General features: G+C 38.8%; 1 protein-coding gene and 1 pseudogene across 4 annotated transcripts; both read left to right on the top strand.

Moving 5' to 3' along the window:
- The first annotated feature begins 75,310 nt into the window (after positions 1-75,310).
- Positions 75,311-284,545, top strand: LOC149141786 (uncharacterized). 4 transcript variants are annotated; one of them, XM_089453115.1, is made up of 14 exons: positions 75,311-76,595; positions 142,758-143,069; positions 143,680-143,821; positions 143,979-144,115; positions 158,439-158,640; positions 158,925-159,163; positions 187,775-187,886; positions 187,972-188,116; positions 238,551-238,696; positions 279,830-280,002; positions 280,251-280,802; positions 280,954-281,012; positions 281,176-281,378; positions 281,478-284,545. In XM_089453115.1, the coding sequence occupies exons 3-14, from the start codon at positions 143,728-143,730 to the stop codon at positions 283,037-283,039; spliced, it is 3,624 nt and encodes a 1,207-aa protein (XP_089309241.1). In that variant the 5' UTR covers positions 75,311-76,595; positions 142,758-143,069; positions 143,680-143,727; the 3' UTR covers positions 283,040-284,545. The 4 variants fall into 4 exon arrangements, with proteins under 4 accessions (XP_089309241.1, XP_089309240.1, XP_089309239.1 ...); XM_089453114.1 differs by lacking the exon at positions 142,758-143,069 and adding an exon at positions 79,154-79,204; XM_089453113.1 differs by lacking the exon at positions 142,758-143,069.
- On the top strand, positions 149,830-154,809 carry LOC149141787 (DNA ligase 4-like; annotated as a pseudogene).
- Positions 284,546-288,358: the final 3,813 nt, after the last annotated feature.

The raw sequence follows: 288,358 nt of genomic DNA, 5'->3' as shown, positions 1-288,358 counted from the left end.
GTATATCCCAGTGACCAATGGGTTGATAAAGTAATTTTAGGATTTTTATCAATTTTTTCCTCTAGTAAAAAGCCTTTGGTTATTTTCAATTATAGTTAGTTCCTTTCAGATATTATTCATGAGAAGTTTTTGAAGTTCAGTGCAAAAGGCAAGCATCAATGAGTTTTGGTCTATCTGTTTCTATATCATCAGTCAGAAAGATTTAAGTTTCCTTTGCAGAAGTTGGATGTTACAGACAGCCCACAGTGAGTTATTCATTGGACTTCACTTGTGAGAAAGAATTCTGAAGAGTTCTAATTTAGTGATTTTTTTCAATAAATTCTTGTATGTAGCAAATTGTTTATTAAACAGTGATGGTGTTCCTAGGATCTCTACTGAAATTAAAAGAATTTTACATCTTAGTGAACAGATAAAAGGGTGAAAGTGGTATTTATACCAAAATTTTACAGAAATTAGGATTTATGGATCTGAGCTTCAACCATACAAGTTTCCTATCTTCCTCCCAATGAGGATTTTTGCTCTTGAATATATTAGACAAATGATGAATGTTGATGATGTTCATTTTGTTTCTAGAAAACAAAATTCTCAATTTAAATTGAAAGCACATGTTGGACCATTTATAGCCAACACAAGAATTGCAAAGAGAGAGGTAGATAATTTATTAAAACAGATGAAGTTCAAGTTGAGTTTCAGTTGGTCTTATGACCCACTACGGATTATGTCATCAGTCAAAGTTGCACAGAAATCAACACCTTATATTCATGTGGCTAAACTAGATATTGAGCAATTTGCCAATAAATAAGATTGGGAGGAAAACAATTTATAGGAAATCAAGGAAGAAATATGCACTCAAACAGTATTAGAGACTCCAAATACCACAAAGAGAGAATTAAAAATGCTAAGGTAAACTCAGTCACCCTCAGGATCAAATTTACACCAAACAACTTTCAAAGACACGAAAAGAAGAAAGACAACAACTGAAGAGGAAGAATAATTTTCGGAAGTTTAGACTTCTGAAGGACATTCTACAATAATTCTCACATGAGAATCACTATTTTCACTACAGCAAATTGAAGAAACTAGTATAGCTTCTCCTTCTCCTTCTTCCCCTTCTTCAAGGCAACAAAGTATCTTTTCAAAATCTTTAGACATAAAAAAGAAGAATGAGACACAAAAGACTTCCACATATGCAAAATTTTGGAAATAGTCCTCTACAACACAGACTATACTACTTTTAGCATTAGACAGTGAAAGGGGATAGTTCCAATTGACATTTTTGGAACCAAAGGTCCCTGTACCTAACATTGTTGAAGACTATAAAACTTCCTTATTTTCCTATGATACAAAATAGATTCATCCCATAGATCAGATTGATCTACATAAACAAGCAGGGGAGATGATTTATACATCTTTGACAAGTTCTTCCATGACATCTTCTAAGCTGCAAGCATCATTAAATAATATTCATTCTCAATTAAAGCTAGAAAACATGTCTTCTCTAGCCAAGGATACCAGAATTAAGGGACTTGAAGACCTAGTTTTGAAATAGGAACAGATCCTAAAGATGTAAAAGCAGCAGAATAGATAATCAAAAATAGAAATGTTTATATTCAAGCATTAAGGAAATAATTGAAGCTATCAACAACTGAACATCCATAGGCTCAAGAAGTCATTCAGTTAGAGAAGGAGAAAGAGAACATGCTTTGAATTATTGGTGAGAAGAACCTACACATTCAGAAGATGGAAGCAGAAATGGAAAAGTTGATTAAGGAAGGAGATCTACAACTCAGTATTCGAGTAGCAACTTCTACAACAAGCACTTCTACAACAACAGTCTCTATAGCAGAGAAAGATCCCACTCGCCAAAGTTCAATAGAGCAGTTGTCAAAATCCATGGGAGATCTATCTTTGAAGGATATGGGAATCAATAAGCTTTGAATATAGCTTGATAAGGTTCAAGACAATAAAATTAAAGTTGATAATGTATATTTGGCCGAAATGTAGAAGAATTACAAGTTGACTAAGCAATTAGAAATTTATGAAAATGAATCATTGATTAGATAAACTTTATATCAAGCCAAAGAGAAAATGTGGGTTTATATTAATGCCTCTTTGACTTAATTATGGCCATCGATTGAAATTATTTTTTAGCAAGAAGATTTATTGCAGAGGTCAAAGGTAGCAGTAAGAGAGATTAAACAAGATCTGGATCATAAACCACGAGAAGCTACTAGGATAATCAATGTCCTACATTCCAAAACAAAGGAAGAACTTGAAGAATTTGGAATTGAAGACAGGATTGATGCAGTCATAGAGACAAGAAAGGTTTTGTCAAAGAGAAATTTAATGTTACAGCTAGAGAATAAATGCCAAAACCTAGAAGCATAGATCAAGAAATTCCATAGAAAATTTAATGTTTTGCACCAAAAAGGACTCCCAATCAGCGAGATTCTAGTGGCCAATTGATCCCACTAGAAAATTATCAGCACAGGTTACATGAGATAGCAGTAGATAAAACCAAAGTTTCCAAAGTCAGAGGGATAATTACAGGCAAAGCTTTATTGGAGGGCCTAGAATATGATTTATTTATTAAACATGAAATTTAAACATTATTTTTTACTAGGCCTACTTTTGAAAAATATACAGAAGTTGATGAGTCATATAGGAAGTTAATCAAATTTTCTATCTCGGATGAAAAAAGATGGGATAAATTACTTAATCTCATCGAATAGAACAAAATGCAAAATTTTAGTCACCAGAAGACATAAAAATAGGAGCAGAAATCAGAAAAACGGGGGTAGTAAACAGAAAATTCAATTTCAAGCAACAGCCATAAAACAACAACCTCGAAATGTGTATTGAGTGTCCAAATCAGTTTAGAATAGCTATTTTCATGTGTTATTTTTGTAAATATCCAAATCAATTTTGGATATTATTTCAGTTTCTAATAAATTTTGTTTTAAGTTTCAGATATTTTGAGTTAGACTCTATAAATATTTAGGATTTCAAAGAAGATTGGGTTGAACCCTTGTAATGAATTAGTGACATGATTGTAATGTTCAAAGATATTTCTGAAGATAATTGAAGGATTCTTGATTCATTCTAAACAACTTGTGTATCTATGTGAGTTTTCCTTGTTATCAATTATGTTTTTCATATTTATTTTTGCACATGTTCAAGGTAACATAGAAGTTTGGGCAAGGCTAGATTGAATGTCAATCTCCCTAAAAGCCCCTGCAAAGTTATAATTATTAAAAGAGATTAATTAACTGAACAGTTTGTCTTAGTTAATTCCTCTAAATATTTTAATTGTTGCCTTCTGTCATCTCTTGGATATGTATTGTTTGGTTGTAGAAAACTTCTACATGCATCTACTGTATATGATAAATTAGATGTTCAATATGAATGTTTAACAATTATATACCTTCTTAATTTCTTCTTTTCAAATCAATTTAAAGATTAATTCTGTTAGGAATGAAAATCAACCTTTCTCATAAATACTTAGAAATTACAATTGTTTAAAGGTTTAATGCATTAGTCATCCAATTAAATCAAAAGCTTACTTAGATGCTTTAGCACAGTTCCCCGGCCTAGAACTATCTACAAAGATACAACACCATGCATGCCTCATATTTGGAGTGTTATATAGCAAGAAAATTGGTGGAGCAATGAAAAAAAAATTGGGTCAAGTGAGCTAGATTTCTATAGTTGGTTTCTTTGGCTTAATGGCCTCATAACATGACTTGGAGGTGTTTTCTTCATTGGATGCCTATCATTGGAAGGTGAGTTTCTCATACATAGCTAGTTTTTTAGATGATTTTCTATTAAAATGTAAGTATTATATCTCTACCTATGAATGTGTAATTTAATATTATTTTATGTTATGGAAATATATGTATTAACATGGTGTGTGTCGGGGGGGGGCGGGGGGGGGTGTGGGCACTTGAGTACCATGAAAAATGTTAATATATACTTGTATATTCCATTGTTATTTAATTGTTTCATCCTTACATGCATTGAAATAATGATGGGTCTCCATAGAGATTATGGCTAATTTGTCTCTTAAGAGTTGCTTTGTAGGGACATTGGAGAGAGAGAGATAGTATGCCAATGTACAAGATAAGCACACAACAATTTTTCATTTTTTTGTTTTGATAAAATAAGAACAATTTATTTATTATGTGAAGTGAAGCTACATATTTTTGCCCAAGTTTACAAAATGACAATATACTCTAATGCAAAGCTACACTTTTACTAAAAAGAGTTTTCTCTATTCTATTTCCACACTTTTCAACAAAGTTAAAAAGAGAGTTCATTACAAAAATAATTGAGTAGAGACCCACACTTTTTACTATTGAGAAGAGGATACTTTCATTGAAGCTTATTGAAAAGTGAGCTAGCTTTGATCTCCACATCTTTGACTTCTTACTTTTTTTCTCAAACCATATTTTTAGCATCATACAACACTATTTTTTATTTATTTTTAACTTAGTTTTCAATAAGAGATATAAGTCTTTGTTCAAGTTTATGTTCTCCAAGGGAGAAAATATCAAGAGAATCTTAAGATACACTCAGAACTAGAAACTAAGGTATCAAGATGTTGTTTGAAGCATAAGATAAATCACATTTGCCTTTGTCATCATCTTCTTGACCTTGAATTTCTAAAGGGATTAGATGTAGGAGTTTTGTGATGTTGATATCAATTTTTCTTTTGAATTTTAATGCATTTAGTTCTGACATGAATTTCTTGATTTGTCATGTAGAGTGCCTCTATATTGTAGCTTAGGATGTGATTGACTTCCCAATTATCAAGTGACTTTAGATAGCCTTCACTTTGCACACATCCTTTCAATTTGGATATTAATAGCTTGAGAGAGGTTAGTGATTATCAAATTATAATTAAAAAACCTCTACTTTCCTCAAATTAATATCACTAAAATATTGCACTCCTTTTTTTTCAACGAAAGCTGGTAAATTTATATTTATATAAAAATTTTGTGGATAGTGCACATAAAGAAATTATATAGATGCACATACATGTAGAACCATGGAGAAAAAAATACTTATAAAGTTTTGACTTCCTAAACAAGATAACCAAAATCCTGAGACTTGTAATATTTTTCCATTGCAAAATATGTAGACTCTTTATTCAAAAAATGCATAGACATGAAACTATTTGTTAATGTTGAGAAATGGCAACAAGAAATTCCAGCTTAATTTGTCCTTAAATTAAACTAAGAATTAAAATCAAATTCTATTCTCATAGCAACTTCTAAATAGTTAATTAAGTTTAATTAATTTAATTAGCTTAGGAATTTCGAGTTGGAAGTCTTTCTGTAGTCATGTATATGTTCTCCCTAAGTGTTAGGGGTGCGGTATGAGTTTAAATTGAGTTGGAAATTAGATCACTTAGTTTACTTAGTTATGTTCAGTTAAATTAGTTAACAGTTAGTTGGTACACTAGTGCATCGACTAGCGCTACTCCAGTTAACTAAAGATTCCCTCATGAGAAACTCATGCATGTCGATTCTAAGAAAGACCCATTTGAGACTAGAGTGCAGGGACAATGTATTATTAGTTGTATTATTTATTGGAGTGTAAATATCATGCATGCATCAGAGATTGATCCTATGTTTGGATTGCACAGTTTTGGAAGCATGAATTCCCTTTAAATATAGGTTATTCATCCTAGGAATTATGCAAGAGATTAGGGGCTTGGAGAGCTGAAGAATTGGATAAGTGTTGGCTCAGAGCTAGCTTGTGAGCTGAGAGAGTTGAGCATACTTGTGTGGAATTGTTCTAGTGAGAACAAGCTTTGTAACTTCACTGATATTTTTGATATATGCAATACAAATAGCAGGGTTTTGAGCAGTGGCTTTCCCCAGATACATCTTGTGTTATGTGCCATTGATTTATCTTCTTCTTGTTCATATTGTTTTCAACGATCAATTGGCTTCCGCTGGTTGAAAGTAGAAGTAGATTCTTGTCCTATGCTTTAGTACATTTCATGAGCTTGTGAATCTACATGATATTCTACAGTTAAGAGAAGAGAGACATTTATTACATTGATTTTTTCCTCTTAGAGCGCCTAGGATAGAAGCTTCTTCATGGGTCTTGAGAGTAGGAGGTTGAAATTCAGAGAGAGAAGCACAAGAAATTATGAATTTCCCTAGCATGCATTTTTCAAGATGAGAATTTCTTTCTCTAGGATGTCCATATGTTGCTTTTGAAGGATGAGGGAAATTGACAGATAATCTCCACTAGAACTAGAATTAAACTTCATTATTTTCAATCATTGTTCCATTAAATCCAATTCCTCACACAACCACTTGATGTCCATGTCATGTTGTTGCAAGGAACTACGAGTGGTAATAGTTCCCAAAAGTCCATGAGAAACTTGTTGCTACATGACCCAACAAGATTAAGTTGATTCCTTTGGTATATAGAAATTCCCTATTCAAAATAGAGTCGTTGTGCTTCCTTAAATGAGTGACTCGGGAAACAATGCTAGATTTTCATCTACCGTATTCATCGAGCCCCTGTGATATATCCCACTATTATAGCGTGTGATGAGATAGAGGCCATTACAACTCGATATGGCAAAGTAAATAACCATGATGGTGAGGAGTGAATATGGATCATTGGATCTATCAACCTCTCATGAGATTATATTCTACATTGCACTTGCTTGATCTGTGTCGACATGACAATTGTTGGAGATTATGACTCATGAAATCATATGAGTGACAAATTGTAAATTGATTAATAACAAAACTTTTAATCCTAAATGAGTAACCAAGTTGGCTTGTTAATCCACCAACTAGTTGTTTTGTCACCAAAAATTGAACCACTCCCCGCCAAATTTCTGATTCTACTAAAGATAACTTCCCATCTAAAATATTTAGCCTTAGAATTTGTATTTGTGTGTCTTAGGATGACATATGAGTCATCTAGAATGAGAAGATTCCCAGGGAGATATGAAAACGCTTTGAAAAAGTGCATATGCCTCAGCTAAATTTTTCCTGAGAAGACCTAGTTTCCATGCATTTTATCCAATGATTGAGATCCCCCCACCCCCGCAGTGCCTTACTCCCCAAAAATGGCACTCTTTTTAGTAGAGAAAACTCTAAGAAATGAAATAATATCTCTCAATAATTACAATCCTTTTGTGTCAAGAGGCACTCTACAATCCAATATAGGGGAAATTTTGTTACATAATGTATTCCCATATGTACTTGAAGAAAAAAAATTACATGTTGGTTGCATTACAGATGGAAAAACAAATGTATTGATTTTTAGGCGGAGAGGCTCATTCTGCAACCCAATATGAGCAAGATGTGTAAGTCCTTATGTGCTCAACCTCAAGTTGACATGTGTCCCTTTTAAAATAAAAACAAAATATTCCCTAAATAAAAACAATGTCATCCATAATAAAAAATAAAAATGAATATACATGTTTGGTTAGTTTTAATGAAAAGCATTAAAAAACATCAATAATCCCACTCTCATTATTCTAGTTAGATTCATTGTTATATTGCAACAAATTATAAATGAGATGTGGAAAAAGTATTTCACTCTCACTCACACTCACAGCCATAAATAAAATATTTGGAAGTATGTGTGAAGTAACATAAAATTTTGTATCAACTTTACATATAGATAAAGTAAAAAAAAAATATATATATATATATATATATAGAGAGAGAGAGAGAGAGAGGTGAATTCTAGCCCAATATGAGTGTGATAGCTCTTGGGGCAAAGGTAGCTACATCAGTAGCGTACCTTATTCGGCAGACATGCTTTGAGGGATAAAAGAATTTGTAAAGTGTGGTTAGTTATGAACAACACTATTATTCAAGGTCAAGGGAGCATTTCCTTTTAATACTTGTTAGGGGGCTTAGGTTGGCTACAAGACGGGGGGTTCAGTTGGCCTTCCGGGTGGTAGAAAAAACTCCCTTTCCTATCAAAAAAATAGGTGCCCTACTTATAAGAAACCCCCCTGGCCCTACAAATTCTAGGAAACTATTTGCATCAAAATTTCTTATCTATTTCTAGTGGGGCCACTAGTTCCTATTCACCATTTACCAGATTTTGGTTGCCCCTATTGTAAATATTATAATCATTTTGTTGTAATTAAAATGGGTTGATATATGGGACATAGATTCAGAGCTTCGAGAAGGGAGATTTATTGGGAAGATTATAGGATGTTGGTTGTTTAATGCCACTATTGGAAACTTACCGGGTTTCCTTAAATAGATTGTTTGTGCATTGATTACAAGTCTAGAGGAAGAGAGCACGAGAGTCATACCTCCCTTGGGAAAACCCACAAGAAAAAGAGGACAATAATTAAAAGAGATGGGAACAATGGGTTGGGTCATCTCTCAAATGAAAGACATAAGCTTATGGATTCCCTATTTCAGCTAAACGAAGGCAGTGTAGTCTTTGGAATCCCCTGGAAAAACTAGTGTGTGGACACCATGCTCTTTGTATATTTAGTTAAGGAGTGCCTTGCTGCCTTCCTTTGCTTGTTTTCTAGTTTATTCTCAGTGAGTTTTGGAATCTCGATTTAGGGTGGAACTATTAAGGGTTGTTCTCTAAGGGTGGAGGTGGAATTACCTATTGATTCCCTTGAGTAGTTAGTGGGTGGAGGTGGTGTGGCCTCTAGACTACCTATTTCAATTTAATGTATGATTAGCTTATGGGTGGAGGTGGTGTAGCCTCCAAATTCCCTATTTCAACTTGGTATTTCAATTAGCTCATAGGAGGAGATGGTATAGCCTCGAGATTCCTTATTTTGGCTTAATATTTTGAATAGTTGGTTGGTGGAGGTGGTGTGGCGTCTGGAATCCCTATTTCATTTTAACTTCTTATTAGTTAGTGGGTGAAAATCATGTGGTCTCTAGATTCCCCGTTTCAACTGGAAGCATTGGTTGATTTCCTGATAACACTCCTCCTTAAGCTTTGAATCTGTCTCAGGGGTGATAGGATGCAATAGAGAATTGCAGTGCAAACCAATCTAAGGTTGGGTGGAGAGTTGAAATCCTAATCTCAGTTGCGAGATCCTTCATTATAAGATAAGTGCTTATCTAGATCCATGTATTGTAATCATGGTATAAATTCTCATTACGTCTTTAATGCATGAATAAATGTTGAGATATGTTATTTCCTTCATGGTTTTGAGGAGTGATTTAGCTCCTATGTGTTTGATGGAACATTGCCAAATTCCATGTATATTTATGAGCTCAATTTTATCTAATTTCCTTAATACTTGAGAAGGGTGAATTCCTATGGATTAGTTGATCCAATGCAATAAAAGGAATGGGTATAGCAAGCCTTATGCTATGTGAATTCCTTTGGGAAGCATGTATTTCCCTTATTTATATTGATACACTTGTGTATGGTTGTATGCCTATAATGGACATAATGGCTAGGATAGATTAAATCCCATATAAGCTCAAAATAGGTAACATCACTATTATAGGCCAAGAACAAAGCCTTATGGCTTAATTATTCAACCCCAGATAGGATAGCTACATACATACACCACTATGTATGGGATGAACCGTGTGTGTGTGATTGTGTATGTGCGAGCGAGTGCGTGCATGCATGTGTTCATGCTTGTGTGTGTGTGTGTGGGTGTGTGTGTGGGTGTGTGTGTGGGTGTGTGCATGCGTGCGTGCGTAGGTGCATGTGTGCGTGTGTGTGTGTGTGCGCGTGCGCGTGCGTGCGTCCGTGTGTGTGTGTGTGGGAATAAGCTCAAGATGGACAACAATAATCGATTGCATCAACAATGGCATAAACATATATGAATATGTGTTATAAGCCGGGAGATTTAGTGAAGACCCACATATAAATATATACAAATCTAGGCGAAGAGAGGCGACACAAATCAACTAAGTGTTGAGGAAGGTAATTCAACATGTAATGGAAAAATATACATCTTGGGGTTCCATCTTGGGGAGCCCTAGAGTGTGCACCATTATGGAAGGTCGAGACGGAAGATTTGACAGTCAACGACAAAATGTTAGAACATAAAATCCTTGTTTTGCACCAGCGACTTAGGACCAATGGGACCGATGCCATAGTGCCAAGTGGCCTATATCTAGGCTAACATGGTGCAACAGTGGCATGCCACGTGGTAGCCAAAGTTTTCCACATTGGAGGGTCAAAATGCCTAAAGACGAGTGACACGTGGCATGCCTAGAGGAGGCCATGTGGATGTAATGACATCAGAGTGATGTCAAAGGATTTTTATGCTGATACAAAGAAAGGTTCTAAGCAAATTTCGTAAAAAGGAGGTTTTGCCTCAAGAATTTTGGAAGGGTACCATGGTTAACCACCATTGAAATAGGCCAAGAGACGAGGCTAAGACAAGAAATTTTGCATCATTTAATGAAGAAAATTTCATCTCACCTCTAGGATTTTAAGTGGTAAGCACATGTTACCACTGCAGAAATAGGACGAGAGACGAGGCCAAGATGGGAACTTTCCTATTGTTTGATGAGGAAAATTATATCTCACATCGAGACTTTTTAGATATGTGCATGTTTAGCCTAGGGAATTAACTTGATGTGGTTGCAATTTAGGCAAGCTTGACACATGTCTCTAGTGGAGTGATTTGCACTAATCCATGTGGGATGGAGGACTTCGACGTGGTAGCCACAAGGCTGACTTGGAAAAAGGTTTTTGGTCAAATCTTAAATTTGCCATATCTTTTGATCTAGGATTGAGATTGAGGAAAATCTTATATCACTGAAAATATCTTAATGAGCTAGATGCAAAAGTGATGTTTATTTTAAAGTTTAAAAAAAATCGAAAAATGATGACATTTGAAGACCCCCTTTCCATAATAGAACTTTAAGGTCGGTTCCATGACAATAACTTCTTCTTCCACCCTTAGGATGGTCTCTTAGGTGTGTGGGGATGTTACAAAGTGGTATTAAAGATAAAGATTCAAAATTGGACCTTTGGAAATGAGATGGGGCTCTGAAACATGGTGATAGGTGATAAAATCATTTATGAAGGATGGTCGTCATATGAATTGGTGATATGTGTTGCTTGATGTATTTATTTTTTATGTATGCATATAGTATGTTAGTATTTACTATTGACTTTGACATGATTTTCATTGTTATGGATGTGCTAACTTAAGGTGTAATGTTTCATCTATCCTTGCACCAATTGTAGAAATTTCTCTATAGATCAGCTAACTCTGATACCATGTAGAATTTCCTACAAATTCTCTACAAATCTACCTCTGAGATCTATGTAGAAAATCTGACTGTAGATTAACTCGATAATGCAATATACCAAAGAAAAATATTGTAATCTATTTCTACTATCAAACTTGCAGAATCTTAAAGATCGAGCTGAACACATATAACCATAAGAAGAAGAATCAATGCACATGAAACACAGAAAATACTCAAGGGAAAGCCTCAGCTAAAAACCCCACTATCTGTATTATCATACAAGGTGGAAATACATCATAAATATACAAAGCCTTAGCTCTCACAGCTATCCAGCTCTCAGTACAATCCTCCTGGATGCTCACAGGCAATCAAAGCTTCTCTCAAGCCTTCTCCTCTGCCCCCCAAGCTCCTATTTCCTTGCGCAGTTACCTATGGGATGATCTCCTTCACCCAGTGTAACACTGCTCTCACACACTTCTCTAACACACTGTCATAACTGCGCAATCCTCAAGGAACCTTCCTTGACTGCATGGATGAGTTTCCTTTATAGGAAAGCACATGCAACTGATAGTAACCTGTCCTTGACATTTAGCTCAACTGGGTCTTTCTCAGAATAGAAATGCATGAGTTTATGATGAGGGAATCTTCAGTTATCTGGAGTACACTGGTTGAGTGCATGCATGCATCAACTGACTGATAACTCACAATTAGTTCCTCAAACAGTTTGGAACTAATTTAACTGGACTTAACTCAGTAAATAGAGTTAACTAATTACAACTCAAATATAACTCAATCTTATCTCCTTAATTAAGGTATAATAACCTTAATTTAAGGGATAACTGTTGCGTGACTTCAGAAAGACTTCTAACTTGAATTTCTCCAACTAATTAATCCGTAATGAATTAATTAAATATTTCCAAGCACCTGGTGAGACTAAATTCAAATTTAATTCACAATTTTAATTCAAAGACAAATTAAAATTGGAATATTCTGGATTCTATTTTTATCATTTCTTCTTGTTATTTTCAACATTCTCTCTCAATAAGAAATGAATTCAACCCGATTCCGATCGTGAACCTTTGGAATGTTCTGCATGCAACACTTCTCTCTAGTGTTGTTGCTCCAGCAACTTCAGAAACAAAAAAAAACATCCAACCTGAATCAGAATGATGCCTTTGTCATCAAAGTCTCTGACTGCTATTGCCTCTGTCAACTGAAAACTCTGTGCTTCTGCTGACTCAGCCTTTCTGCACTGTTGTCAATCCTTCTCTACGTTCTTCAGTATCTAACTACTCTAGCCTCTGTCACTTTGATCTCTAACTGCATCAATCCCATTGATTCCTCTCGCTACTATGTACTTTGGGCTCCCGTAGCAAGGTATGATCCATGAGATAAAACCTCTCAACGGACCCTGCCCAATTTCAGCCTTCTTGGGACTATCACTTCACATCACCCTACCTCACACTTGGAGGTATGGCTGCATGTGATCCCTCTACTGACTCTAATCGTGACTCCTCCACAATTGTCTAAGACTTCTTCTGGGACTGCATGTTGAGAGGTAATTTACTCTCCCTCTCAACCACCAAGTCTCTAACATTTGCCTTGCTCCTCAAGGCTTTGCATGCATCTTGAACCTTAAGAGAATACAGGTTCTTAACTCGTGAACCGATCTGTTTCGCCTATCTCGTGGTGATGTGTCTAAGGAAAACCTTTCCCTTACTAAAGACAACATCACAGCCTTTGTCCTCCAACATCGCAACCGATACCAAGTTCTTCTTCAGTCCAGGCACATACTTCACATCTATCAAGGTGATAGGAGCTCCATGATCCCTCTGAAAAGCAACCATGCCCACTCCTGAAACATTATACCTTTTGTCGTCACCCATCTCTATCCACATCTTGACGTCTTTCTCCTCCAAGGCACTGAATAAACTTTTATTGTCGGTCGTGTGGAATGAGGCTCCACTGTCAAGATACCAGACATAACCCACCATCGATGAAACCATACATGCGATGAGGGTAAAGTCCATTTCGAACTGAGAGGATAATGCCTCACCTTCCAATCCTTTTGTGGATCCCTTCTTGGACTTCTTCAATGGGCAATTAGTTGCATAATGTCCCATCTCGTGACAATTTAAGCATCTCACTTTAGATTTGTCACCCTTCTTCCCTCCATGAGAAGAATTCGATTTGGAATGGGAAGCCTTCCCTTTCCCTTTCCCTTTCCTTGCCTTAGTTTCTAAGGCCAGATTTTCTTCATTATCATTCTTTGATGAAGAACCATCTCGAGTGCTCCTCCTGATCCTCTCCTGCATGAGATCCGACCACAGTCATTCCCAATCCAGCAGTTTCTCTCTTCCATTCACAGAGTCTTGGTAGCTATTCCAGCTCTTTAGAAGACCAAGGAGAGCAAGGCTCACCATATCTTCATCAACAGTAGTAATTCCCATACTACCAAGCTCATCTCTGCAGGTGGTGAGCTTGTTTAGATATGTAGAAATAGTATCGTCCTTCTCCATCTTGATTTTCTTAAGCTTATCCTTGAGCAACAATTTCCCCTGGTCACTATTGTTCTGATAGAGGTCCTTCAATGTCTTCCACGTTGAAAACGGAGTATCCTTCCCATGGAGACTCGAGACAATATGGTCTCGTACTCCCTCCAGAACTATCACATGCTTCACCTCATGAAATACCATCATAAGTTATAACATCAACATATTTGCATCAAAGACATATCATGACTTCACATAATAAATGAACCACATGTCAATAAACCTCATATTATAGCATCATAATTCCTATGCCATGTTATGCATATCATATCCATCATCATTAAATACCTATCATCACGTAGTAAATGAATATGTCAATATACCTCGACATAACATCATAATGCCTATGCATATCATTATCATCATAAGGATACATCATCACTAAAAGAACCACATGTGCATCATTATCCTCCTACCATTATATCACGAAACCTCATGTAACATTATACTCAACATCATAACAGTTAATTAAACTAGACTAAAATCATAGTGTACGATTTAGATGCATTAGAGTATAACATTATAACTTTTTATCAACAACCATTCTCTAAAAATATTTTGAAAATGGTATGCATCATTAGATGGATGCTTATTAAAATCATTTAGGAGGAAACCCAACATAATGTTGTTTTGGATAGCTTTATTAAATCAGATAGGAGGCAGCTCAACTCTGAGAAATGATATAAGGAGAATCAAAATGACTTGTTCTGATACAAAAAATGCTTGGAATTCCAATGCATTCGGTGAAAATACATAGAAAGGGCAAAAGGTAATTCTGCATAACCAGCACTTGCAAATTTTTGTAGATCATTGTGTAGTTCCCTACTATAAAATACGATACATGATATGTAATTTTCTTGAGGCATGAGTAAGTAGAGATAAGCAAAAGAAATTTTGTGTACATACAACTGTGGAAATCACTTCTGTGTAATTATGTTCTCTTAGATTCAGATGCAAGATTATATGGCTTTCCAATTTGAAAAAAACGAATTGAGAGAAATTGGTAAAGAGTGAGTGATAAAGGGTTTTCATTTGGACCATGGATTTTATTGGTTAACAGTGGTGATCAATTGGAAATTTCTTGGCTTTGAACCAGTGATGAAACCCTTCCAATGTTGTAACGCTGACCTGTGATTCTAAATATAGCCCACAATCCCAATTATCAATTTTTGTATGAATGCAAGATCAAAGTTAAGTGAAAGAGGAGATGTCAGTCAAAGAAAGCTACAATTTGCCAATTCAATAGTCACATATTAAGATGGATTTCTGCAATGAGTGAGTTTGAATACACAGTGAAGCTATCTCCTTGATTTCAAATTTCCCAACACAATGAAGAATCACTAGAATTAGAATGAGAGGGACCCTTTAGAAAGAAAAAGAGCACTTCACACTCAAGAAACTTGTTGAATATGGACTGATCAACAATTTTTTTCTCAAGCTACAAGAGATCAATGAGGTAATAGATACAAATCTGCTGGACAACTTGACTGTAAAACTCCCCAAACAACTTTACTTTAAACCTTTAGATGCCTCAAATATTTGACAAATATACTCTCAGAAATGCCCATGAATTTGATAACAGTATCTCAAAAATTTGCTCACGGATTGGAGGAGAAAGGAGGCCTAGAAACCCTACGACCTTGATGAAAAGAAGTCAGAATAAACTCATGGCCAACCCAGACATTGCCTTAGAAAATAATTAACAAAAATATGGCAGTTCCTAGAAAGATTAGGCTCTCCAAAAAAAATGTAATTAGCCCCTGCAGAATTAATGTTCTCACATTAGGTAGAATAGATGTGCTATATGCTCAACGCAGAACCTGTCAAAACAGTAAGGGCTATATCAACAAAATATATGCCAAATTGAACAACAAAAACCTTTCGATAATTGATCTCTTCAGAAATTGATGGAGTTCACCTTCAGCAATTCAGTATTTGATTGCAAAATGGGAGAATTTCAGAAGAAAAAATAAATAAATAAATAATAATAATAATAATAGTAATAAATAAATAAAAATAAAAAATAAAAGTAAAAATAAAAATTAATTAATTAATTAATTAAAAATAAAAATAAAAATAATAAAAAATAAAAAATAAAAAATAAAAATAAAAATAAAAATAAATAAAATAAAAAATAAAAATAAAAATAAATTAAAAAAATTAAAAAAAAAAAGAAAAAAGAAAAAGATATAAATAATAAATAATAAATAAACTAAAATAAAAATAAAATAAAATAGAAAATTAATAAAATTAATTAATTAATTACAATAAATAAATAAAAATAAAAATTAAGTTATAATTTCGCAATCTTTGCGATTGAGAAATAAATGGTTGATAGGCCTGTGACCCTCAAAAACATTTAAAAATTGATCTGAATAATAAATAATAAATAAAAATAAATAAATAAATAAACTAAAATAAAAATAAAATAAAATAGAAAATTAATTAATTAATTAAAATAAATAAATGATGATGATGATGATGGTTAACGTCCGCTGAGACCAAATAACGATCTATCGGACCTAAAAAGACAAATTATTTATTTTGATTTAAGATTTTATTCCTATGCTCAAAAAGCTTGGAGAGAAGCCTCCCGAGTTCACTATAATTTTGGCATTGTAAAAGGCTAGGAAGGTCAGTATTGTAACAAAGGTTGTGAAATTGAGATCTAATGTGGTTGTATGCAGGGCACTCTAAGAGGAAGTGGTTTTCATCCTCGATGCTCCTATTCTCACAAATATGGCAGATCCTTTCTATCCATGGCGTTTTAGGAACTGCCCAACGGCCAGTTTCACTATGGAGCTCATGAGAATTCGTTCTAATCTTTGCTATATTAATTTTCTTCTTTGAGCTAGTTAAAATAGAGAGATACTTTTGATCTTCAAGGGTGGGGTTGATGACCCTCTTATAATAACTTAATTTTCTTTTAGACGCTAAATCTTTCTCACACCACAATTTTTCTTTGAACTTAGAAGTAACAATAAATAAAAATAAAAATTAAGTTATAATTTTGCAATCTTTGCGATTGAGAAATAAATGGTTGACAGGCCTGTGACCCTCAAAAAAATTTAAAAATTGATCTCTTCAAGCCATAAACAATGGATTCTTGTGAAATTTTGAGTTAAATGGCTCCAAATAATTAATAAACCCTGACGACTTTCCAGGAAAACGATCCCTTGAGGGATTCTGCTCAGAAATGAAAACGGCCTTTCAAAAAGTTTGAAATGGACTTCAAAAAATTTACCAATGGCCTCAGAAATTTCGATATTTCTCAAAGAATTTCGATTTATTGACAAATCTAAAAATAAGCTTGTCGTCTTTCAACAAAAAATTGGGTCAAGCCTTCGAATTACGATTCCTTGGCCGCTCCAACAATAGAAAGCCCTATGCTTCTTCGGATCTGCAAACCTGGTTTCAAACCCTCTTGAATCTTAGAGCCCTAGTTGTGAGAACTAGATTGGGCAATCATGATACTCGGCTCTCCTTTAATCTTCCGGTAAAAAAAAAAAACTTGCAGAAATCCCTACGCTTCAAGTCATAGCCACACTCGAAAGTTTTCTTTGTGGCAACCCAGTGATAAAACAATTAAAATTGAAGCAAGAACGCGACAAGATATGGGTATAGAGTTCCCCAGACGACAAGAAAATAATCATAAATTTGAAAAATAACAAGACCCAAATATATGCAAATATGCCAAAATCAACACCAAAAGGGGCAGATATCAATACTGGTCAAGTATAGGACTTTCGATACATTCAATGATTTTATGAAGCCTTGAAGCTCTTAGCATTTTAGAGATCGAGACGCATTAAAACAGAGTATTAATGCCTTCAAACTTTCCAGGCATTCATACAGGACATAAAGCCTTCAAACTCATTAACCAGGCTAATATGGTCAATTCCAGAAAATATCTACATGGAGCAGTTTGTTCAAGACCAAAACTTGACAAAACAGTGGATCTAACATCTCAGAGAACAGATCTTTCCAAGGACTGCACTGATTAAACATGGAAAATAGCACGGGAAGAAAGCTTCAAGCAATTTTACCATTCAAAACACTTTAGAAGCGTGAATAAAAGCTTCTACAAACAAACCACCAATCTAGGCATTAAGAAGACGAATCCTCATACAGCTTTGGACAAAAAGAGCGGAGACAAACAGAGATCTGATAAGATTAAGGATTCAAGAAAGAAATCTTGGCTTACAAATTTTATGACCAAGGTTTATAAATATAAATAAAGAAAATTTATCTACTATCTTAAAAGTAATTGTATTACAGACCCTGTCACTGCTGGATTGGCTCATGGCAACCGGAGGGGGTATGCCTGAAAGGCATGAAGCCTAAATTCTTGGGGAAAAAGTGCTAAAAACCCGTGATAAAGTTTGGTGTTTCCTTCAAATCTGGAATTAATTTCTTGAAATCAGAAAAGCTAAATTGCAGATTGATGATTTAAATTGTCAAATCAGCTTGAAAAAACATAAATCCGTGAAATTCTCCGCCTGTTTTTCTTTTTTTTCAAACTAATTGCAGAACGGCAAGTTTGGTGCCCTATAAATGGCGGATTTTCACTTTAATATCAACAAATTAAGGTGAATTTCTAATATTACAGCTGGTCTTATCAATTCCGGTACTTTGCTTTGGGAAATGGAGTCAAGAAAAGAAGAAAATTAGTAAGGTGAGTCTGTCAAATCTCGTTGATTCGAACAACACATTGAATTCCAAATTGAAAACTATGAAAGCATTTAGAAGATGATTTTTTTCACACGTAAACATTAATGCACAGTCAAACTATGTGATTTCCATTATTCTGAATGAAAATACGAGTGCAATGTCCAATTAATAACAAAAGCGAATCAAATTTTCTCTTAAAAAAAACAAGAAGGGTTACTAACAAGCTCTAAGCAGTTAAATCCAATCATTCATCCATGCAATAGTATGGATCTCTTTGAAACCTGGTGAACATGCGCTACCTTCAAGTCAGAGAGTAAGCGCAGTAGAAAATGGAGTGGAAAATGAGGAGGAAAAGAATGAAGGAAATACGAGAGTTCAGAAAGTAATGGAGCCCCCTATAATTTTTGAATCTATATTAATAGACTAGTCCTCGCCAAGTGACGTACCTTGCTTGGCTTGGCTTGGCTTGGCATTTTTTTTTTTAAATTAGTATGTCCATGCATCTAAATTTATTTAAATATATATATATATATATAATTATTGTAAAAAGAAAGGTTAGATTTGTATTTATTTCTCTCAAATTTAGTTTGACTAAATTTTTCTTGATCATCACAAACATAAAATTTGGAAAATAATTTAGTATTTTTCTCAAAAAATTTACTTAGAGGTTACACAGAATTGAAACCCGCTCTGATACCATATGTAACAGCCCCGAAATTAAAACATGTAATTAATTAGATTAATCATGCGATTTATAATCAACACGCAATTTATCAACTAATTGACATCAAATTTCAATAAATGAGTAGAGACTACTTACCTGTGGCGATGATGTTTCTCACTTGTGATTTCAGGGTTGAACGCTAGTTGAATTCTACTAACTGCAACAAAGTTTTGGGGACAACTCTCCACCCAACCGTAGGCTCAGTTGCACAAAATCTTGCTACAACTGGCCACCCCCGAGCCCTCAATCAACGTACTACTGCCAGGGAATCCTTTGTCTAACAACACTATTCTCCCAAGAGAATGGATGATGGAATCATGGAATGATGGAATGCCTCTCATCTTCCTCACCATCTATTAAATAGAGCAAACATTGGAAGGGGAACCACATGCACACACTCCATGTGTCAACATGCAACTTTATTGCTTTCTTGTTTTATTTCTTTTGTTTTTACTTTTTGATAGCTTTACTGCTTTTTACCGCTTTCTTGTTTTATTTCTATTTATATTTATTTAGAGCTTTAGTATTGTTATTTATTATTTTATTATTATTTATTATTTATTTTCTTGTATTTTAATACTATATTATATTATTTTTATTTTTATTATTATTTATTATTTATTATTAAGGGACATTACATAATGAATGAATTAATTAATGAATTCCAAGCAGCTGTTGAGACTAAATTCGAATTTAATTCACAATTTTAATTCAAGGACAAATTAAAATTGGAATATTCTGGATTCTATTTTTATCATTTCTTGTTGTTATTTTCGACACCAACAAACCCACAATAATAAGCCATGGTTATGATTTACATTATGCATCTATATTTTGTTTAATCTAACAATTATGTTATGAATGACATCACATTAAGGAGACATTAAAGAATAGTAAAAGAGTAAGGGAATGAACAACAAGATGTTGCAATATAACATTGACGAGTCTCAGCATGGGCATGAGGAAGAGTCAATTGAGAATAGAGGGGAGCCAGGCTCTCTTGATTATATGGATAGATTAAGAAGCTTAAAGGTTGAGATAAGGATCTATAAAATTGATAATGAGAGGTTGGTTAGGGCATAAGAGAGGTATGTTAAGATAAATGCATTCATACTACAAAGTCTCTCAGATTTAAGAGACAAAAGCAACATGAGTTGGGAGCTAGCCATAGGGTCAAGCGAAATTTATAAGCACAAAGAAAACAAGAAGAAAGGATTGATGGAGCAGAAGTAAGTAGATCCAAGAAAAGACACAAGTTAGAAAGTGAACACATAGTAAGGGGAGGTACTCCATTAAGTACTCTAGAGACAAGGAAAAGCACCCATGGACAACATTCTGATGCTACTACTAGGAGACATCATCATCATCTTAGGAAAATGAGAGAAAAAGAGTATATTCCAGAGGAATTAAAGGAGGTCAAGCCTCCTACATTTGACGGTGAGGTAAAGAAGGAAGAAGATGTGGAAGCATGGTTTCTTGGGATGAAGAAGTTGTTCATAGTCCATATCTACTCTGAGAACATGAAGGCAACAGTGGCTAATTTCAGTTTGAAGGGCAAGGCAAACATCTGGTGGGAGGATTTGAAGAATGTGAAGGATATAAAGGAGGAAGAGCTAACCTAGAAGGAGTTTGAGAAATATTTCAGGAGTAAATACCTGTTTGAGAGGTATTATGACAGTAAAGCCAAGGAGTTCTATGAACTCAATTTGGGGAAAATGTTGGAAAAATAATACACCACCAAATTCCTAGAGTTGCCAAGATACATGCCTTACCTCAAGGAGGAAAAGACAAATGTCCAGAGATATATTAGTGGATTTCCATCAAAATTCATGGATTGAATTGAGTTCGATGAACCCATAATACTGGTTGATGCAATCAAGAAATTGAAGTTTTGTTATGAAATTCAAATTAAGGTCGAAGCATGGGGATGAGTGGAAGATCAAAGGTAGTCTAAAATATAAAGGAAAGACGTACAAAAAGAATTGGTGGCTACAAGTTATAGGAAAAAGGGAAAATGTGACCTCAATTAACCAAGGCAAACCCAAGTTGAGGTTCAATGCAGCCAATAGAGGTTGATCTACTTAGAATGTAGGAGAAGAGACCAAAGGCTATGGAGGACTCTTTTAAGTGTTGGATTTGTGGGGAGAATCACCGAAAAAGGGATTATCGACAACACACAAATGATGGTTAGATGTTATACAATGTTTAGGAATCCAAGATAGTTTGGGTTGTGGCTTAAAACATGCCTGAGATCTACGTTGCCATGGGTAACAGACAAGCTTATCACTGGGCATCCATTATTGATATGGAAGGTACGGTATGTAATCAAAATGCCTATATTTTATTTGATCTAAGGTCAAATTTTAGCTACATTATTCCAAAAGTGGTTGAACAATGCAATCTGGCCAAAGAATCACATAAGGAATCATGGTTGGTTTAGCTAGCCATATGAACGAAAAGGAGAGTGGAGCACAAGGTAAAATCACACCCATTTGTGCTAGGTGGTATGCCTACAACAACATATTTTAACTTGTTACCTATAGGTGCATATGACACATTGCTAAGGATGGATTGGTTGGCCCTTCATATAACAAAGGTCAACTATTTTGAGAAGTTAATTGAATGCCTCAGTGAAAGTGGTGAAAGTACTATGATGCGAGGCAAGGAAAATAATATATTAGTTAGATTGATTATCATAATGTAGGTTAAGAGAAGTTGTAGGAAGGGGTGCAAGATGCTTATTTTGCAAATTTATACTAGTCTTGAAGATGTTAGCAACAATAATACATTGAAACACCCAACCTTGAAGCAATTTCAAGTTGCATTTCTAGAGGAGATTCTTGGGTTACCTCCACTCAAAGAGGTATATTTCTCTACTGAGTTCTTACCCGGCACAGCACTGACATCCAAAGCTCCATATAGGATGAGCACCCCAGAATTGATAGAGCTGAAGTTACAACTCAAAGAAATGTTGGACAAAGGCTATATTAGGCTGAGTGTATCACCATGGGGATCAACGATATTATTTGTGAAAAAGGAGGATGACACACTTAGGGAGTAACAATATTTTCAAACATCAATTTATGATCTGGGTATCACTAGGTCCACATTAAGGATGCATATATATATATATATATATATATATATATATATATATATATAGACACACACACATATATATATATATACATATATATAGATATATATATATATATGTATGTATATGTATCTATATATATGTATAGATATATATACATATATATATACATACACATATATATATATACATATATATACATATATATATATGTATGTATATGTATCTATATATATGTATAGATATATATACATATATATATACATACATATATATATATATATATAGATATATATATATATATATATATATATATATATATATATATATATATATATATATATAATACAACCTTCATAACAAGGTATGGGAATTATGAATTCGTGGTTGTTCCCTTTGGGCTACTAATGCACCAAATACTTTCATGTGCCTAATGAACAATGTGTTGAGTTGTTACTTGGATAAGTTTGTGTTTTTGTTCGTTGATGATATCTTAGTTTACTCAAAAACCAAGGAAGAGCATGAAAAACGCTTAGCTAAGGTGTTATAGTTGTTCATAGAGCACAAAATTTATGTGAAGCTCAACAAATGCAAGTTTTTTTAGTATCAAATACAATCTTTGGGACATGTAGTCTCAAAGGAAGGCATGGTAGTTGATGAAAAAAAAATTAAAGCAATCATAGAACGATCAACGCCGAGTAATGTGGATGAGATCAGATCATTCATGGGATTTGTAGGGTATTATAGGAAATTTATTTAAAAAATATCCAAGATTGGTTATTCAATCATGATATTGCAAAATAAGGGGAATAAGTTTGAGTGGAAATCAAAATGTGCTACAAGTTTTGAGTAGTGGATATATTTGTTAACTCATGTGCTAGTGCTCAGAATAACAGACCCAGATAAAGACTTTGTAGTGTGTACAAATGCCTACAAAGAAGGGCTTGGAGGAGTTGTCTGCCACTATTCATACATTGAAGATGTGGAGACATTGACTCCTTGGAAGGAAATTCACTTTGATGATTGATCGTGGAGGGTTGAAGTATCTATTGGATCAACCTAAATTAAATGCCAAACAAGCAATATGCCTTGACACAATTAGAGAATTTGACTTTATATAAAGTACATCAAATGAAATGAAAACAAAGTTGTTTATGCACTTAGAAGGTGTTTGCAATTAAGCTATATATAATCCATAAGTTTTATGGGACTAATCTCCAAGGAATAATTAAAATTGTGGGGCAACAAGATGAAAATATCAACGAAAGGAAAACTACAACAAGGGTCTGAATGTGAGGAAGATAAGAGATTTTACCTCACTAATGATGAACTAATTAGATTCGAAATTAGAATTTATGTGCCAAATGAAAGTGTCTTTAAAAAGCTCATATTAAAGGAATTCCATACAAAACCATATTCGGATCATCGAGGCTACCAAAAGACGTTAACAACCATTAAGAAATTGTATTATTAGCACTTAATGAAGAAAGAGGTGGTCGATTTTATTTCTAAATGCATTGATTCTCAACAAATAAAAGTTGAATGCAAGCATCCAGCAGGTTTATTATAGTCTATTCCCATTTCAGAATGGAAATGGGAAGTAATTTCAATGGATTTTATTATAGGATTTCCATAGACATCCAATCAACATGATGCCATAATGGTTGTAGTAGACAAATTAATAAAGGAATCTCACTTTGTAGCTATAAAATCCACTCATACAATGAGTGATGTGGCTCAAGTTTTCATAAAAGAAGTTTTGAGATTACATGGAGTACCCAAGAAAATAATCTCAGACCAAGATGAAAATTTCCTTCAAAGTTTTGGAAGGAATTGTTCACTGGTCTAGGGACAAAATTGGCATCTAGCACAACATACCATCCACAAAATGATGGGAAAACTGAACGGACAAACATAATTCTTGAGGACATGCTTAGAATGTATGTTATGCACCAACCAAGGAAGTGGGAAGAGTTTCTTCCACTTTTGGAGTTTGCTTATAATAATTGTTATTGGGATTTCTTGAAGATGAGTCTATTTGTTAAGCTCTTTATGGGAGGAGGTGCAATACTCCTATAAACTGGAGTGATCTAGCAAATAGGGTCCTCATTGGGCCTCATACGCTTAGAGAAATGGAGCAGGAAATGGTAACCATCAAGAAAAATTTAAAGGTGGCAAAAGATAGGCATAAGAGCTATGAAAGCCAGCATAGAGTGCATAAGGAATTTGAATTAGGGTAGCATGTATATCTACGAGATAGACCCAAGAAGAGATATTTGAAAATTAGGTCTTGTGCCAAGATGGCACCATGGTTTTTTGGGCCATTTCAAGTGCTTGAAAGGATAGGCCAGTGGCCTATAGGTTGGCCTTTCCACAAGTAATAAAAGTTCATAATGTTTTTTCATGTTTCTTTACTTAGGAAGCATGCACATGATGTTAATAATGTGATTAAATGGTCTATGTTATAGGTAGAACTAGAGGGAGAGTTCGAGCTAGAACCTCTATGCATCCTATATAGGAGGTAGCTCACGCTAAAAAATCGAGTAATCGAGCAAGTCAAAGTGCACTGGAGGCACTTTGGGCGTGAGGAAGCCACATCGGAGATGGATGATCACATACAATCAACATATCGATTTTACTTTGTTGGTTAAGTGGATGTAAATATTTCTATAAATAATTGTATATAGTTGTGTATATGAAGCTCATAATGATTTTGTGCTTGGTATGAAGCATGTTCCTTTTTTTGTTCAGATATAGAACACCAAGGATAGTGTTCCTCCAGTGGGGTAAGGTTTGTGATAGCCCTTGGTTGATTCCTCCTATTGTAAATATTATAATCATTTTTTTGTAATTAAAATGGGCTAAGATATGGGACACAAATTAAGGGCTTGGGCAGGGGCGATTGCTTGGGAAAATTAGAGGATGTTGGTTATTTAATGTCAATATGGGAAACTGATTGGGTTTCCTTAAATAACATGGTAGTGCATTAATTCAATTGGATGAAGAGAGGCTAAGAGCCATACCTCCCTTGGATAAGCCCATAAGCAAAACAGCACAAGGATTAAAGGAGATTGCATGCGCTAAAAGGAGGAGGCAGGCCAAGAAAAATTGAAATGAAGTGGTGTAGGGAGCTAGCATAACAACATCCCCACTACCATATGTAATGGAAACAAAACCATTGCTTGGATATTGGGATTGGTCGAGAAGAGCGAATGTGGTCGGAGCAACAAAAAGGGAGACACGTAGGTATTCAAGAGGGAATTCATTTTGGAGGAGGAGATAAGAGGTAGGAAACATAATGCCATTACTTGGATTGTGGAGGAGAAGAAAATATTTTTTGGTTAAGCATGGGAGAAGTTGGTTGGGGCATCTCTCAAGTGAAGTGCAGAAGTCTCTGGATGCCCTTGAAACAACTGGTGGTTGGAGGAAATGATCTTTAGATCCGTGGTCAAGAAGTGCCCTGGTGCCTCCCTTTGTTTGTTTTCCGGTTTATTCTTAGTGAGTTTAAGACTCATGGTTTAGAGAAAAACTACTAAGGGTTTTTCTCTAAGGTAAGTGGCGGCATAGCCTCTGTATTCCCTTAATTAGCTAGTGGATGGAGGTAGTGTGGCCTCTAGCATCCATGTTTTAGCTTAACTTCTTATTAGCTAGTGAGTGGAGATGGTGTAGCTTTTGGATTCCCTTTTTTAGCTTCATAGCTGGTGGGTGGAGGTGGTGTAGCCTCTAGATTCCCTATTTCGGCTTGATATTTTGATTAGCTGGTGAGTGGAGGTGGTGTGGCCTCTAGACTCCCTGTTTCAGCTTAACTTCTCATTAGTTGGTGGGTAGAGATGGTGTAGTCTCTAGCTTCCCTATTTCAGATGGAAGCATTGTTTGAATCCCTACTAACACTCCTCCTCATGCTCTAACTATAGCTCAGGGGTGATTGGCTACAAGAGATAATTACAATGCAAGCCAATATAAGGTTGGGTGGAGAGCTAAAGTCCCAATATTAGTCACTAAGTCCTTCATTACAAGATAAGTGCTTATCTAGCTTTATGTGCTTGTAATTGTGGTATAAATTCCCACTGTGTGTTTAATGCATGAATTATTGTTGAGATATGTTATTTCCTTCATGATTTTGAGGAGTGGTTTAGCTCCTATGTGTTTTATGGAACATTGCCAAATTTTGTGTCCATTTCTAAGCTTAATTTTATATAATTTCCTAAATACTTAAGATGGGTGAATCTATGTGGATTGGTTGATCCAATACATTAAAAGGAATGGATATAGCAAGGCTTTTGTTGTGTGAATTCTTGCGAGAAGCATGTATTCCATTATTGATATTTATATACATGTGTATGGTTGTATGCATATAATAAACACAACGGTTGGGGTGGATCAAATCCCATATAAGCTCAGGAGAGGTAGCAACATTAATATAAGCCAAGGATAAAACCTTATGGCTTAATTATTCAATATTAGGAAGGATTGTGGGTCTAGCAACAAACTAAACAATCTAATACAAATTTTCCTAGCTTATTCTTGACAAATGCAGTAAGAAGGAGGAACCTACCTCGTTCTGATGCTAATCACTCGATCCTCAAAGATGGCTTTGAATCTTTCGCTCCAGGCCTCACTCCTAAGTTGTTCTTCACGTCCAGAAACCTGCAAGGAAGCTCAAAGTACTATGCAAGACACGAGAGCATATATAACATACATCAAGCATAAACTACTTAACAGATCAAGGAACATTAAGCTAATCACATAAATATTTACACAATTATGGAAAGTGAACATCAGATGTATATATTAAGAAACTAAAAAGGGAAGCATACAACCTATGCCTTGATGTTGGAGCCTTCCTTTGGGTGGATGTCCAAGTCCAAGCAAATACTCTTCAAGCACTCCTTCTCCAAGCTATAATGGGTAGCATGTAAGCATAATCTCAGCATAGGGATGCAGCAATCAATGACTAACCATTTGGGAATGGAAGGGGGTGAATTTATAGGAAGGGAGAGGGAGTTAGGGATCCACAAAATAGGGATGAAGGTCCACATATCAAGGGGAAATCCCATGATGATAATATCAAGAGGCCCAAATGAGAGAGCTCAACCATATCAACAACAACCAATATCCAGCTCGTTGTTCCCGAAGGTTCTAGTGAGCGAAGCTTCTCCTCTAGTTTGGGAAAGCCTGCCAGAAGGAGTTCAGCGTGAGTTTTCCTATGAAAACTCGTGCTGGCAGCGCGAGTGTATAACTAAGAAACCTGCCATCAGCATGGGTAGGCAATGGAGAAAAACGTGTTGATGCCAAAAATTAGGTTTTTAGGCAACTTTCTCCATAATGATTTCAGGGTAGCTTTCCTTTGATTCTTCAAGGAGGTTTTGGTCTATATATCATGATGGATATGCTACAAAGTAGTTAATTCTTTGGCACTCTGGGATATAGCACAGGAAGTGAACAAGAGATATGATAAAATACTGTGACAGATTCCCCATAAGGCATGAAGGCAGAACAGGGAGTCATGGCTGAGATTCTTTACAAGTCAACGCAAGGACGAGAAAAACACTATCAAGAGACCTGAAATTCAAGCATATACATATACATATATGAAATCTCTAATGATCATGCCTAACAATACAGGAATAGGCATCTAATAATACATGAATCCGCCGTATGAACGCAACCATCCATAAAAAGGGATCATGTAAAAAGATCCTCGGCATGATCGCAACCATCTTAATAGAAAGGATTATGAATACAAACTCACGGTATGGTCACAACCATCTTTCTAGAACAAACATGTATACAATCATGAATGACTCATAACTCCATGCAACATGGATCCTATCAGACAAAATCCAGGGTCTTGTGCTCCGTCTCGTCCCGATCAATGTATGAATTCTAACATGTGTATAGATGTGTCGAAGTCGAACATAATAAAAAATCACCTGATTATCGGTCAATGATGTAAACCGTTAACAGGCACGAGAGAAACCACCAATAATGATAATGTCTCTCAAGGTACAATCAGCACAATCCATGAATGTGAATAATGGAACTGAATTACCATGAAGTCATCCAATCGAAGGTTAATGATGTAAACATGTCATCGCATGTGAAGAACTTGCCATTCAGGCATGCAAACTCTAAGTCACTGAAAGGGATTTTCTAAATCATCTTCCTGGATAATGATTTGAAGTCGATAGGAAGTGATTCGTTGAAGGAGGGTCATAATGAATCCCACATCATTGACACAAAACAAAAGGAATGGGGTAGAGAAAGTAACATTCAAGACAATGTACAGGTGGTAAAGAACTACAGATAGGACTTCTCTTGAACATATCAATGACATGACTCTAGAATTTGGCAGCATTTGACTCAACATAGGATCATAGGTCATGATGATGAAGTGGTATAATTATCTGAGAGGCAAAATGGATTTCCCAAACTCAGGAAGACTAGTGATGAAGTGAGGATATCCCAAACCTGAAAGGAGTAACAGATGAGGTTCATGTTCAAGAGAGACATGCTTCCTTTACAAGATATAAGAGATGAACACTTTCACTTTTCCCCACCATTTCTGGTGAGTACCCCATATATTTTTTATTGCAAGCTTGAATGGGATAGCATATGCTTGCCATGTAAGTTCACCCTTCAGATGAGTCCATCCTAGTAAGTTTTATGATCCCTAGGAAGGAGAAACTTAGTCGTCATGGTGACAAATCCTGCGTCGTTTAAGTTTTAAGAGTCCAACAGAGGTGAAACTCGACATCTTTTTCATGTTTAGAAAATTTGAGAAAGAAGCGGAAAAGAAAACTCCAAAGGTCCATTTTCGTAAATCGTCACTTGAACCCAAAAAGGTAGAAAACAATATCCAAGAGAACCTCTTAGCCATGTTCGACTAAGGTATTCCTTTTTCATACAACAATCTATCTCAGTCCGGAAAATGGTTAAACTTATACTGAGTAGACGTCGTTTCATTTAGTTTTATGAGTTAGAAATGACAAGTGCTCGACAATATTTTCATTTTTCGAGAGTCAGAAAATAGCTTAAATATGACTCCAGAGGGTCGCTTTTTCATTTATTTTTTATGAGTCCAAAAAAAAGTGATAAAAATATAAATCGTTGAATTAGTCAAATTAAATCACCGTTACCAAGACCTGTCACTGCACAAGGAAACACACATTACTGATTTCGAGGAAAATGATTTAAAAAATGAGTGAAATGTGCCCTACTTTGGTAAAAATATTATTTAAAAACTATAAATAGGGAAAAAAGTAAGTCATTTTTACCATTTTACCAATTTTCAATTGTGAGAGCATTTTTACCCCAATTTTCAGGCAAGGAGCATGACAAATCTGGGACACCATTTGTCGAGCCGCTTGCTACAGGTAATTGATTTGTCCTTCCTCTTCATTTTGGTTGCCATTTTATACAATTTCATCCCTGGGATAGGCTATGAGGAAGATTTTCAAAAAAATTACATCGTGGGTGACCAGCACGGGTTTCAACCATTGGACTCGTGCTGCTCACCTTGAGGCCATTTAGGCACTTGCACTGGAAGCATGAAAAAATTCCTAAACAAACACGTTAGCACTGAGGTAAAAAAATTGAAGTGAAATCTTCCATGAAAAATAGTTAATCTTGATTTTTCTCTCCATGGATGCTCATGAAATGTTGGTTTGTTGATGTTTTGCAGGAAAACTAGTCCAAAATGGTGATCAAATGGAAGGAGAGGGGTCATGAAGCTAAAGACCATCAAGCTATGCAGGATGAAGACTGTATTGATTCCCTTCGAGCATGTGGATTGCTCAAATTATTCATGATTCCCGAATCAGAGCACAACCCGATTTATTGCATCACTTAATCAGTTGATGGGATGTAAATCACCAACTGTTCATGTTCATGGATCAAGAGCTTGAGATAGAGGTTGCTGACATCTACTTCATTACTGGGTTGTCTAGAAAGGGACAATGGTTGTAGTTATCTGGATCACGTTCTGGAGGAGAGATCACAGATATGCTCATTGTAAGGCATTGTCTGAGAGCCAAAAGGGGAACAATGAGAAGATTGACATAAAAACCATCACCAATTTCCTGCTACAAACCATCCTATACGTTATGGCCTGAATAGATGGGGCATAAGCATTGCATGAGGTGTCAAAATCTCATTTCTAGTACGATATCAAATGCCTGAATCCCACAGTATTCAACAGGTTTGAAGGTTTATTGGCATGCATGAAGCGCCAATTAACCAAGTGCAAGAGGGGAAATCTGAAACAATTTGGTTTCGGATCTATTCTAGTGACGTTCATCCTAGAATGTGTGTCATTATTCCATTATCAGTGGTTGGAAGTGGATCCACCAGCACCCAGAGATCCACGTTTGCTCAAATGGGGAGAGTTGATGTTGCGACATGGGGGCAGTGAATAAATGTCATTCCCTCCAAGATTCTTCAGATAGTTGCGTCAACAGTTAATCATGATCGATGACTGGGGGTATGCAAGGACGCATTTCTGAGGAGATCTAGATCTTCGACTCCCTCTAGTGGAACGATGGACTGATTCAAGTTTAAAACTATTTTTGAAGTTTTTTGAAGTTTTTATCATTTTTTATGTGTACTAAGATTTGACTTATAATGTTGTGCAGATTTTGGAATAGAGATACCTCCAGGGGTTTCTCTAATATCTAGGCGAGTGGCACACCAACCATATGTAGAGGGATCAGATCCCATCGTCGAGGTAGAGCACAACCTAGAAAGCTTAACTAGGGGGATTCCAGAATATGCCTCGATCGATGAGGTGTCATTACGCTATCAGAGGCACATAATAGGGGTATCTGCCAGACTGCGTCACTACTGGGTCAAGTCATTAGGGTTGTCTCGTGCTATCATGAGCATCATGTGGGTGAATAGCCAACTTCTAGTTTACTTTCTGCACTATGTAGGCTTATAAAGCTGTGTGTCTTGAGACACATTTTTGTTTTTTTTTTTATGTAGCAAACTCTTTTGCAAACACTCGCTATATGTGTGTGTGTGTGTGTGTGTGTTTTCATGTTTACCATATCCGATGTGTGATGTTCTATGATTTACAAGTTTCGCAAATGTCTATCTAACAAATAATTAGCCAATGCATTTGTTAATTTTTTAATGCGTCTTGGAATGTGATGATAAGTAATAAAATCAAATTCTCGTTCCAATAAACGAACTCGCAAATAAATTCTCAAAATTTGAGGGTTTCTAATTGAATATTGTCCATTAATTTATAGTCCAATGAGCTATTAATCAATTTTAATGATTAACTCTCTAATGCCAAGAGCGATAGCTTCTGACAAAAGTTCGATGACCGCACTATATTCAACAATGTTATTAGTTGTTTGACCTACACATAGACATTGCAAATTTACTAACTCACCATTAGGGTCATAGATTGCCCATGCGGCGAAAGATAGATTTTGTGTATTACGACAAGCACCATCAACAAAACTGACGTAATGGTTGGATGGCATCTGCAAACCAAGTAGAGCACGAGGTAAGCAGAGGAAAAGGTTTGCAAAAGAAAACTAACACACCAAAATCACACTGCACACTAATGAAAACAAACACAAATGTACATAGGTATTTACACAGATAATCATGCATAATACTTTTTCTGGTAATGCCCATTTCAGGGCTCAGCCAAAGAATTTCCTTCATAGTCCACTAACTCATAGGCACATTTTTGTAAAACTCGCTTGACAATGTAAGGCCCCTGCCACATTGGTTCGAATTTCCCAGCTCCCAATTTGTTATTAGCTTGATCGTAAAGCAAGACCAAGTCACCCTCAGCAAAAAAACGCGAGGAGAAATAGTTTTATCGTATTGAGCCTTAACTCGTTTTTTTTGGGCCTTAATTACTAACGCTACCAAGCGGCGAGTTTCATCGAGCCTTTCGAGGTAAAGTACACATACCTCTTTAGGTGAGGTATATTGGAGTAATTCGATGACTAGTTCCAATGAAGGAATTCCACACTCAATTAGAAGAGTTGCCTCCAGACCATACACCAACTGAAAGGGTGTGAATCCAGTGGTAGTCTTAGCTGCAGTTCGGTAAGCCCAAAGAGCTAAAAATAACATAAGATTCCAATTTATTTATGCATCCCAATGGTGTGTTGAATCATAGTAACCAGGACTTTGTTGATTGCCTCAACTTGGTCATTGGCCCGTGGATAATGAGGGGTTGAGTTGTCGTGATGCAAACCCAACCGAGCAGTAAGATCTGCCATAATGTAATTTCAGAAATGAGATCCATGATCAGTAAAAATGTCTTAAGGGGCAAAAAATTGAGTTATGACATGGTTAAAAAGAAATTGAGCGGCAGTTCTACCATCAACTTCACGTGTGGGCATCGCCTCGACCCATTTAGTAAAATAAACAACGGCGATGATGATATAACCATGCCCCCCCCCCACCCCCCGATCGAGCGAGGGTTACATGTCATGAAATTAATCCCCCATTTAACAAAGGGGCTAACAGTAACAACTGGGTGTAGGGGTACGGGTGGGGTGCACTGTTTACAGTTGTAAATCTGGAAAGTGTGACATTTTTGGACTGCTAAAATGCAATCTTTAAAGATGGATGGCCAGAAATAATCGACATGAAGGATTTTCTTAGTAGTATCATACCCAAACATATGACCACCACAAGCCCCAGAGTGGTAGTTATTGAGAACTCTCTCAGCTTCTTCCAAGGTCAAACATCTACAAAGGATAGAATCGACACCAACACGGTACAAAGTATCAACAATGATTCAATAGGGTTGGGACTCATGTCGAATGCGACGATGTTCAGAATTAGACAACTTTAATCGAAAAGTTTGGGTTTGGAGATAGAAAATAATATACTGATACCATGGGTCAAGAGTGATAATAAGAAAGACAGTCTCTTCAAGAATGTGCTCATCAAAAGCAGTAGACATGGTTTGCAGAGGGAAGGTCGCAAATCAATTCAGCGAAAAACAATGATTTCTTTGATTTGGTTGTAGCAAAATCCAAATCAAATTCTTGAAGGATACAATCCAATTAGAATATTTACCCCCCAGCAACTGACGAGTCAGAATGTAGGTCATGGGGTTGCAATAAAAAATCATAGTGGTTTTTCATAAAAGAATGTAGTGTCGAAAGCGTTGAACAACGTGAAAAACGGCTAAAGCTAGTTTATCGACATGGGCATATCGAGTCTCGATATCGATAATATTCTGGCTTAAGTAGTAGATCACGTGTTCGTTTCCATCATCATCATCTTGCACCAGTACCATGGCAATAATACTATCAACTGCGGCCAAGTACAAGCAGTTATCGCGGTGATAATCAAGAGGACACAACAAAGGAGAACTAGTGAGAGTGTTCTTTAATGCATCAAAATATCTTTGATCGATTTCATCCCAAATAAATGGGATCCCATTTTTCAGCAAACGAGTAAATCCCTTGGCAAGCTCAATGTAGTTAGGTACAAAACGACGGAGGAAATTAGCTTTCCCTTGCAAGCTCTGCAACTGATGTAAAGATGACGGAGGGGGTAAGTTTACAATGGCCTCAACTTTGAGGGGATCAATTTGGATGCCTTCCTTCGATACTACAAACCCTAGGAGATGACCAGATTCAATGCAGAAGACACACTTATGTGGATTTAAACGAATATTGTAGTGTCTGCAACGAAGAAAAATCACTCGTAGGTGGTCAGGATGATCATGACGCTTAGCAGAATGAGCTGGCAAGTCATCAAGATATGGTTGAACGATGTGTTTGATGTCATGAAAATCATAAGACATCGCTCATTGGAAGGTAGCACCAACATTTTTTCAGACCCGAAAGGGAGTTTCTTATAGGCAAAGGTTCCCCATGGACAGATAAAATTAGTTTTGTGTTGATCAGTGGAATAATGTTAATCTGGTTGTAGCCAAAAAAACCGTCCATAAAAGAAAATATCTCACTTCCTGCACATTCATCAATGATTTTATCAATAAAAGGAAGGTGATAATTGTCTTTGGGACATGCCTGATTGATATCACGACAATCAACACAAACGCATATAGTCACTTATTTTTTAGTCACTGATACAATGTTTGAAACCTAATCTGTCAATGGAATGGGGTAGATGAAACCAACCTTTATAAGTTTTTCAACTTCTCCCTTAATAGTAGCTGCCTTTCTAGGGTGTACAACTATACTCGGATCAATGCTAAGCATTTCTTCATATGACCAGGCAAAGACATCACGAAATTCCTTAAAAGGGGCAGTGTAAATCTTGATCTAATCAGGAGAACAAGAAACCCTAACATGGATGTTATCGACAATTCTTGGTTTAACAGAAATGTCGATAGGCATGGTAGTAGTGATGTTTCCCATATTTCCTCAGACAAAACTTCATGCACCAAGATGGGTGTCTTAAGTGGATGGGTAAGTGTACGAGAAACAGAGGTATCTAGACATGATGAAATCTCGCCAAGACTTCGAAGAAATGAGGAACGATGATGAGCATCATTTTAGGGAGTTTCCTCAAGAGACATAATCTCAACGATACTCTCGTCATTGGGAAATGTCTCGTTCAAGGGATCTGGAGAATCCCAAGAACTAAGCCAAGGAGATTGTGAATACGCGTCCAGATGCATACTAAGAGTAATATGACTTTCAGAAGCAGCCGCTGAAGCCAAAACAACAGCTTGGTAAGCTTGTTCTGCAAGGTTGAGTGACATAACATCACCAAAATAATCAACATGATCGAGAGATGGAACGATCCAAGGATCGTAAGAAGTAGAGATCTCATTGACAGAAGCGACATGAGGATGTGGGAGGGAAAAATTTTCCATAAGAGTAGAGTCTTTAAAAAGACTTGCCCCAACGCTCTCATAAGGAATGTTGGTTTTCCCACATATGGTACATTTCCATTCGAAGAACGAGAAGAGAAAAAGGCCAATTGATCAACGGTGATTGTTTTCCCTTCATGAGGAAAGCTGAGCACGCGGAACAAAGAATAAACCACACAAAACATAGCATGAGTCCAAATTCGTCCAAGCAGAAGGTTATAATTCAAATTCACATCAACGACTTCTACTTATAATTCAATAGTTTTCCCTTCCACGTGATGGGAAAACTTGTGACAATACCGTAAGCACGTGATCCTTTGCCATCAAAGGATTTTAAGGTGTTTGGAGACTCGTTGAGAGGCGAAGAGCCTACGACTTTCTTGCATGAAACATACATGATGCAGGTGGAAGCACCCTCATCAATCATAGTCCGATGAATCGTCTTCCCTTTAATAATGACTTGGATTAAAAAGGCAACTTGGTGGGGAAGACAAGGAACATGATTTTCCAAGTCAAAAGTGATCAAATTAGAATCCGTAGGGTCAATTCCTCCTACAGTGGACAATAATTCTTTCCGCTGCATTGGAAAAGCTTCAAGAACTTCCAAGGTAGACATCGCAAAGGCGCTTGAGCCAAATCTTCGACAATATTGTAATGTTGGGCAGCTCACACATTCATATTCTAAGATGATTTTTGAAGAACACCTTTGTAAGGTCGTCGGATAACAGAGCCATTTCTAGGTATCTCAATATGAAGAGGACCGAAGTTGGGTGGAGTAGAAGTAGAAGGCATATCAATAACTTCTTTCTCCATGGTCTGCTTGTGAGGAGTTTGATAGTCTTTTGACTGGGTGGCAACAAAAATAGGCATTGTTCCACTCATGTAAACCTGAGAACCCGAAGATGTAGAATATTATGGTTGTTCTACCAATTGGGTCTACTGTGATAGGAAAGGTTATTTCAGTACAATCGATGTCCCTTGATTGCCTTTTAAAAAGCCACTAAATTCCACACAACAGGGACAATCCTTGGTATAGTGATCTTCCTCACAAATGAGGCAAGGATATTTGGGCTTACGTTTTGATGCATCATCAGTAGATGACTTCGAAGGGTCCTATTTTGGGGTATCAGATTTTGCTTTTCCTTTACCCTTCTTTTTAGCTTTAGAGGCTTTGTTTATCGCAGTAGAGTGAACGATATTAACCTCAGAGGTTTTACCAGGATTTGGAGAGGGATTCGAAGGAGGATTGGATGTAGTATTCAAAATGGATTTTTTCTTCGAAGAAGCTTTATTGGATGTTTGATACACTGATCCAATAATACCATCGAAAGGTGGTACGTCCAAAGATTTAGAAGATGTTGGATCCGTAGATGGTCTCGGAGCATCAGGAAAGAGATCATATAACGTGTCAGATTGGGAATACACCAAATCTAAATATTGGGCACGGGCAATGGCTTGATCTTCGGTCACACAACCTACCATTTCTATGTCCGCAACAATTTTGTTGATGAATGATTTGGTAAACCATTCAGTTAACAACTCATTAGGTATATCAAAATTGATAAGGTGACGATGACGTCTCCATTCATGGATATGATCAGAGATGTGGATAGCAGTATTATGTTTTAGAGATGTAAGCAGATGGGTGCCAGTTTCATAACGAATCGATAACTGGAAGTGAATAAAGAAGTCCATTGCCAAAGAATTGAAATCTTGATAAGCACCTTGAGGTAACTCGATGTACCATTTCGCTGCAGTACCCGTTGAGGTTCGCTGGAAAAGACGTAGATGAACAGAGTGTTCAACCCAGGAATTGGACGAACACCATAAACGGTAAGTCATAACGTGGGCCTGGGTCCTTCTCCAGACTTTCATTCGAATTTTGGACAATCACCAGGAATCTTAGTGGGAACCGGAGGCCAATAAGGTGAATGAAGTATTGGATCATTAGTGAGCTTTGACACATCTAGCAATTCCAACGTTGTTAGAAATGGAAATTACGGGTTGAAAGGCATGGGAGGCCTTTGATAAGGCCCAACTTACGCATTCCATCCTTGCTGGTATTGGTTCTGCCCCCAAAGTGGCATATTTTGACCATAAGGAGCTTGATATTGCCCCCACAAAGGGGTATTCTGACCATACAAAGGTGGATTCTGCCCCCACAAAGGTGGGTTTTGACCAGGGTGAGGTTGATATTAACCTGTCATAGGCTGTTGAGAACCATAAGGTGGATAAACAATTTGTGTGACATATGGATTATAAGTTTGTTGTTGCAACTATTGGCCCTATTGTTGCAGGGGTTGACCTTGTAGCTGTAAGGGTTAACCATGTTGATACAAAGGTTGGTTTTGTTGCTACAACGATTGTCCTTGCTACTGCAACGATTGTCCTTGCTACTGCAACGGTTGTTGTAAGGACCTTGTTGCGCAAAAGGTCCTTGTTGAACAAGCAGTTGTTGTTGTACATAAGGTTGTTGTTGTCATTGTTGTTGTTGGTAAGTTCCTTGTGGAATTTGACCAGATGCCACAAATGAGGGATTTGAAACGGGCTGCATTTGGGGGCCTGCCTGTTGAGGAAAGGGTGGATTCTGAGTTTATTGAGAGCCATACGAGGGTACGGTTATTGGTAAGGTATTTGAGCTGAAAGAGGATGTCGATACAGAATCTGGATTGATCCACATGGAATTGATGATCCACTAGGATAAGGTACACTACCAGCATTGTGACTAGCTGCAGTAGTGTGAGTTTGCGGTGCACTCACATAAGGTCCACCTGAAACATGAGGTACATAAGGCGGAGGTGGTTGTTGCCCCCCATGCAGTGGGATATGTGGTGGCACATATTGTCCACTTAATGTAGGACCTAGGGAACTTATAAGGACATTAATTGCCCTAATTGTGACTATCGGTTGTATAGGAACTGACGAAAATGTAGTTGGTACATGGATTTGGGAGGCCACGTTTGAAACAAATGGACTAGAGGTAGGCATGGCGCCCGATGACTAAATGGGATTGTGATAAAGTGAAGACACACTTGGAGTACCTAAAACCAATTGAGCCAAAGATGTATAACCGGCTGGAAACAAAGGCTCACTGCTTTCAGGGGGTGGTGGAGGTGCAACACTTCCCACATATGGATAACCTTCAAGTGGAAATTCGTATTCAGAATCATTATCAACACCATGGGTATGAGTAGCTGAGACTTCTAGAGGGCCTTGAGAAGAGGCTAGAAACTCATCTTTTGAAGCCATGGGTGGAAACAATTAGTGAGGAGGAATCTAAGATGCTCGTGGAGATAACTCCAAAGTTATACCAGGATTATTGTATGGACTATAAGGTTGTTGAGGATATATAACCAATGGATCAAAAGGAGGATTAAGAGGGAATAAAACAAACCTCTGTGGATTCTCAAGGGTTTCTGGATCAGATTCTTGAGATGATGATGTGTCTCGAGGTGGAGGATGAGAAGCAAGTGGTTGGACACTTGGGGTAATTCCAAGTTCAAGACCTTGGGATTCAAGTGACTATGAAAGCTCAGGATGAACTCGTTGTGGTGACCCTTCAATGTCAAATGATGAAGGGGAAATGTAAGGTGAACCCAGTGGTTCAGCCATGATCCTTTTCTAAAAAACAATAAAAGGGGTGGTTTATTAGATCCTACAATATAAAATTTAATATTAATTAGGCAATATGAGGCCAAGGATAACTGCATGGGTAAGTCATATTATCGTGGGCAATTAAATTTTAAAACTTAAAACAAGAAATAAATCAAAAAAGGATGTACTAGGCAAGAGGGTTTACCAAGTATCCGTGAACCGCTATATATACCTTAGCTGAAACCAAGGACTTAATGTATGACACTCGATCTCCCCGAATGTTGTGTTCGGTGTATCACGTTTACAAGGCGGTTGAATCGGTTACATGTGGCTAAAGGATATAAACCTAATGGGGTCTCCCAATATATACTCGATGATACGAGGATCACAAGTCCGTGCTAGCACTGTCTAATATATGTTCGTTCGGTGAGAACATTATGATATACTTACCATATTAGAGTGCCTCAGATATACCCTAGAGTACTAGAGAACCTCTGATATACTTCCGTACTGGAAACGGATTTCACTCCTAGGATACAATGCAGGCAGTTAACAACAGTTGCTAGGTTTATAGACGCTGGAACACGTCTCTAGCCTAGACCTCTAAATGTTTGCGTTAAGTTCCAAATTCTCCTTAGGTTAATTCAGTAAATGTTAAAGTTTTCCTTGAATTATGTTTCAATTTTGGGCTCAAACGATGTCACCTGAATCCTAGTATGAAACTATATGAGAAAAAGGAAACCTTTCATTTCAATGAATCCTATGCTAACAAGGGAAGAGCGTACAAGCAATTAATGCATCAAACAATAGAATGCATTGAATAATATGCCTCCACTAACGTTTTCCAAATGCAAAATGCAGGTAAAAAAGCTAAACTTCACTTTCACTAAAGAATATGCAATCTATTGAAAGCAGAAAATGATATTCACTTCACTAAGATGCACTTTTACTTATATGATGCTCTTTGAATTCCAGATGTCTATATGAAACTAAGCTTCACCTAAAGCAAAAACGAAGATTTTGATCCAAAATGATCATAAATGCAATAAGGCATCAATCAAAATAACACCAAATTCAAATCACTCAATGAAAATGTCTTTCACTTTCTCTTTCAAATAGACAATCAAATATGCTCATTTCAGTTTGTAAACCAAACGATGTAATCTATGTTTGATAAACCACAAATATGGATTTCAAATGCAAGATGACCTAATACACATGAAAAACAACTTTGCACAAGACAAACCGAAATCAATGCAAGTCAATGTTTCAAGCGATTTTACCAAATGAACACACCTAATCATTCAACAAACCAGAAACTCAAAGACACTCGCAAGCGACAAGAGGTGATCAATCGATCTATAAACCATAAAATCAATCAAATTTCAATCATACACTTGAAAGTTCAAATAAGTAAGGATTTGCTAAGAAAATAAAGTAATCAATCAAAACATCAACAAAAACCAGTCATACAGGACAAAAGAGGATCTCAGGGGCTCAGACACACTGGGGTTTGACAGAGAAACCCTAGATTTTCCAATCTCGAGGATCAACCCAGCTGTAAAGACCAAACAGGCACTGAATAGGGGATAAGCATGATTGTTTTAAGAGAAATCATGTTGGCAATGCAACTGTCAGATCGAAAATGTGTTGGTTGAGTAAAAAATAAAAAATAAAAAAGAATTTCACAAACTCTTCCAGACTGAGCACTCTAAGACAGTAACCAGTGATTGTGCAGACCTATATCAACCCAAACTAATTGAGAACACAATGGTCGGTCGAACTGATCAAGAGATCAATTGAGAAGGGAGGATGAACAAGTTATAGCTTCCCCAATGGAGTCACCATTTTGTTGTGAAGGAAAATCCCCTTTGCGGATAGAGGCGATCCCTCTAGCCCAATGAGTGGGTCTAGCAACAAACGAAACAATCTAATACACACTTTCCTAGCTTATGCTTGACAAATGCAGTAAGAAGGAGGAACCTACCTCATTCTGATGCTAATCGCTCGATCCTCAAAGATGGCTTTGAATCTTTCGCTCCAGGCCTCACTCCTAAGTTTTTCTTCACGTCTAGAAACCTGCAAGGAAGCTCAAAGTACTATGCAAGACAACAAAACATACATCAAGCATAAACTACTTAATAGATCAAGGAACATTAAGCTAATCACATAAATATTTACATAATTATGGAAAGTGAACATCAGATGTATATATTAAGAAACTAAAAATGGAAGCATACAACCTATGCCTTGATTTTGGAACCTTCCTTTGGGTGGAAGTCCGAGTCCAAGCAAAGACTCTTCAAGCACTGCTTATTCAAGCTAGAATGGGTAGCATGTAAGCATAATCTCAGCATATGGATGCAATAATCAATGACCAATCATTTGGGAATGGAAGGGGGTGAATTTATAGGAAGGGAGAGGAAGTTAGGGATCCACAAAATAGGGAGGAGGTCCACATCTCAAGGGTAAAGCCCATGATGATAAAATCAAGAGTCCCAAATGAGAGAGCTCGACCATATCAACAACAACCAATATTCAGCATGTTGTTCCCGAAGGTTCTAGTGAGCAAAGCTTCTCCTCTATTTTGGAAAAGCCTGCCAGAAGGAGTTCAATGTGAATTTTCCTATGAAAACCCGCTCTGGAAGCGTGAGTGCATAACTGAGAAACCTACCATCAGCATGGGAAGGTAGTGGAGTAAAACACATCGATGCCAAAAATTAAGTTTTTAGGCAACTTTCTCCAAAATGATTTCAGGGCAACTTTCCTTTGATTCTTAAAGGAGGTTTTGGTCTGTATATCATGATGGATATGTTGCACAGTAGTTAATGTTTTGGCACTCTGGGATATGGGATGGGAAGAAGTGAACATGAGATATGACAAAATACTATGTAACACAGAGAGAGAGAGATTTCAAGGAAAAAAAGAGAGAGAAGGAGAGAGAGATTTCAAGGAAAGATAGAGAGAGAGAGAGAGAGAGAGAGAGATTTCAAGGAAAAGAGAGAGGGGGGAGAGAGAGAGAGATTGATTTCAAGGAAAAAAATCATAACATTATATTAAAAGATATAAAAAGTTACATATAGTAGATGCCATAGAGTGCATTCTCCAATTGTCTTGTGGACTAAAAAGCATGATTCAGACTAAAAAGGGAGTAGACCAACCATTACAAATATAACAATCCATATAGTTTTTATATATCAGTGTCAAAAAATAACATCAGTTCTTCATCGTCCATGAGGTCTTGGATATATGGACATCGGGTGCGTTATTAAGGCACCCTTAGATGTCAAGTTAGCGGTTCAATTCCCCGCCCTATTTAGGTGTTATTCTTGGACATGACCATGATGTACCTCGCCATTGTTGAACTTACAAAAAAGAAAAAAGAAAAAAGAAAAAAATCAGTCCATCATAGAAGTGCTCAAAATATAACATCATATAATATATATGTGTCTACTGATGAATCTCCCTATCATAAAAAATAACAAAACGAAAATTGTTGTTGTAAAAGTAAGCATAATGACCTTGATCTAGTGTTGTTATGTTCCATAATTTTATTTGCAATAAAATGTTGATGTTGATATTCTTGTATCCTCCCATCCATATGTTCTAGAAACTTCCTAGTGCCCAAATGTTGTCGAGAGCCCTCCTTATACAAGACATCCACTTCATGATTTCTTTCCCTATATATGTAACAACATGATGAATGAGCAAATAATTGTTTTAACTGTAAAATTTCGTCAATAATAAGAATTTGTGTGTGGTTGAGACATGTTGAGTGGTATTGAACCAGTTAATAACATTTAGTGAATCCCCAAAGATTTGTAAAGAGGGGCAGTTAATTCCAGACCCCAACCGAGAAATAGTTTTAAATACAAGTTCAACATAATTGTTGGAACCCCAACCAAGGCCAGTTTTCGACTTAAGGAGATGGTGTTCATTGAGATGAATAATGAGACCTCCACCTCATGATCCATATTCATTAGATGTCCCATCAAAGAAAGACCAAAGAATTTGTTTTTTCATTACTTCCTTTGTGATGATTCATTGTACCTGATGAGATTCATTGGTAGTTAATAGGGTGTAGATCACCCCTACTTCAACAGTGATGAGATCAAGTGTAGAGGCAAGATCCCTAAACGTTGATTTGTTCCTAGCAAAGCGCACCCCCCAGCATATAAGTGGCAGGATGTTTCTCTAGACAACTTCCTTAAAGGAATCCCACCAAGACTTCCATGCCTATGAAAAATCATTTCCCCACCAATGTAGTGCATCCGAGGAGCTATGTAGATTTTCCCATAAACTCAGTGTTAAGGGGCACTACAAAAACATATGTATCATTGACTCTTCAATATATTTGAATAAATTACACCAGTTTGGGCCTTCTTTATGTTGCTTTTGCAAATTGTCCCAAGTAGGGATTTTATTCCTAATGATGCACCATAAAAACAATCTAGTTTTTATAGGGAAAACAAGCTTCCAAATCTGATTTCACCACTATTCTCGATTATCTCCTGCTCTGCCAATAATCTGAATACTATATCCAACTTTAGGAGAGTAGATCCTCGAGGATGAGTTAACCTAGCATAGATCACCCTCCCTATCCTTGATCTTAACATGAGATTGTCTTAAGGAGTTAATATAATTAGACCATAAAACTACAAAATCGCCTTCTAGATTTAGTTGGGTTGCAAACTTCTACCCCAGAGACCAAAATAATGTCCTATCCTCATTCACAATTTGATCAAGGAAGATGACCCCTCACACATTCAAATATCGTATCAGGTCCGAAGGAAGCCTGAAACTTTCATCGTAGCCAGCCCATAGATCCAAACCAACTTTGAGCCTTTCCCTGTTGCCAATGTTCCATGCAATGCAATTTCCAACCACCTAAAAAGAGTAAGATACTACTTTCCATATGACGGATGCACTAGTCACTCTTTTGTTAAGCACCCTAATCCAATAGCCAAGAGTGAGAGGAAATATGTACTTCCTATGAGAAACAACAATCGAAAGGTTGTTAGCTGAAATAAGTCTCCACCCAACCTTGGAAGCTAAAACTTTAACAAATAGCTCGAGGATCTTTAGCCCTTAGCCACCCCAGGCTTCTAGAAGAGCAACATTGTGCCACTGAACCCAAGGTTTAACCATTTCATCTTTGGACCTTGCCTACAGAAAATGGCCACAAATTTTTCGAATAGATTCAATGATCCCTTTTGGTACCCAATTTAGTGTCATTCAATAAACCAAGATGGGCTCAAGTACAAACTTGATAAGGACCAATTTACTTGTGTGAGAGAGCCACTTGTAATTCCAGTGTTTTAATCTCTTTTCAATCGTACCCAGTAACCACAACGAGTCCACATTCCTTTATGAATTTGGTTTTAAGTAGAAACTAAGGTATTTTAGGGTATCCTGAAAAGTTTTAATAGTAAAAGGAAAAATTTCAAGAGCCCTCTTGACTTCACGCCTTGACATACCAGAGTGAGAGACAATAGATTTTTGAACAGTTATAAGCATAACAATTGCTTTCTAGAATAATCCAAGAGCCTCTTTAACTGCATCCAGATCTAGCCTAGACCCATTTGTTATAGGGAAAAGTGTCTATTTAGAACTGCTCTATCCCACTAAGGTGTGACAGTTACCTTAGAAACAAACAGAGAAAAACTACTTTTGTATTTCCTTTATGAATTATAGATAGAGAGGAATAGAAAGAACCAACCTGTGTCTTGCGCTAATCCTTTGATCCAATCCCTCTCTTCTTTGATAGTCTCCAGCTACCTGCTCCCTTGCATGCCCAACTTCACAAAGTACCTGTAAGATCACAGAAGCAGCAGAGCACTATACAAAGACATGGATCTATATTCATAAACAACTTAGGATCAAATTTAAGTTAACCATACAAATGTAACAAGCATCAATGATACAAAAGCATGGAGGAGAACTCAAATAGTTTTTATTGATAAACAAGAAAAGATCCAGGAGGAGTTACAACCAGTGGTTCTGACCCAACATCAACCTCCCAGCAAAGAAGCCCCTCTTCACCTCAAACCAAGCATAAATCACCCAACAATCTGATGTTTGTCTCTAGAAACCAACAACAATTCCTTACAATATGCAAAATTCCAGCCTTTGGATCTCTGGGATGAGGGATCCATATATAGATATCTGTAAGGAGGATGAGTCAGCTTGTGATTTGATTAGTGTCTTCTCTTTGTCAGTTCTTGCTTCCACTTGGAGACTGAGGGCCTCTTACTCATCCTTGGTCGAATTCAGTGAGGCAAGTGTCACAGGGGAAGATTCTGGAAGCTTCCATTGCCTCTCCACCTCGCGGAATGACACTGCCATTTGTCATTTCTCGCCCATCGCACCCTACAGAAGGGAGTTTTGAAATGCAACGCACCCTCACAGTGCATTTGGGTGAGATGCAACGCACCTAGCCAGTGGAGCAGCTGCAATGATCCTGTTTTGACCAATTCTGCGCAGTTTCTGGTGGAGAACTTCTGGGAGAAGTTGTAATCTGTTGACATTGTTCCTTTAGGGGTTAGAACAACACTATCAGGGACTTAGGAGCCCTTGGTTTATGTACATTTCATGCTTGGAGTTGTAGGGCACAAAAATGTTTCTATAACAGTTGCCCCCTAAAGTATGAGGCCGTTAACCTTTTGGTGTCGGGTGAAATGCTTTATTATGAGGATCTGAAGTTCTTTCAATCCTGGGAGGAGACCTGTAATAAGATACAATACAATACATTATCTTCATACTGTTTTCATGATCTAGCTGAGGCGGGCATTCCCATGCTCAGCTTTATAAATTCATTTTCATGTACATAGGACAGACAACCGTCTGAGTGTAGACTGATGATTCTAATGGAGCCATCATCCTTTTGGTAGGATGATTATCGGTGCTGCAATGCTATACATTTAATGTCTTTATTTCCCTGAATATATATATCGCAGCCCGGATGGATGAAACTAGATCCGGGGTCTTCAATCTCGTCCGATCTTCACTCGAAGTACAAGTCAATCCATGTGAGAAATGTTCTGAAGTCGAACATGGAAAGACATCGCTTGATTACCAGTCAATGATGTAAACTGTTAACAAGCGCGAGAGGAATCACCGATAATGATAATGATCCTCAAGGTACTGCAGTACACTTCACGTGGTGTGAATAAAGGACTTGGCGCCGAACACCACGCAAAATCTTTCGGTCGAAGGCCATTGATGTAAACCTGTCGCCGAAAGTGAGAAACTTGCCATTGAGGCATGCAAGTTTCAAAGTACTGAATGGGGTGTTCCTAGATCAACTTCTTGGATAATGAGCTGATGTCGACAAGAAGTGATCCGTCACAGGAGGGCCTTAATGAATCCCACATCAATGACACGGAACGGAGCAAATGATTTTGATGGAGGTGAAAACGATCTGGTGATATAAGGTTCAGGGTGGCGGTCATGAAAGAATGGAGTATAATGTATGGTAGTGGGTGAGACACAGGTGACTTCTCTGGATGACTTCTCTTGAACATGTCAGCGACACTGATGTGATGGATTGGTAGCATTAACCCCAAATGTGGATGGTATGGTGTGACCATGGTGATGTGACCGGTGAATGAAACAACCCAACCCGACTCGGACACGGAGTGGAAGTGTCATGTTCAAGAGCGACTTGCTACCAACAAAGTTTCTTTGATTTTTCTTCCCAAATTTTCCCCAGTCATTGCTGACCAGTACCTCTTTATTTTTGTCAAGCTTGAGGAGGATAACATATGCTTGTTCTATAATTTGCCCTTCGGGCAAACCCATCGCTATGTTTTAACGACCCTAGCGATAGTGAAACTCGTTCTCGTCTAAAGACAAGTTTGTCGCTATTAATCTTTTTAACAAGTTTAACGACAAAGATAACTCGGTCCTTTTCAATTTTAGAGAATCTGAAAAGGAACGTAAAGGTAACTCCGAAATTCCTTTTTCGTCATCTAATCCCTTAAGTCCGAAAAAGTATAAAACAATACATAAGGGATGAATTTTCGATAGTTTTAACGAGCCGAACAAAACAAGCGCTCGATCTTTTTGTGTAATAATCCCTCAGGTCCAAAAAGATTAAAATCTAGATGAGGGATAGCACTTCATGTCCCTTTAACGAGCTGGAGAGGCCAATGGCTCGGCAATCTTTTCATATTTTACGAGTCAGTTGAAAAGAGCTTAAAGGAGACTCATCTTTTGAGGAACGAGTGGTAAAACGGGTAGCAGCTGATTCCAGGTAAGGTTTGGAATTTTCCAATCACGACAGTGTCACAAGGATGGCTAGTGAAATCACTCTTCGCAGCTGTTCCTCAAAATGGGTAAACAATCAAATAGAGGTGAATGATCGGCCAATGAAAAGTGGAGGTGACGGCGCAAACACGACCAAGGCTTTAACGGCTGAAGTACTACATTCACGATGGTTATTTACCGGGGAATAGTTCATTTTTTAATGAGCTTAAACGCGGGTGGAAACATTTGCTCATGTCTTATGTTTATTTTTTAACGAGCTTGAACTATGTGCTAAAACTGCTCGATTAGATGCCCTTGTTTTGATTTTACCATAAATAGCTTTGTCCTTTCAAAGATCGTACTATATTTTCAACTGCTTCATCAAACTAGTCAGAAATGAACAATATATGCTTGAAAACGAGTTAGAACACTAATATTTTACTTTGAACTACGTAAAAGTAATGAAAAAGTGTTTTTACCTCTCATTTTACCATTTCATTTGTACTTGGTTTTTTGGAGCTTTGGAGGTGCTTTTCCCCCTCGATTTTTATCAGCTGATTTCGGGAGATTCTGCGGACGATTCTCGGCGCCGTCTGGACCAGGTAGGAGCTAAACCTGAGCTCTTTCATTTCATGGTTTCCATTTTGCATTTTGAGCTTGATTCCTAGCTTTTCTGAGTCCCTGGGGTTTAAAGAACTCGCTCTGCCATCAGCGCACCCTCAGTGTATCGAAAACTGCGTTGAATGTTGGCCTGTCTAAAGGCTATCTGACATTCAACGCACCTAGAACACTGCTGCAGGTGCGTTGGGCGCAAAAAGGGAATTTGATGCACAATTTTTTATGGAATTTTTGCCTATTTCTCACCAAAATCAGGACCTAACTCCTCTCTTGTTTGTTTTTCAGAGATCTTTGGAGTAAGATGACCATTACATGGCGAGAACGTGAGCATGAAGAAGAGGACATGCTTGCCCTACATGATCCAGTTACAGTGAACGCGCTGCGGAACTATGGCTTGCTGAAGTTCTTCCGCATTTCTAGCATGAGACAGTAGATCAACTTACTGCAGTATTTGCTCGATGCTTGGGATCCTACCAATCAGGTTTTCCAGATCAGGGGAAAATCTATCCCCTTGACTGTAGTAGACATCTAATTCTTGACTGGCTTATCGAGGCGGGGTGCCCCCATCTCTTTGTCAGGTTCGGCTCAAGGAGGCGATTCTGTGAGAGATTATGTCCGCCGGTACTGCAGAGAAGGATCTCAGCCGAGTAAAGACGGCAAGATCATCATCCGTGATGTCACTGACAGGTCCCTCAGGACTATTCTGTTTACTTTTGGTAGGATGGCTGGTGGTGCGGCTCTTCATGTAGCCAACCGATCTTACATGCAGCATGCCTTGGAATGCCTCCAACCAAAGGTGTTCAACTGGTGCGACGCAGTACTTCTTGGGATGAAAGAACAGTTGACCAAGATAAAGAGCAGGAGGTTGAAGAACTTTGGGTATGGTTCTATTTTGACCGCCTTTGCCTTGAAGAAGATACCACTGATGCAGCCGCAGTACATTGCACTCGATTTACCTTCTCCTACTGAACCACGTATGCAGAGATGGGTTGACCATATGTCTAGGCATGCTGGCCAGTCTCAGATTTCATTTTCTGATACCTTCTTCAGGTGGTTTGATCGTCAGGAGATGGTTTATTCTGGGTATCCATACGCTAGCATGGACTTCCGAGGTGATCCAGATTTAGTACTGCCTGACGGCGAGCAGTGGGGTGCCATTGGTAAAATCTTTGACCATATTCCTGTTTATCGTTTTTTGTTTATAATGTCCTTGTGCTTTATTCTATCAAGACTTTAATCAAACTCATGTGTACATGCAGATGTTGGTCCCGTTCGTCCAGTAGTTCGCCTGAGAGTACCAGCTGCTGCCCCAGCAGGAGAGGCCGTCGGAAGGGTTATTCTTCGTGACCTCGATGTGGCCGAGACTCTCACAGCATTACAGGAGCAGGTTGAGGGCCTCACTCTCGGTATTCCAGATGTGAGGACCGACGAGCTACCTTTACGGTTACAGTGGCATACTACTGGTGTGCCCAGACGATGGACTCGTCTCTTACGCATGATCGCACAGGCTGTGACTTGCTATCACGAGCACCATTAGACTAGGGTGCCCCCTAGCATTTTGAGTTTTTGGGTCATTTGACCGATTTTGTCTTGGTTACAGAACATTATGTGTAAACCATAAACAATTATATATATTTTTGATTTTCGGAGTTTTATTTTGGTTGAGCTACATGATCCACATGCAAAACATTGATGGTGTGTTTCTTTTTATAAATGTTGCAAATGTCTATCTAACACATAGTTTGCTAATGAGTCAGTTAATGTGTTTAAGTTTCTGGAAATATGTTGATATTGAATAAGATTAAATTGTCTTTCCAAAATCTTAACCCTTAGGAACATGCGATAAATAGCTGGGTTTCGGACGGAATATATACCATTGAGTTGTGAGTCTAGCCTGACAATTAGTCGGCGTATACCATGTGTGATGGCATCAGAGAGAAGTTCTATCAATGCGCTATATTCAGTGATGTTATTCGTTGATCGACCAATACATACACCTCTGAAACTTACTAACTCGCCACTTGGATAAAAAATGGCCCAAGCTGCGGAGGATAGGTTCCGTGAACTACGACTCACTCCGTCGGCATATCCAACACATGACTCCCATAGGTTTGTCATCTGCAACAAATGTAAAAAGTGGATTACTTGACCAAAATAAACACTTTAGCGAAAACAAAAATATAACAAAAGCACACAGGTTACCATTACGCATAGTAACGCTTGAGGTACAACCCATTACGAGGTTGTGCCAGCGGAATTCCGTCATAATCCATTAACTCGTAGGCTCCTTTTGCCAACACTCATTTAACAATATAGGGGCCCATCCATAGAGACTTAAATTTACCTGCTCCCAATTTATCGGATTCTTGGTCATAAAGCAACACTAAGTCACCTTCTAAGAAGACACGGGGTTTGACATTTTTGTCGAACTGCGCCTTGACTCGTTTCTTATGGGCTTCGTTAGCCAAAGCAGCATCACGACGGGTTTCATCCAATTGGATTAATTCCAAGAAACGAGCTTCTTCTTCTGAAGTTCCGGGGAGGAGATCAATTGCGAGTTTGAGAGACGAGATTTCACACTGGATTGGTAAGACTGCTTCCAGGCCATATACCAGTTGGAAAGGTGTGAACCCGGTTGCATTCCTTACCGATGTTCGGTAAGCCCACAAAGCTGAGTACAGGATTAGGTGCCATATTCTTTTGTGAACTCCAATCATTCTTTGCAGCATGCGTTTGAGGACCTTGTTGATTGCTTCAACTTGTCCGTTGGCTTGCGGATAATATGGAGTAGAGCTGTCGTGAGACAACCCTAGTTTGGCAGCTAATTCGACCATCATGTGATTGCGAAAATGCGATCCATGATCTGTGACTATAGCCTGCGGCACGCCGAATCTGGCGACTACATGATTGAAAAAGAAGAGGGCAGTTGTTTCACCAGTATTATCTAATGTAGGCATCGCCTCGGCCCATTTGGTAAAATAGTCAACTGCGACTATGATGTACCCATGCCCCCTGGTCGAGGTGGGGTTACATGTCATGAAATCGATGCCCCATTTGGCGAATGGCCCAACAGCAACTATTGGTTGCAGAGGTGCGGGTGGTTTTCTGGTTTTGCTATCGAAAATTTGACAAGCATGGCAACTTCTGACTGCGGTTATGCAATCTTTGAACATTGTTGGCCAGAAGTATCCTTCTCGTAAGATTTTTTGTGCCGTAGCATATCCAGATTGATGCCCCCCACACGCGCCTGAATGACAATCATTCAGGACTTTTTCGGCCTCCTCATGGGTGAGGCACCTTCTCAGAACTGTATCGATACCACGACAGTAAAGTGTATCACTGACGATCATGTAGTCTTTTGCTTGGTATTGAATGCGTTTTTGTTCGGAGTGGGAGGTGTTTGGCCTGTATTTTTGAGTTTGGAGATAAATGATTATATCTCCATACCACTCATTGCTTGCAGATATCAGAAACAAACTTTCATCCACGATTGTTTCTTCGGATGTGTCATCGTTGGACGACGATGGGAGATTTCACAATAACTCTGCGAAAACTAGAGCTTTCTTTGACTTGGATTTTACAAATTCCAGATCAAACTCTTGTAGGATTGCTATCCATTTCGAATATTTGCCCCCCAGCAACTGTCGCGACAATATATAAGTCATGGGGTTGCAATCTGACAGAATGGTAGTTTTCCTAAAGAGGACATAGTGTCGAAATTTCTGTATCGCTTGAACAGCTGCGAGTGTTAGCTTTTCAATGTGAGAATATTTTCTTTCTGTATCATTTAAGTTTTTACTTAAATAATATATAGGATGTTCAATTCCATCGACTTCTTGAACTAAAACCATTGCGATGGTCGTATCCGCTGCAGCCAGATACAGGTTAAAATCTTTTTGATAATCAGGGGCGTACATTAATGATGCTTTCATTAGGGAATCTTTTAAAGCGTCAAAGGAAGCTTGCGCAACCTGATCCCAGACAAAGGGTACTTCCTTCTTCAAAAGACTTGTATAACCTTTAGCAAGTTCGGCGTAATTTGGAATGAATCTCCTCAGAAAGTTCGCTTTCCCTTGGAGTTTCTGAATCTGAAGCAAATTCGAAGGTGGAGGCAAATTTATGATTGCCTGGACCTTACATGGGTTGAGACGAATCCCGTCCTTCGAGACTACAAAGCCAAGTAAACGACCAGAACTGACGCAAAATACACATTTGTGTGGATTGAGTCGTATCTTGTAGTGTCGGCAACGTAGAAATATCGCTCTTAAATGCTGCGGGTGATCAGTCCGCTTTCGCGAATGAGCCGGAAGGTCGTCGAGGTATGGTTGAACGATGTTTTTGATGTCATGGAAGGCATAATTCATTGCCCTCTGAAACGTCGCCCCTGCATTCTTTAAACCAAAGGGTAATTTTCGATATGCGAATGTGCCCCACGGACAAATAAATGCAGTCTTTGACTGGTCCTGTGGGCGGATATTTATTTGATTATACCCGGAGAATCCATCCATGAATGAAAAGATTTCGCATCCGGCGCATTCATCAATTATCTGTTCAATGAAGGGTGTAGGGTAGTTGTCCTTTGGACAAGCTTGATTTACATCCCTATAATCGACGCACACTCTAATTGTTCCTTGTTTTTTCATAACAAGGACAATATTCGATACCCAATCGGTTAAAGGAACCGGGTAGATGAAACCAGCATGGAGAAGTTTTTCAACTTCTGCCTTAATGGCGGCGGCTTTCTTGGGGTGCACCTGTCGTAGCCGTTGTCGTACTGGTTTGACATCTGGATACATCTTAATTTCGTGTTCAACGGTACTCGAGTCAACGCCTGGCATTTCATCATACGACCAAGCAAAGACATCTCTGAATTCGCGAAAAAGAGTGTTATATATCTCTAGTTCTGAAGGAGAACAACATTTGCCGACATAAATATTCTCTACAACATCTGTTTTGGTCGAGATATTTATGGCGATAGTCTCTTCAATATTGGACAAGTTTTGCTCGAAATCCACCGTGTTTACAGTATTTGATAAGAATTCAAAACCTAAAGGATGATACAGGTCATCTTGATTATCTTCTCCACAATCCAGAAGAAGGGAACAATGGTGGGAATCATTCCATGGTGTCCCTTCAATTACCATAGATTGGACAATTCCTTCGTCGGTGACATGCACTCGCGACCAAGGATCTGAAGGGGTACCATATTCTCTAGACCTATCTATCCAAATGCTTGATAAGCGTTGATTTGGGTTTGCCTCCCACGCTAAGAACATTGATTGCTACAATATTTCCGTTGGGCTTGGGGGCAAAACCACTGCATGATCCATGTCAATATCGTTTTCTGAGATCTTTTTGTAAGATATCATGTTGCAAGTTCCTATCGACGCTACTTCCGCCAGATTGATTGGAGGTGGAAGAGCGAAAGTTCCCATTAGTATAGGATCTTTTAGTAGGCCTACTCTGATATTCTGAAGTGAATGGGGGCTTCATCATGGGAATGCTTCCAATAACTTGAGAACCATTGGGGAGGAAGTTTTGTTGATCGACGATTGTAATCCCTCCTTGAAAGGGAAATGCAATATTTCTAAAATAGGTCGACACAACAGCTGCCATGGCATATATCCATGGTCTTCCTAGTAGGATGTTGTAATCAAGATTGCCATCGATGACTTCAACATCTATTTCTATCGTTTTCCCTCCTAGTTCAACTTTCAAGTTACTTAGGATACCATATGGGGTATATGTCCTTCCGTCGAATGCTTTTAATGTCGTCGAAGATCGCGACAAGGTTGGAGATCCTAAAGTTTTCCAGCAACTCATCGACATAATGCATGTAGATGCCCCCTCATCAATAATCGTTCGATGAACAGTTTTGTTGAGGGCTTTCACTTGAACAAGGAAAGCTAGTTGAGCTGGCAATTGAGGATCGTATCCTTTATGGTCGAAGGATACTAGATTGGAATCCTTTGGGTCTATCCCACCAATGGCTGATAATAAAGCCTGCCTTTGGGATGGGCAATTTTGCAGTACTTCAAGAGCCGACATAGCAGATGGCGATTGGGCCAAGTCTTCCACTATATTATAATGTTGTGCCGCTCTAGCGCTGGGATTAAATGTCGACTTGTGTACTACTCCCTTTGGTGGTTTTATCGTCAATTCAGGGAGGGCGGGTGGCACAACTTCTGTCGAAGTTGTTGTCGAACTACTTGGTTGATCTTTATCCTTGTTATTCGACAGCTGTGGATTCCCATAATCCTTGTTTCTTGTCGATATCAAAGCATCATTTTACTGTTTTGAAACTGACAACATTAGCACTTGAGACGGGGAAGCATTTCCACTTTCAACCAGATTTGTTCCTGGATTTGGAAACGGATCAGTTAACACTGCGGAGGTTTTCGAATTCTTGAAGAATTTCTTAAGCTCAGCCCTGTGTGGACAATTCGCGGTCCAATGATCCTCATCGCATATAAAGCATGGATTTTTTGGTTTCCTATCTCCAGGAGGGTTTGAAGAAGATTTTTCAGGTGATGATTCCTCCTGTTTCTTCTTCTTCCCTTTGCCTTTTTTCTTGCTCCCCGGTTGTTTGGTTTCTTTGCCTTTATCTGTCGATACAGCATTTACTTCCGAAGCAAGAAGTTCGTCTTTTGCATTTTGACCTGAAATATTACGGGCCTTTTTGGATGTAGCCTTTGTTGATTTCGTGTCTGTTGTGCCAATCACGCCATCGCCGGCATGAGAGTCATTGTTCGATTTAGGAGGAGGAGGAATTGAGAATTCCAATCTAGGGGCGTCAGGTATTTTATCGTAGAGCATGGCGGACTGAGTGTAAATCAAATCCAGATATTGCGCATGAGCGATAACTTGCTCTTCTGTTACGACTCCCCCCTTTGCCACATCTTCCGTGATGGAAGGCAGTAATGACTTGATAAACCATTCAGCTAATAGCTGATCGGGGACATACGTTTTTACCATTCTACGACGACGTCGCCACTCATGTATATGATCAGATATGTGAGTGGCCGTTGTCTGTTTGAAATTGGTAAGAAGTTATGTTCCCGTTTCGTACCTTATTGGTAACTGAAAATGGGTTAAAAAGGTTGTGGTTAAGGTACTGAAGTTGTCGAACGAAGCTCTAGGCAATTCGATGTACCATTTTGCCGCCGGACCCGTTAACATCCTCTGAAAGAGGCGAAGTCTTATCGAATCATCATTTAGGGTGTTTGACGAACACCATAGATGAAAGGTCATCACGTGATTCGATGGATCTTCACCCGGATTTCCATTAAATTTAGGAATATATGATGGAAGTTTATGCGGAATCGCTGGCCACCAAGGGGCGTAAGCAATTGGATCGTTGGTTAACAGGTTTAAATCAGGTAACTCCAAAGTTGCCACAAATGGTAACTGCTGATTCAGGTTAGGTGAAGCATACCCAGGGTAAGATGGGATTGCTTGAGCAGTTGGTCTTTGCATACCGGCATAATGCATTTTATGTTGGTATGTTTGGTAAGGTTGGTGGACATGACCATTGTAAAATGGTTGATTTTGACCGTTTTGAATGTACGGCTGTCCACTGTTAGCAAAGATTTGTTGTTCAAAACCTTGGTATACTTGTTGGAATTGCGTTTGTTGGTATTGCACCAGCCATGGTTGTGAAGCCACGTGTTGTTGCCTGATACTAACATTTTGACCAAGATGAGGGGTAATTGTACCCATCTGAACCTGTGTCGTTCCACTAGTCGGCGATTGTGGTTGAGTCGCAGGGTCAAGGGGCTGTTGCATTACAACCTTAGAAACTTGAGGTCGGCATACAACAGGCAGCGCTTGAACTTGCGACACCGTCACAATAGCTGGCGTAGTCGGGATATTCGACATAGGTACGCATTGTTGCATTGAGTATACAACTCTTGGTTGTTTAGGTAGTACAGGTACCCAACCACTTGAGGTAATTCCAGTATAACCTGAATGTTGTTGTGAACTCCCATATGGATATCCTCCCGGAGGGGATAATGAAAGGGTATACTGCCCCCCATACGGTGGTAATCCAGAACTCAAGGGAATTGTTTGCCCTTAGGGGCCGGACTGCCCAAATTGACCTCCAAATGGATCAATTTGTTGAGACTCAACATAAGAGTTTCCGGATATTATTCCGGATGAACAAACAAGAACGGACCATACTGTCGAAATAGCCCTTGAGTGGGCTCCTTCTAGCGGCTGAGAGCTAGTCGGGACAGATGGTATACCGACGAACATTGTCGGAGTGATAGCAGGGAGTTCTGTCGTCGCTGTGTCAGAGGACACAGTCTTAGATGTTGACGGTTGTTCAGACATTTGTAGTCTATCCAAAAGATTACCTAACGATTCTACAGGAGCTTCCACTGGTGGTAGATTAACTTCTGACAAAGAAGGATATAGAGTGATCCCGACTCCAAAGTGCGTTGGAGTACTTGTTTGAGTATCTTCTACAATTTATTCTATGGCAATCAGACCAGGTGGAAGGGGAAGACCGTCAGGTTCGTAAAATATTTCTGGTGCCGAAGAAGGGGTGAAATCGGTAGCGACAGATGTTTGAAGAGCAAGACTCTCCGAACCAGTTGTAGATGGAACTGGTTCGGTAACACAAGTGTTTACTCTCAGACTAGGATCAGTATCACTGTCCTTCTGTGGCTGCTGAACTTCTTCTGTAGAGGCAGGGATTCCAGAAATGTTTGGAGTAACCGGAGTCTCTGATGTCGTTGGAACACTTGTTCTAACTTTAATAGGAGATTTTGAACCAGTTAAACGAGTTCGCTTTGTCCATACTGGCTTCGATTCCAGAGACAAAGACGGTTGACTCGTAAGCCTCCGCGAACGACGGGGTTTCAATTGACTTTCTTCCACGATTGCGGATTACTCGATCAACTAAAATAAAGGGGAAGTATGTTTCCGAATTAAATGAATTTTAGACACTTCGACACAACTTGTTTTTCAGTTTTTAAGAGTCGAGAAAAAACAAAAGATGACTTTAGTCTCCTTCGATTTTTAATGAGCCTGAAGTGACAAGTGCTCAGATGGACCTTTTCCGTTAAGGAGTCTGAAAAGGAACGAAAGGGACTGCTCTGGAGATCTAGGTAGAGGGAGTACCAAACCAATCGCAAAACTGCAGAATACTTTTTACGGTACGGCAGTCAATCTTCCTGAATGCTGTGTTCAGTGCATTGCGATCGATAGGGCGGCAGACACGGCTTCCTAAGGATAAAGGATTTAAGCCTATAGGGGTCTCCCAAAATATACTCGACGGTACGTGGGAGCACAAGTCTGTACTGGCACTTATCGTCTCAAAGTGGAGGAATCACCCAACCATCAGTGAGGACAACAGTTACCAGGCTTTACGACGCCGGAATACGTCTCTAGCCTAGACCTCTAAATGTTGTGCGTTAAGTTCCAAAGCATTGTTAGATTCATTGAATTTATTTTAAGTTGATCTTGTTTATGAAGTTTACCTTTCGGGTTCACCACAAGATGTAGATGTAATTCCTAAAATGCAATCTAAAGATGATAAGCAAACTTTTATCTCTTTTGTGCAATGAAAATCCTAGCTACTAGGGGAAAAGAAAGACAGAATCTTTTCACAAAGAGCAAAGAGCACACTGTAAATGCACTTTCCTAAATCAAGCCAAACAGATTGTCTATATGCAAATGCACATGCATGTATTTGTTTTTGACTTTCTTAGTATTGATGCTAAAAAGAAAGTTGATGTACAAATCTGAATTTCTTTTCAAGCGACAAATATAAACAAGCTCTTTTTCGAAATCAAAAACAGAGATGATTACGACACCTTACGATTTTGAAATGAACACTCGTTCTTGACACTAGAAAATTACAAATTCAGACCAAAGGCAATAGTAACAGGATAATCGACCATCAACAACAATCAAACTTTCTCCTATGATCGAAATCGACACTTGCGACAGATTCAAATCAAAGGACGACAGTACGACTATGCTACTTTTGCAAAGGAAAACTGTAAATGACTCAACAAACACACAAAAACATCTACAGTTCTTCCGTACAAAGGAGGCGGAATAACAACAAGGAAAAGAGGTTTCAAACAGACATATACTGATCACAGGCAGCAAAATTCAGGGATAGAACTGGAAAGAATGACAGGAACCACAGCTGCACAGAGCTAGTCTGATCAGCGCACCTGTAACACAGAGAATCTGAAATGCAGCGCAGGTTGCCCCTTCGGGAAGTGCGCTGAAATTCAGGATCTCTGAACAGTACCTGCGCTGGGCCAGAAACGAGACTCTGTCCGGGTTCCGGGTCACAGTTTGCAGTTCATTCCTTGGTTTTTGGCCAAGTAAAAAGCAATCAGTAATGCAACAATCATGGGTAGATCTAAGGAGGATCTAAGAGCTATCACAAGGGCAATCAGATAGTTCGTGAATCAGCTGTTTAAATCATAAACAGATCTAGTGAATGGATTGAAGCAACAGTTATCTACTTTGCATTTGTTATGGCAAATGCAGTTCGAAAGCTACTTATAAGTTTATGAAACAAACAACAAAGAATGATACACAAACAAACTAATTAGACACTCCCCAGTATGGTAGCCATTTTGTTATAGGGAAAAGTGTCTATTTAGAACTACTCTATCCCACTAAGGTGTGACAGTTACCTTAGAAACAAACAGAGAAAAAACTACTTTTGTATTTCCTTTATGAATTATAGATAGAGAGGAATAGAAAGAACCAACCTGTGTCTTGTGCTAATCCTTTGATCCAATCCCTCTCTTCTTTGATAGTCTCCAGCTACCTGCTCCCTTGCATGCCCAGCTTCACAAAGTACCTGTAAGATCACAGAAGCAGCAGAGCACTATACAAAGACATGGATCTATATTCATAAACAACTAAGGATCAGATTTAAGTTAACCATACAAATGTAACAAGCATCAATGATACAAAAGCATGGAGGAGAACTCAAATAGTTTTTATTGATAAACAAGAAAAGATCCAGGAGGAGTTACAACCAGTGGTTCCGACCCAGCATCAACCTCCCAGCAAAGAAGCCCCTCTTCACCTCAAACAAAGCATAAATCACCCAACAATCTGATGTTTGTCTCTAGAAACCAACAACAATTCCTTACAATATGCAAAATTCCAGCCTTTGGATCTCTGGGATGAGGGATCCATATATAGATATCTGTAAGGAGGATGAGTCAGCTTGTGATTTGATTAGTGTCTTCTCTCTGTCAATTCTTGCTTCCACTTGGAGACTGAGGGCCTCTTACTTATCCTTGGTCGAATTCAGTGAGGCAAGTGTCACAGGGGAAGATTCTGGAAGCTTCCATTGCCTCTCCACCTCGCGGAATGACACTGCCATTTGTCATTTCTCGCCCATCGCACCCTACAGAAGGGAGTTTTGAAATGCAACGCTCCCTCATAGTGCATTTGGGTGAGATGCAACGCACCTAGCCAGTGGGGCAGCTACAATGATCCTGTTTTGACCAATTCTGAGCAGTTTCTGGTGGAGAACTTCTGGGAGAAGCTATAATCTGTTGACCTTGTTCCTTTAGGGGTTAGAACAACACTTTTAGGGACTTAGGAGCCCTTGGTTTATGGACATTTCATGCTTGGAGTTGTAGGGCACAAAAATGTCTATAACACCATTACAAAAGATTAATATATCATCCACAAATAGAAAACACGTAATAAATAAGTTGTTTTCTACCTCAATCCCCTTGAGTTAGCCCCTCCTTTTTGCAGCCAATAATTGCCTTCTTAACCCTTTACCAGTTAAAAGGAAAAGGAAGTGGGAAAAGCGACATCCATGTATCAAGCCTCTTTCTACATGGAAGAAAGGAGAGGTTACTCAATTAATCAAGACTCCAAAGGAGGTAGAAGTCACATAGCTCATGACCCATTTAATGAAAGGAACTTCGAACCCTAGATGGGTGAGAATCATAAGGATGTAGACCTTGTCATAAGCTTTTGAAAGGTCAGTTTTTTCCATGATTCCTTTAATTTTTCACATCTTTATACTGCAAAGTCTTTCCTGAGCCACCTCAATGGCATCACGGATCTGGTGACCCTCCAAGTAACCAAACTCCTCTCTGGAAACATTCCTGGAGAGAATAGGTCTGATCTATATGGCTGTAATTTTTGTTATGATTTTGGAGATACAATTGCATAATGAGATAAGCTTGTATTCATCAAAGGATTGAAGGCTTGCTTAGACATTGCCAAAGGAAAACATAGGTCTCTTGATGGGGTGCTTAGAGAAGCACAGGTCCTTGCAATGTTCTCCCCATGATTGTTATCTCCTTTAACTACAGGGGTTTAGCTAGTTCCTAGAAAAAATTATCCCTGAGAAGGATGGTCCAATCTTCCAGTCTTGATATATTAATGCTATAGGAAAATCTTGGAAATGAAGACAAAATTAACGAAATTCTAGCCAATCTATTTTCAGGATAGTTGTTCTTTTCTTCTGATGCGAAGGGTCATTCCAGAGGATTAGCAATGGGGATCAATGTCAAATCTATGAAGGTCCATGGATCTTAGGGTCCATAGTTGATATTAGGTGCATAATTTTTTTCAACTGAGTTAAACAAGGCATTTATTGTGGTAAATATATATGTCCCATGCCATGATAGAGGCCCTTTATGGGACAATCTGCTGGGTAAATCATTTATGAAAAATAATAACCTCATCGTTGGAGGTGCCCTGAATTTCTCCTTGGGTGAATCAGAAGTTTGGGGACCCCAAGAGCTACTTGATTCCATGGCATAAAATTTCCTTAGAAAATTGATTGACTGTCACTTGATTGATGCAAATCTTATTAAACTTAAGCCACCCTGGTGCAATAGGTGAATCGGAGATGCCATGGTGGAAAAAAGACTTGAAATTTTTCTCATGGCTAAAGAATTGTTGAGTAGCTTGCCCCTATTTAGTCAGTGGATTGGCATTGGTGGTGCCTCTGATCATCACCCCATATTCCTAGAACTAAAAGGGGGAAAATGCAAACCTGAGATCCCATTCAAATTTAACTCTTCATTGATGAATGAGGAAAGTTTTGTGCAACTAGTTAAGGACTCATGAAGCCCTTAAAACTAGGATTTTTGCATCTCTGTGGACCATCCATTTAAGGAGAATCTTAAGAAAAATAAAAAAGGAAATGATACAATGGTCCATTCAAAAAAGGCTTGGGAGGAGGCATAGCTCAAGTCTATAGAGGAGGACCTAGAAAATTCGGAGTCTTCTGAGGGTGGTGGTATGAATCTATGGAATCCAAACAAAGGATCATGCACCTTGACGCAAAAAAGAAGAAAACTTTGGATGATAGGGAAGAACAGTGGAGGATAAAAAGTTGAGTGGTATGGCTAAATTGCGGTGATGAAAACACCAAGTGCTTTCAAAATTATGCCAAGGGGTGGAAATCATCCAAAACTACCTAGGAAATGCAAAAGATAGATGGAAGTAAAGCCACTATTTTTTATGAGCTTGCCTCTCTTGGGAAAAATCACTTTAAAAATATTTTCAAGGCAACTGAGGAGGCCACTATTGCTGAAGTGGTTCGCATGGCACAAATTTCCTCTGGTTTGCAAATGATGAAGAATAACAAAGCTTGATGGATCAAATAATATAAGGGGAACTGAAGGCTATTTTAGGATAGGAATCCAGGTCTGGATGTTTGGAAAATGGAGTTTTATTTGGGATTTTTTGAATTGATTGGGGATGACTTTCTTTGAGTGGTTGAGGGCTCATGAAAGAATGGAAGAATCTATAACCCTTTCAACATGACCTTCATCATACCACACACACACACACATATGGGCACAGGTTGACGAGGGACAACAATGGTTGATTGTGTTGACAACAACTTATTGATATATGAATATGCATTATAAGTTGGGTGCTTCAATGAAGAACCACATATAAATATATACAAATATATGTAGAGAATGATGCCACAAATCAACTAAGTGTCGAGGAGGGTTGGTTCGGCAAGTGACGATAAAGTCTACGCCTTAGGGTCCCATCTCAAGGATCCCCATAGTGCACATTATTGTGGAAGGTCGAGATAGGAGGCCAAGGCAAAAGAAAGTTTGGTAGTCAATGCCAAAATGTTATAATGTAAAATACATGTTTTGCACTGTTGGGTCAGAACTAGTGGGACCCTTGCCATAGTGGCAAGTGATGTGTATCTAGGCTAACGTGCTGCCACGGTGGCATGCCATGTGGCACGTGCTGCCACGGTGGCATGCCATGTGGCAGCCAGAGTTAGCCACATTGGAGGGTTGCTAAGGCCTAAAGACGAGTGACACGTGGCATGCTCGTAGGAGGCCACATGGATGTAATGACGTCAGAGTGACATCAATAGAGTTTTATGCTGAGACAAAGAAAAGTTCCAAGCAAATGATGTAAAAAGGAGGTTATGTCTCAAGAACTTTTAGAAGGGTGTCATGGTTGACCACTGATGAAATAAGCCGAGAGATGGGGCTAAGACAATAACTTTCTTGCCATTTGACAAGAATAAGTTTGTATCACTTCGGGACTTTAAAGTGGTGAGTGCATGTTACCACCAAGGAAATAGGATGAGACGAGGCCAAGATGGGAACTTTCCCATTGTTCGACAAGGATACGTTCGTATCACCTTGGGAATTTTTAAGTGTGTGCATGTTTACCTTAGGGAATTAACTTGATGTGGCTGCCACTTAGGCATTCTTAACAAACAACTTGAGTGGAGTGATGTGGACTGGTCCATGTGGGATGGAGGGCAGCCACGTGGCTGTGATAACGCTAACTTGGAACAATGTTAATGGTTAAATCTTAAATTGGCCATATCTTTTGATTCAGGAGTTAGATTGAGGAAAAATATATATTGTCGAAAAGCTCTCGACGAGTTGGAATTAATCACGATATTTATTTTAAGGTTTGAGGAGATAAAAAAATGATGAAATTTTAAGACCTTGTTTCCGTAACATAACTTTGGAGGCCAGGTCAATGACCGTAACATGTTCTTCCACCCTTAGGATGGTCTCTTAGGGGGATGGGGGCATGACAATGAGGGATATGTTATGTCCTCAACCTCTAGTTGACATGTGCCCCTTAAAAAAAACAACAACAACAAAACAAAACAAAACAAACAAACAATGAATGCTAGCCACAATAAAAGATAAAAATGAATATACATGTTTGGTTAGTTTTAATTAAAAGCATTATAAAACATCAATAGTCATAATCTCACAACCAAGTATGAAGGAGATGTGGTAAAAGTATTTCACTCTCACTCTCAGCCATAAATAAAATAAATATTTGGATGTCCATGTAAAGTAACATATAGTTTTATATCAAGGACAACTAAAGTAACTGAAAGTTAAAAAAAATTAGTATATTTTCATTTTGAATGTGAGGAAGACGTATATTTCTTATAATTTTAAAAACATTTTTAATATAAGATTTAAATAAACTATTATAAATTATTTGAATATCCATGTTAACTAATCTATTTTAATATCAACTTCTTTATATATATATATAAAGAAGTTGATATTAAAATAGATTAGTTAACATGGATATATTACTTTTATATAAATTATTTGTATATCCATGTTAACTAATTTATTTTAATATCAACTTCTTATATATCTATCTATATATATATATATATTACTTTTATTTTAAATAATATTTTTAGTATGAAACTTAAATAAACTATTATAAATTATTTGTATATTCATGTTAACTAATCTATTTCAATACCAATTTCTTCATATACACACACATTTAGAGCGTAATATATATTTTAATGTCCCAATAGAAGAAAGAATAAAAAACAAAAACAAAAAAATGATTACTCCTTACTAAAAGCAACAAGAGGGGAGCATGATTTATTTAATTCTTATTACATAATTAATATGCACCATTTAAATAAAAATAATTCAGCGTGAGTAATAAATAAAAATATTTCAAATATAGAGTTAAATGACATTTTCTTGTGCTTAAAAATATATCAATAACAAGAAAAAAATATTTTAATATAGATAATGTGGTTTACAAATAAAACATTTCAATGTAAATGGTAAGTAAAATATTTCAATGTCAACTATATATAATGCATATATTAATTCATAAGGTCTGATAGCCCACATTGGTTTTAATGGATGTTAATCATCATCATCATCATATAGATTTCCACATATAGAAATTGAAGTGACATAGAAATTTAGATTTCCACATGAAGTGACATAGAAATTTTATATCAACTTTACCCATATATAAAATAATTAAAAATATTAAAAAACAATTTATATATTCATTTTTTGAGTAAGAAAGATGTATATTTCTTATGCTTCTTAAAAATATTTTTAAGACACTACTTACATAAACTATTATATATTCATTATAAATTATTTGAATATTCATATATTACATAAACTATTATATATTCATTATAAATTATTTGAATATTCATATATAACATCTCCTAGCAAGTCTTAAATTTTTTTTAATGGTTGATTTTTTTTATTATTTTTTTTAATGGGCCATTTTTAATTTTATAAATGGTTGGCTACTTTAATTACATGGAACCATGTATACTTATTAAAGGACTTTTTCTTTTGGTCGGTCACTTTTAAAGGTTATTGAATCCCCTTTATATGAAGATTATATTAACGATGATTATTCATCTTTCCATTTAGTTGTTCAACTATTATGGAATGCAGAGAGTTGCAAACCTATAATCATTAAAATTTATCCCATGTGGAAATTTGTAACTTCCATGCATAAATATTTCATTGGTGGTTAATTTTTTTTGGTGGTTTGTAATATTAAGTCTTTTATGTCAGTAATATTTAAAATCATGGTTATGTTGCAATGGTATGTGTTTATTGCTAACTTCGCTCGTTCCCAATTCATTTACAAACCAAAATTTTGAGAGGATGAATTGTTGAGCACAAGATTTTCTCTAACTTCGAGATGCGTCCCGTCCACAAAGCTTTGACCTATCATTTGATCTGTCGCACACCGAAATTAGGGTTGTGATTGATTGTGGAGAGTTGACAGTTGCGATTTACCCAAGTCACTATGCCCATATAGCATTGTCATCAAGGCAAATCATTAGTCGTAAAATTAGTCATCAGGTCAAATCCTACATTTGCTATCACAGTGAGATCTATAGCCCAAAACATATCAAGTCAAAGTTCTAAATCATTATCAAGTATCATGTCAAAACTCCAAACACTGCTCATCTATATCAATCAACCAAATCATGTCAAACTCTTGCAACTATTATCAAATACTGTCATACACTAGCCTCAATGGATAAATCACAATATGCATATCTCGGTCACCTACAAACACAAGTTTAGTCAACATATTCACATTATAGTAAAACATTCAAACTTCCTTGCTCATAGAACTTTCTGTTGTCTACTCCATGTCTGTAGGACTGACATCCTTCAGGTGAACATCTAATTTCATGCACAAAACTTCATTTTTGTGTCCTGCAGGCATAACCGCACCCATAGGCCTTCTTCTGTGCAGTTGAGAGGTTACAGTCGCATCCTTGACCTTACTTATGTGCAGCTGAGAGGCTACAGTCACACATGTAAGCTTGATTTTGTGCGACTGAGGCTTGAAGTAAGGGAAAACTCTCTCTTCTTAGATCATAACTTTGTTGCAAACCAACAATATCATATATATGTCTATTCATGTACATAAATCATACTTCAACAATAAAGAATATACAAATAATGCAAATGATAATGAGAGTGAATCTTATGGAGAGATTCTCCCTTTGAATGGGAATCCACTTCAAACATATTCATTCATGCCATCAACTTGTCTATAATGCTATCATACATGAACAGATCTGTTAGATCATGAAGTCAGATTGTACCATATATTTATCATGATCATATAATGTTAGCATAAGCTAATTTACCATTACATCATGACATCAATATTTCATCAAGGGTTAGTGTCAAATAACTAATAGGAGTATATTTCAAGAATCATGATCACAACATTACTTCTTTGTCACATAACTCAATCCATCAAGTCAGGGCATTCAATTTTACCATATGCCATAATTACTAAACACATCAAAACATAACCATGGTCAACAAAAGATCTTGAATATCAATCTCATTGTTATACTTCTATCATCATGGCTACCATGCTTTTCACAAACAATATCAATAGTGTCAAGTTACCATCTACTAGAATCAAGGTGCTAGCCTTCTTTATGGGATCAAGATATTCAAAATGATAGATGTTAGCCAAACATCAAGTATACCACTATATCAAAGATCAATATTAAGTAGCTTCATAGAATCAAGAAGTTCATCATGTCTAAAAGGTAAGATACTTGTTTACTACCAAGTGCACCATTTCATTATAAGAACCATGAATCCAAATCACTTTCATATGCATGAACCATTTGTGAAGGAGACATTCTCATCATACCTTAGGGCTTACCTTGTCATCAATATTGCAGCTGAAACATAACACCATACATACCTTGTAGTGTTTAGATACCTGTGCACCTTCTTAGCTAGTATCACTTTGTCACCTTTTCATTAGGTGCCTCTTTAATTTTTCCAACACTAGTTCTTCTCTTCCTGCACTATCCATGATCCTCAAGAGGGATCCACTTATCACAACTCATTAGGAGGTTAGAAGCATCCAAATACTCAAATATACATTCAAGAAGCATAATAAATAATCAAAACAATAATTAGATCCATAAGTCAAAAGTAAAGATATAAAGGAGAATCATAAGTCGGAAAGTACTTATTTTCAATGAGAGGTGATCATCTCCCTCTTGAAACAACCTTCAAAATCCATCATTGTCTATTGTCCATATGCCAATATTGCCTTCTATTATCATTTATAAATTTCTCAAGGTTAAGGAAAGAAATCACCGAGGTGACCACAAACCTACTTTGGAGATTAGGATCTAGCCTTCCTAATCTTAGAGAGGGCTCTCTCTTTTTTATTTAACTTTGTTTAGTTATTTGATTTTAGGCTAGTTATGATTGTGCTTGGGTTTTGATTTGAATTTGGGTGGTGGGATCACTTACTTAGATGAATAGATGAATGTCTATTTTCCATTGGGCTATGGAGTCAATCAGGTTTTGAAAACATAACAACAACAAACCATAAAGAAAATGTTACAGGGCAAGATAGGTGAGCAATATCAGATCTCAAAGGATGAATGGTGAAATGATTTCCAATCGGGATCAAGGAGAAGTCAAGGATTCCTTAAACCGAATTATGAAGAGAAATGCAAGAAGTCAACCAGGATGAGAGAGCAATTAAGGGTTCTCAAATCCGGATATCATAGGAAAACATATAAATGATCAATTGTGCAAAATAGAGTGTACTTAAACAAGTTTTGAGTTATATTTCCAGTTTAATTCATTCAAATTTGGATAACATTTAAGTTTATAAAACACTTAGAAAAAGAACATAAGCAAGATGAAATTTGTACTTCACTGAGATAGCTCAACACATGAATCCGGTAAAGAAGTTTCTTTATAACTTGTCTTGTCTGTCAACTGGAAATTGGTACAATAACCCTTAGGTAGTAGATCAGTCAGCTATAACAATATTCAGAAATCCACCCTCAATACTTCGAACTATGAAGTATTTATACAAAAGAACTTACAAAATATCTCAAACTGCATTGAGAATAAATCTAGGAAAAAGAAATATCGTCATGTAAGAAGATAGAGACAGTTATTGAACTGTTGTTTGCTGTCCTTGTTATTTAGGTTCTGTTGTCTTTTAGTCTTTGATCTTTCGCCATTTAAGTTGCTTGGCTATTTTTTCTTCACGCTCGATGTCATATTTACTTATGACCTTTCATCTGATACACTTTCATCTACTTCCTCTATTTAGTATTTTAACTGTATGCTCTGTCACCTGCTTTTATTTTTACCTTTCACTGTAAATCTTACTCAATCTTTCATGCTTCTGTGTTTTTAGTAAAAATGAATTTTACTAAAAGACACATGTAGAATACAAAATGTTTCTTGGAGAGTAGTTTGTAAGAATCTTTTGTTGTGCTGGTGAAAATGATTTCATCTCTGTTTTAACATTTACTATGTAAATTGTTTCCTTCTGCTCTGTGATAATTGTCTTTTCCTTCTGAATAAAGCCTTTTGAATACATTTCCTTGCGAATCTTGGAGTAAACAGGTTTTGGAACTAGTATCAAAACTGTTTATCCAAGCTCCCATTCTACTAATCACCTGCAAAATAAAACAATCATCAATAAAGCATAGGTCTGCGGGGAAGGCAATGAATGGCTTTATTGAACTGAGATGTTTGTGGATGGAGTCCGGAGCATGTTTGGGAGGTAATCAATGGTCAAATTTGGTTGCAGAGGCTTAGGGTGGCGCAAATGGCTAAGCAATAGTTTGCAGTGAAAAACACACAAAAAGAGTTAAAATGGGCTTTTTTGGCCTTTAGACGGGTAACGGTTAGATTTGGCACAGAATTTCATAAACGAATAGTGAGTGGTTTCAAATTTTGGTGGGGAAGCGGTTTCAGGGGCCATTGCACCGCTTTTGGCAGTTGGGCGTATTTCCCCGAGAGTACGTGAGTTCACCTAGAACTGCCACGTAACCGAAAGGGTCCTGAGCAAAACCGTGAATCTTGCATGCTCTCGGGGTTGGTAAAGCTAGGAAAGAGAATCAACACGATATGGATGTGCGCCGTCAGATCTGGGGATGCCAGATCTAATGGCTATCGCACGGTGGAAATGCATAGAGGGAATAAGGGCGGAGATTTGTGGGGCCCGGGGGGATTAATTACACTTAACTGTAATTAATTAATGAATAAGGCGGGGTTAAATATAAGTGGGTTTAATAAAGTGGGACCAGGGTTTAAATGCGGCGGGGTTTGTTAACTACACCGAGGGTGGTGGGTTAAACAGGTTTATGTAAGGGAAAATGTGAATGGCGGAGTTAATTAAATAATACCGGGGTGGGGGGGACAAAACTTAGAATAAAGGGGTTTTATGGGTTTTTTAGGCGAAATATGGTATGGCGGAGTTAATTAAGCAATGTAGAGAGGGAATTTAAACTTAGGACAAAGGAGGGTTTATGGGTTTTTTAGGAAAATTATTAAGGGGAAGGCGATTTTTTCCATGGGGAAAGGGTTTCACACTAGGGAAAAGGGGGTTTTGGGTATGGGATTGAGTTTTGGAGGGTAATTTGCTAGGGAAATGTGTGAAACCAAGGGGTAAGGGTTAAAATGAAGGGAAAGGGTATTTTCATAAGAAATGAGGGGAAAATGGGGGAAATTAGTAAATAAGTAGTGGGGGGTGAAATGAAATGAGGGGAAGTTAACCAAATCAACTTGTGAACATCCTTTCACTTTCATAACTGCTCCTACACACTGAAACATAGGATTAAGCATGATAAATGTGCTTATGCTTTAACAACCTTGTACTTCTGCAACCTTTCTTGTACCTACCCTTTACTTACCCTAACATTTTTCTTCACTTTATTGGGTGCATTTAGGCTAGCAGACCCTTTCTTTCCTTTTTCTTTTGAAAAGTAAACTATCTAATTCTAACCTTATAACTTCCAATGGCTTAGATTAAGCTTATGAGCACATTTTATTTCTCTACCTAACTATTGATATGCTAAGATTAAACAGTTTGGTTAGATCTTTATTCTCTATTTATAAACATGAAGTTTAAAGCATGAACTAGTCAAGATTAAGCTATTTGACCATCATGGACTGTGGCATTTATGACAAGCTGCACATAACCATTATTTTGCACAGTGAAGTAAAAAGTAGTGGCACTTGAATTTGCACACTTTCATGATCTGTTTTTGTTTGTGGTTCATGTTTTTTCACTTTTTTGATCTTTTCTTATTCTTTTTGTCCTTTGATATTTCTTTTAGGACATACTCTCTTTACATTTTTTAATCTTTTATATGGAAAACATTTTGCAGAAAGCAAAAGTATGTACAATATTACAAGACTTAACATAGTCAATTCAAAATTATGATCCTTATTATTATAGGAACCTAACACCTTCATTATTTCAACCAACTTTATCAACAACCATGACTAATAGTGACTATCCCATATAGGGCTTCATCAATTCTGACACAAGTGCTTGAGCATCTCCACATTGACCCTACGAGGGTTTTTAGATTTCACATCTCAAATATTTTCCATAAATCAAGGTTTCTCCCAGACCCTTCTAATATCCATCAAACCCTAATAACAAATTTCATAGGGTTTCCTTCAAACCCCTAGAATTCTTTTAGGTCTCCTCCATTCCCTCTTGCTTCCACCAATGATGTGACCATAAGGGTGATCTCCATGACTTTTCTTTGATCCCATGTTAATTTTTCTTAGAGCTATATTGTTATTTGCTTTGATAATTACATTTCTTCATTTACACACTAAGTTCACCCCATAACATATAACATTATTCATATTTACATCATTATTCAACAAGATATGCAACTATATAGAAAGAACAATATCACCATTATCAATGTAGCAAAACATAAATGAACAATAGAAGAAAAGCATTCACACACAGAGACACATGGATTGGTCAGAGACTAGGGCAAAACCCACTATGGGGAAAACCCTTTCAAATTCTTCTTCTTATTAGATTGTCATCGAATGACTCAGCAAAAGAGATTACAATGATCCATATATTTATCCATACAACTATTTAGCAAAAACAACTACACAATATCCATGAAATGAACCCAACAATGTTTATACTCAAAATTCTGATTTTGAAACCTGTAATGAATTATCCTTGTCTGCATCAACTGCCGAACGCTGTGGTTATTGAGTGAAATCTTTGAACAATTGAAATTTCATCATTTAGGTCCCATTCACATGGAGGAAGAGTCATGCGTGTGACTGAGAAGGTTCCAATCGCTCCCTGGAGCCTATAAGCCATTGATTGCAGTCTATAACTAAGTGTCAAAAACCCCAGCTGTTAGTCGCATGAAGGAGGCATTGAGCGTGTGACTAAAAAGCTTTAGTTGCATAGATGAGCTGGTTAGCATGCGACTGTGGCCGATTTCTTCTTGTGCCATGCCTGCCATTGAGGCCCAAAACCCTAAAATAGAGATGCGAGCTTCAGACCCTGCAATTTCATCTTCGAGCGAACCCATTCCTCCATGGACGTGCCTCATACATGTGCAAGTCAAAAACCAAGAAAGAGAATAGAAGAATGTCTCATGATGATGTCCAAATGAGGTTGAGGTCACTTGTATTTATATCCTTCCAAGGGTGTCCAATTTTCTTTAGGGCCGACCTTATCAAATATGCACATGTGGGCTTTTCTTCATAAGTACACTTTCCCTTATCCGATTTGAGTGATCTTTAAGTTGATTTGGTCCTCTCGAAAAGAGTAATTCAATGCAATCATTATCTCCATCGAATGAGCTGTCCAAAGTGGAATTTGACTTCATTTGCATATTTTAACATACCTCATGGCAAGGTTCATCTTACCAGATTTTATTCAAACCAAGGTTTCATGGTGTTATTATGTTAGGGTTTGTTCTAGTAACTTGAATGGGTTCAATAATGTATCTCCATGGACTATTTATTAATCGAACATTAACAACATGCTGTTGAATCATTAGTCTTCCATCTATGATATTCTAATTTTCTTTTATATAGAAATGAATTTGGTATTCAAAAGGAGGCTTCTATTATAATGTATATGAATTTAAGCAAGCAATGCCTATTTGTCTCATTTGTTTTTGTTGTATTATTTGTCTATCATTTTGCTGAATCTTTCTAGTTATTGTTCCAATAAGCTCCAAAAAAAAAACAAGTTTTATTACGGTTAACATATATACATGATTTCTTTTAATTTTCACCTTCGTTCTTGTGCACAATAAAATAACAGATTTGGCCATTTAGGAACTCAGTGATCTTTTTTTGTATTATAGTCCTTCCAAGTTAAATTGAGCAATTGGTACTTCTATGTGATTCTGGCATTTGTTTTAAATTTTTCCAGTTTACTGCATGTATTACTTGACTGTTTTATATATATATATATATATATATATATAAAACTGTTGATGGGTTTCTACCGTGGAACATGTCACATCTTTTTCAGATTTTACCACTAGGGTTCTGGATTGTTCCAGGCTAATAGACCAAAGTTTGTTCCAACTTGGTACTAACGTAGCCCATTGTCACTTTATAAATGTTATTTAGTATCAAAAACTCTCTGGAGAGAGAAATAACTATCTTCTATTGGCTCCCTTTTCCAAAGTGAGATTATTTATCTCTAGAGAGAAAAATAACTATCTTTTAACTGTGTGGTAAGTGAAACTTTCATTTATCACTTTTTCGGGTAATTTTATGGCTAACCATAAACAATATTTTTTAATGAAATAAGTGAAACTCTCATTTATCACTTTTTCCGCTAATTTTATGATTAACTATAAACAATATTTTTTAATGAAATTTAGAAAGATAAATATTTATGCTTATCACTTATTCATACCCAGAGTTTCAACATGATTCACTATATATATATATGGAGATGTGGTAAAAGTATTTCACTTTCACTCTCAGTCATAAATAAAATATCTAGATATCCATGTGAAGTAATTGAGAAATTTTATATCAACTTTACTCATAGATAAAATAATTAAAAATATTAAAAAAAAACGAATTATATTTTCATTTTTTGAGTGTGAGGAAGATGTATATTTCTTATGCTTCTTACAAATATTCTTAAGAGGGGGCTTACATAAACTATTATAAGTTTATTATAAATTATTTGAATATTCAGAGAGAGCATAAAAATATCTTAATGTTGAGGGTAATAAAATATTTCAATGCCCATGAAGAAGAAAGAATTAAAAAATAAAATAAAATTGATTACTCCTAATAAAAGTAATAACACTGAGGTGCCCTGCAAATCATTCAATTTTGAATATGGGAGAGATGTTATTTTAGTGCCCATGAAGAAGAAATAATTAAAAAATAAAATAGAATTGATTACTCCCAATAAAAGAAAACAATATTTAAAAATAATAAAATAATACTTACAGTGACGAATTAAAAATAGTAATAAAAAAATAATCTCGGTCATAAATAAAATACTCCAATTTCACTTTAATTTTACACAAACTTTATAAGGAGAGATGAAGTAATTGAAAGTAAAAAAAATGATTTTAGTATGAGGTGGATATGTAATTTTTTCACTACTTAATATGAAGTTGACATGAAATAATCCTATTGATATTGATATCACATGATGTATAATTCATTTTTTTTTTTTTGCTTTTAGCCATAAGCAAACTATTTCAACATCCCTACCATTCAAGTTAGAAATTATGTTATGCCAAAAATTGCATAAAATATTATAACCTACATTGATCAATGCTGAATTAATTACAATGAATAGGAAAATGGAATCCTGCAGTAACTAATAAACTGAGAAGTCAAGTGGATAAAGGGTTGTAACCACTAGTAAAACTACACATGTACAGATTTACTCCTACATAATTGTTGAGGAAAACATAAATAATCATTCAAGGTGACTCTTAGTAGGTATATTGTTTATTTACAGCTTATTCCAATCAATTTTTAATTCAAAAACTTTTGCTTAAATTATAGTGAAAAGTAAATGATGGTAAATATTTTATTTACCAGCTATAAACTATTTTCAAGAATTTTATTTTTGAAAAATATTTTTGTAAAACTGAAAAATAAAAAATTATTGCAAAATATCTAAATTTCATACATAAATATTGCAACCATATCCATAAATTATAGATGTGTGTATATCTCATACATAGATATTGCAACCATATCTATATATTATTGAGAACCATATTTATCTCACATTCCTTGACGTAACTTTATAATAAAATATAAATAAACAATCTCACATTTATCAGACCGTCCTAGTTGTACCGTATAATAAAATATATGTAAGGTAAAGGTATCCTTTGTGAACTTTCTTTAATTGCAAGTTCATTTCATTTTGTTGGATAAACCAAAACCGAACAAGCACGTTTCATTTTTTGGATTAATAAAATATGATCGGCCATTTGTAGCGTTTTCTTTTTGAATAAAAAAAGTTCACATCTTTTGCATGAATAGAACAATAAACAATCTCACTTTTATTCAGAATGTAATTGCATAATAAACTACATGGAGAAAATAGGTATTCTATCGCGTCATTTTTAGGGTTTGCTTTTCGAATAAAAAAGTTCACATTCTTTTGCATGAATAGAATAATAAACCATCTCACTTTTATTCAGATTGTAATTGCATAATAAATTATAAATTACACCTAGAAAATAGGTATTCTTTGTTTAATATTTTATTAAAAATGTTTAATAGAAAATAGGTATTTTTATTTAATATATAAATTTAAATTAATTTAGGGTAGAAAATAATAAAAATAATTAAGTTTGAGTATTTTTAAAGTATTTATATGAGACATTTTGATTGTTGATATTTTTAGTCATAAGTGTAGTTCATTATTAGAATATAGATGACTTGAAACTTCAATAATCAAATGTCTTAGGGGAGTAATTTATAAATGATTGAACATAATTACTTTTATCATAAAAGCCTTCCATATAAAAGAACAACTAATTTAAAGTATTAATTTGCATCTAATAACATGTTATCTCACCTTTATGTCAAGTTGTATGAGGAAAATGCGTATCCTTTGTTTAATATCTTATTAAAAAAAGTTTAGTGTATAAATTGAAATTAATTAGTGTATTTTAAAGTCAAGGCCAAGCCATACACCAAATTGGTGTATGAGAACCCCTTATTTGTGGGACAAGGAACCCACACAATGATTTAGTCTAGCAAAACATACATACTCTACTCCTTTGGTTTTGAACCCATAACCTCTTAGGAAAAACACATGTTCTTAACTATTAAACCTACTCATAAATATTCTTTATTTAATATCTTATTATTAATTTTTATTTAATAACCTATTATTAATTTTATTTAGTATGTAAATTCAAATTAAATTTTTAATAAAACAAAATAACAACCATTAATTTAAAAAGTTGATTTGCCTTTAGAATAATATTAATTTGATTTTTTCCATCTAAATATAAAATGCAAGAATAATATTAATTTGATTTGTCCCCTCTAAATGTAAAATACAAGAACATTAAATTTAAGTGTAAACCTCAACCACATTTAAGTATGGAATTTAATCTCTTTAAATAATTTGATAAATTTAAAGTTTATAACGAATTTCAATATTTGGATTAAACATTAAATGTGTCGTTTTAAAGGCGAATAAGCATTAAATGTTATTAATAGTTTCACCAATATCCTATGGACATGGGAAGTTTTGCAAGTACGTTGATAGGGAGTTATATTCACAATGCAAAGAGAGGAAGTCATTTATTTGTGGTGGAGGGGTACGCATGATGTGCATAGGTAGGTATTTCTAAGGATAAGATTTCAGGTGTCACGTGAGAGGTGTTGAGAGAATAAATATCAAATGTATGTATTAGGGCTTTGAGGTCAACACAACATTAAAAACAGATTCAAGGAATGTAAAATTTCTTTTCACAAATATTAAAAATAAAGATTCGAGGGAATGTAATATTAATTTGTAATTCTTTCTCTGCTGCGCACTAATAATTGCAAATCCTGCGGATCATTGAGATTGCGACGACCATTTTTTGACCTCTCTTCACAAAAAAACACGAAGAGGCAGCGGGCAGAGAAACGGTCGGGCCCGGCGGGGCGAAGTAAATGAAGAATTGAATGAAATGGTTTTTCTTTAATGACCCACCAACAAACCCAAAAAAAACGAACTGCCCATGGCTCCCAAGATTTGACCCATGCCCATTGGGGAACGCAAACGCAAACACCGTTGAGAATTCCGGGCACCTTAATTGCCGCGTATCTCTTCACATTAACAATTAACTGGGTGCGGGTCTGGATTGACCTGTGGATTTTGACAAACTTCGCAACTCAATTTCTGAGTATAATCCCATGCACAGTCCTTTATACCGCTAAATTTGGCAGGTGGGGTCATTTCTGCTGCTAAATTTGGCAGGTGAGGGGTCATTTCTGCTGCTAGGAGGGAAAGACTTGCCAAACTTATGGCACAGTGGGTGCGTCCTTCCCACCCTCTGGCTTTGTAAACGTGCATGGAGATTAGCTGTCTTCCAATAGTAACAAGTGGGCAGCTCTCGGTAGTTAAAGATTGTCTTTTAACGACAACAACGCCTCACTCAGACTGATAGTCAGACTGCCATATGACACACAGCCAAGCAGACTATGGACATTATTATATTCATATTTACATATATATAAGATGTGGGTCATTCATGGCCTAAATCTTCTTTCTTCGTCATGTAGATACAGATGCAGATCCTGTGCTTGTGAATCAGTTACTCTTACCTAGCATGGTCCTCATTTTCAATGCTGGAAAATTCCTCTTCATCATCAGCAGCTGTCTCAAGGCTAGTTTCTAGTACCTTTTTTTTGAGCATTGGGAGCTCTGTATGTTCTTGCTGTTTCTAATCGTATTCGTGGGTCTTCAATGTAAGCCATTCCAGCTAATGGGTTCCTTCTGATTCATCATAACGACGCATTTTTGTATGTTGGGTCGTTATAGGCTCAGCGGTTGACCACGGTTTGCTCTCTCAGATGAAGAAACAAATGCAGATGGGATGTAGTGATAGAAGTAGCAGTTTACCGTGGTCCCGTCTTCCAATCCACTTGCCTGGGAGCTGGGCAGCGACAGTGACAGTGACAATGACAGTACAGTGACAGTATGAATTAGATGAAATAGTGAGCTAGATGGAGGTGTGGCTACTGTCATTAAGATGATGAAGATGAAGGGGAGTCTAGCAGTGGGATATGCCAATCTGGCTAGGCTAAAGAGGATTTGGATGATGGTGTTAGTCGCAATGTGGGCGTTGCTGTTGAACCAAGGTGAAGGAGCCCTCTTAATCAGTTTTAATAAGACTCCGCCGAACCGGACTCGAGAGAGGGATGCATGGTTTGGATATACCTTAACAGACGAGAATGGTAGGAATCCGTGTGCCAATAACTGTACCTTTAGCTGTCAGGTCAGTATTCTAATATCTGTTTCCTCAAATTTATTGGCTTTTTCTCAGGCAGTAGGTAGCACATTGCTATGCATTCGGGGTTCATTAGTTTGCAATGCAGGCAGCTTAATAAAAAGTACTACAGCGGAGCCGAAATGGATGCCAATTTTGCCCAACCCTTCTTGCCTTAAGTTCAAGTTTTGTTGTTCCACTACAAGTCCCCGTTGCTTGTTGTGTCTTCTAAGGGCACCGATGAAACCTTTCCTAAATAAATATTGAACATGGTTTTTTAAAGCTTTTTCAGTAATACTTTCTTCTCTCTGCATTACGATATTTTAGATGTTGCTGACAGCCGTGATATGAGGGGATTTTGAGGTAACAGTAAATACCCATCCGGTTTCTGCTTCGTTTTCAGATGATCGATTTTGTCTTCCCGCCTTCATATCTGTATCTATCTACTATCGAGATTTCTGAAGCGTCTCCACATATCCTACCTTTTCCTGGCAAGTGGAAAGCATTAATGGTGTTCTTCAGTGTAGTGTGAATGCCAGTATTTTGACATTGTTCATTACTCTCAGATTAATGTCACATTTCACTGACTTGGAAGTTTGGGGTCATCTGTATAGATAGAGTTGTCAGAAAATAAATTGTTGAAACTATAGCTGATTTCATGGCTTGCCTCAGGTGGGCAATCTTAGCAACCTTTCTTTCTGATATTTTTGAGGTTGGCTCATTTTATCATTTTGAAGCTTACTGACTCTGTTTTCCAGAGTAAATTTTCTTATTTGTTTGTTGTAGCTGTTAGTAGAGAGTTTACATTATTCTGCATTACCTAGGCCGAGGACCAAGTTTAGCAGAAATCCAGTTTAGAATATATTTTGCTTGTAATATCAAGTATCTGCAGCAATGCTGCTTCTTGATCCTTAAATGGCAGTTCTTCCTAAAGTTATGGAGCAGAATTTCCTGAATCTGTATGCTTTCCTGAGTGATTTTCTAGTGTCATTGTTATTTTACATTACCTGGGCGGCTGGGCCAAGTACCAATCCTGCAGAATCCAGTTTAGCAGAAATCCAGTTGAGTGTCTTTTTGTCTTGCACTGGCAAGCATGTATGATAATGCGGCTTCTTGACCCTTTAATGGCAGTTCTTTCAACCGTTGTGTAACAGAATCTCTTGTATCTGTATTCTTTCCTGAGTGATTTTGCTAATGTCATTATCCCAGGCTTAGGGTCACTTTTGAATGACTAGAAGTTGGGAACAGATGAATTAATATATTTAGTCATTGTGAAGCTTACTAACTCTATCTCTCCCTGAGTAAATTTTCTTGTCTGCTGTAACTGTTAGTAGAGGGTTTACGTTATTCTGCATTACCTGGTCCAAGGACCACTCTAAGCAGAAATCCAGTTTATAATCTGTTAATAGCAGGCATGTATAGTAATTCTGCTTGTTAATCCTTAAATGGCAGTTCTTCCTACAGTTATGGAGCAAAATTTCCTGAATCTGTATGTTTTCCTGAGTTTTCTAGGCCCATACATTATTCTGCATTACCTGGGCGGACAACCAATTCTCTAGAATCCAGTTTAGCAGAAATCATGTCCAGAATTTGTTTGGTTTGTACTGGCAAGCATGCATAGTAATGCATCTTGTTGATCCTTTAATGGCAGTTTGCTATAGTTATGTAGCAGAATCTGCCGAATCTGTATGCTTTCCTGAGTGATTTTCTTATGTTATTACCCTAGCCTTAGTGCCACTTCTGGATGAATAGTAACTTTTTGTTTGTTTGCTAGAGGTCTGCGACTTGCAGGACTAGCCTGTGGTCTAAGAAACTGTGATCCAGGGGCTTCCAAGCCATCAAAATCACCGGGAGATTGCAACTGGGCCACACCAACCCTTAACATGGCTGGATTTTTTTGGTTCCTCCTCCTGACTATCACGGGTTTCAAACCTTGGCCACCTTATAGAATGAAATCCTCAAAATCCAATCACACTAGCGGGATTGACTGAATGACTAGTAAGCTAGAAACAAATTAATTAATATATTTTATGGAAGAGAATTAGAACATCACACTAGCGGGATTGACTGAATGACTAGTAAGCTAGAAACAAATTAATTAATATATTTTATGGAAGAGAATTAGAACATTAGAGTACCCTCTTGTATTTTTATGAGAAGAAGTAAGTGAAAATATAGTAAATTAACTTATATTCTTGTATCTGACACTGAAAATGAAAACAGGTGCTTGTAGGTTCCCTTAATTTCTTTTGTGGAATGCATTAATGGCAAAAAAAGCAATGTGTTGTTGAAAGTACTACTACTCTTTGGAATCACTTTACAGAAAGGGTCTATTATTAAACTTTCATTAATGCATCTGCCAGTGAGACTTGCTGTGTCTTATTAATTCTCCGAATGCACCTCTCACTCTATTTGGCTCGTGATTTTAAAATATACACTTGTAGAAGGCTTTTTCATGACTATTTTTTGTTTGAAAATTTCATTATTCATCACTTTTTCTTGGTCTTCTTTGCCTGAGCTGGCATTTTTTTTCTTAATTTGCTTTGTATTTTCTGATCTTCTTTCAGATATTCAGTTTGCTGGCTTTTCTTTACATTTCAATGTCAATCTCCAACTAGGTAATTTTATCTCCATCTCTTTTTTCAGTATTTTAACTCATAGAGAGTTCAGTCATCTTGGATTTTCTGTGAAAATTCAATCCTCCTGTATTGATTGTTTCTCTTCAATGTTGATTGGAACTGACCATGTTTAATTTTATTGTATGTTTTTCTCTTCTGTTCTCCATGTAATCTTACAAATTATGCAGATTTTATTATCCTGTTCCATTATTTCAACTTTCCACTTTCATATTATTTGTTTTTGGAATAAAATGTTTTCTTCAACTACTATAAATATGCACAAGTTATTCTATAAAAAAAAATTGGGATGCGACAAGCAGCAGTTGTTATGAGATAAGAAACTCTGAAACGTATCCACTTAATCAGCTTTAAAAGCACAAGCAAAATTTTCAGAACAGGTTCAATAACAAGCACATTAAAATTAAGTCTAAGTACAGCAGAATTATTTCAAGGGCCAGTTGGCTTGTCCAATTTGTCATGTTCATCATGTGACAACAGGAATCATGTCCATATTGGGCAGTGGGTGTTTTGTAAGGGTTTAGGTTTGCAGGTGACATTAATTTCCACTGTAAACTTGTAAAGGAGTTGATCTATCCTAATTAAAGCAAATGAAGAGAATAGAAATGAGAAAGTTGATGGAGAAAATAATGTTGAGAGGTAGCCCGAATGAACGCCAAGTTGATGCCTCTCTTGAGATGTTCCAGCTGGAAGGGCAGTAGGAGGACAAATCAAATGTCCATAGATGACCTGCACACATTTGAACAAGAAGCCAACAATTCTTTCCCATACAGTAAAAAATTCTCTAAGTTGTCCCATGACAAGCATGATTGCGGGAAGAAATAATTAGATTCTTATACCACTCTTATTGACCCGAAGTCAATTCCAATTGATCCCAGATCAATATCATCCTAGCATAGGGAATGCGGTAGTACCGTAGTACACGATGCATCCATCGGTAGTACTATGGTCCCTATCCTCGTTTCCTTGTTCATTGGCCAGATGAGAGGTACTTCCCATGAGTCCCAGACTGCATGAGTAGGATGCCTCAACAGGATGAGGAACCACTCATCCTGCCTACATGTCACCAGGGGTAATCACTAGGAGAAGGCTGAACCACTCACCCTATACACAACAAATTTAAGAGGTACTTCCCATGAGTCCTAGACTGCATGAGTAGGATGTCTCAAAAGGAGAAGGAGGAACCGCTCATCTTGCCTACATGTTGCCAGGGGTAGTCGCTAGGGGAAGGTTGAACCACTCACCCTATACACAACAAATCACTAGGGGAAGGATGAACCACTCACCCTATGATTGTGTCTCAGCAGGAGAAGGATGAACCATTCATCTTGCCTACATGTCGCCAAGGGTAACCCAGGGGAACGCTGAACCACTCACCCTGTACACAACAAATCACTAGGGGAAGACTGAACCACTCACCCTATGATTGTGTCTCAGCAGCAAAAGGATGAACCACTCATCTTGCCTACATAGTAGACCACTAGGGGAAGGCTTAACCACTCACCCTATGGTTGCTCATCGCTCCAAGAAGTACCCCAAGCCCCCCGGAGCTCCCAGAGCTTGATATATCATACAGGACCCTTAGGAGTCTCCACGACTCCTAGTTGTTCTCGGAAAGTCAAGAATTTGACCTTTCCCAAGGGCTTCATTTGAATATCGGCGACATGCACATCAGTCCCAATGTGTTGGAGCCTTCTTGCTCCTTGTTGTACCATATCCCAGATAAAGTGGTACCTGATGTCTATATTCTTGGAGCGATCATAGAACACGAGATTCCTCAACAATCGAATCCCACTCTGGTTGTCACAAAAGATCACGATGGTATCAGCACATGTTCAAACAACTCACTAAAGAGCTTCCACAACCAGACAGCTTCATAGGAGGCCATACTTTCAGATATGTATTCGGCCTCAGCGGTGCTCAAAGCAACCAACTTCTGCTTCCTGCTCATCCGGGATATCGAAACAGAAACCAAAGAGAAACAACACTCAGAAGTGCTCTTGCGATCCTCCACACTGCCTGCCCAAACAACATCAGAATAATCATGCAACCTCACATCTTCGGCAGTGTCTCTCAGTCCATGAGAGATTGTGCCCTAGAGATATCTCAGAAGATTCTTGGCACCAATCCACTGTGAGTGATGAGGCTCAGCCATATGTTGTCTCAACATGCTATCTGCAAAACATATATCCGGACGGGAGTTCACCAAGAAAATCAATGCTACTATGAGTTGATGAAACTCAGAGGCATTTCCCAAATCAGGTCCGACAACACTACCGCATAACTTCTTAAAGTTAAGCTCCATCGGGGTAGCCACGGGCTTGCAGTCCATCATTCCAAATTCAGAATCCAACTCCCCCTTACTTTTGCAAATGAGAGGGTCTGCACCTGTGAGAAAGAGGTCGTCCACATAAAGTACCAGTATGAGAGATCTATCATCCACAACCTTAAAGCAATGGTTTGGATCGGCTTCACTCCTAGTGAATCCTTGCTTCATCAAATAGCTATCAATCCTCTCATACCAAGCCCGGGGTGCTTGCTTCAGGCCATAGAGAGCTTTCTTCAATCTGCATACATGAGATTCCCGATCATGAATCTCAAACCCCTGGGGTTGTCCCACACTCGTGGTCTTGCTATTACATGAGGGGAATGGTCCCCTTGTAAGTTTTCCTTTGGTACACCTCAGACATGTACCTTCATGCTCTTCAAGCACCCCTGTCACCCTCTGTCTTACATCGGGTAGGGCCTTACAATGAAGATGGGCAAACCTCCGGTGCCATAGAAGAGATGTGTCACATGACATGGTCCCCAATGGACTTCCTGCAACTTGATACAGATTGCCAATCCCGAACCCAAGAGTAAAAGCATCTTTGAAATTCTTTTTCCAAACGCGTACCTTTCCATCGATGAATGGCCCCTTGTAACCTTTGTCTTCCATTGCCGAAATGGACACCAGGTTCTTCTTGAGATTAGGTACATATAGAACTTCTTGTAAATGAATCGAGTTACCCTAATCCAATTGAAGAGTAACATTCCCTACACCCTTTACGGGATAGGTGGCATCGTCTCCAAGAATAATCTCCAAGTTTGTCTCCTTCTCTATCAAATTAGAGAGAGCTTCCTTGTATCCAGTGAAGTGCCTTGAAGCACCACTATCAATAAGCCAATTTCCCAAAGTGTCTGGAGGAGAGGTAGTGGAGAGGGCCGATATAAGATAATACTCCTTTTGCTTATCAAAAACAACATTTGATTCTTTATTCTTGGAGTTCCTTGCTTTCTTGGAGGGTCGACCATTTCCTTGATGTCTCGCATTCCTTTTTCCTTTCCCATTGTATCTGTCATTCCTTCGATCATGATTGTGATCATCATCATGTGATGCGTCCCTTCTATTTGGACACTCCCTCGCATAGTGGCCAAAATTATTGCAAGCAAAGCATCTGCCTTTCCTTCCACCCTTAGATCCGAGCTTTCCATTGAAATGACCTTTAGATCTTACATTATTTCTCCTTTTGGCATGAGCGGAGAAAGCAGTAGGGTTGCCTCTATTAGAATGCATTTCTTGTTCCACCATCCTGGCTTCTTCTTGAATGCATCTCGACATCAATTCCTCAAATCTTGGAATTTGATCATTATTGAGAATAATGGTTCTAAATATATACCACTTGGGTGGGAGTCCTTGAAGGGTAGTGATAAAAGTTCCCTGTCAAATATGATTTCTCTAATTGATAGAAGATCATTCTTGATCTCGATGATCCTTAAGAAGTAGGATTGAATATCCTCATCCATGCCTTTCTTAATATCCTTCACCTTATTTTTGAGGAACAAAATTTGATTTGCATCACTAACCTTGAACATGGTTACCAATCTGCCGTAGATCTCCTTGGAGGTGTTTAGATCGGAGATGTAGGCCACTAGATGCTTGTCAATGGAATCTCTAATAATCTTCTTCGCTTTGACTTCACCCTTGGTGTACTTGTTCTTTGTAGCAGCCGGTGCATTTGATGGAGGCTCAAGGATTTTACCCTTCACATAATCCAACACTTCTTGTTCTTCTAATGTCAGATCAAGAGACATCTTCCATCCGTGATAGTCAGACTTTTCACGGAGCTTGTCTTCAGTCGGGAAGTGGGATGAGGAACCCATTGAGCCTTTTGACCTTTCCAACTGTCTTCGGTGATTGCTCTTTCACTCTTGCTTGGGCTTTGTCTTCACCTCAGCTCTGATACCATGTTAAATTTTGGTATGTTCTATGCTTAGAGCAATTTACTTCAATTTTTCATATTAGCTCAATATCAATTCCATCAGCATCAGCATCAACATGATAATAAAGTGTAGATAGAACATAAACATAAACGATAGAAGACAAGCCAAGACAAGAGGACACAAGATTTGGCACTAGCCAAGGACAAACCCCAATGTGGGGAAACCCTTGATCAATTCTTCTTATATTCTTCAATAGTTCAGCAGAGAGAGAGATAGTACAAATACACAAATCTGAGATTTTATGACAGTCTTCAATCATGAATATCACTGCAGCATGTCTTGGTGCAACATTACTCCAATTGCTAGCTGCTCCAACAATTCTGGTTAGGGCACAATATGCAGCCCTAAACTCCCATGACTGTGAGAAGTTGCAGATTTGATGAAGGCACCTGAGGCAGACCTAAACTTCCTCCAAACAGTCCAATAGAGCAGCTCTAAGAAACCCCTTTGCTATGATGTTATGGCCTATGGCCTAGCACATAGCAACTCTGAAGCAAACGTCCTTAAAACAGTTACATAATCATCATTAACGCAACAACACAAAGGAGTAGACTTCAATGCATTCCTTCAATGCATAACAGTGACTTATCAATTTAGCAGACAGTCCTTAAGGCATGCTCATACCAGCTTCCTTTACCTACAACAAACACGCTTGTTTATTCATGCATTTCAACGTTGTGATAAGTCACTTTCTTGCTGTGTTTAAGGGCTATCTATGCTGCGGTTTAGGATTCCCTTGCTGGCTGTAGGTAGTGACCCTAACATCCTTTTCTTGCTGCGGTTTAGGCCTGCGTATGATGCCTCCTTGACTGTGGCCTAGACTAGGCTTTATAACAGCTGCTAAGACTCTCCTTCTTGCTGCGTATAAGTGTCTTCTTGCTGTTGAATAAGGGCTTCACAAACAATGACTAGGGCATCAGTGTATAAGGCCTTTTCTGCCAGCGTATAGGAGCCTCTTGACAGCATATGGATGACCATGGATTAGGTCTTCTCTAGATTGTGTTTTAGGCCTCCTTATGCTGTTGATTAGGGCTGCGTATTGAAGCTCCTTAGGACAACAAGAGCGGCTAGGGCTAGATAAAACGACTAGGTTTCCTTGATTGGGCTGCGGATTAGGGCCTTTTTTTTGGCTGCATATTGAGGCTCCCTTTGACTGTGTCTAGGGCTAGAGCTCCCCTCTAGGATTGCGGCTAGATCCTTCTTTTCTTTGCGGCTAGGGCATGGCTTGATTTCCTCTAAGACAACGTATAGGCTTCCTCCATCAATTGCGTCTAGGGCTTCTCCCTTTTGATCTCTCTAGCCACCAAACCCAAAAGAGTGGAGAGAGATCTTAGGAGAAGTGTGTGTGAAAATGACTTGAAGGTCACCTCTATTTATAGTGCAACGTTGAGGTTGAGATGGGGTAATATGGTTGCTGGCTGACCTTGACAAATTGTCAAGTAACACAAATAAATTCATATCTCCATGAATACATGTCGGAATCGGATGATCTTTAGATCAATCCTACACCTCTTGACGAGAGGAATCCAAGAAAAAATATCAACTGCTATAAATAAGATGACCCACATGGAGTTTGGCCCTAGTTGCCTCTCTATATATACTCCTTCTGTTGGGTCGAATAGCCCTAATTCAGGGCGACTTGATGTGGAGGTGACAAATGACACTTTTGACTCAAAAAAATTCTTTTTACATAATTCAAAAGCCTAAGAAATGTCTATTAAATGTGACAATGACCCTTGAAAAAACGTAGAAGCCTTCGATGGAGGCTATGACCTAGAAAATAAATGAAAGAGCACGAAACCCATGCTTCAATAATATTTTTCTTTTACAATAAATTTTCTTTTGACAAATACAATCATGAAGACCGACACAATTTACATTCTTCAACATGTTAGAGTCCTATAGTGATAGGATTCATAATTTTGAATTTTGCTGAGAGTAACTTTTGTAATGCTGTACACAATGTTTAAAAAAACGGTCGAATCGAATTCGAAACGACCTAGTTGATCCGAGTCGTTGGGATTTTTTGTGACCCGACAGAAAAACGGAACGGTAGGCCGAGTCATGACTGACTCGGCCGAGTTATTGTATGACTTGGCTGAGTCAGTCATGACTCGGTCAACCCAGCCGGTTCTGCAATAACTCGGCCAAGTCAATGAATGCGGCCTATAACCCCAAAAAAATGCGATTTTTCATATTTTTTTAAAGAATTTTTAACTGTTAGCTGAGTGTTTGGGACTCCAAGGTGTTTTCTAAGTTAGTTAAATGCTATTTGGGGTCCATTCCCCTCTCCTAGTATTGATATGCTATTCAAATTTCATGGTAAAAATTCTTAAAGTAAAAGTGACATTCTCCTTAATCTTCATTTTCATCCTTTTACTTAAATTTTTAACATTACCATGAAATGACTCAGGATGTTTGAGAGTGGTTCTGGCCTCATTGGATTTCATATGGAGAAAGTAGAATTTTAGATTTCATTCAAAATCCAGCAGATTTATTAGTTTTTCAGGATTTCAGGATTGGAGGATTGCAATGTTTCCATTGAATTTTGTCATGTATTCGGGTATGGAACTCGTATTTAATCAAGAGCACCAATCCCTCTATGTACCTTGATGTTAGTGACATTGGTTGTCGAACTCCTCTAGGATTCGCTACCAAACCAAGAGCTTTTGAAAATGTCTCTTCTGCTCCCGTTTTCGCTCTCGCTCTCCACTTTTGCTCCTGCTCCCAAGTAACATTGAGCCAGATGATGTTGGCAACTCTAGCAGTAGCTAGCAGTATTGGTCACAGACTTTTGTTGTAGAGGCCATTTATAGCCTCCTTGGTTATGTGTTTTTGTTTTGATCTCTATATCATCATCGTGTATGTATTGGACAGTGCACTGGGTGCCATTTTGATATAATGGATATATTCATGAGCCTACTTTGATCATATGTTGTCTTCTATCTATATTCTAATGCCCCGTGTTTGGAAACATGAAAGAAAATCTTTAAAATTATGTGTTTGTATAAAAAATAAATATTTAATGTATTTTTTACAACGACCGAGTTATTGAAATCGAGCTGGCCGAGTTGATACCGAGTCGGAGTCGGAGTCGGAGTTTTAAAACATTGGTTGTACATACCTTTGCTTTCTGCAACTGTTTTCCATATTAAAATTAAAAAATGTAAAGAGGGTATGTCCTAAAAGAAATATCAAAGGACAAGAAAAATAAGAAAAGGTCAAAAAATAAACAAAAATTGAAAAATATATATATGAACCCCAAAATAAAATCAGACCATGAAAGTGTGCAAGTCCAAGTGCCACTACTCCTTACTTTACTGTCTTAAATAACGGTTGTGTGTAGCTTGTCATACATGCCACAATCCGTGGTAGTCAAACTGCTTAATCTTGACTATTTCATGCTTTGAATTTTATGTTTATAGTTAGAGAATAAAATCTGACCAAACAACGTAACCTTGGTAGATCATTAGATAGGTAGAGAAAATAAAAGGAGCTCATCAGCTTAATATGAGCCCTTGGAAGATATAAGGTTAGAAGTAGATAGTTTATTTTATAAAAGAAAAGGAAACAAAAGGGTTTGCTAGCTTAAGTGCACCCACCAAAGTGAAGAAAAAATGTTAGGTTAGGTAAAAGGGTAGGTAAAGAAAGGTTGCAGAAATACAAGTCATTTGGAGCATGAGCACTATTGTCATGCTTAACTATGTGTTTCAAGTGTGCAAGAGCGGTTATCAATTGAAAAAGCATGCTCATAAGATGAGTTTAACTAACTTCCCCTCCTTTCACAAACTTCTCTCCCTCATGCTTATTAATTTCCCCATCATCCCTTAAAATACCCCTTTTTTCCCTTCCATTTTCACCCTTATTTCATTATCCCATATTTCCCCCTAGAAATTCCTTTAAAATCCCTTCCCCTTTGCCAAACCATCATTATGTTCCATAAATCCCTTTTCCAAGGGTAAAATCCCTTTCCCCCCTTTGTGGAAAGTTATTTTCCCATTTTCTAATTAAAAAACCCATAAATCAACTTATCCTAAGTTGAAAAACCCTTCTGCCTTGAAAAAACCCGCCCGATGGATAATTTGAGTTAATCCGCGAATTAAAGTTAATTAAACACGCTTAAGTATGTTCGATTAGGCAGGCCCCTCCCTAACTTTTCCCCCAATCCCCTCCGCACATCTTTTTAGTGCGATCACCATCTGATCAACACCCATCTAATCTAACGGTTATCGCTCCATTTCGCACGCATTCAACTTCCGAGCTTTAACAACCCGATAGTGCCCGAAATGGGCGGTTTTGCCTGGACCTAGTTTGGCGACGTGTCACCATCACAACATTTCGCATCCCCTCCGAGTTTTACCACCCTTCCCCCAAAAGTGGTGCGATGAGGGGCAAAACCACCCTCTCGATACCAATCACTGTTCATAACCATTTTTCCCGCTTTTCTCAGTTTTTGCCCAATAAAGCCCTGTAAACACCATTTTCACGATTTTTTCAATCATCTGTGCATTCAAAGCTTGAGCTTTCTTGTGCGCCTGAAGTCTACAAACTGCCAAACAATTACCAGACACCATCTTGCCTTTAGCACTCGTCTAGAGCCACTATCTGTCGCCTGCAACCTAAGAACCTCAACTAAATTCACAACACCAACCTCCGGTTTCAGGTATTCTGCAAATATACACCACATTTACCCTTGTTAATATAAAAAAGTTCAATTAATTTAACATTGAATGAACTTAACTTAGCTATCCTACCTGTGAATTAGGCAATTTGCACCCAGACCCTTAAAAAACCTGCAAAACCCAGACCACTGGTCGAACCCCGCCAATTCAATTTCCGATTTTTACCCCTACTTTCCACACAATGACTACCCACATTTCCCTGAATGTTAAGCCTATTTCAACCCCCCACCTTGACCTAGATCACCTACCCTTGGCTGATAGGGATTTCCAAATTAAAGATACATCTTCAGCCTCTGAAAGAATGAAGCTCCACTTTTGGAGCAAAGACAGATTTTTAAACCATGCTGATGATATTTACCTCTGGGAGTCAAATCTCCCCCTCTACTCATTCCCAGAAGTCCATGGTCTCCCAGACATTATCCACTATTGTCAGACTTGTTACATCCCCAACCAGAGAGCTGTAGTAGCCCCCAATCAACAATTGCTCTTCACTATCACTCCAGAATCCATCAATCAGATGTTATAGGTCCATCCCAGCCAAAATTTAGCTCCTTTGTCCATTGGAGGACTACTAGAACTCTATAACTCTATTGATGAGGGTAAAGCCAAGCAAGTTTTCAAAGATTTCATAGTTGCAAAAGAACATACACCAAGTTTTACTCCTCCATACATAGCCCCCATATTTTCACAAACTGCCAGGCATATTATCACCATGATATCTTCCATCCTTGGATACAAAACATATGAACATGTAGATGAAGTCACTTTTGCATTCCTGTCCCTTTTTACCCCTGGTAAACCTCCTACCATCAAGTTTGACTATGCTCAGTTCATTGCAGACAAAATGCATGAACAACTCATCAGATTGCCCACTGAAAGGGTGTTTAAGTTCTCTGTAGTATTGTATTATTTGTTTCTGTACTATCAAACTGATAAATTCCCCATGAAGATCGTAAAAGGTGACAGTAGAGGAAAAGAGAGGTCTGTACTCTATTGGACACCTATTGTCCAGAAATATTCCATTGTTTTTGATTATAAGGACTTCACAAATTCCTTTGTCCACCCAGTGATGAATATGTTGACAGGAACTGTGCAACCTAGGATTAGTCCTCAGATCAAAAGGGTACTTCAACTAGCCAAAAACAGTAAGATAGGAGACTGGTACTTGTACCAGAATCACACAGAGATCATAGTCTATGGCTGCCAACTGGCTCCATACAAATTGCCAAAGTATCTTCCCTTAAGAATTTTTGCCTTGGAGTATTTCAGGCAAATCATCAACTCAGATGATGTCCACTTTGTGGCTGCAAAGAAGAAGGCCCAATTCAGAGTCAAAAGTGAACTGGGCCCCTTTATTTGCAATAATAGACAAGCTGGACCAAAGGCAGACAGTATGTTACAAGAGTTGAAGTTTGCCAAGAGTTTTATGTGGCAGTATGACCCTCATGGAGTAATAACAAAAATGAGAACCAGGGTCAAACTAGCTCCTTATGCACATTATTCAGTGCCTGAAATTGAAAGATATGCCAACCAAACTGAATGGTTGGAAAACACTTTGGTAGATAAAGATAGCACAATTGTTGATGTTGAAAATGCTCTATATGATATTGAGCAACAAATTGATCCAAGTGAGTTCCTGCAGGTCCTAGATCAAGGCCAAAGGATGGATGCTCCCTCTGCATTGCAAACACCCCTGAATAAGGAGAAAAACCCAAAAAGCAGAGAAGAGACTTCTAGTTCCTAGATTAAAATAGTGGATGAGCAAGCAAACCAAAGGAAAAGAAGAAAATCGGATCCTGTATCTGAATAGGAAGAACAAAGTGAGGTGGAAGGAACTGAGTCAGAACCACAGTTAGAATCTCGGCTCGACACAACAAGTTAGAAAGGGAAAGAGGTAGAGGAAACAAATAAGCCCACCACCTCTAACACATAATTGATAGAAAGGCAGAAGTCAACAGAGGTTTCTTCCTTTGTCAGACCAGTTGACAAAGAAAAAAGCATTAAGGATAGATATAAGGAGATTAAAACGAGAAATGAAAAATTGAAAGCTGAGACATATGCTCAGTATTTCAAACACTCAGCTCCTAACCAGAGCAGACTAATGTCTGCATTTGATATTGAGGAGGGAAAGATGCAAATGTCATATTTGTATCCAACATTGCCACAACCCAAGTCTGCAGTAGATTATAAGAAGGCTACATTTGAAGTATTGGTAAAGGACATCCATCCAGTGGACCAAATAGAGTTTCACAAACAAGCTGGAGAGATGATATACTCCACCTTGATTGGTAAGGCCATGGATGCATACAGATTACAAGAGTCCTTGAATAATACCATTGCACAGTTTAAACTTGAGAGGGCCTCCTCCAGTGCTAAAGACACAAGGATTAAATCCTTGGAAGACCTGATCATTGAGCTAGGCCATGACCCAAAGGACATAAAGGCTACTGAGCAATTGATAAAAAAGAAGAATGAAGACATTGCAACCCTGAAAAAACAACTCAAACTGCCTCAGTCACAACACCCTCAAACAAAACAAGTCCTAGAGAGCCAAACTGCCCAGGAGGAAATGCTTGACTTAGTGTTGCAGTTGAACACCTAGCTGAAAGAAATGGAAAAAGAAATGGACAAGTTGACCAAGCAGGCCAGCCTCCAAGAAAATGTAGCCACAGTCATCCCAACTGTCACCACAACAGTACCATCAACATTGGCTGAGAAATTGGCTCCCACAGTTCCATTGGCCACTGCATTACCTGCAACAACACCATCTACTTCAGCAACAGGGTCGACCGCAGCAGATTCTACAGGTGAAGAAGCCAATAAGTTGGCTAAAGCCATGGAAGAGATGTCCCTCAAAGCCAATGAAATCAGGAAACTAGAAGAGAAAGTGAATAGTTTGGAGATAGATTGTAAACTTGCTCAAATTATGAATAATGAAGAACAACACAAGGTAGCAAGATTAACTGAGAGGATAAAGAATCTAGAGAAAGAAATCACTGTGGGTGAGCCATTGGGACAGGCAAAAGAAAAACTGTGGGCCAATATCATTGAATCTGTCAATGATATTTGGCCATAAATTTAGGTAATTTTTGAGCAGATTGATCTAGTTAAAGAGGCCACAAGGGCAATTTAGAAAATTAAAACAGAGCTGGAAGGGATGCCATAAGAGGCTACCAGGATCATTGACTTTTTGAATTCCAAGAACAAATATGAACTGGAAGAATTGGATATTAGTGACAAGACAGGGACCATCCTTGAAGTAAGAAGAGTTCTTACTAAAAGGAGCTTGATGCACAACTTGGAAGACAAGTGTCAGACTATGCAGCTTTCTATTGATAGATTTAAATTCAAATCTGACACTTTGATGCAGAAAGGTTTACCAAGTCTTTTGGGAATTAATGATAAATTGATGACATAAGAGGACTACAACAAAAAGCTCAGGGAAGTTGCCATAACTCAAGTCAACAATGTAGCCATCCATAACACAACAAAACAAGGTATGCCCTCTGGTAAAGTTCTTTACCAAGCTTTGGAAAACTTCTTTTACCTCCAACATGAGGTAAAACACTTGTTTGTAAATAAGCCTACATTTGCTAAGTACACTGAGTTTGACGAGGTTTTCAGGAGGTTGAAGAACATTCAGTTACCAACTGAAGAAAGGTGGGAGTAGCTTATTAACTTTAATTCAAGTTAAGTTTAGAAATTAACACATTTTGGTAAAGACATAATGCAGAAAGTAAATAGGCAGCTGTCCCAGTGAAAGAGTATCAGAGTCAAAGAGTATCAGTAAGAGAAGATAAGTCGAAGAGCATTAGAGGACAACAAAAAGATCAATCAACTAAATATAAAAGGAAATGAGATATAATAGCGCCAGAGAGCAATCAATTAGAAATGTGGCATTGCATTTTTAGAATTAGATATTTTTTCCCTAAAACAAATCCCAAGTTAGTTTGGGATATTTTGTAAATAATTTTGTATAAATACTTCATAATTTGAAGTATGTAGGGTGGATTCTATTAGACATTTCTACGGACTTTTTGATCAGAAGACCCAGAGAATTATTGTATCATTTGCTGAGCCAACAAGCTGGATTGATAAATAAATATCAGATATTTCCAAGGATTCATGTGTTAAGCGAATTTCAGACAAGTATTCTCATGTGTTATTGTTATTTCTCTCAAGTTATTCATAATCTTTAATGTTTTTCCAAATCTAAATGCTATAACTGGAATAATACTTCAGAACTTGTTTAATTACACTCTGTCTTAACAGTTATACATTTAAATGTTTTCTGTTGATATCTAAATTAAAGAATTCTTAATTGCTCTTTGGTTTAGATTGATTTCTTGAATATCCAGGTTAAAGGATTCTTAATTGCCCTTTGATCTTGATTACCCCTTCATTCCTCATTCATTATCCGGGTCTGAGAACCCTTAACTGCTCTCTCACCCCGAGTGAAACCCTTTCACCCCTCTGTCTCAAAGATCTGAAAAACACTCTGCTATCTTGCCCTTGGAACATTCCCTTTAGTGAGTTAATCCAGTTTTGCTTCCTTATTGTTTGACTCCATAGCCCAATGGTCTAAAAGACATCATTTTATCCATCTGTCTAAGCTGATCCCACCACCCAATCTCAAACACAAATCAAAAACCCCTTGAACAATCATAACTAGCCTAAAAGCATCTTAACTAAAACAACGTTAAATTTTAAAGAGAGAGCCCTCTCTGAGCATCAGGAAGGCTAGGTCTTGATCTCCAAAAGCGGTTTGTGGTTACCTTTGGTTTTTCTTTCTTTTTACTTCAAAAGAATTATCAAGTGATAACACAACACTCCCTCTTAATTAGGGATGTATTCATAATTACATATATACGGAGGTACATGGAAGATCTCAAAATGATATACTCTATGAAGAGTCATAGCACACGCAGTGCTATGGATTAGATACTTGACCAGGGTATCTAATCGGGTGGGACTAAGGTGTGTTCCAAGCTTTTGCCTGTCTAGGTACCGTCAGGCTTTAGCTCTAACACCTACCCAAGGATCTAGGTGTGTATCCAAGGTTGGAGCTCCATGACCAATGCCACTCTCCCTACTTCGGGATCTAGACATCATAACAGGCCGACTTGATGTCCTCCCAAGCATATCGTTGCCATAAGATGCTTCATCTCTCCCTATCTACTAAATTTGTAATATCAACCAATCCAAGTATGCTTCCGAAATATTCAAACTTCTTATTTGGAAGAGATTTTCTCAACACGTCAGCTACCTGTTCATCAATCGAAATAAACTGTAGCTTCATGACCCTGTCCTGTACCAAACTTCTAATGTAATGGTACCTGTTATTGATATGCTTTGTCCTTGCATGAAACACATGGTCTTCAGACATCATGATGCTACTTTGATTATCACAGTTTATCACTGTAGGATCTAGATGCTTTCCAAACAAATCTGACAAGAGTTTCCTTAACCAAACTGTTTATTTTCCTGCTTCACATGCAACAACATATCCAGCTTCAACACTACTTAGAGCAATATGATCTTTTTTTCTACTCATCCATGAAATCATTGCAAATCCCAAACTGAAACAACCAATGGTAGTGCTTCTTCCATTAGTCTCACTGCCACCCCAATTGGAATCGATAAAACCTGTTAATTTAACTTCCTTTCCATCATATTTTAGGCAGTGATGAATTGTTCCATGTAGGTATCTCAAGATATGCTTGGTAGCTATCCAATGATCATGACGAGGCTCCCGCTGAAATTGCCTAATAATGTTTACAACAAAGCATATGTCAGGTCTGGTATTCACCAAGTACATCAAAGAGCCCACTAATTTACAATAGCTTGTAGGATCCACGAGACTAGAGTCAGAGCTTCTCAACTTCTTTAGATTTGTGATCATGGGAGTGGTCATAGGCTTGGAATCCATCATACCGAACTTTTGTAACATCTTGATTATGTACTTTCCTTGACCAAGATATATCTCACCAGGTTTTTGCCAAACTTCCAAGCCCAAATAATAGTGCATGAGTCCCAGATCTTTCATTTCAAATTTAGCTGCCAACAACTTCTTACATTCTAGAATTCTGCGCTCCACACTTGTAATAAATAAATCATCCACATATAGAAGTATAATGACTGGTTCATTCTTCACTATCTTGATGTAGAGGTTTGCATCAACAAAACTTTTGACAAAGCCAATCCTTAAAAGATAGGCATCCATTCTTGCGTACCAAGCCCTAGGAGCTTGCTTCAAGCCATATAGAGCTTTCTTTAGTCTACAAACATGAGTATCCTTGCTATCTATTTCAAATCCTTCCAGTTGTTCAATATATACTTCTTCATCAACAGTTCCATTTAGAAACGCTGTTTTAACATCCATTTTATGTATATTCCATCCCATAATTGCAACTAGCGAAACCAAAGATCTAATAATAGTATACCTGGTAGTGGGAGCAAAGGTTTCTTCATAATCTATTCCTTCCTTTTGAGAGAAACCCCTTGCAACAAATCTTGCTTTGTATTTGTCTATGCTTCCATCAATGACATGTTTGATTTTGTAAATCCATTTAGAAGTGACAACAGATTTGTCACTAGGTCTAGGAATGATTTCCCAAACTCCCTTCTTCATGATAGATTGATATTCTTCTTGCATAGCTTGCTTCCATTCTTCTTGATGAGAAACGTATTCAAAGGTTGTTGGTTCAACTTCAATTAACTTCGTCATATATGCTTCTTCATCAACGGTTCCATTTAGAAAGATTGTTTTAACATCCATTTTATGTATATTCCATCCCATAATTGCAACTAGCGAAACCAAAGATCTAATAATAGTATACCTGGTAGTGGGAGCAAAGGTTTCTTCATAATCTATTCCTTCCTTTTGATAGAAACCCCTTGCAACAAATCTTGCTTTGTATTTGTCTATGCTTCCATCAACGACATGTTTGATTTTGTAAATCCATTTGGAAGTGACAATAGATTTGTCACTAGCTCTAGGAATGATTTCCCAAACTCCAGTCTTCATGATAGATTGATATTCTTCTTGCATAGCTTTCTTCCATTCTTTTTGATGAGAAACGTATTCAAAGATTGTTGGTTCAACTTCGATTAACTTCGTCATATACGCTGCATATCTTGAGTATCTCTTTGGTCTTTTGCTTTCTTTGAAAGTTCCTTTTGTTGCTCCATGTCCTTCAACATCTTCAAGTGTAGCTTTTAACCAATTTGGCCTTTTCTTTGTTTCGGGAATAATTGTAGGTTGAATAGGTTCACTTGGTCCTTCTTCCTCTAGGATTGAAGCTAACTTGTCATGTTGCTCATCTTCTTCAAATATTGGTACATCTTCTTCATTGGATTTGATCGGTATATCTTTGGATTTCTTATAGGCATGATTTTCATCAAATATAACATCTTCACTACTTTAATTCGTCTATCTTTTTTGATGTATATTTTATAAGCCTTTGATGAAAGGCTATAACCAATGGAGATACCTTTTATACTTGTAGAGTCTAACTTATTTCGCTTGTCTTTTCGAACATGAATGTATGCAGGACATCCAAAGATTCGAAGATGGTCTACATATGGCTTCTTCCCTGAAAATGCTTCTTCTGGTGTCATATTGTTGAGGATAAAAAGAGGACTTCTATTTTTATGTTGTCATGGCTGCTTCTCCCCATAGGAATTTTGGTAGGTCTTGATCAAATATCATAGTCCTTATGTATTCTTCAATGGCTCTATTCTTCCTTTTTGCTACTCCATTTGTTCGGGGTTGTTGGAAACAATGAACTCCCTCTTAATGCTTGCTTTTTTACAGTATGCTATAAGTTCTTTTGAAGTGTATTCACCTCCATTGTCAGATCTCAAAGTTTTTATCTTTCTTTCGGTTAGGGTCTCAACTGTGGATCTAAACTCCTTGAACTTCTCAAATACTTCATTCTTTTCCCTAAGAAGATAGAGCCATGTCTTTCTAGAGTGATCATCAATGAAGGTCACATAATATTGGTGGCCTCTAAGAGATTTATTAGACACGAGCCCACAAACATTAGAATGAATGAGATCTAGTATTTCCTTAGATCTTTGTCACTGCTTGTAAAGGGTTTCTTAGTATTCTTTCCCAAGGCACAACCCTTGCATACTTCTTCATTGTCCTCCTTGATGTTGGGGATGGCCTTCACCATTTGACTTAGAGAGGGTATAATCCCGTAGTGAATATGTTAATATCTTTTATCGATGGGACTAATTTCCATATGAACAAGGGCTTGAGGAGATGGAGTTATAATTTTGTATAATCTTCTTTCATGAATCCCAATAACCCTTGCCTTTTCAAAATTAGAATCTTTTCCACAAACCAAAACTTTACCATCTACAAAAGCAACTCTATCTCCTTTATCTTCTAAACAAGAAATGGAAAGTAAATTCTTATTCAAACCTAGGACATAGATGATGTTGTTGAGGTGTAGCTTTGCTCCACTTTCTAGCTTCAATGATGTAGATCCAAGGCCCTCGACTGCATAACTGTTGTTGTCTCGAAGCTCGACTGCATATGATGATGATTCTTTTGATAGAGTTTAAAGTTGTCCACTTTCTCTTGTCGTGTATTGAGGCTCCACTATCAATAATCCATGCATTGTCATCATCAAGTCTACCTGTAAGTGCAACCAAGAGTCCTTCAATCTTGACTCTCCTAGATAGATTCTAGATGATCCTTCCAACTAAGCTTCCTGCAATTTTCATTAGATTGACTCCCATTTTCAAATAACCTGCCATTGAGAGAGTGACCTTTTCTTCCAAGATTGCTTTTCCTTCCTTCAATTAATAGCCAACAAAGTGATCTTATGTTAGTTTTTGTAGCATCAAAGGTGTTCAAGTCTCAAAACTTTGTGGAGAGGCTAAAACACAGTTTTCCATAAGCCAAAAATCGTTTATGGAAATTCCACATAGAAGTGACTCAATTAGGTTATTAGTCTATTTTTAAATATTTCCTAGGTCTAAACTTAAGAAAAGGGGTTAATTAATCAATATTAATTTAGAAAGGTGTGAATCATCTAGAAACTCACACGAATCGATCCAGAAATGATCTCAACCATCGATTATGTTTTAATCTTGGCCGGTGGAGTCCCAACTAGAGATTATAAGAGGAGGTCGATGGGTAGATAAAGAACACACTTGAGATCGATTTCCTTGGGTAGTTCAATTTTCCTAAGAGTAGTAACAGTTGCCAGAAGAGTCCAAGCCAGAGAAGGGAAGCAAAGATAGAGAGGGGTAGGGACAATGATTCAGAGGAAGTTTTTCCAGTTTTGGAGAGGCAACAACAAGAGACCAAGTTATTCCTAATGAGGTTCTGTAGAGGATTACGTAGGCAGGTTCAGAGGGCAATTTGATTTAGCTGTGGGGAAATCGATTTAACTTCCAGAGGCTAGAGAATCATTTCCAGCAGCAGAGTCAGGTAGAACGACTTGATTAGAGGCAGTTTTGGGCTAGACGTCAAAGGGTCTGCGCAAGTACTGCATAGAAGCTTGCGCAAGGGTACCAAGAGGATGAGTTTTTGAAGCTGAGTTGTGCCGGGGTTCCTTGTGGAGGAGGGGAAGTTCACTCATATAATTTTGGCCAACTTTTTTTGCTGTGGATTGCCAGTTTTTGGCATCCAGATTGTACTCAGATTATTTCATTGCTGCTTAATAAAAAAACCCTTAGCTGTGGCACTGGTTTTCCCAAGTTGGGTTTTTCTGGTGACATTTGGCCAAAAATCACTGTCAAATTTATTGTGTGTGCCGATATTTTCTTAGTTTCCGGTTTATCTTCTGCATTATTTTTATTTATGAAGGTTGTAATGTGATTTATTCGATATTTGTCGTAGCAAATAAACTGTTAATTAATTTATAGTTAGAAGAATTAATTCCAGTTGCTACAATAGGATTTCAGTGGTGAAATTCTCACATCTTCAACTAGTCCTTCTTTCACCTTAGCTCTGATACCATGTTGAGAAATCAATGCATGCATCTATTAGGGTTTGATTTCTTTTTTCTTGATAATTACTTGTGATTTATGTAGGCTTCCTTTTCTTCTTTATTATGTTGTCTTTCATCAAGTAATTAACAAATTAAATGTATATGAAGATCACAAGAACAAGAGACACAAGATGTAGGCACTCAGCCAGGGAAAAACCCTTATTTAGGGGAAAATCCAATCCAACTCTTCCACTAGTATATTCAAATCAAGATGAGGCAATCGAAGACCCTTTAGACCTAGATAAAGACCTTCTCCAATCACCAAGTCAATCCTTCCTTCAAGTAGATGATCCCTGCCAAAGTCTCCAAGTGTCAGCTCCTCAGATGCAACTTCAATCTAGAATTTCGCCCCCAAGCTTCATATTTTTGGCTCCCAACTTCAAAATTTGGGACTTGCAATTTGGCCCCAACTTTAGTCCAGAAACTTAGCACATGTGAGAGAGAAATGCCAAAAACTTGATTTTTGTCTCTCCCAACTTTGTCCTTCCTTGTCCTCAACTTCGCTCTTCTTTTCTGCCTCTTTCTCTTGTATATCGAACTTTTTGAGTGTGTGCCTCAAATGAGTCGAGCTGCCTCTCTAAATATACTCCTTCTGTTGGGTCGAATAACTCTAATTCAGGCCGGCTTGGTTTGGAGGTGACAAATGACACTTTTGACTCAAAAATAATTCCTTTTACATGATGCAAAAGCCCAAGAAGGGTCTAATAAATGTGACAAATTACAATGGCTCTTGACAAAACCTAGAAGCCTTCAATGGAGGTTATGACCTAGAAAATAAATGAAAGAGCATGAAATCCATGCTTCAGTAATATTTTTCTTTTACAATAAATTTTCTTTTGACAAATACAATCATGAAAACCGACACTAGTTACATTCTTCAACAAGCCTACCCGCTGTTTCGTCCTCCTTTGGCCCACCATTTGTTCTTGATTTGTCCCCATTGTTTTCGTTTCCAGATGAGTCACTACCTCCACTCTTCTGAGGCTGGAAATTTTTTTTAGCCTCTTTCTTCTCCCCCATTGAGATATCCTGAGATTTAAACTCATGGTTCTCATCAACTAAACATAGAAACACGGTATTTCTGGCTAGATTCTTTCCATTTAATAAACATTGCTCAGACTTCTCATCATTCCCAAACCCTTTTCGAACCTTGCTGCTAGCCTAAGGTGAAGATTTTGAGTTGTCCATACCACCAGATTCAAGAAACTGATCTCTTTTTTTCCTTTTTTGAGGGTATAGCCATGACCATTCATTTGAGCATGCCTTTGCCCCTGCTTCAGCTTCTCTTCTACTTTGTTTTTCTATCTTGGGCTTACCATCAATATCACTTGATTTGTCTTCCCTGCAACTACTCCAAAAATCGTTCCAATTCCTTGTGCCTGCTTGATGTGTGCTCTTACCATTAGGTTTGAGAAATTGATCTATTTTATTCTTTATAGGAGGTTATAACCATGTACACTGACCTGAGTGCACCGTCTCTTCTTCAAACACTTGTTTTATGGCTGGGTACTTATGAAGATTAGTGATAGGAATAAACCAAAATTCCTTCCAATCCTTAATAATTGCTTTGGGAGAAGTCACTGCTCTGTTTTGAAAGAATGCTAGTCACTTACCCAACAAACTCGATCCGTATTTTGTTTAGCTCTGCTTTTTAAGAGATTACACATTTCTACTTCTTGTTCCATATTTCTATTATATATGTCTGCTTGATTTGTGCTTCCATTTTTGAATGAATCCTCAACTGCTATTTCAGTTACATTATTTCTAATCTATAATTGCTTTTTGTAATAAACTTCTAAATTCTAATTAAAGAGAAAGTTTCTAATTTTACAGATTGTTTGGTCGTTTAGCCTGCCACAGGGTGGTTTTCAAGGATAATCCATGTCTTTGGCGCCTCAGAAACGTTTTAACCAGGAACACAACATTGCTATTAAGAGACTTCTTGAGTTAGGCACTGTTGATGAGTGACTTGAACAGGTGCCCTTGTAACATCTTCAACTGTACAACTGTTGAAGGACGTATGTATTCAACAACGAAGGGTCCCAGCCATGCAATTCTAGTTTTCTTGGTTTACTCTTCACTCTACTGTCGTATAACAAAATTAAATCACTGACTTTGAAGTTCTTCATTTGGAGATTTTTATCGTGCCATGCTTTTTGTTGGTCTTTACTAGCTTGCTGGTGATAGAGTGCATGGAGTCAATCTTCCTCTAATTCTTGTAATTGTTGAAGTCATTCCTTCCGCATTTTTGTATTATAATATAGTCGATACAATTACTGCATTCGCCGAACATTGAAGTGGGACGACTACTTCCTGTCCGTAAACAAGTTTAAAAGGTGTTGATCTCGTCGACTGTTTGTATGTTGTGCAATATGCCCAGAGGATGGATGGTACCTTATCATCCCAGTCATCTCCGTCTAGATTACAAACTTTTGCTAGTCCCTTGTGTAATGTTTTATTAAATGATTCGACGACGCCATTTGCTTGCGGATGGCATGTGTTGTCGCTCAGATTGTACAGGCAAGGTGCGACAATGACATAGGGTGGGGGCTGTCACTCTGATCCACTCTCACTTCGTTCTAGCTGTTTACCAACAACAGGCTGTGGAGGGTAGTCCCTATGGAAGATAGAAATGCAAGACTTATTGGCAACCAACAAGTCTGGGAGACATGATTGAATGGCCTAGCCACTTGGTTGATTTAAGAAAGCTTTTAGAGATTAGATTAAATTACTTATGAGACCAATGCCTTATGGAGTCAACTTGCTTTAGATTAATTAAGGACCAAATGACCAGATGAACAACCGTTGCTTGAATGCTTAACTATCCTATATGCTATGCAAATCCTATGACTTAGGTGTGATGCAAGAATCTTGATTGCTTTTAATTAGATGCCTATTCTAGGTGTATCCTTCCTCTTAACTATTTTGAAGCTAGTCTCTAGAGTAGGTTGTGAGAAAGAGGCCAAGGGGAAGCAAGTAAAGGCTTGATTAACGATACCCCCCCTTAGGTAATAATCACTTGATGTCTCCAGCGCTGTAGAGACTCTGTCTTTGACAACTGCAGGGTCATCGTGTTAACCACTAAAGAGGTGCTAGGCTCTTCAAGCTAGATGAGAAAGGTTGTCCTATTCTCTATCAACCAAGCTTATGCTTAGAGGTAAGTTATTAATGCAAGACTAATTTAGAATGGTATGCAAGGTGAATGGATGCTTCGTGAGGTGAGATTTTTTAAGATTGCTTTAAGTACTTGGTTATTATTTGAGTTATGTCCACAAGTACTTGTCAATGGCAAGTAAAAGACAATCTCATCAACAAGAACATGTGCCAAATTCATAAATGCCAACAAGATACAATAGATACCCACAAGATACAATTGCTCAAGTACAAGAAATATGCTTTTCACAATGATTCACCAATATAGAGAGTTCACAATAGATATCCACTTACAACAATTAACTAATGATATAGGATGCCAATGATGATTACTTGAAACAATTAGAAATCTTCCAAGATATTTCAACAAGATAAATGCCAATATTACTTAACTCCAATTGTTCAATTAGATTAGAAACCTTCAAGTAAAGAACACTTAGAGCTTAATGCCAATGTGAGATTATCATTCACAAATAGATAGAAGCAATAATGAAAACACAATTAGATACCAATATTCAATGAGCTCTTAGATCTATTAACCATTCAACAAGATGAGATTAATGTGCTTTAGGGAGTGAGTTTGTTAGATGTGAACTTATAGTGCTGTAGATCATGAACTCTCAAGAGAAACACAATGTTATATTCCAAATAATCAAAGCTAGCAACCTTATTCACAAAAGCACATAAAACGATGAAACAAGGATCACTTATTATTAATAGAGCATGGAAACATGAAATTCCTTTTGTTACTTATGATTCAATATCATCCAAATGAACAATAATCGAGTGTTATGACAACAATAGATTACTTATGTTTAAGAGCTCTTTTAGGTGCCGAATGAGATGCATATGTTTGCCAAAAATGAGCAATAGGAATTCAAATATCAAACCAACTTTGTCAACACACCCTCTTATGATGCAATTACCATTGCCATAGATCAGACTTATTATTTAGAGATGATAGTTACTTATTTTTCATGAATTAAGCCAAAATATGAGTGCCCAACCAATGCAATATGTTACTTAATGACTTAGGCAACTTATGGATTAGTTTTATGCCAATTTAATGTGTCTTATGTCACTGTTATGAAGAGTTTATCTTGCTGTAGCAAAATAGTGAGGAATCTTAGGGTTTAGAGGACAAACCCTTAGGCCTTGGGCCTTGAAGAAACTAGCCCACTTGCCAATTTTTTTTCCAATGGCTATGGCACTTGAAAACACAAAACTTTACTCCAACACCTCTGCAAAATACACCAAAAATCAGTCCCGAAATCAAATGCTTACCACAAAGAGGGAAGGAGGGCAAATGAGGGAAGGTTAAGGCCAAAGAAGAGGGACAAAGGCCAAGGTAGGCCAACACCAAGCCCAGTGAGGCTTGTGGCAGAGGCAAAGAGGCCTTATAGGCCTATGTTAAGGCAAGGAAAGCCCAAATTAGGGCTGTGGCTAGGGGTTTAGGGGTTTCCTAGCCCCGCGGCAAGCCTTAGGAAGGTTGCCAAGTCTTACAACAAGGGTTAGAAGGGCAAGCCAAGGCCTTTAAGGGCTTGCAGCTAGGTTACAAGGGCAACCAAAGGAGAAGGGAAGGCCGAAAAGGTCAAGTGGATGAGGAAGGAGGCCGAGGCCCTTTAAAGGCCCTGCGGCTAGGCCTAAAGGCCTAAATGAGCTTGTTGCACTCATTTTTGTCGAAGTTTCGAGGAAGCAGATGTACCAATTTTTTCAAATGATCGAGATCGTCAGGACATCGGTTTATTGAGTCATTGTAAACCCATTCTACAAATTTTTAATGTAAATGATGTTAGTAAGATAGTGTGTGTATGTAACAACCTTGGTAAACCTATTATTTTGGTGAAAGTTTCATCCTAGGAGGTTTTTTGTCTCTAATTCATCTGTGTTTCTAAACACAGATGGTCGCCAGAGTTTTTCCCTCCAATCTCACTGCGAAGCTAGGGTGGAATTTGTTGTCAAAGTCTTAGGTGAGTCCTAGTTGAGTCTTATGTAAAAGTGATTTGGGAATAATTTAAGCTAATTGGCTAAATTATTTTATTACAAATCACTTGGTCTACTAGATTATGTTGAGTCGCAAAATTGGGTGTGTAATTTGAGAATCTATATCAAATGGGTGTTCCCCCTTTCAGGGTTGAAAATGTAATCATCTTGTGTAAAAAATATTTTAGTGCCTAGTCCCTCATACTTAGATACCATGGCTAAAATATTAGAGGGTGGAAAAAATATTTAATCCCTTCAAGTGTCAATTAATTAATTTTTCTGGAAAAAGTTAAATTAATCCCAAGCTAGAAAATTAATTAATTAGAGTCAAATTTAGAGTGTTAGAGAAATTAAATTCTACAAGTGGAAAAATTCGTTGTTATCAAAGAAATTAAATTTTGGGACTCCCCACCAAGTGAATATTGGAAATTTCAAGAAAAATTGGACCCTTGGACCTTGGTGGTCAAGTCAAAGTCAAAGTCAAAATTGGACCCTTGGACCTTGGTGGTCAAGTCAAAGTCATTTTTTTGAAGAAATTAGCTCAAAATAATTAATTTTGAGCTAATAAAAAATGGGTTAAATGAGGTCCCCCACTAAGGGAATATTGGAAATTTCAAGAAAAATTGGATCCTTGGACCTTGGTGGTAGAGTCAAAGTCAGTTTTTTGAGGAAATTAGCTCAAAATAATTAATTTTGAGCTAATAAAAAATGGGTTAAATGAGAAATTCAAAAATTCTTCAAAAATAAATATTTTCAACGGTGGAGATTAAAAGATGATCAAATATTTTTCGACGGCTGAGATTATTTTGACGGGGATCAAGCCAACTAGTCGTTATTTTTCCACTTGGAGGATTTATCTATAAATTGAGAGTCATTTATGCCCACAAGCCATCTAGTTTTGGCTTTTGTAACTCTGAAATGCTGATATAAATTACCGTCCCGTTCGGAACGTTGGAATAATCATAATAAAGACTTTGGGTTGCATTTCACGGTGTCTCTGATCTAATGATTTGTGGTATGTGTTGGGTACGGGCATTCCTATATTGTGCTTTATAAATATTTTGATCGTTATTTCATTGTAGGTGATAGGAACATTCTATTGGTAAGCTGTGGGCTTATCTTAGGTGATTCGATTCACTGGGTGTTCTAACAATTTGTTCTTCAGAAATATATAGTGTTTGCAGGTTCCTCAACCCTTGGACTCCAAGTTCACGAACTTTGGATAAAGGCTGAATGTGTTTGGACTCTAATTATTTTTGTGGTGTTCTAAATTCGCTAAGGCTGTAGTTTCTCATTTATAAAATTTCAAAAAAAAAATTCAAGCATTTTACATATATATTTTGTAAATATAATTTGTATAATACACTTGTAAATTATTTTATTTTTCTAATCTTGGTTTTGTAGCTGGGGTTTTTGGGGTTTGAATTATTTTTAAATTTTTGTATATATTGGGGTTTTGGGTATTTTTATTTTCATTTGTGTAGGTGAGATCAAGTGACAAGAGCTGGATTAGAGCTAGATCTAGGCCCTTGAGGGTAAGATCTAGCCTCAATTTTTTTTTAGGGCCAACCATTGAAGATTTTGCAGTAAAATTGAAGAACTGAAGCAAATAAATTTTTCAGAGCAAGGGTTTCAATTTTTGGGACTTCCAGGCCCAGATCTCCCCTCTCCAGGCCCAACGTCAGCCTACCCTGGTCTTGTGTCATCCTTTTCTTCCTCTGCGTCAAGGTTTTAGGCCTCATAGAGGCTGGTCGTAAGCCCCTAAGGGTTTCGATCTCTTCCCTTGGCCTTGCGTTAATGGTTTCAGGCCATTTCTGGCTTGGCCGTGGGCCTAAAAGGCCTTGACTCCCCTCCTAAGCCCTAGACGACAACCCTAGAGGGCTTGCCTTGGACCCTTAAGGCCTGGCCCCTACCCTTTTAGGGCTTTCTCCTCCCTCTTCTGCTTTTTACTCTCCCTTTTTGGCCTCTTTTTGCCCCTTTTGATCCCTTCTTTAGCTTCCTTCCCTAGCCGCTAGGCCCTCTGGGCTTTTTCTGGCCCAACGCTAGCATTATTGGGTCTAGTGTTAGCCCTTCTTAGCCCTAATTTGTCCTCTGTCCATCTCTAAAAATTTTGGACTTAGTATTGGTGAGTTTTTTAGGTGGAAATTGGCCCAAATCTTGTGTTTTCAGGTGGCATCTTCATTGGATTTTTTTTTGGCAAATTGAACAAGTCATCTTCAAGGCCTTGGGCCTAGGGTTTGCTCTCTAAACCCTTGTTTTCTCATTGTTTTTCTACAACTGTAATAAATTTTCCATAACAGTAATTTAAGTGCCCTAAAATCCCATCTAAATATTCCAAGCACACTAAAAATTTCATGGAAAAATATTGCTAGTGTTTTGGCTAGTTGGGCATTGAATATTGAGCCTAGATCTATTTGTTTGTTGGCTGAAATATCTTTGCACAATCAAATAGACCAGATGTGATATCTTCTGAATACTAGATCTTAAGAGGGCTAAAATGTCATAATTCCATATTGGCAAAGTTGTTTATAACTTGGCAATTGTTGGGCACAATTTGGCACACACTCTAACATTGATTGCTCATTGTTTGCATAATTTTATCTCTGTTGTAACAAGTATTTTCAGATCTGATATATATTTAAATAATCCATCATAAGAAGGGTAGCTATCTTGCATAATCACTGGAAAGTCATTTAATATTTCATTGGTCCTATTAGTTTCTTATACGCTTGCTATCTCTTGGATTTAGAGTGAGTAGCTTAATCCTGTCCTAAAGTTTAATTAGTGCTCATGATTCTAAGTGCTCTTGTGAAGAAGTTTGTCTAAACATTGGTTATTTAAAAGCTAACACTTGTTTGTTAGCTCATTTGCAACCTCTAAGAATCACAATTTTGCACTAAATAAGCACTCACACATATAAACTCTAAATCTTCTTGATGGTTTAAGTTATTTTGGGCATTAAGATCTAATTGGTATTTTTGTTTAAACATTGCTAAGAAATTGTTGGATAATTGCTCTAAGTTAAGCTCATAATCTTGTGCTCTTTCACGATCTTAAGAAGCTTTGACAATTTTATTGTCTATCTTAAGCATTGACATCTTAAGTTTTGTTGACTATTATTCTAATTGAGCATCTCTCAATATCGACATAAGCATTGACATCTTAAGTTTTGTTGACTATTATTCTAATTGAGCATCTCTCAATATCGACATAAGATCATCATAGACATATACCTTGTTTTAATCTCTTGAGGTTTTTGATTTGATATCATTGGTTAAGTATCTTGTGATTTGGTTACATTAGCACTTAATATATTGACACATTCTTGGTAATAAGATTGTCTTTTCATTTATTGGTAAGTGCTCTTTTCTTGAAGATAAATTATAGCTTTAAGTACTTAAACATTAAGCCAATTTAAACTAAGAGCTCACTCATACCCTTTGCATAAGCATATTAGGCTTAGTTGCATTAATAATATACCTCCAAGCATAAGCTTGGTCAATAGACTTCTAGGGCCACCATTCTCACCTAGCTTGAGGAATTCAACACCGTTCTAGTGGTTAACACGACGACTTTGCAATCATCAGAGCCACAATCTCTACAACGTCGGATGCATTGGGTGGTTGGAACACATGGGGAGGTATCGTTAATCAAGCATCTGTTCTGTTCACTTCCTGTTGGCTTCCATCCCGCAACCTACTCTAAAGATTGGTCTTAAAATAGTTAAGGGAAGGTCATACTTAGATTAGGCATATAACTTAAAATTAACCAAGATTCTTACATCACACTTAGATCCTAGGATTTGCATCACATATAGGTTAGTAAAGCATCTAAGCAACAGTTGTCCATCAGGTAACTTGGCCTTAATTTAATAATAAGGAAGGGTTTTGACTCCATAAGGCACTGGTTTCATCTAATCCTTAAGATCTTGCTAAATTTAACCAAGTAGCTGTTGAAGAATGTAACTAGGTACGATCTTCATAAATGTATTTAAGTCACAATATATTGTATTTGTCAAAAGGAATAAAATGAAATTTTATTATTATTAAAATTGACTTATTAAAGCATGGGTTTCATGCTTAGGTCAATTGTTTTTAGGTCAAAGCCTCCATTGTAGGCTTCTAGGGTCTGTGTCTAGTGTCCTTGTCCATGTCATAATGTAAAGAACCCTTCTTGGGACTTATTTGTCAAAGAATTTTTTTTTTATATTGTAAAATAGGTCAATTAGGCCTCCTCCACCAAGTCGGCCTCAAATTGGGCAACAAAATCACTATATTAAGGCAGCAACTCGACCTCATTTGTTAGTGACTTACAACAAGTTTGATCTGCAACTTCCGAGGCCAGAAAATGTGCGAATTTTAGGGAAGACGAGGATGAAAGATAACTAAGAAGAAGGAGGTCTCTCACAAGCATAAGAAGTTGAAATTTTCTCTCTTTCCCACACGTGTGAAGCTGCTAGAAGGGGGTTGAAATTCCGCAATTACTCGGAGGCCAAATTTCTGCTGCTGGGGGTCGAAATTCTGCAACTGGGAAATTGAAGTGCTAGATTGTTGTTGGGCTGAAGTTGCTGGATAAGAAGAGACTACTAAATCAGTTTGGAAGGCTGACTTGGTGGAGGAGGAAGGTATATTGGTCGAGGGTCTTGGTCCATCTCAATTTGAATTACTGAAGGAAGAGTTCTTGACTGAGTTTTCCCCTATATCAGGGTTTTAGCCCTGGTCGTCCACCTGCATTTGGTTTCCCTGATCTTCATGTTTTTCTTTTGATGATTGCTTGATGAAACAAAGATAAATGGAGAACAAAAGAAAGTTAATAAGAACATAAGAATATCACAAGTAATTATCAACATAAGGAAATCTATTTGCCTTTTTGATTTTCTAACATGGTATCAGAGCTAAGGTGAAAGAAGGAAGGAAAAAGGCAGCCTGAAGATCTATTAAAAGGAGAATAAGGAGTTTCAAGGTTATAAATAGAAGATATCAACATGACAAACTCAATGAAGGTAGAGAACAAACTAGAAGGGGCCTCCAACTACAGGGCCTGGAAAAAGAGAGTAGATCTCATTTTCGAAAAGAATAAAGTCTTAGATCTTGTTGAAGGAAGAGTTAAGAAGGTTACTGATGAATCAAGTAATGCAGATAAAGTGAACTTTAGTGAAGTGGCTATGAATCTAATAGTAGATGGAGTTAAGGATAAATTAATTCCATACATATCCAATATAAATTTTGCTCAAGAAATGTATGAGGTTTGTTACTCACCATTTTGTGGGTGATATCCCTAGGAGAAAATATTCTCCAAGACGGTCCTTAGCGGACAACCAACAGCCCCTTGCAACCACCAACTAGCTCGTTGTGCCATTTTTCCGCCACCTGAACCAGCCATGTGGTCCCTCACCCATTTGTCATGATTGTATGTTTGAAGGTGGGTCTCCTGAACCTAAAGGTATGCCTTGTCATTTGGTAGTTGAGTATTGTAGTTTCCTCACCATGGACACTTTTAGGCATGGATTAATGGGGGGATTCGATGAAAAGAGTGGGCTAGGTCTGTGCTTCTGTCCCCTAGACCTCTTTTGGATGTTACCCTTGGATCTTAGTCTTGTGGGATCTCTTTTACTTACCTTTGGGTTTTAGGGTGGTACTACATGGGAAACCCCGATTTTGGTTGCATGGTCCTACTCCCTCGTCCACATGTATCACTTCCCTTCTGCTCATTATAACCCCATTCATCATTCCTCCCACTTGGGTCCACAGTCCTCTACTGGGTCCACTTAGGGTTAGCTTTCCCCTACCCCTTGGCCATACCTTGGGTCAGGACTGGAGCGATGTTCCAGAGATTGATGCAGTTGAAAAGAAAAGTAAAAGCATAACTGGCCACATTCAATAGGAAAATGTATCACAAAATGCAAAAGATGGCCCAGACAAACACATTTAGCACGTGGGCAAAAGCCAATGCATGAGCTCTATCCCATTCTCACGGCCATCACCCTGGTTCCTATAGGCCCTATATGAGCCTCTTTTATCATTCAAGAACCCATGATTGTCCCAACCCCTGGTGGACAATGAATTGCCCCACCTCAAAGGGGCTATCCACTGCTATACTTTACATATCATGCTCTTAATCCTTGACCCTCAAGCAGTTAACCAAAGAAAAATCATAAAAGGCAAAAGGCAAATGAAGAAGAGTGCAAAAATCAAGGTCGGGGTGACTCATGTACCACAATTGCTCCCTCCTATACATTATATACCCAAGTTTGGACTTCCCCTTAATTGGCTACCCTTTTACCTTGGCATGTGACCCAAGATTGCCCCCTCCATCCCCTACCCCATTCCATTAGTTTATCACATGCCACCACCATTTGAAGGATGTACCTTGGACATATCATCCCCTTTAAAAGTAGAAACCATCTAATAGGTCACTTAGTTAACCCCCTTGGAGCTTGGAGACATTAGCACATGCCAAAGCCCACTATGGAAGGACATGCCATTATGAAGTGCCCACTTGTTGTCCATGGTTTGTAAACTCTTTAACTCGATTTTTTTAAATGACATGTTGTATTGGAAGGCAAGGGGGCACATTGGATCTTATGCAGGATTACAGATGGTCTCCATTTTGGGTTTGGTCTCCCTATACGGGGTCTAAATCCTTAGAGGGCTACATTGACACATGTAGGGTGTGTGTAGAGAGCCATGGGCCTCCACAACGGTGATAACACTCCATGGATCCCTAGAGGTGTTCAGAGATTGCTCGAGTTTCATCTATTGGACGAGGAAGATGCACTTGGTTCACCATGCCCAACCAGCCCCACAGTTGTATGATGCACTTGACATTTGACCCAAGACTTGTATGTTGATGTGGCATCACTTACATTATCATCTGAGCCCTTATAGGTGGTTTACAAGCATCTTTGGTCTACTTGGAGACCCATGAGGTTACTTGTTTGCCCCTACATCCATTTGGAGCACCACAGGGTTATTATTTGGAGAACTAGGGGCCAACCCTATCCACTACTTTTGGGAGTCTTAGTCATCATTATGGCACTTATGGACTTCATCAAGCTTCATAAAAGGCCAAACGACATGTATTATTGGTCATTCGACTTTTTGAGACACTTATTTTTTTGTTTATGAGCTAGTTTGGTGGGCTTGTCACCAAAAGTTAGTGATTTTGCACATTATTTTATTTTAGGGGCTAATGTAGGCCTAAGTAGCTAAATCGAACTTATTAGAAGTGTATAAATAGAAACGATGAGGATTCATTTTAGCATCATCATTTGGATTAAACTTGTATCTCTCTTGAGAATTTTGCTATCCTTCTTGGAGGACAATATTGGAGCATGGAATGAATTTTGATGTTTGGATTATTTTCTCGTCTTGGAGCTTCTTGATTGGAAAATTCTTGATGGTTGGATATACTCTTAATACATGTAAGTATAATTTAATGTTGTTTTCCTTTCTATTTTTGTCACATACATTGTTGCTGGAATTTCACTATACTAGGGCTAATTTATTGCATCCATTTATGCGAAGTTGTGGAAATTCGGTTTCTAGATAGTGATGCTTAATGTATGGGCCATGTATTATGAATGAATGTTCTTAGAGATGCTTCTTCATTGAAATTCATCTTGATAAGCCATCAATTTTGCAAAACGAAGTATAAAATTCTTGACACTGCTTTTGCTGTTGCCCTAATGCTATACAAAGTTGTCTTTGAGGCCTCCTTGACATAGAAAATTCAATGTCCATAGTCATAATTACTCTTGACTCCAAATCTATGCAAAGGATTAGGCACTAGTCCACCTTAAACCTACTTTCATTCTCCCCTCTCCCTTTCTCTAGGTCTAGTCCTCTAGGTCACCTAGGGCATCAATTATTTCATAATCTAGTCATCTAAACTAAATACTTAGATTTTTCGTCCACAACTGTGCCGGTGTGCCCTCAAAAAGCCCTCCAAATTTCATGAGATTTCGACGCTGGGATCTTGAAATATCATAAGCCCTAGCTCAAAGAGCAATTCCTGCCTTTGGTTTCCCTTAGGCTAGAAACCTCACTGGGATCCTCAAATTGCTTTTCATTGAAAATTCATTCCTTGATCCCTTTCCCCTCCCTAATTAGGTCAAGCATATCATGGGTTGCTAAATCTTATCCCCTTGACCTAACCTCGGGTCTACTTGGTCCCGTGTGGTTCCATGCACTATCAAGGTTAACTCTTTGAGGATCACATGGAACCCAAGTTTCCACAAGAATTATAGGGCTTAGGTTTCTCCTTTATAAGACACATACTCAAAATCTAACCCTTGAAATTTTCCCCAAGCCCTTCCTTGAGAGCCTTCAATCTTGCCTTCCAAGACAAGCAAACCACATATTTGAACCTCTTTTGTGAATAGGCTTCCAGGATCACCCCTTGCCCTATCATTGGTCCATCCATTTCACGATCCTTATTTTAACGGGTATCCTTCCATCGGTGAAAGTCTGTAAAGAGTAGGGAGCCTTAGCCGAGGTGATAGTGTGCTATCACTCCATTGTTATCCTTAGTCTAGTAGTAGCCCTTCAAGGATCCCCTTTTAGGACCCCTACTAGTTTGATTGGTAACAAGGCTCTCTCCAAGTTATTCACAATCAAGAACATTGGACAAATAACAAGCCTCAAGAATGAAGTAAGAACTGTCAAGATGACAAATGATGACACTATTTCATCATACTTTATAAGGATATCTAGGATCAGGGATGAACTCCAAGCAATATATAAAATTGTCCTGAAAAAGGAGTTAGTAATTACTACCCTTGTAGGACTACTTAAATCTTGGAGTGCCTTTGCATTGAGACTCAACAGTTGAAAGGATATGCCAACGTTTGAACAAATGTGGAATGCATGTAGCGAAGAAGAAGCCAAAATATCAATGGTAAACAACAAAAAGGAGAATGAAGAAGAAAACACCTCAAATGCTTACTCTGCTCATCACAAAAAGAAGGGAACCTTCAAGAAGTTCAAAGGACCAAAGAAGAAAATGGACCTATCCAAGGTTGAATGTTACAATTGCCACAAGTTGGGACATTACCAGAGTCATTATCTTGAAAATCCAAGAAATAAGAAAATAAATAAGGATCAAGCAAATGTTGTTGATGAAGGACCACCAAAGAAGAACAAGACTGAAGAAGAATCAGAAGTCAAGGACTTATACTACTAAGTCCTCCCTTACACATATCCTCCCTTGGTCTTCTATTCTAAGTTTTGAATTGTTTTCATTTATGTTTTGATCTCTAGAATTTGTAGGTCTAACAAGCATTGTTAGAATACCTTTTATTTTGTTAAAGTTGTAGGTATACCTCAAGGTTGGATTAAGAGGGAGCCCTCACCATTTTACCAAAGATAAGTTTCTTACTCCTTGTCTTATCTTTTATGTTTGATTTCCCTCTCTTATCAAAATGTGTTTGTATTATATGTTAATAACCTTTCTTTTTATATTTTTCCTTGGCTAGGAAAGCTTGCTAATTACTCAAGGATCATGGAGAAAACTTCAAAGGATAGATTTGGAGCATGGAAGAAGGTTCACCCTTCAAGACTTGTTGCCATACAAGGTTTGTTAAAAATAACTTGAGGTATGTCTTAAAACTACAAGTTTCGTTATAAAGTTTTCTTCATGCAAAAGGAACGATCATTCTTTCTATTAAATTGCTCTATATTTCTAACATCATTATGTCTAGGGTTTTGAATCATAAGAGATTCTTGTTTGGGTAATTAATCATTATATTAAATCTACCCTCATTATATTTTGATCATTCTTATGGAACCTTAAAAGGTTCTCTATAAAACCCTAACCTAAGGGTATGTCTATAGTTATGAAACCCTAGTCTACTTAGGGTTAATGATGAAGTCTAGAAATCCTACTCTCTTGATGTTTAGAGCCTTGGTATTGTTATAATAGAAACTCTAGTCCTTAGGGTTTGTTGTTAATATGAAACCCTAGACCTTTAGGGTTTATGACCAAAACCTTGTAATGTCTATAGTAAGATCATAGGAATGAAGCCCTAGTTGTATGTTCAACCAATTGTTGTATAACTTTAATGTATTGATATTTGTGTCTTCGGTTTGCCTAGTAGATATTGTTGTGATATGCTTATGCATGATTATGAAATCCTAGATATGTATATATGCTAACCTAATTGTTGATGCTTATAGTCTGTAAATTCTAGGGTTTGTAACTATGCCCTAGTAGAAGTTTGAGGATATGATGATATTGTTTTCGATATGATTTAGTCTAGGGTTTGCATCAAACCTTAGTAAAGTCTAACATTAGATGCATAATATAATTGTTATTTGATTGAATTGTTGATATCTAAGGCTTTGTGTCTCTAAGATGGAATCTAGGGTTTGTAATGGATCATAGTAGAATTTGTCATATATCTTTGAAAATAATATTGAGGCCCTAGATAGAATGAGACTAATCTAAGTTGCTTTATGTTGTAGTCTAGGGTTTGTAACAAAACCCTAGCAAAGAAGGTGAAGTTTAGAAGTATATGTCTCTTACTGATTGGGAACCTAACTAGATTTAGGTATTTGATGTCTAAAGTATTTGATTGTTTGATGGTTCCACAACTTTGATAATGTTAACTTCATGCTTCTATATATATATATATATATATATTTGGTTGTACTTGCTATTAAAGTTTTGCAGGTATACATGATGTCCGTATGAGTATGATCAAGATGACCTTGATGAAGTTATAGAAGTAGAAAGTAGTTGATCTTCCTAAGTTAAGATGGAGCATGGATAGAAGAAAGGGTACATCTCCCCAATTGAGAGGGAGGGCACATTATGACAATGAACACCTTGAATTAAAGAAAAGGACCTGAGAAGATCTAAGGATGTATTTGGTGCTATTGAAGAAATGAAAGAAGTGATAGAAGAATGCTTTTGACAAGATGTATTTGATAGCTTGTTGAGAAAAGCAACATCCCAACCTCGAAGGTTTGTTTGTATATTTGGAAGTTTATTATTGATTGGGGTTTGTGTCCGTACAGGTAAATCTCTCCATAAAAAGGTTGAACACTCTGGAAGAAAGATTGGACAAATGAATATATCTAGTTTGATAGGGAGAGATGAAGCATCTAATGGCTGACCTATGTGTGTTTGATTTCTTGATCCCGAGGAGGGAGGGTGGCGTTTGTATATTTGGAAGTTTATTATTGATTGGGGTTTGTGTTTGTACAGGTAAATCTCTCCATAAAAAGGTTGAACACTCTGGAAGAAAGATTGGACAAATGAATATATCTAGTTTGATAGGGTGAGATGAAGCATCTAATGGCTGAACTATGTGTGTTTGATTTCTTGATCCCGAGGAGGGAGGGTGGTGTTGGTCTTCGAGCTCTGACCTTGGATACACACCTAGATCCCTGTGTTGATGGTTAGTTAGTAAGCCTGATAGTACCTAGAGTGGCTGAAAACTTGTCCATCTTAGTCCCACCTAGATAGATAACCCTGGTCAGGTATCTAGTCTGTGACACTGAGTGTGCTTGAATTCTTCGTAGTTCATGTGTTTTTGAGATCTTCCATGTATCTCTATATGGTTGTAATTATGAATACCTCCCTAGTTAAGAGGGAGTGTTGAAGAATGTAACTAGTTTCGGTCTTCATAAATGTATTTAAGTCACAATATATTGTATTTGTCAAAAGAAAGAAAATGAAATTTTATTATTATTAAAATTGACTTATTAAAGCATGGGTTTCATGCTTGGGTCAATTGTTTTTAGGTCAAAGCCTCCATTGTAGGCTTCTAGGTTTTGTGTCTAGTGTCCTTGTCCATGTCATAATGTAAAGAACCCTTCTTGGGACTTATTTGTTAAAGAAGAAATTTATTTTATTGTAAAATAGGTCAATTAGGCATCCTCCACCAAGTTGGCCTCAAATTGGACAAATCAGTGTAAACTGGGCAGCAAAATCACTATATAAAGGCAACAACTCAACCTCATTTGTCACTTACTTACAACAAGTTTGATTTGCAACTTCTGGGGCCAGAAAAAGTTTGAATTTCGGGGAAGAAGAGGATGAAGGATAGCTAAGAAGAAGGAGGTCTGTCACAAGCATAAGAAATCAAAATATTCTCCCTCTTTCCCACACGTGTGAAGTTGTTGGAAGGGGGCTGAAATTCTGTAGTTACTGGGAGGCCAATTTTTGCTGGTGGGGGTCGAAATTCTACAACTGGGAAATCGAAGTGCTGGATTGTTGCTGGGCTGGAGTTGGTGGATAAGAAGAGACTACTACATCATCTTGGAAGGCTGACTTGGTGGAGGAGGAAGGTCAGTTGGTTTAGGGTCTTGGTCCATCTCAATCTGAATTACTGAAGGAAGAGTTCTTGACTGGGTTTTCCCCTATATAAGGGCTTTAGCCCTGGTTGTTTGCCTAAATCTGGTGTCCCTGATCTTCATGTTTTGCTTTTGATGATTGCTTAATGAAACAAAGATAAAAGAAGAACAAAAGAAATTTAATAAGAACATAAGAATATCACAAATAATTTTCAAAATAAAAATATCTTTTTGCCTTCCAATTTTCTAAAATTAGCTAGGCCACTCCACTGTGTCTCCCAAACTTGTTGGATATCAACTTGTCTTTTACTTTCACATTTCCATAGGGACTACCCCCCATAGCCTGCTGTTGGGAGACATCTAAAACAGAGTGGGTGAGAATTAGAGTGACAGACCCCACCCTGAGCCGTTGTTGCGGTGCCTGTACAATTTGAGCGACAACAACACCCACGACAAGGAGAAAGAGGCTGGCGGCTAGGAAGAAAGGGCCACACTAGGGCTTCAATGGTTGACTTTGGGCCTAAAGGCTCTAAAAATTTTACAAACCCTTGCCAAAACTTAAATTTGCTTAAGATCTTTCAATAATTGCCCAAATTACTGCAAAAATCCTTTACGCTGGCCTTGCAAAATTTTGGAGACTAGATCTTACCCGTAAGGGCCTAGGTCTAACTCCAAGCCAACAAATCTTCTTGAATCTCACTTGCACAAATGAAAATACAAATACCCAAAACCCCAATATATACAAAATTTCACAATAACCCCAAACCCCAACTGCAAAACAAGGGTTAGAAAAATTTATATACAAAAATTATTCTACAAGAAATTAATTTATAAATAATATACAGATATTATGGAAAAGATTTTTGAAGAATATTTTTTTGAAAATGACAAAGTCTTAATGTATTTCGAAAGATAGATGTTAACCATAACCTTATCAAAGTAAGAAAATCACATAAATTTCCTGAAGCCCAAACAAGGTCGGCCTGTGCCCACAGTCTGTGAACTTGGAGCCCAAGGGTCGGGGAACTTGCAACCTCTATATATTTATTGAGAGAATTGTTAGACCATACAATGAATCAAATCACCTAAGATAAGCCCAAAACTTACCAATAGAATGTTCCTATCATCTACAAATGAAATAACAATTCATATAATATTGAAGCACAATATAGGAAAGCACATACCCAACATGTACCACAGATCAATGAGACAAAGACACCATGAACTGAACCCCAAAGTCTTTTATTATGAATTTCAAACATTCCCAACAGAATAGTGGCTTCACACCAACTTTACAAAATTATATTTAAACTAGAGTCACTATCGTTGTGACTTGGGAAACAAATGGCTTCTAATTTATAGATAAATCCTCCAAGTGTAAAATAACGGCTAGTTGACTTGATCCCCATCAAAATAATCTCGACCATCAATAAATACTTGATTAATTTATTTTAATCTCTGTTGTCGAACATACTTATTTTTGATGAATTTTCGAATTTCTCATTAAAACCATTTTTTATTAATCCAAAAATAATTATTTTGGATTAATTTCCTCAAAAAATTGACTTTGACTTAACCGCCAAGGCCCAAGGACTTGATTTTTCTTAAAAAATCCATTTTTGCCTTGGCGGGGGATCTCTAAAAATTGACTCCTTCATGAACCAGGATTTTTTTTGGTCATTTTCCACTTGGAGAAATTAATTTCTCTAATTTTTATTTTTAAACTCTAAATTAATTAGTTTTTTGGCTTAGGATTTAATTTTATTTTTGCCAAAAAAATTAATTAATTGACAAAGAGGGAATTAATTATTTTTCCACCCTTAAATATTTTAGCCATGGTGCCCGATTACGAAGGGACCATGCACTAAAATATTTTTACATTATATAATTATACATTCAACCCTCAAAGGGGGAATACCCGTTTATTATAGACCCTCATAAATTTTACCCAGTTCCCCGACACAATATGATCTCTAGACCAAGTGATCTTTAATAAAATAATTTAGCCAAATAGCTTAAATTGTTCCCAAATAACTTTTACAATAGACTTGATTAAGAACACTAGGACTCACCTAAGACTTCAACAATAAATTCCACCCTAGGTTTAGGGTTTAAGCTAGAGGGAAAACTCTGTTGATTATCCGTGTTTAGAAACAAACATAATTCGGTGAGACGAAAAACCTCCTAGGATGAAATTTGTTGTCAAAATCACATGCTTACCTAGGTTGTTACATAATTAAACGGTACTAGCATCATTTACATCAAAATTTGCAGAAATTTGGTTTACAATGACATGATAAGCTGCTCGCTGATGATTTTGATCTTTGAAAAAAAATGGCACAACTGCTTCCTTGGAACTTGACAAAATGGGTGCAACAATATGCAGTAGTCTTCTTATGTTCGATCATCAAGTTCTTCATTAATGTTTGAATTGTAGCATTTACAAAATTAGTCCCTCTATAACTAATGATGACCATAGGACAATCGAATTGAGTTACTATATTTTCATATATGAATTTTGTTGCTACTTCTTTTGTGCATGATTCAACTGGTTCTGCTTCTGCTCACTTCTTTAGATATTCTGCTACTGTTATGATGTATTTTGCTCCTGTCTGTTTACCTCTTTTGGGAAATGGTCCAAAGAAGTCAATTGCTCAAATCTCAAAAGGTAGCGATGGAACAATCGAATGTAATGACATGTGGTGTTTAGGTAGTGGTCGCCTGGACCTTTGGCATATATCACATTTTTGTACATGTAGTCGGTAACCTCAGAATATTGTTGGCCACCACAACCCAACTTGCAGTGTGTTCCTTGCGGTTGTGTCGCCCCGGTAATGACCTCCAACTCCCCCTTTATGTGCCTCGTCAATAATGTCCTCCCTTTCATGTTCCAAGACACATCTCCGAAGTATCTCGTTGATACCATGTTTATATAATTGTCCATTTATCAAAGTAAATGGCACTGCTTTAATAGCGAGAATCTTTTTCTTCTTTTCAGATAATCCCTCAGGTGTTTTTCATGTGTGTAGAAATTCTGCTATATCGAAAAGCTCTGTAAGGATCACTTCAACTCTAAACAAGTGCGCATTTGGGAGGTCAACTTGAATATCCGTCGATTCTTCTCCAGATTCTAATCGAGGTAAATGTTCAAAACCGACATTCTTCTTGCCTGGTCGAACAATAACTTCAAATTCAAATTCTTGAAATAATAATAACCATTGACAAATGCGCCCTTGATGAATCGGTTTATTAACGAGGTAATTCAACGCTTGATGATCGGTATAGAATATAAATGGGTCGCGAGGAGGTAATGTCATAATTTCTGCAAAGTGAAGATCATGGTTAGAGCTTCTCTTTTAGTCGTCGAATAATTCCTTTAGACTTTGTTAAGCTTCCAACTGATGTACGTGTTAGGGTGATCTATTGACTTACTATCAGGTTGCGCCAGAATTGCACCAACTACCACGTTTGATGCATCGACATGCACATGAAACTGCTTCGACCAGTCAAGAAACTTAAGTATGGGTGCTTCGATTAATTTCTTTTATAGCAACTGGAATGACTCTTCACACTCCTTCGACCAGATAAATGGAACATCGTTTTTTAGAAGTTCATCTATGGGAAATGTTATATCAGAGTAGTGCTTGATGAACCGTCTATAGTAACCAGTATGGCCCAAAATTACTTTAATTTGCTTTTGATTCACAGGAGATTTCAAGTCTAAAATCACTTCGATCTTTGCCATATCAATTTTGATTCCATCCTTTGGTACAACGCGGCCTAGAAGTATTCCATTGGGTGTTGCAAAGATGCATTTTTTGATGTTTAATGATAAATGAATTTGTCTGCATCTTTCCAAATTAATCTAAGCCATTGTATGTTATCCTTAAGCAATGTATAAATCTTCTAGTCGTCAAAGCAGACTGCCATTATTTTATAAATATATTCTTAGAAAGCTTTGACGACGATTCATGAAAATACTGTTGGAGCATTTTTGAGTCCAAAAGGCATTACTTGATAGGCAAAAGAACCAAATTCAGTGACAAATGTTGTTTTCTCCCTGTCTTCTTCTGCGATAAGTACTTGATTGTATCCTGAGAAACCATCTATAAAAGAATAACACTCATGACCTGCAACTTCATTTATGATTTCGTTGGAAAACATAGTAGGAAATGGATCAATCACTGTTAATTTATTGAGTCCGCAATAATCAACACATATGCGTAGTTTAGTTGGGTTGTGCTTTATGGGCTGCACGACCATAGGATTTGCCCATTCTGATGTCTCAATTCGGTAGATGATGCCAGCGAAAAGCATCACCTCTATTTCTTTCTGAACAATGGGTTTGTATTTGTGAGCAAGCTTGTAAGGTCTCTTTTTGATTGGCTTAGCTCTTGGGATGAGGTTGATTTTCATCTCCCGCATTTCTTTTACAAGTCCATTAAAATCTTTATAGTCACGAGCAAATAAATCTTGATATTCTTTAAGTAAGTTGACAAATTCCGCTAGTTGTTTGTCCAACCAGTAGTCACTAAGTTGGGTGATATTTGGTCGATCAACATTTGATATGTTGACTTATCGTATATTCACTTCTGCGTCTGTCCAGTCGGGTGCCTTTGATTTGTCGAGTCACTGATGGTCGACTTTTATTTCTTGGTATGCAGGTGGAAAGTTTGGTTTCTTGGGTTTCTCAATGTTTTGCTTCTCAAGTTTGTACACCGATTTTATTCTTTTGTGATTTTCTGGATGACCTTTCTTTCAACAAAAACTTTGGCCAGGAATAAGTTCTTCTTCCATTTCTAACCGGCCAACCATTTTTTGTTATGATTTACATGTGCTTCCATTTGTAACTAGCTAGCCATTTTCTTTTATGATGTACATGACACATAATTACAGGTCGATGAGACATCGACTGCTGATTTTTGATTGTCAGTTGGTTTTTCCTTTATAAACTGCTTTATTTTCTGAACTGTGTCTGTCAATTCTCGTTCCTCCATTTTAAATTCAAAATCCTTAATGAAATTTTCTTTCAACTCTTTCCATTGTAAAGATTTCCCTCGAGCTTCTTCTATTTTATACCATTTGTTGGGCAAGTCATCTAAAGTATTCAAAAACATGTGAGGCCAGACTCTCTCATCTCTATATTTGATCCTATGCCATTCCGACTCACAGTTTTGTATGTGAAGGACGGGGCCATGTTTGCAGCTAAGGTATATTCGCTTGTGCAGAAAGCTTTCGACCTCCAAAGCGTTCAATAAAATATGTCATCACCATTGTCCACGTTTGGAGTTGAGATGAGTGGGTGTCCCACCATCTTGCTACTTGAACCATAAAGGTTTGCAACAAACTTTACATCCTCCCCTATTCACCAACAGATTTTGTTACTTGTTCGACATAGCTAATAGGGGAAACCTGTTCCTTAAATTGAATCATGCTGTTGGAATCTTGTGTTACATCAATCGGTAGCAATGGCAGTGTTCCTCTATAGTTTTTTTCTTTAAGAATAGGCATTGGTTTAATAAAATAACAATGCCTGATTTTTGTCTTTGGGGTTACTTCAATCTTCCCACATTCTTTGGCTTTTGATTCATAGTTTTCGACTTGCCACTTGTACAGCTTTGTGTCAGAATTCTGACCAATGGAGAGAGTTGAACTTGTTAAAATTTCGTTGAAGGCATTTGGTTCCACATTGTCCCGATCTTCATGTAGTACTCGGTACAATCTTCTCATTTTTTATTTTTCTTTACAAGCTTCAACCCATGGATTTCCTTCACGGGGATCCAAAGGAATAATAATTTTCTTTTCATTACCTTTGAACTTAATTTTGTCTTTCTCTAATGAGATAGTCACTTTCATTCTCTGTCCCCACAGTCTACCAACTCGTGCAGGATATGTAGGTATTGCATCGACTAGGTTGATGACTTCAAAATCGACTATTCTCGGGATGCCCATAATTGAAGTTTTTACTTGCCTTATGTCCCAATAGGTTCAATGAATCTTTGATCGACAAGTTTAAGATAATTAGTTGCCTTATGCAAATTTGGTCTTCACATGCTAATCCATGTTTCTTGTTGGAGTATATTAACTTGTGACCCAAAGTTGACAACGACTTGTCTTACCATATAACCGTTTATTTCTAGAATCGATTTGTGGATCGTGATCTTCAAATTGTTTTCCTTCTTATAGCTGTCATACATTTTTACATTTCTCCTTGCTTTCATTGCAGTCTTTTAGCATTTTCAAAAGCTCTACTTAGACGTCCAATTGAATGTTCTTTTAGAAGCTCCAAGAATTCTTCTAATATGACATCCTTTGCCAGTTTTTGTGTGTTAGCTTCTTTTGTAAAGATTTTGACTGCTCTTTTTCATTGTGTTGTTTTGTACCTGCTTATCTCAGTGTCTAGTCGTATTTTTTGTTGGTCGAATAACTTGCTAATTGTGATTACTGTTATCTCTTCTGGCGCCCGACCTTGTAACAACTTGAAGATTTTTTGAATTCAAGATATCTTGTTTTGGGATAGTTTGGAGTAAATTCACTGTTCTTTTATTCAAAACTTTTTCAATGATCTTGGGGTAATCTTCTAAGGAATGATCCCCTAAGCTGCACATATTGTAGAAGCGCAAGTTGGTCTTATGTTTTAATGGGTAATTCAGGGTTGTGTGTCCTTTTGGCCAATGGGTAAAGTTGTAAAACCTTCCTCGACCTCGACCACGACCTCAACCTCTGCCATTGTATCCCCATCGCCGACCACCATATCCTCCTCGTTCGTTTCCTCTTCCACCATATGTTGGTGGCTCGCTGAATTGATCCGTGGTTTGTGTATGATAGACGACATGATAATTTGGCTTGTTCTTTTTGTTGAGCGGACATTCTTGCTTTGAGTGCGTGTTGTCTTCACAAATGGCGCACCATTTAGGCTTAGAGTTATGAAGATTGTACTGACAATATTTAGTTGTATGATTTGAAGTGATTTGACAGATATCACAATATATGTCATATTGCATCCGTCTGACATCTTGATCAAAGTAGTCCACAAATTTACAAGTTTCCTTAACGTGTTCTTCAGTCTGATAGTTAATGCACCATAAGTTATTCTTTTGAAATGTCAATGCCAACAACGAATTTTGCAGTTGCTCAATTTTGTCTTCAAGTTTATGATTAGTCCATGAGATAGTCGACTGACCTTCGTCATTTGTTTCAATATGTTGAGCCAACTTGATAGCCTCTTCACAAGTTCTAAATTTATACATTCTTAGTGGGCCACAGATCTTTTGGAGGAGACCAACCACATACCATTGAACTAATAAGTTTTTGTCGATGATATATGGGATCTGACTCAACAAATCTTTGAATCTTTTGTCATATTCTCTCACTGTTTCATTGGGTCACTATTTAATTTCCTTTAACTTTTGTGCTACCAAATGTTTTACATCTTGGGCCTTGAAGAAAGTGAGAAAGTTGGTTTTAATTTCATTATTTTATTTTGGTTACTTCTCAGTAAGAATCATGAACCATGTTAGTGCACGTTTCCTCAAGGCTATTGCAAATTGAGCCATCTGTTTATCCTTGTCAGTTTTGTCATTTGTATAACATAATTTCTCACAAACGAACCAATGCTTTTTAGGATCTTCATTTGCCCTCGTAGAGGGGTATGTGGTTAAATCCCATTTTAGTTAAGAGGGGTTTCGATGTTGCAGATGTTCGAATATTACTTGACTGGTCGTTGACGAAAAGATTGACATTGTGTCGATTGCTCAAAGGTGTGTTGCTTTCTTGCTTATCAACATTGTCTTCCAAAAATGACTCGTTAGTCTGGCATGCTCTGTCTATATATTTGGTAAAATGACTTACTCTGGTTCACGACTCTTCGCTGACTATATTTGTACTTTCGACTTTTTCAACGAATATGAATTGCGACAAGGGGGTTACGATCATGAGATTACTAAGTTGGAGAAGTACTTGTTCAATTTCTTTATTTTCACTGCTTGGTTGATTCTTGTCAGGGTTTATGACTTCTTGTTGATTTCTCTCTTCATCTTCGTTATGCCAAACAACAGGTATGTTTGAATAATTGTGTGATGTTTGTTGAAGGAATTCTCTAATGGTGGGACTTGCTATTAATACAGTCGGAATTTGTCGTATTGCAGGACTAGACTCATCAATTTCCATTGTGTCTACTTGCTTATAGGAATTATTTGTAGACCATTATGTTTTTTCAGAGCGGGTGGTGGTACGCCTCTCAACTCATTTGAGGAGTCCCATGCATCTTCACTCACGCATTCTTGATTTTGCATTTTCGTCCTCTGGTACTCTTCCCTTATTTGTTCGCGTTGTTGTTGTCTTTTGTCCCTTGCTATTTTCTGGATATCGGTCGACTGCTTATATTGTCGATTATTCTTTTGTCGGGTACTTTCTTGTTGTTGTTTTTTGGCAGTCGATGTTCTTACTTCCATCTTTATAGCTTTTATCTACTTATCCAACTTTACTTCTCTCTTTTTCTTTTTCTTTTATTTCTCACGACTCATTATCTCCCCTAATGCCTACTCGAATTTGTGTCGGTTACCGAGGGAGTACGTAGCAACCATGTTTATTTGCTTAAAAGGTAATCCCAAGCTTCTTTTGTATCTTTACTCTAGGTGTCAAGGAAGTTCCTCCTGTCGGTTTGCCTTTGTTGTTAGTCGATGTTTATTGGAGTCTGCGACGGAGGTTGGTACTCGACGATATGACCCGCACCCTTGTCGAGGAGGAACTTATGTAGAAGGGTGGGAATTGAGCAAAAGAAACTATCATGCAAATCGTCGAAGAACCTAGCTTTGATATGTTCAATAGAGGTTTTTTCTTCTATTGCTCGTTCTTCGCAAAAATCATCCAAAATCGACTCGACTCGCTCGTGCAGATTTGTTGACCGATGTTTGATAGCTTTGATAAAAGTCGGGCATCAAATTCACTTTGAGGTTTTTTCATGAACAACTTAGTCGAGAAATTTCTTGATTTCTGTCGGGGAACCTTCAATAAACCATTCACGCGTTTCTGTGAAAAAATGGCCTTGGCTTCTGCTAATGACAGTTTGTTCCTTCTCGCATAGTTCTTCAAGTAGTTATTGATTTTCGTCTCCCACCACAATTGTATCTCTTCTAATGTTAACATTTATGCTTGCATATTTTTTTATGACTCGAGTCCAAAACAATGACAACGAAACCAATGTTATAATCTAAGGAAAAGTATGCATGGTTACCAATAGTAAGGACATCAAGCATTCACATAGCAAAGCACATAAGTAAAGAGAAACATAAGAGACAAATGTCGTGGAGAACCAACAGAAGGACACTTTGTATTATATCTCTTAAAAGCCTATCGGAACCGATACATTGATGCATTCACATCTCTATTTATACCATGTAGAGATAGTTATTATAGTTTAATTGTCGACCATACTTAATCCAACTTAGTCATCGACTTCACAAGCTTGTCGACTGATCTGAAATTGATTGCTAGTTGATGCTATGCTAGTATCATTTCCAGATATAAAATTTTCTTTGCTTTGGTTTGCTTATCCATAAAGAGTTTATCCATGAGCATGTGATTGTCAATTCATCTAACTTGGGGAAATTTAGTGTTTTGCATGAACTTAAAAGCATGAATTTAAATGGTTGAATATCAACATATAAAAACACAGCAAGCACAAATAACAGAGCTCAATACACATTTTTGTTGAAGGACTTCACCCCTCCTGGGTTACATCTCCTTGGTCCAACTTCATAGTGTGGGCCTTTGTATTAGCTTCAATAGTATTCAAATTGCTATTACATGTATCGAATACTCTTGGAACCTGTTCCAATGAGTTCAAAACATTCGAATCTGTCAGAAATGACTATTTTTTTTACTCAATTTGGTTATCAGCTGCTCTAGGAATGGCCTCCAACACCTGGTGGCCCTAGGCTTAAAAAATATTCAAGTGACCAAAACACCTGTAGATGACCTCTTTTGCCTCTGCAACCTGCTCCAATGAGTTCCTAGCATGCCAATTAGCCAAAAATGACTATTCATTTTCGAAATTTGGCTGAGAATTGCCTCAGTTATGGCAAAACCAATTTTTCCTACAAAACCTCCGCTAAATCTGGAGAGACTCCAGTTAAGTCCGCCAAATTTGGTGGCAGTTCCGGATTTGGTGGCTCCTCCAAAATCTCTGCCAACTTAATCTGTCATTAACAGAGAGTTAATTAGCAGTTAACCATAATTATGGCGCTAAACGCGCTTAGCGTTGGCCCTCGGTCACATGTTTAAGGTCGCATGGAGAGGGGCTGGCCCTCATTCCCTGTCGTCAGCAATCAATTTGGCATTAAATATACATGCGTTGCCGTCCATTTCAATGTATGCGGTCGTAGCTTGTTGGTAAGGCATGAGTGTTATGAGGGGGAGGTCACAGGTTCAAACCCGCCCTCCCCCATCACGTTAATTTTGCCATATTATATACAAAGATTTGTATAGTTTAAACTTATACCATGTCACATAAAAAGAAATGTGCATTTGAAATATTTCGATATGCCATACTTTTGGACTTTAGTTAATATGGAATGTGAGTTTAAATAATTATTATTTAATATTTAAATTAATATATATATATATATATATATATATATATATATAATCATATAATATAATATAATAATATATATATATATATATATATATATATATATATATATATAAATAAATAAAAATCAAATTCCACCTTAAAGGCCAATTAGGCAATTTCACCTTCCCTGAGACAAACTGGCGAATCCGGAGGTGACACTTGTCATAGCCCCATTGGGCGAAAACTGAAGAAGATTCCCCTTGCTGATTGGACTGCCATGTCATCATTCTGTCCCATTCTGCATTTTTTTAGCTGTTTAGGAAAACGAACAATAGGCCTTTTCTCCTTCATCCGGACTCTGTTTTCAATGAAACGAATTGCATTGCGATTGTCTTGACGAGACAAACACAACCATATAGTCTTCGAGCCAATCTAAGAACTTTGAATTTTGAGCTAAATAGTAAATACTGAGCACCTGATCATCGACTAACTTAAATTTGCTTGATCTGAGTTGACTGGGCTAGTCGACCAACATCTCTGCTACTCTGCTTTCTAGAATTTTGTTCAACCCCTTTAACTACCATGTCAACAAAGACAAAAAAAACTGTAGGTCGATCCTAATCTTCAATGAAAGTAAGATGTCTCCAAAAGAGGGAATAAGACCATGGCATTCCAATGTCTTCCAAAACTTGCTTCATCAACCGATCCTGAATATATGTGCAAGCAACAACCTTCAAGTGACACAAGCATGTGATACTTGAAATGGTCCTATTCAAGCTAGACTTCCTTTATAAAATAATCAACAACAATTTCTATTCACAGGTTTTATAGAGTAGAGGTTTTGGCCTTCTCTAGGGCACAAACAAAATATTTGGCAATTCTTCTTCTTTAGCCACTCCATGTCAAAAGCAGATTTGTGCTAGTACTTAATAACTTCAAATCACATCAAATGTCATGCTTGAATTATTCGAATTGTAGACTGTCTCAACAATCATTCTTGTCATTGAATTTGATCACATTTAAATTGGATAGTAAACAAGAGTTTGACTCCATGTCAACTGTAGGTATGCTCTCCAAATGTCCTTAAGATGCATCATAAAAGGTCTTCAGACTTCCCTTGAGAGTAGGCCTAAACAAGCCCTCTATAATCTAGACATTTAGACCCAACTCTATCACTATACGTATTAGCCTCCTTTATCAACCAGAATTAAGAAATTTGCACTCAACAATGACCTTGTTGGCTTTTCCATAGGCCTGAGGTAACTTCGCACTTCCTGGCCACCTTCTGAGGCGTCTCGACCTCTATTGTTGTCACATTGAGGCCTTTCGGCCCTCTTGAGGCTTTTTGATTCTTTGCAATCAACATTGAGGCCTTTTGATCCCTTGTCACATGCTTCTTCACGAAATAGTAGACATATACTAGTTTTGGAAACTCTTCTTCATGGTTCAACAGTCAAAGCTTAGGCGGATACTCGACCTCCTTCACAAAGATATAACTTGTCTTCAAATCACATAATTTGTTCTAAAAAACATGACCCCAAGCTCCCTTTGTTTGTAGACTAGCTTCTTCAAGTCTCTTTAATCGCTGCCCTTCCACCTAGTCTCTGATACCATGTTGATTTTTCAAGATCTTATAATTCGATAATTGCTTTCCAATGATATCTTAATTAATTCATCTTATGTCACATTCATCATTAAGCAATTATACATAGAAAATCTCAACAATAATGACAGTAGGATCTTGAAGAGACAACCAAACACAATAGACACAAAATTTTACCCTAGGAAAATCCTAACTAGGGAAAAACCCAACAATCTTTTCTTAGCAGAAATTGATCAATTCAACAAATGTACAATCTGATTTTCCAAGCCAAGCTAGGTCAAGTTAACGACAAATCTAACACAGGTCAAACCTAGTCAAACTACCCAAAATAATCTTTGTCAACTTGCAGTCAAACTACCTAGAAACAAGCCAAATTTTGACCTCCTGAAGCTTCACACAAATTTGGCCAGAAAGCCTCAGAAATTGCGGTCAAACCCTTCCCTAAAAAATCGGTCCATGCCGGTCAAACAAATGCCCACAAGCTCGACTTAACCTCAAAATACTTATTCCTTCGCATGTGTGAACAAAAGATTAGATGATATGATGATCCAAATTCCACTTCAAATGAGGAGGTCAAGTGCTAATATATATAGTAGTTTAGGGGTGCCCCAAAAGGTGTCTCTTGGGCTAGGCCGACTTGAATAGTTAGAATCAACTTGACTTTTGGAGGCAAAATAAATTCAAATTTTAATTTTCAATTCTCTCCTTTTTATTTTCCTTTAAGGGCTGACTTGAATGCCGACCTCGGCTACCAAAATTCAACATTAGACTCTTCTCCAAAGGGTCTCTCTTCGTGGACATTGTTCAACTGATAACACTCCAAGCTTTCAGTGATATGACCAGCAAGAAAAGCTCAACTCTTAAAGGTACAACTAGTCATTGAAGCAACAATTCACTACATTATACAAGGAACCTCCAAAAGGCCATCTTTTCCTAGCTATATAGCTTCCACGGATGCCTCTTGGCTTTGGAAAGATGGCAAGAAAACGTCAACATGTATCAAAGTTCAATGCACGTTTAGGAAACCTAGGAAGCATGTTTTGATGAAGCAAATACTTCCATCAAACTCTTTTGTGTGTTTGTTTGCATAGGGTAAGACTTAATATCTTTAAATTCCAATGGTATTAGTGCCTAATTTCTCTCATTATCAATGCCTAATAATTTTAGTTATGTCCAACAAGTGACCATAAATAGGCCAAAGAGATTGCTAGGTACATCAAATACAACACATAGTGGGAGTGTGAGTGCAATTCCTTTTAAAATGTCTCTAATATCTGAGGCCAAAGACCTAGAGTCTAAAGTCTATTGTTTAGGAATCACTGGGAGTAATAGAGAAGAAAGGACCCCTCTCAAGAACTTGTGTGAGAGAAATTTCTCAGCTAGGGGTGCTTGGACAATGTGCTTAATGCCTAGAGGTGGCCATTCTTGCTAATAAGGACGTGGAGGAGAAGCTCCTAGCCTATGAATTTGTATTGACAGTAGGCAGATCCCTCCTACCATTTGAGGTCGAAGTGAAGAAACCCCTAATGGAGGATTGTTTGGATGAACTAGAAGATTGGGTACAACATGCTCTACCTAGAAGAGGTCACTCTCTTTTGAGATCTAAATGAGTGGGAAGGAGGGAGTCTAATGAGAATGTAAGAATTGTTTTCAGCTTGGATCCAACATTGTTGAAGGATTTGATGTGATGAAGGTCAAGGGTCTTTTTGAGATCTCACAAATCTAGAAGTTGAGGCGGAACTACTTTTACCCTACCTCTTGGTGCTTCCATTTGTGAGCATTGATAAGGAGGTGATTGTCCTAGTAGTGTTTGGTTGTGGGGTTGGTTTGAGAATAAGAGATTGGAGCTTGGAAGCCTCCTTTATGTATAAAGCCAAGCGTTGCTAGTATGGATATGTGAAGAAGATGGAGAGGGCCTTTTAGGATTGCTTGAAAATTTAGTGGTATTGATCTTGGATGTCATAATAGATAGGGCATCAAAAAATGAAATGCTTCATGATCATGGTCTCTTGTGGTGGTCGGTGATAGAGTTGACAAGCCTTGTTTGCTTGTGGAATATAGTGATTGTCTTCCACCTAAAGCCGATTAGAATGAGCCAAGATGGATCTTGAAGGTATGCATCTAGTGGCAAAGTTTATAGTTTGGTCCGATAATGAGGTCATCTGTCACCTCCATGAAATGTTTTGTAGAGAAGGCCATCTTGGGTTTGAGCCTATAGGGTAGATTTGCCCAAGTGACTTGAATGTATTGTCTATAAATGCCCTACCTAATGATCTTGTTCAAATCTTGCTTGTTTGACAGTAGATGGCTAGAGGCATCTCGAGACTACCTAGACGTGGGAGCTTTTCATTGGAGATGGGCATTGATTGTAATAGGCATGTAACAAAGCATTCTTATAAGGACATGTTATTTGGTCCTTGGCATCCCTTTATGTTTTGATGCACATCTCGTAATTTGTTGGATTTAGGTTTTACACAAGAGGGACGACAAGCTTTAGTGTTGGGTCACTTGAGATATTCCTCTTGTATGTCATATAACCTTCACGATCAAAATATTTGTTGCAAGTCATGTTTTCTATGATTCTTGCCTTTTCCCCTTTAATGTGATATATGCATTTTAACTTAAAAGGATGAAGGTCTTGGCTTGACAATTTTTTTTTTTTGGTTACTTTTTTTTTTTAAAATTCTATGCTTAAGGAATTGTGCTAGCTATCAAATAAGTTGTTTACGCAATGAGTGGTAATGTCACATGACAAAGTATCATGTGATACCAAATCTAAAATGCCACACATGTAGCATCTATTCTTGGCCCTTTTAATCTCCATGATATCATTGGTGCAATTCATGCTTTTATGATTACTAGTTCCATGTTTGTAAGAGGACATGGTAGGCATGGAAATTGGTCTCCAAACAAATGATTGGGATTAAATGGACTATTTTTGAGGTTGGTATTTGGCTACATGTTCAATTTGGGTATTTTTTACGAGCAAAGGGTTATTTGGGTTTCCTTGCCTTTGTAGGAAAATGGTTAGCAAGGAAATGTTTTTATACATTTAGCAATTTGTGGGACAAGGGTGTAGGTATGTGGTTATCTTGGTGGGATCTTAATTACTCCAAACAACTGTAGGTTGTTGATCATCTTGCTTGAATGGGACTATGTTAGATGATTCCATATGATTGTTTATTCCAAATTGAATTTGGATTCTTGTGGGTCAATTTGGAAGGTTTGGAAATGATCTTTTGGGAACACATGTTACCAAGCAAAGGAACTCTTTGACAAGTTCTAACCAACATGATCAATAGTAGATCACCTCAATAAGAAATGGAATGTCCATGCTCATGAACTATAGTGGAATAGGGGGTGTCAAGGTATTTAGTACTCACATTCTTCTTGTAAGAATGAGGTCTTTAGATAGCATGAAATTCATGACAACTCGTAGTTAAGAATCAATTTCATTGGACTAGGCTTATAAGTATATGTTGTAGAATTTGACACAAACCAAAAATAATTGAACATGTCACATGGGATTTTAAAGTTGTAGGAAGTTTTGGGACTAGGTTATCACAAAGTGCAATGTTCTCTTTGTTGCTCCACTACATTTGAAAGGGGTTGTGTTTATAGACAAGAGTACTTGTAAATCAAATGCAATCTTACATCCAAGAAAGTGCCAATCAACTTAGTGGATTTTTAATCAAATATCTCGAGTAATTGGCTCTTTCTTGCGGTTAACCAATCCACAAGATGCCAATTACTTGAGATATTCGATTAACAATCTTATGCCACAATTATGCTCTTAGACAATGCCAATACTGAAAGGTGCTCAATTGAAATAAAACTTAAGATGCCAATTTCTCAAGATAAGTCATAAGGTTACCAAAGCTTCTTAAGATTATGAAAGAGCACATATTATGAACTTAGAGCAAATGTTTCAACCACAATGTTAATTAGTACTCTCTTGTGGAGAGTACCGATCCACAAGATGCCAATTACTCTAGATATTCGATTAACAATCTTATGCCACAATTATGCTCTTAGACAATGCCAATACTGAAAGGTGCTCAATTGAAATAAAACTTAAGATGCCAATTTCTCAAGACAAGTCATAAAGTTACCAAAGCTTCTTAAGATTATGAAAGAGCACATATTATGAACTTAACTTAGAGCAAATGTTTCAACCACAATGTTAATTAGATCTTATGCCAAAGTGACTTAGTTTATCAATGAGATTAGAAGATAGATGTTTTGAGTGATTTTAGTGCCAAGTTAACAAATTCTCGAATCTAACATAAAACAAACAGTTGCTGGAATTTAACATAAACCACCATGAACCAAATAAATCATGAAATAACTAGTTATGATGAAGCTAGGACAACAAGAAGTAAACCAATCTAGATCCAAGAGATAGTAAGCATATAGTAACCGTATATGATCAATGAGATGCCTAATAACTTGCCAATGTAAAAACAAGTTAATTATCCTTCTTATGATGTTTTACACTCTGTTATATCAGATCTGAAATACATATTACAGCAGTAAGAAAAGTAAATCAACAATGAGCTATTAGTGCAATAACTTTTGCCAAAATGTGTCCAAATGCTAGAGTAAGCTCGCCCAACTGAAAAATATGATTTTTTAGCCCTTTAAGATGCAATATTAAGAAAATATCAGATCTGATTTCACAGTTATGCAGAGATATTCCAGCAGGCTAAAAAGTAGATCTAGGCTAGTTATTCAATGCCCAAGTGCCCAAAAATTAGAAATTTTATTATGCAAATTTTGAGGTGTTTAGACCACTTAGATATGTTTTTAGGGCAGTTATATCACCGTTACAAATAATTTATTACAGCTGTAGCAAAACAGAGATAAAATGAGGGATTAGAGAGCAAAGCCTAGGCCCAAGGCCTTGTAGATCACTTGCCCAAATTTGCCAAAATATCTCCAATGATTTTGTCACCTGAAAACACCAACTTAGAGCCAAATTTTCTGCATAACACACTAAACTTCAGACACAAAAAATTTCAGAGATGAGCAGAGGTCAATTTAGGGCCAAGGAGGGGCAAAGAAGATGGAAGAAAGGCCTGGAGAGGCCTAGGAAACCTAAGGAAATGGAAGGGAGGCCTGAATAGTCCTACAACAAGCCTATAAGGATGTTGTCTAGCTCAAGGAAGGGGTCGAAAGGTCCTATATGCCTGTGGCCTGGGGCCTTAGAGACCCTAGGGCTTGCGGGTGCCCTAAAAGAGGAGGTCAAGGCCTAATTTAGGCTTGCGGCTATGCCGCTAGGCCACAAGGAGGGGGCCACAGGGGATAGGGGGCAGGACAGAGGCCGAGGAGGAGGAGGGAGTTCGAGCATAAGGGAAGAAGGGAAATGAAGGAGGACGAGAGGGCAGGGAAGGCCTATGACAGGCCAGGCCTAGTAGGGGAGGCCAAGGCCTTAAAGGCCTATGACAATGCCTAAAAGGGCCTAAAACCGTTGACGCAGGGCCTAAAAGGTAAGGCCGAGGCCCGTAGAGGCTTTTAGGGTTGGAAAAGATGACATAGAGGGATGGAAGGTTGATGCAGGGGCTATAGAGGGAAACTCTGGCCTTGAGGAGGCTAGATCTGGGCTCAGGAGGGTTGAAACTTGAAACCCTTGCTTCAGAAAAATTAATTTGTATTAGATCTGAATTTTACTACAAATTATTCAATGGCTAGCCCTGCAAAAATTTTTAGAGGCTAGATCTTACCCTCAAGGGCCTAGATCTAACTCTATTCCAGCTCTTCTTGCTTGATCACACCTACAAAAATAAATTCACAAATGCCCAAAACCCTAATATATACAAAAATTCTCAAAACCCCGAAGCCCCAATTAGAAAAAATAAATTGCAAAATTATTATACAAAATAATTTACAAATGTACAAATATACAAGGCTTTTTTTGAGAAATATTTTTTTTAGAAATATTTTGATAAATGACATGTATTTCTAAGAATTAATGGAAGCTACAACCTTAGTGACATTAAATAAACCATATAAATATTTGGAGTTGAAACAAGGTCAGCCTATGTGCACGGTTTGTGAACTTGGAGCCCGAGGATTAGGGAACTTGCAAACATTATATAATTTCTTCAAGAAAACTTGTTAGACATATGGCGAATCAGATCACCTAAGATAAACACAAAATCTACCAATAGAATGATATTATCTCCATCTAATGAAAAAAAAACTTTAAAAATATTTAAGCACAATATAGGAATGGCTGTACCCAGCACGTAGCACAAATCAGTAGACAATAAACACCATGAACTGCACCCCAAAGTTTTTATTATGATTCAATTAATGTTCCTAGCGGGACTGTAGCGGTACATCAATTTTTCTGTAGAATTTCCTTAGCCAAACATCTGATGGCTTGAGACTCAAATGACTCTCTCTATATAGATAAATTCTCAAAGTGGAAAAATAACGACTAGTGGCTTGATCCGTTGTTAAAATAATCTCTTCCGTCGATAAATCTTTGATCAACTTTTAATCTTTGCTATTGAAATAATTATATTCGATGAATCTTCGAATTTTTCATTTAACCCGTTTTTTATTAGCTCAAATTACCTAATATAAACACAAAATCTACCAATAGAATGATGTTATCTCCATCTAATGAAAAACAAACTTTAAAAATATTTAAGCACAATATAGGAATGCTTGTAGCCAGCATGTACCACAAATCAGTAGACAATAAACACCATGAACTGCGCCCCAAAGTCTTTATTATGATTCAATTAATGTTCCCACCGGGACTGTAGCGGTACATTAGTTTTTCTGTAGAATTTCTTTAGCCAAACATCTGATGGCTTGAGACTCAAATGACTCTCTCTATATAGATAAATTCTCAATGTGGAAAAATAACGACTAGTGGCTTGATCCTTTGTTAAAATAATCTCTTCTGTCAATAAATCTTTGATCATTTTTTTTTTTTTTTGTAAGCTGGGGTGGGACTCTCCGATTTACATGTCCATTATGTACCCCTCTACGGGGGAAGGGTAGCCCAAGATTTGAACCCAAGACTTCCGGTTTGGTGAGACTTCATTTCCACGGCCCTTGCCGCTTGAGCTACCCCATGTGGACAATCTTTGATCAAATTTTAATCTTTGCTATTGAAATAATTATATTTGAGGAATTTTCGAATTTCTCATTTAACCCATTTTTTATAAGCTAAAAATTAATTATTTTGAGCTAATTTCTTCAAAATGTTGACTTTGACTTAACCACCAAGGTGCAAAGGTCCAATTTTCCTCGAAATTTCCAATATTCCCTTGGTGGGGGACCTCCAAAACTTAATTCTTTTGAGACCCACGAATTTTTCCACTAGGAAAATTTAATTTCTCTAGACATTTAATTTTGACTCTAATTAATTAAATTTCTGGCTTAGGATTTTAATTTAATTTTGCTAGAAAATTTAATTAATTGACACTTCAGGAGATTAATAATTTTTTTCACCCTCTAATATTTTAGCCATGGTTTCTAAGTATGAGGGAAGGTGCACTAAAATATTTTTTACATAAGATTTTTTACAGTTCAACCCTCAAAGGGGGGATACCCGTTTGGTATAGACCCTCAAATAAATTACCCAATTCTACGGCACAATATGATCTAGTAGACCAAGTGATTTGTAATAAAATAATTGAGCCAATTAGCTTAAATTACTCCCAAATCACTTTTACATAAGACTCGACTATAACACTAGGATTCACTTAAGACGTTGACGAAGAATTCCACCCTAGCTTTGGGGTGGGGCTAGAGGGAAAAACTTTGCTGCCCATATGTGTTTAGAGACAAATGAATCAAGGAGACGAAAAACCTCCTATGATGAAACTCTCGCCAAAATAATAGGCTTACCTAGGTTGCTACATACACACACGGTATTACTAGCATCATTTACATTATAAATTTGCAAAATGGGTTTACAATGACTCAATAAACAATTGATTGAGGATCTGATCCTTTCAATTCTTTTTTGGCAAATTTGCTTCCTTGGAACTTTGAGAAAAAGAGTGCAACAACAATCATTCTTATTTGGGCTCCAAAAGAAGCAATGTTCATCAAACGGGGTCAAGGCCAGCTTGGGAGCGTCTTGGGTCCATTTGGGCACATCATTAAGTAGTCCACAACACCCAAGATCTATGGCTTAGCGTTTCAACATTTGGAGGTACATGAAGGGGTGTAGTACCATGGGGAATCTTATCAAAGGCCAACGCTCATCATTGGTGGGCAATCGTGAAGCGTCAAGGTCATCTTTGCTCTCAAACTAGGACAAAACATCCTCTGGAGTGGTGCTGAAGAGGGTCAAGCCCATCCCTTCAGGGATCTCTCCTGATGTTAGAACACCCTCTCCTGATGTTAGAACACCACCTTACACAAACCTCTCAAGATCAAGTGAGATCAACATCATTAGGGACAAAAACCATTAAAGCATCATAGTGGACCATATCTAATGCTAAGGGCACAAGAATACTTCACACAAAACTCACCTTCAAATGTCTAACTAGATCAGGACTTGTAAACAAGTTACCTCACTTATGTTAGGATTGCTTAGGTCAACAATCCTATTAGGTGTTTCTAGCCCCCAAGGGGAGTGACATGCCCTAGGTTAGCCCATAAATCCATTGGATCGTGTTATAATGGTGGTCATGGAGTGTGAGAGACTTCAGGCAGGTGCCACAGTCATGAGACCAGCTAATGGGGTCTAACATCCTGAGTGTATTGATGTAAAGAGGGAGCAATTGTTGTGGCATGAGCTACCCCTTTCCTCAGCCTCCTTTTTCGACCCATTTGGTGCGCCTCTTACTTTATTGATTTGTCTTTGTTTCGTGCATAGCTTAGGAGCCCAAGCTTGCTTTTATATTTTTCCAATACTCCTTTAAGATGTAGTAGTTTCTTGCTCATCTGGGGTGGGACTTTCAAGAGTTTCTTTCTTTTTTTGAAGCATTAAATGCTTGAGGAACTGGGTGATGGCTAATGAGGGTAGAGCTCGTGCTAGGCTTTTGTCCACGCACTAAACAATGTCCCAACCATCTTTTGCATTTTATATTTTCTTTCTTTGTGGCTTTGTACGCTTTTAACTTTCTTTCAGTTGCATCAACCTTTGGGGCCATGTTTCCGGGCCTTGACTCAAGGATGTGGATGAAAAGGTGCCAATCCCAATGGCCAATGACTACTAGCACAAAGAGTGGATATGGATAACTGGGAGAGATGAAAAGTATGGATGACCTTGGACACACTATATCAATCTATGCCTCCCCTGTAGTGCCCTTCCTAAACCCTAAGGTCTTAGAGGAGGTCTTAGTTGACTAGAGTCAAAGACTCACGCCCCTAGTGAAGTGTGGGAACAAGAATATAGTTGAGATCAACCAATTGTCCAATTTGCCACATGATCCATATTATTATGCCTATAACATTAAATGAAAGCACATGATTGCAAGAATGGTTAAAGTACCTGCTAATAGATGACCCAACTGTGAAAATTCGGAAAACTTGAATCCTATTGTAGCAACTGATTAAGTTTCTTCTATTTGTTAAATATCTTGAACAATTTTTTTATTGCATTCTACGGTAAATATCGAAGCTAATACACTGCAACCTTCACAAATACAACATTGCGGAAGAAAAATAATGCTGGAAGAATAGAATCACACACACATAAATAACACTATTATTTTTGGACCAATGTCCCTGGAAAAACCCAACTTGGGAAAACCGGTGCAACAACTGTGGGTTTTATTTATTATGCAGTAGTAAATATGAGTACAAATCTATGGAAGCTCAAATCTAGCTTTCCATACAATAAAATGACTGACAGGAGATCCAGTGAGAAAAATCTCGCTCCCACTGGTGATCTGACACTGACCTTGGCTCAAGATGAGCTTCCCCTTGCTGCCTCTGTGCTGCCTCTGCGTCAGCCCACGCAAATCTACGTCCCACAACTCAGACCAATGACTCTCTCGTTAACTGATCAACTCCTATATGGAAAATCGATCCTCTTGGCCTCCGGGCTCCCACTTCGGCTTCTAGCATTGAATTTCGACTTCTCCTCAGCAAAATACGAATCTCCCTTTGAAGCTCTGTGTTGCCTCTCTGCTTTGCGCTGCCTCTCCGTGGCACTCATTGCCTCTCTGCTATGCACTCACTGGACTGGAGAAACTTCCTTCTGGTCTTACCATCCCTGCCCCTCTCTCACCGCTTTGACTTCACTGAATCACCTGCAGCAACTGATTGCTGCTACTCTAGAGTTCGATTTCCCAGTAAAATCAAATTCCATGTCTCTCAAGAGTGTACTCCAACCCCCATCGAATTTCTTCTTATAATCTCTTGTGGAGGCTTCAATGACAAAGATTAAAACATAATCGATGGCTAAGATTAACTAGAATTCGATCCAAGTCTTCTTCTAGAAGATTCTCACCATGACTTAATTAATACCCTTTAATTAATTAGTTTTCCTAAGTTTAGACTTAGGAACCATTAAAAAAAGATTAATTATTTTAATTAAGTCGTCTCTAGATGGAATTTCTAGAAACGATTTCTGGGTTATGGAAAATACATGTATTCTAGCCTTATCACAAAATTTCGTGGCTAGAACACATCTGATGCTACAAAAACCAACACACCCTCTTAGTGAGGAATGTGTTCTAGCGTTGCAACCCTCTGAAGCAACACCTGTCTCTGCACCACCACTTGTTACGCTGCTGATGTCTAGCTGTTGCTGTCCGCCAACTACTGCAAAACTTTGATAAACGTTCCATCTGTGTTGCTGCTGGCCCTGCTGAACTGCTGCCAACACTACATCTGCGCTGCCTAGTATCTGACCACTACTAGCTATTGCATCTGTCACTCTGGCACTTGACTGCACCATCTGCCACTGATCCATCCTGCTACTGCATGCTATGGGCTCTCGTAGCAAGGTATTGATTCATGAGGTGGACCTTCTCAATAATCCTACCCATCTTGTAGCTCTCTGGGGCTACAAAACCGAATCACCCCACCTCACTCCTGGAGGTATTCTGGTGATCATGGGGAACTCTTCCTCCATTTTGGAGAACACCCTGTCAATCTCCGCGGATGCAACCTGCTGATCCCGCTTCTCCTCCTTGTCCTTGTCCTTCTTTTTGAGAGGATATTGAGTGCTGTAGTGGTCAAGCTCACCACATTTGAAGCATTTCACCTTGGAAATGTCCTTCCTCCTGCGCTGCTCCTGTTGCCCCTTTGATGTGAGGGCTACATCCTCCTCTTCCTTTACTTGCTTCGTCCCATTGCTGCTGCTGCTGCTGCTGCTAGTGATGGTGGTCTTCACCAAATCTCGCTTCGTCTCCTACTGCTGTAGATCAGCCCACATATGATCCCTGTTTGGCAACTTTTCTCTGCCCATAATACTCTGGACGAAGACTTGCCACTCTTCGGAAACACTGTTTAGAGCAAACTGCACCAACTCAGTAGGCTGAGGCGTTGACCCTACTGCAGACAACTGATCTCGGATATCCTGAAGCCTAGTAAGGAATGGGTCTATACGCTCCCCTTTCTGCATCCTCGTGCATCTTAGCTTCTCCTCAAGATACATCTTCCACTGCTTGGCAGATCCCTTGTATAGTGTGGCAAGTGCTTCCCACATTTGCCGAGAAATATCTTTGTTAGCTATGTGAGACACCCCGTGATCTCGAACCCCATCGAGAATCAGCCTCTTTGCCTTCACCATCTCCTTCTTGTAGGCCTTAAGTGGATCTGCATCTTGCGAGTACAGTTACCATGACATTGATATAAGCTTTGAGATCGTACTCATCTAGAAGACAATAAATTCTTGCCTTCCAGATCACATAGTTGGAGGCTCCTTCCAATTGATCCCGATCTCTCAGCCCTTCTAATGCCATCTCTGCAGAAATGTCGAATTCCTCCTCTTCTCCTCTGTGCAACTGCTGAATGACTTTTCACATTATCTGTTGGAGTGGGAAAATCTACTCACAACTACTGCTTCTCTGCTAGGAAAATTCGAACTTCTTGGCTAAGAGTCTCCTGAGAAAATAAGTCCCTCCGTGTGTGCTCTTCCTTCCTCCTCACACTATTTTACACTAGGAAATTGCTGCAAAATAACTGCATCCCAACTGAAGATCTGCTCTACAAGGAAAAACACTACATCTCCCTTTGCTTCTGGTAACCCCTGATCTGGAAAATGTTTTCTCTGTTGACTCTCTCAGAGAAATAAATTTTCCTTAGAAACTGACCCTCCTGGCCCAAGGACTGCGTTGCCTCTTGAGGGTTTCGAACTGTTGCCTCTGCAGAGATTCGAAATTCTTACTTCCTTCCGCTATTGAGCTCTCCAACTTATGATCTATGCTCTAATACCATGTGAAAATTCAGAAACCCCGAATCCTATTGCAACAACTGATTAAGTTTCTTCTATTTGTTAAATAACTTGAACAAATTTAGTGCATTCTACGGTAAATATCGAAACTAATACACTGCAACCTTCACAAATACAATACTGCGGAAGAAAAATAATGCTAGAAGAATAGAATCACACACATAAATAACACTGTTATTTTTGGACCAATGTCCCGGGAAAAACCCAACTTGGGAGAACTGGTGCAACAATTGAGGGTTTTATTTATTATGCAGTAGTAAATCTGGGTACAAAAAATATGGAAGCTCAAATCTAGCCTTCCATACAGAGAAATAACTGACAGGAGATCTAGTGAGAAAAATCTCACTCCCACCTGTAATTCGACACTGACCTTGGTTCAAGATGAGCTGCCACTTGCTGGCTTTGTGTTAGCCTACACAGATCTATGTCCCACAACTCAGACTAGCGTCTCTCTCGCTAACTGATCAACTACTATCTAGAAAATCGATCCTCTTGGCCTTCGGGCTCCCACTCCGACTTCTGGCACTGAATTTTGACTTCTCCTCAGCAAAATACAGATCTCCCTTTGAACCTTTGCGCTTCTTCTCTGCCCTGCGCTGCCTCTCTGCTTTGCGCTTCTTCTCTGCCCTACGCTGCCTCTCTGCTTTGCGCTGCCTCTCTGTGGCACTCACTGCCTCTTTGCTATGCACTCACTGGACTGCAGAAACTTCCTTCCGGCCTTACTATCCTTGCCCCTCCCTCACTACTTCGACTTCACTGAATCACCTTCGGCAACTGACTGTTGCTACTTTGGAGTTCGATTCCCAGCAAAATTGAATTCCATGTCTCTCAAGTGTGTACTCCAAACCCCATCGAATTTCTTCTTATAATCTCTTGTTGAGGCTTCAACGGCCAAGATTAAAACATAATCGATGGCTAAGATTAACTATAAATCGATCCAAGTTTTCTTCTAGAAGATTCTCACCATGACCTAATTAATACCCTTTAATTAATCAATTTTCCTAAGTTTAGACTTAGGTACCATTAAGAAAAGATTAATTATTTTAATAAAGTCATTTCTAGGTGGAATTTCTAGAAATGATTTCTGTGAACAGGCCAAAATTTTCTGTCCTACAGCAGGCCCAAAATTTCAGGACCGAAATTTCAGGATGACCAGAATTGGACCATGTTTGCCCTGCATTGACTTTGACTCTTGGAGGTGACTTGTACGAGGGCTAGACTTCGCATTTTTAGTTGCAGTTTTGTCTTGGTCTTGGTCTTGGATATCTCATTTTGATCTGATTCTATAAGAGAAGGATTGTTGGGTTTTCCCCCTTGTGGGGATTTTCCCTGGTTTGGTTCCTAATTTTGGTGTGTCTTGTCTCTTTGTTTTTCTTGAAAGTTTGAACATTTGTTACTTGTATAATTGCTTGATGAAGAACACATAAGAAGTAATAAGAAGAGATTTAACTTTCATAAGTAATTATCAAGAAAGAGAAATCAAGCCTATTCTACACTTCACTTGGTTTCTCAACACCCACCTCTATTTGCCTCACACCTACTAGTACGCGTACTGCAGTTGCAGATGTCCATAAGAAGTCCCACAAGTCTGGACACTCTGAGGCAGAGGATTACCTTGTAGCTCATGCCGAGGATCCCGTTTCCAGTAGTGGTGATGAGTTTGATGATTGATCATTTTGATTTGGTTTCTCAACACCCACCTCTATTTGCCTCACACCTACTAGTACTAGTACTGCAGTTGCAGATGTCCATAAGAAGTCCCACAAGTCTGGACACTCGGAGGCAGAGGATTACCTTGTAGCTCATGCTGAGGATCCTGTTTCCAGTAGTGGTGATGAGTTTGATGATTGATCATTTTGATTAGTGATTTGTAGTAGCCTAGTAGGCAAGTAGCTTGTAGCATGTTTTTGGACTCTGGAGGCCATTCAGAGCCTCATTGAATATGTATTTTGTTTCTGATATGTATTGCAATTTGCAGTCAGTGCAATTTGAATATAATCACACTCATGGGATATACATGAGCAGGTTTTGTGTATTTTGCCTCTATTGGTTGGGAATATACATGAACAGATTTTGCGTATTTTGCCTCTAATGGTTTGGAATCTATAAACTATATATTTTTCATTAAAATTTAAATACTTTATGTATTTTTAGTTAACCAAGTGATTAAATTCAAACTAGTCTGAGTCATGGCTGTGTCTTAGTTGAGTTCAAGTTGACCCTCCACTGATTCGAGGTTGAATCTGAGTTATAAAACATTGATATTTACTAATGCTTGGAATTCTGCATAGTCCTTCTAACTCTTTTTTTTTTCAAAGCAAACCATGGGATCTGTGAAATACAATTCATCATTTAGAGGAGCAATTAACATTTTATGTCAACTCTATTGGGATCCGCTCTAGGGGTATACCGTATAATAGGGGCCTATGGCGTTTTACGTTAATGATTTCTTCTCTCCCTTGTTAACAGTGTTCACAGTTTTTTGAGATTGATGCATAAAGAAAGTTACAGTGAAGACTTAGCTTGGCAGCATTCTATATAAAGTATTCACACATCTGTGTTTTATATTGTTGGCATGAACTCGAAGCAATGGATTTTCACTTGCAACTATGTATCCATAGTTTCAATGTGCAACCACAAAGAGAAATGCGTAGCTAGAATTATTAAACTGGAGAAGATAAAGGGAAACAAAGCTTATGCAATACTAGGCATACATTTTCTGTTCAAATATTCGGACAGCGAAGCAGAAAAAAGAAAGAGCTGCAGATACAATTGATTTATTTGGGATCCCACCAGTGGTTATTCTGATTCCTCTAACAATGTTGTATGTACACTGGATAATGAACTCTGTTATGCTTTATATAATTCCATATACTACGACAATGGAACACCTTATGAGGTACAGCCATTTTCCTTTTATAATGCGGTTTGAATAGAAAACAGATATATGTCTGCATGTATTACTCAACCTTTGGCTTTTCATTGTTGGTGTACTGATTTTCATCTATCTTCATCTTGACTTCCTAATTACTCTGTCTTGCATTGACCCACTAGATCTTGGTGGTCTTCCAATCTCTCAAACTTTTGCTAACCTTATGACACAGATTAATATCCTTGAAGTCACTAATGCACATATAGTTCCATCTGTTCTACCGCTTCTTAGTTTGTAATATGTATTATGTGTATCCATATGAAACGTGTTTACAATAACTTATATTCTTTCTTTTGCGTTGTCTCCTGTTGTAGTCTAGTGGTACTCATGCTAGGACCATGGTAAAATGTTTGTGGCACATGTTAAAAAAATTTACAAGTATGCAAATGTATATACTCAAATACATGCTAGAGTATTTGAGCCATCTAATAGTGCATATCTGAATATTCTTTAATTGTCTACTAGAATGCAATGATGACAGATTGCTTGCGTGGTCAGTATGTATTGTTGGGAATATGCCTTTGTTTATGACACAATAAGTTTACTCAAAAAAGACCTGATTACCAAATTTGAGCAGATTGATGCCAAGGTTCTTAATCCATGTTATGCTGGGGGTATCCTGATAATGAATGTTCCGGTGAACGAAGAGCACACATTTAGTCTGAATGTCACTGCATCAACTGGAGAGCATAATTCCTCCATTTACAGTTGGTTTGTTGGTAAGCATCTGTGTATAGTCTTTAGAAGAATTCTATATTTTCATTGGAGGGATCTGTTTTCATTTTCTGCTTGATGTTTTAGTTTGTGCTGCATGTGGACAAATCACCTTGAGAATTGGTAGCTTATAAATTGAATGAATGTACTCTTATGTTGCAGATACTGTGCCCCCAACAGCTTCCGTCAGTGCTGCAGAGAGTTTTACAAATGCTGTGAATATTCTGGTAGACATAACTTTCAGTGAACCCTGCCCTGGGCATGGAGGCTTCAAATGTACATCTGTATCAGAATGTGATGTGAGTTTACTAACTCGATTCTTGGAATATACAAGGGATGTTCTTCATAATGTACTCAGTGCTAGGCTATCAGTGCTATCTATACAAAGAATTTTCTTCATTATGTACTTTGTACACTTTTGCCTTATTATTGATTTACTAAAATGAAAATCTTGTAATTTATTCTCTAATCCTTTGAAGCTTTGTTGTGTTGTCACCTATATTGGCACACCCTCCCAAACCTTGTTTTTGCCTGTGGTTTGTGCTACTGCCCGATTTAGCGGTCTTAATAAGATCCATCAAGGTGCTAAGTTGGTACCACACAGGATAAGTGCCCACTGTCACCTTGGCACAGTATCCCCACTCTTTAAGCCAACTCATACTAAAGCCAAGGGAGGCTTCCCTAAACCAAACACGCAAAACTTCATCCAAAATCAGCAGACAACTGCCTAGATGCTATATATATGGTGAAGGTAAGAGTTATTAATCACTTTACTAATCTGGAATATGAAATAGAACTGCAATAAACGTAGATCAACAACCAGAAAACCACTTAAACCTCAGACTCAGAACAACACAAGGTTGAGTGATTAATTCCCTTACCAGATGAGAGATGATTTCCTTGATTACCTCTTGATAAGTGGCTGTAAATGGACAACTATGTTGCTGTTCTGAACTTTTCAGACCTGCAAAAATAGTAAAAGGCAGAAAACCAGCAAGCCAAAGTGCCCTTTGAGGTCATCCATAAGTGTGGAAGTACACTAGATCAGTAGATCTGTCGGTGGGAGAGTTTGGGCATCGAGTCAGAAATAAAGAAAAACAACTCTGCACTTCTGATCTGCAAGTAAAATGAGGTTTCAAGCAATCTGGAATCTCCTTGCAGAAAAAAGGTGGGGCAGAAAATTTCCAGCAAGAAATATGCAACTTATATCCACCTGGAAAGTAGATTTTTACCTCAGAAAGTAATTATAAACAATAAAATTCAGATCTGGAATAAACAAGGGTGAAATTTGAAAACATGCTTGCCCAAATCCTTGAGTGAGGATTTCCACCGATCACAGAAGATTTGCTGTTACTACAGATCCACAAAAATCTCAAAATATGCTTGTGAAATATGATTTATTTGCAGAAGACAGAGGGCAACAATTTCCCTGGATAAAAAGGATAGATACTTAGCGAAGTTCCAAGGATTCATTAGCCTTTTGAGGTGAAAGGTTAGGCACAAGTTAGAAAAATGTTTTTTATTTTTTATTTTTATCTAAATAGAAAATAAAATGAGTTGAGTAAAAATGGTGGCTGTGCTGTGGCTTAGCGTGTTTGTGCTTATACCTTTCCAAGGCGTGGAGTCAAGATCAAAGCCCCTTCTTTTTTCACAATGTTACCAGACTCGGAATCGGCAATAAATCGGCGAGGCAAAAGAGCGAAGAGTTTTAATTGGATCGGGAAAAAATCGGGAAAAAATCGGCAAATTCATTAAATAAAAATATACACATATTGAATTAAAAAAACCATTTTTCATTAATATTGGGTAAAGGTATGTCCAAACAATGCATAATATCAATAGATGTCCAAAATATCATGAATAAATAAGTATCTCATATATGTTATGAGTCCACACATGATCCAAAGCACTGAGTCTTGAGTCCTTAGAAGCATATGCTTCTAAAAGTTTACAAAAAAGTTAAAAACTGCATACTAATCAGAAAAAAATCAGCAACTAAGAGTCTAAGACTCTTAAGAGTGAGAACTAGAAGTGATTCCTTCCACTCCTTCGCTTGCTTGAATCTCAAAGTTCTCCAAGTCATGAAGGCTGAAAAGAGGAGGCTCATCTATTTGAACCGATTCTGCCGCATTTGTAGCTTGCAAATCTAACTCTTCAAGGTCGATTGGTGAATGATCCATACCTGTCATTATCATGAGACATTGAAATGTGAATTAAAATTTCACTTTGAAGTTTGAACTTTAAACTTTTAAAGTACGAACTAGATTATGAAACCTTCAAATTCAAGCTCTCGAATCTCACCTTGTATTTGTTTGTTGTGAAGTCGTAGATTGTAATGGACAAATACAAGGTCATTCAAGCGTTTTTGTGTCAATCGGTTGCACTTCTTAGAATGTATTTTCTCAAACATGCTCCAGTTGCGTTCACAACCTGAAGCACTGCATGCTTGGTTTAAGATTCGAATGGCAAATCTCTTCAAATCTGGCGTATCACTACCAAAGTTTTGCCACCAAAGACCTAGCAAGTGGTAAGGGTTTGTGAGTAGAAGACTAGAAGTACCAAATTAGTAAATAGTAAAAACTTAAAAAGAAAAGAAAATTTAATAAAACATTTAACATACAAAATAAAGTTTAAACAAATTTAATGAATTGATGAAGCCTTCAAGCTGGGTACCTGGCAACATCTTTGACCTTTGTCTTATAGCACTGGTATAGGCAAACAATTTAGATGGTGCCCTATAATCTTGTAGTTGGGAAAAGACACGATTTTGTTGTTCTGGATCAGGGAAGCACCTTTCCAAGCATGTCATAAGTCCTCTGCCAATCTCCCCATCCTCATTAAATTTTCTCTTATCATAAAAATATTGTGGGTTTAAGAAGTACCCAGCAGCATGTAAGGGGGAATGCAATTGCCTATCCCAACGTGCATCTATAATGTCCCAAAGAGGCATATACTTTGTCTCATCATCCCCATATCTTCTTTTGATGGCCTCCTTTGCGAGATCCATCGCCTCATAAATGTAACCCATAGGGGGTTTGTCACCATCAACCATCCTGAAAGTTCAAGCATTCAAATTTAAAGAAATATGAAACATTGTAAATAAAAAGAAGCTTGAAATGAAATTTAAAAAATGAAAAAGTTAAAAGACTAAAAGTACCTGAGAACTCTAACAAGGGACTCCGTCACAACAATAATCTCTTCGGCATCTTTCCAGAAGCCATCATTAAACACAAGTGCAGCAATTTCGATGCCTTCAGGGGTCTTGGAATGTTTAGATCCCATCCACTCAGGTCCCAAGAACATCCTCTTCAGATTTATCTTTTGCTCAACCACAGATTGCAAAGATATGAAATTTGTTGCAAATCTAGTCACTGCAGGTCGAACAATTTCTTTACCTTCGATGTATATTCTCATAGTGTTTAGGACAATAGTGTGGTTGTATAGGTATTTGGTTATAGATTTTGCCTTCTCCACAACCTCATGTATCCGATGAAGCTTACCAATGTCCTCAAGCATTAAATCTATGCAATGGGCAGCACAAGAGGTCCAAAAAATAGTGGGGTGCCTCATCTCAAAAAGTCTACCAGCAGCCATATAATTCGCTGCATTATCGGTGACAATTTGTACAACATTTTCTTCTCCCACTTCTTGAACGACTTCCTCCATCATTTCACAGATAAGTTGGGCAGTCTTAACCTTATCTGAAGCATCCACTGACTTGAGAAACATTGTGCCTGCGGGACAAGATACAAGGAAATTTATTAAAGTTCTATTCCTCTGATCTGTCCATCCATCACTCATGATGGTGCACCCTGTTTCTACCCATGATGAACGAAACTCAGCTAGCACAAGCATGACATCTTCAACACTCTCTAACAACATATCTGTCCTAAGGCTCTCTGATGTAGGGGCTTTGAACCCTGGACCTGCAGCAGCAATTGCATCAATCATAGCTTGCCAATAAGGACTTCTGGCACAATGGAAAGGTATGTCAGAATAGTACCAAAAGTTAGCAATGGCCTTCCTTGCCTGACTATGGATATTTTTTTTCCAACCAGTGCCATCCAAGGTAGGTTGGGAACCGGGTTTTGTGCGGGGAGCAAAAAAGGAGTTTATGTTTCCACCTCCAGTGTTGAAGGACTGGCATGGCTTTGAGTTTGACTTGGCCTTGGAGGCATGTGTGGAAAACTTGGGAACGGCATTGAGGATTCAACAGATTGAGGTGACATGGGGCTAGTGGCAGAAAAAGTATCAACTCCAACATTTCCTATTTCAGCATTTTGCTTTGCTTTCTTGGCATTATGCTGCTCTAACATATCAAGGGCCAAGGCTGCTTGGTATTGGACATTGTCGTCAACGTTGCCGCAAATACCTATATCATGGCCAAGTATTTTTGCAAGGTGGAACTTGAATCTATAAATGCCTCCACTGCATTCCTTTTTGCAAAATTTACAAAGGAGCAAGGATTTTCTGGGAATCTTGTCACAATAAGCCCAAGCAAAGTCCCGCTCTCTCGGCATTGTTGTTGCTTTGAACTTGTGTTTAATTTGTGGCTTCTGTTAAGATTTGGAGTCTGGCTTCTATTTAATTTGTGGCTCCTATGAAAGACAACAAAAAATCAAATTTAAAAAAAATCCAAAAATTTAAAATATGCTAGAAATTTAAAAAATTAAATGAAGACAGATGTCAGTAAACAACAGTCAACTAAACATATGTCATAATATTCACTGTAGATTGTGAAGGATCCACCTTTCTATTGGCAGACCTAGTTATGGATTTAAAACCTACTTGCTGGCAAATTGGTCCCTTTTGAATGAAGAATGGACTTCGTTAGAATTGAGTTCAATTTGCACTCTTACCTTAAAGAGGTCAGATGCAGTGTTACATCAAACAAGTCACATCGACAATTCCACTGCAGTAACCTATTAGAGAAGGAAATCAACTCGTGGTACTCGTTTTCAGGAATATCTATTTATGAAACTTGTTTCCTAGTTTCTGAAGTCTGGAAATCTGACTTTGAAGACTGATCAAAGGTTGCAAAATCATGGAAATTGAGATCAGTTTTCCGTCTATAGACTATGATGGAAATTGAGATCAGTATTCCAGTAAATTATATGTAGACTAGGATGGAAATTGAGATCAGTATTCCAGTCAATTATATGTAAGTCAACTTTAGTCTTTGATTATTTTGGTAAAACCATTTTGTAAACTCCAACGAGTAAGGCTGTTTAGACCAGTCATAATTCATATCATTTAATAAGGTTAACGGATCTTGAGGCTTACTAAGTAGAATATCTCTGTTGAGAATATGGAGTGAGAAGAAGAGGACCTGTTTGTTTAGTAAACTTATTTTGAATGTAATCAACTATTCATACTAGAAAATTCTATTTGTTATAAACGAAAAAAGGAGTTCTGTTAATGTCCAGACTCCACAGGTAACCAAAAGTGGTCAATGAAACCAGACCTAATTTTGGACAATGCCAGAGAGCAAGTGGGCTGCAAGGTTACAAGCAGTAGGAAGCAGATGACTTTATCAGACATATTCATGTAGTGCTTTGACCAGTCGTTTGTAGAGAAATTCCTTCCAGCAACAGCCTTCCTCGTACTACCAATGCTCTTGAAGATATGTTAATAGCGAGGTTATGGCAATGCTCTTGAAGATAATAAGATAATGAGGTTATACTGAAAACACAGGTGCCTGACAAGCGCAGAGTTATATTTAAACCTCGAGATTCGTCAGCCCCAAATCAAGAGATAATGTGATGTGGGGGTCCATTGGCCTGACATACAAAACACTCCTTGGACTCACATAACCACAAGCTTTCTTATAGTAATACTTCTCAAAATGTTTTAGAAATCTAAGTTGGTGTTCAAACTTGACGTGAATCAAGTGGTGCGAAGCAAATAAAAAAATACGATTTTAGGAAGAATAAAATATGCCCTGGATCCTTTTTGTTTTCACTACTATATCACCTATAAGGTATCACTGGAAGTTCAGACAAGCTAACTCTGTATGCTGAGTCGTGGACAGTGGAAGCGCTGGAGCAGTGGAGTCTGCGGCGTCGACGGCTCTGCGGCTGTGTGGAATGGCTGGCCGCTGCGCGTCGAACTGGTTGTCTGCGGCGTCGACGACTCTGCGGCTGTGTGGAATCGCGTCGAACTGTTTGTCTGCGGCTGTGTGCACTGTGGAATGGCTGGAGTCTGCGCGTGAACTGTTTCTCTGCGGCTGTGTGGAATGGTTGGAGTCTGCGCGTGATACATCAATAATAATGATAAACAGAAATATGGTGGGACGTGGGCGGCGGAATTGAAATTTGGCGGGACTCGGGAAACTGCCAATAATCGGCTAAATCGCCAGGCTCGCGAGTCAAACTCGCGTTGACCACGAGTCAAACTTGGTCAACGCGAGTTGACGCGCGGAGTTTCAGAACGGATCTTTTCGCCGCCGACCTGATTCTAACTTGCGATTAATCGCCAAAATCGGCGATTCCTGTTTCACTGTTTTTTCAATTATGGAATTTGGACTCAAATAAGGAGATTGGTGTCGAGGCAACAATCAATTCCTAATCTAGTCAATAATAGGATTATGATCCCTGATTTCTGCTAGGAAAGATCTTTCTACGGAGAGGTCTCCAACCACTGGGTCAACTACGACACAAAGTGAAATCACACCCTTGCTAAAGTAAACCCCCGATAAGGGTTTGTCTAGCGATAATGTTTGATGGACACCTTATTGTGACAAAGGAGAGATGGAGGTTAGGAATTTGATCTCTCCTTCCACGTGACAATGTTGGTCCTCAATGGATTATCCTAGTCGCCTTGTAGTAACTTCGGAAAATTGTTGCTATTCCTTTAGCCCTCTTATAGCACAGACTAAGAAAAAGGAAGTTTTGAATGTTAACCCTCGAAATCATAGCGAAAAGAAAATTTTATAATTCCATATGACCTCATAGTGCAAAAACAAAGTATTTCGTATGAGGGTCTAGCCTTATATAGATTTCATTTGTAACAACTAGTTTATTGCTCTCCCAAAAATAATATTTTCTCGACTTGTCATCCACAAGATCAAAGACTTAAGTCTGTTACATAAAAACTATTCTTGATAGAGATGTTATATTTGGGACATGTGGTTGGAGAGGATGGAGTTAGGGTCCATCAGGAGAAGATCCGAGCTATTTTGGATTGGCCTACACCCACGAATGTGACAGAGCTACAGGGTTTCCTGGGCATATGCACTTACTATAGGCGATTTGTGAAGGGGTTTTCACAGTTGGCAACACCCCTCGCAGACTTGACGAAGAAGGGGGCTTTTGAGTGGACAAATGTGGCATAGGAGGTCTTTGAGTGCCTCAAGAGAGTGATGAGCAATTGTCCGGTTCTAGTATTGCCGGATTTTTCACAACCATTTGTAATGGAGTGCAATGCATTTGGAGAGGGCATTATAACAGTGTTGATGTAGGGAGGCCACCTGATTGCATTTGAGAGCTGAAAACTACTGCCACATGAGAGATTATATCTTATTTATGATAAAGCGATGCTGACCATAATGCAACAGGTTCAAGGTGAAGATTTATCACAACAATCTTCGATTCTTTTTGGAGCTAAAGGAGCTTCAAGAGAGGCAACAAAAGTGGGTGAGTAAGTTACACGCCCATGACTTTGAGATTGAGTATGTCAAAGGCAAGCATAATGTGGTAGTAGATGCACTATCCAAGACATCACCCACTCCCTTATGGACATCACCCAAGATTGGAAGGCTCAATTGTTAGTAGAGTTGTTACGAATATAAATTATATAAAATAAAATGAATATAAATAATAAATAATCAAAATAATGATTATTTTAAATAGTCATTAGCTAAGTAAAAAGGCATGTCTAAAAGACATGCGCAATCATGAAAGGACCCCTGCCTAGGTATATAAGCAGGGCCTCATTGTAACATTCTACATCCTTGTACATTTTATCATATTAATAAATATTATTTATAAATACATTTGTGTATTTTATATTTAAAGCACAAACATTATAAGTTTTGTCGCTTCAGTGGTATCAGAGCCATGCGAGCCTTTGGATGTTATCCGCTGCACAATATGCCATTAAGTTTATGTCCTGAATTCATTGAGCAGTTAAGTGAAATTCGAGAATCGTTCCAGCAATTAAAAAAATTATCTGCAAAATATTTAGCACGTCTAAAGGAAGAATACATTAAGATGAAAGGAACTAACAATGAAGAATGTTCTAACATGGAAAAAGATTTTGAACATGTTGGGTTAGGAACTCCTCAAGGTGACATAGATAAGACTGTTGAAGAAGATGAGAAAAATGAAACTACATAAATTATTCATGACGAATCACCACATTCTGCAGAAGATCAGGAAGAGGTTATGGAAATTTCAGATTATGATGAGAATGAGGGTGATCTTAAAGATAAAGATGAGCCTCCTAGCTGGAAGAGTATTGAAGTAGTTGCTAATTCTTTTCAAGAAACTGTTGATAACAAAGATGAAGGCATACTTTTGAAGGATTTAGATTCAAAATGGGAACCTAGTGACCGTAGTGGAAAAAGGCTTCAGTTGAAACTAGATTATATAAACACCGTATTCGATCTCGATGGTCTCATCATAGGTGGTTATTTTGGATTTGGATGCCGTGGAGGAGAGGTGGCACAATTTTCATTGGGTCTTGCACAAAATTCGACTTCCAGTGGTTACCCGATAAGATTTCTCTCTTTTTGCAGAGTTGGAACACATCTTTCTGATGAAAAGTGTGATGTTCTTGCTAGCAAACATAAACCATATTTCAGACAACATGAAGATAATTCCAAGGCCCCCAACTTATATACAATGACAAACAATGCAAAGGAGAGGCCTGATGTTTGGATTGATAGACTAGAGAAGTCCATTATACTCGAGATAACGAGTGATGTACGAATGATTAAGTCAGAGGTCTTTGCTTCTCCTTTTAGTTTACACTTCCCTCGCATATGTAGGGTGCGATATGACAAGACTTGGTATGAATGCCTTGATGTACAAACATTTACGCACTTAGTATAGTCGAGAAGTGGTACTACAAAGACTGCAGATTACTGTGCAGATTTGGATTAAGTAAAACCAAAATGTAGAAGGCATGCTTCCAAAGGAGGGAATTAGATACTTACAGTTGTACCATCTCATATGCTTCGAACGGAGGTATCTAATGTTAAAAGGGAGACATTGATATTTGTAAATCTGATGTTTTACATTGTGAATGTTCCTTCTAATTTTTCACTAGAGCAGTGTCACAAAATGGTGGGGGAACATGGGGGTTCATTCTCGATGAACTTAAATGACTCTGTTACTCACAGTATTATAGATGATAAAAGAGGAATCAAGTATCAAGCTGCTTGTCGGCTACTTAGTCACCCCTGCTCCATGCTGCTGTCGGTCAGTTGTGCGCTGCGTAAACCCACACCGCTACTCCCCATGCTCCACCGACCAACAGACTGTCGCTCTACACTCATCGTGCTCCCTATCAACACATTCTGGTCACGACCAAGTTCCATCCGCTGATGTTCCTTTCTCCATTCTGCGAGTTCCGTCCAATTTATTCGTCGGCTCAATGCTTCATTACAGTCACGTCCTTCCTTTTGGTTAATTCATTTCATTACATTGTGACCACAAGGGTAGTGAATATATATATATATATATATATATATATATATATATATATATAATATGAATATGATGTTAGTAAGGTGAAGAAAATTGTCAACGATAAGCTTTGAGGACAAAGCTTTTGATGGAAGTGGCAATATTATGAATATAACTTATATAAAATAAAATGAATATAAATACATATAAATAATAAATAATCAAAATAATGATTATTTTAAATAGTCATTTGTTAAGTGAAAAGGACACATGCCTAGGTATACAAGCAGGGAATCATTGTACATTTTATCATATTAATAAATATTATTTATAAGTACATTTGTGTATTTTATATTTAAAGCACAAACATTATATGTTTTGGTGCTTCAAGAGTACTCCAAGGATTGACAGGCATGCAAGATCTTGGATGGTACGTTTGGGAATGATGGGTATCGGGTGATGGATGTGGTCATATATTATAAGAATAGGATATATTTGGTACCAAGCTCGCAATTGAGCAAGAAGATTTTGCATGCAACACACGACTCACTTATAGCAGGCCATCAGGGTTTTTTCAAAACTTACCGGACCATCAGGGAGCATTTTTCTTGGCGAGGTCTTAAGGAGCATGTTCTAAGGTATGTACAAGAGTGTGATGTTTTTTAGAGGAATAAGGGAGAGCAAACATATCCAGTTGGTCTACTTCAACCGCTTCGTATTCCAGAGAGGAAGTGGGAGAGCATATCCATGGGTTTCATCACTGGACTTTTGGCTGTGCAGGGGTGTGATTGCATATATGTGGTTGTGGACACGCTGACCAAGTTTGCACATTTCTTCGCCATTCCTTCTAGATCCTTAGGATCGCAAAGAACTAAGCTCTTCTTTAGAGAGGTGTTCAAGTTGCATGATCTTCCCAAGAACATAGTCAATGATCGAGACAGTAGATTTATTGGGGGATTTTGGCAGGAGTTATTCAGGGTGGTGGGCACTGAGCTCACTCCTAGTACTAGCTACCAAACCTAGACAGATGGGCAGACTGAGATTGTGAATAAATGGTTGGAGGGATATTTGCATAATTATGTGACAAGGCAACAACACACATGGTTGAAGTGGCTTCACATGGGAGAGTACTGCTACAACACCACTCACTATATGTCTATTGGTATGTCAACTTTTCGTGCTCTTTATGGTTATGATGCATTATCATTTGCTAACATGATTTTTGGAGACAGCTGAGCTTCCAAGGCAAAGCATTGGATACAAGAGAGCCAGGATATCTTGAGGGCTCACAAAGACAACTTGCGGATAGTGCAGAACTAGTACAAGATGTATGCAGACAAGCACCTCGTGGAGAGGCATTTTGAGATTGTAGACTTGGTGTTCTTGTGTCTTCAACCATACAAACATTCCACATTGAACCAGAAGGGAGCTTAGAAGCTCAAACCCCATTTTTATGGACCGTATAGGGTGATCAAGTGAGTTGGGGAGGTGGCTTATGAGCTAGAGCTTTCGCCAGGATGCAAGGTGCATAATGTGTTCCATGTATCTTGCCTGAAAACGGCCTTAGGACAACAAGCTACAACTATAGCAAAGTTGCTACTGTTGGATGATGAGGGTCATTTGATTTTGATACCTGAGGCCATATTGCAGGAGAGTGAGAGAAGGCTCAAGAACAGGACTATCAGGGAGTATCTTGTCAAGTGGAAAGATTTACCAGAGGAGGATGCTACTTGGGAGGGAGAATTTTTTTTACAACATCAACCATTCTAGTTGCTTAAGGACATGCAACATTTGGTAGGGAACGACTCTCATGTCCCCAATTAATAATTTTGCTAAGGAAATTACCAATTTTGTACTTTTGGTGATTAATATAATATTTGATAAATAAAACTTAGGAGAAATAAGTTGTGGAGGCTCAAATTTAATTTTGATAAGAAATAAAGGTTGCACTAGAGAGAAAAAGGAAAAATCAAAGTGAAGTTAAGTTGTGGAGGTCACCTAAAAAGGAAATCAAACTCCCTACGAGAAATCGAACCACATGAAAGAGGGGTCAAACAAGGGGGTCAAATTGGTGGAACCCACAAGGGTTGTTGAGAAACAATTATAAAATGAAGGGAAGAGCCTCATTTTTGCATCATCTTGGCATATCATTTTCAGAATTGGATAGTTTGCTTGAGCTGCATAGTGAAGTCAACCTATGTTGTTTAGCACAAGGGATTTCTAGGCGAAAATTCTAGCTCTTCTTCAAGGGACTTCGAGTGCCACTCAAGGAGAGAGGTTGTGGGGAGATTTCAATATCTTATGTGGGATTTTGCAGTATTTTCTTCGTCTTGTGCGAGTTTCTGAAGGATGCAGTGGAGGATTTTGCTAGGGTTTGAGGAGCTAGCATTTGTTGTCTTCCGGGTTGGCTATTTTGTGGAGATTTTCCTTTGAGGAGGACGAGTTGATTTTGGGAAATTTTTGGGTTGGAAGTGCTGGAGATTTGTGGGCCGAATTTCTTCTTCTTTGGGCCTGCGTTGGGGTTTACTGGCTATTTTCTGCGTAGGGTTTGAGCAACATTGTTGTGCCGAATATTGGAGCTAATTTTGGCTGGGAGTTTGAGGAAGGAATTTCGTTGGGTTTTGGAGGAGTTTCCCTTTGGGAAATTTGTGCATTTTATGGTGGATCAATTTTTGTAGCTTACTTGGTAGACTGAGAGGGGCCACACACAATTTTTGGGGCTTCAGTGACTAGTGGATTCGACTTGAGATTTTCTTGAGTTTTGTTGGATCGGGTGTTGGGAGCCTTCTTCTAAATTTTCGTAATTTTCTGAGCATTATTGAGGGATCATTTCAGAGTACAAATTCACTAGCTTGTCATACATAGCCTTAAAAGTTTCTAAATTTGCAACAAATGTAACAAGAGGATCCTTAATGGATCCAACTATGATCCTTTGTGCCCTTACTTTTCCTTTCTTGTATTTCGCTAGTTCTTGAGTCTTGTCTTTGCTAGGTTCAATGATTTCACCAGTAACATATTCCATTACCTCATGTTCTGTAAGTGCTAGGTCAATCCTTTTCTTCCAGGCTAGGAAATTTGATGCTCCAACGAGCTTATTGCTCTCCTTGCAAAAAGAACGCGTATGACCTGCAAATATAGAGTAACAATATGATACTTACTTGATAACTAAGATTCTTCTCTTCCTTGATGATGTCTTCAACTTTCTTGATGCTTCCAAGATCTTTGAAGAGACTTCAATAATGTCCTTGAAAGATGTTTCCTAGGATTCCTCCAACGATAGCTTCCAAGAGTGATGAATGATACTAAGATCCTTTGATGCTTCCTCCAAAGATACCTTTACATAGATCTCCTTATAAGCGAGATTCCTTTTTCCTTACCCCTGACAAGCAAACTCTTCTTAGTGTCCACAAGATGATCTTTTCAGTTGCCTTCATGTTCACCTTAGCTCTGAAACCATGTTGGAAAATCTAATGTGGTAGGTATTAATTCCAATTTTCCTTAATCTTAATATTTTCTTGTGAACTTAGTTAGTCTTCTTTTGTTCTTTATTTAGATCGTTTCATCAAACAAATATCAAAGCAATAGCAATAGAGGACACAAAAATTAAGCTCTTAGCCAGGGCAAAACCCCTCCAAAGGGAAAACCTAGAAAACTCTTCTTTTCTTAGTAGAATCTGCTTCAAATGAGACAACAAAGACCCAAACCCTAAATCAAGTCCTCCTCCAAATACCAAGTCAGCCCTTCCAACAAGTCCTTCCTTTATCTAGCATTAACCAACTTAAAATTGCAACTTCGACCTCCGAGCTTCAATATTGCTCCTTTGACGTGCAACTTCGGCCTTGTAGCAGCTGCAAAAACCGTAACTCAACCCTTCAAGAGGTCTTCCTTGATCAAGACAACTTCTTCCAAGATCAACAAAGTAAAACCATAATATCTTGCTCTCTGAACTACTTAATCATATCTGCAATTTCGGCCTTCTTGGAAGTGGAAAATACCTTAATCCTTCGCACGTGTGATGGATATAGAGCCCACAAACAAGATTTTTGTCCTTACTTTCTTCTTGTAGACCTTCGTTCTCTTCTTCTTCTTCTTCCGCTTCCCAGCTATAGATCGAACTTCCTTCTTGAGATCGAACTTGTGAGTGATTGGATTACAAATGAGGTCGAACTGCTCCTTTATATAGCCTTTCCAAGGGGTCAAATTCCCGCCTTTATGCCGACTTGAGGCTGCCAGGGCCGAATTGTACTTTTGGAGTTTCCAGGACTTTCTAGACTAAAAAATAATGCTTTTTCCAATTACACTTTGCCCGGAAGGGTCTTATAAACATGATATTGACTCCTTTGACTCATGACAATAAATCCTATGACCTAACAAACCCTAGAAGCATGAAGAACATGCTTTTACCTAGAAGATCATCAATAATGAGCCTCAAACCCATGCTTTAAAATAATAATTTTTTTGTTCTTCTTTTGTTTGTTACAAAAGATACATATTGAAATGAGTACAACAACAATTATGAAGACTGAAACTAGTTACATTTCCAACACTACTAGCCCTCCCATGTCTTTGAAGGTGAGACCATCCTCATCTGGGCCCTGAATCAGCTGCTATCCATCAATTTGTGCCAAGGCTTGTTCATTCTATTTTGTAGACTATGTCAATGTAGATCCAGTCATCTTCTTTTATGTTGTGTCTTTACGATCAACAGATGCTCATGGTTGGATAATCCAAATTAACTTGATATAAAGGAAGAACTGTTCAGCTAGTGTAATATTCTATTTTGCAGACTATGTCAATGTATATCCAGAGATCTTCTTTTATGTTCTCTCCTTGTGATCAATAGATGTTCATGGTTGGATAATCCAAATGAACTTGATAGGAAGGAAGAACTGTTTAGTTAGTAAAATATCGTAAGTTTAGCCTTTTACGTTTATTTTTGGTTTTTTTCTAATTGATCTCATATTTACCGATAGTGTTTATTTTTTTTCAACAGCTGATAGTGAATGGCCCTGCGGAGGTAGTGCCATCTTCTTTGAGGAAATTAGAAAATAACTTGAAGTACAGCATTATTGTTGCTCTGTCTATGAAAAATCTATTTGGAAGAGTTGTCTTGGACATGGCAAGAAGCCTTTGTACTGACCAAGCAGGAAACTCATTTGTGAAAGGTCCAAACTCCAGTTTTGTTATCCATTTTGGTAAGTAAGAGACTGACAGGAATTAATTTATTGCATAGAAATAATTCTTGAAATATTTTTTCCCACTTCTGTAACATTTCTCTCTGTTTCGAATAACTAAAATTTCTTCCATAACATCTCGATGATTCAAATAATAGTAAATGAGACTAGAGTTTGCTTCTCAAAGGCATGACAAACTTCAGTCTTCATGTCTTCCATGCATGCAAGTTTTTTGTATTTGTTATCCATTGCCTTTTGCCACAAAGGCTCGTAGGCTTTCTAACATTATTGCAATTGTATGGCAGATAGAAGACCAGTTCTTGTCAATCTATGGACAGCAATCCCAGAGTTAGAACTGGATGTTAATCATGTACCACGGACCAGCCAAGCAACAAACCAAATGGATGACTTGAGGATTTATTTAGATTTCAATGACCCAGTAGTTAATTCAACTGAAGAGATTTTAAGTGTGTTGCAGCCAAGTACCGGATTTCTTAGGTCCATTCATCGGAGGAGTCATGGGAATAGACGATTTGGTTTTCAAGTAAGTTAGTTTGCTTTCAGGTTTATATTTTGGATGGGTTCATAGAAGATAAGTTATAATCATTTATGGTGGGCGGCATTTTATTGTTTGCAATCCTGACTCTGTAGCCTTGGAGTTTTTCTTTATGGCATTCATCTCTTTAGACGACAGGCTTTGGAGTCTGGACAGCTATTTGTTTATCTCTTGAGCGGTTGATTTAGAGCAGTTGAGACATGAATATTTGATATTTGCCATTTGTAGCCCAATTTTATATGGTTGACCAAATTTGCATCCCCAAGAAGGGGAATCTGGATCTGTAGATATGTCTGTTGTTGGAAAGCTCAGATAGATGTGATGCTGCAGCTGGACTGGGTGCAGATCCCAAGCTGAACTAGTCCTGTGTACAGCAATAAAAAAGGAAAATCAACTGTTACAACATGATACATATATTTGCAATTTTTTGTTTTGTTTTGTTTAGATGGTATACATATATCTCTTGTTTTTAATGATCTCATTATTATATGTTTTTTAAAAGTTCTATTTTTCAAATTCGGAAATACATATATTGAAAAGCTACTGTGCTTGCCTTGACACCCACATCAATGCTTTTGGTAACTTTGGCTTGATCCTTTTTTTTGGCATTATTTTTCTAATAGTGTGATCGTGTTTTACTCACTGAGCAGTGATTTTCTAATAACGTGGTCGTGTTTTATACAGAGAAGCTTTATCCTCAATTAAATATACAAGTGCTATTGGAACATAAACTTTTATGTTGGATGAGACAATGCTTATATATCCTATCACTATGTTTTCTGTAATTAGTTACACAAGTTAATAGTTTCAATGTTTGACTGGTTTTGGGCCCAATGTTTTTAAGCAGGTAAATCAACACTAGTTTTGATTTTAGATGAAAAGTTCCCCGCTTTTACATTCATTAAGTTGCTTGTTTTCACATGCACAGAGACTCACACGTGTGAAATAATTGCCACAATAATATCCTACTATGCATCCTGTTTGACCATTTGATGTCATGTTAATATTTTAATTTAATATCATTATTTTTTCAAACAAAATATTTTTTGTCTCTATATTCTAACATTTTAAAATTTCTGTGTAAACATGGAGTGGGGTACCTATGGCAAAAACTCTGCACGATAATTTCCTCTTTCTTAACAATGCCAATAGAAAATATTACTTTAAATGATCGTGAAATCTGGGGAAGCACCTATGGAAAATGATGGGGAAGCACCAATGGGAAATGATTGCCATGATATCTTGGATTTTAAAAGTGATTTCAAGTTATTATCAACACTTCCATATTATTGAATATTTTAATCTTTTCTAAAAATAGGCCACTTTTCTAATGCTACTTTATTACCTTATTGATATTTTATTTATAATGTGTTCGGCCTAAGCTTTTTTCCGTGAGTTGTGAAGATATTGTAGGGCATAATAACCATTTTGTATGTGTCGTGTGTCTAAGACTCTAGCTTATTCTTCCTATTACTTGCAATTACTCCACTATGTTTAGTGGAAGTGAACTCATTAATATTTAATTTTAGCTTATATGGGATCTATTTAATATTTTACTATGTTTGTATATGTATTCATGTGGATATATTTCCCTTGAAATAAAGATACACCATATATATATATATATATATATATATATAGTGTATATTTATTTCAAAGGAAGGTCTCGTAGTGAAATCCAAGGGATGCTTTACCATAGCTGTGGATGGAATCCCTAATAAACCCATTGGTGTAGACTCAAGAAACCCCCAATGAGGAGTTTTTATAAAATTAAACCATTTCCATGTGTGTTTCTATTGTAAAATTGGTTCCTTTATCTAACCACAGGTGAACATTACAACTGTGTCATAATTACATGTCTAGTTCAACCAAATGCATAATGATCTAACAATAACATCTCCATGAATCTCTCAACTGATCTTCATCCCTAACTTCTCTCTTTTCTTCTCATCTTTGATTCTTTGGTAGATTTCTATGGTTGGCCTACATTATTACAAATTCATCATATAATTTAAACATTTTTCTTGATTCACAAGTAGGTGTTAATCCTTCAACGATGGCCACAAGATCCATCCTTGCGCTTAATTATTAAAAGCATGCACATATTCCTTAAGTATGCCAAATATTTCTTATTCAAGAAGTGTGTCATGGTTTAGGGCCTTGTGCATGGCTTATGAACTCAGAAAGCAAAGGTGAGGGCTTGCATCTTCAAATTTTGGCTCAAATCATGGCTTGGGCCACATGACTTATCCTTGACTAAAGATTCATGCTATAGGGATTGTTTTGGGACTCTTCGTCCTTCTATGTTTATGAGTCCATACACTAATAATAAAAGCCTAAATTCTTAGTTTTTGACATTGAATCTAGCTCAAGCTATGAGACCCATTATTTTTATTCGTAGATGTTGAAATTGTGCCCATATTTCCTCTTGTGGACCAAATTTTTCTGCTTCAGGACTTGTGTCTTAGTCTAGGGCATCATGCATGGCTTATGAGCCTAAAATCAATGGTTAGGACATAAATCCATGGTTTCTATCCCTAAACAATGTCTTGGCCATGAGACCAATCCATGCCCATTTGTTAAAATTTTGTCCATATTTCTCTTGTTTGCCAAGGGTTCCTTCTTTAGGGCTCACGTCATGGTCTAGGGCCTTGTGTGTTGAAAAATGTAGCTTCGATTGACACTTTCATTGGCAGATTATTGGAGACAAAATTAATTTTGTGATGGTGAATTCGACTTCAAAATGATTAGGTCGGCTCCATGGTGAAAAGGTGTCATTCCAAGGGTCATGACACTTCACATTGATCACTATAGATAGAACCACGTTGGAGGTCATTTGAACACACAACAACATAGCTAAAACTCGTCTAAGCTACTATAGTTGCCTCACATGTGTGGAGAAAAAAGAAGGAAGATCTCTGTCCAGCGTTGACTGCTTTTGACCTAGCGTTGACTTGCATTGACCAAGCTTTCTCTAACTGCTTGACCAAATGGTGAAGGAGGCCGAATCTTCTGTTGACTTCAAACTGTTGATCCTTGGCCCTGTTGACTTCACTCTGAGGAATTTCAACCCCTTTGACTTCAGCCTTTTGCTCCTGCGTTGACCATACTGGACTTGTATTCACTGAGCTGCTACAGTTCTGCATTTTTACTGTACTTTGGCTGAACTTTGACTGGTATTTTTACATTGACAAAATCATTGATATTATCTCTCTATATTGACGAAGTTTGACTTGATTTTTGTGGTCAAAAGTTGACCTTTGACTGGTTATTATTGGACAAATTTAATTAAATTACTGGTGTCTATTGTCTTATTCTCTACTGTGATCTCTTCTGCTCATTGTTTATGGTTGTGATTTTTCAAGTGTAACTGCTTGATGATTAATATGCTCTAAACATTATATTGAATGCTCTGAAGAAGACTGTAATATCATTGGAAGTAGTTACAATATTTGAAATTTTTTCTCTAGTTCTACATTCACTAGAAAAACAACATGGTATCAGAGCTAAGGTGAAATATCTAGAGCATTGAGATCACTTGGAAAAGGAATTTGAAGAGTATTTGAAGAGTATCATTCTCTTGATTAGACATATTCACCATGAATACCTTCATGAAGTCCGAGCACAAATTAGAAGGAGCCTCCAATTTCAGAGCATGGAAGACTAGGGTGGATCTCATTCTTGCTAGAAACAAAGTTTTGGGTATTGTGACAGGAAAAGTGGCTAAACCAGGAAATCAAGCCTTTGGAACACAAGTTGAGAAGTATCAAGAAGAGGACATTTTAGCAAGGAGTATCATTGTTGAATCTGTAAGAGACCATCTTATCCCTTATATTGCTGATCATCAGTCTTGTAAGGCTATGTATGATGCTCTCATTGGTCTTTATACTATTGATAATATGAATCAATCAATTAGCCTCAGAAATCAACTTAGAGATGCCAAGATGACAAACAATGATACTGTGGCATCCTAATTTATGAAGCTATCTCAAATCAGGGATCAACTAAAGGCAATTGATGAACAAATTTCTAACAAAGAATTAGTGACTACTTCTCTCAATGGTTTGCCTACCCCTTGGAGTCCTTTTGTATTCAGAATCAATGTTAGAGGGACTCCTCCTACCTTTGAAAAATTGTGGACAACCTGCACTCAAGAGGAATCTAGCCTCGTGAACAGAGGCATGACTCCAAATGAAGATTCACAAGCTTTCATTGCTCAGTCAAAAGGCCACAAGGGAAAGAAGAATTTTGGGAAGTTTCAAAGGAATAAAAGTCGAAAGCTTGCCCCAAATCAAAATCAAAGAAGTAGATCTGCTCCTCAAGAAAGAAGACCTCCTCCCCCTAGAAAAATTGACTTATTAAAAATTGAATGTTGTCGTTGTCATGCATTTGGTCATTATCAAAGGGATTGTCCTCAAGGAAAGAAGAGAAAGGGAAGGCATCATGCTTCAACAGCTGAAGTTGGAGAACCATCATCCAAAAGGAAGCCAAAAGATCACAATTCTAGTGATGAAGAATACTCTTTTATTTCTGCTCTTACAGGTTCCCTTGCAGGACATGATGAATTTTGGTTGATTGACAATGGTGCCTCTAGGCACATGACTAGCAGCCATGACAATCTTACAACATTGATGGAAAAGAAGATACCTCAAAAGGTGGAACTAGGAGACAATGGAAAATATGAAGTCAAAGGCATGGGTCATCCTCATTTCAAATGGAATCAGGTACAAATGTTTCTATTAACAATATTCTTTATGTTCCTGGTTTAAAGAAGAATCTCTTGTCTATTTCATCTCTTGAAGATAAGGGCTATAGAGTTGCATTCGTGGATGGGAAAGTTCTTGCTTGGAAGAAAGACTCTTCATTTGAATCTGCAAAAGTAATTGGTGTACAAATAGGAGGACTACGTCGCCTGCTTGGAAGATCTGTTCAAGCTGTCTGGCACAATACAACTGATCTACGTGAGCTTTGGCATCGAAGGTAAGCCCATGTCCACTATAAAGCTTTATCTAGAATGAAGGATTGTGTGAATGGTGTCCCTGAAATCGAAATTGAACATGATGGAATTTGTAAAGGCTGTGCCCTTGGATTCTGGTATTATCTGTTGACGATTTATTCTTGATAGGTGGAGAGCCTCTTATCCTTTAGTGTAAGAGGGTGCTGGCCTTTGAGTTTGAGATCAAAGGCCTTGGTTTGATGCACTACTTCCTTGGCATAGAGATGCGGAAGAGACTTGATGAGATTTTCCTTTCTCAAGGAAAATATGTTGTCAAGTTGTTGGAAAGATTTGGAATGATGGGGTGCAAATTTATGGTGACTTCGATGGAAATAAACTTCAAGAAACTTTATGGTAAAGCTGTTGGACCTGATTTGGCAAATCCTTCTGAGTACTAGCATCTGATTGGGGAATTGATGTTCTTAGTGAACACGGGACCAGACATATGCTTTGATGTTAACACCTTGATTAAATTTATGGTGGAGCCATTACATGCACACTGGGTTGCTGCTAAACATGTGTTGAGATATCTACATGGAACTATTAATCATGGAATGAGATACACTGTCAGAGACTTGAGAGTTCATGGATACACTGATGTTGATTGGGCTGGAAATGTTGTTGACAAGAAGAGCACATCTAGGTGCTGCTTTAGGTTAGAGTCCGCCATGATTTCCTGGATGAGCTGGAATTAGAAGTCTTTTGCTTTGAGTACAACAAAGGCTAAATATATCGCTGCTAGCATGGCTAGCTGCGAGGCAGTGTGGTTGAGAAAGCTCTTTGGAGAGATGCTTGAGCAGGTACTTGACACGACTGTGATATATTGTGACAATAAGAGTGGGATTCGACTTTCAGAGAATCTCGTGTTTCATGATAGGTTGAAGCACACTGAGATTAAATATCATTATATCCATGATATGGTGCAAAGAGGAGCAATGAGGCTCCAACGCATCTTGATTGATTAGCAGATAGTTGACATTCTTACCAAGCCTTGTTGAAAGGGAAGTTCTTGGTCTTGAGAGAGTTGTGAAAATTCCATGAACCAGAACTCTATTGCAACAACTAATATTATTTCTTCTAACTGATAAACAAGTTATTCCGTTTATTGCTACAACAACATCGAAATAAACTCACTGCAACTTTCACAAATAAAACTGTGGAAAATAAATAGCGCTAGAATTGAGAAAATAATGGCACACACATAAAAATAACACAATTTTTTTTGGACAAATGTCCCCGGAAAAACCCAACTTGGGAAAATCGGTGCAACAATGAGGGTTTTATTATTGTGCAGCAGTGAGAAATTCTGAGTACAACTGGATGCCGAACTTTGGCAATCCTACAGAGAAAAATATTGGCAAAAATCTAGCGAGGAATTTTCCTCAGCCCATAGGCAAACTCTCAGCATGACTTGCCTTTAGAAATTCGGTGCTCTAACCCACTGCATCAACCTCTGTGTAACCTTGCTGGACGTCAAGCCTTTGACTAGTCTCTGATGAAGTCGTTTTGCCTTCTGCTGGCAGGAAAGATGCTTCTCCGGCACTTTGGGACTCCTTCCCCGCCTCTGGAATTGAAGATGTCTCTCCCTCTCAACAAATCGATCTTGCCTCTAGAGGTTGCTACGCTGCCCCAACATCAACCTCTTTGTGGCTCTTCTGCCTCTCTGCAAATGCACTCACTGGATCTGGAGTTCCTGCTCCAGCCTCACTGTCTCTGTCCCACACACACTGCTTTGATATCTAGCTCTCTCCGACAACTAATCGTTGCTACTTTGGAAATTGATTTGCCAAGAAATCGAACTGCTCAAGTGTCTCCAGTGATATCTCCATCAACACATCGACCTCCTTTTATAATCATGTATTGAAGCACCAACGACCAAGATTAAAACTTAATCAATGGCTAGGATCATCTCTGGATCGATCCGTGTGAGTTTCTAGATGATTCTTGCCTTGACTTAATTAATATTGATTAATTAACCATATTCCTTAACTTAGACTTAGGAAATATTTAAAACTGGTTAATAATTTAATTAAGTCATTGGTAAGTGGAATTTCCATAAACGATTTTTGGGTTTTGGAGATTTCATGTATTCTAGCCTCCCCACCCAATTTCGTGGCTAGAACGCATCCGATGCTACAAAAAATAACGCTCCCTCTTAACGATGAATGTGTTCTATTGCTGCACTCCCTGCCACAACACCTTGCCTCTACATCATCTCTTGCCACGCTGTTGATGTCTGGCCATACTGCCCACCAACCATTGCGTAACTCTGATATACGCTGCATCAAGGCTGTTACTAACACTGCCATACTACTACCAACACTGCATCTGCACTGCGACTCCCTCTCATCTGTTGCTACTGCAACTGCAAGAACTGCAACAACTGCAACTGAAAAACATCCAAAACACTGAATCAACTTTGATCAGTATGATGCATTTGTCACTTGAGTCTATGATTGCTGCTAGTATTTGCACCTTCATTGAGGAATCTGCACCGCTGCTGACTTTTCATTATGCCAATTGCACTGCTGCCAACTTTGCATTGCACTCCCCAACACCTGACTTCTACTAGTCTTTGCAACTGTCACTTTGGCATCTGACTGCAACAACTGCCACTGATCCATCCTACTACTGAATACTGTGGGCCCTGTAGCAAGTTATTGATCCATGAGGTGGACTCCTCAAGGATCCTTCCCAATCTGTAGCACTCTGGGGCTACAACACCAAGTCACCCCACCTCACTCCTAGAGGTATGTCGACAAATATCGCGAAGTCTTCCTCCAGCCTGGAGGAAAGCCCATCGATCTCTACTGAAGCTGCCTGCTGGTCTTGCTTCTCCTCCTTGTCCTTCTTCTTGAGAGGACACTGGGTACTATATTGACCAAGCTCACCAAATCTGAAGCACTTGAATTTCGACAGGTCCTTCTTCTTCTTTGCTTGCCTTGTCCCTCACTGGGACGCTTAGATGCGAGGGCCACATTCTCCTCCTCCTTCACTTGCTTCGATCTGCTGTTGCTGCCACTAATGGAGCTCTTTAATAGAGCTCGTCTCAACTCCTACTGCTACAAATTGGCCCACATCCTGGCCCATCTTGGCAAGGTGTCTCTGCCCAAAATACTTTGGACGAATTCCTGCCACTCCTCAGAGACTTTGTTGAGTGCCAATCACACTAGCTCTGTGGGTTGAGCCGCTGCCCCAACAACTGCAAGCTGGTCTTGGATCTCCTGAATCCTGGTGAGGAAGGGGTCTATGCCTCCCCCCTTCTGCATCCTGACACAACTTAGCTTCTCCTCTAGGTACATTTTTTGTTGCTCGGAAGTACCCTCGTACAACGTAGAGAGGGCATCCCACATCTCTTTGGCCATATCTTTGCCAGCTATGTGAGAAACCACATGATCCCGGGCACCGTCTAGGATCAAACGTTTAGCCAGTGCCATCTCCTTCCTGTACTCCTTTAGCTGGTCCACATCCTGTAGAATTGCTACCACTGTATCAATATACATCTTCAGGCCAAACTAATCCAGAATGAAGGACATCCTTGCCTTCCAGATGACATAGTTGGAAGCCCCATCCAACCTGTCCTGATCACGAAGACCATTAGTGGCCATCTCAACAAAATGTCGAAAACCTCCTCTTTCCTTCTGCTCAGCTATTCGCACTCCCTTATGGAGTGAGAAGATCTGCTCACAACAACTGCTGATCTGCAAGAAAAAAATCAAACTTCTTGAGACTAAAAGTTCCCTGAGGAAAATTTTCCCTATGTTTGTGCTCTTCTTCCTTCCACCGGACGTTGGATCTGCTCTAGCAAACTGCTGCAAAACCACTACGTCCAACTAGAGATCTGCTCCACGAAAATACTGAGTTGCTCCCTTTGCCTTTGGAATCACTCGATCTGGAGAGATTGAATTTTTCTGCCCTACTCAGAAAAATTGAATCTACCCAACTAACTCGACCTCTTGGCAAAGTAAGTGCACTTCCCCTAGGAATTTCGACTTGTCGCTCTTACTGCACAACGAAATTCCTTCTTTCTCTTCTAAGCTCTCTGACTGTTCAACTGCGCTTTGATACCATGTGAAATTTCCAAACTGGAATCCTATTGCAGCAACTGGAAATTATTCTGGTAATTGTTAATTTAATTTAACAATTTATTGCTACAGTAAATGTTGAATAAATCACACTGCAATCTACATAAATAAAACTGCAGAAGAATAAACGCTCTAAGAAATGCTAGCACACACATAAAAATAACATAGTTATTTTTGGACAGAAGTCCCCAGAAAAACCCAACTTGGGAAAACCGATGCAACAATTGAGGGTTTTATTGTTAAGCAACAGTGAAATTATCTGAGTACAATCTAGATGCTGAGCACTGGCAACACTGCACAAAAATATTGACAAAAATCTGGAGCGGGATTTTCCTCACCCCATAGACAATCTCCCGTCACAACTTGCCTTTAGAATTTCGGCGCTTTGAGCCTTTGCATTGTTCTGCATAGCTGGCTGGACGTCTAGCTTGAGACTAGACTTTGATGAAGTTGTTCTGCATTCTTCTTACCAGAAAGACGCTTCTTCGACACTCTAGGACTCCTTCTTGACCTTTGGAACTGAAAACGTTAATCTCTCCCAGCAAATCGACTTTGCTTTTAGAGGCCATTGCGTTGCCCCGGTGTTAGGCTCTTTGCGAATGAACTCACCGGATCTGGAATCCTTCCTTCGGCTTCACTGTCTCTGCCCCTCTCTCAGTTCTTCGATCTCACTAGCTCTCTCTCGAGCAACTGACTGCTGCTACTCAGGAAATCGATCTGCTCATGAAATCGAACTGCTCAAGTGTCTTCTCCATCACAACATTGATCTCCTCTTATAATCCTCTATTGGAGCACCAACGACCAAGATTAAAACTTAATCAATGGCTAGGATAATCTCTCGATCGATCTGTGTGAGTATCTAGATCATTCACACCTTGACTTAATTAATACGGATTAGTTAACACCTCATTGCATCAAAATCTACCCTTTTCCACGTTAGATTTCACCTTTTAGGGCTGAGGTTAGAAGACCTAAGTAATTTTTCCCCGGGATAAACCCTAACCTAACCCAAGGCTTCAACTTAAGTCTTCTTGAAGGCTTGTTTCGCCAAGTGTTGCTCATACGCATCTTTAACAAGTCTTATCTTGGCCTTATGTACCATGGTAAGCCTTTGTCCTTGCCTATCCATTAAACACTGGGTCATAAGTGCCCTAGATAGACCTCTTGAAGTGCTTTTTTTTTCCTTGTCTTTGTTGGTTTGAGCCTTGTCCTTAAGTTGAGTGACATTCTTGAGCCTATACTTCGTCAAATTTAAGCCATGAACTTTGAATACCTACTAGGTGACCAATATAGGGAAGCCTCTCTTGTGGTGAAAGTCCACTAAAGAGCAGGAGGTGGTGAGTTGTGGTAACAACGGGCCTCCACCTCATGGTGTTGCCCCTTGGTCTGGCCCTTGTCTTTTGAGTCAAGTCAGAAGACCTACTAGATTTTCAGGTAACAATGCCCAAGAAAAGGCTCTAATAGCACTTGTAAAATTTTAAAGATATAAGAGATAATTCACTATGAAAATTTCCAAGACAAACCCTTAAACACCAAAGGTATCCAAGACATTCACCATGAACAACACAAGAATATAAACAGAAGAATGTTTGATGTTGGGTAACACCATCAAATACTCCTTATGGAAGGAATCGCTCCACAAGGCATGCTTGCTACAAGACAATACAATATAACGCATGTGCAATACAATGATACACTTTTATTTATACTTTCTCATGTGCTTTAGCCAAATATCCCTTTTTATTTTATTATTTTCTTTATTTTGTAAAGCAAGCCTATTCCATTTTTATGGTCACATTAAATTCATTATCCCCTTGCGTACTTCCCAGGGTACCCCATATTATCCTCCATATGTACATCATTGCTTCATAAAATCACATCACAACAAAAACAAGAATTACACAAAGATCGAGGGCATGTAGCCGCTCAATGAATTAGTGTCTAGGAGTAATGTCAAAAGGCTTTTAAAAGTCAATAAAACAACAATAAACCCTTGATGGCCTTTGTCTAGCCTCCTCTATAATAGGATGTTGAGTGAATATGTGATCCACCTTTTGTTTATCCATCTTGAGCCTGTCCTTGCCTCTCTAGCTCTGGAACTAGTCCAGTCAAACCAATCAGATAATGTCTTTTGACCACTGATAGGAAATTTGGGTTTGATATTGCAAGATTTAGTAATTATTAGTTGGTGATCTTACCATATGGGCATTATGCATTTTTTTAGTTTTCCCGCTTATGACTTGTACAAAATGTGGTTACAATTTAAAATTTAAATCAATTAGGAAGTCTGTGGGATGCACAATATTTTGTTACTGTTACTTGAGTGTCATTACAATTCACTTACTTTGTGGCACTCTTGTAAAAATTCAGTTGGATCATGAGATGGCGATATAACACAACTAGGAAGTATTTGTATTTGGGGAGGTCTCTGACCAATAACTTCAGTAATCCCTTCCTAATAATGCGGGCTTGTTGATTGGAGGGCACCCATGTAAGTTTTATTGGTAGGTACATTCCTCACAAAAAGTATGCTGGTTTGAACCTATGGAACTTCAACTTTGAGGTTCAAAATTTGGCGAACCTAAATAAATTTTTGAGATCCAGTGAACCTCATGGTCATTGACCAAGTCGATAGGTCAAGCCCATAACCTCTTGTCACAGTTTAAGCATGTAATCTAACGTTGTGATTTCCAAGTCCATGATAACATTTTTTATGTTTATTGATGTTGTTTTCTTACTATTTTGTGCTATATTTCATTTTAAAGTTGGTATATGTGTGTATATATATATATATATATATATATATATATATAGAAAATGGATATAGGCGAACCTCATTCGAACCTCATCCAAAACTTCAAACTTGAACCAAGCCTAATCATTGCTGAACCCAAACTTGAATCTAAACCATGTGACTTAGGTCTGAACAGTTTTCACGGTTGAAGCAACATGAAAAGTGGACCCAGGTATCTAAATTGGTAAGTAAAGAATATATTTTTGTTTCAGTGGCTGTGTGGAATATTTTTGGTTGGAAAGGTGCATGTTTTGGTACCAAATGTACTCCTTTTCTGTCTTTGTGTAATGTCCCTTCCAAAATTATTTTGGAACAAGGTTTATTTCTACATTTTGGGCCCAATTTTGAAGGAGATGGGGCCCATTCAATTTTATTAGGAGACTTAGGAGTTAGAAGCAAGTTATTTTGGTTTTGTTCACACAAGGAAAATAAGCACTTCCTAAGCCAATAGTTTGAATTGCATGAGAGGTAAAATCGATGGCTTAGTGAGGGATCCATGAAGGAGGGAAAATGGAGGGAAAAAGTTCTCCACGAAATCTATATAAGGAAGGTAGCTCTCCTCATTTCATTCACTTTATTGGAGTATATCAATTTCTCTTTTGTTGCTTGAGTTGCTTAGCCGAGTCACTAGCTGTTTAACATGAGTTTTCAGGCAAAGAGCTCACCCTTTCTTCGGGGGACTTCGAGTGCCACCCTAGAAAGGTTTTCTTCATTGCTTCAGAAGGAGGATCACATTGTGATTCCCAGCAGTAGCATTCCCTTCCAGGTTGTGCGTATTACTAGCGAACACAGTTGAGAGGAGGTCGAGTTCATTGGTGGTTCTTAGCAATGGAGATTTGATGTGATATTTTCCGAAGAGGAGGCTAGGGAGGATTGTCAGCATCTGGGAGAGTTTGGGAGTTGATTGAGCTTCTGGCTTTGCAGTGTGACTTTCGCACTATTTGGGCCAACGCAGAGGCAATGTGTGGGAGCTCATTTGGTGGGTAGAGTATCAGTCCTCGAGGCTGAGCTTTGTCGTGGAGGTTAGAGGAGATATTTGGAGTGGTGTTTGTTTCCATTTCAAAGCTTGGAGGAGGACTTTCTGGTCATTCCTTGCAAGCCGTATTTCTGGAGCTGTTTGGAGAGTGTGGGTCATAGAAGAGGTCAAATTTGGCAGGTACAAATCCAACCAAACCATTTCTGGGTTTTTTTGGGTTTTTGATAAGGATTCCAAATATATAGTTTCAGAATTTTCTGAGCACCAAAAGTAGGTTTTCCGACCGTCTCTTTGCAGCAGATAGTGTAGAATTGTTGGGGATTACACAGTGCCTTTGGGGGTCGATTTTTGGAGGTCAAATTCGGGCTGAACCATTTCTGGGTTTTTGTGTGTTTTGGTCAAGGAGCTTGAGGCTGAATTTGTAGCATTTTCCGAGCAGCGGAAGTGGAGTTTCTTGTAGTTCCTTTCCAGCCAGCGATTTAGTTTCTGGGTAGCACAGAACATTAGAGGAGCAGACATTTTCCAGTACTTGATATCATTGTCTCATCACTTGGATTCTGTCATGCTTGCCATTAAGGCAAGCCCAGGGGCATTCATCCATACTATTGTACTGCTCCATTGATTAATAAAATGGCTTAGATGGTTCACGTTTCTGTTGTGTATTGAGCATTTGTTGTTCGTTTAATTTTTCTGTGTATGATTCGCATTTGCTTTTTTATATCACTCTCTGTTCCAAATTTTTTGCATTTGGAACATTACACTTTGATGAACTGTTAAGGGACAAATGGACCATATTTTAATCATATGATAGGCCAGTACAACTCGAAATATACATGTTTTTGTAGACTTCATTCTTGTTGTGTTCAAATCTGTGCTTGTTGCTGGAGGATGATATTTGTAATCCAAACAATATGTGAGAGAATGAAGATGAATATATAGATGAATGCCAAAGAATGAATTACAATGATGATAAATCTTATGGTGGAAGAGGAATCTAAATTAATTGATGAACATTCTAATGAAGAACTAGAATCTAGATTCTAGATTGTGGACATTGAGGCACATAAGATAAAATTGTGAATATCGATACCTTGCAATGGCAATCATTATGTGCACTTGATGGGTTTTAAAATAGAGTGCAGACGAAAAATTCAATTTTCGCATTTAAGTCAAGAGAGCTTTGCGAGGGAGAAGATGAAACACAGCTAGGGTTTCAACCAGCCAAACCTGACAAATCTGCAGAAAACCCTTGGCGGAGAAAAACTCTGCAATTGCATCACTCTGAGGCCACCTGCTGAATGCGGGGTCATGAACCATCTGACGGGGGGGGGGGTGGGAGATCCCCTCCTATCGAAATGAAGGGGCAGGCGAATCAAGTTTGAAGGGAGCGGTGACAGGTAACCACATCGATTGTGGCAAAGGACCCCCAGTCCTAGAAGCTCAGTGGTAGGTTGCTTTGGGAGGACAATGCCTTCCACGGGCTGCCAAGAAACCGAGATTCATCATCCCCAACAACAAGCTGGAGTAATACATGAAGTATATGAAGGATCATGCCCTCATCTGTAAGTTTATCGGAGCCTGGCCAACAGAGAAGGACCTGACCAAATGGATCCAACTCAAATGGCAGCCGAAGGGCCACATTGATCTCAAACTAGAGGCAAAAGGCTTCTTTACAGTGATATTCTCCAATCTGGAGGATAAGGAGAGAGTTTTTGAGGACGGGCCATACTTTTTCAACAATGCAGGGCTTTTCATAAGACACTGGGAGGAATGTTACAACCCAGATCAGGAAAAACTACTTGTCGCTCCAGTGTGGGTTCGACTATTCGCCTTACCAATGGATTTCTGGGACCCAGAAATCCTAGAGGGTATCGGTAATTCCATTGGAACCTTTGTCAAGGTTGCAGACTCCACGAGATGGGGAAGGTATACCTCCTATGCTAGAATTTGCATTTACATGAACATCACAGAGCCACTACCTGATTTCATAGAGCTGGAATACCATGACAAGGTATGGCAACAACCCCTGGACTACGAGCACATACCTTTCAGATGTTGGCACTGCCATGAATATGGGCACTTGTTCCAAGCATGCCCACTAAACCAGAACGAAGGCCATGCAACAACGAAAACATATGGGGAAGTGAAGGCAAAAGAAGAAGGCGAAGGGTTCCAGGAGGTCAATCGATGGAAAAGAAATCAGAGGAACATGGGGAACCACAGATCTGCACAGAATGAAAAAGAGCAACGCAACTAGAACCGGTATGAAATCCTATAGGAGGAGGAAGGAGAGGCAATCCCTGACAATCCAATGGAATCGGAAAACGCCCAAAAATATCCCTTAGAGGGGAACAAGCCCAAGCAAAAGGCGAGAGTGGAACCCCAGGGGAAAGAAACCCCCATGCAAGTGGTAGAGCAAGTCCATATGGAGATTGATAATCAGAAGGAAGATCTCAGTGTAGAAGAACAAGTGATGAAACGTCTACTGCAAGAATGGAGGCATTTGGATGAATGATTCATCCCAGAAGATCATAAGCTATTATACAAAGAAACTTTTCAACAATACAAAGCCAAGTAGGGTACAACCATCATAGTTCAACCAAAGCATTTAGGCTCCCAAGCTAGCCAAGCCCAAGATCCTGGACCCCAAGGAAAAGGAGGAAAGAAGCACGACGAAGAACTTTGAATGAGTCCATCTAGATGGTTGGAGAGCTACTGGTAAACTCTGGAAGGGTAGTGCCGTTGTCATAGGTATTTCATCAACCCATCAAATCGTTGAAATGATCATTACATCTTGGAATATACGAGGCCTCAACAACTGAGGCAAACAAAGGTATCTTAAGGATAGACTAAAAAGAGATAAGCCAAATATTATGATAATACAAGGGACAAAGATCAGTGAAAGAAAATTGAAGGAAATCCTAAAAAATTTCAAACCCTAGTATGAAGTAATCTCCCAGGATGCGAATGGCAGTGCAGGAGATCTTACTATCCTTTGGAATCTTGGGGAGGTAATTTTTGAAGAATGGGTCAGACTTCCAAAAATACTTTCGGACAAATTCCGACATATTGGATCTAGGAATGGGTTCTGTTCACAGGGGTCTGCGGGCCCCACATCCCATGGGAAAAAGGGACATTCCTCCAGAATTTGGCAAAGCTGAGGAATTTGTACCCAGATGAACTGTGGGTAGTAGGAGGAGATTTTAACATGATAACCTCTATAGCAGAAAAGAGGGGGGGATGCGACAAACATAAGTTGATATGGAAGCCTTTGGGGACCTCATAATGGAGCTTCACCTAGTACATCTACCAACGATTAATGGAGTCTATACTTGGAACAATAGGAGGGGAGGAAGCCACCAGATCGCTTCATGCTTAGACAGATATCTGATCTCAGAGCAAACTATAAGCAGGGATATATTCATGGAAACCTCGATCCTCCCTTGAATGGGCTTAGACCATTGGCCGATAAGATTGGAGATTGACTTGAAGTCAAGACCCAAGAACCGCCCATTCTGATTCAAGGCATTCCGGTTAAGGGACCCAGATTTGTTGAACAAAATTGAAGAATTGTGGAGGCACAATGAAGAGCAAGGGAGGAATTGTATGAACAACTTCCAACTAAAGTTGAAGGATCTCAAACATAAGATAAGGAGATAGAACAAGGATGAATTGGGGCACATTATGAAGGAACAAAACCAGCTGAATAAGAGGATTGAGGAGCTGCATCAACAAATCATTCAAGAAGGAAGATCTGATAACCTAGTGAAAGAAGAAGGTTAGTTAATAAATCAGTTGGAGGAGAGAAGAAAACAGGAGGAAATACTCTAGAAACAAAAATCAAGGGTTAATTGGCGCGAGAAGGCGAACGAAACACACATTTCTTTCACAAAGTCATGGTTCAACATAGGTAGCACAATCGAATCTACTCCTTAAAAGATGCTGAGGGGAATCACAGGGTTCAACATGAGGAAATGGAGGAACTGCTGGTGGATCATTTCAAAGACCTCCTCACAGAACCACCAGAGGATCGCTCTGAAGCTATACAAAGGATCACGAGCAACATCCCCCAACTTGTATCTAGAGAACAAAATTTAGCTCTGATGCGCGCAGTCACGCTGGAGGAGGTCGAAGAGGTTGTAAAAGGAATGCAAAACAACATGGCCCCTGGCCCAGATGGTTTCACGGCAGAATTCTTCCAGGCAGCTTGGAACTTCATGGGATAGGACATCCTAGAGGTGGTGGAAGAATCGCGTCGCAATCAGAAGGTATGCCCTAGCCTCAACGCCACTTTCATTGCTCTTATTCCAAAAACTTCGAAATCTGAAGATCTGCAAGGGTTCCGACCCATTGCTTTATGTAATGTAATATACAAAATCATTACTACAATGATTGTAAAGTGTCTCAAATCCCTGCTCCTCAACCTCATATCACTTTAGAAAACAGGATTCGTGGAATATAGACAAATCCTTGATGGTTTTGTAGTCTCACAAGAAATAGTGCACTAGCTAAAGACGAGAAAGCTCCGGGGATGATGATCAAGATGGACCTCTCCAAGGCCTATGACCATTTAAGCTGGGCTTACCTCAATAGCATCCTCAAAGCCTTTGGGTTTGACCAACACTGGATAAACTAGATATATGCTATGGTATCCTCCTCAGTTATCTCCATTTTGCTCAACGACTCTCCTACCCCTACCTTCAACCCCTCCCGTGGCCTTAGACAGGGGGATCCTATATCTCCTTTCCTTTTTATTCTTGCGGTAGAAGGGTTGGGTCGCCTTATTAAGAACGAAGTCCGAGAATCAAGGATCAAAGGATTGAGGATATGGGGCAATGACCTGGACATCACCCACCAACAATTCGTGGATGACATCATGTTATTTTGCCAGGTCTCATTGAGAGAAGTCTGCCGAATAAAAGAGGTTCTGTATAGTTTCACAAAGACTTATGGGACAATGATCAACAATGACAAATCATTTATTTTCTTTTTTAATATTCAGTGGGATGTGCAGGGCTACCTTGCCTAGGTCCTAGGGTTCGGCATTGGATCACTTCCTTCTAAATATTTGGGAATGCCCTTATCGGTGAATTCATTGAAGACTTCTTGTTGGCAAGCTATGCTTTAAAAAATTAGTGGAAAACTTAGTAGCTAGTCCTTCATATCCCTCAACCTTGCAGGCAGGATAGTAATCCTCAAGGCTATACTTCAATTGATACCGATTTATCAAATTTCAAGAATGGTAGCCCCGAAAACGACATGCTCCAAAATGGTCGACATATTTAACATTTTTCTATGGGGAGGCGCGCAGCAAGTCAGGTTGTGGGCTCTGGTGTCATGGCCGGTTCTTGTGAAAAAAAACATGGAAGGGGGTCTAGGCCTCAAAGACCCATACATTCTGAACCAAGTAATGGGAGTGAAATTATAGTGGAGATGGATAGGAGGAGGGATGGACCTCTGGAAACAAATATGGACACGAAAATATAACATGCCGGAGAGAACATAAGACATTCTTCGATATAGGGACCCTCTCAAAGGATCGACGATATGGAACTTGGCAGCTGAAAATAGGAGCCTCATCCAACAACATGCTTTCTGGGAAATTTGCAATGGCAAAACAACACTATTCTAGCATGACTCTTGGCAACAAAGGGAGTGACTGCTTGGAAGGCAGGACCTGAGGGGCATATTTATATACACCAGAGGTAGGAACATCCACTCGGTTGAACAATTCTGGAAAGAGGGACAGGGGGAGTAAGGATGGAGGAGATGGAAGAAGCAAGCAGACTGGCCACAGGCAGTTGTGACAAAACAGTGGAATCGGCTAGACAAAGAACTGGGATCCAAAAAGTTAACCATCCTCAATGGCCCCGATATATTAAGATGGGGACACACCACTAAAGGCACTTTCACCATAAAAGAGGCATACAATTTACAAATGGGGCATGATTTGGAAGAGCAAAGCCCGATATGGAAAAAGATATGGAAGGGAGGATGGTGGCCGAAGGTGTCACACTTCTTATGGCTAGTAAGTAGACGGTGCATTTTAACATGGGACCAACTACTATGAAGGGGGTGCCATGGGCTTTCGTTCTGTTGGTTGTGTAGACAAGACAATGAAGACCTTGAACATATGCTCAACACCTGCCGGTTTGCAGAACAAAAATGGAGACAATTGCAAGGAGTATATGGAAGAATGGATCGGGATAACCACAACATCTGCGAAACAATACTCCTATGGAGAACCCATATATTTTCTAGCCCTGTGGTAAATAGAGCTTGGGGGCTGGCCTTGGGATTAACCCTATGGGCCATATGGAAGGAGCAAAATCGTTGAATTTTTAAGAATAAATCCTTACCCTAGGAGAAATTCTGGGAAGGACTCATCCAGAACATCCGAGAACGATCCTAGCGAAGCAATGGCATCAGGAGGACAGGCAGGTACCCCCCTAGGGAGCTCGAATCATGCAGAGTTTGAATCTATCACCAGAGATGATAGCTCCCTCATCTTGGAAAAAACACAGGATGGGAATGACATCTCTGGACCACTTCATAGCCCTGGTGGAGGGATTTATAAAGCTGAGTTTCAATGGCGCCTCAAAGGGCAACCTAGGATTGGCTGGATTGGGTGGTCTCTTCAGGGATTCACAGACCAATACTTGGTTAATTTATGCTGACTCTTGTGGGTTCGCTAGCAATAATGAAACTGAATTTGCTACGGCCAAGCAAGGTCGTCAAATAGCTATTCGAATGGGATACAAAAATCTAGTGGTTGAGGGGGATTCCAGCTTGGTCATTAACACGATGACAAAATTGAACCATGGAACCAAATGGGACAAGCTCAGCCACAACTGGCGAATTGCCAGACTAATCCAAGAAATAGGAGAGATGATTCATAAGTTTGATTACATAATGGTCAATCATGTCAGACGAGGGGGAAATAAAGTGGCGAACTTCCTAGCCAATTGGGGATGCAATCACCAAAATGACCTTGTGGAAAAAATATGGCCAATTCAACCCTGGACGAACGGTACTGGGCCTTGGAAGAAATCCTGGTGCAGGATCAGAGACAGAGTCTTTAGCATGGCCAATCAGTAGGCCAAACCCCCGATCGGGGTGCGAGCCGACGGATTACCACATTAAGTTGGGATTAATGGTCAGTGTTGCAAGGTACAGAGCCACCGCCCCCCACACGCTCGAGGCGATGGGTGCGGTGGCCCTTTGCATGATGTCAATCACTGCATATAGGAAAGGTGGCAACGAGAGGAAGGGGAATGTTGGAGTTTGTAATTGTCCCAGAGAGAAGTCTGGTGAGTATCAGAGCGATTGTGGGCAAGGAGACTAGAGCGGAGGTCTGGTTTTGTGGTGCCATGAGCAGCAGCAACTCCATCGACTGCACACGAAGGATTACGGGTATGTTATCAGCCATCTCTCTTATCTCATTATGCTGCCTGTTTCGGGTTTCGTTTGAGGGAGAGGGAAGGAATCCTGGGGATGGATCGTATGGTTGTGGGGCAGGGGGTGTAGGCTGGTGGCCTGTGTCGGCTTCTGTTTTTATATATGGCACCCAGTAGGTACCCTCTCCATTTCACTTTGCTTCGAAATTCTCTTATCCTGAATGGGAATTTGGATGGCTGTGGGCAGGGGGCATAGTGTTGAAGCATGTGGATGTATTGCTGGAGAAGCTGGGTGGTTGGGCTATGGGGATGTTTGCAAGTTCACCCACATTATGAGAGGAAACCTATGTAACATAATCATGTGCAGCCGGAGGGGGGTTTGCAAAAACCTGGGAATGGGGGAGAAGGAGGAGAATTATTGCAGGCGGGAACCTGGCAGGGAATTGAGATTGGCTATGGAAAGAGGGATGTCGATGGCAACGTTATGGGGCTCAGGGATGGGTGGATACCTGGGTTGGGTCCTCTTTTTGCTAATTGGGCGGATAACAATGGGCATGCTAGCTAGGTTAGGCTGATGGCCCGTAGGCAATTGCACCTCTTTACCTGGGATGGGGGAGACTCTGCATGCTGGACCAATGTTGCACGAAGCGGGGACGAAACGGGGATGTTTTTTGGAAGCGGGGACGTGGAAGTGTCATTTTCCAAAAATCTAGGAAGCGAAGCGTCTACTATATATATATATTGCATTTCTATTCAAAACAAACATCCCAAATACCAAATTAATTGTAGAAGACATGAAAACATGCATATTTTTACATAAATCAAGATAGATATGGCATCCATGATTCGATTGTACATCAATGATTAATTATTCGAGCGTCAACCATCTATATTCTAGCAATTACAAACATACATCAAAATTTTAAGCATACTATAAAACATAAAACATTTAAGCATATTATAAAACATAAAACATAGAGCATATTATGATTTATCTAGCAAGTGAGCAACTGTCAACATTTGTCATGTCCAAAATTCAAATAATAGTGTTTACAAAATAGGTCACTTGGTCACCGCCAAGACAAAAAGGTTCAAATTCACAACAAGCCTACAAGTTTAATGATTAATCTATGACAAAAGTAGTAAATTGTGAATATATCTACTAGTCTCTCCTTCCACCACAAAGAGAACGTGGCGGTGGGCCTCCATGTGGTGGCAATGGAGCAGATGGTGCCTGTGGAAGTTGTGGCATTGAAACTGATGAATACGCACCCCCTGTTGTTGGTGTTGAACCATGGAACTTGGGAACCAAGGGACTAGATGGGGGCGGCATCTCAACTCAATCATCATCATCATGGAATCGCTCAAAAAATTCATACAATAAAAAACCACTAGTTAACAAAAAAAATAAAAAACAGGAATTAGAGAAATGCTTTATAAGCAAAATTCATACCACAATGGACGTACCTGGATAAGAGCATCCTCTAATTGCTCTAATCGCAACACTCCATCCTCAAAGCTTAAGGTCTTTATTAGTCTTTGCATCATCACAGTAACGGGACAACAATAACAAGTTGTAATGAACATAAACCAAGCTCTTTGCTCGATCTAAACTCAACCTATTCCTTTTAACTCTGTGGATGAAAGAATAAGAACTCCAACACCTCTCTGTAGAAGAAGTGTTTACCACTTGTGATAGCACCTGCAATGCCAAAGTCTGTAGAAGTGGAGTAGCACCTCCATGCATGTTCCACCACTCAAGAGAAGAAAAAGTCTCTCGATCTCTAATTACACGCATTCTTCCAAATGGACTAGTGCTAAGTGTATAGTTGATCAACTGTCTCTGTACCATGGCAGCCTCCTCCTCATCAGGGACTAATTTACTCAATGCAATCATATATTTTTTGTGAACCTCTTGATCTTGGTGTGGTTTTCTCGTACTCCCCCCCAGGTGCTGGTGTTGAAAGCCATGATGGATGATAGTTTTTAGGTGTCAAAACATATGCTAATGCATGCAATGGAACATTTAGCATTTCCCATCAGTTTTCCACCTCTACACGAATATAATTGTACAAGGTGATATCTCTAGGCTCAACAATGTCTTTAATCTGCCCAACATGCTATCCATTTTCTCATACACCTCCTGAATTATTGGTCGATCTGAATCTCCAAACTTGATCATGTAATGAATTGGTTTGGTGAATTGCAAAACATATTTAACCTGTGACCAAAAGTACATGTGAAGAATAGTGTCCTTGGCTACACTGGCACCATCTCTATCAGTGTTAATTTCCTCCCATGATTCAACACACATCATATTAGTTAAAGCTTGTCTCACCTTCACTAGTTGCCTAAAGGTGAGGTAATAACTAACAAATCTTGTTTTTGCAAGTTTAAGCAACTGCAACTTGGAGTAAGTGCCATAGAAGTAGTTTACCCTTGTATGCCCTGTGATGAATTTAATGAGTTGCTTCCCTCTCCTATAAAGCTCATTAATCCACCCACATTCTTTATGCTTCACAATATCATGCATGAAAAGGTTCAATGTGTGAACCAGGCACCCAGAGCAAAAGATGTGTGGATGAGTACGCTCAATAACTTTTCCTGCTACCTTACAATTTGTTGCATTATCTGTGATCACTTGAACCACATTATTTGGACCAACATCTTAGATTGATTGCAATAGGATATCTGCAATGTTTTGGGAAGATGCACTGATGGAGGAGGAGTCATGACATGTAATAAATACTGCACCACTAGCAGAAACATCAAGAGCATTTATCAAATGTTGGTTTTTAATACTTGTCCACCCATCTAATACAATGGATACCCCACAATCTACCCACTCATTTGTAAAACGTGTCAAAGCTCTTTGAACGTTTCCTTTTTCTCTTTCTAATAACACTGTTCTAGCTTTCTCATATTTGGGGGGACTTGTATCCTTTTGGGGCTTCATTGATGGCCTTTACCATTTCATGCCAATAGGGAGAGCGAAGCACATTGAGTGGTACACCACAAGCACAAAGAAATCGGACTATCTTTGCATCCACATCATCCCTCCTAGCAACATTCAGGAAAGCCCTTGTTATTCTTTTACCTCCAGAGCTTGCAGAAGTAACATGAGGAGATGAGCTACCAAACCTAAAGGTTGCACTTGATTCAGAATGAGTTTTTTGTTTCTTGTTTTTTTGTTGTGCAACCTCCTCTATTTGGATGTATTTTCTTCTCTGTTCTGCTGAAATGTTTGGGCAAATTTATATCCCCACAACATCCTTTTTATCATCATTGTCCATCACCCCACAAAGATGCCTCCTCACATGGGTATATTAACTGCTAAATGGTTTTCCTCCATGACAACCATGAGGGCACAAAAATTTGTAGCTTCCACTGCCCTTGCCCCCTTCAAGTTTGGTCACATAGTTCCACAAGTGTGTTAATGCAACTTTCCCCTCTTGTGTTTCAGTGTTCCCTTTAGGTTCATCCCATTCCTCTTCAAACCCTTCCTCCTCATCATACATTGGGTCACTTATATGGGGACGACTATCCTCTTGTTCTTCTTCCCTTCTATTCCTACTCCTCCTTGCCATCATTAAAACCAAAAGTGTAATGCTACATAGAAGCCAAAAGAACACCATCTTGAAATATGGATATAGGTGGTGGACAATATGCAATTAAATGAGCAAGTAGAAAGAATGGGAAAGAGTAGGAGAGGGAGGAGAAAAATACAAAAAACAATGTCAAAAAAATGAGGGAGTTTGGTGTTTGCATTTACCACTTTAGCTCTTGTAGCTGGAAGTCCTGCAAGCTCCTCCTCCTTCACTCCTCCAAGCTCTCCTCTCTCGTCTCTTCTCCATTCCAAGCTCTCTTAAAATAAAAGTGAGCAAATGAGAGATGAAAGGGTCTTTAATCCCTTCACTCCTCACCCTAACCCAAGGTGGACCCACCCCCAACAAATTAAAAAAAAAAGGAAAAAAATAAAAATGTGCCACTTTGTGGCTCGCGTGGTGGAAACGTCCGCTTGCTCGACGAAGCGGTTGTGTTCCGTACGGATTCGACCAGGAAACGTCGTGGATCGTACGACCGATCTGCTCTACGAAACGCGGATCGGGCTTTACGGTTCCGAAATGGCAAGAACCATATTTTTCAGCCTGTTCTGCGTTTCGGAGGGTGGATCACCCATATATCCGTACGGATCGCGTTTCGGGGGGTGGATCACCCATGGATCCATACAGATCGCGTTTCGGGGGGTGGATCACCCACGGATCCATACAGATCGCGTTTCGGGGGGTGGATCACCCACGGATCCGTACAGATTGCGTTTCGGGGGGTGGATCACCCACGGATCCGTACAGATCGCTTTTCGGGCTTTTGATCTAGAGGGGGGGTTCCTGGAACACTGTGCTGGACTGTTGCTAGGGGCGGCATCTTTTGCGAAATGCAATCTCTGGTGCAGGTCATGGGTTGGTCCTTTTTGTGGAACCCGCCTGTGACCATGAGGAGCATGGTATTGCAATTGATAGAGGGGGGTTGGAAGCTGGCGGGATGGAGCGACGCAACCCTACCACCTGTGTGCATGCACCTTGTTGTAATACTTTGAAGTTTAATTAGGTTACAGTTTGCCTCAATGTACAGGACTGGGCTAGAGAGACGATGTCACGACCTGCAAAAACCTGAGGCCGTAGTAAGAAACCCGACGCAACAAGGCAAGACACAAAACCGGGACCGTTGGGTGGTCCCATAGTCAGAAGTCTCTCGAACGGTTAATTGTTGAAATTTCTAAGTATTACCCGTTAGAAATTTTATTTGTATTCTCTGGTTTATTTCTCCTACTTGTTAATTACGAACAAGTTATTTAACCATATAAATACTGAAATAAACACAATACAGTCAACACCATCTATAGATCAACAACTGAAAGAAATAGCAAACACACAAGTGACACCATTATTTTTCGACAACTTGTCCTCGGAAAAACCCAACTTCGGAAAACCGGTGCAACAATTCTGAGGGTTATTTTATTATGCAGTCTTTCTGAGTACAACTGGGTGCCAAACCGACTCACCCGACACAGAAAATAATCCGATAGTAATACCTCTCTATTCGGAAGCAAATATTAAAAAGTCTGCCCCACGAAACCCTCTCCAGCACAATCTGAACCTCAGTGTCAGCCCTCCTGGCCTCTGCCTCAACCCGAAACTCATTGCGTCAACCCTTTGATGCTCTGCGCAGCCTCTACGACCCTCTGCGTCACTCCTGCAGCCTCTGTGTGGATGATGTAGGCCCTTCTAGCCTCTACGCAGTCCCTTTTGCCTCTTCGTGGCTCCCTCTAGCTTAATGTCAACCTCTCTTTGCTTCTGTGTTGGTCTCTCGACACTATCTCTGCCTCTCCGTCTCGTACTCACTGCCCCTCGCTGCAACTGATCACTGATTCAATTTCTCTTAGCAAACACCGCTCTAGAAAATCGAATGATTGATCACTCTTGTGTCTTCTCCAACTGACCCTCAAGCCTCCTCTTATACTTTTTCTGTTGAGTCTTCAACGACCGAGATTACATCTCTAATCAACAGCTAAGATTAGATTTGGCTTGATGCATGTCATTTAGAACCTTCTAACCCAGTTTATATTAATACCCATTAATATTTTTATTTTCCTAATTTTAGACTTAGGAACCCATTAAAAATATTAATTATTTTAATATCTCCTTGACCGGGTAGAATCTGTCCACACCATTTCTGGGTCTTGGAGATCTCATGTTCTTTAGCCTCTCCACCAATTTTCATGGCTAGAGCACATCCGATGCTACCGAAATCAACATTAATTAGCAAAGCGACATCCACTTACCAAGAGGGAACCAATGAAGAAATTGGGAATTTGTTAGAAGAATGGGAAGCCAAAGTGAAGCAAGAGAGATGGATACAGAATTGGAGGACTAGAGAGTTCTCATCCCGGACGCTGGAAATACAAGAGGTAGAATCACCCAATTCAAGCAGACCCTCTACCTATACTGGCTGATGAAAAGCCTACTGGGAAAGGCGATGGAGCAAATCTTGGTAGGCATGGCAGTCATAGTTCAAGGAATGTCGAATTACAAGCAGGAATTTCAGAAGGTGCAGTTTCAACTGCACAAACAGGACGTCCGCCTTGGCTGAATTGAGCAGAACTTACCGTGTATCTTGGTCCAAACAGAGCTGCCTGGTACAAATGCCAAAGTTCCAGCACCGGTGGAATCAACATCAGTTGAACAGCATGACTAGCAAGCCTTCTTTCTGATAGTTTTGTTTATATATGCGTATAAAGAAATTTAAGCTGCTACTTCTTCCTGCTGTAAACCTCTCAGTTAATATTCTGCTTTCAAGGCAACTTAGTGAAAATCCATCCTCTTGTTTGATACATCTATAATTATTAATATACTACCATCATTTCCAAGGTCATCTGAAATAATGTTCTGAGCATGAATAGCAACTAATGATTAGTTACTTTTCTTAATGATAATCAATGTTCCACCAAGACTCCAAGATAGGGGTACGGGGGTGTAGGGAGATGCACAGGGGGAACGTGTGGGAGTATCTTCAAATTATAGGGAAATTTAAGGGGGGCGAGGAGACGTTGAGGTATATATATATATATATATATTTCATATTCAATAATGAAAGGATAAATACATTGATCTATACATAATTGAATTAAATAATACATTCAATCAATGAAATACATTGATCCATACTCATCATTCATACTGATAAATACATCATTCATCCATTCACCCCGAGATTCAATAATGAAATACATTGATCCATATAATCTACATTGGTTTAAAGATTAAATTCATCATTTATCATTCTAGATTCTAAATTGTTGTAAAATTTAAATTCACCATTCATCATTATAGAATCTAATTAGTACTAAGAAAAATAGACTATAGTAGGCACTGAAGTCTGAAGACTGGAATAGTTAATTGATATAACTCAAGCTCAAAAATAGTAAAGAGTGACGAGTCAAAGAATCAGTCTAAGGTCATTCATATTTAAAGTGAAGACTTGAAAGTAAAACTTAAAATTAAAAATGGAGAATGAGCATTGAAAGAGGTCCGCTGGGGAGGAGAGGCAACAGTTAATTGGTAAGTCAGATAGTGCCATGTGGTAAGCCGAGTAGAGGTACGCTTGGTTAGTTGAATGAGTGATATAGGGATTGCATATTAGTTTAGGTTTTGATATTTGTTATGTATTTTTCTTTTTATTTTTATTTTTTTTTGTTTATATATATATATATATTTTAAATTTTAAATTTCAAGGGTTATTATACAAAATTGAGGGGGACATGTCCCCCCCCAAAAGGGGTGTTTCTGGGCTTGGTGCTCTTGATAAAAGGATAGTTCCAGACCCTTATACATGATAGAATCCAATGGAAACATTGCAATGCCCCCAATCCTGAAAACTGTCAAGGCTGATGGATTTTGAGTGGGATCTAAAATTCTACTTTCTCCATATGAAATGCTTTTACTTTAAGAATTTAATGTTACCATTATTACATAGCATTAGTAGGGCCCTAGGATTGAATATTAAACTTCCCCATTCATAAATTATTGTTTTCAAGCAAAATTAAAAGGGGGCTCCCATCAACACTCCTTTTGGGGAAACACGTTCCCCACACTGGGAAACATTCCCCCCGGTGTCTCCCCGCATCTCCCTAAAAGGGGGATGTAGAGAAATGTTTTCCTAGGCGTTCCCCTGTCCCAGGTGCGTGGGAATCGTGGGGTGCATGCACCCCACCCTGCAAGACGCTTCCCTGTGGAACAATGATGATAACGGTTTGGTATGTGAACGTACTATCTTCGTGGAGAATATATCTACTCCTTATCTTCTTGGAGAATATATCTACTCCTTTAGTTAGGAAATTGATGATAAAATTATAAGCATATCTATTTATTGCACTCATGTTTCATACACTTGCAACCGGATAAATTTGTAAAATTTTTGGGGCTAATTATTTGCAAAGTTAGATGTTTAACATTGTCTGCAACAAATGATAACTTACTTTTCTTAATAATAACGGTTTAGTAGGTGAAGGCACTATATTCTTGACGAATCTATGTACTTCTATTATGAAATGGATGATACAGTTATATGCATATCTATTATTGCACTCGTATTTCATAGAACACTTGCAGACTGATAAAATTGTAAGAAATTTTTTGGGCTAATTATTTGCAAAGCTAGATATTTAACATTTTCAGTTTTAAATGCACACAATTTACATGGAAATTCATGCTTGCTAATATAGATACATTCAACTCTAATTATCCTTTGATTATGGATACTGATAACTGACACAGATTCTCCCAACTTTACAGCTCACAAATCTCTCAAAGATAGCTGCTGTTACAGTGAATCTTCAGTCCAAATATCTCATTGGCAGAACTGGGACACCTGTTTCTTCTCCAGCACCAGTAATATTTCTTTATGGTATATTCTATTATCTGAAAATTGTGGACACTTTTTACTGAGTCTCAAGGTTTGTACATTCTTATCAGTAAAATACCTTTTACAGATACTGTAAGACCTGAAGTACATCTCAGTACAAATTCACCGGGAAAGACAAAGGAACATAGTATTGCAGTTCTGATTGAATTTACCGAGCCTGTTTTTACCTTTGACTCTTCAGGGGTTACAGTTCATGGTGGAAGGATTGCAAGGCAGGTGCATATGGCTGAAGCCTATACTTTCTGTTTGTTGTTTGCTTTTATTAAAGAAAAAAATGTAAACCTTTTTATATACTACAAAATACTTACTAATAAGCAAAGTAAAAGAATTGTATGCTGAAAGAAATCATGATGTCCATAAATCCTAGTTGAAAAATGAGTATTCTAAGTACTTCTTAGTCAAACTCTTCTTAGTCCTGTTGTTGATCTGAGTCAAATTGGTTGCAAGTCTCTTTGCCTGCAAGTCCTAACAATGCTTGATTATGTTGCAAAAGTTTCAAGAGCGTGAGTATGTTGGGCATGCAGGCAATAGTATCTAGTATGGCTAGAAGCTTCTTCCATATTTGCAAGGAATGGCAGGTTGGGAGCAGCAATAAATTAATAATTTATACTAAAAATAATTAAAAATATAACAAATTAAAACAAAAAATAAAAATATCCAATAAATTTTCAAACATTGAGATTGAAATTGAAAACAATTGATTTATTTCATAGCTTAAGCTAGTTTTAGTCTCTTTAGCCTCTTGTAATGGTTATAATATATGTTGATTTCTTGTAAATTTGATCACACCCCTAGGTCCATGTTCATTTATATGTATATTGGGTTTGTGTGGCACCAATTCAATCCATCACTAACTGTTTGATCTGCAAGTGCATCCCACTATATGAGTTTGTTAAGGCAATTTGCATACCTATAGATGCACGAACCACCAATAGTTTCATAAGCTATAGGTTCAATTTTTTTTTTTTTTATTATCAAATTTCTTGTTCCAATACCATCTCTATTATTGCTCCCAGGAATGGTTACTACATGGGTGCCTTTGCATTTTTTTGGAGGGCAACCATTGCTTATTTCTCATGTGAATGGGCTGGATTGTTTCAACTAATATCGAACTTTCAAACTGTTTGGTATTTTGATTTTGATGTCATTTATGGTCCTAAATTACTACATCAATCATAGGAGTAAAGTTAGCTATAAACATTTAAGACGTGAATTAGAGTTACTCAATATCTTAGTATTGGTGTGGAAAGATCTATGTCTATTCACTTAAGTCATTGGTAACATATACTTTGAATTTGAACAGTTCTAAATGAATAAGAGGCGTGAGTCCTCTTGATTCATATAACATTGGAATTCTAAAAATTGCTATGATTAATAATTCAATTGACTTTTTAATCATGGCATTTTTTTGGCATGAGAATTAGCAATGACTCGATTGATATTTGGCACTTATCTTATGATATTGGACCTCATGTAGTTGGGAACTTGCAAAAGCTCCTTCCATGTGAATGAGATTTTGAAAATACCTAAACAAATAGGGAGCTTCCAAAAGATCGTGAAAAAAAGGGAGGACACAAAAATCAAGCTTTGATAGAGCTTCCAAAAATTTCCCAAGCTTCCAAAGAAGCTCCTGAGTAACATGGAGTCATGGACTGTTTCGTACCATCTCCCAACTGTAATGATCCTAAACAGGAATGCAAGTGATATAAAAAGCATGCAAACAATCCAGCAATCAGAAAAACGAAATATACATTAAGCACCCATGGAAACACTGGAAATAGAGAACTTATGAGCCATTTTATTACTTCTTCAAGAGCAAAATACAATAGTAAAATAGAATGGTGCACCTGGGCTTGTCTCAATGGATAAGCTTGACAAAACCTAGGTGAGAAAATGCTGAATTGAAGGCTGCTACAACTGCTGCACCAAATTGAACTGTGCTGCGCCAGAAAACTGCTCTGTCTGCCAACTTTGAAGCGTTGGAATCATTGCTTCCCGTGCTCGGAAAATAATGAGATTTGAGCTCCTTGCTCCTTGGCCCAAACCCATAAAACCCACGAAGGAATTGGCCAAATGTTGACCTTGGAATTTTGGCCCAAATTCCCCTTAGCTCGTTTAGCTGCTCGCTGAGTTGGGACCCCTGTTTGACCCCTTGGATCTGCCCAGAAAATTCTATAAAATCAGGAGTGTGATCCTTGCCCAAAACCCCAGGAAAACCCAGAAAGGGTTTCCCTTGGTTCCACCCTTCAAAAATTAACGTTTCACAGCTTGAGCCTCCTCCAATTTCGAATTCTGTTGCTGTGACTAATCCTGTCAATCTCTGCTCTCCCAACTCCAGCAGTCCTCTTCAAATGACCCTCCAAGTGATCTCCTACTTCTGGCCAACTCCAACTCTACAATTCCTTCCTCCAAACTCCCATGTGAGCCTAGTGGTGGCTCTCTCTGTAGGCCCCGGGTAACTGTAAATAGAACTGCTAGGATCCTGGCTCTATTGGCTTCGAAACTCACAAGAAAGGCTGATCCTTTGTTGCTCTCCCAATCCTCTAACTCTCCCGACAAATGCTTGATCACTGATAGCTCCAAACTCCCCCTGCGTATTCTCTACATAGCCAGAAATACGCACTCCCTGTTGTCGCTGAATGGTAGTGTTATACACACTCCCAGAACTCCTGAAATACTTATGGAAATGCCTCTCTAGGGCGGGTATGAATGGTCGCCCGAAGTAGAGGTTGAATCTCCTGCTTGAGAGTTCGTGGCTAAACAGTCGGTTAACTTAGCTAAACAAAAGAGCGAACAATCAAGTAGTTTTGATTGCAATGTGTAAGAATGAATCCAAATGAGAGCTATATCCTCCTTTTATCTTTTTGGGCCTTCCTTGCCTCATGTGGGCCCCTCCATCTAGTGCTTCGAATTCCTTCCAAACCATTCGAATGGCCTAGTTCGAATTCCGACATGGGTGGCCCCCACCTTCCACTAGCAACCAAATTAAGTCGAATTTCCTCCTAAGTCCCTAAGTCGAAAGTGTTGGCTTCTTTCCCTTAGCTAAAATTGTTCCTCCAACCCGAGCCTCCCAAATGTTGCTTGCCCTCAGGCAACCTAAAAGTTGGGTGCTCCAAAATGTGCTCACCCTCCTAGGTGGCATCCTTATCTGGCAAGCTCCTCCAATGTACCAAAAATCCCCTGTCCTCAAGCGATGCCTAAGCAAGCATCCTCTCTAATTGTTGCTCCCCACTGTCACTGCAAAATGTGCCAAGGTTCCAGATGTGTCATTGGATCATGCCTGACCTTTGCATTGTCTTGATATAAAAGAATCCTTCAATACCAGGATCCCAGGCAATCCTATGCAACATGAAGCTCCCCTCGCTTCATTCACTATCCTGTCCAGTGAAAGTACTAGATGTCGTTCGTTCCATCACTGACTTGCTAAAGCCTAATGGAAGAGCTGTATGATCTCCCCCTGTAGTAGCTGACACATCTCTAGAGGTTATTGAGATGTGAGGCGCTATGATGCCCCAGCTCCCTAGTAGGCCCAGAGTGGTGCCACCATGCTGACGTCGCGCTACTTTGACTATGTCATAGTCCCCATCGTGCGCAGTCAGTATGCTCCTCTCCTCGAACTCAATGGTGGAGTAATGAAAGAGGCGAGACACATCCTGCCGCGGCATCTCCATGGCACCAAGGCCTACCCATCCAAATCCAACTCTGACCTGTGCAACAAGAGAGAATGTTTGCCTCCCCATATGATGAAACCCTTTGTGAACCCCCACCTGTCATCCCATGAGCGAACTATATCACCTTCTGCCACGACTCCGCTCATCATGAGTGATCTATCAATCAACTGAATCCTTGCATCCCATAGCCAGACCAGCTGCGACATAGCCCTGTCAATGGATGGAATCCTTTTGGACCTCATCTCTAGTCCCTGGATGTGATCACTATATAGGCTCCATATATTGCGGGCTAATCTGATGCATGCTAATTTGCCCTATGTCTACCACTATGTAGTACCGATGATCGCTAGGAGCCATGTGTGCCAAAGATCTATCCCCTGAATGCAACCAAAAGATGGGTATCCGATACTTGTAATCGACTTAGGGTATGTGGACCCCTCCTGTCCCTGCCAACCATCTCCCCTGGGTCCGTCATCCGCCCTCTCGATAATGTGCCAATACAATGTCTGGAGGTCAGACACATACTAGAAAGCTGCCTCAATCGTACACGGTATCCTCTGCTCATGCATGGTCCTGACATGCCTTGTGGAAAGAGTGACACATGTCTCCCTTGTGACCTGCTCCCCAGGCGTAGGCTCACTGATGAACGATATGCCACCCCTGTAGATGATCAGCTCATCCCCCAACCTGTGGTTGTCAACTCATGCACCGACCCAATGCCACCACTGAGAAGTCTCTCCCCTAGTGCGTTGAGTGTCATCCCAATATCTCGGGTGAGCTCCCTGTCCCCAGCTGCTCGCGCCTAGAGTGTCAAAGGACAACAACCAAGTCGTCTGTGCCTATAAGTGATGTATAAGAGGGACAGGCATGTGAGTCCCCATGGATACCATCGAGTATCGCTCATATGCGTTCCCGTCAATCCTGAGTGAAGCACACCCAACAATATGCATTGTGTCTCCATCCATAAGTCTCCTTGGAGGCAACTCTCCAAGACCTCGCCGTGCAACACCATATGCCCCTGCATCCCACCGAGTATCCCTGTAGTCCTCGACTTGGCACTGTACGCTATAGCCTATCCCTGTGCACCACTGGATACCCCGTGCTACTGCTGTACCATCCTGTACGGTCTTGTATCCTGCCTATGTCACTGTCTCTGGCTCTCCCCACGTGTACGCGATGCGAGGTGAGTTGCTCAATGCACACCAACATGCTACATCAAACAACCACGCATCTCCATGCTCCTCTACAGACCACTGCTCATCACTGCATACCTTTATACACCACTGGATGCTAGGTTCTAAAATTGGGTTTGTATGCATTAGGTCGCATCCCTCTACATAAGACTAGATTTTGCGGCATATCCTTATGCACCCCTGTGTACCATTGCCTACTGTCGTACCACCCTGTATCATATGCCATCCTGCATTTACCAACACATCCACCAATCTGCTAGTAATCCCTCCATGATGTGGGCTACATCTCCCCATCTACCCTGAAAGACTTGAGCAGTCTGACTCCTCACATGCCAATGGGAATGACACTATTGTGCATATCCTCAGTAGCTCCAATGTCCAATATACCAATGAGAGAGCACCGTCTCCATGTAATGCCTTGTTCGGTGGTCTACTGAAGCCACCTCCTCCTACCAGCTCCTTCCATAGTAGGCTAATCACACTATGACTACATGCACAATCAATATGCCAAGACAACTCATGAAATTGGTCTGCTCCCTTGTCAAACTATCTTGTCACTAGTGTTGTCTCGGGCTCTGATCGAGATCTGAAAATGTGTGTGCCCCAAAACGTCGGATCCATCACGCAGCTACTGCCGTCACGTAACGACTCTATGGTGTGATGGGAATTGCCACCTGGATCCCAACAACAATCTGGCCCTTGAGTCCCTATGGTTATCCATGGCCTCTGCTGAAATGTGGCCATGGATGTATCCAATCACCTAGCCTGCTCCATCGGGTACTAGCTCAGTGCCTCTCTCCACCCAATCCCAAAGGAGGGATTGAATGTACAATCCCCAGTGGAATAAATAAGCCCTCCAAGTTGATGCAGTGTCATACTCAGCTCAGGTCGCTCAGTCCTGCTAACTTGACCATCCCCTAGGGTATGTCTAGACAACGCTGCCTCCCTCAATCCAATGCATAAGGGTGGGCTAAAATCGTTATAGATCTCGTCAATGTGCCTCTGAAATGAATTGTGCTGAAATCCCAATGTGTGGTCTCTATGCTGCCCCTCATCAATGGCTAGCCCAAAGGATGGTTGTACATCCTCCTCCATCATGGAGTCAACACAAGCCTCCAACTTCTCCTCCATAGACAATCCAACACGCAAGACATGCTCGCGAATCAGCTGCAGGTGACTGTCATCTGGTAACACTGGCATAAATCTAGATGCTTATGTACCTTTCGACTCCTCATCAACAATGGAGACGCCTCCCGACACCTCATCAACTTGTGGTGCACTATTATCACCTGAGTACTCAGTCAAAACCTCAGATACCTCATCAATGGATACCTCAACATTGGATGACACCTCCTCAATGGTGGACACCTTCATGTCTCTTGGCACCTTGTCAATGGAAGGCCTTGTGGGTGCGTGCTCTACTTTCTCCCCCAAGGTGTGCCAGAGCTATCAAAGGAATCTCCAATAAGGGTGACTCCTGCATCACACTGGACACATTGACATGCTCCTCACGCTCTAGTGTGCCCAAAAACCCTCCTCCTTAAGCTCCTGATATCTAAAGGTAGGTCTTCACCAGCAAAAGCGCCCCTGGTCACACCCTCTAATTGTCCTTGTCCTGTATGCTCCTTTTGAGGAGATCCGATGCCCTGATTTTGTCGACTTTCCCCACACAATGTAGATGGTTGCACCCCCACAGCATGCACACCACTAATGTCTCTGCTGTAAGGATGAGAATGGATTTGGTCCGACACCTTCCTCAACTGGGCCAATCTCTCATCATTCCAATGGATTCCACCCCATAATCCCTGCATACTAAATCTTCTTTGAGCCATAAGTTGTCTATGGTTTAACCATCACTGTGCATATATGCTCAAATCTTCCATGATCTAGATGGCTACCCCACCGCTGGCCAAGACCATGGCTTTGATACCACTGTAATGATCCTAAACAAGAATGTAAATGATATACAAAGTATGCAAACAATCCAACAATCAGAAAAACAAAATATACATTAAGCACCCATGGAAACACTGGAAATAGAGAACTGCTGAGCCATTTTATTACTTCTTCAAGAGCAAATACAATAGTAAAATAGAATGGTGCACTTGGGCTTGTCTCAATGGACAAGCTTGACAAAACCCAGGTGAGAAAATGCTGAAATGAAGGCTGCTACAACTACTGCACCAAACTGAACCGCGTTGCCCCATAATACTGCTCTGTCTGTTGACTTCGAAGGGTTGGAATCACTACTTCCTGTGCTAAGAAAATAATTAGATTTCGGCTCCTTGCTCCTTGGCCTAAACCCAGAAAAATCCATGAAGGAATTGGCCAAATGTTGACCTCGAAATTTTGGCCCAAATTCCCCTTAGCTACTCTAGCTGCTAGCTGAGTTGGGACCCCTGTTTGACCCCTTAGATTTGCCCAAAAAATTCTATAAAATGAGGAGTGTGATCCTTGCACAAAACCCAGAAAGGGTTTCTCTTGGTTCCAAACTTAAAAAATTGACCTTTCACAGATTGAGCCTCCACCAATTTTGAATTCTGTTGCTGTGACTGATCCTGTCAATCTCTGCTCTCCCAACTCCAACAATCCTCCTCAAATGGCCCTCCAAGTGATCTCCTACTTCTCCCGACTAGCTCCAACTCTACAATTTCTTCCTCCAAACTCTCCCCCAGAATTACTTACACTCTCCTTCCTAAAGCATTCTTTCCTTATCTTCCTTCCTACCTCAGTGAATAAGTAATGAAGTTGGCAGGAATAAGGCATGGCAGGGCAGGGAATGCATTCTTCCTGGCTTATAGATATAGAATATAGAAGATCTTCGGTACTACCCATGACATTCTATCACATCACTTATCCACTACCCCCGCAAAAAAAGATATCTGATAGCTCAACTGGTCGGGGATCATAAATGATGATCTCTGCGAAAAAGCAGGGGGGTTTAGCCCCGTCCTTGCGAAAAGTATGGAAGGGTCGAGCCCTTATGGATAAGGCTTCCACCCGGAATAGAAAACGACGAATCATAATGATCTGTTATATGTTAATTGTGTAGATTCTTTTTCTTGCTAGTTTTTCCTAGCCCTCGGAAGCGCAAGACCTCCGGTAGGACAGGAAACTAGACTTCACTTCGCTGAAAGGAGACTGATAAGCCCGCCATCGATTTCAGCGAAAACTAGGCTCCCACGTGAGCCTAGTGGTGGCTCTCGGCGCAGGCCCCAGGTAACTGTAAATCGAACTGCTGGGATCATGGCTTTGTTGGCTCCAAAATTCACAAGAAAGGTTGATCCTTTGTTGCTCTCCCAATCCTATGACTTTCCTGACAAATGCTTGATCACTGATAGCTCCAAACTCCCCTTGTGTATTCTCTAGCGAGCCAGAAATACACACTCCCTGTTGTGGCTGGATGGTAGTGTTGTATGCACTCTCAAAACTCCTGAAATACTTATGGAACTGCCTCTCTAGGGTGGGCACAGATGGTCCCCCGTAGTAGATGTTGAATATCTCGCTTGAGAGTTTCGTGGCTAAACAACCAGTTGAGTAAGCTAAACAACAGAGCAAACAATCAAGTAATTTTGATTGCAAGGTGTAAGAATGATTCCAAATGGGAGCTCTCTCCTCTTTTTATCTTTGTGGGCCTTCCTTGCCTCATGTGGGTCCCTCCATCCAACATTTCAAATTTCCTCCAAACCATTCGAATGGCCTAGTTCGAATTCCCATGTGGGTGGCCCCCACCTTCCACTAGCAACCAAATTAAGTCGAATTTCCTCCTAAGTCCCTAAGTCAAAAATGTTGGGTTATTTCCCTTAGCCAAAATTGTGCAAAAATATGTGGAAACACCTTGTTACAAATGTGTTTGAGAAGGGATATGACACCAACAAAAGGGACTGCTTCTTACAAGCTCTCAGGCTCCTTGGTGTGGGGGAACACTTGGTATGGGTTCCCCTACTCACAGGAGCAATACCCGTGCAACTATGATGCTCGATGACTCTTGGTACCCCTCAATTTTATACCAAGAGGACCATATTTTTTTGTCAGATTTATCCTAGAATTTAAGTTGATCTTGTGCATGATTTGAGATGATGTTCGCGCCTAGGGTTTCGTGACTAGTTTGCCATCATGAGGATTGTATTATATACCATGATGAGACAAAAGTTGTGACCATGTATCTTATGTATTGTTAATAGACCATGATTAGTGTTCTATGAACAATGTAAACTTTAAAACGGGAACTGATACTGTTACCCGTTTTGTAGAGATAGAAAAAAAGCGACCTAATTTTGAAAAGGGCCGTTGCAGAACACACATATTTTTTTTAGTGCATAGGTTTGGCACTTTAAATTTTTTTATGTACATTACGTTTTAGAATGTTAGTGATGTGCATGCGTATTTAAAAAAGCGGTGATTTTGCGTTAGGTCCTTCTTTTAAAAGACCTATTTTTTGACGAAATGTAAATAATTATTTTTTAAATTTAACAATTTTTGATAATTTAAGTTTCTTAATGTATTAAGTGTGGATATTTTTTTTAAATGTAACATTTTTTTACACTTTAAAATTTTTTATGTCAATTTTTTTTGACATAAAAAAAGAAAATATAAAAATATATATAAAAAAGACAAAAAAACTTTAAAAATGTAAAATTTTTATTTTTTATTTGTATTTTTTTTATCTTGTAAACCATAACAAAATTTGGAAAATAAAAACAAAAAACAAAAAAAAAAAAAAATAAAAACTATAAAATTAAGTAACTAAAAATATACAAATTTAAAAAAACATTAACAAAAAACTACAAAAATAAAAAAATAAAAACAAACTAGATTAAAAAAATATAGGAAAAAAAAACTAGTAAAAATCTAAAAAGCTATTAAAATCAAGATTAAAAATATAAAAAAAAAAATCTAAAAAAACCAAAATATACTCAAATTAAAAAAATCCAAAAAATAATTTAAATTTAAAAAATATATATATTTAAAAAAAATAACTTTTAAAAAATACATATATTTTGGATTAAAAAAACCCTTGAAAAATTAAAAAAAAAAGCATATATTTTCTATTTTAAAAAAATAAAAAACATTTAAAACTTTAAAAATCCTATATTTACAGTTAAAACTTTAAAAAACATATATGCACACAGCGTCGCTGCCCAGGACCGTGCCTCCACGGGCGGCCGGGCGGTGGCTATCCGATTTCGAGAATCGGATAGCCACCCCCACATGCCGCTGGGCAGTGGCTGTCCGATTCTTGGAATCAGAAGCTCCACCGCCCAGGGCCGTGCCCCCACGGGTGGTTGGGCAATGGCTATCCAATTCTCGAAATCAGATGGGCGTTGGCTATTCGATTATTGGAATTGGATAACCACCGTCTTACTGCCCGTGGGGGTGGCTATTCCATTCTCAAATCAGATAGTCACCACCTGACCGCCCGTGGGGATGGCTATCCAATTCCGATTCTGGAATCGGATAGCCACCATCCGGCTGCCCATGGAATCGGGCAGCCACCGCCCGACCTCCCTCACCGGTGGTTGGTTTGTGGATATTCGATTCTCGGGATCAGATAGTCACTGCCCGACCGCCCCCACGGGTGGTTGGGCGGTGGATATCTGATTCTCGGAATTGGATAGCCACTGTCCAGCTGTCCATGGGGGAGCGGCCCTGGGCGGCGGAGCTGCGTGGCCACGACCCAACGGTCAACCGGGTGGTGGCCGATAAAATTGCTTTTTTTAAATAAAAATAAATTTTATTAATATTTTAATAAAAAAAATCAAATTTTAAATGTTTTTATTTTATTTTATATATATTTGTAAAATATATTTTTTTAGATATTTTAAATGTTATTTTAAAAAAATCAAAAATATATTTAGCTTTTTTTTTTTTTTTTTTTTTTTCTTTTTTTAATATTTTTTCTTTAAATCGAAATGTTAAATCAATGTCAAATCCAAATTTTAAATTTTGAAATGTTTTTTTTTTTTGGTTTATTTTTATTATTATTATTTTTAAATAAAAAATATATCGTTTTTTTATTTTTTTTTAAATGTTTTTTCATTTTATATTAAATTTGAAAATATCTATATTTTTTAAAATTTTAGTTGTTTTTTGGTTTTTTTTTTAATGTTTTTAATCATAATTTATGTAGTTTTTTAATTTTTTGTTTGTTTGTTTTTTTTTGGGTCAATTTTCTATTTTTGTTTCAATCTAGTTTGTTTGTTTGTTTTTTTTTTATTTGGTTAATGCTTTTTCAAATTTTCATATTTTTACTTAAATTTTTTTTTTTTTTGGTTTTTCCAATTTTTTATGGTTTACGAGATTAAAAAAATTTGTTTTTTTTTTTGAAAATATGTTTTTCTTATTACTTATTTCTTTATATTTTTTTAACTTTTTTATTCTTTTCTTTTATAGGTTGATTTTATTTATTTTTTAACATTTTTATGATTGATTTCTTTTTTTAATTTTATGTTTTGTTTTTAATATATAGTTTTATTTCCGTTTTGCTATTTTTTTCAACTTTTTTTGTTTTTTTCATTGTTTTAATTTTTAATTTTTTGTTTTCATTATTCTTTTGAAATTTTAATGTTTTTTTTTCTTTTTTAACATTTTTATGATTGATTTCGTTTTTTAATTTTGTTTTGTTTTTAATATATATTTTTATTTCCGTTTTGCTATTTTTTGTTTAACTTTTTTGTTTTTTTTCATTGTTTTAATTTTTGTTTTAATTTTTAATTTTATGTTCTCATTATTCTTTTGAAATTTTAATGTTTTTCGGAGTCGTGATAAAATATTTTACACCATTATTTCAAAATGTTGAAAATTTATCCTAGAAAAAAAAAGGTGTTATTCCAGCGTCAACACTTTTCGTGTTGAGGGTGTTTTTTGCACAATTTTTGCATATAGAAATTCGGTTTTAATGGTATTTAAAAAAAAAGTTGAAGATTGACCCTAAAAAGAAACCATCATTCTAGTATCAACACTTTTCATTTTCAGGGTGTTTTTTGCACAATTTTTGCACAAAAAATTCATTTTCACTACCATTTTTAAAACATGTTCAAAATTGACCCTAAAAAAAACATCGTTCCAATATACACACTCTTCGTTTTTAGTACTGTTTTTCAGGGTTTTTTGCCCAGAGTTCCCATTTTGAGTTTATAGTTTTCGTTTCAAAGTTTACATTGTTTATGTAGAGTGTTTTTTTAATCTAGGTGGTTTTTCTATACCCTTGTGGTTGGTCATGGCTTGTCCTCTTATTCCCCATTTCAAGGTAGGCTTGTCCTAAGTTCTAACTATCTCTTAGAGGTCTTTTATGGCTGACATGGGTGTGTAGGGATCTTGGAGTGGATATAGTGGGGGTATCTTGGAGTGGATCTCAGAGCTACACTCTAGGGATCTAGTGCAACTGAAGAAAATAGGGAGCCCGAACAACTACATCACAGAGTTCTAGAGTTTAACAGTGATGTTGACGGATATATCCTAGGATCGATTAGTGATGATACTTTTGGAGGGGCTAAGTGGTCCATTACACGATTGGGTTCAGTTCTTTAACCCTAGTACACTACAAGAAACTGTTGCTAGAAGCAAGGATATGGAAGATGTTGTGCCGAAGAAGGCATTCTTAATACATTCCCACATAGAAGAATAAGGAGAAGAGGCCTTGGTAAGGGAAGAACTAGATGAAAGAAACCAAGGACGAGCTAAGAAGAAAGAAGCTCTGCTACAACTGCAAAGAACCTTGGGTCCCAGGACACAGATGCATGGGCAAGTGAAAGGTCCATTATATAGAAGTGATGTTGAATCAAGGTTGCATGAAAACAGGGAAACGGGTACAAGTTTCCGAAACGGGAACGGATACGAAACGTGACCTCCCCAAATTTTGGAAACGGGGAAACGCGATATATATATATATATATATATATATATATATATATATTAGGACATTTAAGAAATATGTGCAATCATAAAGCATATATGATACATTCTAATTTATTACATTATGATAAAATTGTCAATTGTCAATGCATAAACTATAAGTCTCTAAATTTACATCACATTTACTCATGAATGATCACATAATGAAAATAGAAATATCCAAAATCAGCCACGAGAAATTTCTAATTTCTTGTCTCGTGCTTGATTGGGAGTCTCCTCCTACATAGTCGAACGACCTTAGTGCTCTTAATTAAATGCAAGTTTCATACCCTAGTACCCTACATGCTCTTAATTATTGGGAGTCTCCCCTGCATAGAGGGCTTGGTTCTCTTGATTAAATACAAGTTCCATACCCTAGTACATGATAAAATCCAATGGAAACATTGCAATCCCCCCAATTTTGAAATCCTGAAAAACAGATAAGTCTGCTGGATTTTGAGTGAGATCTAAAATTCTACTTTCTCCATATGAAATCCAATGAGGGCGAAACCACTGTCAAACATCCTGAGTCATTTCATGGTAATGTTAAAAATTTAAGTAAAAGGATGAAAATGAAAAATAAAGGAGAATATCACTTTTACTTTAAGAATTTAACATTACCATGAACTGCATATGCCTCAAACTTCCTGATGAACTGCGTATCAACACTAGGGCAAAAGTTCACTTTTATAACTTTAGACAGGCATCTAAAAGCAACTAGAAGTCACTAGGATAACCTAAAAATAAATTAGAAAACAATTAAAAAACACACACACACACACACAAGTAAAAAGCTGAAACGTGAGTCATACGGCCTTGAAACGCGTTTCAGGTCGTACTGGCCACGTTTCAGTTTCGTGAAATGTGGCAGTACGGCCTGAAATGCATTTCAGGGCCGTAACACATGCGTTTCAGTGTTTCGTACTCGTTTCTGTACGGAAACGCCCCCTTGCCCTACGTTTCCTGCAACTTAGTGTTGAGTGGTGAAGAGGAGGAAGAATAGGTGGTAACACAAGAGAAGGAGCATATCAATGATAGCAACAATGAAAAGCCACCAAGGACAGAGACCAAAATGGCCACCATAGCCAAGCTCTAACATGTTCCTAGGTACATTGATGGAGGATCCAGTCATAATTTCATAGATGTAACCTTGGTAGCTAGGAGGCATTTGAATTTTGGTTACAAAAGAATTTGAGGGTTTTGACGTAGAGGTAGCTGGAGGATGAAGGATGGCTTGTTTGAGGAAGGTTCTTGAAATGGAATTAAAGATGGGTAATCACACCCTAGTGGATGACTTCTATGTAGTAGAGCTTGCTGACACTAATGTGGTGCTGGGGGTATAATGGGTCATTTTCATAGTAAGGCATTCGAAGGATTATTGTACCATGGAAATGGAGTTTGTTACACCATAAGGACAAAGAATGCTTGTAAGAAGAATGACCACTGATGCTCCAAGGGTCGTCACTGCTAAGAAAATGGAAGCTGTTATTTGGCATGGAGACATATCATGGGTTGTGTAGTGCATGGTAACACAACAAAAAGCATTAGATGGGGATAGCCATTACCCAACAAATATCTAGCGTTTGCTGAATAAGCACCAGAATGTCTTCGAGAATATTCTGCCAGGCAAACCACCGAACAGGGGTTTCGAGCATATTATAGAATTAGAGGAGGGGGCTACGCTCGTCATCGCTACATCATATAGGTACCCCTAACGATTTAAGGAGGAGATCAAGAAGGCCATTAAATAATTGTTGAATATGGGGCAAATAAGGACCAACATTAGCCCTTTTGCATCCTTCGTGGTACTGGTTAAGAAGAAAGATGGGACAATGAGGATGTGCATAGACGATTGAGCGTTTATCAAGAAGGCTATAAGGAACATATAGCCAATACCACGAATCAGTGAACTCTTGGATGAGCTGCATGGGGCAGTGCACTTCTCCAAATTGATTTGAGGTCAGGTCATCATTAGATTAGGGTTTGAGAGAAAGACATATAGAAAATAGTCTTTAGGTGCCATTATGGGAACTATGAGTTTCTCGTCATGCCATTCAGTCCGACAAATGCACTAGCTACTTTCCAGTCATGTATGAACCATATATTTAGAAGGAAACTATGGAAATTTCTGCTAGTTTTCTTTGATGATCTTCTCATTTATAACAGAACTTGTGAGGAGCACTTGAGACACTTATGGAAGGTGTTGAGCATATTAGAGGAGTAGTCTCTCTTTGCCAAGGAGTTCACGTGTTAGTTTGGAATTACAAAGATTTTGTATCAGGCACATCATCAATGTAGAAGTTCAAGTCCACTAGGAAAAGGTTTGGCCTATAATTGAGTGGCCAACACCGAAGAACCTCACAAAGTTGAGGGGGTTCATGGGGATATGCAATTACTAATGGTTGTCAATGGTTACTCTCAATTGGTGGCAACCCTAACAAATTTGACAAAGAAAGGGGCCTTCAGAAGGACAAAAGAAGCGGAATGCACTTTTGAAAGGTGCAAAGAAGTAATGAGCTCAGGTCTCGTTCTTGTACTTTTAGACTTCTCATGACCCTTTGCTTTAGAGTGTGATGCCTAAGGGGAAGGAATATCAGTGATATTAATGCAAGATGCGCATCTGATAAATTTCGAGAGTCGAAAGCTAAGGGAGCTATAAAGGTTCTATATGACAGGGATATGTTGGCCATAATGCATGCACTATCTGTTGAATTTCCACGATCTTAAGTCCAAGATAGAATCTTAGAATCTCTGACGTTACCAAATTAAGAATCTCAACAAAGCTACTTTGCATAGCGGAAAAATATAAAGTAGTAAATCACACATGCACAAGTATAGACAACTTTTTATACAAATTTCAACCCAACTTCGTTATATTAATCAACATATAATACAATTGCTTAGGGCTCCCATACAAGGGATACAAGATACAATGTCTATCTCGCTGTAGTTTTTGTGTCATATCTCGTCTTGTTGGTCCTTCGCTTCCGTTTTGCTCTTTAGCTGCCCCTTAGTCCATCAAAGGACAACACATAAGAGTCTCGAGGAGGGCTGACACCTATCATTGCTACAAGTCGCTTTTGCTGCAATGAACACAGGTTGATTCGATTTGCTCTTCTAGACTGGCCAATACTTGAGATTTAATCTGCCAATCTAGTAGCTTCTTTCGTCCATCAAAGAGCTACACATTAGGCGCCAACAACTTCATCCAAACTTTAGCTGTCAAGCTCTCTTTATGACTGCTTGTCAAGGGCTACTTTGGGCTATCAACACGCTGCCCTCCACCATTCCAATGATGGCCAATCCAATCATTGTAGGATTTGCTCCTAGAAAAGGCTCCCAACCACCAACTCAAGCCTTCAAATTGGCTCCCACAGGCTGCAACAAATTCTATCAAATCAACCTGAAACACATCATAACATACCTCTGCTTTAGGACTGTTCTACTGCAACATGATTCTGGTCCTGGTTAGGGTTGATAACACATTGTTGCATCCCCTTATGTTACCTTCTAGACCTCCTCCAAGGTTGTGGTCTTGCTGTCCCTTACTCTTGGTGTTTAGGATTGAATTCTAGGAAGAGTCTTAGCTTAGATTAGGTCTCCCAACCCTCTCCTAACTGCCCAAAACTCCTCTAGATCTCTACGGCACCCTATAGCAGCCCTTAACACCCTTCAACTAGGCCTTTTGACACCCTGCAAAAAGACTGACCACTGCGGCCCTCAACCAGAGGTACACTACAACAAAATGGCACCTCAAACAACCTGTAAACCCTCTCTTGTATTGCAACTTGCTCTTGCAATTATCTCGAACTTGTAGTTAAGGATAACCTTGCCCAAAACAACCCTAAACCTCCACGTTCTTCTCTTGCTTTGCCTGCGGCCAGCTCAAAGATGAAATGATGTCGATTTGATGCTCTTGGATGTGCTACAATGATGTCCAACACCTTCTATTTATACACTTTAGAAGGGCTACATGAATTAGTGAAGAGACGTCTTTTGGACCAATTTGACTCAAGCCTACATGACTTGACTGTCCAATAATTAATTGTCAACTTCAAAAATTCACAACACGCTAAGGGAAACTCAGATTTTGACGATTCTTGAAGCGTTGGATTCTCCTCACCGTGCTCTATCATCTCCATCCATCACATGTCCAAAATGCCTCATAGTTTTGGCCCAAACAACGATGGGTGCAAAACCCCAACCTTGGGTTCCAAGCCCACAAGTGACTCTTGTGGTGCTTCACCCTCCAAACCCCGAACCCTAGGGCTTGGAGTACCTCCCAAGCTACTAAAAAATCAACACGAACAATGTTTAGACAATATTTGGTGGGAGGAAGGTTCATGGTCAAGACGAACTACAACAACTTGAGATGCTTTTTGGAGCAAACAGATCTCAATAAGAGGCAACACAAATGGGTTAGCAGAATTCAGGCCTATGATTTCGACTTTGAGTATGTGAAGGGAGGAAGAATGTGGTGGTTAATGCTCTCTCTAGGTTCACTAATGACATTATCTTTTGCAAGGGAAGGATATTTTAGGCCTCTGAGTCGCAACTCAAGGAGAGGAGGATCAGGGCCATCCATGAATCACCCCTAGCTAGACATCAAGGATTCTTCAAAACATACGAACATGCACGAGAGATATTTGCATGGAAGGGCCTCAACAAGGATGTTTGGAGACATGTAGCAGAATAAAACAGAGCATACCCATCCAATAGGATTACTACAACCACTACTGATCCCAAATAAAACATGGGAAAGCATTTCGATGGATTTCATTACCAGGGTTTTGAAGGTGCAAGGGAAAGATTGTATCTTTGTGGTGGTAGATAGGCTCACAAAAGTCGTTCATTTCATGACCATATCCTCTGTGTACTTAGCAACACAAGTGGTAGAGACATTCTTTCGAGTGTCAAGAAATCACGACATCGAGGTTAAGTGATTTCTCTTCAATTTGATCACTGCTTGTGAATGCTTTTTACTTCTTAGATTAGGATCTTCTTTTATTTTAAGTTATTATAGTTATTCTTCATCAAACAACTATCAATGCATAAACTATAAAGAGACAAGAGGCACAAAATATAGGCTATTAGTCAGGGAAAAAACCTCTCCTTCTTTAGAGGAAAACCCAAACAAATTCTTCTTCTTATGGAGATTCCAATTGATGAATACCAAGATGAAGACCCTTGACCTATTTTCCACTTCCAAGACCAAGACACAAAGCCTCCTTGATGAGATCCTTAGTCAACGATAGTCAACCTTCTGCTTCTTCCTTCTTCTCGGCTTCCCTTCAACTTCGGCTACCTTCTGCTTCAGATCTTCACTAGTTTTGGCCTTCTAGAATTAGGCCTTCTTTGCATAGGGACTCCTTCTAGCTTGCCTCGGCTTCCTCTTAGACTTGTCCTACTTCCAACTTGGCTTCTTAAGAGAACTGTAATTCCTCTTGGTTCTTTGTACAACAAAAATCCTCTTCCTCCTTCGCACGTGTGTCCAAAACAGACCCGAAAAACAGATCCAAATAATACCACAGACCTTGCTGTCCCTTTGTTTCACTTCATTGGCTATAGGATCATCTTTCTTGACCCTTTTGCTGATATTCACACCACTTACTAACTTCAGAACATGACCGAAAATCTTTGCTCTGAAATGAGGTTGAGTTGCTTATTTATAGTTTGCCACGATAATAAGCCGACATGTCCTTTGGAGAGATTATTATTCCTTTTGAAGCCGTGACTTGAAGGGAGATGCTTGTGCTTGTCTTGGAGGGCTATTTATACTTATCTAATGATTCATACAAAATGTAACATGCCCAAGAAGGATCCTTCATACATGACATAGACTCAAATTGACTTTTATGACTAGATGACAAATCCTAAAGGCTCACAATGAGAGCCATCACTAAAAATAAAATTCCTTGCTCATGAAACCCATGAGACAAGCATTACAATAATAATTTTATTTTTCTTCTTTTCGTCAATTACTTAAAATCACAATTACACGTCATAATGAAGACCGAACCTAGTTACACTTTTCAACACTCCCTCTTAACTAGGGAGGTATTCATAATGGTACTTGGTCATTCTCAATCTTAAGGATTTCCTGTAAGAAGCCTAACAGGGGATGATAGGATAAAAATAGAAACAAATAGAAAGCAAACACCTAGTGCAGTGGTGCCAAGTGTAAACTAACTATATTAATATGCTACTCTAATTCAAGAAGACACATCTTATAAAATAAAAATGACTTCTATTCTATAGGTGATCGAAATCCTCAAATAAGTCCTAAATCTACTATTTCAGATGGTCGTCCAAAAGACTTCTTACTTGATGAAAATTGATCCCCGCAAGCAGAGGTGTCCATAGAAAGGTGGGGTAGAGAACCAAATTCTTCCCACAGCTAGTCCTGACTCCTATAGGGTGTTTTCCTATGATTGGTTACTATAGTTACCTTTCCCCCATGGGGGTGGTCGAGTTTTGAGATTCTTCTTCATCAACCACTGCATGGGATTCCTTGCCACGGGTTGGGCAGCCCCAAGGAGAATTGCTCGCACGATGACCTAGACTAACCCCTTTTGAATCGGGTTTTTGACGCGCTCTGGCTTTGGACTATGGGATGGTGAAGGATTTTAAGTTCCTTCATATTTCAACTTCTATGTCTCAATGTAAGTGATTGATGGGTGTTATTGGCATCCTATCCCATTGATCCTACACCTAACTACACATATTATTTGGCCCTAATGCCCAAGTGGGCTTAATCTATGTGTGTTGAATTATTAAGGTGTAGTGTTTCAAGTCTTGGTTTGGCGGTGTTTAATCAAGCTCACGTTGGCTTAGAGTGAGTGTGTGTGAAAATGACGTGTCAAGTGTATGAGTTAATTGAGCACATTTTATGATGCCTTGTGCTGCTAAAAATAAAGTGCTGAAAAACTGTAAATAATGTTGAAAATGGACAGTACAATGAATTCACTAGTTGCAGTCTAAGGCATTCACCAAGATACAAATATGAGATGATGCCATGCTCCTAATTTTTTCCAACAATTCTTCCCTCTATTTTATGTCTCAATTAAATTTGATTGGTATTCCCGAGGCTTATACCATATTGGAAAGTGTAGTAAGGGGTATTCATTACTGAAATAATGGTGTAATCTTCACCTATGACCATGTATCGACCTTACTTGTAATTAAGGCTATTAGCTAGATCATGTGTAAACCCCTCATTATATTGTATTTTTTTTTCTCTATTTTAGGCTACCCTTGACCTAGTCAACTTCCATGGGGCTAGTACCCCACTACTTTGAGTGTGTATAAATACACGCCCAACCTCATCCCACATTTTTTTTTTTTAATTTTGAGGCAAGTGTGCCCATATGCTTTTCTTTAGCCCATAGGAACCTACATCTTGTGTTCCTCGTGTTCATGGGTTCTTCTCTTCTTTTTATGCATTTACAATTTTTGTTGATTTAGGGTTTGTAGGTTGGTTTCATTTGTTTGATCTCAACATGGTATTAGCACAGTTGTGAACCTTCCTCTTACTTATTCAACCATTCTCTCTTCAAGCTTGGCATTTTTCATTTGTATGTCACATTCTTTTACTTTGAGCCAAGTGCTCCCTTATGTGATTGTTTAGCCTATGGGAACCTACATCTTGTGTTCCTCTTTGTTCATGGGTTCATCTTCTTCTCTTTGTCCATTTATGATTTATGCTGATTTAAGGTTTGTCAGCTGGTTTTGTTTCCCACCAAAAGTGGGTGATCCCATAGGAGAAATTTTCCTCCCATCATCTCTTTCAGCTAGCCAGCCAGTAGTCCCTGACGTTACTAATAGCCGATGACGATGTGCCATTCATATCTCTACCACCTACATCAATCATATGTTTCCTCTCCCATTTGGCAAGAGCACATGTTGGAAGGTGTGCTTCCAATCAAAAAGTACTTTATTCATTTTGCAATCAAATGCTTACATTTGTTTGCATTTCGACATTTGACATGAATTATGGGGTGACCTGGCAGAAACAAGGGTTTTGTCCATGATCTCGTTACCTCATCTTAAAAAGGGGGGTAATCTTTCATCCTAGTCCAATGGGACCTCCTGTAATGGCCCAATGTGTATAGGAGGGGCACTACTTGGGAAACCCTGATTCAGAGAGCATAGTCTCATCTCTCCCATTTTCCACCTCCCTTCTTCAGGTTTAACTAACCATTGGTTCTTTGGGATTTGGCACTATACATCCTCATACATGGGTAGGGCCTGAAACTTTGCCTCGGGAGGTTGATGCAACTAAAAGAACAAGAAAAATCATATGATGGCCATAAGAAAAAACAAAAGAAGATCAAAATACAAAAGATAACTGGGAAACACATTAGCACATGGGCAAAGATTAGCATGAGCTCTACCTCACTCATTATGGCCATCACTCGATTCCTGAGCACATGTTTCTCTTCATATTATGAGAAGGAACCCCTGCATGTCCCAACCCTTGATGGGAAATGAGTTGCCTCATCGTCAAAGGGGTAACAATTGTTATACATCATATAAAGCAATATCTAACCCTTTGAGCTACGAGTAGTAATACAAAGAAAAAAATGAAGAAAAAGTAAAAGGTGCACAAGAGGGGTGGAAAAACATATGCCGAGTTGGTAACTCAAGTATCCATGATTACTCCCTCCCCACATTTATACACTCAGGATGAGGACCCCATCATAGTTGGTCCCTTTGACCATGGTACTTGGCCATGAAGTCTTCTCCATTTCGTTCTATCATTATTCACATGACACCTATCAATCGAGGGGTGGACCAAGGACATGTCACTTCCCCTTGAGAGCTAGAAACAACTTATATGGTGGTCTATTAGCCACTCCTACCTAGGGAGGTAACACCGTCGCGAGTCCAAAGCCTTAATTTTGGAAGGGAAGCCTTATTTGAAGTGGCAAATTGCCCATTACTTTCAAGCTTGGTTCACTTAGATGCAAGAATGAATAAATGTACCTAATGATGTGGTTGCCAACGCTAGATATTGTGTGTAATTGTCAAGTGGTTCCACAGGCATGGCTTTGACAACTTAGTTGGGGCGCAAGTCTTTTTGAGGAGCATAATGACACCCACAGGTGGAGCGTTGAGAGCCATGGGACTCCAAGGAGTAGCAGAGCATCATACATACTCGTGGGCACCTCCAATACCCACAACGTTTCAATAGATTGCCGTACATTGATGACTTTTATGGGATGATGCACCTGGACCCAACATGCCTCAAACTGACTTAACACTCTTAGAGGGAGGGCAATTGATCCAGGGCCCAAAGGACAATGGTCTCTCACCTTGAGACATGGGAGGTCTAGCACCACCTTTAGAGCCCCCAACATTGGAGTAGAGGCATGCATTTTGACTGCTTGGACATTCATGAGACCATTTGTGAGCCCCAAGATGAAAATTAGGGTCCACAAAAGAGCATTGACAGAGACCTAAGGGCCAACCCATTCAGGGAATGATTTTATAGGGCTTCTACTCACATCTCTGCACCAAGAATCCTCAACGCTAGCCCTAGAAAGGCCCACACATGCATGATGTCATCATTCTCTCATCTATGGCTCACATGTGTGGGCTATAGTTGATTTTATTAATTGGCTACTAGGTCAACTTGTGACCTAGCTTGTGATTAGCACATTATTTTATTATTTTGAGGGGCATTAGGCTAAAATTAAGAGTCGAATTCCTCATATAAGTAGAGGAGACATTCATTTATCAAATCATCATCACAAATTGGGATTTACGACCTTGAAGTAAATTTGACCTTTTTCTTTTTGAGAGTAATTGGTTTGTATGAATGTATTTTTGACATTTGGAGCCAAATTGTTTGTGTTTGGAGCTATTGTCTTGGATGAATGGATGGAATCTTTTGCATGTTATCTTTTAAGTGAACTTATTGTTGAATATTTATTTTCTCTATGTTTAATGTACGAAATATGTTGCATTTAGTGTTTGCTATTGTGCCCTGATTTGTTGAAAATTTATTGAATAGTATCTAGATGTCAGTATTGTATGCATTACTCATGAATAACATGTAAATGAATTTCCTAGTGATCAACTTTAATTAACTATCCCATAAAATTCCTTGATCCATCGCATAGGTAGTTGTTAAGGTTTTTGGTACTAGGGCATCAAGTATTCGGCCTCCTTAGCATCTTTTTGGTTATTCAATCAAATCATAGACTCCATTGTCCCAAGGATCTAGGCATTGCTCTCCTCTGTTGGTCATAAAACTCAATTCTAATCCATAAACTTCTCTTAACCTAATTCAACCCCTTTAAGACCAAGCTCTCCAATTGGGGCTCGATGTAACTTTCTAGGCAAACATGATTATTAGGATTGGAGAGTCTAAATACCAAGGGCATGATTGGTTGCCACAAAATCAATCTTCTTGGTAGGCATTCAATTCAATTTTATGCATAAATTCGTTTTCCCTAGGGTAAAGCTTAACTTGTTGTTGCTTCAACTTAGGGCCTTATTTAAGGGTTTCACGTGCCTTGATCTCGTTGATATACATTGTTGGAAACCCTTTTTCCTTGCCTTGAGCTTTGGCCATCCCAACACTCAACTCAACAATCAAGCCCTAGGTCTTGTGCCCCATTTTCTAGGTCTCTATAAAGGAAGTGGACTACCTCCTAGTTTCACCATGGCGAAATCTAAGTGATTTCCACTCTCAAACTAGCAAAGGGTGTAAAGTTTCAACATCGATGTCCCAAAGTGTAAAGTAGATTATGCTTTCCCATTTTTGCTACGGGATAGGAAGCAATTGAAGCAACCATGTCGGGTGAGTATGCTTTTGTTTTGTTTTGTGGGCAGAGGTAGCATTCATAGACAAATCTCAACACATTTGTCTTGAGGCCCTTCCATGTGAACCTGTCCCTGACTTGTCTATATGTCTTCAAGTACCTAGGGTGCATTGTTAGGGGCGAGCTGTGTGTTTGCTACATAATGTTCTCCTTGAGTTGAAACTCCAATACCAGATAAATCTGGTCTTTGTAATAGATAATGTCATCATTGATACGGTACCTGTCATATTGGATTAGCTCACCTAGGATCTCGCAAGCAAATTTGTTTTTGGAATACTACACCAGCAGAAGTGATTTCACATGACGTGAAATATCCATAAGAGAGGGTGGATGGCATTCTGGAAAGGGCATTTGCTACTACATTGTTTTTTCCTTTCACATAATCTCAATATCATATGCCTGGAGCTTGCTGATCCACTTCTACTGCCTTTTGTTCAACTCCTTCTAGTTAGGATCACTTTTTACCTTAAACCTATTCCCCAATAGGCACTGTCGAAATTTGGCCAGTGCATGCATAATGGCCAACATCTATCTATCATAAATAAAATAAGTCTACTCGTAATCCTTGAGTTTACGACTCTCAAACACAATGAGGTGGTGATTCATCATTAACTCTGCTCCTATCCTCGTCCTTGAAGCGTCACACTCAAGGACGAATGGCTGAGTGAAAATTGGTAGTGCTAGCACAGGGCATGAACTCATCACCCGTTCCATTCTCTCAAAGGTTGTTTGTGCCTTATCAGACCAACAGAAAGTTCCTTTCTTTGTGAGGATTGTAAGAGGTGCTATTAGCTGTGAGAACCGCTTAACAAACTTCCTGTAATATGTGCAAAGCCTACATTTGGGCTACATTTGTGACATATATCTTAGCCAAAGATGAGCTTCTTGATTGGGCCTTATTATGGGATTATCTCGCTGAAAAGAGGATTCCATAACTGGTGGATAATGCAAAGGTGGAGATGAGGAGAACCTTGCTCTTGTTGGGCAAGCAAAGGGCAAAGGTAAAGCCAAGAAGAACTAGAGTGGAGGACCACCTTCACAAGGGAAGAAAGACATGAACAAATTTAAGTGCTTTGCATGTCACAAGTTCGATCATTATGCTAGACAATGTCCAAACAAGAAGAAAGGCAAAGGGAAGATAACAACATAATGCATTTTTACAGATGGATGAGTTGGTAGAAATTTTTTTCTCTAGTATCCCTTCTTTCTGGCACCATTACAAGAGGGGTGTGGTTTGTGGATAGTGGAGCATCTCGTCACATGATGAGATCTCATGATATCTTCACCAGTTTGACCAAGGGGCACAAAGATCTACATGTGGAACTTGGTGACAACATCAAGTATCTAGTGGAGAGCATTGGCAACATATAGTTCTAGCTAGACTTAGGGAGTCTTATGGAGGTAAAGGAGGTAACATATGTACCTAGGTTGGAAAAGTATTTACTCTTAGTTTCAACCATGAAGGATAGAGAACTTGAGCTCAGTGTCATAGTAGGTGAGATCGTTGTCAAGCCTGTTGCAACAAAATCTAGAAGGCCCTTGAGAGGGAAACCCTACAAAGCATAAGCTAGACCAAGAAGCAACAATGGGGTTGTGGCCCAATGTCACCACAGGGAAAACCCCCTGCTCTTTATGGATTTTCACCAATGGGAGGAGTTCCGGTAGAAGGGAGCTCACTTATAATAGATATTCTAGGGTTAATGCGTGAAATGATCTCACTAGGAACTCTTCAAGAAAGACACAAGTTAAGTTCAAAGCTTCTCATGGAAGCAATTTTCTTTCTGTATAGAGGCTTAGAAATAAGGGCACAAGACCTAGGTTTTGATAAATTTGACGAGTGTTGGAGTAAGTCAAGGTTAAGGCTAGGAGAAAAGGTTTCTTACAAAGTAAATCAACAATGCCAAGGCTCATGAAACCTTCATGGAAGCCCTTTTGTTGAAGGAAGGAAAACTAGGGTTTCCCTCTTAGGCAAAAAGATAGGGCAAGGAAATTTATGGATGAAATTGATGTGGATGCCCACCAAAACTATAGATTTAGTGGCAAGTACTATCCTATTGATGTTTAGTCTCTCCAACCACCAAAATTCTTCTTTCCTTGGGATTCACACCAAATCCTAGTTTCCTGACTTAGTCTTGAAACGACTAGATTTGGGAGAGAGAAAATATGGAGAAAATTCAAGAATGATCACCAACAAGTTGGATTAGTGCCTTGTCCCTTGGGAATATGGAGCCAAACATGATAAATGTTAGCCAAATTAGTTCTTAAGGAGCTTAAATGTTAGCCAAACATGAAATGCTATTTAGCTTATGAGCCCCCAAATAATCATAAAATGATGTGTAACATAAGCCTAGGTCACAACTCGACCTAGTAGCCTTTGTGAAATTCGATTTATCTCCATAAATGCAATTGAAAATGATGATGTCATGCTAGCGCAGGCTTCCTTAGGGAAAACGTTGAGCTTCTCTAGTGCCATGACAAGTGTATAGGGGCTTTGAAATCTTAATCTAGGGGTTGACCCCTAGATCTCTCTAAAATCATCTTATAGACCCCAAATGTGGTTTTGGGGCACAAAAATGGGTCTCATGGATCTCAAAGTGGTGAATAAATCTGACTCTCCTACAACATTGAGGGCATTGAAGATGGTGCTAGCCGTCCCATGTCTCAAGGCATCAGTCAAACCTCTTATGGGCCCTGGGTCAACTGCCAAATCATGTGATTGCTGCTAAGCTAGCTGGGAGCAAGTTGGTCCAAGTGCATCATCCCATGAATAATAAAGCAAATGTAGGAACACTACGGGCGCTGAAGGTGCCCATGGATATAAATGATGCTCTACAATTTCCCGGAGTCCCATGGCTCTCAACGCATCACCTATGGGTGTCAATAAGTCCTTCTCGAGGACATGGACTCCAGTTAAGTTGCCCAAACCTATAGATGAAACCACCTGCCAATTACACACAATATCCAATGCTGCAACTTTCACCATCAGGTACGCTAATCATTAATTGCATCTAAGTGAAACAAGCTTGAAAGAAATGGACAAAATAGCACTTCATATGAGGTTTCTCTTCCAAAATTGGGGCCTTAGTCACGTAATGGTGTTACCTCCTGTTGACGGTGCTGGACCGGACAACATTCAGGGGATCTCTCCAGTATGAAGTCCCAATTAGACCTCACACCGTTTGGTGTACGAGTCCCATCCGGTATGATGGCCCACTTGCCATTATGTTAAAGATATGCCTTAGCTCTTGCTTGTCAGCACATGAGAGTGGTTTGCTTTGTCTTCGAATAGTGAGGTTTGCGTGCTTGGTGAGTGCTTAGTGTCGCTTGTCTCAAGGTTCTTTCACTGCAGAGGGAGAGGGTGGGAGTGAGTCTCAAGTCGAAAGGGAATAGTCCTAACTCTGTTAGAGACACACAACACAACAGGACATGCGCAACTTTCGACGGAGTAGTCCACTCGGATGTGGAAATTACAAACACATAGTGAACAGATAGAACGTACAACACCCAATGGAATAGTCCACACGAGTGCGACGGTTGTTGTAACAAGTTTACGAGAATGAATTTGTCGAGTGTCTGGCGGAATAGTCCACATGGGAGAGACAACGTTAACAACTAATACAACACATTTCCAACAACATATGTACTAAAACAACTGAAATAGTTCAACTGTCTTAACATAGGTTAAAGCAACATGCACTACAAGTGTCCAAAGAATAGCCTTACAAACGAATATAATACATGTGTGAAAACGTGCTGGCCTGTTAACAAGCTTCTAAATTAAGTGAAAATTCCAAGACACATTCGTACACCATTACATCACTAACCCCAATTGCGGGTTGTTGGAGCCACTGCTCGCTCCTCAAAGAAAAGACTACAGACTCTCAAGACTATGTGGGAGGAGACAAGGTGAAAATTCTTTTTCATGTAAAAATAAGGGGTATATATAGCCAAGGGTGAAACTGACCCTTGTGAATGTTTGACTTACCTCATGACTGTTCAACTTACATGACTCTTCGACTTCATCCGTGGATCTCTTGGAATTCCACACTACATTACATTGATTACACAGTTATGACCCAAAGTAATGATGTGGCCGAGGCGACTCATGACACAACTCGACATGACGCTACAGGTATGCACATGCTCGCTGTGCTGTTCGTGTCGAGTTGTTGTGTTGTTGAGTGATGAGTGTGCCTATGGTGTACCATAGCTTCACCTGTGCATGGCAGAGTGCGCGGAGCCTTCAATGGTCTTGGTGTTCGCTTGATAGTTCATTCATGCACATGTGTCTTCTTCGCTTGCTACTTGGTATGCTTCGTGTGTTCATCCAACCGCGAGCAAGTCTTCTAGAATGCGTTCCTTGTTCATCCCGTTCGTCGTCGCTCCATGTCTCATCCATGTACCTGTTTCTGCAATCACTCATGACGACATCAAATCCAGAAATCCCCTAGTCTACCATGATGCATTGTCTTTCATTTCTGGGTGTAGGTGACCGGGAGAGAGGACAAGGTTCTGAAACAACGCAGAGCACATGTCAGGCCGGGATGCGAGGTTCCGTGACACTGTCAGGAAAAAATGCATAGAGGTCACTGTGAGGCTGGGATGAGCAGTTCGAAACAACAGTGACATTCTACGGGGTCTGGCTTAGCTGGGAGGCAGAACTGTGCAATTTTTCCTGGGAAGGCAATGCGGGTAGCAGGGAGGATTGGCAATGAAAGCTGCACAGATTCTCAGGGGAGGTTGGGAGCGGGCTGGCCAAAACTGTGCAGAGCTGGGAGGCAGTCATGTAGGTCATGTTTGGGTAATTTCTGGGATGAGCGGGGTGTCGGGCAGCTGGTGGAAAGTCCAAGAATACAACACAATTTTCAGGAGTAGTAGGCCGGCTGGCAGAGGGACTGACTGACAAAACTGCGCAATTTTCAGAGACAGTGCAGTGACAAGCAGCGAGTGCCTATCCCTCATGTTTGCACATTTTCTTTAGTCAGCAAAGGCGAGCATGCTGACAATTTCTGTGCAATTTTTGGGAGGAGTGAAGCTCGGGGTGATTGCTCAATCAAACTCTCTGGTTGACCAACGAGAGGCTTGATGGATAGGCTTGCGGGCAACTTAGATTGAGATAGCTTCTTGGGCAACTTTTGTGTTGTTCTGGGTGATAGTCAGTCGGGTCAATTCTAGGATTGTGCAGTGCAGACTGTTTGGGAGGTCGACTCAAGCTCTGTGTAATTTTGGGCAATAATACTTGTTCACTGAGGGTTGAGACTGCGTAGTGCAGCTCAGTGGAGGTCCCACTGATGGAGGGTTGTCCGGTCGACAAATCTTCAACAAAATGGTTAAGTGTGTGAGCAAGCAAACTCGTGTATACATGACCTTGTTTACACACACTCAACATCACCTGACGATAAGACATCTCGAACCAACAAGACAACATATGCTTAGTGTGATTGATTGCGGGACTGTTTAATGATGAATGTGACAAGTGCGACACTTCGGATAGACCTTCGGACGACCGTGACGACACTTGCGCGACAGTGCTTACACCATTGTGTGTGAGTGCAATAGATGTTTACATAGTGAACACAACTCAAACACAACCTTCGACATCACCAGAATAAGGTTGTAAGCATGAGAAAAGAAAGCAAGACATGTAGAGGAAGCACGTGAAATGACCTTTTGTGTTTGCGCACATGCATGTTACTGAGGATAGGAGTATGATAATGACAAGCAGTCCTGCAAGCTCAACTAAGAGGTGCACTTCGAAAGGTATTCTTTACTTACCTTACCCTCAAGATGTTCATGCATTTGGTGGAGTTTGCATGCGGTCCTTATCTTTTCCATAACTCGGTCTCTTGGTCCTTCTCCTCCACTCCTTAGGAGTGATCTCAGTGTGTCACCTTTTCCTGTTGTCACTGGGCGATGGATCAACGCGGTTTCAGCGGGAAGTGATTGTTGCTGGGATGCGGCCCTGGGAGGCCCATCTGCGCAGATTCTGCATGCAAGACCAACATGACAACTTGGTAAACACTGTATAGTTTTGAGGCAAAGGACACTGTTGCGGGATGGGGGCCCTAGTAGGGCACCTCTGCACAGTTTTTGAATGGAGGGCAGTGGACTGCTCTGCGCATTTCTGGAGAGCAGTGCTGGCTTCCTGACTGCTCTATGCATTTCTGGAGAGAAGTGCTGGCTAGGGTCTTTGTGGGCTATGGGGTTTCAGTAGGCAAGGGAGGAAGCTTGATGGTTGCAGAAGCAAAGTGCAAAGTTCCAAGAAGCTGAATGAGGCTGGTTGCTTGGGAAGTGGCTAAGTGTGAGATCAATAACATAGATGTAAACAATGATAGGACTCGATTTTGATTGCGCACACACACTTAGTGACACAACGTAGACCATCCAGAATGCATAAGAAATACTTTGCTTGATGCAACAACCTTCATGACAAGAGTGCGTGAAGTGAGTGTGAAACACATCTATGTGATGACAACCACTCATGCGTGCATGCTTTTCCTTGAAACAAAACAACATTCCCTTTGCATGACAAACAACAACCCTTATGCCCAAAGGTGACACATGCTGCATAAAGATGAGAACATGGACAACTCTTAAGATCAAGGAGGGGAGCTTGAAATCATTAGCTTACCAACGAGCGACGAAGGATGATCGATCGTAGGATCCAAGGTAGGCTCCAAAATTTGCATGCGAGCCACAATTTTGGAGGGTGGTTGTAGTCGTTACAACATTGGCGACACACTAGTAGAACTCCAACTCTCTGTATGGTTCTTGTTTCATGAATAGCAAGCCTAACCCTTTTGGAATTATAATTCGATTCTTTGATCGTGATGGCTTCCGCACTAGCTTGTGTGAAAGATGTAGTCCCTACCATTCTCTTGATTGGTCAGCACACATTCCAAGCCAAGTCAACTTAGTTGTTTCAATTGGGGATGAGGGGTATATTGATGCATAAGTAATATAGCTGTCAGAGTTTAAGTTTCATCTCTAGTGTTGCTTCGCTGCTAGTAGGCCTGGACAGTACCCCGACGGAGTCACGCGGGAACACAAGCATCAATCCGCTGCTAGCGAGCCTGGTGAGTACCCCAATGGAGTTACTTGCATCACCTCTTTGCGCAGGAAGTCTTTCTCTTCTTACGCCTTTTTCATTTTTTCATTTTTTGAAAGAACTGTGCATATGCACTTATTTATTTCAGAGGCGGAAGAGGGATCCCGACTTATTGAGAGCATAAGAGGTTGTTCCTTCAGAAAAATATGTTATGTATACCTCTGACATACTTGTTAAGGTTTTCCCCCTCACCTTACTCTACTTGACTGAGCTGACAAGGGTTAATCCAAAAGAACCTAATAGAGTAGGCGGTACGAGTTAACAATGCAAGAATTTTGTTTTCACCAAGACTCACTTTGAATAGAACGTATTTTCCATCAAGGCATCATCGACTGAAGATAACAAGTTCTTCATAAAGAGAGAGGACAACGGATAACCAAATGTTGATAACTGTGCAAGTCCTTTTAGATTTGCTCAACTTATCTTGAGAGCCAAACACGGTTTCATGAGAGGCTAATGTACGCGTGCAAGAAAGCAAAAGCAGAAGTAAAGCGAAAGCAAAAAAGGTAGGCTAACAAATAGACATGCAAACCATAAAGCAAAGCAAAGCAAGAAGCAAAGACTACTCGTACTCCTACGCTAAACAATGCATGGGCCTATTCACGTGAAGTGGTATTTCCAATGTAGCCACTGGCGCATTGGCTGGCCCATGCTGGCGAAGGCATGAAAAATATGCATGTAAAGTAGTGAACAAGAAAGATTTAATAATGAAGACCATCACGTTATGAGTTCTAAGACATCCACGGAAAAGAAAGAGCGAATGCACAAAACAAACATTCTACGGTCTTAGCATGGTGCTATGATGCATTACGTGCAGATGATAAGCATGCATACTCTCTTGACTGTGACAGACAAGCAAACATGAGAAAGAAAGACAGCTTATGCCTTGCAAGTGTGCTTGCTGTGTATGATTCCTCTAGTGCATAAGCGATGGGATCATGTGATTTGAGTGGAGGAAGCGAAATATGTGTGTTAGGTTGATCTTCAATGCGAAGGAGAGAGCGATGAGGAGCCTTGGGTGTTTCGAAAATTTTCTGATCGGAAATGGAACTAACCTCAAGATAGTGAGGGCCTGGCATAACCATCAGCCCAGGCTGAAGTGCGTCGAGAGTCTGTGGGGATTCCACTTCGTTAATAGATAGATCGTCGGAGACCAATGGCTTAGGAAGATTAACAACGAGTGAATCAACATCGTGATCAAATGAAGAAGTACATAATCACGACAAAAAATTTCAGATGTTTGTGGACATCCTCATGATTTGATGAATCATGCAGAGGGGTAAATGAGAAACAAGGATGTTCACCCTTTGTGTTTTCAGAAATGACAGATGACAGATGGGACAAATTTTCAAAGGAAGATGTGTCCTCTCCGCAATGTAATGACAGACTGACATCCGGTGTGTCCTGTGAATGATCGGAAGTAGAAACATTCAGAGATGAGTTTTCACAGGGTAAATCAAAAGTGGCAGAATCACTAGTGATGTCAAGATAGAGCGGAGGAGGCGCGAATGGAACAGAGTCATCCTTCACCGTGGGTTCTTCTTTAGATTCTCGCACACACTCATCATGAATGATAGCGCAGGTTGGCTACACAACACCAACTTTGTCGACAACTTGATCCTCATTCACAACAAGTGTGCAGTTTGGAACAGAAGAACACAAGATAGTGCAATCTGGAGGAACAACAGAACACGGGGACAGAGGTTGAGGCAACAAGTCCACATGACAACTAGTAGGCTTGCAAGCCAAATCTGCGCAGATATCAAGGGCAGGTGGGGTGGGAGGATGTGACAGTTCAACGGATGTGCGCACACCTTCTCCCACCTCGCACTACGGAGCTAGAGCTATTTGATGAGACGAGGACGAACAATCACTTGTGACAACAACCTCTTCCGTCTTAGATTTGACAACTCTAACACCGAGGTATGTTGAGATGTATTTGAATGATTCTAAGAATTGCAGATTTTCGGATATGTAAAGAAGATACTTGAATGAGGAGCGATGCCATGGGTAAAATCCCAAGCTCCCACAAGAAAATTTGGTCTTTTATTTATTTATTACAATGAGTAGAAATCATTTTAGAGGGTTTCCCAAAAGATGAAGGTGAAATTTACAAAATAAGAGCTAGCAAAGCTAGAGTCTCCTTCCAAACTATGGCAACCACAATGACCAATGGAATCCTCTCAAAATCTGAAAATTACAAGCCCCAAAAGGCCCACGACCTAGCTAATTTGCAGCTGTCCTCTAATGCTCACAACCTCCTTGAAATTGATGCTCAAGTGCTTGAGAGGTCCTACAAGAAATAGTTAGAGTTTTCCAAGATTTCTCTTCAAGACTCTTGTTGCCAAAAGCTCCAACTATGGGCTGCAAAACAAAAGAGAGTATTAGTGTAGAAAGAGAGAAAAGTAAACAAAAATATAATACAAATTAATATACAAAACACTAAATCAAGTAATGGGAGTGAACCCCCATACTTGTTTAGCTTAGGAAATTTCTCTTGAATAGCTTATGTAACCTTGAAAGCTCTAAAATCAAAGAAATATGTAATTTAAATGAGTAGATGATTCAAGTAGATAATGAGTGAGAGAAACTCCCCTCTTGCTCCTCTTTAGATGAAAGACTTGGAGTGAAAATCGATGAGTCTTGAGTCACTTTGAATCCGGGAGTGAGTTGATCTATGTGAGACTTCTCTCACGCCCAAATGGATTCCTACACACAATTTCCAATAGATTTCTCCCTACACACTTGAAACAAAAATTAACTTGCAAAGGATTAGAGCAACACAATGGATGAGATAAACCAAATATTCCTCCAAAAATAAATTGGCAAGCTCACTCCTAAAATGCTACTCAAAATCAAGGATATGTGCAAGATAGCTTGCACATATCAATCCAAGACATATGACAAATATAAGCTAACAATATTCAAATATGCAAGAAAATTAAAACATAATAACAAAATTATGGAAGGATATCACCTCAAAATGCCAAGAGAACACCACCAAAATTGCCCCAAAGTCTTTGATTATATTAGCAAATTGCAAGTACAAAATGACAGTTTCCTCAAGCCAAATAGTTCATAACGTGATTACATAGTGAGAGCTCAAAACTCTATTATATAGAGAAATGGAAGCAAATCCCAATGCAACAACCAAGTGACAAATGGAGATGAAGAAGATCCCAAGGAAGCCAATCAAAGTCCAACTGGAGATGGAGCCATGACACATGTGAGCCTTGAACCCAAATCAAATTCCTTATGTGGCCCAAAGGATCTCCTCAAGCAAATCAAATTATCCAAGTGTGAGACCAAGAGATGTCAAATAAGCACTAAGAAGGCATCTCAATCTCAATCATCAAACCAAATGATGACACCTCATCCTCATGGCATATGTTGATCCTCCATCTAGCAATGCATGGGCCTCCTTGGGGAATGCATGGTTCCTTTTGTTGAGTGAAGATGCCAAGTGTGAGGGCTAAGAAGAGTGGGAGTGTAGACAAGTTTCAATCAAATCCTCCATCAAATATTCCATTAAGATGTTCCACCACATGTGATTTCCCTCGATAAATTCGATTTGCCATGTCACTAGCTCAATTTCCCCTTTTTAATGCTAGAAATTCGATTTCCACATGTGGTCATTACATTGGTGATGTCAGGTGCCAAATCATTTTCCACTTGTCCTTTGACTCAACTCTTGACTTGACATGAATTCCAAGTCATTTCCATGTCATTCTGTCACATGGAGTTATTTTTTTTTTCTTTCTTTTAATTTATTTTTGGGCTAATTTATTGCCAGATTTCCCACCAAACATAGGAAAATCGGGTTTTGAGGTTCTAGAACTTATTTTATACCCCTCAAAGTGTGTCATAGTAGAAAGTTGACGGTGAGAGGTGTAATTTTAAGCACACATACTCCATACAACTTCTCTAGACATCACTTATTACATTTTACATTCAGATTTTATTCAAATTTCCAGTTTGCGGGAAATTAAAAAAATTAAAAAACTGACCCCTAGACCTAATCAAATACCACAAAATTTTACGATTGATCTAGTATAGTAAATGCAATGACTCTGGACATTAGGACTCAACCAAGTTCTTATCATCAAGCCACACTTCGACTTTGGGGCTATGCTTGGAGGAAAAATCTCAATTAATTATTAAGTCCTCCAAAGCACCTAATAAAACTAACCAAGTAAAAAGAACCTCCCAGAGTAAACTCATTTGATGACAAAGTCCCAAGTTACTGATCCAGGTGAATATTGGTGGCCACCCACCTATCGCACCTAGATCTCTAGTTAGTTTCTTTTGTTTCCTTGTTTATTTCAATGTTTATTATTTTTAGCAGTTTTTCGGGTCCTGAAATTTTGGAGCAGTTTTGACTCCCTAATGACGCTTTTTTGAGGTCTGTTGTAGGCCCATGGCCCTAGGCAGGGACCTGCGACAAAACCTGTAGTACTCGGAGAGACCTTCCAACAAGGTATCATACACACCAAACGAAAATAATATGACCAAGTTATGACCCCGGGAAGTTGGCTGCCCAACTAACCCCAATGGGGCCCACAAACTCTTGGCGTTACATCTCCTGGCGTTAGGGTGTTAGTTGTTTAGGGTTTTCTCATGTTTTCAATAATAAATAGGCCCTTGAGCCTCATTGTAACACAGTTCAAAGGCATGTAGCCGCCACATCTCTTCTCAGAGATAAGATACTATCACCTAAGCTAGTCTTATTTCCATTCTGTTTGTAAGAATATTTCAGTGTTTGATAGTAATGAAATGAAGTGTTATTTTTGCCGCATCTTTGTATTTGTGGTTATATCTGTAATTTGTTGTATTCTTGTTTAAATTCAGATCAGTTACCTACGCATGTTACATGACTCAACTCATCACACTAGCATCACTTTACATCATCCTTGCAGGGGTTGTGGAATTTGAGTACAACGTGAGAAGAAGATGAGAAGAAGAAATAGAGTTAAAAAACTCTGATGATATATTGAACTTTGATGGTACATGAAGCCTCTGATACATTAGCTTCCCAGGGTCATAACTTTTGCATATGATCTTTGTTTGGTGCACACGATAGCCAGTTAGAAAGGTCTACCCCAGGACAACGACTTTCAATTGCAAACGTTAGTGCTCAACTAATGTTTGTCTGATTCCCCAAAAAATGTTGTTTAGGGCCTCAAAAACAACTATGGAAGTTCAAGACCCAAAAATTACCAAAAATAGAAAACTATTGAAATAGGAAACCGCGCTGAAAAATATGAAACTGATAGGAAACAATGTTGGAGGTCCAAGTGGGATAGGTAGGTGGCCACCAATATCCACCTGGATCAAGGAGGAACAACTCTGATACCACTAAAATATCCCTTCAATTAATTTATAATTTTGGCACCAAAATTTTCTTTAGAAAATTGCCATAAATAATTTTGCTGAAATTTTTATAAATTCCAAAAGTAAATTGGAAAACCATGAATTCACAAAATTTTGTCGAAAATTCCAAAGCCAAAAATCCAACCAATTTTTATTAAAAATACTGAGATAGATTTATATTAATTTATTTGGTGAAACCTAGTAGATTGCACACTAGAAAATAATTCATCCCACCCCTAAAGTTTTTTTGGCTTGAAACCCTAGCCCCAATTTCACTAGCAAAATCGGCTTGCTCCAACTCAACTTTCTTAGATCAATGCTTGAATTTCTGGATGCAAATTTGGTCTCCATGATTCTTGCGCTCCTCTTTCTGATTATAATGCAGTTCGGCCTCCTTGTCTTGGCTTTGTCGGACACAAAAGAATTCAACCTTCTTTCTCTTGGCTTCCTTGTAATTTATCTTCCAATCATGCAAATCGACCCTCCAAATACTACCACAATTCAGCCTCTATTTAGGATGATTTTGCCCTCCAAGTGCTACAACAATTCGACCTTCCTTTAGTGGTGATTGAACCGTCCCTGTGGGACTATAAATTTGGCCTCCCTTCAAAAGTAATTCAGTGCTCGTCAAAGATGCGGCTTAGCCTATATAATTTGGCCCTTCCTAGTGACTCAAGTTCCCGCAAAATTTGTTTCTCCTGACTCCTGGAAATTGTTGCAATTTGATCCTACTTCCTCTGTTAAGTGCCAATGGAGAACCTGAAATGATTCCCTGGAGAACCTGAAATGATTCCCCTTCATAGTTGCCAAGTTGGATGCTTCACCACCGAAGCTGATTGCCACCAGCTAGGGTGGATAGTTTCACCATGAAAACTAGGCTCTACACAAAGGTTTCCCCTCTCACGTTAACCTACTCAAGCTCCAAGTTCAATTCTCAAATCATCAACTCATGTTTTCCTTGAGCTCCCTTCTTTCTTTTTATAATCATTTCCTCCTCTTGGAATACCATGGGTGGCTAGAAATACCATGGGTCACTTTATTTTTACCATCCTCCTATTCAATTATTTAATATTATTAAGTTGTTGCTTGTTAGTTTCTGTAGCATTAGATGTGTTCTAGCCACGAAATTTGGTGGAGAGACTAGAACACATGAGATCTCCAAAACCCAGAAACTGTTTCTAGAAATTCCACCTAGAAATGTCTCAATTAGATTATTAGCCATTTTTTAAGTAAGTCTAAACTTCGGGAATATATGCTTAATTAATCAATATTAATTGGGACGAGGTGAGAATCATCTAGAAACTCACACGGATCGACAAGGAATTAATCTGGGCCATTATGTTTTAATGTGGGTCGTTGGTGCTCCAACAAAGATTATAACAAGAAGTCGATGGGTAGATGGAAAACGCATCAGTTGCAGATAATCAATGATCTAGTCTGTTCGATTTTCCAGTGGCAGATGATTCAACAGTGGGATCGAGCCAGTGATTGAGTAGTAGGTGGCAAAGGGGCAGGATAATGATTTTTCAAAGGAGTTTCCAGTTTTCGGAGGAGTCAGAGGAAGAGCTCGTAATTATTCTCTAGGAGGCTATGCAGGGGCCGCGCAGGGCCTTAGGAAGGGCAGTTTGATTTAGTTGTGGAGTGGGTTGTTTTAGGTGTAGAAGGCCGGGAAAGTTTCCAGAAGGCCTGGATAGAGACTTCCAGCAACAGACACAGGCAGGACGTCTGCTTCAGAGGGAGTTCTGGGGTAAGCGTACAAGGGATTGAGTAGAGCCAGCGCAGAGGTTGACGCAGATCATTCCGAGGGTCAATTTCTAAGCCCACATTGAGCTAAGATTGCTTGGAGAGGAGGGTAAAATTCCCTCAGATATTTTGGCTAGTATTTATTTAAGATAGAAACACTAGTTTGGCATCATTTTACTGTACTCATAATTTTTGCTACATAATAATAATAAAACCCTCATTTGCTACACTGGTTTCCTTGCATTGGGTTTTTTCGGGGACAATTGTCAAAAAATAACAATGTCAAAATTTTATGTGTGCTAAAATCTCTCAGTTTCTAATTTGCCTTTTTTTCTTTTTAATTTTTTAATTTCTTTTCTGCAGTATTTTTATGGTGAAAATTGTAGTTGTGATTTTATTCTCTGTTTGTCGTAGCAAATAAATTGCATAATTAAAATTACAGTTAGGAGAATAATTTCTAGTTGCTACAATAGATAAAATTTTCACATGGTATCAGGGCTAGTTTAACATATTGGTAGCTCAGATCGAAGAAGCAGGAATTTCGATGGAGCAACAGTAGAAAATTCGCAGAGGCTGTGAAAATTACCTAGCCAGGTAGTATGAATTGCGGAAATTCGATTTTTAGTTGCAAGTGGCAAAAAAAAATCGATTTCTCGAGATTAGTGATTCCAACTGGCGGAGAGAGCAACAACAAAATTATTTTCGAGAGAAGATTACTACTCTGTGGCATAGAGGGTTTTGCAGCAGTTTGCAGTAGCAGAACCAATGTTGGGGGGAAAAGGAACAACACACAAGTATGGTCATGGATCGATTTGATATTCAGGGACCTTCAGAGTCATCTTCCATACTGGAGGATGAATTTGCTTGCTTATCAGGCTTAACTTCACAGGGTGTCTAGTATATAGACAGTGGAGCGTCAATTCATGTGACAGGGGTTAGAGGAGTAGATGGACTTCCTGATTATGATGGGAAACAAAACAAAGTGTACTCCAGTAGGGAGAGGTACCATCGATTTTCAGAGGGAGTTAGGTGCAAGCACTAGCACTACAGATGTACTGCATGTGCCAAGATTGGGTATGAACCTGATTTCAATATCCCAGTTACAGAATAAGGGATATGATATCCACTTCGTAGGGAAGAAAGTGTTTGTTAGACACTCAAGCTGGAAGAAGGTAGTATGAAGCAACAGGTTGTATAGGTTGCAGCTGGACTCTCCAATGAAACTATTAGGCAATGACAATAGCGGTGGGAAGGAACTGAATGAGTTATGGCATAGGAGAATGGGACATCTACACCATGGAGCACTCAAGATTCTCAAGGAAACAGTGATAGGGGATCCAGAACTTGGCATAGAACATGATGATGTGTAGTGGATGCGTACTTGGAAAGTATGCTAAGGCACCATTGCCAAGAAGTGACAACAGAGAAGATGGCGTGTTAGGACCTATACACTCAAATATTTGTGGACCGATGTTCACTAGAGCTCTCAGTGGTGCTGAATACTTCGTCACCTTTATTGATGACCATTCCAGGAAAACTTGGACAAATAACGATGGAGAATATGTTGATAAATATTTCACATATTTTTTTGTGAAGGAAGGCATAAAAAGAGAATGGACAACCCTGTATAATACACAGCAAAATGGTGTAGCGGAGTGGAAAAATTGAACCATAATTGGGGTTGCAAAGGCAATGTTATATGACCAGGGTTCTATGGGTAGAGGCATGTGACACAACATTGTATATTTAGAACAAGTCTCCTCATAGAGCAGTGGGGAAGAAAATGCCAAAAGTGGTCTTTACAGGGAAGAAACCAGAAGTTAGTCACTTAAAGATCTTTGGCAACATTGCTTACTGCGGTGTGCCAGATGAGAAGCACACCAAATTGGATCAGAGTACAGAGAAGAGGTTTCTCTTTGGGTACAACGAGACCTCTAAGGCATACATGATCTACATTCCTAGCAATAGGAAGACTGTGGTGAGACAGAATGTAAAGTTCATGGAAGATCAAGCTTTTAATAGATCTCGTGAGATGTCTGCAGGTGATTAGAATCAACCAGTTGAAGCTCCATTGGTCCAACCACAAGGGTAGCCAGTGGGACCACTAGTGGGATAGTCACAGGGATCCAGTACAGTGACCAATACTAGCATTTGCTCAGGAGCAGAGAATCCAGTGAGATATCAGGAGACGGAGCAACAGGGATAGGATGAGGAGGAGTTGGTAGAGCCTCCCACTACTAGTGGTCGAGCCAGTAGAGAGGTTCATCAGGCATTGAGAGATGCAAAGGAGTTCCTTGGAGTTCCTAGGACGAACAAGAGAGAGCGTAGGTAGCCTGAACCTTCCAGCTTTCAGGAAACTGCAAAAAATTAGGTGTGGGTAGATGCCATGGTAGAAGAATACAACTCCATCATGACGAATGATGTTTGGGAGGTGGTGCCGAGGCTTGAGGACAAGTTAGTTGTAGGTTCTCGATGGATCTACAAAATCAAGTTTGCTACAGATGGTAGGATGGAGAAGTACAAGGCTAGGTCCATTGAAAAGGAGTATGCACGGAAAGAAGGGCTTGATTATGAAGAAACCTTCGCCCCAGTTGCTAGATACACCTCTATTCGGTCAGTTATATCCCTAGTAGCTTAGATGGGATGGCAAATTCAATAGATGGACGTCAAGACGACATTCTTGAACGAGGTGATAGAGGAAGAGATATATATTGAACAACTAGAGGGCTTCGAGACTCATGAGAGGTGCACTCATGTGTGTAGATTGAAGAAAGCTCTATACGGGCTCAAGCATGCTCCCAAGGCATGGTATGGTCGGATCGATAACTACTTGCAGTAGATGGGATTCGTCAAGAGTGACGTAGATCCCAACCCGTACTATTTGATGGTAGAGGGTGACCCACTCATCCTAGTATTATATGTGGATGATCTCTTCTTGACAGGATCATCAGGGCTCATAGAGGACTGCAAGAGAAACTTGGCAACAGAGTTTGATATGAAGGATTTAGGGTTGATGCACTATTTCCTAGGATTGGAAGTGTGGTAGAAGGACGAGGAGATCTTCCTTGGTCAAGGAAGATACGCTATAGATATTTTGAAGAGGTTCAGAATGCAGGACTGTAGACCCATGTCTAGGCCCATGATCACCAAATGGAAGAAGATAGATGCATCAAATGGCAAGGATTTCGACCCCACTTTGTATAGACAACTTATCGGTTCTCTCATGTATCTAGTCAACACTAGGCAAGATATTTGCTTTGCAATCAATACCCTTAGTCAGTTTATGGTAGAACTGAAGAGGGTGCATTAGGAAACGAGGCATATTTTGAGGTTTGTGTGTGGCACAATTGGGCAAACAATTTAGCGGACAAGAAAAATACCTCTGGGTACTGCTTCAACATTGGATCAGGGATGGTTTCTTGGTGTAGCAGGAAGTAGAAATCAGAAGCATTGAGCTCTGCAGAAGCAGAGTATATGACATCAACCGTAGCTACGTGCGAAGCTATATGGCTTCAGAAGCTGCTAGTAAGCTTGGTCAAGCAAAGAATGGAGGCGACTAGTATCCACTGTGATAATCAAAGTTGCATTAAACTCTCTGAGAATCCAGTGTTTCATGACAGGTTGAAACACATAGATATTCGGTGTCATTTCACTAGAGATTGTGTACAGCGTGGAGCAGTGCAACTACAGTATGTTACCACAAAAAAGCAGGTTACAGATATACTCACGAAAGCTCAAGGGAGAGCTAAGTTCGTCTATTTCAGAGAACAGATGGGTATGGTGGAGAACTCGTTTCAGTAGCAGGGACAAATTATTTTGGATGCTTTTCAGTTGTAGTAGTTGTGGTTGCAACAACAATAGATGAGAGGGAGTTGCTGTGTAGATGCAGTGTTGGTAGCAGTATGGCAGAGTCAACAGCGACATACATGTAGCATCAAAATTGTGTAGTAGTTGGTGGGCAGTAGCAGCCATACATCAACAACATGACAAGGGTGATACAGAAACAGGGTGTTGTAGCAGCAGAATGCAACATGAGTTGTTGAGCACTAGTTGGAGAGAACACAGTCCTCACTAAGAGTGAGTGTTAGTTTCTGTAACATTAGATGTGTTCTAGCCACGAAATTTGGTGGAGAGGCTAAAATACATGAGATCTCCAAAACCCATAAATCATTTATGGAAATTCCACCTAGAAGTGTCTCAATTAGATTTAGCCGATGTTTTACTAGGTGGAGGAAGGAAAAGAATAAGTTTTTCAGTTCATTTTGAGGCTGTTACTAAAGAGCAATGTTACTTGGGAAGTGGGGAGCAACATTTTCAAAAGCTCCTCGGTCGGGAGCGAATTTTTATATAATATATATTTTCATATATTTTGATGCATATATGTCTACAAAAGCATGTAGAATGATGAATTAGATATAAAAAGCATAAAAACATGGATTAAACCATATAACATCAATCATCTAGAAGTTATAATCTTAATCAACCACGGCCACAAGTTACAAGCTCTCATTTATATAGCATGTAAGGGTGCACATAACCAAAATAACATCGTGTGCAATTCATCTCTGAACCAAAAATACATCAACAAGTAGGCTCTAGATGGCCTCTAGCATCCGAAAAAAACATGCTACAACAAATAGCGACATATCATCAAAATCATTGCCTATCTTGGGATCCTTGTCATTAATATCACCCTCTAAGCAATTAACATTGTATAGAAAAATTGTAGCATGTCAAGTGAAGATTTTGTTTGAGTGATGGGTACTTTTTTAGTTGGGTCAGGATAGAGGAGTTCGACAGCCAGTGTCTCTAACATCAAGGTACATAGAGGGTTTGGTGCTCTTGATTAAATACGAATCCCATACTGTAGTACATGACAAAATCTATTGGAAACATTTCAATTCCCCCAATCCTGAAACCCTGAAAAACTGACAAGTCTACTAGATTTTGAGTGAGATCTAAAATTCGACTTTCTCCTAAGTTGCAGGAAACGTGGGTCTACAGGGCGTTTCACCTGGGGAAACGAAACGAAACGCGTTTCCCCGTACCGTACGGCCTGGAAACGCGTTTCCGGCCGTACGGCCACATTTCCCGAAATGGAAACGTGGCCGTACGGCCGGAAACGCGTTTCCAGGCCGTACGGGCCCCGTTTCCACAAAAAAAACACTTGTTTTTTAATTTTTTTTTTTTTTGCTAATTTGTTTTAAAAAAAATTTAGGGTTTCCAACTTGTTCTAGAAACCATTTCTAAAGTTATATTCTAAGCAGCCTGACTCATTATGTGATGACTCATGGGTTTGGGCAGATTCTAAGCAGACCAGGAGATATATATTTTTAATATATATATATATATTATTATATATATTCGCGTTTCCCCGTTTCCAAAATTTGGGGAGGTCGCGTTTCGTTTCGCTTCCCGTTTCGGAAACTCGTTTCCGTTTCCCCGTTTCGTGCAACTTAGACTTTCTCTATATGAAATCCATTGAGGTCGGAACCATGCTCAAACATCTCGAGTCATTTCATGGTAATGTTTGAAATTCAAGTAAAAGGATTTTTACTTTAAGAATTTAACATTACCATGAATTGCATATCAATACTAGGGACATAAGCTTGGATATTAGGCTGCCCTACTCAAAAACTCTTGTTTATTTGATTTTTTTTTGCATTTGGAACATCTTTGTGACAATTTTTTTGGAAAAATCAGGTTATTTTTTTTAATGGGAGCTCGCTTTCGGTCACTCCCGATTTGCTCCTTCTTGGAGTGTGCTCCAGGAGCAATTTGAAAGGGGGGGGCACTCCCCCGCCACCCTATTAAAGAGTTTGCAGTTTGCATAGCTAGTCAAAACTGGCTACTTACATCTCGGTAATATCTCGTGTCTTGACTTTCATCAACCACTCTCAATTTAATCCAAATCATCATTTTCATTCCGACATTTGCGAATTGCCCAAAACTGTACAGGTCAATATGCAAATCCAGCTTGTAAATTTAACCCCTCTTCTGTGCTTAATGACGGTTGGGGTCATAAATTAGCTCCTCCTTGGCAACATGGCTGGGTGATAGTCTTATTGTTTCACATGATGATTCCAATTCTGACTCTGACCTGTGAAACTTCTATCACTGCGCAGGGGGGGGGGCACTCCCCCGCCACCCTATTAAAGAGTTTGCAGTTTGCATAGCTAGTCAAAATTGGCTACTTACATCTCTGTAATATCTCGTGTCTTGACTCTCATCAACCACTCTCAATTTAATCCAAATCATCATTTTCATTCCGACATTTGCGAATTGCCCAAAACTGTACAGGTCAATATGCAAATCCAGCTTGTAAATTTAACCCCTCTTCTGTGCTTAATGACGGTTGGGGTCATAAATTAGCTCCTCCTTGGCAACATGGCTGGGTGATAGTCTTATTGTTTCACATGCTGATTCCAATTCTGACTCTGACCTGTGAAACTTCTATCTCTGCGCGGGGGGCTGCACTCCCTCGCCACCCTATTAAAGAGTTTGTAGTTTGCATAGCTAGTCAAAACTGGCTACTTACATCTCGGTAATATCTCGTGTCTTGACTTTCATCAGCCACTCTCAATTTAATCCAAATCATCATTTTCATTTCGACATTTGCGAATTGCCCAAAACTGTACAGGTCAATATGCAAATCCAGCTTGTAAATTTAGCCCCTCTTCTGTGCTTAATGATGGTTGGGGTCATAAATTAGCTCCTCCTTGGCAACATGGCTGGGTGATAGTCTTATTGTTTCACATGCTGATTCCAATTCTGACTCTGACCTGTGAAACTTCTATCGCTGCAGCAATTGTTTTACTTTTCCTACTTATTTCATCATATGTTATTCATGAAATTACTTCAACAAACATTAAAATAAATACTGTTGCGGATGTCACATCGTAATACAAAAACAAAAAAAATATGCACACATTGACACAATTATTTTGTATTAATGTCCCCAAAAATCCCCATGTGGGAAAACCAATGCAGCATGGGAGGATTTTATTATCCAACAATTTTCTTGTACAACAGGGTGCCAAACTGGCTTACCCACAGATAGACAAACTTCCAGCACTTTCCTAAACCTAGCGTAGCCCTACTAACCTCTGCTACTGCTTGAAACCCTCTGCGCCAGCCTGAAACCCGTTGTGTCAGCCTACTGAGGCTCTGCGCAGCCTCTTCGGGCCTCTGCGTCACTCCTGCAGCCTCTGCGTGGATGACGCAGGTCCTTCTGGCTTTGTGTGGCTTCCTCTGGCTTTGCGTCTGTCTCTTCTGTGCTGATCTCCCATCTTTCTGTTCTGTACTTGCCGCCTCCTGATTGCTCTCCAGACCACTAGTTCAATTTCTCAGCAAACCCCGCTCCAGAAATTGAACTCACTGGTCTCCCTTAGTGTGTTCTCCAAGTGCCCCTCAAGCCTCCTCTTATACTTTTTCTGTTGACATCTCAACGACTGAGATTAAGTCCCTAATCAATGACTAAAATTAGATCTGGCTCAATCCATGTCTTTTGGATCATTCTAACATAGATTCATACTAATACACATTAATATTTTATTTTCTGTAGTTTAGACTTAGGGACTTCGTTAAAAATATTAATTATTTTAATATCTCTTGATCTGTTTAGAATTTGCCCAAACCCTTTTTGGGTATTGGAGATCTCATGTGCCCCAACCTCTCCACCAAATTTCGTGGTTAGAGCACATCCAATGCTACCCCAAATCAACACTTCCTCTTAGCAAGGACTGTGCTCTAGCAATACTCCTCACTGAGTATTACTCTAATCATCCGACATCAGTACCTGTGCTGATGCTAGGCCTCCCTGCCCAACATCCTTTGCACTGTTGCATCCTATACTGCTGCCCATGGTTCTGCCACTGGCACTATTGCATCTGTACGACAACTTCCTTTGCATCCGTGCTACTGCTGGTCCTTTCTCCCAGCACTGCATCCACACTGCACCTTCCTCTGCATCTTGTGCTGTTGTTGGTCCTTTCTCCCAGCACTGCATCTGCGCTGCAACTACCTCTGCATTTGTGCTGATGTTGGTCCCTTCTCCCAACATTGCATCTGCACTGCAACTCCCTCTTCATTCGTGCTGCTAACACACTACTTCTGAAAGGGGTTCTTTACCATCCCCATCTTTTCCCTGAAGTAGTCAAATTTTGACTTCCCAACGACCTTTGTGAGGATATTTGCCACTTGTTCCCCTGTAGGAGTGTAGCTCAACTGTACAGCTCCACGTTGGACACAATCTCTGACAAAGTGACGCTGGATATCAATATTCTTTGACCTATCATGAAATACTGGATTCCTAGAGAGTTTGATGCAACTCTGATTATCACACATGATCCTGGTTGCCTCCATATTTCTTCTGAATAGGTTTACCAACAGTTTTCTAAGCCATATGGCCTCACACGAAGTTGTGCTTGCTGCCATATATTCTGCCTCAAATGAGCTCAGAGCCATGAACTTCTGTTTCCTACTGCACCAAGAGGTTATTCCTGATCCAATGTTGAAACAGTACCTAGAGGTACTTTTCCGATCCACTGAACTTCCTTCCCAATCTGCATCAGTAAATCCACTCAACCTGATATCCTTCCCCTTGTTGTACAAGAGCCCATAATCAAATGTTCCCTGTAAATACCTGAGAACGTGCTTGGCTTCTGCCTAGTGAGCCCTCTTTGGTTCCACCATGAACTGACTAAGGGTGTTGACAGTGTAGCCAATATTTGGCCTAGTATGACTAGATACATTAGGGAACCTATGAGTTGTCGGTATAGGGTGGGATCGACATCCTTGTCTCCTGATGCATCAATCTTCTTCCAGTTGATGATCATTGGCGTAGCCATAGGTCTACAGTCTCCCATCCCGAACCTTTTCAGAATTTCTGTAGCATACCTTCCTTGACCAAGGAAGATTTCTCCTTTTTGCTGCCAAACTTGCAACCCTAGAAAATAGTGCATCCGTCCAGATCCTTCTATCGAACTCTGTGGCTAGATTCTTCTTGCAGTCCTTAATGAGTCTGGATGATCCTGTCAGGAAGAGATCATCCACATATAATACTAAGATAAGTGGCTCGCTCTCTACGACCAGATAGTAGAGATTCAGATCCGCGTCACTCTTGACAAACCCCATCTTCTGCAAGTAGTCATCTATTCGACGCTCTTGGTGCCTGCTTCAGCCCATACAAAGCTTTCTTCAGTCTGCATACATGAGACTTCTTCTCATGAGTTTCAAAGCCCTTTGGTTGTTCAATGTATACTTCTTCTTTTATTACCCTGTTCAGAAATGTCGTCTTGACATCCATCTGATGGATCTCCCATCCCATTTGGGCTGCAAGAGATATCATGGTCCTAATAGATGTATACTTGGCTACCGAGGCAAAGGTTTCCTCATAGTCAATCCCTTCCTTTTGAGCATACCCCTTAGCCACAAACCTGGCCTTGTATTTTTCAATACTGCCATCCGTAGCATATTTGATCTTGTAGATCCATCTTGAACCTACCACAGATCTGTCTTGAGGCCTTGACACCACCTTTCAAACATCGTTTACCATTATGGAGTTATACTCCTCCACCATCACATCTAGCTGGACTTGATGCTGAGCTGCCTCCTTGAAGCTGGCAGGCTTTCCATCTTGAGCTACTAATGCCTGATACTTGTCTCGCTGTTTTCGCTCCCTTTAACTGTTCATTAGCTCTCCGATGAAGTTCTTTGCATCACGCAGAATCTGACGAAGTTCCCTGCTGGTTCTTCCTCTGCCAACAGGTGCTTCTGTTTGCTCCTGTTCCTCATCCTGAGAATCTTCCTAATCTGAGGAAGGATTCTTCACTTTTGTTGGTTGAAGAGGCATGACAAATGGATCCTCTTTCGACTGCTCCTTGGAAGGCATTTCTCGAGATCTTCTGAAAGCTCTGTCCTTCATGAACTTTACATCTCGTCGTACTACTACCTTCTTGCTCCCTGGAAGATAGATCTTGTATGCCTTAGCATTCTCGCTATATCCTGCCAGATACCTCTTTTCTGTAGTCTGATCCAGCTTCTTCCTCTTTCTTCGGGTATGCGACAATATGCCAAACTCCAAATATCCTGAAATGACTAACTTCAGGTTTCTTCCCAATGAAGACTTTCTCTGTAGTAATCTTGCCCAATGCCCGATGAGGAGTCCTAGTCTGAACGTAGACAACTGTGTTGCATGCTTCTGCCCACAGGAATTTTGGCATATCCTGATCATACAGCATGGCCCTAGCTGCTTCTACAATAGTCCTATTTTTCCTTTCTGCCACCCCATTCTGCTCTGGATTGTAGGGAGTTGTCCACTCTCTTTTGATGCCTTCCTTAGCGCAAAAATCAGTGAAGTCCTTATCGACATATTCTCCACCATTATCTAAGCACAAGACTTTTATTTTATTACCTGTCAGATTCTCCACTAGAGCCTTGAACTCCTTGAATCGACAAAAAACCTCATCCTTGGTTTTCAAAAAATAGATCCAAGTTTTCTTCATGTGGTCATCAATGAAAGCAAGGAAATGCTCGGCACTGCTGAGAGCTTTGATAGACATAGCTCCACAGATATCTGAGTGTGTCAATCCTAGTACACTCTTGGCCCTGTGGTTGCTCCTAGGAAATGTCGCCTTGGCATACTTTCCTAGAGCGCATCCCTTGCATACATCATCTTGTTCCGTACTCAGATCTGGAACTCCTGTTACAGTGCTCCTGAGAATTCTCAGAGCTCCATGGTGCAAGTGACCCATCATTCTGTGCCATAGTTCGTTCAAGTCTTTGTCCACATGACTGCCTATTAGTGCCATTGGATATTCTAGTTGTAATCTGTACAACCGATTACTTTTGATCTGAATCTGCACTTCTTTTTTCAGCTCGGGTGTTTGACGTATACCTTTTCCTTGATGAAGTAGATGTCATAGCCCTTGCCTTGTAGTAGTGACACGGAAAGTAAGTTCGTCCCCAATCTTGGCACATGCAGCAGATTTGTGGCACAAAACCGTTGTCTCGATTCTCTCTGAAAAACTATGGTACCCTTTCCTACTGGAGTACACTTTGCCTTGTTCCCCATGGTGATCTGAAAGTTCATCTTCTCTTCTCGATATTCTGAGAAACACTCCCTGATTCTCATCATATGCCACGAGGCTCCACTGTCTATATACCATACTTCTGATGATGCAACGCTAGTCATGCACGCAACTTCTTCTTCCAACCTGGAAGCCAACATAGAGAAACCGAAATCTCTCTCTCTTGTGCAATCTTCTGAAAATCTGTGAGTCCCCTGAGGTGGATGCCTCTGCATCGTGGTCTCTACCCATAACTGATTTTCCCTTTTTGTCTTTGATTTCTTGCTCTGATACCATGTGAAAATTCTATCACTGCAGCAACTGATTTACTTTTCCTGCTTATTTCATCATCAGTTATTCATGAAATTACTTCAACAAACATTAAAATAAACACTGCTGGAGATATCACATTATAATACAGAAACAAAAAAAAATATGCACACATTGACACAGTTATTTTGGACTAATGTCCCCGGAAAAACCCAATGTGGGAAAACTGGTGCGGCAAGGGAGGATTTTATTATCCAGCGATTTTCTTGTACAATAGGGTGCCAAAGTAGCTTACCCACAGATAGACAAACTTCCAGCACTTTCCTAAACCCAGCGTAGGCTCTACTGACCTCTGCGTGAGCCTGAAACCCTCCGTGTCAGCCTATTGAGGCTCTGCGCAGCCTCTCTGGGCTTCTGCGTCACTCCTGCAGCCTCTACGTGGATGACGAGACCCTTTTGGCTCTGCGCAGTCTCTGCTGCCTCTACATGGCTTCCTCTGGCTCTGTGTCTGCCTCTTCTGCGCTGATCTCCCGTCTCTTTGTTCCGTACTTGTTGCCTCCTAATTGCTCTCTAGACCACTGGTTCAATTTCTCAGCAAACCCCACTGCAGAAATTGAACTGACTGGTCTCCCTCAGTGTGTTCTCCAAGTGTCCCTCAAGCCTCCTCTTATACTTTTCCTGTTGACATTTCAACGGCCGAGATTAAGTCCCTAATCAACGATTAAGATTAAATCTGGCTTGATCCATGTCTTTTGGACCATTCTAACACAGATTCATATTAATACGCATTAATATTTTATTTTCCCTAAGTTTAAACTTAGGGCCTCCATTAAAAATATTAATTATTTTAATATCTCCTGATCTGTTTAGAATCTGCCCAAAGCCTTTTTGGGTATTGGAAATCTCATGTGCCCCAACCTCTCCACCAAATTTCGTGGCTAGAGCATACCCGATGCTACCCCAAATCAACATGACCTTCTGATATGTTAGACATAACAACATATCAGACAAGTTATGTTTAGACCACGTTTATAATTTGAAAAACAGACTAGTGCTCTTGTACTGTCCAATAAGCCAAAAGTTTGCTTGGATGTTAAATAAACAAACAGATATAGGATCCATAAAGTATACATAAAATTCAAGAGTTTTATCCAAATAGATGTTCCCCAAGAGATTTGAACACCAGTGAAGACTCGCAGGTTATTTCTTATCCATATTGAAAACCTAGAGACTAATAGGCAATGTAGTTTGTGAGATTCTGCATATGAAATTGTGCAGTTTATAAATTTCATTATTTTAATGTTTTATAAGGAAAGAGTGGCTATTTTATATCAGATAGTAATAATACATTTATTTGTTTCTGTCATCGGCAATAGACTACATATTAACATGTACTGAGATCATATCCTATGTTTATCGCTCTCTTTAAATGCATTTGAATTTCTAAGATTTTGCAAAACAAATTATAAAATAAATTCTCAAAATCTTTCTATTCTACAGGTTTAAAGAGTTATCAAAGACAGCATACATACTAAACGTTCTTATTGCAATGGAGAGTGTTGTGTCAGTGTTTGTCCCAGAAAACAAGGCGAGTGACATTGCTGGAAATCTAAATTTGGCATCTAATCAATTGTCTGTGAGACGATGTAAGTTTATAATTGTTTGTTGTTGATACTTTCACGCAGTTATTTTCTTTCTCCTTTTTGCCCAGTTTTCCAGCCTTGGACATACTTTTTGTTTGTATTTTGTATCACCATACCTTTGTCACAGTTATATATACAATTTTATCTTGAGGCTGCACTACTGTAGGTCTCTTTCGTTCTTTATGTTATTTCAGCATTGTATTCATACTGGTTGTATTATTCAGTCCCATTGACGTACTTTTTTGGTCATTCGTTTCTTTCTTTCTTTATGTTATTTCAGCGCTTTGTAGGAGCTGTGTGTATTCATACTGGTTGTATTATTCAGTCCCATTGACATAAATAAAATGGTCTTATCTTATTTTCTTACAATGCTTATCTTTTAAGCAGAAAAACAATAGTCTTGTGTTAGTAGAAGACACTTCTGTTTGGGCCTACCTAGGAATTGATCATGAAACTTCAAATTGAACGCTTGTGAACTATTTATAAATTTACTACCTGCAATGGCCACATTTCTTCAGGTCGCACAAAAACATCTTTTTGACCAGGTCCTTGTTGAGAAATCTAGGGCATTAGGATTAGGATATTTCTCTTTGATGATGACTGCTTGTGAATGTTTTCTACTTCTTTAGGTTAAGGTCTTTCTTTTCTTAGATGATTATAGTGTTTTTCTTCATCAAACAGTTACCAAAGGATGAACAATAAAATGACAAGAGACACAGAATGTAGGCGATCAGCCAGGGCCTACACCTCTCCAACTTGAGAGGAAAACCCACATGAGTTGCACTAATAAGTCACCACTCTCTTGGTGCCTTGTAATGTCCCTTTTTCCGAATGTTGGTAGCAGAGACCATCTTAGTAGCCTAGCCATTCCAATAGGCTACAAATTAAAATAAATTGTGGAATCTCAAGGGATGGATTAATTGAGAAGGTGACTAAGGAAAACAAACATTATAAAGTCACTTTATTTAATGAAGGATAAAGGTATTCAGATGACCCATGTTATTCCGATAGCCATCACAATAAAAGAAAACTAGGAGCTTATTCATGGGCAGGTGATTGATGTTTTTGTAAATTGATTTGTGGGGTCATAGAGCTTTGTGTGAGGGTTTGTAACCATGAGTTTTATTATCTTCAGTGGTGAAATATCCACCCTAGTGATCAATACTGGTTTCAATGTTGCAACAATACACCCTAGCCAACCAATAAGGAGGAGGCATTTAGGTTTCTCACTTGAACTCAATTGGTGAATTTCATTTAGTTGGTTTATTGAGGATTTGGTGAGTATGTGGCAGCATCCAATGTGACAAGTCGTGGAACAAGGTTATTTGTAGTTATAGATGAAAGTGCTTAGGGTATCTTCCAAGAAAGGAAGTTTGACCGATTTTCTTATAGTTGGGTCAGGTTATTAGAGAGTTTTCTCATCAAAGTTTGCAGGACCGAGTTCATCTCTTGCTAAGAATAAGAAGCCCTTGGCCAAGAGTTGTATGAAGCCGAAAATAAATCATGTGGCAGTTGACTAATGACTTACAAAGTGACTAACCTAGGAGACAAAGCAAAAGTGGCCAGGAATTGAATGTTGATTTCTATAGCATCAAATGTGCTCTTGCCTCGAGATTTTGCAGAGAGGCTAAGACACATGCATTCTCCAATACCCAGAAATCGTTTGGGAAAATTCCACCTAGAGATGATTTAATTAAAATAATTTACTTTTTTTAAATGGTTCCCTAAGTCTAAACTTAGAAAATCTGGTTAATTAAAGGGTATTAATTAAATCAGTTGTGAATCTTCTAGAATAAGACGAGGATCGATTCCCAGTTAATCTTAGCTCTTGATTATGTTTTAATCTTGGCTGTTGGAGCTCCAATGAGAGATTATAAGGAGTTTGATGGGCACTTGGAGAACACATCGAATGAGAGATCAGAGATCAAATTTCTCAAGAGTAGCAGTGTTGAGTTGCCGGAATGAGATCGAGTGATCTTATTACAGTGAGGGGCAGGGATAGCAGTCAGGAGGAGAGTTTTCCAGATCTGGAAAGTGCAAAGCAGAGAGAGCATAGAGCAATTCAGTGAGGCAGCGTAATGCCCTGCAGAGGCAATGCAGAGCTTCATAAGGAGTTCCAAATTCAACTGGGAGAGTCAAGATGTAGTGCCAGAAGCCGGGGTGTGAGACCAGAGGGCCAGAAGGTCAAATTTCCAGACAGCAGGAGATCAACATAGAAGGTGACGCAAAGCCCAACCAGTGTGACACAGATCCGCGTAGGATTGACGCATAAGTTGCGTAGAGGTAGCGTGGGGACAACTAACTAGCCCCTTATCAGTGTCAGATCTCTCGAATCAGTGTAAGATTTTTCTCACTAACTCTTTGCCAGTTTTTCTCTGTATCGGATAGCCAGTTTGGGCATCCAAGGATTTGTACTCAGAAACTACTGCATACTAATAAAATCCTCAGCAGCTGCACCGATTTTCCCACATTGGGTTTTTTTAGGGACATTGTCCAAAAACAACTGTGTAGATGTGTGTGTGTTTATTTGTCTCCTGTGCAGTATTTAGTTTCCACAATATTTATTTTGTGTAGGTTGTAGTGTATGTGTTTTGATATTTGCTATAGAAAATTGCAAGTAATTTGTTTAAAGGAATTTAACAAATAGGAGAAATATGATCAGTTTGCTGTAGTAGGATTCGGGGTTTCCAAATTTTTCACATTGAACCAATAATTGGTAGTCGAGAATATCTAACAAAACTTGGAAACCAAATCAGATTCTAGAGAAGCGATTGAGGGGGGCAATCAAATTAAGGAGAGGGGTCATAATGTAATGTTGGACCAAGTTTATTAACCTGGAACACAGAGGCACACTAACTGACCAAATGCACAACAAGGTGGGTAAAGTTATGTAAGTCGAGATATCTAAGATAGTAGAGGTCAGTAAATTCGAGAGGGTCGCTCTAGGATTATATCAAAATAATATCCCTTTGAGAGCATATCGAGATTTATTGATGATTGACCAAGTGGATATGGATTGTGTGAGGCCAAACAGTGATCAAAATGCCAAATGTATTGGCGAACTTTGTAAGGTCAACCTAGGATTACAAAGACGATTTTGTTGGCCAAGGAAAGCAACTGTTGTGTAGGAAAATTCATTCACGTAGATAAAGGCCTTTTTGGTGGTAAGTCAAATCAACCCAAGGTTAACTTGCAATGTTATAACAAGAGCCTAAGACTTGCATTGCTGATAGGCAAACAATAATCAAATCAATCGTTGAGTGAAGTATGCAAAGTAGAAGGGTATCAGTGGTTTCAATATTAGATTTTGTAGCACTAGACAAGTGTTCTAGTCTCAATTTATGTCTAAAGAGACTAAGGAACATGAGAGTAATACCCAAAAAGGTTTCGTGACATAAGCTTGTGAAATTCCTTAATTAAATTAATTAGCTATCATTTAACTTTTTCCCAAGTCTAACTTAGGAAAATTGGTTAATTAATGGGAATTAATTAAGAAAGGTCGAGAATGCTCTAGAGACTCATAGATTGAGTTTAAGATGATCTTAGCTATTGATGAGGTTTCAATCATGGTCGTTGAAGCTGCAGTGAGAGATTAAAAAAATGAATTTTTTATCTATTACAACAACTGGAAATTATTCTTCTAACTGAAAATTTAATTATGTTGTTTATTTGCTACGACAAGCAACAAATAAAATCACAACTGCAATTTTCACCATAGAAATACTGCGGAAAATAAAATATTGAAAACTGAGAAATTCTAGCGCACACAAGAATTTTGACACAATTATTTTTGGACAACTATCCCGAGGAAAACCCAATGTGGGAAAACCGGTTCAATAGATGAGGGTTTTATTATATTCTTCAGCAGCAATTTTGAGTACAATAATTTAGATGCACAATTGACAATCTAATCTGAGGAAAATACTAGCAAAATTATTGTGAGATTTTTCTCTCACCCCACAGCTATTATCTGCCTCCGAAATTGCCTCCCTAGCCTCTACGCCGAGCTCCCTTCGTCACCCTCTGTGCAGAGCTTACGCTGGTCCGTTGAAAATTTTGGCCTTCCTTCCTTTGCCTCTTTTAGGGACTGGAAACCTTCCTCCCGGAATGATGCTGTCCTCCTCTTCCACCTGCTACTCACCCTCTGCCTCTATCTTCTCTGCTGAGTTGCTGCTACTTAGAAAATCGAACTGCCTTGGCAATTGAGTATCTACACTGGTGTATTCTCCATTACCACATCGACCTCCTCTTATGATCCTCTATTGGAGCACCAACGACCAAGATTAAAACATAATCGATGCCTAGGATCATCTCTGCATCGATTCGTGTGAGTTTCTAGATGATTCTTGCCTTGACTTAATTAATATTGATTAGTTAACCATATTAAAGACTTATGAAATATTTAAAAACTGGTTAATAATATAACTAATTCATTTCTAGGTGGAATTTCTAGAAACGATTTTTGGGTTTTGGAGATCTCATGTATTCTAGCCTCTCCACAAAATTTCGTGGCTAGAACACATCCGATGCTACAAAAACTAACACTCCCTCTTAGCGAGGAATGTGTTCTAGTGCTTCTGCACCCCCTGTAGCAACGCCTTTTCTTTGCATCATCTCCTGTCATGCTGGTGATGCCTGGCCATGCCGTGTTACGAACATAAATTGGATAAAATAAAATAAACATAAATAAATATAAATAACTATAAATACTAAATAATCAAGTAATCATTATGTTAATTAGTCATTAGTTAAGTGAAAAGGCGTGTCTAAAAGACATGCCCAGTCACATAAATACTCCTGCTTAGGTATATATGTGGGTCCTCATTGTAACATTCAACCATCACTTGTACATTTTTATATATAATAAATTATTATTACAAAATACCTCGTGTATTTTTACATTAAAGCCAACAAGCTATAAGTTTTGTTGCTTTAGTGGTATCATAGCCATGCTGCACAATATAATCATGCGAGTCTTTGAATGTTGTTCACCGCACAATATGCCATTATGTTCACGTCTAGAATTCTTGGAGCAGTTTAGTAAAATTCAAGAAGCATTTTAGTGTTTAGAAAAATCATATGCAGAAGTTTAAGCGCATCGAAAGGAAATCAATAATAAGGATGAACATAATTGTGAAAATTCCTACACTCAAGGAACCCATACTGCAGCAAAACTGAATTTACTTCTCCCACTTGATTTTAATATACATTATCAAATTATTTTCTGAAAAAGATTGAAGTAAATTAGTTCTTTAGCCTACACTAATTTAATTTGATTACATGAAACAAGAAACTGAGGAAAGAGCAAGATACAAAGGACACCATTATTTTTGGACAAAATAGTCCCTGGGAAAACCCAATGTGGGAAAACCGGTGCAGCAGCTCTAAGGGTTTTATATTGTTAACCAGTAGTTCTGAATTCAATGCTAGATGCCCTCCCGACAATCCTGTTACAGAGAAAAGTATAATCGCAGAAAACTGAGTGAGATTACCTCACTTCATCCAGTGGTTTTCGGCTGATCCGGCAGCAGAACTGTCTAACCCCAGCTATCTATACGTTAGCCCTGCGTGGGCCCTGCATCAACCTTACAAGCTTTGTGTCAGCTTTGTTGTCTCTTCTGCCTTCTTGTGCTTCTACGTCAACCACTCCTGGCTATTCCGACAATTCTGGATTTTTGCTTAAGTCAACTTTCTCCTCTGCGCTGGCCCTTCTGGCTCTGCGTCAAGCTTGTGTGGGCCCAGACTGACCCAACGTCAGTCTCTCTAGGTTTTGTGTTGCCTCCACTAGTGGCTCTCCGCCTCTCTGCCCAGTATCCCGATCTGTCCCTACCCCTCTTCTGCAGAAGGATCACTTAGTTTGAATTTCTCATCTTCCTAGCCCCAGAAATTTCAAACTCTAGATCAATTCGTTCTCTTCGTGTGTGTTTCTAAATGAACCCCAAGCCTCCTTCTTATACTTTTCTCGTTGAGACTTCAACGATCGAGATTAAGTCTCTAATCAATGACTAAGATTAAAAACTTGACTTGATCCACTTTCTAGAACATTCTCACCCATATTTTGATTAATACCCATTAATACTTTAATTTTCCTAAGTTTAGACTTAGGAACCTCATTAAAAATATTAATTATTTTTAAAAAATACAATCTGGGTGGAATTTCACCAAACAGTTTGTAGGTTCTTTAGAACTCATGTGCCTTAGCTTCTCCACCAATTTTCATGGCTAGAGCACATCCGATGTTACCAAAAACTAACAATAATGAGAATGAAGATGTGATGGATAATGATGAATATGAAGGTGATATAGATGAAGATGATGATCCAGATAAAGTTGATCTTGATGTGGATGAGGATGATCTAGATCAAGATAATGATTCCGATGAAGCTGATATAGATCAAGATGAGGATTCTGATGAAGTAAGTCTTGATATGGATGAAAACGTTGCAGAAGATTCTCAAGGCGAAATTTCGGAAGGTAAGGTCGAAGATGCTGTAGTTGTGGTGGAGGTCAAGATGGAAGAACAAAGCGTTGAAGATGATACTGCCGTTGAGGACACAGTGTCAGAAAGCAATGGTCTACCCTTGGAGGAAGAGAATGACTTTTCAGATATATTTAGAAGTGAATTTGTGGAAGATAATTCAGAAGAAGAAGATGATGCTGGTAATGCTTTGCAAGGCCAAAATAAGACACTGCAGTTAAAGATTGATAAGCACAAGAAATAGTTAGAGATACTTGAACAGAAGGATCATAAATTTTTGAAATTAACAAAAAAAACATGAAAAGGAACTTCTTTAATTCAATCATGAATTTAACACTCACTTTGAAGAAGACAAAGAGAATCTCAAGGAAGGTGTTCTAAGGCCTGGTCAGCTAGAAGAGAGTGACAAAAAAAAGTTTGAAGCCTTCATAAAAAAAGGTCCTCACAGCTGCTCATGTTGATGTTTGGTGTGAAGAAATAAAGGAGCAACAAAACATAGGAGCTCTTCGTTGCCTCCTGCAAGCTTTTAGAACTGCATGTCACTATGGAGATGGGAGAAGAGACGATTTTTTTTCAATTTTGACAATTGTAAACAACAATACCTTTAACACAATCATGATATCTATTCTTGGTGAGATTGATGGTATATTCAAGAAATTGCTGCGAATGCCTCTGTCAAGTGGAAAGAGGGAAGCAATTTTAGAAATGAAAGACACTCCACGATGGAAGGACCTTGAGGGTCTCATTAAGTCATATTTTGTCAACACAACAAACCTTCAACAATTTGAGTTCCTAAAGAACTATGTTGTGGAATTCTATGGAGTGGACTTATTAAATGCTTATCAACATGTATTTACATTCATTAATCAGTTGGGAATGGTTTTACGACGTGCTTTCACATTAAATACCAAGGAAGCACTGGAGAAGGCTTACGATTGGTAATATATGAACTGCCTTGAACTTTGGGTTGTGAATGCCAACAATATTGACTTCCAGCCCCCTTCCTATCTAATGTCTCAGATTGTAATTGGAGTTGCTCATTTGGTGCCTACCTCACGCTATACCCCTTTGAAGCTGAGATGTACCAAAATGTTAAACACACTTGCTTTTACTAGAGGAATTTTTATTTTTGTGGCTTCTTTACTTTTTTATATGCTAGTGTAAAGACCTGGATTGGACACCAACTGGAGGATATGGGAAAGATTTTGACTTTTCAATAGGATTAAAGGTGCCAAAAGTGTTCTTGAAAATTCGTGCTTTCCAAGAGGAGTGTGTATATTTTGTGCTTCATCATTGTCATTAGGATTGTTGGTTGCTCCTCTTTTTTGTTACCCCCTCTATCCACTAGTCACGTCCTTCATTGCCGACAAACCCATTTAGAGCTTAGAGCTACTATATGTATTTTTTCAGATCCCGTGTCATCAAAATGATAGGCGATAAAGTATGACATGGGGACATGTATAACCCGGATTGGTAAAATCCAAGATGAAGTTTGTTCAATCAAGTCGGTCTTGAAAACCTATTGGGCAATGAGCACGACTTTGGCGAACAATTCGAGGTCCTGGAGAAAGTTATGAAGTTTCTATCCTCAACATTGTACACTTGGTTTTTTTGCATTGGCAATGTTAATTACATCCAGATATCAAAACGTGGCCACAGTTTCGACGGGCTATCCACTGTCTCTGTCCCCCGAAACCTTTTGTCTAAACCCTTTGTTGTCCGATGATCGACAAACCATTTACAGGAACCCGTCCATGTAGTCAAGCATCATGACCGTTGGTCAATGGTCAAGCATCGTGACCACACGCTGATTCGACATATCGTATAAATTCAGAGCTATAATATAGATCTGATTGCATTGCCAGGAGGAATAATTCAACATTACGATGGATTGTTTAAGCCATAGTTAAAAGTTATATAATATATATATTTCATATAATTTATAATTATATAATTAATTAATTTAAAAAAAAACAATTATTTAATTTATTATTAAAAAAAATTAAAAATTGCGTCTACCAAGAAGAAAAAGTCCAAAATGAGGAGCAACAGTAATAGTGAGGAAATGAAAAAAATTCAAGAATAGACATAACCAGTGACGATGAGTTTCAATATGCCGAGATGATAACCGCAAAGACAATTGCCAACAATAAGCTTTAAGGACAAAGCTTTTGAAGGGAAGGGCAATGTTACGAACATAAATTGGATAAAATAAAATAAACATAAATAAATGTAAATACTAAATAATCAAGTAATGATTATGTTAAGTAGTCATTAGTTAAGTGAAAAGGCATGTCTAAAAGACATGCCCAGTCACGAAAGGACACTTGCTTAGGTATATATGCGGGTCCTCATTGTAACATTCAATCATCACTTGTACATTTTTATATATAATAAATTATTATTACAAAATACCTCTTGTTTATTTTTACATTAAAGCCAACAAGCTATAAGTTTTGTTGCTTCATACTGCCCACCAACCACTGCACAACTCTGATATATGTTGCATTTGTGCTGCTGTTGATCTTGCGGAATTGCTGCCAACAATGCATCTGAGCTGTTGCGGACCCTGTTGAACTGTTGCCAACATTGCATCTACACTACAACTCCCTCTCATCTGTTACTAATGCAACTCTAACATCCGCAACTTAAAATCATGCAAAGTAGCCTAAACCTGCTACTGAAACGAGTTCTCCACCATACCCATATGTTCTCTAAAATAGATGAACTTAGCTCTCCCTAGAGCTTTCGTGAGTATATTTGCAACCTGGTCTTTTGTGGGAACATACTGTAGCTGGACTGCTCCACGTTGTACACAATCTCTGATGAAATGACACCAAATATCGATTTGCTTCGACCTGTCATGAAACACTGGATTCTTAGAAAGATTTTCGCAACTCTGATTATCATAGTAGACACTGGACACCTCCATCCTCTGTCTGAACAAGCTTACTAGCAGTTTCTGAAGCCATATAACTTCGCACGTAGTTGTGCTAGCTGCCATATACTCTGCTTATGCAGAGCCTAGTGCTACTGACTTCTGCGTCCTGCTACACCAAGAAATCATCCTTGATCGAACACTAAAGCAGTACCCGAAGGTACTTTTCCTGTCCACTAAACTGCTCGCGCAATCTGCATCAGTGTACCCAGAAAGTCTGACATCATAACCTCGAGCATATCTCAACCCATACTGGACTGTGCCATGAACATCAAAATATGCCTCACTGCTGCCCAATGTACCCTCTTCGGCTCTACCATGAATTTACTTAGGGCATTGATTGCGAAGCAGATATCTGGCTTAGCATTGACCAAACACGTGAGAGACCTAATAAACTATCTATACAAGGTGAGGTCGACATCCCTGTCATCTGATGCATTTATCTTCTTTCAGTTGGTGATCATGGGCGTAGACATTGGTCTACAATCTTGCATTCCGAACCTCTTCAGAATATTTGTAGCGTATATCCCCTACCCAAGGAAGATTTCCCCATCATTCTGCCACACTTACAATCCTAGGAAATAGTTCATCAACCCCAAATCCTTCATGTCAAATTTTGTTGCCAGGTTTCTCTTGTAGTCCTCTATGAGCCCTGATGATCCTGTCAAAAAGAGATCATCCACATACAAAACTAGAATGAGTGGCTCACCCTCTACCATCAAATAGTAAAGGTTGGGCTCTACATCACTCTTGACGAATTCCATCTGTTGCAAGTAGCTGCCAATCCTACCATACCAAGGCCTGGGCGGCTGCTTGAGTCCGTATAGATCTTTATTCAATTTGCCTACATGAGTGTGCCTCATGATTCTCAAAGCCCTCTGGCTATTCTATGTACACTTCTTCCTTTATCACCCCATTTAAGAAGGCTGTCTTGATGTCCATCTGGTGAATCTGCCATCCCATCTGAGCTGCCAGGGATATAACTGACTGGATAGAAGTGTATTTGGCAACTGGGGCAAAGGTCTCCTCATAATCTATCCCTTCCTTTTGTGCATACCCCTTTGCCACGAACCTAGCCTTGTACTTTTCCACACTATCGTCTGCCGCATATTTGATCTTATAGATCCATCTAGAACCTACAACTGATCTGTCTTCTGTCCTTGGCACTACCTCCCAAACATCATTCGTCATGATAGAGCTGTACTCTTTTACCATGGCATCTACCCACAATTGATGCTGTGCGGCCTCCTGAAAGCTAGAAGGTTTTGCAACTTGAGGCACCAATGTTTGCTACCTGTCAGGCTGTCTGCATTGGCTTTTGTTCGTCCTAGGAGATCCAATAAACTCCTCTACATCTATCAATATTTCACGAATCTCTCTGCTCGCTCGACCACTAGTCATGGGAGGTTCAACCAACTCCTCCTCATCCTGCCTCTACTGCTCCATCTGCTGAGAACTCCTCAGATTTCTTGCACCTGAGGAAATATTGGTATTGGTCACAATACTCGATTGTTGTGATTGTCCTCCTGCTTGTCCTATTTGTTGCCCCTGTGGTTGCCCTTGCTGCTGGACCAAAGGAGCTGTTGTTGACTGATTCTGATTACCTGGAGGCATCTCACGAGATCTCATGAAAGCTCGGTCGTCCATGAACTTCGTGTCTCATCTTACTACAATCTTACTATTGCTACGAATGCAGATTCTGAAAGCCTCTGAGGTTTCGCCTTCTTTGAAGTCTGATCCAGTTTGGTACGTTTATCATCTGGCACATGGCAATAAGCAACGCTACCAAAAATTCTGAGGTGGCTAGCTTCTGGCTTCTTCCCTGTGAAGACTCTTTATCGTGTTTTCTTCCCTAATGTTCTATGAGAAATCTTGTTCTGAATATATATTGTCGTGGTACATGCCTATGCCTATAGAAATATCGGTAGATGTTGGTCATATAACATAGCCTTTGCAGCTCCAACAATTGTTCTGTTTTTCCGCTTCGCTACGCCATTCTCCTGTGGATTATATAGAGATGTCCATTCTCTCTTGATGCCTTCCTTCCCATAGAAATCTGTGAAGTCCTTATCAATATATTCTCTACCATTATCTGAGCGAAGCACCATTATCTTCTTCCCTGTCGCATTCTCCATGAGAGCTTTAAACTCTCTGAAACGATCAAAGACCTCATCTTTGGTCTTCAAGAAAGTAGATCTAGGTTTTCCTAGAATGGTCATCAATAAAGGTGACGAAATATTCGGCAATGTTGAGAGCTCTAGTGGACATCGGGCCACAAATATCTGAATGTATGAGTCCTAACACGCCATCAGCTCTGTTGTTACTTATTGGAAATGCTTCCTTAGCATACTTGAACCCCTGTTACCGTTACTGTTTCTCTGAGCATCTTGAGTGATCCATGGTGTAGATGTCCCATTCTCCTATGCCATAACACATTCAGCTCCTTCCCACTGCTATTGTCATTACCTATTAGTGCCATTGGAGAATCAATCTGTAACTGGTATATCTGTTACTTTGAACTCCATTCTGTGTTAACTTTTTCCAGCTTGAGTGTTTGACATACACTTTCTTCCCTACAAAGTGAATATCATACGCCTTATCCTGTAACTGGGATACTAAAATCAGGTTTATACCCAATCTTGGCACATGCAATACATTTGTAGTGCTGGTGCTTGCTCCTGACTCCCTCTGAAAATCTGTGGTACTGTAAGAACTGTAAATTTAGAATTTAACAAGGTCTAACAAATTCATGTTCAGTAAACTGTGAAGCCTTTCAATTCGATATTTAACAGAGTTTAACAATATTTCTACTCACAAATATAAAATTTTAATACAAATTATCTATTCTTCTATTGAGTACCAACCTGTCTGCTCTGTCGCGAATCCTGCTCCTGCTGCATTACCAAAAGACCGAAACCACCCAGCCAAATTGAGCAAAACCTCGTTGCTTAGTCCAGTAAGCTTCTCAGTTGGGGCAGACTGTTCCCTCGTGCTCAGAACCTTAGAACAATCCGCGCTGTTCCTTCCTGTGGATAATTTCAGTTTATGATCCTCTTCCTCCTTCAGTTCTTGCATTCCTTTCTCCCCCGTCAATTCTTCCTTTTTGTTTATAAACTGATTCTTGGCGGTGGCCATCCTTCCTCTAGCACCCACCGCTTCATTTCCTCACGACACCCTTCCCATGTCGTGTCATGTATATTTCTTTTAAAAATATATTGATTTTTAATTAACTTTCTTTTTTCTTATTTTATTTTAGTATGAAGGTTATACTTACATTAAAATACTTTATCATTAGTTATATTTTTATTATTTTATTAATTTGATTAATATAATTTATTTAATATTATTTTTATAAATAGGTCGTTACAGGTACCTCTCCCTACTGGAGTACATTTCATTCTGTTTCCCATAGTAATCTGGAAGTCCATTTGCTCCTCTTTATAGCTAGAGGGATATTCTCTAACCCTTGTCATGTGAGCTGATACTCCACTGTCTATATACCAGACTGCTTGTGAAATTGATCCTGCTAAGCAAGCAAATTTGTCCTCCAATCTGGAAGACAAATCTGAAGTCTCCAGAATGTTACTTTTGTCCATGGTTATGTTGAAGAATTTATAGTGTGCATTTCCTCTTTTCCACCGCGATCTTGGCTCTGCTGTAGCAAACCGCTGCAAAACCCTCTACGTCTAGGTAGAGACCTGCCCAACGAAGGTACTGAGTTTCCCCCTCTGCCTCTGGAATCACTTGATAGGGAAGGATCGATATTTTCTGCCCCTCTCAGAAAAATCTTCCTCAAGCAACTCGACCTCCTAGTAAAATATTGCATTGCCCTTGGGAATTTCGGCCTGGTTCCCTTGCTGAGCAGTGAAATTCCTTTCCTTCGTTTTCCTGAGCTCTCCGGCTGATCAACTATGCTCTGATACCATGTGAAATTTTTATCTATTACAACAGCTGGAAATTATTCTTCTAACTAAAAATTTAATTATGCAGTTTATTTGCTACGACAAACAATGAATAAAATCACAACTGCAATTTTCACCATAGAAACACTGCGGAAAATAAATATTGAAAATTGAGAAATCCTAGCGCACACTCTAAGAATTTTGACACGGTTATTTTTGGAAAAGTGTCCTTAGAAAAACCTAATGTGGGAAAACTGGTGCAATAGATGAGGGTTTTATTATTATTCTTCAACGTCAATTCTGAGTACAATAATTTAGATGCCCAACTAGCAATTTAATCTGAGGAAAATATTGGCAAAATTATTGTCATAATTTTCTCTCACCCCATAATTATTTTCTGCCTCTGAAATTGCCTCCCTTGGCTCTACGTTGAGCTCCTTGCGTCACCCTCTGCGCAGAGCTTACACTGACCCTCTAAGAATTTTGGCCTTCCTCCCTTTGCTTCTTCTGGGGACTGGAAACCGTCCTCTCGAAATGCTGCTGCCATCCTCTTCCACCTGCTACTCACCCTTTGTCTCTATTTTCTCTACTGAGTTGCTGCTACTGAGAAAATCGAACTGCGTGGGCAACTAAGTATCTGCACTAGTGTATTCTCCATCACCACATTGACCTCCCCTTGTAATCCTCTGTTGGAGCACCAACAACCAAGATTAAAACATAATCGATGGCTAGGATCACCTATGGATCGATCCGTGTGAGTTTCTAGATGATTCTCATCTTGACTTAATTAATACTGATTAATTAACCATATTCCCTAAGTTTAGACGTAGGAAATATTTAAAAATGATTAATAATCTAATAAAGTCATTTCTAGGCAGAATTTCCAGAAATGATTTGTCTGTTTTCGAGATGTCATGTATTTTAGCATCTCCACAAAATTTTGGTGGCTAGAACACATCCGATGCTACAAAAACTAACATATAAGAGCTAGTCCATGGGATGGAGAGACATAGTTGACACAAGAGGGGAGCGAGTTGCTTGGTAGATTGAGCGATTAAGTTGTAGAGATTTAGGAAGGGAGTGAGTTTGAGCTGGAGAAGGAGAGCATCGAAGATTGAAGGAACAACAACAAAGAGCATCGGAGGATTTTTCGGTGCCGGAGAGTCAACAGAAGGGAGGTTAAAATATTCTGCAGAGAAAGCCATCCAGGTGGTGCGAGTTAGCCAATCCAGTTGACCGGATTGTTGGGAATAGTTTGGATTGGTGAGAGTGTGCTCCAATTGAATTCAAACAACTTAAATATATAGGCTTCTAGTTGTTGATTTTGGGTAGCATCAGATGTGCTCTAGCCATAAAAATTGGTGGAGAGGCTAAAGCAAATGAGATCTCCAAGACCCAAAAATGGTTTGGGCAGATTCTTCCTAGTTTAGGAGATATTAAAATAATTAATATTTTTAATGGAGTTCCTAAGTCTAAATTTAGGAAAAGTAAAATATTAATGGGTGTAAACATAAAACTGGGTTAGAAGGTTCCAAAAGACATGGATCAAGCTAAATCTAATCTTAGCCATTGACTAGAGATGTAATCTCGGCCGTTGAAGGACCAACAGGAAAAGTATAAGAAGAGGCTTGAGGGTTAGTTGGAGAATACAATAAAGTGATCAGTCATTCGATATACTAGAGCGGGGTTTGCTAAGAAAAGTCGAATCAATGATCAATTTGCAGCGAGGGGCAGTGAGTACTGGACAAAGAGGCAGAGATAGTGTCGAGAGACCAACGCAGAGGCAGAGACGCAAACACAAAAGCTAGAGTAGGCCACGCAGAGGCCAGAGGGCCTGCGTCATCTACGCAGAGGGCAACAAGAGTGACACAGAAGGTTGTAGAGGCTGCATAGTGCCTCAGAGGGCTGACGTAGAGGGGTTTGAGGCTGACGCAGAGGCTAGGAGGGCTGACACGGTGCTTCAGTTGTGCTGGAGAGGGTTTCGTGGGGCAGATTTTCGAAATATCTGCTTTCGAATAGAGAGGTATTACTGTTGGTTATTTTTCTCTGTCGGGTGAGCCAATTTGGCACCTAGTTGTACTTGAGGATATACTGCATAATAAAATAAACCCTCAGAATTGCTGCACCGGTTTTCCCAAGTTGGGTTTTTCCCAGGATGAGGTGTCCAAAAATAATGGTGTCACTTGTGTGTTCGCTATTTCTTTCAATTGTTGATCTGTAGATGGTTGAGATTGTATTGTGTTTATTTCGATGTTTATATGTTTAAATAACCTGTTTGTAATTAACGAGTAGGAGAAATAAACCAGAAGAATACAGATAAAATCTCTAAAGGATAAACTTAGAAATTTCAACACTAGTGAGATCAAACTACCCAGTTTGAGGTTGACTTGGTGTGGAGGTGACAAATACCTTATTTGACTTAATAATAAACCTTTTTACATGTTTCAAAAGCCCAAGAAGGGTCTCTTTAAATGGATAATGACTCTAATGACTCAGAATAAATCGTTGAAGTCCTCAATGGGGACTTAGAATAATAATAATTTTTTTTTCATTCTTTTGATAGATACATTTCATTGTGACTCAAATACAATTTATGAAGACCAAACCTAGTTACATTCTTCAACACTCCCTCTTAACTAGAGAGGTATTCATACTTACATATACAAGTACATAGAAGATCTCAAAACACATGAAGAGTTTAGGCACTTACGGTGCCACGAACTAGATTCCTTACCAGGGCAATCTATCTGGGTGGGACTAAGATGGACTAAATCTTTCAGCTAGACTAGGTACCATCAGGCTTACTTGCTAACCATCAACCTAGGGATATAGCTGTGTATCCAAGGTCAGAGCTCCATGACCAACGCCACCCTCCCTCTTCGGGATCTAGACATTAATACATATGTCGACCATATGTCCTCCTAGACATTTTACACACAATGCCTCAACACATCAATTCTCTCTAACGTCAAGCATGCCTTTTCAAAAACCTTGAGAGATTTACCTGAACAATCGCAACCCCAGTCAGTAACAACCTTTCAAATACTCATGAGTAAAAACAAACCTTTGAGGTCTTCCGACTTCTTGATGCTGCCTCACTATTCATCAGAATAGGACTTCGAGGTTTCTCAAACAAATCTTGACAAAGGTTTCCTCAATCAAACATTCAACTTCCTTACTTACTTCACATGTAGCAACCAAAACCAACTTTCCTTCTTTCAGCGGCACCTCAGTATGCATTTTCCAACTTCTTCAAGGTATCCATCATGACTATTATATGCCCTTCCTCTCAACTCGGGAGATATACTCTTTTCTAGGCTCCCTCTTAACTTAGGGAGATCAACTTCTTTTCTATGACATCAAAGAATCTTTCATGGCTTCCATCCTTCTTGATCATCATCATTCATATAACTTCCTTCAGCATGCTTTACTTACGAATATCTTCAGCATCTTGAAGATTATGTACCTGCACAACATAGATAGCAAGTACAACCAAATACATACATATAGAATCATAAAGTTAACTATCAGAAACATATAATAATGGAAGCATACCTAAACTTAGTTAGGTTCACAAACAACAAGAGACACAAACTTTTATACTTCAACTACTTGTAAGGGCTTTGTCATAAACCCTAGATTTCATCATGAGAAACTCAATCAAGATGACAATATTCATTATATCTAGGGCCTCAATATTTCTTCTAGAGATATGGCATACTCTACTATTATATATTGCAAACCCTAGAATAAACTCAAACAAGTATAGTTCTACAATGCATCCAACAAGTTTAGAATTCATATGTTAGACTTCTACTAGGATTTAATGCAAACCCTATATTCCATACAAGAGACACTAAGCCTTAGACAACAAACAAAAACAATCAAATCCATGTCTAAGATTTCAACTAAATGCCCAACTTTTACTATGGTTTGTTGTAAACCCTAAATTTTATCTTCATAATGGAATATCTTCACATCATATCCTAGAACATCAAACATCTACTACGCTTTAGTTACAAACCCTAGAACTTACCAACAATAGGTTAGCACAAATACATATCTAGGATAATGGTGCACAAGCATATCATAACATAGATAGGACCAACCCAAGGCACAAATATTAATACATTTAAAGTCAGACATATAACAATCTAGATCAGACTAGGGTTTTGGTCATATAGACAAACATTTATCTACAGATTCATTCCTAGGAGCTAACTCTCGATACATAAGAATTTTACTTACAAACCCTAATTTACCAAAACCTCAAGGTCTACGAATACAGTACCATCAACCCTCAAGGACTAGGGCTTCCATAACAATACTAAGACGCCAAACATGACATTATCATCAAAACCCCAAACATCAAAAGCATAGTATCTTCTAGATTTCATCAGTAACCATAAGTAGACTAGGGTTTATCACATTAACATTGACATACGCTTCGGTTAGGGTTTTACAAGGAACTTATTAGGGTTCCACAAACATAGTGATTAATGAGGGTAGATTCAATCTAATGATTAATCTCTGAAACAAGAATCTCTATGATTCAACAATCCTAGACATAACACTTGTTAGTAATGTAAAGTAGATTTCTTAGAATGAATGAATGTACCTTTATCATGAAGAGAAACAAAACTTATAGTCTAAGACATACCTTTGAGTTTAGACAAACCTTATAGGACATCAATTCCAATAGAACTTCTATGCTTTGTCTTGTGAGGTCTTCTCCATAGCCCTTGATCATAACATCAAGCTTTTCCTAAACAAGGAAATATAAAAGAAGTGTGATTAGTATCTAGTGTAAACACATCTAGATAATAAAAAATATAAAATAATAATATATATATATATATATATATATATATATACATAAAAGATAGTACATGGAGTAAGATACTTCTTTAGAAAATGGTGAGGGCTCCCTCTAAATCCAATCTCGAGGGATACCTATTATCTATAACTTTAACAAAACAATTCAACAATTTTTTTCCAAAGAATGTTAAACCTATAAGTTCTAGAAATCAAAATACAAAATTAATAAAAAATTCAAAGTAGAAGGGCTTTGTAGTACAAGGCCTTTATTGCTATTTTCTTCGGTCTTGTGCTTCTTTGGAGATCTTTTCTCGACAATATTTGCATGATCTCTATTTCTCTTTCTATTTCTCGGATTTTTAGGACAATCACTTTTATAGTGACCCATCTTGTGATAGTTGTAGCATTTGATTTTTGGATATGTCAATCTTCCTTCTAGGCCCTTTAGTCTTCTTGAATGATCCCTTTTTCTTGGGATGAGCAGAGTAGGCATTTGAAACTTTTCTTCTTCATTCTCTTTGTTGTTTTACTAGTGAAATCTTGTCTTCTTCCTGATTGCAACCATTCCATAGTTTTTCAAATGTAGGAGTTTCCTTCCAGCTATTGAGACCTGATGAGGAGGCACTCCATGATGTTGGTAAACTTAGAAGTGTAGTAATTACAAGTTCCTTCGCTGGAACTATCTCATCAATTGCTTGGAGTTCATCTCTTAATTTGACTATTCTCACAAAGAAAGATGCCACAGTGTCTTCCTTTAGCATTTTTATAGATCTTAGTTCATTTTTAAGGCTTGCTATTTAACCAAGATTCTTGATATTGAATAATTTTGATAAAGCCCCATACATCTCTTGAGCAGAGTCTATGTTAGATATTAAGGGGATGAGGTTATCTTTTATTCCATCCACCATTAATGTCATAGCCAATATTTTTGTTTCCGTGAATATTGCCTTTTCTGCGTCACTTGACTCATTTGTAGGCTTCTTCACCTTTCCCTTGACTAGATCCAAAACTTTATTCTTTTTCGAGGATGAGGTCTATCCTCTTCTTCCATTCCTTGTAGTTAGATGCTCCTTCTAGTTTGTTTTCACCCTTCATTAAGTTAGACATTGCCCTTAAAGATGATATACTTGGCTTCTTATAAGTTCCTTTTGATGACCCTTATTCAAAGCTTCTTAGAATTCCTTACTCTTTAATAGATCTTTGAGCTGCCTTTTTTCCTTCTCCACCTTAGCTCTGAAACCATGTTAGAAAATTAGAAGGGCAGAAAGATTTTCTTTATATAGATAATTACTTGTGACTCTCTTATCTTTATGTTCTTCTTTTATCTTTTAGTTCATCAAGCAATTTCCAAAACAATAGGACAAAGATCACGAACACCAGATATTGGCGGACAACCAGCAGAAAACCCAGTCAACAACTCTTCTTTAATAACTTCTTGAGATAATCCAAGACTCTTGACCTACACACAAACTTCCTCCACAACAGGTAAACCCTTCATTATTGCAGGTGATAATCCTTCAATAACAACTTCGACTTAGCAACGACAGCTTGCAGCAGCAATTTCGACCCAACAACTTGTTGGAAATATTGAGAGTGGGTGAATCAGTATTTCTTTTCAATTGTTATTTTTACGAATTAAGATCACTTATAATTAGAACACAAAATGAACAATGATAGAATAATAATTTTATTAATCAATGGCGAGGACTCCAATCCTCTTTACAGTAAATCCAATACAATAATGTGTAGGGCTCCATCCTTAGATGAAGACACCAATCTATAATCTTCCAGGCTCCAACCTGTATTTTACCAAGCACCGACTTGGACTTTGCAAGGATCCAACCTTGTCACTTTGAGGCACCAACCTCTAGGGCTCCAACCCTATCTCTGGTACAAGCTCCAACCTGGTCTCTTGAGGACTCCTATCCTCTAGGGCTCCAACCCTATCTTCGGTACAGGCTCCAACTTGGTCTCTTGAGGACTCCTATCCTCTAGGGCTCCAACCCTATCTTCCCAAGGCGCCAACCTTGTCTTTATGAGGCTCCTACCGCTAGGGATCCAACCCTAAGCTGCAATTCGTTAAGATAAGTTTGATGATTCTTTATGGCTCCCAATATCTTTTGCAACAAGCCCTGTCTATCTTTAGTAATGCCTCCTCCAAATCACTTCAACAATGACAACCTTGTCTTCTTAGAAGGTGTCACCACTGCTCTTCATGGTACCCAAACAATCTCTCCAAGATCACTCCATGAAGGCTTCAATCAAGGTCTCTGATGATCTCCACAAATCTTTAATATCCTGCTTCACAAAGTTCTTTAATACTCCAACTATCTGGCTTGCTCCAAAGAACTTATTGCTCAAATATGAGGCCCAATAACATTGTAATAATTATGTCCTCCAAACAGGTCCAAGACTTCTTTAATCAATTGAGCTACCACAGGAAGAATGTTCGCACACCGAGCTGTAATGTCTTCTTAGCAATCCGGACTACTACAATAGTAACAGTTCTCTGCAAGCTACAAAACAAAGCTCCTCTAAGTGACTGTCTCACTGATCCGAGCCTTTATTCTCAAAATCTGAGCTACAGAGATAATCCACAGCACTGAAGTATGTTACAGTGGGTTGAGCACAATCACAATGAGCCATAGAAAGAAGATCACACAGATCCGAAGTCTTAGAAGGTCCACAATCAGAACCCTTTATCACCATCCAACACCAAGTTTTTAGCACTGACCAACACCGAGTTATCTAATCACAGATGTGAAGTGCAGTGGTAGTCTGAGACACCCAGTAGATCTGACTTAGCCTAAAAAACTGAGCTTCCAAACCTCAGCAATGCTAGTTGTTCATAGGTCTTCTATAGATCTGATTTCTGAGCTCTAGAACAGATATACCCAAACAATTTAATTCTTCAATTTCTTCGTAGTGGTGCTCGTTCACGAGGTGTGAATTGTAATGTGTCTCTGTAATAGATCTTCACCTCGATCAATAAGTTGAAATGAAGGTTTAGACTTGCATTTATAGGAGTTTTGCCAATAAACGAAAACACACGTTCATTAGAGGAGAGGTCGACTTGTACATGAGGTGGCACATTGAAATTATATTAAATATTTGTAGAAAGGGGTCTTTTTTAATAATCGACGAAAATATATGATAGTTTCATTGTTATGGAAGCCATATTATAATAGCAATGTAGGAGGGGGCATAGCTTTTAATCAAACGAATAAGGCGGAACCATATTATAATGGATCCCGGGAGGTCCCACATGCCACATCATCACTTTAGTCTCCTACATTGACACCACATGGATATCGAAGGTTTGTATTAGAAGCTTTAACATGACATGGCCTGCAAGACTTGCAATATAGAAAAGTTCTAATGAGGCAGACGTGATATTATATTAGACACGTTACAATAAAGCCAATCGGGTCGGCCACCATATCGGCAATCGACAATTGGAGGGTCTTATCGGAGGTGCCATATCACATCGGAGATCACAACTCCATATCTCACATCAGGGATCGGTGGTCCATATCGCACATCAGAGATCGAAGATCGAAGTCGGAGATTAGAGATCGTAGATCAGAGCTTGGGTTTTATCGGAGATCGGAGTTGAGTGGTGACACACAATAAAAAACGCTGATATGATATTTCTCCGGTTTGGTTTTATTATATGCGTTGCGATATATTCCGATAATGGATTATTAATGATTCCAAAGTCTATTACTCCAATAACTCCGCATTTTCCTTTTGGCTCTTTCTCTTGGGCATATGCGATCTTCTCTCGGATCTGCTCCTCCTTGGTTTGTCTTGGCTCCTGCTATTGGCTTACGATGGCTTTCCTTTAGCTCCCGATGATTTCTCTTTGAACTGCTTCTCACTCTTCTCTTTGGTATTGCTCCTTGGGTCGAACTCTTCTTTGGATTCTATCTGTATATATATTCAATCCATATGGCCATCAATGACAACACTGACATCTCAACAATCTCCCCCTTTGTCATTGATGGCAATATACTCCTTTTCCTGGATCCTCTCCTTTCTGTATTCTCTGCCCCTTTGGCATCAATGGGAAATTGGGCACTCAACAATTTCTTAATGAATTTTACTGCCTATTTGAAGGCTCATGTTGCTTCTTCCACTGTTTCTTAGATAGTTGCTTGTACAACTCCCCCTGAACCTGTGCTCCCTTTTCTGTCATCATCATGCTGCTCAGTCACCTCTGTCATTCTGTTCTATAGTTCTCCAATGGTGCTATATTGATCTGGGTCTGTTTTACTCCATCCGTCAAGTATTATAATATTTGGTTGTATATTCTTCTTTGCAGAGACTCAAATACCAGTTTGAATACTTTGTAGTTGTTTGTATATCCTTCTGATTCAACTGTTGTTTGCTTCCACAAATGTCATTTCCAGATTTTAGCTTTGTTTAGAATCTTTTGAGATCAACTTCATTTTTCTGTCTTTACCAAGCATTTACTACCTTCTGCTATCAGTCTGATCTCAACAACCTATAATTTTCCAATGCTAGTGACTGTCTACAATTCAATTGTAGATGATCAATCAACTCCCCCTGCTTGCATAAACTCCTCTAGCTCTTTTGTTTGCTTCAAACAAGAAAGATTGTTGCAAGTGGAAGATATCTTCAATCAATGGATGATTTTCTTCAATGGAGTTACTTCCAGGAGATGATCTATTGGGAGATATGCCTCATAGCACGATTGTCCATATGTGACTCATCAAGTGTCTCATAGGGCTCTTCACAGATAGCTTTTGCAAGAACAGTTCAGAAACACAAGCTCCCCCTAACAGTATGGATGGTCTCTTCTTGGCAGAATCTCATCATCAAAATCTGTCAAAGATGTATTCATCAGATCAACAACATGTGTTGTTGGCTTGAGTGTTCAAGAGGATTTCTGATCCAATCTGCTTCTTTCTCCAGACTTGTGTGACTTTCTTTTCTGGCTTGGTAGTTATGCTTTGAGCTTGGTTAGGGACCCAATTCAAATTACAATTACGAGCCATATGACCAATATTATGACATTTGTAGCATTCAGTTTTGTACATAAATGAGGAAGCATAATTTCCTCTTGCAAAATTTCTTCTGGGAAACTGATGGGGATGATTATATTTACCCTTGTGGTATGCCCTACAATCCTTTGCCATGTGCCCAAAATTTGTACAAGAATAGCGATAACCATGAAATAAATTTTGGTACCTGGGAAATGATGATTGCCTTGATGCACTTTTGGAAGCATTCTGCTTCAGAATTCTTTGATGGTATCCATTTCCTCTTGCATCCTTGACACTTTCTCCATAAGTTTGTCTTTGATGTACTTCTAAAGTTATTCTATCTTGGAAGACTTTGATCAGATTTATCGCCTCTTGCAGTGTTGAGTCTTTGAGTCTTCATCTTGACTCTTCTTTTTGCTCTTCATGGTACCCAAACAATCTCTCCAAGGTCACTCCATGAGGGCTTCAATCAAGGTCTTCGATGATCTCCACAAATCTTTAATATGCCGCTTCACAAAGTTCTTTAATACTCCAACTATCTAGCCTGCTCCAAAGAACTGATTGCTCAAATATGAGGCCCAATAACAATGTAATCATTTTGTCCTCCAAACATGTCCAAGACGTCTTTAATCAATTGAGCTACCACAGGAAGAATGTCTGCACACTGAGCTGTAATGTCTTATTAGCAATCCGAATTACTGCAATAGTAACGGTTCTCTGCAAGCTACAGAACAGAGCTCCTTTAAGTGACTATCTCACTGATCTGAGCCTTTATTCTCAAAATCCAATCTACAAAGATAATCCACAGCACTGAAGTATGTTATAGTGGGTCGAGCACAGTCACAGTGAGCCATAAAAAGAAGATTTCACAAATCCGAAGTCTTAGAAGGTCCTCAGTCTTAACTTTATAACCGTCCAACACCAAGTTTTTATCACTAACAAACACTGAGTTATCTAGTCACAGATGCAAAGTGCAGAAGTAGTCCGAGACACCCAACAGATCTAATTGAGCCTAAAACACTGAGCTTCTGAACCTCTGCAAGCTAGTTGTTCACAGGTCTTCGACAGATCCGATTTCTGAGCTCTAGAACAAATATCCCCAAACAATTTAATTCTTTAATTTCTTCTTGGTGTTCCTCGTTCACGAGATGTGAACTGTAATGTGTCTCTGTAATAGATCTTCACCCCAATCAATAATTTGAAATGAAGGTTTAGACTTGCATTTATAGTAGTTTCGCCAATAAACGAAAAGACACATTCATTAGAGGAGAGGCTGACCAAAATATAACATAGTTTCATTATTACGGAAATCATATTATAGTAGCAAGATAGGAAGGGCCATAGCTTTTAATCAAACGAATAATGCGAAGCCATGTTATAATGGATGCTAGGAGGTCCCACATGCCACATCATCACATTACTCTCGTACATCTTTACGACATGGATATCGGAGGGGCCATAGCTTTTAATCAAACGAATAATGCGAAACTATATTATAATGCATGACGGGAGGTCCCACCTGCCACATCATCACTTTACTCTCGTACATCGGCACCACATGGATATCAGAGGTTTGCATCAGAAGGTTTAACATGACATTGCCTGCAAGGCTTGCGATATAGAAAAGTTTCGACAAGGCAGACGCAATATTATATTAGACAGGTTATGATAAAGGCAATAGGGTCTGTGACCATATCGACAATCGACGACCAAAGGGTCTTATCGGAGGCGCCATATCACATCAGAGCTTGGAGCTCCATATCGCACATTGGAGATCGGAGGTCCATATCGCACATTGAAGATCGAAGATCAGAGTCGGAGATTGGAGTAGGAGATCAGAGATCGGAGCTTGGGTCTTATCAGAGATCGAAATCGGAGTTTTGAGTGGTGACACACAATAAAAAATGCAGATATAAATCGCCAAAATGATATTTCTCCAGTTTGGTTTTATTATTTGCGTTGTGATATATTCTGATAATGGATTATTAAGGATTCCAAAGTCTATTACTCCAATAACACTGCTTTTTCCTTTTGGATCTTTCTCTTGGGCATATGCAGTTTTCTCTTGGATCTGCTCCTCCTTGGCTTGTCTTGGCTCCTGCTCTTGGCTTCCGATGGCTTTCCTTTGGCTCTCGATGACTTCTCTTTGAACTGCTTCTCGCTCTTCTCTTTGGTACTACACCTTGGGTCCAACGCTTCTTGGGATTTTGTCTGTATCTATATATATATATATATATATATATATATATATATATATATATATTCAATCCATATGGCCATCAATGACAACACTGACATCTCAACAATCTCCCTCTTTGTCATTGATGGCAGTGTATTTTATTTTTGGTGAAGTTTGCAACTGAGTTTATCAATATTTGCTGTAATAACAAATAAATTGTAGAACAATTAGGAGATAAATTTCTAGTAAATTGCAATCAAGGAATTTTTAGATTCAACAATAGATGTGCTAGTGACAAAGGTCAATCAAGGCAAAGGTCAACATATTCCACAGATGCCAAGTTTGTTGAATAGGATTAACAAATATTGTGGCAAAAGTACTAGGTTTCTTTAATAAATGCTTATATGTAATCTTTGATGTTTTCTTAATAAAGTGATCAATAAATTCCTTGCAATGTTATATTGTTGTACGATTTTATTTTTGTTATAATTATTTGTACAAGGGTTTAATGAAATATTGTAAACTATTTGTAAAAAGTGTGCTTGCCATGCATTTGATGAAATGCCCCCAATGCAATTTTAAGGATTGTTAGCTTACTTGGGAGTTAATTTGAAAGGAACGGTTACAATGTCCCTGTGATCAACACAGATAACCTAAAGGGGACTATTACCCACCAAAAGTGGGTGACACCATAGGAGAAATTTTCTCCTAGATATCTCTTTAGCCAACAACCAACAACCCTTGACAACCACCAGTGTAGCCAATGTATTATGCCATTAGATCTCTGCCCTGCATCATTCATATGTCCCCTCACCCATCTATTGAGAGCATATGTTAGAAGGTGGGCAATCCAACCCAAAAGGTATGTTTTTCATTGTGCAATTTGGTGCTTATACTTGTTGTTCTTGGGCATATTAGGCACGGAGTATTGGGTTCCTTGGAAGAAGGAAGAGCTTAGACCTTCATTTTGTTCCCTCTCCTTAAATGGAGGGTTAATCCTCAATCCTAGTCACATGAGATCTCCTCTATTGACCTATGGTTTCAGGAAGGTCACTACTTGGGAAACCCTGATTTTGGTTGCATGGTCCCATTTTCTTGTTCCACATTTTTCAGTCCCCTTTGCACATTACAAGCCTTATATCATCCTTTTCCTTCTTTGGGTCCACATGACCACTGCGTCCACAAGGCACTGACACACCCCCTCCCCTTGTCCACATATCTAGGTTGGGCCTGGAAATGTTGCCTTAGAGGTTGATGCAACTATAGGAAAGTTAAAAGCATATCATGGCCGCAAGCAAGAAACAAAAGAAAAGAATATTATAAAATGCAAAAGGTAGTCGAGGCTCAAGACATTAATATATCAGGTGGGAAAAAGCCAAGCATGAGCTCTACCCCTTATTATAGCCATCACCCTAGTTCGTAGGGCCCCATGAATGCCCTTACCTCATTAAGGAACACATGCATATCGCAACCCTTGGTGGGCGATGAGTTGCCCTGCCGTAATGGGATAATAATTGTTTACATCATACATAGCATGCTCTCATTTCTTGGAGCCTTGAGCAGTAATACAAAGAAAACCCAAGAAAAGGAAAAAGGCAAATATAGAAGGGTGGAAAAACAAGGGTTGGGATAACTCATATATCCACGATTGCTCCTTCCTACATCTATACACCCAATATGTAGACATCCCTTATCATTGCCTCCCTTGAACCCATGGCATTTAGCCTTGAGACCCCCGTGTCCCCATCCATTTATCATTATTCACATGAGACCTATCAAATGAAGGATGTACCAGGGAACTGTCTTTCCCCTTAGGGGCTAGGAACACCTAATAGGGTTGTTTATTATCCACTCCTACCTAGGGAGGTAACACTATTACAAGTTTGAAGCCCTAAATTTGGGAGGGAAGCCCACTATGAAATCGCAATGTGCCCTTGATAAACAAGCTTGGTTCAGTTAGATGCACAATGCACTAATGAATTATTGTACCTGATGATGAGGATGCAACTGGGTTTGATTTCCAGTTTTACGTGATGGTAAAGCTACAAGAACAAGATTACATCATCAGGGGTTCTTGAGGGGTTTTGAGGGATTTTTATGGGATTAGACAACATTCCCTTGGCATATTCATCATTAGGAGCAGTTTTGCACAACTTGTACCTAGTTCCATTGCTTTTTGATAATTCCCTTAAAACAAGATTATTATTGAACATAACTTAATTAATTATGCTTAAGGCGACATTCCAAAAGGAGTATTTGACGAATAGCTTGTTGGAATTAGAACGAGAAGCAAGATGAGATGTTGCGAAGTGACTTCCAGTAGCCAGAGAAAATATGGTGGGCAATTTACAATTTCCCATATTAAACGTGACTTTAATTAGTCACTTAATTAAAAAGGGAAAATATTAATTAAGAGGAAAAGACCAAAAGTGACGTAAATAAATTAAAAATTCATTTAAGACAAAGTCAAGGAGGGGCTTCTAGAATGATAATAAAATAATAAATAACGTACTTCTAGAACATTGGAGATCTATCTATTGGGCCCTTTAAAAGGAGTAGGAGATCATTTCAGACATCTTGGTTTTGAGCATTTGTCTTGGTGTAGATTGGAAAATTTGGTTCTCTACTTTAGTAGCTCTAGGATGAAAACTCTTGGGTGATTCAGTGAGAGTGGGCATGAACCCATCTCTCCCCTTGTTGAATTCATCTAGAATTCACAGGTGCTTTCATTAGATCTATTGTTATAGAGGTCGATGTAGCATTATTGTAGATCTATTTGGGGCCATCATCTCAACCATATTCCTGCTCCTTGTACCAACATATTATATGTTAATAAAATAAGGTTGAGTTCTTCTACATGATTATCTTGTCTATTCTTCAGTTGCAGATTATATTTCTTGTTTTTTGTCGCTAATTTTGTGGTTCAATTTGTGCAAATTGTTTGTAAAATTGACTGTGTGAAATTTGAAGCAAATTTATAATTTGGGATATTACATGATCTTTTTAGCACATCTGTTAGGGTCCCAACAACCTTGCTAGATGGGCACACACAAGGAAAGGACCCACTGTCACCTTGCCCCAAGCCCCTGTTATCCCCCAACAACTTTGATTTGTGTCCAATGCCTTATGTGGAGTCAAAGGGGTGGAGAATTTCTTGATCTATCTATTGTCTTGTGCAGAAAAAATGCTAAAAACAATGCATATTTCTAAAACTAGATGTTAGTAGACAAAATAACTTAAAGATATGGCATGCAACTTAGGATTTTGGTCTACTAAATTTATCCTAACCAAAAGTTAATTATTTATCAATTCTGATACCTGGTTAAGGATTTATAGGTGAAAATAACTTGTTGTCTTGTATGAAAAACTGTAAAGTCTGTGTAAAATCATAGGGACAACAACCTATTTTACTTTATCAGCGAATTGTTAGTTTTTGTGGGATCAGAGAGGCTAAAACACGAGTTCTCCAAAACCGAAAAATTGTTTATGGAAATTCCATCTAGAGATGGCTTAATTAAATTTATTGACCGTCATTTCAATTTTCCTAAGTCTAACTTAGGAAAACTGGTCAATTAATAGTAATTAATTGAGAAAGGTGAGAATTCTCTAGAAACTCAAATGGATCGACTTGGAGATGATCTCATCCATCGATTACGTTTTAATCTTGACCATTGGAGTCTCGACTGGAGGTTATAAGAAGAGGTCGATGGGTAGATGGAGAAACACACATCACAATCAGTGAGAGCTAGCAATGCGTGTTCTTTGGGCAATTCAAGCTAGCCAGCAGCAGAGTTCGATCTAGAGAGAGGACATAGGGCTAGAGTGCGACAGAGATAGTGATCAAGAGGAAGATTTTCTAGTTCCAGAGAGGCAAGAAAGGAGGCCGAATTATTTCTCTTGGAAGCAGTGTAGGGCCTGTGCAATTGATTCAGTGAGCAGTTCGATTTTGCTGCAGAGGAGGTTGTTTCAGTTTCCAAAGGCTAGGAGGATTTTCCAAGAGGCAAGAGAGACACTTTCATAGTCAACAACAGGCAAGACAACTTGATTAGCATCGATTTCGTGCTGAGCGTGAGATAGGTTGCGTAGAGGGTTTGGATGGCTTGCTTTTCGGTTGTTAATTTGAGCCGGGATTATTTAGAGACGAGGATAAATTCCCTCAAGTGTTTTTGCCAGTATTTCTCTTAGATTGGATAGCTAGTTGGGCATCCAATTTTATTGTACTCAGAATTCATTGCTGCATAATAGTAAAACCCTCCGCTGCTGCATCGGTTTTCCCACATTGGTTTTTTCTGAGGACATTTGTCCAAAAATTATTGTGTCAAGTGTTTGTGCTAGTATTTCTCAATTCCTATTTTTTCTTCTGCGGTATTTTATTTGGTGAAGAAATTGCGTGTGAATAATAAACTGCATAATTAATTTTCAGTTAGAAGAATTATTTCCAGTTGTTGCATTTCAAGGAATTTCACATGGTATTAGAGCATATTTGATGGATAGGAGGCTCAGATGCGGAAGAGAGAAAATTTTGTTGTTAAGAGGGAGCAGCACGCTGAAATTTCAGAGGTTGCACAATGCGTAGCCAGGTAGTCCGAATTGATAGATAGTTGTTCCAATTTTCAGTTGCAAAAATCAACTTGCCAGAAAAGCAATTCTAGCAGGCACCTAGTATTTTTGCAGAGCAGATTTCTTGTCTGAGCGCAAAAGGGTTTTGCAGCAATTTGCTAGAACATAATGAGTGTCGGGTGGAAGACAAAGTGCACACACAGAGGGAAATTCTTTTAAAGGGTTTCAAGCTTCAAAAATCCAATATTTCCAGTTGCAGCAGACAGAGTTTCTCACTCCTGTAGGGAGTGTGAATAACAGAGGTAACAATTGAGCAAAAGAAAGAGGGAGATTTCCATTACAGGTCAAGTTTTTGCAGAAACAACCACAATTGGGCTTAGAGATCAGGATAGATTGGACAGTGGTTCCAATTGTATCATCTGGAAGGCCAGGATGTGCTTTCTCCTGGATGAGCAAGGTCTAAAAACCTATGTAGATAACGTTGTGGCAGAACCTACAAACTAGCAACAGTCAGAGACTTTCACGAAAGAGAGGTCCAAAGCGAAGCAGATGATCCTAGATGGAGTTCGGGACCATATAGTCTCACACGTATCTCTCAAGAATACAGCCAAGGAGATGTGGGATGCCCTCGCTGGGTTATATCAAAATCCTTCTTAGCAACAGAAGATGTTTCCGAAAGAGAAGTTGTGAAATACTAGGATGGAAAAGGGTGAAGGCATAAATCCCTTTCTCACCAAAATTTAGGATATTTGGCATTAGCTTGCAGCTGTAGGGAAAGCACCTCAAACTACAGAGCTTGTGCATTTGGCCCTGAACAATGTCTCCGAGGAATGGAAAATCTTTGTCCAAGGAATTTTGGGACAAGATACATTACCAGGGTGGGACCGAATGTGGTCAATTCTCCAGCAGGAAGAGATGAGGTGATCTCTAATAAAGAGCTCCATCAACAACGACAACAACAAGGGATTGAAATGTGTGAAGGTGGAAGATAATGTGGCCCTTGCATTGAGGGGAAAACAAAAGGTCCCAGTCAGGGACAAGGCTCGCAAGGAGATGAGAAGTAGAAAAAGGATATATCCAAGATCAAGTGTTTCTGGTTGTGGGAGTTTGGCCACTACAGTACTCAGTGTCCTCAAAAGAAGAAGGACAAAAAGGAGAAGTAGGATCTAGTTGCAGCTTCTACAAAGATAAGCAAGGTATCCTTCCAGTTGGAGGAACAATTCACCGTGTATGCAGCTATACCTTTAGGAGAGAAGTGGGGCGATATGGAGCTTTAGTCCCAAAGTTGCGCAAAGATTTGGGCAGGTTCCATTGAGGTGAGCATCAGGTGGTGTTTCCTCATGGTGCAAAGCAGTGCAAGAGGCATAGTGCAGAATCAACAACACAAATTTGATATCAATTGGTGTGGTCAATTCTAGAGTTACAGTTGTAGGGTAGTGGTAGTCAGATGCTAAAGAGTGTGGAGCAGTGTTCATAGCAGTGCAAGAGGCATAGTGCAGAATCAACAACACAAATTTGTCAGTGGACAGTGTAGAAACTAGTAGCAGTCAAAGACTTAGGAGACAATTGCAGCACAAAGATAGTTGATTCAGTATTTTGGATGCTTCTCAGTCGTAGGAGCAACAACAATAGTTGAGAGAGAGTGTTAGATGAGTTGTAGTGCATATGCAGATTTGGTAGCAATACAGGATGTATAGTGCAGTGTCAACAACAACACAGATGAAACATGGTTCAGATACAGTCAGTGGCAGATAAATCAGAGTTGGCATAGTGATTGGTGGATAGTAGCAGGCAACTACAGTTGTCAGACATCAGCAGCATGTGAAGATGTTATGGAGACAAAGTTGGAGAGAACACCTTCATCGCTAAGATGGAGTGTTAGTTTTTGTAGCATCAGATGGTGTTGTAATCTCAAAGCTTTGTGGAGAGGCTAAAACACAAGAGTTCTCCAAAACCCAAAAATTGTTTCTGGAAATTCCACCTAGAGATAGCTCAATTAAATTAATTGACCATCATTTAAAGTTTTCCTAAGTCTAACTTAGAAAAACTAGTTAATTAACAGTAATTTATTGAAAAATGTGAGAATTCTCTAGAAACTCAAACAAATCGAATTGGAGATGATCTCAACCATCGATTAAGTTTTAATCTTGGCCATTGGAGTCCCAATTGGAGATTATAAGAAGAGGTTGATGGGTAGATGGAGAAACACGCAGAACAGTGAGTTTGAGCTAGCAGTGTGAATCTCTTGGGTTGTTCGAGCTATAGATAGAGGACACAAGGCTAGAGAGGGGCAAAGACAGTGATCTAGAGGAATATGTTCCAGTTTTGGAGAGGCAAGAGAGGAGGCAAAATTATTTCTCCTATAAGCAATGTAGGGCCTGTCCAGTTGTTGTTTCTGTAGCATTGGATGTGTTTTAGCCATAATATTTGGCGGAGAGGCTAGAATGCATGCGATCTCCAAAACCCAGGAATCGTTTCTCGAAATTCCACCTAAAGATGACTCAATTAGATTATTAACCAATTTTTTAATGTTTCATAAGTCTAAACTTAGGAAAACTGGTTAATTAATCAAAATTAATTAAGTCAAGGTGAGAATGCTCTAGAAACTCACATAGATCGATCCAAAAATGATGTGAGCCATTGATTAAGATTTAATCTTGGCCGTTGGAGTCCCAACGGGAAGATATAAGAAGGGATCAATGTGGTGATGGAGAATTCGATTTTCCAGAGTAGCAGCAGTTAATTGCCAGAGAGCTCAAGCTTCAGTGGCAAAGCATAGACAGTGAGGGATAGAGACAATGATCTGGAGGAAGTTTTCCAGATCTTGAGAGGCAGTAGCAAGAAGACCGAGTTATTCCCAATGAGGCAACATAGAGGATTGCGCAGTTTCTTCAGAAAAGCAACTCAATTTGGCTGGAGGAAAAATCTATTCAACTTCCAGAGGTCAGGAAAGTCTTCCAGAGGGCCGGAGAATCAGTTTCCTTAGCAAAGATAGGCATGACGATTTTATTAGAGGCAGTTTTGCACTTAAGAATCCAAGGGTCTGCGCAACCACGACGTAGAGGCTGACACAAAGGGTCTAGGAGGACAAATTTTCTGAAGGGAAGTTGTGTCAGGGTTGCTTGTGGAAGAAGGGAAATTCCCTAAAATAATTTTGACCAGATTTTCTTGCTGTTTGGATTTCCAATTGGGCATCCATAGATTGTACTCAGATTTCACTGCTACTTAATAATAAAAACCCTCATCTGTTGCGCCGATTTTCCCAAGTTGGGTTTTTTCTAGGGACATTTGTTAAAAAAAAAGTGTCATTTTATGTTTGTGCGCTAGATTTTCTCAGATTCCAGCGTATTTTTCTTCCACAGTATTTGCTTGTGAAAATCACAGTGTGAATTATTTGGTATTTGCCATAGCAAACTGCAAATAAATTAACAATTAGGAAAATAATTTCTAGTTGTTGTGATAGATTAAAATTTTCACATGCTATTAGAGCGTGAGTGATCAACCGGAAAGCTCAGAAGCGGATGTGAGAATTTCGATGTTCAGTGGGAGCAACAGGCCGAAATTCTTAGAGGCAACATAGTACCCAGATAGGAAGTCCAAATTTTTGGGGCAAAAATTCGATTTTCAGTTGCAAGGTTGCAAAATAGTCAAGTTGCCCAAGATGGTGATTCCAGCAGTCAGAGAGGGCAACAACAACATAGATTTTCACTAAGTAGATTCCTTGATTGGATGCAAAGGGTTTCGCAGCAGTAGAATCAGCGTCAGGTGGAAGGGAAAATAAAAAATAGAGGGAAAATTTCTCTCAGGCAACTTCAAGTGTCAGAAGTTCGATTTTCTAGTAGCAAATTGGCGGTAGTTGAGTGAAAATTTCATCACTCTACGCATCTAGCAGCCAAGCAGAGGTAAAGAGGGAGTTTTCGACAAATTCAAAGATGGGCACAACAGGGCTTAGAGATCAAGATAGGTTGGATGGGGTTTCCAACTACATCATTTGGAAGACTAGGATGTCCTTCCTTCTAGATGAATATGGCCTGAAAGCCTACATAGATAATGTGGTGGCAGTTCCCTAGGATGTGGATCAACTCAAAGAATATAGGAAGGAGATGGCGAGGGCGAAGCGGTTGATCTTGGATGGAGTCTGAGATCATATAGTCGCACATGTGGTAGACAAAGGTACAATGAGAGAGATGTGGGTAGCTCTCTTTATGCTATGTCAGGGTACTTCCAAGCATAGGAATATGTTCTTGGAAGAAAAACTGAGATGCATCATGATGCAGATGGCATAGATCCCTTCCTCACCAGGATTCAGGAGGTCCAAGATCAGCTTGCAGCTGTTGGGGCAGCCCCTCAACTATTAGAACTAGTATGGTTGGAAATAAACAATGTCTCGAAGGGTGTGAAGGAGTAGGAGAATGTAGCCCTAGCATCGAAGGGTCCCAGTCAAGGGCAGAGGTAGTAGAAGAAGAAGAAGAAGGACCTATCAAAGGTCAAGTGCTTTAGATGTGGTGAGCTCGGTCACTATAGTACTTAGTGTCCTCAGAGGAAGAAGGAGAAGTAGGAGAAGCAGGTTCAACCTGCAACATTCGTAGAAATAGGCAAGCTTTCCTCTAGTCTAGAAGAATATTTTGCTATGTTTGTAGATACACCTCTAGGAGTGAGGTGGGGTGATTTGGTGTTGTAGCCCCAGAGAGCTACAGGTTTGGGCAAGGTCCCTTGAGGAGTCCACTGCATGGATCACTACTTGGCTATGGGGGTCCCATAGTACTTAGCTGCAGGATGGATCAGTGGCAGTTGATGTAGTAAGTACCAGAGTGACAGTGGCAGACTAGTGGCAATCAAATGTTGAGGAGCGCAGTGCACTGTTGACAGCAGAGCAAGTGGCTTAGTGCAGAGTTAGCAACAACACAAATTCTTTAGTGACAGTGCAGATGCTAGTAGCAGTCAGGAATCAGGAGACAAATGCATCATACTAAACACTGATGATTCAGTATTTCAGATGATTCTCAGTTGTAGCAACAACAGATGAGAGGTAGTTGGAATACAAATGCAAATTTGGCGGCGGTATGGCAGTGTCAATAGCAACACAGATGCAACATCAGAGTTACGCAGTAGCCAGACATGAGCAATGTGACAGGAGGTGGTTCAGAGAGAAGGTGTTGTGGAAGGTTGTGCAACACTAGAGAGAACTGTTGAAATTTCCAAGTCTAACCCATTAGAAAATTTCCTGCACTATCTAGTTCACCTACTTGTTTAATTACTGAACAAGTTATTTAACCATGTAAATACTGAAATAAACACAAATGCAGTCTCAACCATCTACAGATTATCAACTGAAAGAAATAGACAAACGCACAAGGGACACTGTTATTTTTGGACAATTGTCCCCGAAAAAACCCAACTTGGGAAAACTGGTGCAACAGTTCTGAGGGTTTTATTATTAAGCAACTTTTCTTGAGTACAACTGGGTGCCAAACTAGCTTACCTGACAGAGAAATCAATATGGTAGTAGTACCTCTCTTCAAAAGCAAATATTCGGCAAGTCTGCTCCACGAAAGTCTCTCCAATGCCTCTCTGAAGCTCTGCATCAGCCCTCCTAGCTTCTGTGCCAGCCTAGAACCCTCTCTCTAGCCCTTTGCGTGGCTCCCACTGACTATGTGTAGCCTTCTTTGCATCTACACTGGACTTCCGACACTATCTCTGCCTCTCTGCTATGCACTCACTAAGCCTCACTGCAACTCCGATCACTAGTTCAAATTTTCTCAGCAAACCCCGCTCCAGAAAATCGAATTGACTGATCAATCTTGGTGTATCTCCAACTGACCCTCAAGCCTCCTCTTATACTTTTTTTGTTGAGTCTTCAACGACCGAGATTAAATCTCTAATCAACAATTAAGATTAGATTTGGCTTGATCCATGTCATTTAGAACCTTCTCACCCAGTTTTATATTAATACCCATTAATATTTTAATTTTCCTAAGTTTAGACTTAGGAACTCCATTAAAAATATTAATTATTTTAATATCTTTCTAACCAGGTGGAATTTGGCTTGATCCATGTCATTTAGAACCTTCTCACGCAGTTTTATATTAATACCCATTAATATTTTAATTTTCCTAAGTTTAGACTTAGGAACTCTATTAAAAATATTAATTATTTTAATATCTTTCTAACCAGGTGGAATTTCCCCAAACCATTCTAGGTCTTGGAGATCTCATGTGCTTTAGCCTCTCCACCAATTTTCATGGCTAGAGCACATCCGATGCTACCCCAAATCAACACTCCCTCTTAGTGAGGAATGTGCTCTAGTAATGCTCCACAACTAAACATCACCCTGATCATTCGGCACCGGTACTTGTGCTGATGGTTGGCTTGCTGCCCGACATCCTCTGTACTGCTGCCCATGGCTCTGCGACTGCCACTGCTACATCAATACGGCAACTCCTCTGCATTTGTGCTGCTGCTGGTCCTTTCTCCCAACACTGCATCTGCACTGCAACCCTCTCTCATCATGCTGCCTATAGCACTAGCACTGCTACTGTTGCATTGCAATTTAGTTACTGAGACGTTGGTAACTGATCTACCCAGCTATTGACATCCTTGTCAGGCTAGAAACCCTCCTGATGCTAAAGCTCCCTCTGCAGCCTCTGCATTGCTGCAACAACTCTGTGCCTCTTGCACTGCTGCAAACACCTTTGTGCCACTGGCCCACGCACAGCTGACGCAGTGACAATGCAGGCCTTAGAGGGAGATCGAATTCCTGCTAAGGAAATCGAGTTTCAGTAGCCGGGAATCGAAGTGTGAGACTGGGAGGCAGAGATTCAGATTTTCCAGCCAACAGAGGGTCCAGAGAAGGAGCAATGTGATACCCAGCAGGGGTGATGCAGGAACTATGTATTAGTGACACAATTTTGCACAAAGGCTCCAGTTCAACGTGATCAATCACAGATTCTCCAGTGACAGGGTGAGATCATTTCACATGAAGACACTTGTACATGCCAAAGCCCACTATGGACTGGCATGCCACCACTGAGTGCCCCATAGATTCCATGACTTGTAAGATCTTTTACTTGATTATTATAATGACTTGTTGTATTGGAGGGCAAGGGGACGCATTGGATCTTATGCAGGATTGTAGTTGGGTCTCCATTTGCGGCTTGGTCTCCCTATTCAGGGTCCTAGCCCTCCAAAGGGCCACATTGGCATTTGTAGGGTGAGCATTGAGAGCCATGAGTACCTCGTGGATTTGCAGCACCACTCATTGATTGCTTGTGTTCCACCTTTTGGATGAAACTGATGAGCTCGATTCACCATGCCCAACCAGCTCCACACTTGCACCATACACTTGGCAAAGGTTCCAAGGTCTAGAGGATGTCTCCCACTGTAGAGGGAGGGCTTATGTCATCATCCTAGCCCTTACAAATGGTCTACAAGAATTTTCGATCAACTTGGAGACCCACGAGGATGTCCTTGTGCCCCCACACCAACTTGGGAGCACCACAAGTTCTTGCTTGGAAAACAAGGGGCCAACCCCTTTTCCACTATGTTTGAGGTCCATTCTCTCATCATGGCACACTCAATATTTCATAGGCCTCCTCAAAGGCCCAACGACTCACTCTGTGGCCCTCTTGAGAGGCTTCTTATTATGTTATTGAGCTACTTGGTGGGCTTGTCACCAAAAGTATTGTTATTATGCACATTATTTTATTTTAGGGGCATTATTAGTCCAAATTAGGCCATTCAAATCCCTAAGTGATTGTATAAATAGAAGTGAGGTGATTCATTTTGATCATCATCACTTGGATTGGATTAGTATCTCTTATGAGATTTTCGCATTTTTTGTTGGGATGAATTTTTGGAGTTTTTCTTGACGCACTATGATGTTTGGATTTTGTTATTGTCTTTGGAGCTTCTCTAATGCGAAGTTGATAAATGGATATACTCTCTCTCTCATAAGTCGAAATTTTGATGCTATTCTTTTTATCTTACTGGTTAACTGCATGTATGTTGTTATCTTTATTCTTTTATGGGTTAAAAACTTAAATGTAATGCAAAATTCTTCTGGGACCTTGAATAAGTGATTAAATGCACGCGTTGATCTTTAAGGGATTGGGTGAATGTTCCTAGAGGCACCTCTTAGGTTAAAGACCTCGAAACTTTATCTCCTTCGCAAATTTGAAGTATAAATCTCTATTGATCTAGTTGTTGCCCTTGGAGAGGCTAGCAAAGATCAAATAGGGCTCCTTAGCTCACGAAATTTCATTATCTATGTGTGTCTTGACTCCATTAAGCCCAAGCAATAAGGCATTGATCCTCATATCCCTTTGGTGGTCAAAATAACATTTATTTTCTTCATTTCTTCCAATTCTAGGCCTATCCCCAGAAGGTCTCCTAGGGCATCACACAAAATCATTTGTAGCCATCCAAAACCCTTGAAAATTGGTCCACTACTGTAGTGTTGTTTGCTTAAGAGGTCTTCCAAATTTCAAGCAATTTCAACAGTGGAATCCCGAGATATAGCAAGCCCTAGCCACAAGACCATTTCTTGCCCTAGGTTGATTTTGGGTTAGTGATCTCATTAGGATCATTGCATCCAAATCTCAAAAGAAAATTTGTCCTTTGATCCTCTTCTCTTCCCTAATTAGGTTAAGCCCCTCCTTAGTTGATCAACTCCATATCCTTGACCTAATTTTGGGTCCACTTGGTCCTGTGTGGTCCCACAACTTTACAACTCTAATTCCAGAAAGATCACCTAGAGGCCAAGTCTCCATAAGAATTTTCTAGCCCTAGGGATCATTTTTACAAGATTCAATCCCAAACCCTAGCCTCGAGAATCCTCTTGGCCCCTTCTAGAGAGCCTATCACCTTGCTTTCCAAGCAAGAAAGCCACACAATTGAGTCTCTCTTATGAATAGGCCTTTGGGATCACCCTGTTGAAGAATTTAGGGCAATTCATGACTTAGTGATTCTTCTCAGACTTATTGATAACAGTTTGTGTTGTCTTCTTCATTTAACTTTGTTATGTTAGTGTTCTTCAATCATCAAACACTTATAAAAAATAGAAGATCAACAATAGAACAAGTACACAAGATGTTGGGTCCAACCCAGGGCAAAGCCTCTCCTCTTGAGAGTAAAACCCTTGAATCTCTTATAGATATTTAGATGATGAATACCAAGACCGTTGACAAAATAGACACAAGGTTACCTCCAAGATGTTTGTCACTATCCTCTGCTTTGTTTGGTCTACAATTCACTGTCTTGATATCACTGTACTCCTTATGTCTTCATTGTCCAGTCACTGTCTTCGACACCTTCTTCGCTTGGCTGCCACAGTTCTTCGATTATGTCATTTCATACAATAGTGATAAGGTAGACCACCACCGATGGTTGTATTGAACGCAGTCACTGTGTATATATTTGCACAGTTCTTCAATGAGTTCCAAGATATATCACATTGGATGGCTTACGGACTTCCGAGAGACTTCCGAGATTTATCACAGTGGATGGCTTACAGACTTTCGAGATATATCACCATGGATGGCTTACAAACTTCCGAGAACTTGACACGCTGTCTATGTATTCCGAGAACAGACTTCCGAGAACTTGACACTTCTGAGATATTACCTTGCTCACTGTTTATTCGTTTCCTTCTTCGCTGACTGTAATATATGAACTGATCCGAAGACTTGTCTCAATTGACTCCACGTTACTCCTTATATATATGGGTCAACGATGGTGTATTGAGCCGCCAAGAACGCCTTGAATCTAGGCCGACATATCAAGGAGAGCACTGCATTTTGTAGAGCAGATTTGCACGAGGATAGTGACACTTGTCTTGAAGCGTAGACCTTTGACCTTATGACTTTCATAATACTTATGATGAAACATAAAATCCTAAAGACATCAAGAAGAAGTCTTTGACCTATGGTAAACACATCTTTCTCATGAAACCCATGATGCAAGGAATAATATTTTTCTTCATGATATTATAAGTCATAATGAAAACTGAACCTAGTTACATTTTCTTCAACACACCTTTTATCCTCTCATTGACATCCATTATTGTGATTCCTCTTATATTGGGTCTCCTCCCATCAGTGAAAGTCTGTAAAGAGCAGGGAGCCTTAGCTGAGGTGACATTGGGCTATCGCTCCATTGTTGCCCTTGACCTAGTAGCTTCCCTATAGGATCCCCTCCTAGGACCCCTGCTAGTTTGAGCAGTAACAATCCTTTCCATTGTATTTCCATATTTCCTTAATTTGTTTATGACTTATATCTTAAAATCTTGTGTGATATTGATTGCATGAAAAAATTACTTTAGGTGGTTCTTGATGGTCCCGTTCACTTGTGTTTTGTGGACTAGGTGTTGGCCTTTGATAAACTAAAGGTTGTGCCGTTAATGCAGCTACCTTTTCAGTTTGTTGATCAATTTGTTCACCATGGTAGTTAAGTGTCTTGGTAGTTTTGTCCTTGTCGCCATTCCTCATTTTTAACACAGTTTGCCATCAATTTTCGGACTCTATGAGTAGATAATCAATTATGTTTCCCTTTTCTTTTAGCTGATTCATTTTCTCAATTAACACCTTTTGGCTTTCCCTAAACATGACTCTTTTCAATGTTGCTGAGACGATGTCTTATGCTATTGAATTCATATCTGTATCAATTAAGGTCTGCAAGAATTTCTTCGTGACACACCATTTTTTGTTTTGGGCCCTACTTCAATATTTTATATATATATATATATATATATATATAATCTTCTGTTTTAACTTTCGCAGATAAAACATAAATTTTTTAATTAATTAGTTATTTAATTTATAGGAAATTCTTGCAGACAATATTTATTATTATGGAATAAGAATATGAAATTGATGATTGAATAACCCTCATGACAGCTTACTATATATTATTGACTAGTCACAAGGTGAAAGGGTACGTGCCCCTTGATTTTTCTTTTAATTAATTAATGTGTTATTATTTATTATGTTTATAACATATTCATACAGAGCAGGTATTTGGCACTGCATAGATTGATTTCTAGGATATGTGTTTTTTGTATGTGCAATTTAGGTATTCTTTTTTGTATACATGGTTGATGCTTGGGGATTGTTATGATTTGATTCTTCTGATTTGTTCTTCCAATCGTTGTTATCTATTTGGTGTCGAAACAAAGGAATGTCTTCTAAGACTGTACAAGGCACACTTCAGTATATATCTGACAGGCTGACAGCTAAGTTTTCTATCTACTTATGCAGATTCTGCACCTGCAATATCTGTTGCATTATATTCTCTTACAACAGCTGGACTGCTAGCCACATCTTTTGCTGCTACTGTACTTTCTCTCTCTTCAGCCACACTTGCAGCTGCAGGGGCCTTGACAAGTGGGACAGCAAGCTTCATCATCACTGACCCATCAAGAAATCTTTTGGTGAGTGTAAATTAATTTAAGAGGTAGTAAAACAGTTTTAATACATGCTGCTGTCATGCTGTGTTCATTGTTATTAAGCTGATTAATATATGCTTGGATTTCTTGCCTAGTTAGTTAGTTTTATGTGAAAAGAACAGGCTGTGTTTCTCAATATGTAGGGAGTCAGGAATAGTTACATGTGATTATACTATTTTAGTAACATGTTATCTATTGATTCAGAGAGCTTTACTGACAGACTCTGCTTACAGGGAATGGCAGGGCACCTCCAGGTATTTGCCTTTTCGGATTGGCTATCTGTGAGTCTGCCTATTGAGTATCGTGAAACCACCAAGGGCCTCAGATGGCTTATTCCTCATGCAAAGCTTCCCTGGAAAATGCATGATGTCATAACAAATACATTTGATTCTCAGTTTGTGGTTAATGATAGCCCTGATATATCCACAGTCAAACACAAGCGCAGTTTGATATCTGCAGCATCTAAGTATCATAGCAAAAGAGATCAGTATTCACTTGTTTCTACTTCACCTTGCTCACTATTCTTTACAGAGGAATGGAGGAAAACAAATCCTGCACTGAAACAGTCTTTGAATTTTGGTGGTCAGACACTTTTTCCACATAACAAGGCTCTAAAAAAATCTTCAGGTTTGCAGATACCATCTTTGGTTACCTGTGAACATGCTTGGCGAAAATCTTGGAATGCCATTTCAAATCCTAGAATTTATAGGGAACGGAAGCTAGGAGTGAATTCCACTATGTATGGTCCAGCTCTGGAATTGAGTGAATACCTTCATTACTTTGTGGTAAGTTTCTTTTTACCTGAATGGTATGTAGTGACATTTATGACATGAAAATTTTCCAACATCCATTTTCTGGTGATGAGGAAAAATTCCTTCAAAATTTCTGCTGACAGGCACCCCACTGAATGGATTTCATAATCTGATGTTGCTGCAGAATCAAAGTGAAAATTTGTCAGCAGTAAAACTTGTACGTGCCGGAAAAAAGTACACAGGGTAAGCTTGATGAGTTGGGGCTAACAAAATAACAGGCCATTTATGGTTGATGGTGCTGTTTTTTTCTGACAAGATATAGTATCTAGGTTTGAAACTTAGAAATTACTTGTTTCTCTTAAAAGATTGTTTTGTTTAGATTTATTCTTAATTTGTTCTTCTGCAGATGGCAGGACTTTGGGATGAATATGTTCTGGCTTGGTGTTGTTGGAGGTGCCTTAATTGTTCTGCACATGTTGATTCTTGTCTTTCTGAAGTGGCGAACAAAAACATCCCTACGAGGAGCACTATCCATTCCAAGATTTGAGCTTTTCTTGCTCATCCTTACACTTCCTTGCATGTGTCAAGCATCTGCATTTATCATTAGAGGCAATACTTCTGTAATGACAACGTGATTATTTTGGCGATTTGAAATGATTACTATCCTGAAATGAAGTTTTGATATGGATCTTCTTGTTTCCCATGCAGGTGGTACCACTGCAGGCATTGCTGTAGGAGTAATACTTCTTGCACTGCCAGCAGCCTTTCTGCTGTCAGTTTTTCTGTTCCTCACGGTCGCAGTGTTTATGGGAGATCTCGCTCAGTACAAAGAAATTAGATGTGAAAATGAGAAAGTAGATTTGTTCAGCAAAATATTTTCTGTATTTGTGGGTAGGAATGCAGTTGGCAAGTGGTTTCGTAAGGAAGGATTACCATCATCTTTTCTTTCAAGGTTTGGTATTTTATTTGAAGATCGTAAAGGTCCTGCAAAGTTGGTCTTTGTTGATGGAGATAATCTAAGGAGATTACCCAAGTGGATTGACAGTGGTACAAATGGTATTGGAAGGATGAGAGCTGTTAATTCTGACGATGATATTGAAGATACAGTGGTATCACCTTTTCAGAGAGTTATTGGATCTGCCAGGTCAGCATACCTTATTGTCGATCTCATTAGACGGGTGATATTAGGTATAATTTTTGGGGCATATCCTTCCTCAGACCATTCCTGGAGTCAGATTGGTGTAGCCTTTGGTTTTACTGTATTTCAATTGTTATATATTGTTTTGCTAAAGCCATACATCAGAAGAGGAGTGCAAATGGTCGAAAGTATATGCCTTATCTGTGAAGCAGGGATTTTTGCAGCTGGTCTTGTGCTCTTAGCTGATGGACATTATTATGACGATCACAAAGGTATTGGCATTTTTATGCTGATTCTTCTTTTAATTAGTTTTGTTTCTCAACTTGTGAATGAATGGTATGCTTTGATGAAGTGTCTTGTAAGTTTGGCACCATCTCCTCAACCATCACTTAAACTAGGGGTGAAAATGCTACTACGTGGAGTTTTTCTGCCATTCATACCTCATGAATATTGGTCAAAGTTTGTTACCCCAGAATCCTCCCAACCCAAGACCGGCTTGGTTCCAGTTGTGCCATTTAGTCCCGAGGGAGAACGAGAAAGGAGGACAGATGAGATGTCCCAGAACGAGCCTCCATTGACTGTTGTTGCTGAAGATATTGTTCCCACCTATCACCCTGGTTCTCCCTGTTTTATAGACCCTAGAACAATTTCTCCCGGAATTATTCCAGGTGAAGGTGACGTGCCTGCTTCAAGTGAGATAAGACCTGAGTCTTCTCCAAAGACTGGTCAAATTTGGAATCAGTGGAGCAGAACAAGATCTTTAGAAGGAAAGAGATCAAAGGGAACAAAATCTGACCCTAGGATAAATGAATTGAAAATGTTAAGAGAACTAGCTAAAGCTAGCTTTCCTGGAGGTGGGAAAGATGAAAATCCTACAGAAATGGCAGGTTGCTTGGAGTTGGGTAAGGCTAGTCCTAGTTCTGCTCCAAGGGAGGTCATGAAACCGAATACAGGTTCAGTGATTAGGACAGTTTACTCTCAAGAGTCTTCCTCAGATGATAATTCAGAAGCTTCCTTTCCCACTGAATCTCCCCTTCACGCTCCAGGAATTACTAGTCTAGGTGTAGTAACTGGTGCATCTGGCAGTGTGGAAAAGTTGTCAAGACAGGATACCATGTCGAGACTTGGCTAACAGAGTGGGTGGACACAATGGGGTGTCTGAACTTCAGTGAGGGCAATACTAAACTTTTGCCAAATCGAAGGGCATACAATTTGATTTTTGATTCTTGAAATTTGATTCTTTCTTCCACCATTTTTGATCGGTTGTGTAATAAGTAGCATTTGGCAACAGTTCTGGCAAGACTGGCTGTCTCCAATGTAGCTTCAAGATACATGCAGCTGCTATTTTTGCATGTATTATTGTAACTTTAATTCACAGATGAGAATGTTGGTAAACACAGTCTTGAATGTTGTTGGCTTCTATTGATCCTTACCACTATCAGTTGGAAATGTGACAAAGCTGTGTCATGTAAATTTTCATTGCCAATGGCACTTGAGGAGGCGGCAGAGCTCTTTTATTTAATTCCAACAGTCAAATCATATAGAAGCTGTTGTATAGTAGTTTTCAGAGTGGAGTTTTTTTAAATTACTTTGCAGTATGATCTTGACAAATAATAATTACATGACGTGATTGCAGGGACATATACAAAACGTTGTAGTCTGTACTTAGAAAAGACATCTCCTGTGTACTATTAAAGTCAACTCTTCAATCGAGACCCAATTCATGCATACATAATGTTTGATGTATGGCTAAGTTAACAGCAATGGATGGCAGTCGCATTTGAGTATTCTACGTTTCTCAAGAGATGTTGTTGTATGCTGTGTTCTAACAAAACATGTGCTTGAAATACCAGAACCATTATTGCCTGGAAACTCCGAGAACTCGCTTTTTTCACAGTTTCGAGTGACAGTTTTGATTGCTCAAATCTGCAAAACCCAAAGGACCCTTGATTCTTTCATATGTCGTTCATGGCTTCTGTTTACCAATTATTTCTACTGCAGCAGCAATTTCTTACAAGTTATCTATTGTGCCAGATAAGGAGTTAAACTAGTTCAGTTAAAAAAAGTGTAGTTTGATTTTTGACTGGAAGATTATTCAGGATAATGTTTTGAATAACCACTGGGATGGGATTTGAACTGTTAAAGGAGATGCTGTTGACAAAAGCAAAGATAAAGCTGAACTGTACATGAATGCAAAACATGAATCTGATCATCTCGTCGACAACCTTCACGGGAATTCAAGAATACGATTTCAGTTCAATGTTTACTGCGACAGAGTGGTTGGATAATTCAGCTTTACATGGTGTCATGGATTTAAGTGACAAAACAAGGCCTCACATTTTTTATGCTCATGGTAAAGTGGCTACAGTGCTTATATCTATGTTCAGTTATACGCACGTTCTTACCATGCTTTTCTTTTTTCTATGGTACAATATCCCAAATTCCCAATAACATTAAATTGAGACTTTGGACAAGTTACACCCATGGCAGCAAATGCCAAAACCTAGACTGAAGAATTGCATGCAGAAGCAAGGCAATGTACATGCAAGCTTATATTTGGTCTGGGAGGGGGAGATGTAGGGTAGTCTGCGTGTCTGTAAAATTTCAGATCATATATATAATATCTTCTTTATTATTATTATTTTATTGAGATATATAAATTTTAAAAAATAATAATAAGATTATATATGAAATGTGGTTGAATAATGTTCAAGTAGTCTTTGATGGTGTAAAAACTTTGAGGTTTGCATTTTTAAAGTTTTTGATGGTGTAAAACCTTTGAGGTTTGCATTTTAAAGTTTTTGATAATTCGTGATGGTTATTTTTTTATAGGTTAAAATGGATTTATGCTGCTATATTTGTAATAGCAGAATTATGGTCCGACAACTTTTCCAAAATGGCATGAAATGTAAAACAATTTCAATGGATGAATGCCACCATTTCTTTAAAATTTGGGAAGTCGTCATTGTAAAGTAATTCTATTTTAAAAAATGAACATTGAACATCCCTTGTAACATCTATGTGATTGTGTATCAACTTGCCTTTTACTTTAAGAATTGGAACTTCTTATTTATTAGCTTAAATTCATTGAATTTAAACCTGACGTATTAAGTGTCAAAGGATTAAAACTTACATATAAACATTAATGTTTTTTTTAAGTCTCTGGACCATTTACACATTTGAAGTCTGCACCTTCAGTTTTTGGGTCCCTCCATTGCAAGGAGTCTTCTAATCAAATAGTCCATTGGGCAACTTGCTAGTCGCATTGTTTGGGCATTTATCTTACTTTTTCACGTGTGAAACGATTGTCATCTCAGATTGTTAGTCAACAATTGGGTTAGTTGACTAGATCGGCTAGTATGTTGACTAGTTTGTTGACTTAATTAAATTAGATTGATAGTTTAACCACATTCTCCAGTGTATTTATAGATACCAATAGCAGTGTATTTATAGATACCAATAGCAACTATGTGTAAAGGATGGAGACTTAATTTAATAGAGAATTGTTGGATACTTTTGTTGCCCTATATTAGTTTAATCTTGTTCCTTGCATCGTCAATGTACACATGGATAATTATATACTTTTGTATAGGTTATAGGTTAAATGTGTTTGATTATGCAAAGATTTTTCTTTTCTCTTCAAGACTTGGAATACCATTAGCGAACGAATAAACCAAGCGAAATTCACAAAGTTTATTCTATCTTGATTATTACAAAGTTTAGTCCATTGTTAATGGTCAAATATCCATGATAAATTGAAGAAACATGGGAAATTGAAGCAAAAAAATATAGATGGTGTTGGGAAAGTGAAGCAAAAAATGTAGATGGTGTTAGAGATGAAAATATTATATTGATAAAAAATAAAGATCGAAAATTACATGAAAATTTATTTTCGCAGAAACATGTTTATTGTGTAAGATTATTTTTTTCAAGAGAAAAAAAAACCACAAAGTCATTAGAGTTAGTACTAATGGGAATCAAGAAATAATTAGATTGTGAGGTACTCGAAGACGATTGTGAGGATATTAATTCAGTCCTATAAGACCATAATCCTATAAAGTCCTAGAAGACGATTGTGAGGAGTGAATAGTGGAAACATGAACCTCTAGTGCATTGTATTTGCTTTGATAACATTGTTATGATAATAAAAAAAATGTGACTCCATTGTCTGCTGCATTAATTCAGATTGCTAATGTAGGGGTATGCTACTATGGGATGAGCAAGGAGTTAAAATGCCAAGACACCATTGGTTGGGGAAAGACAAGTTAAGTGTAGTGCATATGGCCAAGGGAGACAATAAAGAAGCACAAATGTGATAAATTAGAGTAACTAGGAGCATCAAGACATGAAGTTGAAATTGAAGATGAAATACACAAAAGGCAAAAGTTTTGGTTGAAGCAACATAAGTTTGATCCTCAATTCAAAAAATAGAGAGAGAAAATCATTCAAAACACAAAGCACTACAAAATGAAAAAGCATTAGGGTAAATGAGATAGTTGTTTCGGGAGGCGGGGGCAAGGTAGTTAGAACCCTAGCCACCCATTTTGTTCCTCCTTGTCCATGGGGATAATGGTCTTGTTCCTTTGCCTTGGTGCGTGTTGTTGTTTCTTGCAGGTTCTCTTCTAGTGTTTCGCGATGTGCTTCGAACTGTTGTCAAATGTCGCTTGGGATTTTGAATGTCGTCATCCTCCTCGCCATCATTGTTTGGCCCTACTATGCTACATCGTTCACCAAGTATTTGGAGTCACTGGTGACTTCATGTTGGGCTTCGTGGCTCGTTTCTTGTCGACCAAAGGTTTGCCTGTCGCCTTTTGTAGGTGAAATTCTAGGGTTTTGTGTGATTTTGGTGTCGTGCTAGAGTTGTTTCTCATTGGCAAGGTTTCTCTTATATGCTTGGGCCATGTCGCTTGTTGGGGTGTCCATTATCCATTGCGGGTGTTCGTTGGTTTGTGGGTTTCCTTTGTGTCGAAGTTTATGGTTCCAATCATTGCTTGGCATACTTTCTTTAGCCATTTCCTCTTTGGGTTTCAACCCTTGGATGTTTGCACCCTTGGGGTTTTCGTTGTAGGCCTCTACACCCTGTTTGGTTTTCTTTGGAGGTTTCGGCCTTAATGTATGATTTTTTTTGTTGGATAATCTACTAAGGTAGTTGTTAAAAAATTCTCCCTATCCTTGATAAAAGCTTGTGAACTTATGTTATCTTCTTATTGTTCTTAGTTATATTTTTTCATCAAACAATTATCAAGAGAAAAAACCATGAAGGATCATAAAAGGCAATGGACACAAAATATAGAATCCAAGTTAGCGCAAAGCCCTCGAAAGGGGAAAACCCAAAAGAACTTATCTTCTTGTAGAATCGATTCAAATGAGAAATCCAAGGCCCAAACTCCTAGACCAAGTCCTCTAAGCACCAAGTCAGCCCTCCAAGAATCTCTTCCAAATAGGTCGAAGATCAACCAAGTCATCAAGGGTCAATCCTCCTTCAATTTGCTTCAAATATTTGTTTAGACTCCTAGCTCATATCTGCAACTCTCGGCCCTGCAATAGCTGCATAAACCCTAACTTTTGCACATGTGGACATAAGTAGAGAAAATTTTGGACCCTTCTTTCTTCGCTTTGGTCTTTCTCTTGCTTCCTTTATTCTTGCTCTTGTTTTCTTCTCCTTTCATGCTTATGAGCAAATTGCAGAAGTTGTCCAAAAATGAGTTGAATCTCCATATATATATATATATATGCTATTCATGGGGTCAAATAGCCCTTTCTAGGCCAACTTCTCACTGGGTTGACTTGTGCTTGGACACTGATTTTAACTTTCTAGACTCAAAATAATATCTTTTACATGTTACAACTTCCCCAATAGGGTCTTATGCAAATGATAAAGACTCTTTTGACTCAAAAAAATATTTTGAATAGACAAACCTTAGGAGCATGAAATGCATGCTTGACCTAGATGACCAATACAAATAGAGCATGAAACCCATGCTTAAAATAATATTTTTCTTTCTTCTTTTGCTTGTAACATAAGATGTACATAATGACATGAATATAATGACAATTGTGTAGATTGAAACTAGTTACGTTTTCCAACATTTTTTGTGGACCTCTGGATGTTGGGGGATTATTCTTGGAGTTTTGTGCTCAATTTCTTGTAGGTCTTACGAATATTTTCTGAATGTGTTTCATATAGCATTTACAAAATGTAATTTTGTTTTCAGTAATAAAATTACGGGGTTCTTTTCGAGGAAAAAAACGAGATAGTTGTTTAGAAGCAACATGATGTGAATAATAAATAGTAGCTACTTGGGCATTAAGAAGATCTTATGTAGAATGAGAACCAAAATTCCTATTGTTATTGGATACTAATCAACTGAGAGAACTTAAAATCTCGTCGTTATTAAGCCTTGAAAGATATGGTCAAGAATTTGTTAACCCAACAATATCAAAAATACTA

The sequence above is a fragment of the Pinus tabuliformis genome, chromosome X (assembly GCF_031772625.1).
Source record: "Pinus tabuliformis cultivar Carrire ecotype Pingquan chromosome X, CPIR1, whole genome shotgun sequence".
NCBI lineage: Eukaryota > Viridiplantae > Streptophyta > Pinopsida > Pinales > Pinaceae > Pinus > Pinus tabuliformis.
This window is presented reverse-complemented; position numbering and strand designations above follow the sequence as displayed.

Bases quoted from the DNA above. Each gene is read 5' to 3' on its own strand.
- LOC149141786 (XM_089453113.1), top strand. From the start codon at position 76,350: ATGATGAAGATGAAGGGGAGTCTAGCAGTGGGATATGCCAATCTGGCT. The intron at 187,887-187,971 runs GTATATTCTATT...TACCTTTTACAG, and splicing joins ACCAGTAATATTTCTTTATG to ATACTGTAAGACCTGAAGTA. The intron at 281,013-281,175 runs GTAAGCTTGATG...GTTCTTCTGCAG, and splicing joins GCCGGAAAAAAGTACACAGG to ATGGCAGGACTTTGGGATGA.